Below are 226,336 nucleotides of genomic sequence, written 5' to 3'. Positions count from 1 at the left end.
CCCTGTTCGTGAGGCTACTCTCTGGGTGGAATTTGGTTCCTGGGGAATAATTGAGTGTCCTGGCAAGATTTGAGTGAATCCACTTTCATCTTAAACAGCAACAGTTTAGCAACACAAACCACAAGAGTTATTTAACAGTTGGTGGTGAAAGAGTTGGGTTGCCAGGTCCCTATCAGATTAAACCTCCTTTAGATGATGTTGACTGGGTGCAAAAGGAAGAATAGTTTAAAAGGGGTAAGTGCAGCAATGGTTGATTTTTATAAGGTGAAACAAAAATACTCCATTAAATTTGGGTGAATTTATTTATGTGCACATGCGTCCTTCACAGCCAATAAACACAATCCAATCCATCCTTTCCTTTTAGAATTTTAGCTAAGGGAAGATAATGGGGTGTTGATCTTGAACTTTTTGCAGAGAAAGAGGTTGCGGTCTTGGAAGGTCCAAGATAGCATGTAATTTGCTAGTCTTTGGAATGAGGAAACAGAGAAAAATGAAGGCTTGATAAAGTCTTTTATTGCCTATCTTGTATGCTCATCCATAACAACTGTAATCCCTTCCTCTACTTTAGCAATCTTGTATGTTTTAGAGGCTGAATGAAACCAAAACTGCTACTGAAACTTATTGCGTATTTTCAGCCAAAACCAAAAATTAAAGATTGGTTCACGTTCATACAACCAATGAGGCCCACTGAAGATTGATGGTACTTGCAATCGGCAGTCCTCCGCTAAACCCACTGGAGATTACCCTCCAGTCCCAGGAACTTCAAACACAGGCTAATAGCTGTTGAGAAGTCCTTGTTAAGATTGCTGTCCCAAATCTACCATGTTTAGGTTCCAGTTGTCCCAGGTACAAATAAGTACTTGAATTTCTCCGAGGACAAGCAGGCTGCTTGTTCTCACGACTGGGTGACGTCCGCGGCAGCCCCCACCAACCGGAAAAGGCTTCGCGGGACGGTCGGCACGCAGGGCACGCCCACCGCGCATGCGCGGCCGTCTTCCCGCCCGTGCGCGACCGCTCCCGCCAGTTCCTTTTTTTCCGCGTCTGGAGAGAGTTGTGCTTTGCCGCTCTCTCTGTTTTCAGCCGCCGGATTTTCGATCGCGTTTACGCGGATCGTTGCTTTTCTCTTAGTTTTTTGTTACCGCCGGTTTTCTTTTTCAAAAAAAAAAAAAACCTAAGCGTGTGGAGCACGCGCTCCCTTTTTTCCCTCGTTTCCAGCGGGGACGCCGCGTTGCGGCCTAGTGGCCGCACGGTCGTTTTCTTTTTTCGAGGTGTGATTTCAGCCACCATTGACGACTTTGACTTCGCCGACGCGATTTTTCCGTCGATGTCCTCGAAGGTCCCGAGTGGATTTAAAAAGTGTGGTCGCTGCGGCCGGCCGATCTCGCAGACCGACACCCACGCTTGGTGCCTCCAGTGCCTCGGGCCGGAGCACAATATCAAGTCGTGTTCCCTGTGTCTCGGTCTCCGGAAACGGACTCAGGTTGCGAGGCAAGTTCTGCGGGACCGTCTTTTTGGAACTTGCGCCGGCCCCTCGACGTCGACCTCGACGGCATCGGTATCGACGCCCGGTCCTTCGGTACCGGTATCGATGCCCGAGACATCGGCACCGATGGCATCGACCCCAGGAGAACAGGTCCCGTCGGCCCGCCGGTCCGCCGGCGAGGGTAGAGGTGAGCGGCCGCGTGGGCAGTCGGCCCCGGTCACTCCCTCAGCCCGTGGCCCACGGGACCGAACCCTGTCTGACCCGGCTCCTCGGGACCGAGGGGGATCGTCCTCCTCCTCCTCCATACCTCCCGGCGCCGGTGACGCGCATCGAAAGAAAAACAAGAAGCGTCGTCACCGGTCGCCCTCGGTGCATCCGGACATCGGAGAGGAGGCGACGCTGAAGCGTCATCGTCGAGAGGAGAGGTCCCCGTCGGTTGTGGAGGTACCGACGCGTCAGGGTTCCGGCACCTCGGTGCCGTCTCCTGGCCCCCTTCAGCTTCTGGCACCGACACCCTTACCGGCCCCACCACCTTTCCCGGCAGCGGGCCTGGACGAGTGCCTCAGAGCCATCCTTCCGGGGATCCTGGAAGGGCTGATGCGCCAGGCTGTGCCGGCGCCGGGGGTGCTTGCGCCCTCGGCGCTGATGTCTGTGGCGCCGGCGAGCTCTAGCCCGGCGCCGGGGCCGTCGACACCGCCGCCGCTTGCGGCGCCGGTCTCGACCGCCACGCAGGTGGAGTCGACGTCGGAGGGAGCTCCATCCCCGCCGGCGCGGGAGTCCACCGCTCGACGTCGAGCCGGGCCCGGTTCAGGACTCAGCTACACGAGCTTATGTCTGATACCGAGGATGAGGCCTCGTGGGGGGAAGAAGAGGACCCTAGATATTTCTCCTCAGAGGAGTCTACGGGCCTTCCCTCGGACCCCACGCCTTCACCGGAGAGGAAGCTCTCACCTCCTGAGAGTCTCTCCTTTGCCTCCTTTGTGCGGGATATGTCTATTAGCATTCCCTTTCCCGTGGTCTCTGTGGAAGAGCCGAGGGCCGAGATGCTCGAGGTCCTCGACTATCCATCACCACCTAGAGAGTCCTCCACGGTACCGCTGCACAATGTCCTCAAGGAGACACTGCTTCGGAACTGGGTGCGACCGTTAACTAACCCCACCATTCCCAAGAAAGCAGAGTCCCAGTACAGGATCCACTCTGACCCAGAGTTAATGCGGCCCCAATTGCCCCATGACTCGGCGGTCGTGGATTCTGCTCTCAAGAGGGCACGGAGTTCGAGGGATACCGCCTCGGCGCCCCCGGGGCGGGAGTCTCGCACTCTGGACTCGCTTGGGAGGAAGGCCTACCAATCCTCCATGCTCGTGACCCGCATCCAGTCATACCTGCTCTATATGAGCATCCACATGCGGACTAATGTGCAACAACTGGCGGACCTGGTCGATAAGCTCCCGCCGGAGCAGTCCAGGCCTTATCAGGAGGTGGTCAGGCAGCTGAAGGCGTGCAGAAAGTTCCTGTCCAGGGGTATCTATGACACCTGTGACGTGGCGTCTCGTGCTGCGGCCCAAGGTATAGTGATGCGCAGGCTCTCATGGCTGCGTGCCTCTGACCTGGACAACCGCACCCAGCAGAGACTGGCCGACGTCCCTTGCCGGGGGGATAACATTTTTGGTGAGAAGGTCGAGCAGATGGTGGACCAACTGCATCAGCGGGAAACCGCTCTCGACAAGCTCTCCCACCGGGCGCCTTCAGCATCCACCTCAGCAGGTGGACGTTTTTCCCGGGCCCGGCAGGCTGCACCCTATTCTTTTGCAAAGCGTAGGTACAACCAGCCGGCCCGAAGGCCTCGTCAGGCACAGGGACAGCCCCAGCGCGCTCGTTCCCGTCAACAGCGTGCGCCTAAGCAGCCCCCTGCGCCTCCACAGCAAAAGCCAGGGACGGGCTTTTGACTGGATCCACGGGAACATAGCCGCCCTCAAAGTGTCCGTACCGGACGATCTGCCGGTCGGGGGGAGGTTAAAATTTTTTCACCAAAGGTGGCCTCTCATAACCTCCGACCAGTGGGTTCTCCAAATAGTGCGGTGCGGATACGCCCTGAATTTGGCCTCCCTGCCTCCAAATTGTCCTCCGGGAGCTCAATCCTTCAGCTCCCATCACAAGCAGGTACTTGCAGAGGAACTCTCCGCCCTTCTCAGCGCCAATGCGGTCGAGCCCGTACCACCCGGGCAGGAAGGGCAGGGATTCTATTCCAGGTACTTCCTTGTGGAAAAGAAAACAGGGGGGATGCGTCCCATCCTAGACCTGAGAGGCCTGAACAAATTCCTGGTCAAAGAAAAGTTCAGGATGCTTTCCTTGGGCACCCTTCTGCCAATGATTCAGAAAAACGATTGGCTATGTTCCCTGGATTTAAAGGATGCATATACTCACATCCCGATACTGCCAGCTCACAGACAGTATCTCAGATTCCGCCTGGGCGCACGGCACTTTCAGTATTGTGTGCTGCCCTTTGGGCTCGCCTCCGCCCCACGAGTGTTTACAAAGTGCCTCGTGGTGGTGGCGGCGTACCTACGCAGGCTGGGAGTGCACGTGTTCCCATATCTCGACGATTGGCTGGTCAAGAACACCTCGGAGGCGGGAGCCCTCCGGTCCATGCAGTGCACTATTCAACTCCTGGAGCTGCTGGGGTTTGTGATAAATTACCCAAAGTCCCATCTCCAGCCAACCCAGTCTCTGGAATTCATAGGAGCTCTGCTGAATACCCAGACGGCTCAGGCCTTCCTTCCCGAAGCGAGGGCCAACAACCTCCTGTCCCTCGCTTCGCAGACCAGAGCGTCTCAGCAGGTCACAGCTCGGCAGATGTTGAGACTTCTGGGTCATATGGCCTCCACAGTTCATGTGACTCCCATGGCTCGTCTTCACATGAGATCTGCTCAATGGACCCTAGCTTCCCAGTGGTTCCAAGCCACCGGGAATCTAGAAGATGTCATCCGCCTCTCCACCAGTTGCCGCACTTCACTGCTCTGGTGGACCATCCGGACCAATTTGACCCTGGGACGTCCATTCCAAATTCCGCAGCCCACGAAAGTGCTGACGACGGATGCATCTCGCCTGGGTTGGGGAGCTCATGTCGATGGGCTTCACACCCAGGGTCTGTGGTCCCTCCAGGAAAAGGATCTGCAGATCAACCTCCTGGAGCTCCGAGCGATCTGGAACGCGCTGAAGGCTTTCAGAGATCGGCTGTCCTGCCAAATTATCCAAATTCGGACAGACAATCAGGTTGCAATGTATTACGTCAACAAGCAGGGGGGCACCGGATCTCGCCCCCTGTGTCAGGAAGCCGTCGGGCTGTGGCGCTGGGCGTGCCAGTTTGGCATGCTCCTCCAAGCCACATACCTGGCAGGCGTAAACAACAGTCTGGCCGACAGACTGAGCAGAGTCATGCAACCGCACGAGTGGTCGCTCCATTCCAGAGTGGTACGCAAGATCTTCCGAGAGTGGGGCACCCCCTCGGTGGACCTTTTCGCCTCTCAGACCAACCACAAGCTGCCTCTGTTCTGTTCTAGACTTCAGACACACGGCAGGCTAGCGTCGGACGCCTTTCTCCTCCATTGGGGGACCGGCCTCCTGTATGCTTATCCTCCCATACCTTTGGTGGGGAAGACCTTACTGAAGCTCAAGCACGACCGCGGCACCATGATTCTGATAGCGCCCTTTTGGCCCCGTCAGATCTGGTTCCCTCTTCTTCTGGAGTTGTCCTCAGAAGAACCGTGGAGATTGGAGTGTTTTCCGACTCTCAGTTTGCAGAACGACGGAGCGTTACTGCACCCCAACCTTCAGTCTCTGGCTCTCACGGCCTGGATGTTGAGGGCGTAGACTTCGCTGCGTTGGGTCTGTCGGAGGGTGTCTCCCGGGTCCTGCTTGCCTCCAGGAAGGATTCCACTAAAAAGAGTTACTTTTTCAAGTGGAGGAGGTTTGTCGTTTGGTGTGAGAGCAAGGCCCTAGAACCTCGTTCTTGCCCTGCACAGAACCTGCTTGAATACCTTCTACACTTATCAGAGTCTGGCCTCAAGACCAACTCAGTAAGGAATCACCTTAGTGCGATTAGTGCTTACCATTATCGTGTGGAAGGTAAAGCCATCTCTGGAGAGCCTTTAGTCGTTCGATTCATGAGAGGCTTGCTTTTGTCAAAGCCCCCTATCAAGCCTCCTACAGTGTCATGGGATCTCATTGTCGTCCTCACCCAGCTGATGAAACCTCCTTTTGAGCCACTGAATACCTGCCATCTGAAGTACTTGACCTGGAAGGTCATTTTCTTGGTGGCAGTTGCTTCAGCTCGTAGGGTCAGTGAGCTTCAAGCCCTAGTAGCTCATGCTCCATATACCAAATTTCATCACAACAGAGTAGTGCTCCGCACCCACCCAAAGTTCCTGCCGAAGGTGGTGTCGGAGTTCCATCTTAACCAGTCAATTGTCTTGCCAACATTCTTCCCCAGGCCGCATACCTGCCCTGCTGAACGTCAGTTGCACACATTGGACTGCAAGAGAGCATTGGCCTTCTACTTGGTGCGGACACAGCCCCACAGACAGTCCGCCCAATTGTTTGTTTCTTTCGACCCTAACAGGCTAGGGGTCGCTGTCGGGAAACGCACCATCTCCAATTGGCTAGCAGATTGCATTTCCTTCACTTACGCCCAGGCTGGGCTGGCTCTTGAGGGTCATGTCACGGCTCATAGTGTTAGAGCCATGGCAGCGTCAGTGGCCCACCTGAAGTCAGCCACTATTGAAGAAATTTGCAAAGCTGCGACGTGGTCATCTGTCCACACATTCACATCTCATTACTGCCTCCAGCAGGATACCCGACGCGACAGTCGGTTCGGGCAGTCGGTGCTGCAGAATCTGTTTGGGGTGTAAATCCAACTCCACCCTCCAGGACCCGAATTTATTCTGGTCAGGCTGCACTCTCAGTTGTTCTTCGTAGGTCAATTTCTGTTATACCCTCGCCGTTGCGAGGTTCAATTGACCTGGGTTCTTGTTTTGAGTGAGCCTGAGAGCTAGGGATACCCCAGTCGTGAGAACAAGCAGCCTGCTTGTCCTCGGAGAAAGTGAATGATACATACCTGTAGCAGGTGTTCTCCGAGGACAGCAGGCTGATTGTTCTCACCTACCCTCCCTCCTCCCCTTTGGAGTTGTGTTTCATATTTTATTGCTTGTCATTCAACTGGCGGGAGCGGTCGCGCACGGGCGGGAAGACGGCCGCGCATGCGCGGTGGGCGTGCCCTGCGTGCCGACCGTCCCGCGAAGCCTTTTCCGGTTGGTGGGGGCTGCCGCGGACGTCACCCAGTCGTGAGAACAATCAGCCTGCTGTCCTCGGAGAACACCTGCTACAGGTATGTATCATTCACTATACTGTGTAAACCGTGTTGAATGTAGTTGCAAAAACCACAGAAAGGCGGTATATCAAGTCCTATTTTCCTTTCCCTTCCAAAGTCAATGCGGATAATAGTTAAATATCCTCTGAGACAGGAACTTTGTGAGACAGTGTAAAAAAAAAAAAAAAATTATGATTACCAGCTTTTTATTCTTATCCAAACTGTGCACAAATAACAATAAGAAAGTACCATTGAGGTGTTTCCCATTTTGTATTTAGTTATAAAACTGGTAAGGGCAAGCATGATACAGATTCTTAATAAAATAGGGTAAAGTGAGTCCAGACACTGGGCTGCAGTGTGGACATTATATGAACCCCAGGGGTTCTCATCCCAGTCCTCTGGTCACACCTAGCCAGTCAGGTTTTCAGGATATCCACAATGAATATGCATGACATAGATTTGCATGCCCTATCTCCATTGTATGCAGATTTATCTCATGCATATTCATTGTGGGTATCCTGAAAACCTGACTGGCTAGGTGTGTCCCGAGGACTGAGCTGAGAATCCCTGTACTAGCCCGATGTACAATCCAGAATAAAAAAGCTCATTGGTATCACTGAATGCAAGGACTATATGCTCTGAAAAATTACTATCAAGATCAGTACATTTTTTTTCAAATTATCTATATCTATATATATAAGTCTCACCTCCAACGTTCTGTCCTGCCTGGGCCCGTGGCTCCTGTGGTCTGCTAGGCACCATCATGACATGTGCCCCTCACGCCCCTCCCACCGAGTTCCAGACTCTACCCTCCCTCCAATTTCAACCCCCCCCCCCCCCCCCCCCCCCGCGTTATGGACCCCTGGACCCCCCCTGCTGCGACCCCCCTTTCCAGATGAAAACACTCCCCCGCCGCCATCGCATAACTGTGCTGACGGGGGTCCCCAACCCCCGACAGCCGAAGTTCTGTTCTTGGCTGCACCAGGACGTTGCTTCATGAATGATCAGCTGTTCAAGTTTCTGTGCACCAGCACCATTTTCAAGCAGAACGCTAGAATACTTTTTTGGTTCCCAGACTCTATCTACTGAAACAAGACCGTATACGCAGAATTTTCCCTTGAGAAAGCTGTTAATGCAAAACAGGCTCCTGTCGGGATTCATTGTATACCTGGGAGTAACACTGGTAGTATAGTGCACATAGCATAGTATAAGACAAAAAAAGAAAAAAGATTTAAAAGTACATCAAGAACTGCACAGAAGAGTTATTGAGTGTGCACATGAGGTTGGGGGCAGTCGATGATTATAAAGTGGCACGTATTACAGGCGCACCAGTTGAGTGTTATACAGTGCCTGGGTCATTGTATGAGACATCCCCTCACAAAATAATCAATGTTTAGCACTAAGCTTCATTTGTTCCAATATTAGTTTGTTGTATATGATTCGTTAGAGAGAAGTGGAACGTAGCCATTTAGTTTTTTTGTTACAGTTTTTTTTTTATCCCAGAAATAAGCAGTGGATTTTCCCAAATCCATTTTAGTAATGGCATATGGACTTTTCTTTTAGGAAGCTATCCAAACCTTTTTTAAACCCCGCTAAGCTAACAGCTTTTACCACATTCTCTGGCAATGAATTCCAGAGTTTAATTACACATTGAGTGAAGAAATATTTTCTCCGGTTTGTTTTAAATTTACTACTTTGTAACTGCATTGTGTGCCCCCTAGTCCTAGTATTTTTGGAAAGAATAAACAAGCGATTCAACTTCTCGTAGCCCATGATACTTGGAATGTAGCTTTTTAGCATAATGTTGATTGAAACTTAGCTCATATCGCAACATATGGTTGTCTACTTTAAAACTAAAATTGAATCCTGGCAAATCGGGAACTATGTGGTTTACTAGAAATAAGCCACTACCTTCCATCTGTCCTACTGTTACAGGACTTGTTAGTAACATATCAACACTAATTTGAGTACACTAGGAGTATGGTTTGATAATGATCATTTAGCACATTTTACACCTGATTCAGACTCTTCCTTTATTTTATTTCAGCATTTGATATACCGCAAATGATGCTTGAGGCAACTATGCAGTTTACAATTTCTGTTACAGGTACTTTGCACTGTACCTAATGGGCTGACAATTGAAGTTTTATATATTGTACCTAGGGTCACACAGAGCTGCAGGAGGATTTGAACCTGGTTCCCCAGGATCTCAACCCACTGCTGACTGTCAGGCAGCAGTGGGGATTGAACCTGGTTCCCCAGGTCTGCAACCCACTGCACTAACCATTAAGCCACTCTACACTTTGGAAGATTTGCTTCCTATACCCTGTTCTGTCTTCTAAAGCATTGAAAACCTTGATGCATGTGTTAGTAATTAAGAGATTGGATTTCTGTAATTCTCTTTTGGTGGGGACCATATTCTGTTAATACAAAACACTGCAGTGAAACTAATCTGTAGTGCACGTAAGAGCGACCATGTTGCACCTATCCTGAAGGAGCAATATTGGTATAGAATTAAAATTCTGATGCTAGCTCATCACACTCATTTCTATGGTTTATCTTAATATCTAGGGGTATTCTAATCTGATCCCTTATCATCCATTACAGCTTTTAACGCTCTTCACAATCTAGGTTAATGGTAATACTTTTGCATATGAAACTTCACCTAGATTTTATTCAGGAAGCTTGTTTTGCTGTACAAGACCCCACTTTGTGGAATTCATTGCCAATACCCCTCATGTTCATAATGTTCTAATTGTGAATTTTAAAGCAGGGGTTAAAGCCTAGATTTATTGATTAGTCCTTCCTAGGAGTCTGCTTTTTGGGTCCCTGAGACTAGCATCTACACCTATATTTACATTATGTTTACCTTTATTTAATCTTATATTCTTGTTTTTATCCTAGCACACAACAACAATAAATTTTGCTCTATTAGACATGCTGTCAAAAATGTGGGTAGATCTAAACTATCCACAATATATATTGAACATACTCAGCATTTTTTGTCTTTCTCCTAGTTGAGAGAACAGTCTGATCACAGAATGTTCTATCTCCCTAATTTTTAACACCTCTCAAATTCATTAACCATACCTTTCTTAGAACCAACAATCTCCTTTTAGATTGAACATCCTACGATGAATGACATTTTCTAAGTTCTCTGTTTTAACATGTAAAACCAACTTATCTTTAATAAAGGAGAAGCTGCTCTGAACTTTTTCTGGCTGTGTCCCCTGGTTTCCAGCCTTGCCTTCCACAGCACATCATACTCCCCAAAACTGATCACAATCTACTTTGTAAACTACACAGTCTGAATTCAGCAAGATTGTCTTCGGTTTATGTTCTAGAAATTCCTTTCCAGATGTCCTCCAGAGCCACCTTCCTTCCTCCAGCATCTGTGATCTGCAGTGACTTGGGCCCAGGATCACCTTAGGGAGGGGAATCATATTCAAAGAAACCAGGTTAGCCTTGAACTCCCTGCTCAACTGCCCAGATGTCCCAGGGCTGCACAGTTTGCTTACAGAGCCTGCAACATATTCCATAGACGACTCTCCCTGGCTAGTCAATGCTTCCAGGGCCATCATCTGAGGAATAATACAGGCTGAAGAAGGGTTGAGTGGCTGTAGGCACTCTGTGAATGCTGAGCTCTGTACAGGAATGCCCCACTTCTCCCTTGGCACCTTCTGTAGCCATCCTTGGGTGCAAATGTAGGTCCATTAATCCCCTGATTATAGACTAAGGTTCATAATTAAGCACAGTTCATTTATCTTTCCTCTTCCTCATCACAAAGAACAGGTCAGATAAAGCAACCAAAAAAAGAAAAACATAAATTGCCAGGAGCAGCCACTCATGCTTCTACACTTTGCCATCTTACATTAATTGTTTTTATAACAATGTTCTGTTGCTAGAGTTTATAAGTTGCCATGTTTGTGACTATTAATCTGAAATGGTGATATATCAAATACTGGTCAATAAATATATTAAAGCAAAAGAACTAGGGATTCCAAGGGCAGGAGGAAAACACTGTGGGGATAATCTGGAAAGATGGAATGGAGCTTGTATTTACAGTGGTATACAAACCACCTGTGCAGGCAGACGAAATGATAACAGAATTGCTATGCAAGAAGTGGGATGAGGGGAGTATTAATGCTGTGTGAGTTCAATCTGCTAGTTATTGATTAGGGCAACTTGACTGTGAGTGCATCTAGAAGGAGGAAAATCCTAGCTTTTCTGCAAAGAAAACTATTCCAACACCTAATATCAGAACCCACATGGAAGGGGGTGAATACTGTACCTGGTGTTTACCAATGAGAGTATTTGGTGTACAGTTATCACTGCATAGAACAGGTGGAGATGGTTCATTCCAAGGCAAGGGTCTGACTTCTCATAGAGGCTTGTCTCTCGTTTCTCCGGCCATGACAGTGGCTGTTATTTTTGAATTGGTTTTAGGGTAGGGTGAGCAAAGCAGTTGCATGGAGCATTATATAACAGGCAGTGCTACTGGGAGACGTGTGTGTTTACGTGCAAACCAGGAACGTTACATAGACCCCCCCCCCCCCCGAGCGCACGTGGAGCATACACTTGTGGCCTATGGTCACCCTGGCTTTTAATGCTTACAAAGCATGGCATGGTGGCTTTAGGGGGAGAGAGGATACCATCAACACATCTGCCTACAGGTGTGCCTTTAATATGTCACAAGCCAAGGATACAGATTTTTTTTTTAAAGTGTTTTACTTCTCCCTTTCTTTCTTCTTTCTGTCCTACAGGGAAGGAGACCGGTGATATGGAGGAAGAATATCTGACAATTTAGGTTGAGTACTGAAAGATATTGTTACTATCAGGGGATTATAGTTCTGTATCCCTGCTCACATATATCTATTAGACAGGAATCCTCCAGTATTTCCTTTGAAGTGCACAATTAAGAATGATCAAAGAATCCCAATTGGGGGTCACTGATTTTTACTGCAATTCATTGTTTTATCTGGATCATCCATACATTTTCTTTTGTTTTGGCTCCACTGCAGTAGCACCTGACAAAATAGCACTTATAACATGTACCTCCTTGTATGTAGGTGGGGCACTGGGTACTGACAGCGGTGGAAGCAAACAATGCCCCGGGCCTGAATTTTCCTTTTCACTTAGCAACATAATGAGCTGTTGAATTTCATCTTCTATTTTCTTAACCTTAGTGCCTTCCTTAGACAGGCATTCAGACATTCTCTTTCCAGGTGCACAAAAACTGCCAGTCTTGGCACTTCCAATCCCTCGCATGGCTGTAGCTGGTTTGCCAAATATGATACTTTCGCTATGGGAAAAGTTCAGTTCAGAGGAAACTGTAACCGCTCAATTCCCTGAGTCCTTCAATGCCATTGAGGGATGAATACGAGAGCTCCCATACCATCATTCTTTACCCTGATTGTCCTGGCCACCTTTACTTGTGGCCTCTCAATATATCTTGCAGCAGTTCCTTCTTACTGTTTCTTTTGAACAACCAGAACCTATTCTACCTGAGCAGATGCATGTGTCCATGGACATCTCCCAGAGAGGAATCCGAGAGACTGCACCAACTGGACATATTACGTACCCGGCTCTTGGTTTCCATCCCTGGGAGAGGTCAAGGGAAAGAAATTCACATGCACACAAAATTATGTTAGATAGCAAAGGCTTTTGTGGGGCAGCCACAGAGTCTACTTAACAGCAGTGGATTTTGCACTGGACTAGCTCACTCCACTTGGGCACCTTCACCTTTTGTATTAGGAAAACATTAGGTCATAAGTTAACAGGTCAATAGTTTTAAATCATAAGACACAAACTATGGATAATCATTGGTTCAGGTTATATTCTACTACCATCAGTGGTGGGGATTTAGGGCAGTGTTCAACAACAGTGAGCAATTCCAGTAAAGACTCTAGCTATTTTAGAGTAAGGAACTGTTTGCAGCTAACACATCTTATTTTTCAGAACACATCTGTGTGGTCAAGGGTCCTGGAATATATAGGTTAAGGGTGTATATTCTCAGTTCCCTGTTCTTTCACAAGACATGCTAGATATGCTTGTCAGTGATAACTTCCAGCATCTGGGGGGTGGGGGGGCACCATTCTCATAGATGTTCTTATCATTTCCAGACATACTAGAAGCAAGTAGAGAGAGAGCACATTGCACCAACCTGTCTCATTCTTGCTTTCCCGCCTGTTTCAAAGCCATGCTGAACTGCTATAACATAAAAGTAGCCATACTGTATCAAACCAATGGTCCATCTAGCCCAGTATCCTGTTTCCAACAGTGGCCAAGCCAGGTCACAAGTACCTGGTAGAAACCCAAATCGTGGCAACATTCCATGCTATAAATCCCAGGGCAAGCAGTTGCATCCCCATGTCTGTCTTGGTAGCAGGCTAAGGATTTTTCCTCCAGGAACTTGTCCAAACCCGTTTTTAAACCCAGATAACTGTTACCACATCCTCTGGAAAAGTATTTCCATGTAACTTCCTCAACTGACCCCCTAGTCTTCGTACTTTTGGAATGAGTGAAAAATCGATTTACGTCTACTCAATCTACACAACTCAGGATTTTGTAGATCTCAATCATATATCCTCTCATCAGTCTCTTTTCAAAGCTGAAGAGCCCTAACCTCTTTTGTCTTTCCTTATACGAGAGGAGTTCCACCCCTTATCATTTTGGTCGCTCTCTGAACCTTTTCTAATTCCAGTATATGTTTTTTGAGATACAGCGTCCAGAACTGAATGCAGTACTCAAGGTGCGGTCGCACCATGGAGCGATAGAGGCATTATAGTATTTTTGGTCTTATTCACAATACCTTTCCTAATAATTCCTAGCATTGTTTGCTTTTTTGGCTGCTGCTGCACACTGAGCAGAAGAGTTCAGTTTATTATCTACGACACCTAGATCTTTTTCTTGACTGCTGACCCCACCCCCACCCCAGAGTGGACCCTATCTTCAGGTCTATGATTCAGATTATTCTTTCCAATGTGCATCACCTTGCATTTGTCCACATTAAATTTTCATCTGCCATTTGAATGCCCAGTCTTCCAGTTTCCTAAGGTCTTCCTGCAATATTTCACAGTCCACATGTGTTTTAACAGCCTTGAATAGTTTTGTGTCATATGCAAATTTAATCACCTCACTTGTCTTTCTGATTTCCGTATCATTTATAAATATGGTCTCAGTACTGATCCCTGCTGCACTCCACCACTTCCATTGAGAGAAATGACCATTTAACCCTACCCACTGTTTTCTGACCAATATCCCACTCCCAATCCACACCAGAACCTTGCCTCCTATCTCATGACTCTAATTTTCTCAGGAGTCTCTCATGAGGAACTTTATCGAAAGCTTTCTGAAAATCTAGATACACTACATCAACCGGCTTACCTTTATCCACATGTTTATTCATGCCTTCAAAGAAATGAAGCAAATTGGTGAGGCAAGACTTTCCTTGGCTGAATCCATGTTGACTCTGTCCCATTAAACCATTGTCTATGTGTTCTGTAAGTTTATTCTTTATAATAGTTTCCAGTATTTTGTCCAGCATGTTACCTCTTTTTTTTTTTTTTAACCCCCCCAGACATACTGGAATCAAATGAAGGGGCAGAGGGTGATCACTTCAGAAACTATAATGGAGTGCAAATCTGACACCGTGCTGTAGGAAAGTAGGAGGTAATCTGGAGAAGATGCTGTGCTGGAAGTTATTTTTTTAATGATTTTTTATTGCCTCCCTCTTGTTCATGGCTAGAGGAAGCATTTTAAAATATTGCACATAAGATATTAGTCTACACAGATGATGTATTACTTTTCATGAGCCAGCTGGACACATCTGGAATCACTGTGCTGCATTTGTTGAAGGAGTTAGCTGGATACCAGATGAATCTAGAAAAGTCTGTTCGTTACATATTAGGTCCCTAGGATATCCTTCCCTCACAACTTCAGCAGTTCTGGAGAGTGTCAGAGTTTACTTCCCTAGGAATAAAAAAAATTCCCACCAGGCTTTAAGATCTGTTTTGAGCTAATCCATGACCGTTCTTAATAGGATTCAGGCAGATGTGCAGCTGCATTTGGACCTACAGATTTCATGGGGTGGGGGATAGATCTTATTAAGATAAACATTCTCCAATAGTTACTATACTTATTTCAGCAGTTGCCATCCTCAGTGTTCCAGTTGGTCTTCAAGACTTTGAATAATGTTGAGTTTCATCGGATGCCATGGGTTAGGATTGGCTTAGATATTCTTAGAAGCCCCAAAGCAGAAGGTGGAATGGGATTACCCAAATTGAAAGTGTATTACTGGGCTTCTAGATATGTGGGGATGAAGGTGTGGTTCTAAATGAGAAAGGAAGCTGGCTTCATTGGCGAGTGTGCAAATTAAGAGTGTATCTCTTCCATTGATACATTGCCTGCTGACACACTTGCAGTGTGCAGAAGTTTGAAAGGTATCTTGGTGCACGATGGGTAGGTGGTACTAGGTTTGTAAATTTGTGTAGATTGAGCATGCACTGATCTAAGAGCACCCATATTTTATATTGTACTTTTTTCCCCACTATGGCACAATGGGAGAGTTGTGGGTTATATTTTTTTTTATGGCAGCCAGGGGGTAATAATAAATTTGGTGCCCTGAATGAGGAATTTAATGTCTCAGGAGATTAATTTATTTCTTCAAATGCAGGATGTGCTGGTATGGTTAGAGAGGTGGGGAAAATACACTTTTTTTTTTTTTTTTTTGGAATGAACATCATGGAATGTTTTACTTGGGATCTTGCTACGTGCTTGGGCCTCATGTTGGAGGCAGGATGCTGGGCTTGACCAACCCTTTTGTCTGTCCCAGTATGGCACTGCTTATGTCATAACTGTGCTGGGTGGGGGAACCTGGAGGGTTTGGACTAATGGGGCAATTGTTTGACCACTATCAAGATCCCATAATTGGTTTGCTCTTCTATAAAGGTGGAGCTTGTCAAGTTAAATAATAAGTTACAATAGACTCTGTCACCCCTTCTTTCCACTCAAAATTGAGAACAGTCAGGGGCTACTGCACTAATGAGCCTGCGATAAACTCAGACATCTTCAATATAGTGGGAAAATATTCAGCTGCAAATAAAGACCTGAACATGCTCTTTGGGTCAAGGGCATAACTAAGTTAAAAATAGCTTCTTCAAATGAAATCAGTTGAAGAGCAGATATTCAGCAGTTCAAGAGAACAAAATAGTGCTGCTGCTCTGATGCAAAGACAAAGGAGGCTGATGAATTACAAGGGTGGCAGACATTGCTGTCTGGTTGAAATAATGAGCCTCTTGAATGAACATCGTTCAGAGTGCAGTATATAATTCTGAGAAGACAGTTCTCTGGTAAGTGAACACTATTTTGCTTTGTGCTTGGGGAACTTAAAGACTGGGGTTTAAAGGAGGACTCGTAGAAGTGACCGGCAAAATAAAAATATAAAAAAGCTAATTTTATCAACTAATCTCCACAGTCTTTTCCCCTTAGTTTTAAAAACTTTGTACCACAGCATTAACAGATAGACTCTAGCAGGCACTGCAGGATCTAGTTTAGTATTAAGGGGGAATAAAAAGAGAGAGATGGGGAAAAGCAATCAAGACCTAGTTTAGAATTAAAGGGGGGGGGGGGGGTATTTAAAAAAAAAAAAAAGACAGAAAAGCAAACTACTACTACTATTTAGCATTTCTATAGTGCTACAAGGCACACGCAGCGCTGCACAAACATAGAAGAAAGACAGTCCCTGCTCAAAGAGCTTACAATCTAATAGACAAAAATAAAGTAAGCAAATCAAGTCAATTAATGTGTACAGGAAGGAGGAGAGGCAGCAAGAAGCAGATTGCAGGAGTCTAAACGAGAGGTGACAAGAGTGTGTCCAGCAACCCTCCTCTCTCCTGTCCTCCCCTCCATCCACCTATGTCCAGCAACCCTCCTCTCCCCTGCCCTCCTCCATCCATGTCCAGCAACCCTCCTCTCCCCTGCCCTCCATCCATCCATACCCAGCAACAGTGGTGTAGCAAGGGGGGGGGCGGTCCCGGGTGTCAGCTCAAGGGGGGGTGCTCCCTGCCAGCTCCCCCCCTGGGTGCAGCATGACACCCCCCCCCCCCCCTCGGCACATCAACACCCCCAGACCCAGTGCCCACCCTCAGCTCCGTCCAACCAGCTCCCTAGTTGCCATAGTGTGCAACCCTTTCCCCATAGTTTTAAACTGACATTTTCTCTAGAAATAGGCATTTTCCCCATAGTTTTAAACTGAAACCTTTTCTAGAGGTAGAAACTTAACAGCAAAAAACTCTTGTTCTAAAAGGCAGTTCTTTTCTGCTCCTTGGCTGCTGGAGAGGTAGCAAGTCCAGGGACCTCAATTAGGTGCTAACAAAGGTGTGGGGAAGTAGAATATTTGCATAGATTGCTAAGGCCCAGATGCACTAAACTTTAATGACCCTTTAACGAAGAATGTTTGAACCGTGGCATGCATTAAAGGCCAATTTCCGACCACGGTAGCAGAAAACGGAATGCAGATGAGCAAATTGTGTAGAAACCCCATTGAAACGAGATGCAAAGTTTTCCGACTACCCTAACGTAGGAAAACTGCTGGAAAGCTAACGACAGTTGGATAGCCCTAAGCTAACGTTAGGACTATCCGACTAAAAACTTTAATGTAAAAAAACAAAAAAAAAAGCGAGGGGGGTGAAAACGCGTGTCAGGGGCATCTTTTATTGACGCCCAAGGTTGTTGCTGCTGCTCCCCCTGCATCACTATAAAAGTGAAAAAAAAAAAAAGGTTTGGGAGGGGGCAAAGGCGCTCGTAAGGAGCGTCCTTTATGGACGGCCTTGCCCCCCCCCCCCCCACTTCCTCCCCCAGCATTAAATAAAAACACAAAACTCAAAGCTTTAGGAGCCCTGGCCCCCTCCCTTCCTGTCTCTAAACTCTCTCCACACAGCTCTGCCTCCCTCCGTCCCCGTGCCCCGCCACCCCCCCCTCGAGATTGTCGCCGTCGCTCCCCCCCCCCCCGCATTACCGGCCCGTGCAGCGCCTCTCACCTCTGTATGAAGGCGCTGCACGGGCAAGAAGACCATCAGATCGCTGCAGTCTTCAGGATCTCTCTCTCCTCTGACCTGGCCCCGCCCCCTTCTGACGTAAGAAACCTACATCAGACGGGGGCGGGCCCAGGTCAGGGAAGACGAAGGAGAGAGACGTCCTGAAGACTGCAGCGATCTGATGGTCTTCTTGCCCGTGCAGCGCCTTCATACAGAGGTGAGAGGCGCTGCACGGGCCCGGTAATGTGGGGGGGGGGGGGGGTGGGGGCGGAGCTGTGTGGAGAAAGAGTTTAGAGACAGGAAGGGAGGGGGGGTCAGGGCTCCTAAAGCTTTGAGTTTTGTTTTGTGTTTTTATTTAATGCTGGGGGAGGAAGCAGGGAGCAGTAGCGGCGACCACGGGTGGGTGGGGGGGGGGGGGGGGGGGGGGGGGCAACGCCATCCATATAGGACGCTCCTGACAAGCACCTTTGCCCCCTCCCGATCCACGTGTTTTTTTTTGTTTTTTGACGTTTGTGGCATGCGCAGAGCAGCCAGCATAACGCTTGGCTGCTCTGCGCATGCTTTAGGGGCCGATTACCGACGGGGATTCCACCAGATTGATGCACTGTACTTTACAATACCGCACCGAACACGTGCGACTTGTTTTTTTGCTGCATTGTTCGTTTTTAGAAATTTGGTAACAGCTTTTACGTTTTTTACGTTTGGTTGATGCATCTGGGCGAGTTAGCTTTTATTTATTTTTATTTGACTGACTGTACATTTGTCCTTTAGATTGTAAGCTCCTTTGAGCAGGGACTGTCCTTCTATGTTAAATTGTACAGTGCTGCGTAACCCTAGTAGCGCTTTAGAAATGTCAAGAAGTAGTAGCTTCAAAGAGCCTGTTTAAAATAGGCCCCTTAGCTTCAAAACTATATAAAGAGAAAAGGTGCCACTGAACTTTCTTTCTGAGAAGTTCTGAGAGAAGACGACATTTCTCCGGTAAGTGAACACTATTTTGCTTTGTTGTGTGAAAAAACACCCAAAGGAGAAATATCAACGTTAGCATTTTTTTTCAGCATGCTGCACTGGCATTAAAAATGCAAGGAAGTGGGGTTTGTTTTCCTTAGTGCATCCAATTTTTAACTTACAATGTAAACTGGCAGCTACAAACATGTTATCTTTTCTAAAATAAAAAGTTAAGACATCTTAAATATACTGTTTAAATAGTAAAACACAAAGCCCCCATAGCAGGCAGTTTTCTGAAGAAAAGAAAAGCTTTATTTAGAATGAACGTGCAGCAGCACAATTTTTACAGCACGATGCCTAGCCGCTTCCTTAGATACTACACTCCCTGAGTTTCTTGTCCGCCTGCTTCAGGGAGATCCAGGTGTTGAGTGTGCTTGATCTCAACTTGGACCACACCAAGTGGTTACTTAAGCCAAAGATCTGAGCAGCAAACTGGGCAGCTGCCTCTGGAGAAAGAACAGTGGAACAACCAAGACCTAAAAAAAAAAAGACAAAATAGTTTAGTGACCAACAAAAGACACATGCTAAAATACAATAACAGCAGTGCTTCTCAACTCAGTCCTCAGTGCACACCTACCCAGTCAGGTTTTCAGGATAGCCACAATGCATATGCCAATGGCATAGCCAGAAGGCAATTTCTGGGTGGGCACTAGAGAAATACCTGCCACCTGATATGCCCTGCCCATGTCCCTACTCCTACCGCACACCTACCCCCACTCCCAATAACTTCAATGGGAGTAGCAGTGATGGCCTCAGTGGCTGCAGGGACACATTGAGAGCTAGGGGAAATAAAAGAGGAAGCATTCTTCATCCTCCACTGAGCCACGGTCCTCCAACATACATATGCTGCCCCCAAATATGCCCTAAATATTACAGTGGGGTCCTAAAATATCAATATATCTATAAAGAAAACTGAACAAGCCAAAGTACTATAGAATACTACATAGAAAATTGATGCTAACAAAATACTTTGGTCACACACATAGAACACAAATGCCAAATACAGAATTAGTGACAACAAAAACAAATAAATTAAATCAAAATCCCAAGAGGCCAGACCTTGCATGTAGCACAGCACAGAGAAACACAAAGAGATGCATTTCTCCTATACTGTGCAAAATATGATAGTACATGCAAGAGACAGTGTTAGGGGAGGTACAACAAGGACAACTGCGTTTGGCCCCCTAGCCAGAGAGAACCCTAGGCAAGCTGGAAGCTGAAGAAGGTGCAGCCTGTTAGTAAGCTTTTGTGTCCCCTCCCAAATTTCTGCCTTGGGCCCCAGCCATATCTAGCAGGATGTACATTTCAAATCTGTCATTCTAGTCACAAAATAGAAAAATAAAATTCTTTTTTCTACCTTTTGTTGTCTGCTCATTTTATTTTTCCCAAGTCATGTTGGTCCCACGCTCTGGTTTCTACCTTCTGTCTTCTCTTAACTCACTCACCAAGGTCTCATGTCCATTTGATATTTCTACTCTCTCTCCATGTCCACTTTCCATCTTCTTCCATTTCTGTACCTCTCTATATTTCTCTGTCCACCTTTTCACCTCTCTTCATCCCCAGTGCAAATATCTCTCTACCCTATCTGACCCTACCCCAGCCAGCTTTTCTCCCTCCCTCCCCTTTCTAGCACCTGGTTTGGTTGCCTGCCCACCCACCACGCCCTCCCTTCCTCCCTCACACTGTAGGTTTAGTATTTGTTCCCTTTTCCGTCATCTCCTTGGTCTGGTATCTCTGTTTCCCTTCCTCCCTCCTTGTGCTGTTATCAGCAGTTCTCTCCCTTCCTTCCAGTTCTCCTCTCCCTCTTCATCCCACGTCCAGCAGCTCTCTCCCTTCCCTCCAGCCCCCTCTTGCTCCCACATCCAGCAACTCTTTCTCTCCAGCCCCCTCCTCCCAGGTCCAGCAGCTCTCTTCCTTCCATCCAGATCCCCTCCTCCTCTTCCTCCAGCTGCTCTCTCCCTTCCATCCAGTCTCCTCCCACGTCCAGCAGCTCTCTCCCTTCCATCCAGTCTCCTCCCCCTCTTGCTCCCACATCCAGCAGCTCTCTTTCTCTCCAGCCACCTCCTCCTCCCACATCCAGTAGCTCTCTCCCCTTCCTCCCAGGTCCAGCAGCTCTCTCCCTTCCATCCAGATCCCCTCCTCCTCCTCCAGCTGCTCTCTCCCTTCCATCCTGTCTCCTCCTCCTCCTTTCTCCCAGTCCAGTAGCTGTCTTACTCCCCTCCAGCCCCCTCTTCCTCTGAAGTCCAGCAGCTCTCTCCTTTCCATCCAGTCCCCTCCTCCTCTTCCTCCCATGTCCAGCAGCTCTCTCCCTTCCATACTAATGATGGATGGTTATTGTTGACCCCCCCCGCCCCCCCCCCCCCCCCCCCCCCCCAAAAAAATGGAGTATGGTTAACCATGTGTTTATCATGATATAGATCCGCAAGGGGGTTGTACAAGTTTATAAAAGTATTAGACAAGATTAGATGAATGAAAGCTGGTACGTATATGCAGAGGCAGGGGGAGCAGTGTCTGAGTACTTTATGTGTTTGTTTGTTATGTGGTGACAAGTGTTTTGTAACAATAAATTAAGAACATTGTTTGAGCTTTCAGAGTGCAATTTTATTGGCTATACGCATTTGGCCATCAATTTTGTACGGTGGAAATTAGTAAATACACCATTTAGCTTTTTGTTTATGGAAGATCACAGCATAGCCCCTGAGGCAGCCCCTTTGGGCAAAACGCAGCCGATGTTGGTCATTCTATTAGGTTAAAACCCTACAATAAAGATTTATTTGTATCTACCACTGATCTGCTTTGTTTATTTACACTTTGGAGTTTGCGGATTGTTTGCCTTGTTGTTGTTGCATAGGCAGGTACAATTGGTAGGTCCCTGCCCCAGAAGGCTTAAAATCTAAGGCAGTGGTTCCCAAGTCTGGTCCTGGAGGCACCCCACCAGTTGTGTCCTCAGGATAACCACAATGAATATTCATGAGAGATATGTATGCACTGCCTTCACTGCCATACTTGGGAAACACTGCCCTAGATCAACCCTGCATACCAATTGTAACACACAAAACAAAGTATCCACCCTAAACCCCAACTTAGAGGTGATAATAGGGTCTCCAAAATCACAGCTTCTATAGGACCAGGAGTCACCAGACTGAACAGAAACTTTTGAGTCCATCAGAAGATAACAGGAGGAGCTGTGTTGTTCTTATACTCCCCCCGGCTAGTAGACTGGTAGCCCCCACGACAATAAGATTTATGTAATGAATTACTAAAGGAAGTGATTTGCAGGAGAAAGGGGAAATAAATACCACTAGAAAATGGGGGATGCCTCCCACCCAAGACCCCCCCCCCCTCCCAGCAGACTGTCACAGGTTTCAAGGTGTTAAGCAAAAGGCTCCTTGCCTTGGGATTCTAAAAGTACGAAGATAGGTTCCCATATCAACAGGAACTGCCTCTTCAAGCCCCGCCAGCCAAAGAAATCTGCTGCCCGAGTCACCCCCTTCCTCCTTGTACTGCCTCAGGAGCGAGGAAGCCAGCGGGGTGCCTCCAGTCACCAACACTTGTACTCCCCAAGCATGCTCAGTTCGTGCATGAACAGAGTATGGTCAGGGAGTGGCAGCATCAGCGAGAATCTCTACCATAGCTTTGTAAACGGAACCCTTAGATTATAAAGCCATCTAGGGACAAGGAAATATCTAGTGTACCTGAATGTAACACCTTGAGCTACTACTGAAAAGGTATGAGGTAAATCCAAAACCCTCTCTAAAGTTCTCTTGTAATCAATAAAAAGGAAAATCCTCATTTTCCTAGGAGATTTGCATAATTTCAGGCACTTTACAGAGGAGATGTCATGACCCTGATGTTCTTATGCTTACAGCTCTTACAGTAGTACCTTAGTATCCTATTTCTCACACCATATATATAGTGCTTGTGTTCCTAGTTTTCACAAATTGTACCTTTGGATGTTTATTTTCTAGCTAAATTAGAGATTCTTTAAGGGTACAAAATATGGGTGTTTTGTTTATACATCACAGGTACTATGGCTGGGTACCATTTTTGTCACTTAAGACAAGTCAGTGCAGAAAAAGCATAAAAACTGAGTGAAGGACACCAGACAAGACAGGAAAGGGCGAGAGCACTAGGTGGGGAGGGATGGGGGTGGGGGGGTGGGGAAGTGCTTTCCCTTTTTTTGCATCTGAAGCATTTTAATCAATCTACTGGTTAAAACCTAAAATCAGAGCCCTATATGTACAGCACTGCAAATCTGGTGTGATATATTAGTGGACATGTAGCATGAGAAGAAAAGAAAAATTCTGCTTCATAACCACCCAACTGGACATTATCCTTCCTGCTGCTAGTGCTAAGTATTGGCTAAATCATTGTACCAAAAACTTGGGAGTTAAAAATCTGTCCAGTTATTTCTATCCAAATGGAAGACTCAAGACTGTTCCCACTCTGGGGTCTGGGAGTCAAACATTCCAGATTTTTGTGTGATGTGTTTTGTACTATTGCAGGGGGCACCCAGCAAGGTCTGAAAGACGAATCCAAGTCATGTTTTTTTGTCTTACCACTGGGCATCCTGAGTGAAGACCAGACATCTTGGGCTCCCCAATCTGCTGTAAGAGGGGGGCAATTAACCACAGGATATGCAGTGTTTCCAGACAAAACCGGTCCCAAGCCGTTGCTTCTACCAGCTACTGCCACAAACACAGTTGGAACACCATCGCCTTTGAGAAAAAAAAATGATACAATAGGGCTACAGTTGCACTGGAAAGGAAGCAACACCAAAATTTTAGAAAAGAAATAAATAAAACTTTGCAGGAGGGAACAGAGAAGAACAAGAGTAACACCACTGTATCCACACTTTCAGCAAGTCTCATGCTATTCAGGTCATGCCCATCTCCCTCTTCCCATGACAAACTCAGTGTATTTTACACTAAGATCCTTTATCCTCATTTCAGTCACTATTATGCCTCTCTGGATCTCCCAGAACTAATGCGATTCTTGGAATTCTGCAAGTTGCTATATTGCTATAAAAGCAATGAAACACGGGTCACAAGTAACTGTAAAAGGTCTTGATGTGGAAAACAGGTAGGGAAGGTGGACTTTCCCCCATGGCTCTATCCTTTAAGCTAGGTGGAATGTTGCAAGTAAGTCACCTTGGAGGCTTCAGCTTTACCTTCATATTCACTCTTGATCCGCAGCGTTTCATCTGGACCTTTGTGAGCGGACGTCACTCTGAGCTCACATGGAATGCCGTAATTGGCGCATGACTTCTTGATTTTTTCACAGTGCAGGAGATCAGAAATTGATCCCATCAACACCACAACTCTGCCTTGATGCGCAGACTCTAAAAGCAACTAGGAAAGAAAAATTTACCCTTCTGAAAAAAGCCAGCCAAGTGTTCTCATAATGTCATCACAGATTATAGTACAACTGGGCTAGAAGCAATCTGAAGGGGTCATCCACCAGAGTATTCTAAGTCCACTATCCAACCTCCAAGCAGGACTGTAGCCTAGTAGATTAGAGTACTGGGCTGACAGCAGGGAAGCCTGGTTCAAATCCTACTGCTGCTCCTTATCCTATATTTACTGGACAATTTCTGGCTGCTCCACAGCAGATGAAATGCATGTACACAAGTGTTTTAAAAGCCACTTGTGTACAGCACAACTCCACCCTTGCTATGGCCCCAGGAATATGCAGATAAAATTGGACAGGAGTATACATGCTAAAAGCCATTTTCCTCATAGAAAACATGATTTGTGTGTCAACAATGCTTTATAAAAATTACACTTTGTATCAGTGATCCTCACAGTTTGCTGACATGACCCCACTTTAGCATTTGAAAATTCAAACCCAGACAACTACCAAAACAAGTCAGTGGGGTGGCAGAAGCCACGTCTTTTTCCCAAATTCTCTCAAAGACCTACACAGATGCCCTGATAAGTATCATATTTATTATGTTTCTTGAACTAGCAAGTTTATTTTTTTACATGTTATACAATACTATGTATGTTTAAGTAATCGCCTTTCAATCAGCCCATCCTCCAGCTGACAGCCACTCTCTCCGTTTCCCTCTGATCTCCTTCTCAGGATACTGAGCTTCCCCATCTAGCAGGATTTGCCTATGATGTATCTGCTGTTATAGCTACCTATAACACCTCAGACCTTTTTGGTCTGATGGGGAGGCTATCAGCACAGGACTACACTAAGCCTTCTCCTCTGTATTCATGTCCTTCCTCTGGGGTGTAATACTGTGCCAGAGACCAGAGAGGAGGGGCAGCAGCAACTAATTCTCTGCTCCAAAGCTGCACCTCCTTGCTTTTATCACACCACCCCGGGAATGTGAGGAGAGATTAGTGATCCCAGCACAGCCTGTGTACACTCAATAACTCCTGTATGGGAAGGATTCTGGCCTGCTCAGGCTGAGGCTCCCATGTGGGATAAAGAGCCTGAAATGTATGTGCTCTACACATCTAGCATGGACATCAACAAGACACTGGCAAGAACATCAGATATCCTGTCAAGCAAAGCACAGATATAAGTTGTCTCCCAGCTGGTAGTGCAGAAAAGCTGAGGATTGGCCATTACTTTGAGATAGCTGGGCCTCAGCGCAATAGTGACCCTGCAGAACTGGCTGTGTGCTTTCCTTAATTCACCAGTTTCTCCTCATGACCACACTGTATCATTTGGGGTCATGCCCCTCAGTTTTAGAACCACTGGCTTATATGTACTGGGAGCGATGTACTCTTAGCTGCAAAGCAAAAGTACCATGTTATCCCTGGGTAATCTGTTCCAGGACTTAAATGTTCATAATGTAATCCTAGTTAACACAAATCTCCCCATGTGGAATTTTTCGTTATTCTAATCAGCTCAGAGTGGGCATTTTTGGAGATGTGGTTGGATCAGAGATGTTGGGGAAATTGCCAGTTAGCTAGAAGTGTTAATCACACAACTATCCAACTGTACAGGAAGATGGGGTTAAAATCTAGGTTAAATCTGGCTGGCTACGCTACAGTCCTTTAGATTTAGGAAATTGCAACTTAATTGACTGGGTTGTGCTAAAGCTTTTCCCAATTCTAGTCAAATATAACAGACTAAACACTAAACAGCTTACTGAGATCTGAGCCTCGAAACGTATCTTAAAATCCAAAAACAGAACATTCTGGAATCAAATGTGTGCATGGAAATTTTGACTCTACGCTGTAGGGTTACCGTAGTAATGGGCATACAATTACCTCCACTCTAGCTGCAACCCATTCAAAGTTTCTCTTCACCATCTGCATAGCTTCAGGAGTCACTTCTTTAAGATCACGATACGTCTACAGACAAAAACAAAATAAAACCTATGCTTAGAAAGTGAGGACTAACTTTGTTCGTAAGAGAGAAAATGAATTCCAACCAAGCATTACACATACATTTTGGTCATTTAAGTTACATTTCCTTTCCTTTGAATGGACTGCGCTATAAAGAGTGAAAATGGGACATCTTCCATTCTCTAGTGCAATGGTATATACTTCCTTTCTGTGGTTACAATAAAAGCAGTTTGCATATTATATACAGGTACTTTTTGTACCTGGGCCAATGGAGGGTTAAGTGACTTGTCCAGAGGCACAAGGATCTGCAGTGGGAATCGAACCCACATGCATCTGAGGGAAAGACCTATGAGGTCTACACATACCATTGTTATCTGTGGCCAATTCTTTTGCTAGTCCAAATACACCGCCTTGAGTGAATTATTTCAAAAGGGCGGTAAATAAATAAATAAGAGGTACTGCATACTGCCAAGAGTCCACATCTCTCCAGGACTAGTCAGCAGAACTGGCAATAGCACTTAATTTCACCATGAGGGACAAAAAAAGTACTTGACCTGGACTGGAGACAGAATGCTGGACTTGATGTACTATTTGGTCTGATCTTATGCTCATAAATACAGATTTGTGGTTTTTGGTTTTTCTATGCACTGAATAGAGTGGGTCCATAAATCATAACAGCTCGAGAACATTTTCTTTAGCAAAATTTATATTCCGCTTGATGTGCTCAAGATTTATCAACAAAGTGCAAGATATTTAAGCACGTTTGTAGAAATGTTTTTACATAACTATAAAATGCTAAAAAAATTATATATATATATATATATATATATATATATATATATATATATATATATATATATATATATATATATATATATATATAAGAATATTGTCTGCATAAATCCTACAATCATTTATGTGCGAAGGTATAAGAAAAATGCAAATAGAGCTCAGACCTGCAGCATCCCATACTTCATGCCAATTAAAACTCTCAGCAAACTCAACCCTCTGCATCTGTCCACCAAAACCACCTCAGAACCATCAACCCTCAAATCAAGCTATCGTAATACACTCAATAGTTTCAAAAGCAAAGAATGTTAAAAAACAAAACCAACTTGAATCCTGCTTAGCCAATCCATATAGCAGAGGGTAACAGGAAAAGCCTAGAGTTTCTTCACTATGGTTTTTATGCAAGTCACACAAACTCCAGGATCAGATTATCCTCCAGAAACTCAGATACCCAAAACACATTTCTTCAGTTCAAGAAACTAAATTAGTTTTCACAATAATTACCCAAAATAAAACAGAAAATACCACAGACACTATAAAACCATGTTTACCAAGTCTGGTCCTGGAGTACCTCTTGCCAGTTAGGTTTTCAGGATATCCATAATGAATATGCATGAAAGATTTGCATACAATGGAGGCAGTGTATGTAAATCAAGTTCAGGATCCAGAGTTTACACAATTTATTTTTTTTCTTCCTGAAGCTCAAATTAATACTAAGCCTCAAAACTACCCCTGACTTTGCTGCAAGCTTATCTAGTGTAGCAAACACTGATGCATTAAATTTCTCCATCAAACCTTTTGGGTCACAAATCAAACTCCTCAATAGCCCATTTCCTATCATCGATTTTGCCACAAGAGGAGTTCAATCATCTATCTTCTATCCATTACCAAGCAATATATTAAAGTGTAACAAAAAAAAGTGACAACAGGGAGGCCCTTTCACAAAAGCTTAACATGCGCACTAAGAATTAGAGAAAGCTAAATGCCAAGAAGCTCATTTTATACCTACAGGCTGTTTAGCCTATAGTGTGTGCAAATTCCTCTAACGTGCGCTAAGGGCCCAACATCTTCCAGCTCAGCAGACACTCCATTCTGGATAGATAGTGAAATTAAATTTAGCTGTGACCAGCTATATATGCAGCAAAAAATTGATGTATTGTGTAAACCTTAACAGACTTGGTAGTTGATGTTTTTTTTTTTTTTTTAAAGCTACAAGGAACTTTAAACGCTTCAGCATGCACATTAAAATCACCAAGTATGAGTAAAATTTCAAAATCAACCCCTGCAAATATTTCTACCAAGGTTAGCAACTCAATAGCGGAGCTATGTGGAATCCTATAAATTAAAAATATATTTCAACCACAATCCCCTTATAAAAGAGACACACACACAACCTTGAGTTGTAACTTTGTTTCTATAGGGGGCATAAGAAGTTTTTTTTTTTTTTTGAATTTGTATGAAGTCTTTATTGTTCATTGAAACAACACAAAGAATGCAAAATACTATCCAGCAGATTACATTTACCTTTGACTAATACAGTATTCCACTAGTGCTTTGTACAGTATAACTCATCATAGTTTCAACTTTCCGATATCAACATTTTTAAACTTCAACATTTTTGTTTTTTTCCCAACTGTTTAATAGAACAGAGGTTACCCTCCCTCCCGCCCCCCTACCCCTCTCCGCCAAGAGAGCACCGCTGAGCACTACCTCTTTTTTTTTTTTTTTTTTTTTTTTTTTTTTAATATATTTAACTAGGCACTCTTCTCTCAGACATATTAGTTCGTCAGAGCGTCTACAGGAATGTATTTCCAAACAGAGTGCCATTTCCCCATTTGTTGCTTATGCTCAGCCACCAATCTTTCCATTTCACGTACATACCTCAACTTATTAAGCCACTTAGCCAGCGGGGGAACTCCCTCCCTCCTCCATTGTGAAGCTACAACCACCCTTGCTGTACCAACCACATACTTTGCCAAAGTTTGTTGACAGGATAGTAAGCCTGCAATCCTAGCTGAAAATAGGAACACCTCAGGGGCCCAGGGCACTGTACACCCTATCCAAGCCTGCAGCCTGTAATGTACCGCCTTCCAAAAGGCACGAATTTTAACACAATTCCACCATATGTGTCCCATGGTACCCTCTTGGCCACACCTTCTCCAACACATGCCCGAGGCATTTGGGAAAATCCGCCTCAATCGGGCAGGCGTGAGATACCACCGATATAATACTTTCATAGCATTCTCCTGCAGGGGTACATGGGTTGACACCTTCACAGCTGCTTTTTCTATGCTCTCCCACCCAGGGTCTCCCAAACTCGTCCCCAGCTCTCGCTCCCAGCTTTTCCTATGTGCCCCGTAACTGGGCGCCTGCTTGCTTATATTATGGTACAGGGAACCTATCAATCCCCTAGATGAAGCATGTCGCTCACATATCCCCTCCAATTCTAATTTCTCACGCTGCATCACCTCCCTCACCGCCTTGCTTTTAAGGAGAGATACTAATTGACGGTATGCAAAGTCACCTCCCTCCACCCCAGGATATCTGCCCCGCAATGTGTCGAAAGATACCAGCTTATCAGCTTCAAATAATTGGCCCCAGGTTCTCACCCCTATCTCATACCATTTAGTAAAGATCCCCGTAGCCGTCCCCGGTAAAAATAAAGGATTAAAGGCTATCGGCGTGTAGCGAGTCAATATACATTGTCTCTTAGGGAACAAACTATCCCAATAATGGAGCGTTACCGCTGTGGAGGGACAAGCTCTTTCATTTATACTTCTAAAGGATTTTGGCAGCCACATTAATGCACTCAAAGGTTTGTCACCCACAGAGTGTTGTTCTATTTGCACCCATTGGCGGTCCGGGTATTCTTGATACCATTCCAGTGCTGCTTTCCCCTGCGCTGCCCTGTAATACCATGCAAGATTAGGTACCCCAAGTCCACCCCTTTTCCTTTCCTTATATAGGAGCGACCTCGCTAGCCTAGGACGCTTTCCTGCCCAGACGAATCGCACCAGCCTATCTTGTAAATTAGCTAAGAATCGCCTGGGCATTATCACAGGCAGCACCTGAAAAAGGTATAACAGTCTTGGCAAGACATTCATTTTAAGAATAGCTATCCTGCCAAACCATGATGTTCCCAAATCTCCCCACCTCTCTAGATCTTCCATGATAATTTTACCCAACCCCTTATAATTTGCATTAAAGAGCTCCGAAGGATCCCTAGTCAGATTCACCCCCAGGTATTTTAAATGTTTGTGGGCCCACCGAAATGGGGATGAAATCTTTAAAGACTCCACCACATCCTCCGGAATTGTCACATTCAGGGCCTCAGATTTTGTCATGTTGACCCTAAATCCGGACACCGCTGAATACTGCTGTATCATGTGTTCTAAGTGCGGGAATGTGGTCAAGGGTCTAGTGACGAACAATAATACATCATCTGCAAATAAGGCCAATTTATGTGTTCTATCCGCTATCTTAGCTCCCGAGATATCAGGATCAGACCGCACACGGGCTGCAAAAGGCTCCATTACCATTGCAAATAATAAGGGAGACAAAGGGCATCCCTGCCTAGTACCTCTGTGTAAATTGAATAAGTCTGAATTTCCTCCATTGACCCGAACACAGGCCTTAGGGAACTCGTAAAAGGCCCGAATCCAGCTACGAAATTGTATTCCAAACCCCATATTTTCCATCACCTTATACATGAAGGGCCAGTGAACCCGATCAAAGGCTTTTTCCGCGTCGAGGCTTAAAAGACATAACGGCTTCTGATTGTTTTTTGCCAAGTTCATTATATCCACCGCCCTTCTAATATTGTCCATCGCCTTTCGGTACTGAACAAAACCCACTTGGTCTGGATGAATAAGTACTGGCAAAATAGGGGCCAGACGGTTCGCCAGTACCTTAGCCAATATTTTGACATCTGCATTAAGCACAGAAATAGGTCTGTAGGATCCGCATTCAGAGTGATCTTTGCCTGGTTTAGGCAAGACCGCTATCCATGCCTCCATCATTGATTGAGGTAATGACCCCCCTCTCCCCACCTGATTAAACAAATCTGCTAGGAGCGGAGCTATTTCAGGGGCAAACTTCCTATAGAACTCATTGGGCAACCCATCAAGCCCGGGCGATTTATGTGAGGGGAGACTACTAATTGCTTCCTGGATTTCCACGGGAGTAATTGGCTCATCTAACATTGTCTGCTGCTGGTGACTCAGAGAGGTAAGTTCACTATCCTGTAAGTAATGATCTATCAATTCCATCGAAGGGTTGAGCTCCTGGGCATATAGATCTTTATAAAATTCCCCAAATCTGTGTCGTATTTGTTCGGATGTACTTAAGGTATCTCCTCCACCATCTCGTATCTTTATGATATTCCGCTCAACTTTTTGCCTGCGCAACTTAATGGCGAGAAGGCGCCCTATTTTGTTAGCATATGCATATGAGCTCACCCTATTCTTTGCCTGTAGCATGCTTAGGTGTTCTGAATATATGGAGTCAAGGCGCATTCTCTGGGAATTAAGTTCTCTCAGAACCCTAGCTGCGCCAGTAGCCTTATGCTGCTCCTCTAGCAAACGAATGCTTTCCAGGCATTCCGCGATCTGCGCCCTACGAGCTTTCGATCGTCTACTGGCCAATTGTAGGAAATATCCCCGGGTCACCGCCTTCATAGCATCCCATATTATACTAAGCTGGGGTCCTGAGCCTAGATTAAATTCAAGATACTCTTTCAACACTTGCTTGTAGCCATCCACCACTGTTCCCTCCCGCAGAAGACCAGTATTCAGTGTCCATCTTTTATTTTTTTTTTCGGCCCTAATATTTGGTAGAGTCACCCATATGGGGGCATGATCCGACAGAGTCACATTACCTATCCCTGCTTCAGGACCATGCTCCACCAGGGTTGCATCCACAAATATATAGTCTATGCGTGAGTAAGAGTTATGTACTGCAGAGTAAAATGTGTAGTCTCGTACCCTCTGATGTTTTACCCTCCATAGGTCCACTGTGCCCAGCGAAAGCGCCAAAGACTTCAAGGCCAAAGATTCCCTATGACCCTCGCCTCTGGGGAGCCCTGAACGATCTATGCTCGGGTTCATCACTGTATTAAAGTCCCCCCCTATTACTAGTGAGCCCTGCGCAAAAGTAGCCAAGGAATTTCTAACCTTCTCCAGGAACCCAGCCTGTCCCGTGTTAGGCGCATATATAGAGGCCAGGGTTAAATCCACATTATCAATCTTGGTATGCATAAAAATATAGCGTCCACCCACATCCCGTTTTACCTTAAGAACCTGCGCCCCAACCGCAGCATGAATCAAGATCGCAACTCCTCCTTTCTTTGACCCAGTTGCTGATGCACAATACACTACTGGGTACTCTGGATGGGAAAGAAGCCTTTCATGTCTACCCACCAAATGCGTCTCCTGCAGGAGAACCACATGTGGTCTATGCTGCTTTATTTCCTTATAAAACTTTTGCCTCTTCTGAGGCATGTTTAGGCCCTTTACATTGTAGGAGAGAATTTTTAAGTCTGTATCAATCACCGTAGTTTGTAATAAAGCTGTTCTATCGCACCCCTGCATGATATCTCTATACAGTGCCATAATGCAAAATATACTCCCTGCATACCCAGCAGTGCCCCTCTCTCTCCCTTATTTTCCCATATCTCACTATCCCCCCCTCCCTCCCACCCCCCCCCTCCCTCCCCCCCCCCCTCCATTCACACCAATTGGAAGACCAATGTCCTCCAAGTGGGTCTTTGGGAAGTTATTCACCCACCACATAGTTCCCAAACCCACATCTATCCCTCCCCATCAATATCAGCTCATTCACGATCCCACTTAATCCTCACCCTTACATCTTTCATTACTATGCCCTCCCTTCAATTTACCATTTCAACATTCTTCAAAATCATACATTTTAAGGTTGTTGTCAACCCTACCATCAATGTTCAGAGTCAACTGGCATTTGCGGCAATGCCTACCCATCAAGGTAATCTCCTGGAAGCATGTCCCCAGTGTCCCGATCCAACTTGCTTCAACGCTTCTGGTTATTATGCCTTGCGGGTCCCGGGGTTCTCTGCCATCGCTGAAGCCTCGTCTTGGTAGCTGGCGCCATCACTCCAGGTGCAGTCTTTGTGGACACCATCTCAGCTGCGTGCAAGGCGTCCCATGCCTCTTGAAGAGTTTGCACCCGATATTTGGTGCCTTTCAGAGAGAAATTTAATGAGAAGGGGAAGCCCCATCTATATTGTATCTGTTGTTTGCTCAAAACTTCCAGCGCCGGTCTCATCAGCCTCCTCATCTGGAGCGTGAATAACGAGAGGTCCTGATAGACCTGAACCGGGGCTCCACCATACTCCAGGCTCTTTGTCTTCCTAGCTGAGGCTAAAATTCTCTCCTTAATCTCATATTTGTGAAATCTCACAATGATGTCCCTTGTCTGCTGCTCTTTTCGTGCTCCAAGAGCTCTGTGCGCTCTGTCCAGCTCGCATCTCATTTCATCTGCCTCAGGGCCCAACAAAGTAGAGCACAATGTATGCACTATTTCTGCCACGTTCTCTGTGTCTCCACCCTCTGGGACTCCTCGGAAACGGAGATTATTTCTTCGTCCCCTGTTTTCGATATCATCTAGTTTATATTGCAGGAGCTCATGTTTTTGTTCCATAGTCTGTAACATATTAGTGTGCTTATCAAGCAGTTCAGCGTGCTCATCTAGTTTTAACTCTGCCTCCTCCACTCTACCGCCCAATTCTCTGAGGTCCGCGCTGAGCGTATCCATGCGCTCTAAAATTTCTACTTTTGACTGCTTAATCTCCGACTGTATCGTAGCAGTTAACTTACGGAGCTCAACGGACAGTCCTTTCTTGGAAGGGGGGGCTCGCGTCTCAGCCATAGATAACGCTGAATCTGAATCCGAAGGAGACCCGCGCTCCGGGGACTCGCGGTGTCTGGAGGCCTTACTCGCCACGCTTTTCTCCGCTTTTTCCATCTCCTTTTTCCGGGTCGAGGCCGCTTTACTCATAGCGTCTGTATGCCAGGAAGTATTTTCTTACAGTTTTGCAATTTTTATCGCCGTTTGGATCGTGTTGTTTCCAATTTTACAGCTTTGGGGAAGGGAGCTGTGAATTCAGGCTACCATGCCGTCGGCTGACGTCACTTCCTCGGGGGCATAAGAAGTTTTAAAAAATAAACCAAAACCCTTTTCCCCTGTTGCAGCTGATACGCACAAGAATAACCTACAGGACAAAGTGCATGAGGTATCTGAACATCTGAATTAGCATGAGAAAGTCAAGACTCACTGCTAAAGCAAATCTTAGGCTGCTCATTGTTATCAGATCAAAAATAAATCAAAGTTGTACTTTTTTTTCCTAATGCTACCACACTAAGAGTAGATTAACATATACCGTATTCTTTGTAATAACCCCCCCTCCCCCAATGCCAGGACACAAAACACCTGGAAAATTTGGTTTTAAAACCAAATCAAGATCCCACCCCCCGGCAATGCTCTCCGCCACCCTCCATGACTACCACCCCAAGACAACAAGATATCTCTTACCTCATCTAGAGTTTATGGTGCTGGGCCAGTGCAATGCTCCTCAGAGATGTTTGTAAATTAATATTTGAGACTACAGACTGAAAAATTGCTGCATGCCTCCCCAGCGCCACCACCAATTAAAAAAGTACTCACCAACAGAAATAAAAATCCACTTACCTGCTTGTCCTTTTGCTGGCTTCTGTCTCCAGAGGGCCAGAGTCTCCAGGAATCGTTGTCAATCACATCAGCGAGGACAATCTCTTTCTTAGACACATCGACACCAAATTCAATCTGTCAAAAAACACGTGTTGTAGAGATAATAAAACCTGGTGAAAAGGGTCTCAGATGCTATAAGTATTTGCTTAGTTTACAGAATTAAATATGGGGCCCTATTTACTAAGCCGCACTATAGGCCTGTTAACATTTTTAACACACGTTAACCATGTACACGCTTACAATATCCCTATAGGCCCCTACATGGTTAGCATGCGCTAATTGTAGGATCATTAAAAAATGCTAACGCGCCTTAGTAAACAGGGCCCTAAATATGATCAGCTTGCCTTACCTTCATGTCTACCAGTGTGCAGTCTTGGGTTGACCAAGCCTTTTCCAGAATCTCAAAAATAGCCACTGTGGAGCGGCTCATGATATCTACCTCAGTCTGACCAATCAGAAGCCCCGCACAGTTAAATTTTGCTGCTAATATTTGCTCTGCAGACCACTGAGGATCATTATTGGCATCATCCTAGGGAAACACAGATACAACATTATGGAGGTTGTTTAACTTGAAGCTAATCAATTTTATTGATGACAACCAGAACTGTATAGCAAATGATCATCCATACATGTTATCAACAATTTTGTGTAAAAAAAAAAAAAAAAAAATTGCTTCCACCTTACCACAATGGGGGCATAAGATTTCTTAGGCATTAGCACAAGTAGGGATTTATGTAAGTAAGATACTGACATACAAGTCACCTGAGATGATGTAAAGGCGGCTTGCAATTGAGCTACCATGTTTAGAACACAACCTGCACGTATGAGTTCAGACATAGTAGATATCCTAAAACACTGGCTGTGGTGCCTCCAGGACTAGGCTGGGAACCACTGATTTAGGGGATGGCCTGTTAGTAGGGATATTCAGCAGTACTTTCAAGACTAGGTTTGGGAAACACTGGTTTAAGGGATAGCCTGTTAGTGGGGATATTCAGCAGTACTACCTGGTTAAGTGCTGCTGAATGTCCAGGATTGGCTAGCTCAATGGGATTTAACTGGGCAGGAATGTCTCCTGCCTGGTTAAACCCTTTTGAACAGTGACCCCATAGTATCACGCCAGTGTTTCCCAAGTCCAGTTCTGAGTACCCCTTACCAGTCATTTTCAGGATATCCAAAATGAATATGCATGAACTTGATTTGCATACACTATTATATGCAAATCTCATGTATATTCATTGTGGATATCCTGAAAACCTGACTAGCAAGGGGTACTGCAGGACTGGAACTGGGAACACTGGTGTACACAACCCCTGAACATAAAGACAGCTTTGTGCTACACCAAAATCCCTGGCGCAACACCTCACTGAAGAGAGATACGGGAATCCTACTAAGAAGGAAACAGCTATACCAACAGCAAAAAACAAGGCGGCAAGCAAAGTGTATTTTAACTTTTGCTCTACAATATACAGCACAAGCTGGTGATGGAAGCCACGCCTAGGAAGATCTAAAGATGTGTCACAAAACGAAAATGGAATGAATTGTTTCTCAAAGACAAAACTCTAACTTGCAATTAAAGTCACAGACCAGCAAAATAGACCAGAAGCAGTAATATCTAGTGCAAAAAAGGAAATGTGGCAATTTCTGAAACAGTCACACTACCAAATGTACCAATTCTCATCTTTCCATTTTCCCTACTTTTCTTCAGTAAAGCGGTGTGGTAGCTGTGTTAGACCACTTTTAAAGGTAATAAATAGAAACAAAACAAAATATAGAAAAGAAAATAAGATGCTAAATGTATTAAGTTAGTCCAATAAAAAAAGGTCTCTTATTTTCTGTTTTGTTTTACTTCTATTTCTTACCCTAATATTCTGTAAGCTGGTACCAACTATTATCCTATATTTTCACCAAATTCCCTTTAATTCTGGTTTTTAAATGTTAAGACACAGAATTACAGGTGTACATATTTTCACTTAATGGTCCTTACAGAGAACATACAGAGGCCATGAAAGAAGGGAAAATTAGGTTCTTACCTCGGTAATTTTCTTTCCTTTAGTCATAGCAGATGAAGCCATTACATATGGGTTGTGTCCATCAACCAGCAGGGGGAGATAGAGAGCACTCAAATTTCACAGTGCCACATGGTCAGCTAGTGCCACTGCCTCTTCAGTATTTGAAGCTTCCAAAGCAGTATAACAAACCGCAATGGGAATAACATGAACTTTCCTCACAGCGAACGATGGCCCCATAACAAGGGCATGAACTCAAAAGGAGGGAATGAACACATCCTCCTGGAGGGAATAAACTCGTCCTCCTCTTTGTATTTATGGAGGGAATACACACATCCTCCTAGAGGGAATGAACTCAACCTCCTACACATGAACCGGAGGGAATGAACTCATCCTCCTATAAGTGAACAAGAATCCTGAAGACTGTTTTCCAACTTTCTCCCAAGGAAGGATTAGAACTTCAGGAAACAAGAACAGAACCTGAAACAGATTCACAGCATACAGACAATCATACAGGGAGGGTTCATGGCTTCATCTGCTATGACTAAAGGAAAGAAAATTACCAAGGTAAGAACCTAATTTTCCCTTCCTTGTCATCAAGCAGATGAAGCCATTACATATGGGATGTATCAAAGCAATCCCTATATAGGGTGGGAACAAGTCACACCACGCGCTAGCACTTGTGCTCCAAAACGCGCATCCCTCCTAGCAGCCACATCCAGCCTGTAATGTCGGGCAAAAGAGAGCTTCGAAGCCCATGTTGCTGAACTGCAAATCTCATGAAGAGAGAGTGCTCCAGTTTCAGACCAAGAGGAAGAAATCGCTCTTGTAGAATGTGCCTTAAAGGCTACAGGTGGAGGCCGGCCGGCAAGAAGATAAGCTGAAAAGATAGCTTCTTTGAGCCAGCGGGCAATAGTGGCTTTAAACGCTGGAGACCCTCTGCGAGAACCAGATAGTAAAACAAATGATCAGAGGTCCTGAAAGAATTAGTAACTCGCAGATACTGCAAAAGAGTCCTGCGCACATCCAACAGGTGCAACTGCCCAAAGGATTCTGGAAACTCCTCCTTAACAAAAGAGGGTAGAAAAATAGGCTGGTTTAGGTGAAACGCTGAAACCACCTTAGGCATGAAGGAAGGCACGGTACGAACCGTGACCCCAGACTCGGAAATTGCAGAAATGGGTCTCGACAGGACAGCGCCTGGAGTTCTGACACCCGTCTCGCCGAAGTAATGGCCACAAGAAAAACGGCCTTTAGTGTCAAATCTTTCTCTGAAGCTCGCCGTAGCGGCTCAAAAGGAGAACCCTGCAGAGCCTTCAAAACTAGCCCCAGGTTCCAAGCTGGACAAGGTGCCCGCACGGGAGGACGGAGCCAAAGCACCCCTCTAAGAAACCGTGCCACATCTGGATGAGCAGCTAAAGACACGCCTGCAACCTTACCATGAAGGGAGGCCAATGCTGTCACTTGCACCCGCAGGGAATTATAGGTCAAGCCTTTTTTGTACACCATCCTGCAAAAAGTCCAAAATCGGCGAGACAGGAGCCTGCATGGGTGTGATCGCTTTTGAAACACACCAAGCCTCAAACTGGCGCCAGATCCTGGCATAAGCCACGGAAGTGGACCGCTTGCGGGCTTGCAGGAGAGTGGAAATAACATTATTGGAATAGCCTTTGCCTCTCAATTGCGCCCTCTCAATAGCCATGCCGTAAGACCAAAACGGCAGGCGTCCTCCATGTCCACCGGTCCCTGCGACAACAGGTTCGGTACCAGAGGTAAAGGAAGGGGAGCCTCCACTAGCATCTGTCGGAGGTCCGCATACCAAGGCCCCCTGGGCCGAACCGGGGTGATGAAAACCACTTCTCCTGGGTGAAGCCGAATCCGCAGGAGCATATGCCCTATCAAGGGCCACGGAAGGAACACATACCAGAGACCAGGGTTGAGCCAAGGCATCCAACCCGGCTGAGCGAGGATCTCTCCATCTGCTGAAAAGCACGGGACTTTGGCATTTGAGCTTGTCGCCATAAGATCCATTACGGGCTTGCCCCATTTGGCACATATCTGCAGGAATACTTCGTCTGCCAGTTCCCATTCCGCTAGATCGATTTGATGCCTGCTTAGATAATCGGCTTGCACGTTGCTCTGACCTGCAATGTGAGCTGCCGACAGAAACTGTAGATGCAGATCGGCCCAAAACTGGAAATGTTTTCCCATCACCGCAAACCGCAGAAACTTCTGGTGCGGGGGCCAAATTGGAATGTGCAAGTAAGTTTCTTTCAGGTCCAGAGACGTGAGAAACTCTCCTGGCTGTACCGCCGCACTGACGGAGCGCAGGGTTTCCATGTGAAAATGCCGCACTCTTAGGGACTTAATTCTTTTAAGAATTAAGCTTGAGCTACCAGGTACTTCTTAGCCAGGATCAGGTGACCCTCAGGGGGAGGAATGCTGGCTTCGGCCTAACCCCTGGTAAGCCTTTTCTTGGTTGAGAGGTGCCCAGCTCTCCCACCGGTTGCCTTCTCAGGTGCCGTGGAGGACTTGCAGCTCATCTGCATATCCTCGGAGCCTTCGCCAGAGTGACTCCCAGGTCCGTTCCGATCCACTCGGGGCCTCTGCTCAAGGTGCACAGTGCTCCTACCAGGTGCTGTGGAGGACTTGCAGCGTTCTGCATATCCTCACAGCTGCATCCGGGGTGACTCCCAAATCCACCCCGACCTTCCCAGGGCCTTCGCCACAGTTACCCAGGGCTTTCGCTCCACCTACCCAGAGCTACCAGGTACTTCTTAGCCAGGATCAGGTGACCCTCAGGGGGAGGAATGCTGGCTTCGGCCTAACCCCTGGTAAGCCTTTTCTTGGTTGAGAGGTGCCCAGCTCTCCCACCGGTTGCCTTCTCAGGTGCCGTGGAGGACTTGCAGCTCATCTGCATATCCTCGGAGCCTTCGCCAGAGTGACTCCCAGGTCCGTTCCGATCCACTCGGGGCCTCTGCTCAAGGTGCACAGTGCTCCTTCTAATAAGTTCTGGGAGAAGAGGATATTTCTCTGGTAAGTGAACAAATTTTGCTTGTGCTTTCGGAATTTGAAGATTGGGGTTTAAAGGAGGAACTGTAAGTTAGTGATAGGCTGATATCCTTAATACTTTAGCAAGTTTTAAATTACGGAAAAACTCAAAAAACACTAAGATGGAGTCAGCAGTCCAGCAGCGAGAGGGGTGCTATCCAGTCTTTTGCATTGAGTGTCACATGTATGATTATCTCCCAATTGGTGAGGTGTCATATGTGTGTGCCCGATGCAAAGAGCTCCTAGCTCTCAGAGAACGTGTCCGTTCCCTTGAGGCTAGAGTAGCAGACTTGATGGAGCTGAGGGAGACAGAGAGGTACATAGAGGAGACCTACAGGGATGTTGTAGAGAAGTCCCACCTCCAGTCAGGTAGCCCCTGTGCTACCTTGGAGGAGGGAGGTCTCCTAGAAGGAGAGCATCACCCTGGTGAAGTAGGAAGTACTCCTGTAGCCAGGACCTGCCCACCAGGGGATGTATTATCCTTTCGCACCGAGGATATATCTCCAAATGTTGCCCGGGAGGGAAAGGTTAGGACAGCTGTTGTACTTGGTGATTCGATCATTAGGCATATAGATAGCTGGGTGGCTGGTGGACGTGAGGATCGCCTGGTGACTTGCCTGCCTGGTGCGAAGGTGGCGGACCTCACGTGTCACCTAGATAGGATTCTAGATAGTGCTGGGGAGGAGTCCGCTGTCTTGGTACATGTGGGTACCAATGACATAGGAAAATGTGGGAGAGAGGTTCTGGAAGCAAAATTTAGGCTCTTAGGTAGAAAGCTGAAATCCAGATCCTCCAGGGTAGCATTTTCTGAAATGCTACCTGTGCCACGCGCAGGGCCCAAGAGACAGGCAGAGCTCCAGAGTCTCAATGCGTGGATGAGACGATGGTGCAGGGAGGAGGGCTTTAGATTTGTTAGGAACTGGGCAACATTCTGGGGAAGGGGGAGCCTATTCCGAAAGGATGGGCTCCATCTTAACCAGAGTGGGACCAGGCTGCTGGCATCGGCGTTTAAGAAGGAGATAGAGCAGCTTTTAAACTAGAAATGGGGGGAAGGCCGACAGTCGCTCAAAAGAGCATGGTTCGGGATAAGGTATCTTTCAAAGATATCACCATAACAGGGAAGATAGAGTATCCTGATAGTGAGGTTGCAAAAGAGATAGTAGATCGGGTATCTTTAAATAACAATAAAAATCAGACAAAAGATTGCCAATTAATACTGTCAAGTACTAAGCATGATGTACTTAGGAACAACAAACATAGTTTGAAATGTCTATATGCGAATGCCAGGAGCCTAAGAAATAAGATGGGGGAGTTAGAATATATTGCACTAAATGAAAAATTAGATATAATAGGCATCTCTGAGACCTGGTGGAAGGAGGATAACCAGTGGGACACTGTCATACCAGGGTACAAATTATATCGTAGTGATAGGGTGAATCGGATTGGTGGAGGGGTAGCATTGTATATTAACGAGAGCCTTGAATCAAATAGATTGAAAATTCTGCAGGAAGCAAAACACTCCTTGGAATCACTGTGGATTGAAATTCCATGTGCAAAGGGGAAAAGGATAGTGATAGGAGTGTACTACCGTCCGCCTGGCCAGGACGAACAGACGGATGCGGAAATGTTAAAGGAAATCAGGGACGCAAACAAACTGGGCAACACAATAATAATGGGGGATTTCAATTACCCGCATATAGACTGGGGTAATGTAACATCTGTACACGCAAGGGACATAAGATTTCTTGATGAAATCAAGGACAGCTTCATGGAACAGCTAGTTCAGGAGCCGACAAGAGAAGGAAAAATACTAGACTTAGTCCTTAGTGGTGCTCATGATCTAGTGCAGGGGGTAACGATACGAGGGCCGCTTGATAACAGTGATCATAATATGATCGGTTTTGATATTGGCATTGAAGGAAGTGAAACTAGGAAATCAAGTACGCTAGCGTTTAACTATAGAAAAGGTGATTACGACAAAATGAGAAAAATGGTGAAAAAAAGACTGAAAGGAGCAGCTCGCAGAGTAAAAAACTTGCATCAGGCGTGGATGCTGTTTAAAAACGCCATCCTGGAGGTTCAGGACAAATATATTCCACGTATTAGAAAAAAGGGAAAAAAGACTAAACGTCAGCCGGCGTGGCTAAACAGTAAGATAAAGGAAATCATTAGAGCCAAAAAACAATCCTTCAGAAAGTGGAGAAGAGAACCAACTGAAAGTAACAGGATAGATCATAAGGAATGCCAAGCCAAATGCAAAGCGGAGATAAGGAGGGCAAAAAAGGACTTTGAGAAGAAATTAGCGTTGGAAGCAAAAATACATAGTAAAAACTTTTTTAGATACATTAAAAGCAGGAAACCGGCCAAAGAGTCGGTTGGGCCGCTGGACGAAAATGGTGTTAAAGGGGCGATCAAGGAGGACAAAGCCGTAGCGGAGAAATTAAACGAATTCTTTGCTTCGGTCTTCACCGAGGAGGATTTGGGGGGGACACCGGTGCCGGAAAGAATATTTGAAGCGGGGGAATCGGAGAAACTAAACAAATTCTCTGTAACCTTGGAGGATGTAATGGGTCAGTTCAGCAAGCTGAAGAGTAGTAAATCACCGGGACCTGATGGTATTCATCCCAGAGTATTAATAGAACTAAAAAATGAACTTGCGGAGCTACTGTTAGAAATATGCAATCTGTCCCTAAAATCGAGTGTAATACCGGAAGACTGGAGGGTAGCCAATGTTACTCCGATTTTTAAGAAGGGTTCCAGAGGAGATCCGGGAAATTATAGACCGGTGAGTCTGACGTCGGTGCCGGGCAAGATGGTGGAGGCTATTATTAAGAATAAAATTGCAGAGCATATACAAAAACATGGACTGATGAGACAAAGTCAGCACGGATTTAGTGAAGGGAAGTCTTGCCTCACCAATCTAATGCATTTTTTTGAGGGGGTAAGCAAACATGTGGACAATGGGGAGCCGGTTGATATTGTATATCTGGATTTTCAGAAGGCGTTTGACAAAGTGCCGCACGAAAGACTCCTGAAGAAATTGCAGAGTCATGGAATCGGAGGTAGGGTATTATTATGGATTAAGAACTGGTTGAAAGATAGGAAGCAGAGAGTAGGATTGCGTGGCCAGTATTCTCAGTGGAGGAAGGTAGTTAGTGGGGTCCCGCAGGGGTCTGTGCTGGGTCCGTTGCTTTTTAATGTATTTATAAATGACCTAGAGATGGGAATAACTAGTGAGGTAATTAAATTCGCCGATGACACAAAATTATTCAGGGTCGTCAAGTCGCAGGAGGAATGTGAACGATTACAGGAGGACCTTGCGAGACTGGGAGAATGGGCGTGCAAGTGGCAGATGAAGTTCAATGTTGACAAGTGCAAAGTGATGCATGTGGGTAAGAGGAACCCGAATTATAGCTACGTCTTGCAAGGTTCCGCGTTAGGAGTTACGGATCAAGAAAGGGATCTGGGTGTCATCGTCGATGATACGCTGAAACCTTCTGCTCAGTGTGCTGCTGCGGCTAGGAAAGCGAATAGAATGTTGGGTGTTATTAAGAAGGGTATGGAGTCCAGGTGTGCGGATGTTATAATGCCGTTGTATCGCTCCATGGTGCGACCGCACCTGGAGTATTGTGTTCAGTACTGGTCTCCGTATCTCAAAAAAGATATAGTAGAATTGGAAAAGGTACAGCGAAGGGCGACGAAAATGATAGTGGGGATGGGACGACTTTCCTATGAAGAGAGGCTGAGAAGGCTAGGGCTTTTCAGCTTGGAGAAGAGACGGCTGAGGGGAGATATGATAGAAGTGTATAAAATAATGAGTGGAATGGATCGGGTGGATGTGAAGCGACTGTTCACGCTATCCAAAAATACTAGGACTAGAGGGCATGAGTTGAAGCTACAGTGTGGTAAATTTAAAACGAATCGGAGAAAATTTTTCTTCACCCAACGTGTAATTAGACTCTGGAATTCATTGCCGGAGAACGTGGTACGGGCGGTTAGCTTGACGGAGTTTAAAAAGGGGTTAGATAGATTCCTAAAGGACAAGTCCATAGACCGCTATTAAATGGACTGGAAAAATTCCTCATTTTTAGGTACAACTTGTCTGGAATGTTTTACGTTTGGGGAGCGTGCCAGGTGCCCTTGACCTGGATTGGCCACTGTCGGTGACAGGATGCTGGGCTAGATGGACCTTTGGTCTTTCCCAGTATGGCACTACTTATGTATTTATGTACTTATGTACTAATAGGGCGAAAAGACCCACCTTTTCGCAGCACCACAAAGTAAATGGAGTAGCGACCGCAGCCGAAATCGGCGGGAGGCACCGGGGGGAAACCGCCCCAATGTGAATCAAGCCTTGTAAGGTCTCCTCTACCGCCGCCCGTTTGGCGGCAGAACCGCATCGGGACTCCACAAACACGTCTCTTATCGGGGCATCGAATTCTATTCGGTATCCTTCTCTGATCAGGTCCAAGACCCACTGATCTGAGGTAATCTTGGCCCACTCCTCGAGAAAGAGGGAAAGACGTCCTCCTATAACAGGAATCGAGGAGGGGGCCGGCGCACCCTCATTGAGAGGGTCGCCCTTGAACTCCAGGTCTTGAGCCTGCTGCTGCGGAACGTTTGTCCGAGCGAAAGGAGTTCCTCTGCTGAAAACCGGCCACGAGAAGTGGACCCAGCAGAATGCCCCGGGCGGTACCTTCTAGCTTCACGGAAGCGAGGTCTATAATAGGAGTGAACCACCTGACCCTTGGAGGGAGGCCGCGGCCTATCCTCGGGTAAGCGCTGGGGTTTAGCATCTCCCAGGCCTTTCACAATTTTCTCCAACTCCTCACCCAACAGGAGAAGGCCTTCAAAGGGCAACTTCACCAACCTTTGCTTAGAGGCCATGTCCGCCGCCCAATGCCGTAGCCACAGAAGACGGCGAGCCGCCACTGCTACAGCCATCTGTTTAGCCGAAGCTCTGACAATATCATAAAGGGCGTCAGCCAAAAAGGACAAGGCCGTCTCCATTCGCGGAGCCACTTCAGACAAGGGCTCCGCTCCATCACCGGGCTGTTCCACTGCCTGTGGCAACCATGCCAGGCAGGCTCCAGCAGCATAACAACTGCATGCAGACGCCCGAATAGTAAGATCAGCAATTTCAAAGGACCGTTTAAGTGCTGATTCCAGTCTACGGTCTTGCATGTCCTTCAGGGCAACACCTCCTTCAACCGGGAGGGTAGTTCTCTGTCACAGCTGTGACTAGGGCATCCACCTTAGGCATTGCAAAGCTAGCCAAATGCTCCTCACTCAGAGGGTATAATTGCCCCTTAGCCCTGGAAACTTTCAAAGGTCCTTCAGGGTCAGCCCATTGAGCTGAAATAAGCTCTTGGATGGAATCATGCAAAGGAAAGGCTCGAGCAGGCTTTTTGGTACTTGCCATCCTCGGATTTCCAAAGGAGGCCACGCCACTCCCAGGCTCTTCAATAGAGAGGACCTGTAAGACAATCTGAAATAAGCGCTGGCAGCTCCTTGCGGTGAAAAATCCTCACCGCGGACGGATCATCTGGATCCAGTGGCCCTTCTGCACCTTCCTCTGGCCACGAGGGCCTGCCAGACCCCTCAGAGTCACCACATCCGACCACGGGGGGGGGGGGGGGGGGGGGGGGGGGTGCGCCACTCTCTGAAAGGGAATTTACCCTTCTGCGCTTCTCTTGCGGCCAGCTATCAGGGAAAAACGCCTCAGAGGGCAAACCCAGGCCTGCATCCACCGGAGGGCAGTAAGGGGGGCAGTAGAAAACCCCTGTGGCTGAGCTCTTTTAAGCATATATGCATTATGAAGCAATAATACACAGTCTGGGGAGAAAAACTCGCCCTGGGCACCTGGTTCCAGTCCGGGGCTAGTAGCTCTTTGGCCAGCTTCAATTCGAGGGCCCCCTCCGGTCTCCAGACCCTCCGCCTCAGCGGGAGTCGTGCCATGTGGTGCTTTCAAAATGGCGCCCGCTGCCAGCTCCACCAAGCGGGAAGAATCATCGCTCGCCATGCTCGGGCCGGCTCTTACGCCTGAACAGCATGTTTTACAGAGCCCCGCTGCTGATCTGCGCTTGCCACACTTGGAACAGCGCTTAACACTCTCTGCAGCCATTGCCGAAAAACAGCGGAAAATTCAAAATGGCGGCTTCGCGCCAAAAACATCCCAATCGCGGGCCCTCCCCGGAGGAGTCAGAAAACACTCTTACCTCACTGGACCGCGTATACAAGCTCCGGTCACGCTGTAGAAACTGAAGAAAACCTCTTGCTTTTTTTTTTTTTTTTTAAACGCTGTGAGGAAAGCAGAGAAAACAGCAAAAGAGGCAATCAAATCAACTCCGGAGGTACAGAACAGTGGGAAAGGCGAACCAATGTGCCTGCATCCACCAAGTATAGAGTGGGAAAGAGCAGGGAAAAGTGAAACTAATGTGCTCACATCCACTGGGGGGATGGGTAAGGCAGGGAAAGGGCTAACCTATGTGCCTTTAAAGTGAAGCTGCTATAGCCTCTAACACCCCGGCTAACAACTGGCAAGCCAGGAGCCACCCCCAGGCAGATTTTTTAAGGAGCTTGATCAAGCTGCAACCACCCTGCTTGGGGAGATAGAGAATACTGGAGAGGCAGTGGAGCTAGCTGACCATGTGGCACTGTGAAATTTGAGTGCTCTCTATCTCCCCCTGCTGGTTGATGGACACAACCCATAAGTAATGGCTTCACCTGCTTGATGACAAGGAAGCAGCAATTGTAAGCTGACCTACTATAAGAGCCTGAGGAAAGAAAAGGGGGGGGGGGCACATAGGTACTCAAAGGCACCAGAAGCCTGGGTGCCTGCAAGGCAGGGGCAGGGGTATATGCAAATATGGAATCAAAGTAAGAGTTCATTATGCTCAGCTTAGGAGACTGTATAAATGCTTTAAAAACAGCAAATGTAGACGACTTCGGATTATACCAGGTGCTAGATCGCCACAGGTGTACACCAACTTGACCAGGTTAATTCTACAAAACCAAAAACCCTGCATACCACTTCTTTGTGTACAAGGACGCAGACATAACACAAAGCAATGATGGATGTTGTACTAGCTAGTGTTATTAGTTCACTAATCCCCCTGTTTAATAACACGCACGTCAACGTGTCGACAGCTGCTAGTGCGGTTCAGTAAACAGAGGTAAATATCTTCTGTTTTTTTCCAACTTAGTTACTGTATTTGTGACTGTTCTTATTTGTAGATGGAAAGAGTGGAACAGTTTTTTTGTTTTAACTATAGTACATTCACTGTTTTAACTTTGTTTTATTTAAATTGTACACCACCCTGATTGACCTCTGGGTGGAAAGGTGGTATAGAAGTTTATATAAATGTTTTTACATACCTCCATTCCCTCTGCTTCCTTGCACGCCTTCTGGGTAGTTTTAGGCTTACCACACAAATCATAGTAACATAGTAGATGACGGCAGAAAAAGACCTGCACGGTCCATCCAGTCTGCCCAATAAGATAACTCATATTTGCTGCTTTTTGTGTATACCCTACTTTGATTTGTACCTATGCTCTTCAGGGCACAGACCGTATAAGTCTGCCCCGCACTATCCCCGCCTCCCAACCACCAGCCCCACCTCCCAACCACCGGCTCTGGCACAGGCACAGACCGTATAAGTCTGCCCAGCACTATCCTCACCTCCCCAGCCCTGCCTCCCAACTCCGGCTCTGGCACAGACCGTACAAGTCTGTCCAGCACTATCCCCTCCTCCCAACCACCAGTCCCGCTTCCCACCATCGGCTCTGGCACAGACCGTATAAGTCTGCCCAGCCCTATCCCCGCCTCCCAACCTCCAGCCCCGCCTCCCGATCTTGACTAAGCTCCTGAGGATCCATTCCTTCAGCACAGGATTCCTTTATGCTTATCCCACGCATGTTTGAATTCCGTTACCATTTTCATTTCCACCACCTCCTGCGGGAGGGCATTCCAAGCATCCACTACTCTCTCCGTGAAAAAATACTTCCTGACATTTTTCTTGAGTCTGCCCCCCTTCAATCTCATTTCATGTCCTCTCGTTCTACCACCTTCCCATCTCCGGAAAAGGTTTGCGGATTAATACCTTTCAAATATTTGAACGTCTGTATCATATCATCCCTGTTTCTCCTTTCCTCCAGAGTATACATGTTTAGTTCAGCAAGTCTCTCCTCATACGTCTTGTAACGCAAATCCCATACCATTCTCGTAGCTTTTCTTTGCACCGCTTCAATTCTTTTTACATCCTTAACAAGATACGGCCTCCAAAACTGAACACAATACTCCAGGTGGGGTCTCACCAACGACTTATACAGGGGCATCAACACCCCCTTTCTTCTGCTGGTCACACCTCTCTTTATACAGCCTAACAACCTTCTAGCTACTGCCACCGCCTTGTCACACTGTTTCGTCGCCTTCAAATCCTCAGATACTATCACCCCAAGATCCCTCTCTCCGCCCGTACCTATCAGACTCTCCCCACCTAACACATACGTCTCCCGTGGGTTTCTACTTCTTAAGTGCATCACTTTGCATTTCTTCGCATTGAATTTTAATTGCCAAACCTTAGACCATTCTTCTAGCTTCCGTATGTCCTTTTTCATGTTTTCCACTCCCTCCAGGGTGTCCACTCTGTTACAGATCTTAGTATCATCCGCAAATAGGCAAACTTTACCTTCTAACCCTTCGGCAATGTCACTCACAAATATATTGAACAGAATTGGCCCCAGCACCGATCCTTGAGGCACTCCACTACTTACCTTTCGCTCCTCCGAGCGAATTCCATTCACCACCACCCTCTGGCGTCTGTCAAAAGCTTTGCTGAAATCTAAGTAGATTACGTCCATAGCTCGTCCCTGATTCAGTTCTCCTGTCACCCAATCAAAGAACTCAATGAGGTTCGTTTGGCACGATTTCCCTTTGGTAAATCCATGCTGTCTTGGATCTTGCAACTTATTGGCTTCCAGGAAATTCACTATCCTTTCCTTCAGCATCGCTTCCATTACTTTTCCAATAACTGAAGTGAGGCTTACCGGCCTGTAGTTTGCAGCTTCTTCCCTATCACCACTTTTGTGAAGTGGGACCACATCCACCGATCTCCAATCCCTCGGAACCTCTCCCGTCTCCAAGGATTTATTAAACAAATCTTTAAGAGGTCCCGCCAGAACCTCTCTGAGCTCCCTCAATATCCTAGGGTGGATCCCATCCGGCCCCATGGCTTTGTCCACCTTTAGCTTTTCAAGTTGTTCATACACACTCTCTTCCCTGAACGGTGCTCTATCCACTTCAATCTCATTTGTACTTTTTGTAGTCCATCGCGGTCCTTCTCCAGGATTTTCTTCTATGAAAACAGAACAGAAGTATCTATTTAGCAAATTTGCTTTTTCTTCATCATTATCCACATAGCGGTTCGCAGTATCTTTTAGTCTCAATTCCCTTTTTAGTCGTTTTCCTTTCACTAATATACCTGAAGAAAATTTTGCCACCCCTCCTCACATTTCTAGCCATTTGTTCTTCCGTTTGCGCTTTCGCCAGTCGTATCTCTCTCTTGGCTTCTTTCAGTTTCATCCGGTATTCCTCCTCGTGTCCCTTTTCATGAGTTTTTTTTGTATTTCTGGAACGCCAACTCTTTAGCCTTTATTTTCTCAGCCACTTGCTTGGAGAACCTATCAGTTTCCTTTTTCTCTTGCTTTTATTTACTTTCCTTACATAAAGGTTCGTGGCCCTATTTATAGCTTCTTTCAGTCTGGACCACTGTCCTTCCACTTCTTGTATTTCCTCCCATCCCATCAGCTCCTTCCTCAGGTATTCCCCCATTTTACTAAAGGCAGCATGTTTGAAATCTAGGGTTTTGAGTGGCCACCCTCCTCTTCAGCCGTCATATCAAACCAAACCGTTTGATGGTCACTGTTGCCCAGGTGGGCACCCACTCGGACATTTGACACATTATCCCCATTTGTGAGTACCAGATCTAGCGTCGCTCCCTCCTCGTGGGTTCTGACACCATTTGTCTGAGTAAAGCACCAATACAAGCTATAACTAGAGTCACCATAGCCTACGAACTGAGTATTTAATTTCTTACATATTTTTATAGTAAATTATACACATATCAGTGCATCGGGATATCATACCAGAGGAAATTCTGCACATGCTCAAGGACACAGTACACGCAGCTGCAACAGACATGGTTTCTCTCCTGCCTTACCCTTTCCACGACAGAAACTTAAGAATGCTCTCTCTACCCCCCTGCCCACATACTGGCTCCTGTTCTCCTGTACAAAATCCCAATTGCTCTGTTTATCAACCTGCATCAAAGGAGGAGAGCAGCTACTCATGGGGTTGCCTCCTCTTCTTCTGCCACCTCGTCTCAGACTACCGATTTGCTCATGGGATGGGGTAGGAAATAAGTTAGAAGTATACGATCCTGGGGAAAGAGAAAATGGTCAGGAGGGAGAAAACTGGAGGAGTTAGGAAAGAAAGCCGGGAGCTGAAATTCTTGGAAGTCAAGTGTGCCAGCTAAGTTTAGGATACAGAGCTGGTGAGAGCCATGCCTAAGAGAAAGTTGGTAGGGGTGTAAAAACCTGAACCAGGAATGAGCCAAACTTTCTGAAGAGGAAATTCTGCACAAAGGGATATGACCCTCAAAAACCACAAATCAGTGCTCAGGGTTCAATAATTGATCAGAAGTGAAAATCACAGTAGCACCATTACCATCACCCCCAGGTTATTAAACCAAAACACAGACATCTATTAATGAACTCTCAGTGAATATCGTTAAATAGACCAATGGATCAGTTTTAAACTTACAGGCAGATATTCAGTGTGTCTGGACTGGTCATTCTACAGTTACCGCTTACCTTGAAAAACATCTCGCGCTTGGGCGGGTAGAACTTATATCCCTCCTTGACACCAGGGTGTCGCTTCAGGAAAGAGCCAGTAGCGATCCTCCTGCACACCCATTCAATTGGGATCATTTCACACTGTGCAGCAACAAAGGCGGTGTCGCTGTATTTTCTGACAAATGCTGTTTTAACTCCTATAACAGTAAAGAGTGATCATCAAAAACACACAAATCCTCCCCTCTTGCCCTTACATATCAGCCTAGAACAGTGTTCTTCACTGAAAGGCCTGGGGACCAGTGGTAACCCCACTGACTCCAGTTGTGGCTCCTTAACTCTCTTCTCACAATAGATATGTCCCCCCACCCAGTCCAGAGGATTTCTGCTGGCACTATCCTCAGCACAACTACTTTGCTTTTCTTCAGCTCTGTACGTTTGAGTTATGCAGCGTGCAAACTCCCATTTTATTCTTGTGAGATTGTACGAACAATGAAGACATTTGGACACTACATGGAACAAGCTCACCAGGAGCCACATAATGCTGGAAGGGGAAAAAAAAAAAAAAAAGAGAACAGTGGTCCTATCTTGTGGAAAGGCTCAGGGGGCATTAAACCAGAGAAAGATCCAGTCTGTAGGGATGGGGACAGGATGATGGCAGCTCACTGGGAGGACAGACTAGTGGGAGTCAAGACTTGCTGAAATATGGTTGGGGGGAGAGACTAAATTGGCTGAGGAAAAAAGAATTTGGAGAATCAAACTACATATTGCTCCGAGTGCACCCAAGCAGCTAGACTGGCTACATCATTAGAGAAAACAAAGTTACTCACCTATTGCAGGTGGTCTCTGAGGACAGTTGAGCGGCATCATCTGACAGAGCCTGGTGCAGATGCTGACCTGTGAGATTAACTTAGAACTTTCTAGCAGTGTCCCACAGTGCATGCATTGGTGCCCTCCAGCGCGAGCTCCTCAGTCATTTGTGAGAATACTTGGCTTGCTGTCCTCAGAGAACACCTGCTACAGGTGAGTAACTTTGACTTCTCTGAGGACAAGCAGGCCATTGTATTCTCATAGCTGGGAATCCCTAGCTACCAGGCTCACCAAAACAACAATGCTAGGGTAATAGAGAGACTCGAAACGTTGAGGCCTGAAAGTCAATTAACCTGAAACTATTTACATACTAGTTGTGAAGGTGCAGCCTTCACTGGGCCTAGGAGAGTGGAATTGGATTCTAGACACCAAACGAATCATTCAGGGAATGCCTGCCTGCCTAAACTGCTTGTCACATCAAGTATCCTGCTCAAGGCAGTCATGAGGTGTGAATGTGTGGATATAAGACCATTATGTACATTCGCAATCTCCTCTATGGAGACTGATCTCAAGTGGGTACAGACGTAGCATCAGTACCCACCAAGCAAGTCTGACACTATAAGCCTTGACATGACTCTCTAGAGTTAGAACAGCCTGAGCATAAGTAAAGGAGATGCAATCTTCTAGCCAATTAGAAATTGTGCATTTGCCAATGCCTACCCCCATCCTATTTGGGTCAAAAGAAACAAAAAGGTGAGTGGACTGTCTATGAGCTTTAGTCCACTCCAGGTAGAAGGCTAAGGTTCGCTTGCAATCTTAAGATATGCAGTACACTTTTGCCAGGATTGTTTTGGGAAAGATGTTGGTAAAATGACTGATTAAGATGGAACTCCAACACTACCTTAGGAAGGAACTTAGGGTGCACATGGAGAACTACTCTACTGGGATGAAACAGTGTAAAGTGGATCTGCTACTAGGGCCTGAAGCTCACTGACTCTACAAGCTGAAGTGACCACCACCAAAAGCACAACTTTCCAGGTAAAATATTTCAAATGACAGGAATCAAGTGGCTGAAAAGAGCTTTCATCAGCTGGGTGAGGACAATGTTGAGATTTCAAGACCGAGTTGGAGGTTTGATAGGGGGTTTTGTCAATAACAAACCTTGCATGACTTGAACAACTAGAGGTTGTACAGAGATGGGTTTACCTTCTACACACTGATAAGCACCGATTGCACTGAGATGAACGCCTTACCAAGTTGTTTTTTTTAAACCTGATTCAGAGGTGCAGGAGATATTCAAGCAGTTTGTGCAGGGCAAGTGAGAGGGGATCCAAGGTCTTGCCCTCACATCAGACGGCACACCTTTTCGACTTAAAAGAAAAAAAAAAGAAGAAGTGTAACACCTCTTAGTGAAGTCTTTTCTGAACGCCAGCAAGACACAAGAGACACCATCAGACAAACCTAAGGGCCAGAATTTTATGCTCCCAACATCCAAGCTGTGAGGGCCATGGAATGGAGGTTGGGATGCAGAAAGGATCCTGCGTTCTGAGTGATGAGGGTTGGGGGGGGGGGGGGGAACCAGACCAATCTCCATGGATCTTCAGAAGATAATTCCAGAAGAGAAGGGAGCCAGATCTGCCTTGTACAATAAGAGGCATTAGGATCATAGTTCCTTGGTGTTGTCCAAGTTTCAGTAAAGTCTCCTCTACAAGAAGGTTATTGGAAGATATGCATACAGAAAACCCTCCCCCAAACATAGGAGAAAGGCATCTGATACTAGAGTGCCGTGTGATCTGAGCTTGGAACAGAACTGGGGGACTTTGTTGTTGAGATGAGTGGCAAAAGATCCACTGAGGGAGTGCCGTGCCATGCCTATGTTGAGCGACCACTCGTGTGGTTGAAGGACTATTCCGTGGAGGGTCTACTGCCTCCTGACAAGGGATAGTATCCCGTACCCTCCTGATTGTTCACATAACACTGCAACCTGGTTGTCCATTTGAATGAGAATAATTTGGTGTTTTAGCAAATCTCTGAAAGCCTTTAGAGCGTTCCAAATGGCCCTGAGCAAGGCAGTTGATATAGTCAGTCTTTTATGAGACTGGGTGCAATATGAGCTCCCCATCCCAAGTTGGATGATTTTTGTTGTTAACACCTTCTGAGGCAGATGAATTTGTAACGGTAGTCCAACAGTCAAATTCGTTCCAATTGTCCACAAGCATGAGTCAACTCTGGAGGAATCTGGATGACATCCACTAGGTTCCCTGCTGCCTAAAGCCACTGGGAAGCTACAGTCCCACTGGGCCTCTCAAACAGAGACATGTCATAGGAGTGCATGTTAATCTCAACATTTGCCAAGTTGCGACCTGCTTGCTGCATCGGACCTGCAAGGCGAGAGATAGCAAAGTGTCTGCCCTCGGCAAAGGAAGATGAGCCTGCAATGTATCTAGCAGGGCTCCTATGTACTCAACTGCTGAACCGAGAGTAGGTGGGACTTAGGGTAGTTTATCACAAACCTAGCAGTTCTAACACCCAAAGAGGTGAACTGACTCCATTGCTCCCTTCTGCAATATGCTCTTGACCAGTCAATCGTCCAGATAGGGAAACATTTAGACTCCCAGTCTGCGTAAATACACTGCTACAACCCCTTGGTGAATACCTCGGGAGCCGATGTGAGGCCAAATGGCAGAACAGGGTACTGGTAGTGATGTTCCCTATTTGAAATCTTCCTGTGACTGGGAAGTATTGAAATGTGGGTAACTGGCATCCTTTTAAGTCCAGGGAACATAGCCAATCTTGGTCCTGAATCATGGTGAGACAGGTGCCCAGGGAAATCATCCTGAACTTTTTTCTTTGACTGGGAATTTTTCAGGGTCCTTGTCTAGGATAGGACAAAATCCTCCCATTTTCTTGAGCACAAGGAAGTACCTGGAATAGAATCCCTTCCCTTCTTCCCCTGGTGGCACAGATTTCACTACACTGGCCTGCAGAAGAGCAGAGATTTCCTCTACAAATACTTGCATGTGCCGAGAGCTCATACAAGATGCTTTTGGTGGGCAATTTGGTTGATGCCAACATAGTAACTGAGACGAACTATCTGAAGAACGCACAGGTCAGAGGTTAGAAAGGGTCCACCTTTGATGGAAAAAAATGAGCTTCCCCCCTACCAGTAGGCTGTCCACGACAGTTATTTGTACTGTGGCTATTCTCTCCTGGAGCCAGTCAAAAAGCTCACCCCCTGCTTTGACTGTGGAGCTTGCTGGGGTTTCTGTGGACAGGGCTGACAAGGATGAGAACGATTGGAGTTCTGGGCAGAGCAGGAAGGCGGCGGAGGAAACCTACGCCTTTGAGAGTAGTAGGGTTGCCATCTAGGCCTGCTCATAAACTTCCTAGAAGAGGCTGCAAAGACAGGACTGGATGGTATCAGTATGTTTCATGATGAGGTAAACGACCTCCTCCACCTTGTCCCCAAAAATATCTCCTCGGCAAGGTATGTCCACCAACCTCTCCTGAACCTCTGGTTCCAGAGACATGCAGTCATGAGAGTCTGCACATTCCTACACCCATGGCATAGAGTCTGGATGCAATATCAAATGAATAGTAAGTGCCCCTGGCCAGATACTTCCTGCACACCAGTTGCTTTTGACCAACTGGCAAAGCTCTGCAGCTTGATCCTGAGGGAGAGAATCCACAAGACTTAGTGTACTGTTTAGCAAAGATTTCAAGTAAAGGCTTGTGTAAAGTTGGTAGGACTAGATGGGGGCAATAAGCATCAAGGCCTGAAAAGTCTTCCTCCCAAACGAGTCTAGTGTCTGCGCCTCTCTACCTGGGGGAGCTGAGTATGAGTCCTGGAACTCCTAGCTCGTTTAGGGCGGCTTTGACAACCAAAAGAGTGGTGAGGCAGCTGGGCCCTCTCAAATCTGGGAGCCTTCTGGATAGGATACTGTGTATTCACCTTCTTTGGTGCGACCTGCACTGAAAGGGGAGTGTGACTGAACACTGTGTTTTAAGCCTGTAAACTGCCTAAATTAATTCTATAGTGTTTTAAAACTTGCTGACTGGACTCTGATTGGCCTAGAGTTTGAAATTACCGAAAGTTGCTGGCTGTTACTTCAGTTTCAGCCCTGGAAGGGGGGGGGGGGGGGGGGGGGAGGTAGAGAGAGATCTTTGCTGAAGCCCTGTAAAAAAAAACAGTTATATTTGATAACTGGTGAACAGCTATATGCCCTGATCTCCCCAGGTACTTTCTAAAAAGTAAACAAATGTTTAGTTAGGAGTTATAATTGATCCATATTTCAGTTACCTGTTATTGTTTGCTGATTGCTCTATTTTGTTCCACTGTTCAATTTTTTTTAAAAGACGCTTCTCTGTCCAGACTGAAAGAATTCTGGTGTTTGTGTGTTGGGTCTGAGTGCTTTCTGGGAACTGTGAGACCACTGGGAGTGTGGCTCCAGTAACCTAGAAATCACTGGGGATAGTTTGAGAGAAGGAGACTCGCCCAGAGGTGGTTGTGACCCAGTCAGTGGGAGGAGGGTGCTCGTGTCGAGCACAAGCTGCAGGCGGACCTGAGCTGTGCTGGGGATAGACCCTCTAAGTGGCCGCGAGGCAACCCCAGGTGGGTGGCTAGGCGTTTGACAGGGAGATTCCCAGTTCACTGAATCTTTAAGGATAGGGTGCAATGGTACTGTGACCTCTTCCTTAGGAGGCCTCGTAGTCCGGGACAGTTAACATCTCTGCCCTGGGCTCTTCCTCAGTCTGCAACTTAAATGGGATGGCCGAAGCCTCTCTGATAAACCACTGAAACAGACCCTCAGGTGTAAATTTACATCTCGAGGCGGGAAGAGATCAGAGGGGACCCCATAAGACTCCTCCTCCAAGAAGAAATTAGGATTTTCTTCTGAGTCCCGTAAGCGGTCCCAATCAGACTCCTCTTCGTACTGACCGAGTCTGTGCCAGCTCAGTGGAACGATGTCCACACCCCAACATCAAGAGTGGTGCTGAATGGATTGATATCAAGGATCTCTCCACAGGCACGGACGGAGCCTCAGGAAGAATGCAGGGTGATCAGCAGTTTGCCCAAGCGCCCTTGATGCCCGAGTGGATTGCAACTGCAGCATCTGTGTCAGTTCCTCCCCAAGTATAGCTTGATATTGCTCATTCAGGGGAAGTATTGACAAAGGCAGGGGAGCCAAGACAGAGGAAGCCTGAGAAGACATCAGTGCCAAACCGTAAGCAGGAACCTGGCTGCTCAGATACTTGTGCACTGGCACCTCTATCAAAGAGGGAAAGCACTCCTCCCTCTACCGGAGCTCCAGGAACCGTGCATCGAAGAGGACCGATGCTTATGTTTCTCGGGCTTCCCCTGATACTCAGCATGATGGTCCTGCGGTGTCGACGAGGACGTCATTGAATCCATATGTACCCTTGGTGTTGAGTCAGATGCTGACCAGTCCCGGGGCCTACTTTCAGTGCCTTATGTTGAGAGAGGTGGAGTTCTCCTCGAAGCTGGTATACTCCCAGTGGTTGTTGAAGTCTTACCAACCATCAAGGTCAATGCTTCCAGTGCCAATGTCAATCAGCCTCTGAGGAACCAAAACGTCTCTCCTGTTGGACCTGACATGCCCCGTGTGTCCCCAGCTGCATTTTTAAACAAACATTAGGGTCATGGTTAGGTCCAAGGCACCCGATGCACCAAGAATGCGGATCCGTTACCAAAATCACCCGATAACATGGCCAAATTAAATTCCTCAATTTTGGACTACAAAAACAGGCAGAGCCCAAATCAAGGTTGATGCTCAGGCTTAAGTGGGCTACAGAGCTGTGAAAAGAACGAAAAACCTGAAGAGTCAGAGACACTAAGAAGGGAAATAAAGTGAAATTAAAGACAAAAATGAGGGAGAAATACCCACACAGGAAGGCACTGCCAAAAGCAGAGATAACAGTGCTGAGGGAGACCACAAAGATGCGTCCTCCCTGCTCCGTGGAAAAACAGACTGAGAGACCCACACTGGACCATTAGGTGGGAAGGCAATAGCACATGTATGGTGGGATGCTGCTAGAAGCTTCTAAAAATTTTTTGATAGTCAGTGTCCGCACCGGGCTCCATCAGATGACGTCACCTAACTGGTCTGCTTGTCCTCAGAGAAAAAACATTTCCACGAGTTGGCAATGGTGTATGATTTACCGTGGACCTGTTCTGTCACAACCATTTCCCCTCCCAGCTCACAAATTTCTGGCCTACACCCATATCAAGAATCTTATTAAAGACCAGACAATATCTATAGAACTCTCCAATTCAATTTGGATTACTTGTGACCTGGACTGGCCACTGTTGGAAACAGGATACTGGACTTGATTGACCTTCGGTCTGTCCCAGTATGGCAATGCTTATGTTTGTCACCTCACTAAAGAGCACCATCAAATCTAACAAGATCTTCCCATTGTGAAATCAGTTGTCTGGTGGCCTGTAATCTGCTTGCTGTAAATGCTGCTCTTTTTCCTCATCACTTTAATCACTGCTGGTTTTGTGGGTTTGTATTTGTCCAATTGCTCCTTTTTTTTTTTTGTTTTGTTACATTTGTACCCCGCGCTTTCCCACTCATGGCAGGCTCAATGCAGCTTACATGGGGCAATGGAGGGTTAAGTGACTTGCCCAGAGTCACAAGGAGCTGCCTGTGCCTGAAGTGGGAATTGAACTCAGTTCCTCAGTTCCCCAGGACCAAAGTCCACCACCCTAACCACTAGGCCACTCCTCGCCAGTCTTCAAGAACAAGCTGAACAGAGCTGTGAGGGAGGATTAAGTCAATTTTAGCTCATTTATTACATTGACCTGTACAGTATTAGGATTCCATAGTTTTATGCCCTCATTTGTCTCTCTTCCTCCATAATTTGATTTGTAATTACTCCAATGTCATTTCCCATTTTAGATCCAACACTTTTTGATTTGTTATATACTTTTTTCATAACAGCTCAAGGTTGAGTTAAATTCAGATACAGCAGGTATTCCCTGTCCCCCGAGGGTCTGTAATGTAAGAAAGTAAGAACTTGCCATACTGGGTCAGACCAATGGTCCATCTAGCCCAATATCCTGCTACTAACAGTGGCCAATCCAGGTCACAAGTACCTGGAAGAATCCCCAAAAGTAGCAAGCTTCCCTGCTACTGACCCTAGCGATAAGCAGGTAGAACGAGCTGTACCTGAGATAATGGAGGGTTAAGTGATTTGCCCAAGACGACAAGGAGTGACAGTTTATTGCTATTGCTCCACCTTTCCCTTTTTTGGTAAATGCTAAGCAAAGAACTTATGTTAAGATTTCCTCCTTTTCCGTGTCCTTCTCTTTCCTTTCTCGTTTAAATAATCTAAGGAAGATGTCATCTTTTATTGAGTGGACAATTCTCTCCCCCCCCCCCCCCCATCAAGTTGGTCTTTGCATTTTATGTACCTTTCCTGCCCCCTTTTGTTTTCCTTGATAATGCCAACATATTTCCAAGCATTCTCACCAGCTTCCTGCAGCAGTTTGAACACACAGCTGGTGGTTTTGTTAGAGATGGCTGCCTTGCCTTCCATATGATCCTTTCTAGCTGCATTTCCTGCTGTTATCTGGTCTTTGGACTGCATCAGCACGTACCCTGGGAGTTCAGGCAGCTCATATACCTCCTTTGTTTTTCCTTCATTTAATTTTTTACCCACCTTTAGCTCTGCAGAAATACAAAAAAACACATTACTTTGATTTTGTTGCAACCACTGAAGCATAATTATGCCATTGAGGTACTAAAAACGTATTCAAGGAGTGAAAGGAAGCAAAAAAACAAAAACCCAACCTTAACTATATAGAGAGGAACAGCTATCATAAATAATATATCGGAACCTGCAATATTTTCCTTTAACCTCTACATCAGCACAGCAGTGCAGGCCTATAAGCCATAAAGATCTTATTCAAAAAGCCATCAGCAGCACAGACAGACCAGCCCTCTGGAACTAACTTCACCAGCGCAGAGAGGTGCAAACTGCTCCAGAAACTAGCTTTCCTAAGTAGCAGTCCTTGCTGAACAGTTTGCCCTTTCTAGGGAACACAATTGTTTGGTTAAACCAGTGGTTCCCAAACCTGGTCCTGCCTCCACTGTGTGCAAATCAAATCTCATGAACATTCACTGTGAATATACTGAAAATCTGACTGGCTGGGATGCCTCCAGGACCAGATTTGGGAACCACTGGGTTAAGCCAATGACAGGTGTATATGTAGAACTGTTGTTGGGCTCAGTGGCTGCTGTGTACAGAGTCAGGTCTTCCACATAGATGCTTGGGGATGTTACAGAGGCAGTGTGTGTGTGTGGAGGGGGGGAGATTACAGGGAGTAATTGTCACTACAAAGTAACACTTAGTGGCTATATTTACATGGCCTGATTGTGAGTTTCTTTGATGACATTCTGTATTTGTGTTCCTTCTTGAGAATTGTATCTGTTAATTTGTGTTATCAATTTTCAATAAAAAGATTTAAACTTAAAAGGCCTGATTGCAGAGTCCCAAAAAGGTGTCCTGATGTATGGCCTACAGCTCACTATTGTTGCTGCAATGATCAGACTAGGATCATTGGGAGAGGGGCATATAAAATGGGGGGGGGGGGGGGGGGGGATTTCCTAATAATCCCTGGTTCAAACAGAGCTGAAGGCATGAAGGAGGACAAAACCAGATCTTGAATATCAAAATATGTTTTGAGAAAACGCTTCAGCTACAGAAAGAAAATACCATCAATGCTGAACAGCTGTAATTGAGCTAAAAATTAGCTCAATTACAGTAGACTGAAGCTGATTCTTCCACTCATCTGAAAGACTATTAAACCTTCTGGTTAAAGGGAAGTTCATGTGACTAAAGAGAACCACTGCCTACACTAACCACTTAACCATACTTAAGAAAAATACCCTTTTTATTATAGGGCTATTTTTCCCTTATAAAAGAGTGCTGCCATGTAACTGGGGGTATACATGATAGCCGCTAAGCAGTCAGGTACATCCATCTTCTGACCACCTCCATCTTTAATATCAAATAATGTCACCCACAGGGCTGACAAAGGAGGAAGGCAGCCCCCCCCCCCCAGGATAAGTAAAGGAAGCCCTCTGCACAGGGTTTACTCCAGTCCACCATCTTCTTTCCACCCCTCCCCCCCCCCCAAGTGCAATGACTCCTAGGGATAAAAAGTGGCATAAAGGCGCAGAGCCGCTATCAGTCTGCTCTGCTGGTCCTGCTCCCTTCTGATATCGCTTTCTATTTGAAGAACGGGCAGTACAGACTGATGGTGGCTTCATGCAAGGTAAGCTCTGCTTAACTGAGGTTGCTCTTTGGTGCCCCCAGAAGATGCTGCCTTAGCTGATTACCTAGTCCTGGCAAAGACTAGTCCAATGGGTGGGTGGGTGGAGATGTCATTTTAACAAAATATGGTAGGCCTTGGATAGTTTTAATCAGACTTTAAACTTGACCTTGAATAACCATATTCAAGCAAAGGACTGGGTTAGGGAGCAATCTGTAAATGAAAAAATAAGCAGGGGATGGATCCGATTCAAATCTGAAATGCCTATTTACCCTGCAAATTTCACACACATTCCATCCCCTCTCCCCTCCCCCCCTAAAAAAGGGCAATCTTTTCTCAGTAACGCTTTTTTTTGTACTTAAGCCATATTTAAGAGTGACTGGAAAGAGGCTTGGAAACAAAATATGCATAATTGTTTGCTACAAGGCATCATACTACTTGGGACCTGAAAGCCTCACTCTCTATGGCAACCTTAAGGAATGTTGTAATCATGGGAATTGACAGGCTATGGGTCAGTGATGTTACATCTGTACTTAAGGATGATTTTGTTAATTTTATAATTACCTTATAACCATTTTTGTATGCCTTGAGAGATTTTGATAGAAAATAGGCAGGTGGGGTGGTTGATGTTGTCTTGTGGTTAGTTTTGATAATGCAATTAGTACTGAACTATATAATTAGTTTCATTTATTTTTTTAACTGTTGTAATCTGCTTTGAACCAAAGCAATTTGGCAAAAGCAGTCTACATATTAAAATTAAACAAAGGCTCGTAGCTGGAAAATATATAAGAGCACAAAAGCAAGGTTAAAAATGTAAGACTACACACAGCGGGAAAACCTGTTCCAATTTAAGCAGCCTTTTGCACTGGGTAATTGACAAACTTTTGTTTTGAAGGGATTGCTTTAGAGTAGAAATTTGATTCTTCTTAAGTAGCATTAAAATTATCCACCAATAATTTGAGTCCCTTATCCAGATCATACCTCTGAAAGTGTCAGGTCCACCCCCTCCCCGGGATTAGACTGGCTATGATTTCTGGTCTCCAAAGGCATTAACTGTTGTAATTTTAAATATCTATTAGCTCATATTAAAAATCAAGTACCCCACCCCTCCTCAGTCCCATTCATGAATGTGAACCCAGAGCACCAGGTGCACCTGCACCAGGGAACTTCCATGCCCGGGACGCTCCGGCGACGCTGCAGCCATTATTCTGATAGGCATCGCAAGGCCCAGTTGAAGCATACCTGTAATGTTCTCCATCTTGCTGTCCAGGAGTTCAATCTAGAAAGAAAACAGACGAACGGCCAAACTTATACAGCGGAACACGGAAAGCAACCCCACGCGGCCCAGCCCGACCCGTCACCCCCGCCAACACGTGCACAAGCGCAGCAGAGCCTGTCGCTTTAGTTCAGCCACACTAGCAACACACATTAGCCACCACCACGGCCTGGAGGCGCGCGTAAATTTTCCACACACAGCACCGCCTCTCTCAAAACTCCTCCCCTTCCCTCAGCTGTACATCACACCGCCTCACTCAAAGCTCCTCTCCCCCAGCTTCCCTGCCCCGCTGCGAGCGAAGCTCCTCCCTCAAAGCTCGACTGTCCCGCCCACGGGCATTCGGCGTTCTGTCCCCACCTCCCCGCAAGCAAGCACACACAGTGGCTATCCGGCTCGGGCCTAAAGTGTTTGTCTTTCAAGCTGATACAGTAGCTGCGCGTGACTCGTGGGATTCCTCCCTGCACATGCATAGCACTACTTAGTGTCAGGCGTTTGTCAGAGTTTCATTCACATAGCCTCAGAGCTGGACCTCGGGCCTCTTCCTTTACTCCCACAATGCTGCTTACTACCCTCTCGGTTCACATAGAGAGTTAGCATCTTGAAGTATCAATAAAATAAACCAGTGCTGCCAAATTAACCAGTTCCAGGAACGGAATTTCAAGTTAAGCTTACATTTGTTTCTACTCCACACTGCCTCATTATGGGACCTACGACTTTCAATATATAAACTCCAGATTGAACCATCCCAAAGAGTGAGATTTTTGAAACGGTGCCATCTACGGAGTAAATCTTGAAAGATGTAACAAAATTGACAGAAGGTGGTATTTTATAGACAAAGTTACTGAACCATGAGCAGAGCTTAATTTGTGCCGATACGGGGTGGGAACGGCAATCCGGCACTTTAACCTCAGGCTGTAACATCATTATCCCATCTTCGTACCTGCCAAGGTATTTCTGCTCTGCCCACCTCCCCCCAGCCCTACCGTTAGCCTCTGTTTCTCTCACCCCGTCATCCTTCATTCAGCATATTGTGTTGCCACGTACCTGAGCCCATAGTAGTAACTAGCAGCGACGCATAAGGACTTTGCGCGCAGCGTACTGCTACTTCCTCCGCAGGCCCAGCCTCTGCCCTCTTGTAAATGGGAAGTTGTATCAGAGGAGGGGCTGGCAGTGGAAGCAGCAGTATACCTAGAGTGCTAATTCTGCGCATCTTTGCTGTTTACTGTCGTGGGCTCCGCGGAGGTGACAACAGGAGCAAACAAAAGGTAGAGTGAGGGAGTACTGGGGAAAGGGAGGAAGAGGAGGCTGCAGCAGTGCTCAGGTGGGGGGGGGGGGGTGTTGGGGAGAGCCTCAGCCAATGTAAGGTGAGAGGAGAGCCTGTAGCTGGGATGTGGTGGGAAGAGATGCCTTGCCTGAGGCAATGCTGGAGTGGGGTGTTGTAAAGACAGCCCAAGGCAATGCTGGGATAGGGGAGAGAGAAACATGGCAGTAATTGAAGGGGTCAGGGAGAAAGAAACAGTAATAATAATAAGAGGGGACGAGAGCCAGGGGACTAATGGATGGTTGAGTAGGGAAGAGAGAGAGGCAGAGGCAATGCCACTTTGAACAGAAACTTGTGTTTGGATAATAGTAGGATATAAGAATGCATAAATAAAATGCTGGATAGGCTTGGGAGCGATACAGGAAATACTGCATAGGATGATGGGGAGAGGGAGACAGAGGCAGGGGTAATGCTGGATGGTGTGGGGGTTAGAGATAGAGATGGGCACTGCTACATGCCAAAAGGAAGAGGCAAACAGGGCAGTGTGGATGGTGGTGGGGGGGGGGGGCAGGAGAGAGCAATACTGCTTGAGGGGCGATAGGGAAAGATAGGGCAATTTTGGATGGGGAGAGAGACACAGAGGAGAATGCCTGCTGCATGCCAGGTTCAGAAAGCTACAGAGAGAAAGGGGCAATGTTGGATTGAAGGGTAGAGAGACAGAGAAGAGATATTGGATGGTGGAGGGGGGGAAGGGGAGAGAGACAGAAGATGATCTGGATGGTGGTGGTTGGGGGGGGGGAGATACACATAGTGAGGGAGGGAGAGACAGAGGAGATGCCTGTTGGCAGTGGGGGGGGGGCAGGGGAGAGGAAAGTTAGGGAAAGGCTAGGGTGAGGGAAGGAGATAGAAAGCTGTAGACACTGTAAAAAGAGGGAGATTGAAGAATAGTAATAAGAATAAAGGAAATCTGAATGGACAGGCAGGAAAAAAATGAAAGAAAGATGAAAAGAGCAGTGTTGGAGCTGGATGCAGTGAAGAAGACAGATGGAAAGAAAAAATTACAAATGGACAGGAGACCCTTGGAAAGAGAGTTGAAAGAAGCCAGGTAAGCAGTACCCAGAGACTCGGACCAACAGAAAAATTAAATGGCCAGATACCAAAGATAGTAAAGAGAATTATGTTTTTAATTTAGGATGAAGTAATGTGGTTGCTGTATTAGTTCACTTTTTATAGGGCTAAATACATTTTTTTTTACTAGTTTTCTAGCTTTCACAGGCCAAAATCTCTTTCAGGTTGGGACAGTATACTGCTGTTATGGTGACCTAAGGAAGGAGGGTTTGGCCTTCAAAAGCTAATCAAATAATGTATTAAGGTAGTCCAATAAAAAGACCACCTTATTTTCCATTTTTGGTTTATTTAATTTTTAATGTAGTAGTTGGAGTATGTCAGTTTTTGAAATTTATATTTGAATCTTTAAATTTTGCACTGTACAGAGGAGACATGCATCATTGTTTCTCTGGTCTTGCACTGTATGCAGAGTCTGGCTTTTTACAGGCACCAGCTTAACTTCTACTTATTTTTATTGTCTATGTCTATTTTTAGTTTTCGGTTACTTAGTATTTGGTGAGGGCTTGTCCGTGTTCTGCATTTGAGAAAGAGCCCAGCTCTTCTGTAAGTGTTGAATGCTGGGTGTAGGATCAATCTGTACTAATCTGGCTTGTTTAGTTTCCCAGTAGGTGTACTGGTGTTCTAGTGCTCACTGCAATGTTTATGGTGCTACCTTTTTCTTTACAGGACCTTGTGGTACTCCTGGACGTTGGTTATGGTATGGTGAAACTGAAGTATATGCCCTGAGTGACTGTTGTAGGGTTTTGTATTACTTTACAATATGCCTGGTGTTGCATTTTTGATTTGGATTTAGCTCACACATTTTTCAGCTCAATGCAAGTTACATTTAGGTTCAGTAGGTATTTTCCTGTCTCTGGATGGCTTACAGTCTGTTTGTTCCTAGGGTAATGGAGGATTAAATAACGTCCAAGATCTCAAGGAGGGACAGTGGGATTTGAGCCCAGGCTTCCCTGGTTCTCAGCTGCACTATGCTTTAGTTACATCTAATGCAGAACAATACATCTGAAGCCTGGTGGCCATATGGTAACCTAAACTAATGGAAACGCTTCTAAAGAGGAGGATTGTGAAGTTTCTGAAATCGACTGGACTGCGGGACCGAGGCAGCATAGTTTCACTAGAAGCAGGTCATGTCAGACAAATCTGATTGATTTCTTTGACTGGGTGACCAAACAGTTGGACGTGGGAGGGGTGCTTGATATATTGCACTTGGATTTTAGCAAAGCCTTTGACTCGGTTTTGCACAGGCGACTATTAAATAAACTGAGTATCCTCGGTATGGGACCAAAAGTGACTGACTAGGTTAAAAAATGGTTAAATGGAAGGAGATAGAGGGTAGTGGTAAATGGAGCTTGCAACAAGGAAAGGGCTGTTGTCAGTGGTGTACCACAGGGATCGGTCCTCAGGCTGGCTGTTTTTAACATCTTTGTGAGTGATATTGCGGAAGGACTATCTGGTAAGGTTTGTCTCTTCACAGATAACACTAAACTCTGTAATATGGTGGACACCCCAGAGAGTGTGGATGGTATGAGGAAAGATCTAGCAAATCTTGAAGAATGGTTCAATAATTGGCAACTAAGATTTAATGCTAAGTTATGCAGGGTCATGCACTTGGGTTACAATAATCCAAGGGAATGGTACAATATAGGGGGTGAAGTGCTTCTGTATACCAGTGGCATAGCCAGACAGCCAATTTAGGGCAGGCCCAAGATCAAAGTGGATGGGCCAAATATTTCATTAGTGCCCCTCCCCCAAATAAAACAAAACCCAAATTAATAGTTTCCCCCCCCCCCCCCCAACTATAACAAAAGCCTAACTTATTTATTTAATACATTTATACCCCACATTTTCCCATCAGTTGCAGGCTCAATTTGGCTTACACAAAACCGCAGGGTAAGCTACGGCTCAGAAAGTATAAGTATAACTTATTTTCTACCCCCTCCCCCCCCCCCCAAAGTAAATAACGTACCTGTGCTGGTGGGGATCTCCAAGCCCAGCCAGCTGAAGACCTCCTTCCTGCTGAATAGATTGATCTCAGGTGGCTGCTGGCACTATCCCTGAGCTGCAGCTGCCAGTGGGTACTGGCCTCTGCATATCCTCAGTTTTGCACATGTGTGAAAGCTGAGCATGTGTGCGGGGGGTGGGCTATGGCTGACAGTAGTGCTCGGGGACAGTGCTGGTGGCCATCTAAAATGTAAGCTTCTTCAGCGGGGAGGAGGTCTTTTGCTGGTGGGGCTTGGGGATCCCCACCAGCCATATTAAGGGAGAATAAATTTTGGGTGAGCCTGAGCCACTGCTCTGTAAGAAAGAAGAGCGGGACTTGAGGATGATTGTGTCTGATACCCAAACAGGTAGAAAAGGTGACAGTCAAAGCCAGGATTCTCTGATGCATAAGGAGAGGGACGATCAGCAGGAAAAAAAAGAGGTGATAGTGTTCTTATATAAATCTCTGGTGAGGCCCCATTTACAGTACTGTGTGCAGTTCTGGAGACCACACCTACAGAAAGATACAAACAGGATGAAGTCGGTCCAGAGGGTGGCTACAAAATTGGTGGATGTGTGGAATGGCATCCCGGTGGAGGATGTGGAGACAAGGACTGTGTCAGAACTTAAGAAAGCATGGGTCAGGCACATGGGATCTTTTAGGAAAAGGAGTAAGTGGCTACTGAAGATGGGCAGACTGGATGGGCCATTTGGCCCTTATCTGCCGTCATGTTTCTCTCTTTCTACTAAAAAAAACCTGATAGTTAAATGATTTCATGGTTGCCATTAACTACAACATTTCTGATACAGTATTGCTGGATCACTATTCACACAGCCAACAGTAAGATGCTGGACTGGGTGCTAGGGCTGCCTAGGAGCCATGTGTTAAAGTACCTGCATATATGTTTCAGAATGCTGCAAATATTTTTTGTTTAATATGTTGTATTATTTTGGTGCATTATTTTAATTTTTTTGGCACATAATTCCTGGAGTGTTTTTAGTTTGCATAGTACCATCAGTAACAGAAGTACTGGGGTGGGGGATACAGCTCAACCAAAGCCACACAGTGAGGGCCTCCTTCCTTACTGTGTTCAAAGGCATTAATTGTTGTAATTTTAAATATCTATTAGCTCATATTAGAAGAGTGTGGTTCTCCTTCTGAATAGATCAAAGACCCCAACCCGCAGCCCCACTGTCCCTTTACTGCTGACATAGGTGTTAACTTGCTCCATTCTGCCCTGTCCCACACCATGACCCGATCACTGTCCCACTTTAGTTTCTCCAAACAGCTGAGTCACCAACCACCTATGGTTCTGAATGGTATCAAATGCATAGATTTTGAGAAAAACACTAATTAGTTTTGAGGTTTTGTCCATAATATTGCAAAATTTGTGCTACTGTTGGTGATATTCTTTAAAATATATTTTATTAAATACATGAATATTCCAAATATAGATAAATAGAAACAGTGAAAAATGAAGGCAGATAAAGACCTTATGGCCTATCCATTCTGCCCATCCATTAAGAATCACAAGGTTGTTAAAACAAATGTGGGTTATGAAAAATTGCAGGAAACTCTTAGGAAATTGGAAGACTCGGCATCCAAATGGCAGATGAAATTTAATGTGGACAAATGCAAAGTGATGCATATTGGAAAGAATAATCTGAACCATAGTTACCTGATTCTAGGGTCCACCTTTGTTGGGGGGAGGTCAGTACCCAAGAAAAAGATCTAGGTGTCATTGTAGATAATACTTTGAAATCTTCTGTTTAGTGTGTGGCGGCGGCCAAAAAAGCAAACAGGGTGCTACGAATTATTAGGAAAGGGATGGTAAATAACAGACTGAAAATACTATAATGCCTCTGTATCGATCCATGGTGCAACATTACCTTGAGTATTGCATTCAGTTCTGGTCATCATATCTCAAAAAAGATATAGCGGAATTAGAAAAGGTTCAAAGAGCGACCAAAATGATAAAGAGAATGGAACTCCTCTCATATGAGGCAAGGCTAAAGAGATTAGGGCTCTTCATCTTGGAAAAGAGACAGATGAGGGGAGATATGACTGAACATAAGAAAATAAGAGTAGCCATACTGGGTCAGACCAATGGTCCATCTAGCCCAGTATCCTGTTTTCCAAACAGTGGCCAAGCCAGGTCACAAGTACCTGGCAGAAACCCAATCGTGGCAACACTCCATACTACAAAACCCTAGGGCAAGCAGTAGATTCCCATGTCTGTCTCAATAGCAGAGTATGGACTTTTCCTCCAGGAATTTGTCCAACCTTTTTTAAACCCAGATACGCTAATCTCTGTTACCACATCCTCCGGCAAAGAGTTCCAGAGCTTAACTATTCGTTGAGTGACAAAATATTTCCTTCTATTTGTTTTAAAAGTATTTCCATGTAACTTCTTCGAGTGTCCCCTAGTCTTTGTACTTTTGGAATGAGTAAACAATCGATTTACTTCTACTTGCTCTACACCACTCAGGATTTTGTAGACCTCAATCATATCTCCCCTCATCGGTCTCTTTTCCAAGCTGAAGAGCCCTAACCTCTTTAGCCTTTCCTCATATGAGAGCAGTTCCAGCCCCTTTATCATTTTGGTCACTCTTCTTTGAACCTTTTCTAATTCCACTATATCTTTTTTGAGATACAGCAACCAGAACTGAATGCAATACTCAAGGTGTGGACACACCATGGAGTGATACAAAGGTATTATAGTATTTTCAGTCTTATTCACTATCCCTTTCCTAATAATTCCTAGCATCCTGTTTGCTTTTTTGGATGCTGCCACACACTGAGTAGATTTCAGCGTATTCACAACAACGACACCTAGATCTTTTTCTTGAGTGCTACAAAATCCTGAGTGGTGTAGAATGAGTAGACGTGAATCAAATTTTTTTTTTTTTTACTCGTTCCAAAAGTACAGAGGACACTCAAGGAAGTTACACAGAAATACTTTTAAAACAAATAGGAAATATTTTTTCACTCAAAGAATAGTTAAGCTCTTGAACTCTTTGCCGGAGGATGTAGTAGCAGCGGTTAGCGTATCTGGGTTTTAAAAAGGTTTTGGACAAGTTTGAGACAGACATGGGGAAGCTACTGCTTGCCCTGGGTGTTGTTAGCATGGAATGTTGCCACTGTTTGGGTTTCTGCCAGGTACTTGTGACCTGGCTTGGCCACTGTTATTAACAGGATACTGGGCTAGATCATTGGTCTGACCCAGTATGGCTACTCTTATGTTCTTATCTACTATCCCTTCCTCTCTCTTTGAGATCCTATGTACTTATCCCAAGATTTCTTGAATTCAGATACAGTTTTCATCCTCACTGGGAGGCCATTCCATAAATTCATCACCCTTTCCTTTAAGTATTTTTTTAGGTTACTCCTGAGTCTCTTCCTTTCCACTTTCATCCTATGTCCTCTCGTTCCAGGCTTCCTTTCAGTTGAAAGAGATGCACCTCTTTTGCATCTATGTCATGGATGTATTTAAACGTCTATCATATCTTCCAGTTCTGGCCCCACCCCCAGTCCTGCTTCCTTTTTGTCTACAAATTAAGCCCTGGCCATGAGCATTCGAGGACCACCATAGTCCACTTAGTCAGATGCTCATGTCTCAATACATTAATATATCAGGTGCCGCCTGCTTCTATCAATTTTGTTACACCAGACTAACATGGCTGCCCCTTGTAAAATGGGAAAAATCACCACAAAATATTTGCTTTTCTTTGAAGCCTCTGAAAGGATACAAAGTGGAGACAATAAAGGTAAATTCTCCAGGCTGATAACTGCTCTTGACTGTGGCTAGAAGTATGCACATATGTTTCAAAGCACATTACATGTAGGTGCAGAGAAAACAAGAGCAGGGAGAAGCAGTACACAGGAAAGTATGCTCTGATTTCTGCCTTAATTGTTGGGGCACTTGGCGTTTCTTCTAAGGTTCTCCTGTCATGAAAACAGTGATCAGGATGATAGGAACCAGATCTGTTGGTGCAATGGGTGCTGAGCAACCTCCTTCATTTGTGTTCAGGGAGGAATAATTTGTACTGTGTTTGGGATACCCCCAATCTTGTTGAAATGTTGGCACCTGTGATCAGGATCAGTACATGGCAACAAGGCTTTTATGAGCAAGATAAAGGGGTCAAAGAGTATGAGAGTGAGAAACTATCAGGAGTGACAAACAGCTAATGAGTGAGACTTGGCATCTCCGAGACTCAGGGACTACAACTCCTACAATGCATTGCAAGTTTATTAGTATTTGAGATACCTAGCCCATCGATAGTATATCTAAGCAGTTTTACACAATTTCCAAGCATATTACTAACAGGTAATGTATAAAAACTAGAGTGTGTGTAGGAAAGCATGAAAAAAGAGACATTTTGATAGAAAAAGAGAGAGCACAAGTTGGGAAGAGTCATCCTGCTGTATGTCCCAGACTCTCACCCATATATCTATGATAGTCACCTGCAAAATTCAACTTTAGGGGACATACTCAAGAATCACAAGCCTTTTGTAAAGAAGTATGCCTTAAGACATTTGTAAACTTCATAAAGGATGGCCTGTAATGTAATGGCTGACACACTGAAAATTGAGATCCTTATAGAATCTAATCTGATGTGTCTGAAAGAGGGGACTACCAATAGCTTCTGTTGGGAAGATTGAAGAGTTCTAGAGAAGGTGTAAGGAATTAACAGTTGAAATAAAAATAAAGACGGCCTAGAGCAGTGTATCTTATGCACCAATGTCAAGATCTTAAAAGGGCTTCTTGATGGCATTGGTAGCCAGTGCTCTTACTTCAAAAGTGGGGTCGCATGATCAAAATTTCATGAATCTGTGATGAGTTTCCAGCAAACAACTGAGAGGCTCTTCAGATCTGCACCGAAATGATGCAGAAAAAAAGTAGATTCCAAACAAAATACTCCAAAACAAAATTCTTTTATTAAAACAGCTGTTTGCATTGAGAATAATCTGTGTTAATGCTGCTGCAGGCACTGTGCTGCTGAGAATTCTTCATAGTTAAGTTGGGATTGTAAGTTTTCATGCATTCCCACTTCTGGTCTTATACACCTGAAGCAGCTCTTGAGTGGGCGAAAGATGGACCACATCAGGTGATTGTTTTAACAAAGGGATCTTGTTTTGGAGCAATTTGTTTGGGATTTGCGTTTTTCTACATCTATGATGAATTTGTCACATTTTGAATCCATTTTCCTTTCCTTGTACCAGCGCCCAGTGCCCAATTTATTAAAGGCTTTCCATCCCTGGAGTAATGTGTTACAGTAATCAAGCCAATTCTCCACTGGTGCACGTTTAAAAATTGAGATTGCTTTCCTACGTAATAATTCCCAAACTGAGGGGGTCTTTTACTAAAGCTTAGCTCGAGTTATCTGCAGCAGCGCCTATTCTATTCCTATGGGCCCTAACTGGAGCTAAGCTTTAGTAAAAGACCCCCTGAGTGAAACATTTTCAAGATAAAAAAAGCTTCCTGATCAAGTCTGAGAAGTGTAGCTGACAATGTAGTTCATTGTTCAAAGTGATTCCTAAAATTCTGATACAGTCAAAGCTGGTACAAGGATATTGGGTGGGTGCCCTAGGCAAACTTTCAGCCTTACACCCATCCCCCATTAAGGCTCCTCTTCTATTCCCCCCGCCTAACACATTGTGCTTTTAAATATTAAACGTTTGTGTATGTATCTATGTTTATCACACACATATAAACACATATAATGAGGACAATTGGGCTATCTGAAAATTACTACTACTATTACTTATCATTTCTATAGCACTACTGGACATACGCAGCGCTTCACACTTGAACATGGAGAGACAGTCCCTGCTCGATAGAGCTTACAATCTAATTATGACAGACTGGACAAGTAAGGGATAAGGGTTAGGACAGACTGGACATATAAGGGATAGGGGACAGTTGAAGGTTTAGGAGTTAAAAGCAGCATCGAAGAGGTGGGTTTTTAGCTTAGATTTGAAGATGGTCAGAGATGAGGCTTGGCGTACCGGCTCAGGAAGTTTGCCCATCCTTCCTGCAGTGAAGGTCCAAGAAAACAACAGGGCAGACAATCCACAAAATCCAATATGGCAGTAGAAAGAAGCAGATCAGAATCATGAATATTATCTTCAAAACTTTATTCTCTACAAAGTCTAAAACGCAAACCACAGAATACCGACACTGTCCGTGTTTTGCCCACGCAAGGGCTGCGTCAGGGGCTAGATAATACTAATGACAAATAAAACAAAACCATGTTAGTAAAATATAATATGTGAAAGAACAAATTGAAAATTTTTGAAAAAAATAAATGATCAAAATATACCAATAAACATAAATATCAGAACATGGACATAAAAACTCATTGTTAATAAATATCAAGATCAGATACAAACTTGTCTAACTAATACACTTAAATAAATAGAAAGTGAAAAAAGGACATCTATCCAAGAGATGCTCAAAATTCACCTAACCACCTTGGCCAAAGCTAAAAAATAGATACATACCAACTTAATACGCAAGCCTAAAACTTCCACCATTAAAAAAAAAACCATTGGGGGCCTTTTATTTAGCTGCGCTAAAAAGTGAGAATAAAGTTTTGATGAAATATTCCCGATTCTGATCTGCTTCTTTCTACTGACATCCTTCCTGCAGGCAAAAGTATGCATTGATGGTTCTTTGAGTTCATGTGGCTGTCCGGATCTATTGTTTTGCTATGTCTGCAGCAGCTCTTTGCTGCCCCCCCCCTCCCCCCCCCAGAAATTGCTGTCCTAGGTGACTGCCTAGTCTTGCCTAATGGTTAGGCTGGCTCTGAGTCAACTACAGGAATTTGGGAACCAGAAACATACAGTGGAGCAGAGAATTTAATCTTCTCTTTCCCAGAGAAAAGAAATGCCTTTGATTTATCAGGGTTTGTTTAAGTCTATTGGATTGCAACCATTCTGCTAGCGTGGAGAGTTTATTATTCAAAACCATGGTGGGCTAAAAAGTCTCACTCGTGGAACTAGGTAACATGGCAGGTCTGAATAAACCAAACACAAACCAACAAACGCATTAAACTAATTTCATGGTGGTAAAAACCTTTGTGAGTGATGGAGCTTGGTTCTGGTGCCATGGTAGACTGAAGTTCTGGGAGGTTGCAGTACTTGGGAGTCATGAACTATTCCCAAAACTATCAAGTTCAGAGGCTGATTGAATTTCAGCTTTGGTGCTGAAACCAGCTTGAAATCTGTATTCAGCATGGGCAGGAGTGACTGGGGATCACTCCAGCCCCGAAGAGGATACTAGACCACCAGAGCTTCTAAAGTAGGTCCAGGGAGGGTGGCGATAAGGGGGCTGGTTTTTTGTCAGGGGGACCATGCAGTGCACTTTTAGTCAGAGAGAGGGGCATGCCACCATCAGGTTCAGCTTTGGTATTGGCTTCAGGTTTGGCCTAAACTGTATGGCGAATGTCAGCCACCGATTGTTTTGGCCAAAACTGAAATCCCTGGTTTTGGTTGCCCTCTAGCCAAGTTACCCAGTTCCAGGAGGGAAGCTTTATGGCCAGGCCTAGTTTTGAACTTACATCCCAAGCAGAGTGTGTAGTCCCTAATGCAACCCATTGAAATAAATGCTTAGCTCCCATAATGCACTAGGATCAGAAATCCAGGACTAACTCAAATCTCCCTTCTGGTTGTGGGTAACTTGGCAGCTCTGAATGCCTCTGTGCATAAAGGAGTAAGGCTGGGCATAATAGGTTGTTGGGGGTTAGGTTTATTTACTTGATATACCACCTTCAGTATGAACAGCTAGTTGAAAATTCCAACTTATAAATAAAACTTGTCACAGAACAATTAAATTATTCATCTATAGAAGAGCCAGGGTAAGCAAATCTATATAACAAAACAGTAAAATCCAGAACACATAAAGTATTGCATTTTACCGTGGGAGTCACTAACCCATGATAACTCAGTATTGTAGATTAGTAGCTCCCATGGTAAACAAATAATGTAACTTACAATCAACCTCGCAAGCTGAATTATTCAGTTTCCTGGGAGTATGGAGCCAATAATGCATGGTTCAATGTTCTTGAGGAGCCTTCTTAAAGAGGCCGGAGCTTTTTAAAATTAACAGCACCCCCCCCCCCCCCCCCCCCTCCATAGACTCTCTGGGCCTACCTCTAGCACTCTATCAATTGCTGGTAGTCTAGGGCATCCGGGATAGGAGTGATCTCCAGTTCTCTTTGAAGATCAGCAGATGGGGTAAAAGAGAGGTGCAGGGGATCATGGGGAGTAGGAGAAACCCCAGGCAACCAGGTATGTTTATTTTTTTTTAATTACAGCCACAATAAAATATAAACATTTTATTTTAGTTTGTTTTGAAAACAAAATGGCAGCCATGCACAAAAGAGATAATTCTATAAGAAGCCTTGTAGATTTAGGCAGCACGTACAAGTATAAACCAGGGGCTTGGAGGTCTGGGCCCCCAACTTTGGGCTCAGGGCCCATTTATAATTGCAGCACTGGATTATGGCTGGTGGGGATGCTCAAGTCCCGTCAGCGAAAGAGATTCACCCCCGAGCCCTTGCCCATGCTACCTGAGCAGCAGAAAGTTGGTGGGGTGCTCCAGCCACCAACTGAGCATTTCCGCACATGCTCAGTTCATGCAGTTTTGTGATTATCAAAATTTACCGGACAAACTTTCAATTTATGTGGGTAAAAAGGAGCTCACCTATAATATTTGTACTGGAGGTGGTCTGAAAATTGCCCTCCTTCAATCTGGCTAAAAGTCTGTATGCTAAGTTTAGGGGAGAAGAGAACAAATGAAGACGGCATTTTAAACTTGGCTTTTCTAGCAAAATTCTACTACAGAAAAAGCAGGAGCAAGTGACTGTGTGTACTTTGCACCCAGAGTAGGTTTCAAAGTAAAATATGCATGTATTTTTGCTCTGAAAACTGGTACAAAGTCCACTGGTAAAAAGTACAAACACTGTTTGTTCTAACGTGGCCAGGATAGAAAAGTGACCCCTCTCTTCATGTGAGCTGAAAAAAAATCCGATGCTCCCCTAACAAGGAGATTAAATGTGAAGAACCAGTGAATGACTGCAATAGCTAGTGGAAGACTAAGAGGGCTTTTTTTTTTTACTAAGCCATGGTAGCATTGTTAGCTTGTGGTAGAAATCAGCTGGTGGTAAATGCCAAGACGCCCATTATATTCCTATAGGCGTCTCGGCATTTACCACCAGCTGATTTCTACCATGAGCTAAAAACACTACCGTGGCTTAGTAAAAGACCCCCTAAGAAGGACTGCAATTCTGCTGCTACTCTCATGCTATCCTCACCACTCCCTCTATACTTCATAATAAATATGAATCCAATCTGACCAAACTCCTAGCAATGTAGCATGTTCTCAGAATGCCACAGAAAACATGGCATGCATACAAATCCTCACTAATCAGGTAGAGAACATTTTCTAAAATACAGTAGAATAAAAAAGAGAGAAAAGACAGCTAATAAGAGCCATATTTGATTTGGCATTTTAATGCAGACAAATGCCATTTTTTGGCCTTCTGTTCAATAAGTGAGTGGAAGAGTGGCCTAGTGGTTAGGGTGGTGGACTTTGGTCCTGGGGAACTGAGGAACTGAGTTTGATTCCCACTTCAGGCACAGGCAGCTCCTTGTGACTCTGGGCAAGTCACTTAACCCTCCATTGCCCCATGTGAGCCTGCCATGAGTGGGAAAGCGCGAGGTACAAATGTAACAAAAAAAAATAAATAATTTGGTAGTCAATAACCATTCTGAGCAAATGAAAGACAGGAAGAGTATCTTTTCCTACTAATCTATACTTGAGCTTTTCAGAAGTGTACAGACCCTATGGTTCCCCCTCACTCGAGGGCCAATGCTCAGAACTCTGGTGCTGTATAGAAAAGCGCCAGGAAATACCATGGCAAAAGCGCAGAAGAAAAACTTCCCAGTGCTCAACACTAATAGCATGCAAATTAATGTGTGCTGTTAGCGTTGAGCATTGGGAAGTTAAGGGGGAGGAACATGCCTAGGGCATGAGCACAACAGTTTCCTGGTAAGTGCCGCTCTTATGCGCATGCCCAGGCAATGACAGACCAATGGCTCTCTGCTGGCCAAAGCACACAGCTGTTAACTACACATTTTGAAATCGGTTGGTGTTGAATGCTGGTGGTTCCTGTTGCTGCTGTCTTCAAAATTAAAAGACAGGCTGCAACATACATTTTATTGTTTATTTTTTTAAGTACATTTAAATTCGGTCTGCAGCAGGCTGATAGGAGCTTGAGTGCTTTGGTTTCTGGTTTCTCTAGGCATTTGGAGCTAAGACCGTTTAGCAAACACCCCCCAAAAGAACCAGCAGTTAAAAAACCAGTAAAAGTCCTCTCCACACCACTTTTGGGCTACCGGTTAAGTCTCCAGCCTTAAGGGCAGGAGTTAGTTGTGTGGAGTTCTCTGAGCATGAGGGGGAATACCCTGTTTAGCATCTTTTTAAATAAATCTAAACACAATTTTTGGCCATGTTCAGGTGAGCATGTTATATCCTACGCTAGTGCCCTGTGAACATTCCGGGCACATTAACACTGGGGCTAGTCCAGCACTATTCACCTACATAAGTACTGCCATACTAGGACAGACTGAAGGTCGATCAAGCTCAGCATCCTGTTTCCAACAGTGGCCAATCCAGGTCACAAGTACCTGGCAAGATTCCAAAACAGTAAAACAGATTTTACGCTGCTTATCCTAGAAATAAACAGTGGATTTTCCCAAGTCCTTATTAATAATGGCTTATAGGCTTTTCTTTTAGAAAATTAACCAAATTTTTTTTTTAAACCCTGCTAAGCTAACTGCTTTTATCACATTCTCTGGCAACAAATTCCAGAGTTGTGTGAAGAAATAGTTTTTCTGGTTGCATTTAAATTTACTACAGTACAGTCTCAATTATCCAACCTTCATTAATCCACCTCCCCGGTGATGTCATCACATTTATTATTTATTTATTTTTGTTACATTTGTACCCCGCGCTTTTCCCACTTATGGCAGGCTCAATGAGGCTTTCATGGGGCAATGAAGGGTTAAGTGACTTGCCCAGAGTCACAAGGAGCTGCCTGTGCCTGAAGTGGGAATCGAACTCAGTTCCCCATGACCAAAGTCCACCACCCTAACCACTAGGCCACTCCTCCACGCCAAAACCTCTGTTTTAGAACAATTTTTGAAAATTGGGAACTCTGTGCCTTTATGTATTGTTTGAGGGCTTTATGCAGTGTTTTTTCATACTATCACTTATCCAACAATGAGTTAGTCCCATTTATGTCTGATAATTGAGACTGCACTCTTAGTAGCTTCATTGCGTGCCCCCTAGTACTAGAATTTATGGAAAGAGTAAACAAGCGATTCATGTCTACCTGTTCCTCAGTATTTTATAGACCTCTATCATATCTCCCCTCAGCCATCTCTTCTCCAAGCTGAAGAGCCCTAGCCGCTTTAGCCTTTCCTTATAGGGAAGTCATTCCATCCCCTTTATAATTTTCATCGCCCTTCTATGTACTTTTTCTACTTCCACTACATCTTTTTTTGAGATACAGTGACAGAATTGCACACAGTATTCGAGATGCGGTGGGACCATGGAGCGATTCAAAGACATTATAACATTCTTATTTTTGTTTTCCATTCCATTCCTAATAATTACTAATATTCTATTTGTTTTCTTAGCCACTGCTGCACACTGAGCAGAGGGTTTCAACGTATCCTCAACGATGACACCTAGATCCTTTTCCTGGGCGGTGACTCCTAATGTGCAACGTTGCATCTTGTAACTTGCGTAAAAAACTCCAATACACCAATACTAGGTGACATAAAGCTTCACCTAGAAGATCCCAACTCAGCCAATGCACGCGAATGCAAAGATTTCCTACAGTCTTGGGATCTCATATGGCCTCACATGCAAGCTACCCACACCAAGGGTCACACAAACTGTCCACAGATCAAAACCTATCAATAACAGATATCAAATGGTCAAAAGCACCTTGGACCGATCATTACAAACTGAACCCATCCCTAAATTGGCGAAAGAAGGACTCAAATCGTACACCAGAACAAACAACTTATACTACGAGAGGACAAATAGATCCACAAATATTCTGGCAACAGATATATGTCAACGAACGGACAACACGAACTGACTCCATACACTACCTCAACCACTGGGAGGCTAGATGCAGAAGTGTACTAAATGAAATAGCACCCTTAAAGACAAGAATATCAAAAAGACAAAACTCATTACCATGGTTCAATGATGAACTAAAAAAACTCAAAACACAATCCAGAAAACTTGAACGAGCATGGAAAAAAATGAAAATACACCCAATGCATGGAAACAAATACACAGAAACTACAAATATGCAATTAGACAAATCAAAAGGTCCTACTATAAGACTAAACTTGGACCGGATAATAATGATCTTAAGAAGCTATTTTAACTCGTAAATAAGTTACTAGACACCACCCCGGTCACTACATCCAACACAGACATCCCATCCGCAGACAAACTGGCTACCTACTTCAAGGACAAAATAACAAAACTACGCAGCACTCTTCCTCATCACAACACTGACATCGAAAACTTCTTCGAGGACCTAGACCTAATCCCGGGTGGATACACAGCCGACCGTATCTGGTCTACATTCAATCTACTCACCACTGAATCAGTTACAGAAGCGACTCACACCCACTGCAAACTGGACACATGTCCCAGTCATCTACTTAAACCCGCCCCAAGCCGATTCATAGAAGACTTCACGCTACAACAAGGTCTCTTCCCCGAGGAATATGGTAACATACTACTTACCCCAATACCAAAAGATACCAAGAAAAAGACAAACGACCTCACCAACTACTGCCTAGTTGCGTCCATCCCTCTAGTAGTAAAATTGCTGGAGAGTTTGGTGACCAAACAGCTTACGGAATACCTGGACAAGCACTCAATACTACACGACTCACAATCAGGATTCCGCTCCCAGGAGAGTGACTGTCCTAGTCACTCTCCTGGCCAAACTTAACAGGAAATAGCCATAGGTAAAAGCATACTTCTCCTTCAATTCGACATGTCGAGCACATTTGACATGGTAAACCATAATATACTACTAAGACTCCTCGCCCACTTCGGGATTGTTGGAAACGTACACAATTGGATCAAGGGCTTTCTAACCACCAGAACATACCAAGTAAAATCAAATTCAAACATATCACCACCATGGAAAGCAGCCTGTGGAGTACCCCAAGGATCACCATTATCACCAATACTCTTCAACATGATAATGATCCCATTGGCAAAGTCCTTATCCAAACGAGGCCTTAACCCATTCATCTATGCAGATGATGTTACAATCTACATTCCCTTCAGACATGGCTTGACTGAAATAACCAATGAAATAAATGATGGCCTGAACATCATGAACTCCTGGGCAAACTCATTCCAACTGAAACTGAACACAGAAAAAACACACTGCCTTATCCTCACATCTCAACATAACTACAAACCCGCAACCTTAAACACCCCAGGACACACACTCCCTATTTCAGATAGCCTAAAAATACTCGGAGTAACCATCGACCGCACCCTCACTATCGAGAGCCAAGTAAAAACCGTAATAAAGAAAATGTCCTACTCAATGTGGAAACTCAAACGAATAAAACCTTTCTTCCCGAGGGATACCTTTCGTAAACTAATACAATCAATGGTCCTAAGCCATGCAGATTATTGCAGCGGAATCTATACGGGATGCAAAGAACAACTCACAATGGAAACTAGTGGAAGGTATTTTAGGAGGAGATTTTGGAGACCGGGCTGTGTAGTAAAAAAAATATATATATATTGGAGTAGGGGGGGGGGGATTGCTGGAGGGTAAAAGGAAAAAGGGTGAAAATGAGTGTGGTAAAAATGTGGTTATTGTCTGATTTGTGGAAAATTGTTTGAGTTGTTAGACTCAGTCTGTTATCTTGGTTCTTAAATAAAAATTTATAAATTAAAAAAAAAAAAAGAACTCACAAAAAAAAAAAATCCAGACTGTGCAAAACACAGCAGCCAGACAGATATATGGTAAAACACGATTCGAAAGCACTAAACCCCTTCAAGAAAAGCTGCACTAGCTCCCAATGAAAGAATGGATCATCTTTAAAATCTGCACTTTAGTCCATAAAATCATTTACGGCATAGTCCCAGGACACATGACAGACCTCACTGATCTACCAACTAGAAACAGACTCAGATCAGCACGATCATATCTAAACATACATTACCCAAACTGTAAAGGGCTAAAATACAAAACAACACACGCATCTAGCTTCTCCTACATAAGTACACAACTATGGAATGGACTCCCGTATGCAGTGAAAACAATACATGACCACCTAAATTTCAGGAAATCATTGAAAACCCACCTCTTCAAAAAAGCTTATCCCACCGATCCAACATAAATCCCCACACCAGCAACACAACATAATCAATGATCGTACTGGACAATTTACTATCCTCTTCCTCCTCGACCCCCTGTAAAAAATGCCTTTTAAAAATTTTTGCCTAAAATGGATGTGCGGCAAAAAAAAAAATTGTCGCACGTCCATTATGGGTCTGAGAACTTACCACCACCCATTGACTTAGTGGTAAGGTCTCATGCGGTAACCGGGCGGTAATGGTCTAAGCGCGCCAAATGCCGATTACCGCCCATTTTTGCCGTGTGTCAGAAAATAAGATTTAATTTGTGGACAGACGTAAAAAATTAAATTACTGCCTGGACCACGTGGTATCCGGGTGGTAACTTCAAACTGGCGCACATTGGGTGCATAGGCAACTACACGGCTTAGTATAAGGGCCCCTCAATCTCCCAGTTGCGTCAGTGCCAGGTTATTTTAGTACTCTATGATGGAGTTTGGCCATCCAGATGCCATTATAAAATAGGCGCTTACCGTGTGGCATCAGGGTGCCTAAAAGGAGGTGCCCACTTATAGAATTTCCCCCACCCCCCAAGATGTACAGTACTGTTATTTGAATACTTTTACTGTTGTAATTATCTATTAACTATATCTGGTTTACTGTTACAATTACAATTTATTAAGAGGGTCTTTTACTAAGGCGCACTCACGTTTTTAGCGAGCGCTAAAATTGTGGGCATGTTAAACGATAGAGACGCCAATGCATTCCTATGGGTGTCTCTAACGTTTAGTGTGCCCACAATTTTAGTGCACGCTAAATACGTGAGCGCGCCTTAGTAAAAGAGGCCCTAAACTTGCTATAAGTACATAAGTATTGCCATACTGGGAAAGACCAAAGGTCCATCAAGCCCAGCATCCTGTTTCCAACAGTGGCCAATCCAGGTCACAAATACCTGGCAAGATCCCCCAAAAAGTACAAAACATTTTATGCTGCTTATCCCAGAAATATTTAATAATGGTCTATGAACTTTTCCTTTAGGAAGCTGTCCAAACCCTTTTTAAACTCTGCCAAACTAACTTCCTTTACCACATTCTCTGGCAACGAATTCCAGAGTTCAATTACATGTTGAGTGAAGAAACATTTTCTCCGATTCGTTTTAAATTTACTACTTTGTAACTTCATCGCATGCCCCCTAATCCTAGTATTTTTGGAAAGTGTAAACAGACGCTTCACGTCTACCCGTTCCACTCCACTTATTATTTTATAGACCTCTATCATATCTCCTCTCAGCTGTCTTTTCTCCAAGCTGAAGAGCCCCAGCCACTTTAGCCATTCCTCAAAGGGAAGTCGAACCATCCCCTTTATCATCGTCTAACCTTTTACAAGAAAAGGACTCCAGCGGTGTACAATATTAAAATCACAAAAAACATCAACAAAGAACTACAATAATCCAATAGGAAAGAAACATACACCTATCACTCATGTCAAAAAAATAAAACACATACAATCAAGTACTCCAAGCTTCAGTCCCATCATCCTTCCTTGAGACAGATGCCAAAAGCGCAGATAAAATAGTAAGCTTTCAACATTCGTTTGAATTGCCTCAATTACTTTATTCTTGTTGTACACCAGCTTGGGTGAATTTCTTCAAACACAACACAAAAACATAAGAATAGCCATACTGGGTCGGACCAATGGTGCATATAGCTCAGTATTCTGCTTCCAGCAGTGGCCAATCCAAGTCACAAGTACATGGCAAAATCCCAAATAGTAGCAAGATTCATGCTACCAATCCCAGGGACAAGTAGTGGCTTCCTCCATGTCTATCTCAGTAGCAGGTAAACAAATATAAGTACATAAATATTGCCATACTGGGACAGACCGAAGGTCCATCAAGCCCGGTATCCTGTTTCTAACAGTGGCCAATCCAGGTCACAAGTACCTGGCAAGATCCCAAAAAAGTACAATATATTTTATGCTGCTTGTCCTAGAAATACTGTCCAACAATTTACAGCCTCACTCAGTCCTCTGAATTCAGACAATATCACAAAACCGCTAACAGAGTGTGTTCAACGAGTTAGCTATGTAGAAAGACTATATATCTATACTTTTTCTGTGAGGTAGAGTCTCGTATAGCTGACACAGCCGTTCTCATTTCACTCTTAAGGTGAATCACTTGCTCGTGTTCATTTATTAATCATACTCATCCCCCACCTCCTAATGAATTTGATATTCAAATAATGCATAAATCTGCTTATAACATCTTGATCATAACCATTCTCATAACTATGCACACGACACTTATCTTATGCAAACTGGTGTACTCTTGCACCCCGACAGGTCCCCGTTTCGTAACACTTTATCAAGGGGGAGTATCACCGCATCAGATTCCTCACTATGAGGCACACATAGATGCTGTATCTGTATTTTACATGTGTGAAATATGTAGACAAAAGTTAAATAGACTCTGCATGTAGTGCAACACTAGAGAAACAAAGCCAGTGAGGTACTGACGACACAGCCCATTCACTTTGAATGGGCTGTGCCGACAATGCTGCACAGCTTTGTAAACAGGGGGGGGGGGTTAGTTTCCAGTTACTTATACTATATTTGGTGAGGATCTGTCTGTATTCTACATGTGTGAAAGAAGCCAGGTATTTTGTTAGCAAATTTCTGAGAAGGACTGATCATTAGTAATCCAGTTTGTTTAGTTTTCCAATAGTTGTATTGATGTTCTAGTGCCCACTGCAAATTTTGTGGTACTGCTTTTTCCTAGGTAGGCCTCTGCTATGTGTTTCCTGGAAGTTGGTACTGTTATGGTATGGTAGATTTATTCTATAGCTACTGATTTTTAGGGTTTTGTACTACTTCATAATATGCCTGGTATCGGAGATGGTTTATATTAATAAGTATTGGTACAATTAATACAGATGACACACATTCCAAACATGTTTGGCAAGTGGCCATCTGGCAAAGTACCACAAAAAGAACTGATAGGCAAATCCTTTTATGGTTGCCTGCAACTAAAGGACTTCTGTTACAGTGCTGCTGCATATATTTCCAGAATACTGCAAACACCATTCTGTTTAATGTGTTGGATTATTTTGGTGCATTATTTAAATTTTTGGCACATAATTCTCTGGAGCATATTCAGTGTGCATATTATCACTAGTAACAGAGATACTACTACTATTACTACTACTTAACATTTCTAGAGCGCTTCTAGGGTTAAGCAGCGCTGTACAGATTAACATAAATTGACATAAAGGACAGTCCCTGCTCCAAGGAGCTTACAATCTAAAGGGCGAAATGTCAAGTAGGGGCAGTCTAGGTTTCCTGATTAGAGGTATGACGGTTAGATACTAGAAGAGAAGTAGCAAGTGCACCAGAACCAAGGTTGTTAACGGGTCGTGTCCTTCTGTATTCAAAAGTGTTCCCAGTCATAGTTTGGGTTTGGAAGAGTTAAAGGATATAGATCTGGGTGGAGAGTGTATTAGGAGTAGTGCTGCGTGCAGGCCAAACATTTTCATCTCTTCTAGTTTCCTATGTCATTTTGCTCTTTTTTTTTTTTTTTTTTTTTTTCAAACATTTCTCTCATGTTGGGGAACAATGTCAAAGAATGTGTACTATTTGCAAAAAATGTGCACTATGGAAAAAGAATGTATACTGTTTGCAAATAATGTGCACTATTTACAACACAGGAAAAAAGAAACATAAATTAGTTTTTTGTCATTTTGGCTAAAAATGACACACAACATGGGAAATGTTGAGATTTTCCATTTGGTTGAAATGAATACACATCCCTAGAAGGCAACAGGACCCTGAAACAGGTAAATTTCTCTAGGAACATGCAGCACAGAGGAGTATCGGTGAGGGCCCAGGGGACTAAAGTGGGACGATGGAGGGTAAATGGGATAGAAAACAGCAGTGGAGAAAGACAATTGCTGAGGAGCAGTATAAGATGGAGGAGGTGTAGGTAAGCAGAAAGTAAGAGTGTTAATAGAGGACTGAGAAAATAAATTGAAACAAACACAGCATTTCCAACATAAGAAAATATTAATAATCAGTAAATATATTCAGCCATTCATTCCATAAAGAAGGTAGAAGCAAGTTTTTGCCTTTCTACTAGCATTATGGGAACTCACCTGCAAGTGATGTGGTGCTGGTGGATGAAGTGACAACTGTGCCTTGCTGAAGTGCTGAGAATGCTCCTCCCGACCGCAGTTCATCACCCCTCTGTCCATCTGACCTGTTTTTGTTGAAACCTCATCAGTCATGCTTCTTTGATGCAGGTCTGAAGTACTGCCAGAGTTCTTTATTTTAACAGGAACCGGTGACTCTGAATGAAAGCACAGGTCAATTTGGTTATTCCCTACAGAAACTTACATGCAAGTGGCATTTTCAGCCAGTTCTAAACAGACAGATTTTAGTTTCACTAAAGTATTGCGTTTGCCACTTAAGAGTAAGTTACTAAAGTGCATTAAGGGCCAGATGCACTAAACTTAACGAGTCAGCAACGTGTTTTTTAAACTAGTTCTAGCCAGTTTAGCGCGCAAAAGGGTTCGCCGAGCCATTTTCCTGTCATGGTAGCAGCTAACGAAAACGGAATGCAAAGCTATTATAATAAGCTAATTACTATTATAATGTGCATGCAATGCGATGAGATGCACTACTGTTTCCGACTCCATTCACAAAAGCAGCCCCTATCTTTACCGCGGAAATTTTAACGGGAAGTCTGGACCTGCAGGTTCTTCATTACTGCAAGTAGGAGAAAGGGAAAAACAAGGCAGGGAAGATGGAGCACACAAAAAAAAGTACACCAGCTTACACGCAGCTTCTTTGCATGTATGAAAGCCATGTATGAAAACCGTGCCGTGTTTCTTTTTCAAATGACATTTTACTTGCAAGAAATTTTGGGGGGGGGGGGGGGGGTGGCAGTACCAAAGTGTAAAGCATAAAAGTAATGGTGACTTACCAAAAATGCATGGAAGACAAGGGTCCATCAAACAGCATCTGTGGGAAACACTCAGGGCTTGGTTCCACCCCCAGCTGTTCCTGCTGCTTCTTCTATTGGCCGGCTGAGATCCTAGAATGCCCATCTCCCTGGACTCTCATTGGCTGGCAGCTGTCCCAGCTCCTCCACCCTGCAGGGCTTCCCTGATGACACCACTTTAGAGCTGTGAACTGATTGGATCCGAATTTCTTGGTGTTCCAGTAGTGAGTGGGCGGGATATCCCATGCTGATGCTGTCCAATTGGTTTAGTCCCTCTCTGTGGAGGGGGACACCAGGAAGTTTGGATCCAATCAGTTCACAGCTCTAAAGTGATGTCATCAGGGAAGTCCTGCAGGGAGGAGGAGTTGGGGCAGCAGCCAGCCAATGAGAGTCCATCTTCAAGGAGATGGGCGTTCTAGGATGTCAGCCGGCCAATAGAAGGAAGCAGCAGGAACAGCTGGGGGTGGAACCAAGCCCTGATGCTGATTCCTCACAGGAGAGCAGCAGAGAGGTTTTTCCCACTTTTTCCCAGCAGCAGGAGGCAGGGAGCCCCAACACAAGTATGCCCATCCAAAAAAAAAGTACTTTTGTGCTTGCAAAAAAAAAAAAAAAAAAGGGTAAATGTACTGCTTTCATACACGCAGCTCATTTGCATGCGATTCTCTTTGTGAATCCCTTTGTGTTTCTAAATCGGTAAATTTTTATCGATTTGGAAATGCAGATGGATTCTTTCCAGGACTTTTGTGTATCTGGCTCTAAGTGACTAACATGATTTTTACTGAATATTGCACATTTAAATGGCACAATTGTGCATTATTTGTCCTAAAATACAGTTTAGTACCGGCCAAATCAGTATAATTGAAAGCCGATTTTGGACGGCTTCAACTGCTTTCCGTCGCAGGGCCGGCCAAAGTTCAAGGGGGCGTGTCGGCAGGGTACCAAAGGCGGGACGGGGGCATCGTTACGAGATGGCCGGCTTCGGCCGATAGTGGAAAAAAGAAGGCCGGCTCTGACGAGCACTTGGCCGGCTTTACTTGGTCCATTTATTTTTAGGAACAAGCCTCAAAAAAGTGCCCCAACTGACCAGATGACCACGGCAGGGAATCGGGGGATCACCTCCCCTTACTCCCCCAGTGGTCACTGTTAATATGTGTTCTAGCTTGAGACTCATCCACTGGAATGGTGGTGGGCCAAGCTACACAGCTCAAACCAGCTGAAAAGCACTAACTAGGCCTAATAACCAGCTGATGGCCTTATAGCAGAGAACCTGCAAGAGCAGGACTGCTTGGTGAGTCTTAATGAAACCTGGTACAACTTTCAAATTGAGTGTAACACTTAAGATGAGGAAATAAATGACAAAAATGGTAAAAAGTTTGGTTCTTAAGATGGAGATTGTCTTTATAAAATGGCTCCCAGTATCACAAGATATAAAGACACAGATCTCTCTCTTAGGATTAAGCAAGAGGTTTTAAAAGTGTTGAAACTGGCACTATGAAGCAATCTTTGAGAGGAGGGGCAGGTGGGCAACTGATCTGCGGTCAAGTGTAACTCAGAGATGAAGCAAGATTAGAGAAAAAAAAAGTCCCTTTCCATAGACTTGTATGGGGACCAGATTGTATATAAGGAGGGTGCATCAGAGCCCTCGTTGGAACGAATCCCCAACGCATCCTAGGGAGCAGGGCTCTGGCCGGTTGGACCCAGAATCTGTCCACTGAATGTACCAGAATAAAGCCTGATTTCGGTAAGAATAAAAAGACTATTTCTGTAACTAAACTATTCCTGTCTTTATTTCAATTTATTCTCTATCTTCCATCTGTTTTACAAAATAACACACACACATAAGTAAGATTTCTCACTGAAACAGTTTTATAGATATTTTATAGAATTTATGTGGGAACATAAATGGCCAAAGATTCACTTAGATCCAAGTAGACCGAAAGCTGTGGTCATGGGAATTAGATTTGAACTGCGCCTTCTGATGCCTCCCCAGCGCCGATACCCATGGGAAGGGGTGTCACTGGAATTCAGGGAGGCGGTTAAAAAGATCTTAGAAGAACAAACCCTCTGTACACCTCCGTGTGGAAGGGTCCTGCGGGGGTCTAGAGAGGGGTAGATAAAAACATCACCAACCCCCTCTCACCCCCCAAAAAATAGAAACATTTTTGTGCCAGCCTCAAATGTCATACCCAGCTCCATCACAGCACTATGCAGGTCCCCGGGAGCAGTTTTTAGTGCGTACTGCAGTGCACTTCAGGCAGGCAAACCCAGGCCCATCCCCCCCTACCTGTTACACTGGTGGTGGTAAATGTGAGCCCTCCAAAACCCACTCGAAACCCACTGTACCCACATGTAGGTGTGCCCCTCTTCACGCATAAGGGCTATGGTAGTGTTGTACAGTTGTGGGTAGTGGGTTTGGGGGGGTTCAGCACACAAGGTAAGGGAGATATGCACCTGGGAGCAATTTGTGAAGTCCACTGCAGTGCCCCCTAGGGTGCCCGGTTGGTGTCCTGGCATGTGAGGGGGACCACTGCACTAAAAATGCTGGCTCCTCCCATGACCAAATGGCTTGGATTTGGCCGGGTTTGAGATGGCCGCCATTAGTTTCCAATATCGGCAAACACCAATGGTGGCCATCTCTAACGCCGGCGATCTCTAAGGCTGGCCCAAATGCTGAGATTTGGCTGGCCATCTTGTTTCGATAATACGGTCGGGTATGGCGCTTTCCGGGGCCGGCCTTAGAGATGGCCGCCCATATAGATGGCTGGCCCCATTCAATTATGCCCCTCCATGTAAAAGACAGCAGGTCCAACTTGTGGCCTACTATCTTTGCGTTGCTACAACCAGGAATCCAAATTTATATTTACTGTGCAAGTTACTAACCTGTGGTACTGATGTATCATAGGTTAGTGATATTGCATGGTAAATTGAGCTGCAGTAAATTGTGAGATTTTGCCACAGCTTAGTAACTACTAGCCTGAATGTGCAGAATTCAATGTTAATAAAAAAAGTATTGTGATCCCTTTTTAATAGGCTAATTCAGTATACTTCAACTGTTTTTCAAGAACTGTATTCCCTTGTTTCAGTTATTACTTTATCCTGACCTGATATAGAGAATATAACTCCCACAAGCTAGGCAACAAATGTATTGTTAGTTCAATAAAAAGTATTATCTTGGGGTGAGGAGTCAAGATAGCTGCAGCATAGAAGCAGGATGCTGAGCTTTGGGACTGTTGGTGTGAGTCGTGCTGGAAGAACATGGTTAAGCGCAAGGGGGAAACCCATACTTACCCTCTGGATTAGGTGTTGGTCTGCTATATAGCAGTCTCTGTCCCCGGCATCAAATCCTCTGGACCAGCGCTAGAGGAGGAAGCCCTCGCACAGAGCGCCTTGAATGCAACCTTGAGCCCCAAGGTTCACAAGATTCCATCCAGACTCAGAATACACCCCTTAGGTGAGGCAGCTGAGAGCCCTGGTGCAGTTGGAGGTAGTGAAGTTGTAGGTTAAGCATTGGATGGTCATTTAGAGCCTAGTCAGCCTCAAAAGACTGCTTCAGGAGAAGAGCTTTGTATCAAGTGTAGGAAGGTTTGGTAAAGCTACATTGGAGGAACTGTGGGGGATACTATGTTTAGACAAAGGGAGGCATATTTTCAAAGCGCTTAGCCTTCCAAAGTTCCATAGAAACCTATGGAACTTTGGAAGGCTAAGTGCTTTGAAAATATGCCTCAAATTTAATTCAGGCCAAGAAACGCTGAGGTCGCAGGTGGAAAAGCAGAAGGAGTAATTGGTACAACAGGGAGCAGAAGTACATAAATTTGAGCAGGAATTGAGAACTTTGAAGGAAGGTCAAGCTTCATTAGTTAAGGAAGTTGGAAGCCTTAAACAAAGAGCGTCATTTAAATCTGATATTCTCAACTTTCCTAAATCACCTGTATTGACACCAACTGATATATTTAAAAAAATATCTGATGGAAGCTCTCCAAATTCCCCAAGATTCTTTGCCACATCTTGTGAGAACTTATATAGACTGGCATACCCAGGGCTTTTTTTGAGGGGGTACTGAGTACCGGCACATTTTCCACTGTCTGCTAAAATTGACCCATGGACCCCAAGTTTTAATGAAAGAGCTCAGGCTCTGCACACCAATTCTGCCTTGTCATAGATTCTGTGACTGGTTGCAGGGGGCCTGGCTATTGTGGGATGGCTCCATCAGTGATCACCTCATCCCTGAAGGGTGGCCTTAGCATTTGAGTACTGGCACCTTTTTTGCTAGTAAAAACACACTGGGCATGCCACTGACCAGTTAGGGGAGAGAAGAGAAGGAACCATGGCTAGTTTTGATTTGTCCAGTTTTCTGGAAGTCTCCGAGCCTATTATATTGGAGGCAACTCTCCTTGTCTCCTTTGCATTGGAGCCACATAAGAATTTGGTCCTAAGATTATATTTTCATCATAGAGATGTGAAATCTCTGGGACAGAAACTTATTTTTCCTGACCTCTGGGAACCACTCAGCTTAGGCAGAAGGCTTTTTCAGCATTCGAGCCACAGCTTTTGGCACTTGGAGGGTCATTTTTCCTGCAATTTCTATGTAAACGTTTTTGATAGATGCTCAACCATACGATTTTACAGATCTTGCTTAATTTAAAAATTTTCTTGAGGTAACAAAACCCCCGGTACCAATACCATCCTCTTCTATAAATTAACTCTTGCTTTAAATATGTAGCCGGAATGTTTGTTACAAATTTCTTCAAATATTTTTTTCTGAATTGTTTCTAGTTAATGAAGAGCTCCTGCTGACTTAATTTTCTTTTACTCCTTCCCTCACATGTTCTCTCCTTTTCTTTATTACTGTGGTATGTTTGTAAATATTCCTTATAATAGAATTTGTTTTTCCTCTTCCTTCCAGGTAACTGGAAACAATTGCTTATATTGTGTTGTTATGTAAGGAATATTTTGCTTTATTCGTTCTTGATATATGTTTGTAAAATTATAAATATTTTAAAAAGTATCTTATATTTGTTAATGTGACTGTCATTTGTACACTGCACACGAAAAAAAGACCTACATGCCTTTATGCTAAATAACCTGTATTGTCCTACTCCAGTATGATTGCTTGTAACAGGTGAAGTGAAACTTGAAAAAGTAGTTTAAACTGAGCCATGCCCCCAAAATAACTCTCTTACCCAATGCCCCTGCCTTCAGAAGTAAAAGGGCCTGGTAAGATTGGGAATAAGAAAATCATCATAATTGTCCAAAAGTAAACCTATTGGTGATGTGATTAAACAATGACCCCATAAAACATAGCAGAACACGCCAAAAGTGTTGGATTTTAGCACAGCTCCAAAAAGCATGATAAAAAGAATTAACCCCCTGATGACATTTTTGACAGATGGGAGTATCCAAACCCCCGGCCTTGAGCAGGTACTCTTGTAACCACAGGGATATGACGAATTAGCATCCCAAAGTCCAGAGAATCGGGAGTAACACCCAAATCCTGACCCCAACGATCCCTGATCTCTGCCCAATTCAGAACTGAAGAGCGTTCCCTTAGTGCTCGATGGAGCATGAAAACAGATAAACCACCATCCTGGAAAGGCTAAAAAAAAAAAAAACTTACAAGAGAGTGTAAAGAGAAAGCTAATCTGACGGGATCTAAGGTAGAGACATAATGCTGTAGTTGTCTATAAGTGAAGAGATCCCACTGTTCCACTATCCCTCTAGCTAGCAGATCCTTCCAATGAGCCAACTGACCCCCCAGGCTCCAAAAGATGCTGTAAATATAGCACCCCTTTGGCTGCCCACTGTCGGAAGCTAGCATTATCACGTCCTGAAGCAAACTGTACCACTCTATTCAGTATTTTATGGACATCTACAACATATCCCCTCATAAGAACATAAGAATAGCCATACTGTGTCAGACCATTGGTCCATCTAGCTCAGTATCCTGCTTTCAACAGTGATCAATCCAGGTCACAAGTACCTGGCAGAAACCCAAATAGTAGCAACATTCCATGCTACCAATCCCAGGGCAAGCAGTGGCTTCCCCCATGTCTGTCTCAATATCATATGGACTTTTCCTCCAGGAACTTGTCCAAACCTTTTTTTAAACCCAGATATGCTAACCACATCCTCTGGCACTGAGTTCCACAGCTTAACTATTCTTATTTGTCTCTTCTCCAAGATGAAGAGCCTAAAGAGACCCTAATCTCTTTAGTCTTTCCTCATAGGAAAGTCAAAGCATCCCCTTTGTCATTTTTGTCACCCATCTCTGCACCATTTCTAATCCTGCTATACCTTTTTGGAGATGTGGCGACCAAAATCGCACACAATATTCAAGGTGCGGTTGCACCATGGCGCAATACAAAGGCATTATAATATTCTCTGTTTTGTTCTTCATTCCTTTCCTTCATAAGAACAGCAAGAACCTACCTAACCCTTCACTACCCCAATTGCAAAGGTATAAAATACAAATCTTCACATGCCACCAGCCTCTCCTTTATAGGCATACAACTTTGGAACTCACTACCCAAAGAACTGAAATTCACAGAAAACTACCTACAATTCAAAAAAACAAAACAAAACTGAAAACACATCTTTTCAATGTCTTTCCCCCCAGGATCTGTCTAATCCCACACCACCCTACATCACAAAAAGCTCAGAAATGGAAAACAATAATATTAACCTCTCTCACAATATTTATTTGTTACATTTGTACCCCCACATTTTCCCACCTATTTGCAGGCTCAATATGTTAATATATCAACCTAAGCGTTTATTATACTTCTGCATTATGTACTAGACTTCTACAAATTTTGTAACTGCCTTTTTAGCAATATGTAAGCCACATTGAACCTGCCATATGGTGGGAAAATGTGGGATACAAATGCAATAAATAAAATAATTCCTAACATTCTATTTGCTTTCTTAGCTCTCACTGCACACCGAGCAGAAGGTTTCAATGTGTGTCATCAGTGGTGATATCTAAATCATTTTCCTGGGCGGAAACTCCTAGCATGGAATCTTGCATCTCATAGCTATAGTTTAGGTTCCTCATCCCTTGCTCACATATGTTATCTGCCATTTGGATGCCCAGTCTTCCAATCTCTTAAGTTCCTCCTGCAATTTTTCATAACCCTCTTGTGATTTAACAACTTTGTGTTATCAGCAAATTTAATTACCTCACCTGTTGTTCCCATTTCCAGATCCTTTATAAATATGTTAAAAAGCAGAGGTGCCAGCACAGACCCCTGGGGAACCTCACTATTTACCCTTCTCCATTCAGAATATTGACCATTCAACTCTGCTCTCTGTTTTCTATCTTTTAACTAGTTCTTAATCCACAACAGGACATTGCCTTTTATCCCATGACTTTCTAATTTCCTCAAGAGTCATTCATGAGGTACTTTGTAAAATGCCTTCTGAAAATCCAAATACGCAATATCAAACAGCTCACCTCTGTCCACATGTTTATTCATCACCCCTTCAAAGCAATATAGCAGATTGGTGAAGTAAAATTTCCCTTGGCTAAATCCATGTTGGGTTTGTCCCGTTAATCCATACCTATGTATATGTTCACTAAATTTTGTTCTCTATAATAGTCTCAACCATTTTGCCTAGCACCAATTTCAAGCTTACTGGTCAGTAATTTCCCAGGTCATCTCTGAAATGCTTTTTAAAAATTGGCGTTACATTGGCCACACTCCAATCTTCTCGAACCAAGCTTGTTTTTAAAAATAAATTACATATTATTAATAGCTCTGCATGTTCATTTTTCAGTTCTAATCTAATATTCTGGGATGTATACCATCCTGTTCAAGCGATTTGCTACTCTTTAGTTTGTCAAATTACCCCATTACATCTTCCAGGTTTACAGAGATTTATTTCACTTCTTCCAACTCATCTCCATTAAATACCATTTCTGGCACCGGTATCTCCCCCACATCTTCCTCAGCGAAGACCAAAGCAAAGAATTCATTTAGTCTCTCTACTATGGCCTTGTCCTCCCTGAGTGCCCCTTTTACCCCTTGGTCATCCAGCAGTCCAACTGATTCTTTTACTGGCTTCTTGCTTCTAATATATCAAAAAAAGTTCTTATTATGTGTTTTTACCTCCAAGGCAATCTTTCAAAATCCCTATTTGCCTTCCTTATCAGTGCTTTGCATTTGACTTGCCATTTCATATACTGTTTCCTACTATCTTAAGTCTGACCCTTCTTCCATTTTCTGAAGGATATTCTTTTAGCTCTAATAGCCTCCACCTCACTTTTTAACCATACCAGCTGCCCTTTGGTTTTCCTTCTGCCTTTTTTAACATGTGGAATATATTTGGTCTGATCTTCTAGTGAGGTATTTTTGAACAATGCTTTTAAATGTTAGCTTGTGCAAGTGTAAGAGTGTCTTTAACTGTTAAAATAAAACTACTCCCTAAACTGTCTTTGCTAAATAAGCAGAGTAATTTAAAATAAGGACACTGAGATTTGCATATTTATCTCTTAAGTCTTTAATAAGAGAACATGATCTATTAAGTCAAAGGCCAAACTTAAATCTAAGGAAAGCATCAGGATATTTTTCTCACTGCAAGGCCCCAATGCTCAAAAGTCACCATTAAATACCAAGTGCGTCTATAACCGTAGTTGAAATTACCAATTTTGAAACAGCTATCGATGCTCAAAGGAAATCGCAGGCAAATGAGATGCACGGATATTAGTGACTCGATAAAGAAAGCACCTAGCACATGCAAAGAACAGTTTTGCAGAAAGCATTGATGTTCTACCTATGCCCAGGGAAGAAAAAGGCGACAACTACATCGTAGATGTGTGTCCAGTGACGTCAGGCGTTTCCTTTTTTTTTCCACAACGACTTTTTAACACTACTGTTATGTGTGGGACACACACACACATATATAATATACCACACACTTGGCACATTTCACACACACGTGCAGATACTATTAAAAAATGCAAGCAGAGTGCTCCACCGAGAAGTCGCCCTCATACAACGGCAGCTCCAAACCCGCCGAAACATTTTGAGCGTTTGTGCATCACACAGAATGCTCCTGTAAATGAACTCATTGTAATACATTTGCATAGGATTATTGGTAGCTGCTACCGCAAACTGTAAAAATGAAGAAGAACCCCTTTGTGCATTAGACACTGAATAACGTGTGTACTAGACTGGCTACAGCTTGTCTAAATCAAATGTTGCAAGCATGGTGAACTTTAAGCATTAGGGCCTCAATTATCACCCTAATGTGATCTATTAACCCCACCAGAGCTAATTAAGCACTGGTCTGAAGCCAAGCTGCCAGAGATGAAAAACATTAACCGTTTCCAAAACATCTGATTTACTGTAAAGCAAATATTTTTTCAACAAGCTTATAAATAATTGATAGTTTTGAAATTAGTTGATAACTGGATCGCAGTGAGTTATCCAGAGTTTATTTATTTATCCTAGGAAGGATAACTGCCACATTCATAAAGACAGGAACATATTCAGCAGCTACATTACAGATGACCACTGAACGAAAGCATGGAAGAAGAAACTCTGAAAATCATTTTGGAAGGAAGAGGATCATTAGATGTCATAAACTTGATAGCTGTCATTATTTTCTTCACAGAGAAAGCAGGAGGAATATTAAATGAGGTGAAAGATGCCTGTTGAACACATCAGTCCTAGCAGAAGATGGACAAAGTACCGAGTAAGTAGAGATCACTGAATCTCGACTAGAAGAGGATGGACTGGAAGTCTTAGTATCATTACCTTCCACAAAAAAATAATTAGCAAACTGGTCAGGGAACAATCCCAATGACTGTGAATCAGAAACAGTTTGTATAGGGCTGGCAACAAAAATGCCAAACTGAGGACATGTTGGGCCAGGAAAGAAAAGGGCAAGGCTCAAAGTGCCCTCGGGGCACACAAAGAAGCGCACTAAGGAGCACATCCGCTCCTTAAGCACACTCCTTTAGTGCGTGCCTGTGACAAGCACCGCAAAAAACAAAATTTATGTCCTACATTCTACGACTTCAGCTTCCAGGGCAGGCAGTGGGTGGAGCTAAACTGAGATAATGGTCATCAAACATATAAATGGCAAGTGACCGACTCACCTGCAAATGCGCAGTAGAAACTTCCCTCTCTGTCCCGCCCTCGCGTCGACGTGATGACGTCAGAGGGCGGAACAGAGAGGGAAACGGAGTCGGGCACGCTGCCATTGCCGCTGGAGCCTGGGAAGTTAAAAAGAACAAACATCGCCAGCGCACCAACCTCCAACCCACCCATCCCGGATGTCGTCGTCGCCGCTGCTGCTCCCGCCCCCCTCTGTATCAGGCCCCCAGCACTGACATGAGAGCAGGCATCAGCGCTTTCACACGGAGGCACACCCACAAGACGAGACGCCGCTACCCTCCCCATGAGGGCCGCAACACCCAAAACAAAGTAACACGATGCCGACGCAACCCTGCCCCCCCTCCGATGCCAGCACCGCCGAAGAACGTCCGTCCCGCCCCTCATCCTCAGAGACCCCAACCACAAGAGACACCGACAACAACGGTGGTACCGTTCCCCCCCCCCCCCCCCCCCCCCCAGCGAAAACCTGAAAAGAAAGCTCGGTGAAGGAGAAAACCGGTCTCTGAGTTTTTTCCAGCCTGTCAGGTTAATATTTTATTCACAGGGCAGCAGAACAAGGGAGAAAGATTATTTTTTCTTTTCTGCATATCTGAAGGAGGTGTAACTAAAGGGGAGGGAGGGTTGGAGAGAAATTGCGATAGGAGAAAAATCATTCACCAGCACAGCAAGGGGAGGACACCAGTTAAAGAGAGAGAGAGAGGAGTACCCCTTCGTCTACACCCCCCCCCCCCCGGTCATTCACAGACACAATCGTTCACACACACACAAGCTGACACATTAGCTCTGTCTGCTAACCTCCCCCCCCTCCGACAGAGGCAAGGAACACCCCCTCTATGACTTTGCAACCCCCCCCTCTGTCATTCTGACACACACTCGCTCCCACACTCCCAGTTACCACCCCCTCTCTCACACACATACACAAGATCTGTCTCTGTGACACACACTCATGCAGCCTTCCAGTTTGCCAGCCCCGCCACCCCTCTGTCAATGTCACACTGATACGGCACACCTATAAACCACACACCAAACCCCCCCACAACCCCTACCACTTCACCACCCCGCCCCCCTCTCATTCTGACACATACACACAATCTCTACAACTTTGCCACTCCCGCCCCCCGTCACTCTCACACACACACTGTCTGTCTCACAGACACACACACTGATGCAGCTCAACCCCACCCCTGTCATTCTGACTCACACACACTCGATCCCACACTCCCAGTTACCCCCCTCACTTACACACATACACACGATCTGTCTCTGTGAGGTGAGAATTATCATATTTTGCAAAAAAAAAAAATCTTGCCCGTTTTAACGGGCTTAACGGCTAGTATCCCAATAATGGAAAGGGGGCAGGCTGGAGAGGCACAAATAAAAAAAACAGGTTAAACAATAGTGTCTCACACACTTCAGAATGCAATACAGCAGTAGATTGATGATTTCAGAGGAAGTAGATGCAGTCCAGTGCACCACCAATATCCCTCTCCTCCTCCTCATGCTGGCAGCAAGTGGAGAATCAGCTGGGGGGCAGGGTTGCCAGGTGGAAAATATTTTTCCAGCCTAAAGGAGCCCAAAATCCAGCCCAAAACCCGCCCAAACTCAAACCCCGCCCCTGACACCCCCGCCCCCGCGTCATCACCCCGCCCCCGCCGTCATCAACCCCGCCCCGCCCCCGCCGTCATCGGCCCCGCCTTCCCCATCACTAACCCCGCCTCCCACGTCACTAACCCCGCCTCCCACGTCACTAACCCCGCCTCCCACGTCACTAACCCCGCCTCCCACGTCACTAACCCCGCCCAAAAACGTCACTAACCCCGCCCACCGCGGCCGAAAAAGCCACCTAAAAAAACCGCCCGAAGCACAAAAACCAGCCCAAAAAACCGCAACCCGCCGCGGGCAAAAATTTCCCGCGGCGGGTCGCGGAAAACCGCCCAATTGGGCGGTAAAACCGCCCACCTGGCAACACTGCTGGGGGGGGGGGGGGAGGGGGAGGGTAACAGGAGGAGGAGGACTAGCAAATCAGCTGGTGAGGAATGAGTGGATAGTGAGAGGCAGGGTATCATTTCTAAAGGGATGTATGGGGGGAGGGAGGGTAAGAGACAGGTGTGTGTAAGGGTAGGCAGAACTAAAGAGATGAGAGCTGAAGACCAGTTCCACTTTTGCTCTTCCTCCTTTCACTGATATATCTGAAAACAAGTCTTGCTACCTTCACCTAAAGACAAATTTGGAGTGAAAATGAATATACCTTGCAGGAATGATCACCTTGAAGTGAAATAGTGCATCATGTCCTACCATTATCCAGTGCTTTCCTCTTAAGGCCCGAGGTGTACATCTTGTCTGCTGTGCTCACGGAGATGTCGCTTCCTGATGGTTTTGAAAAGAAACACACTTTTTAGGATGAAATACTCTATAGGATACAAAAATAAAGAGGATCAGCCAAGGTATTTATAGCTGTGTGGGGTGGGGGGGGGGGGGGGGGGGCATTGGCAACAGTCCTGGGAGGGGCGGCCCTGCCCCGGGCCCAGCTCAGTCTCTCGGCAGCCCTGTCCAGCATTGAATATCCAGGGTCAGTGCCAACTGTGGGACGTAGTTGGCCTGCCTCCCGCTGGCTGAATATCGGCCCTAAGAGCTTTTACACAGTTGCCTGAGTTATAAACCTAAATTTATGTCCGTATGCCCTGGATTCACATGTTTGACCTGTTGGGGGGGCAATTTGGGAGTAAGGCTTGAACTTATATGTGGAAAATAAAATGTCTCCGGTTGAAGTTCAAAGCGATTTAACCAGCCAAGACAGGCTCCGGGCTGGTTAAATCACTTGTTTGGGACTAGCCACTGATATTCAGTAGCACTTAACCAGTTAGTGCCACTGACTATTAGAACTAACTGCCAAACTCAAAGCCAGCTATTTTGTGGACAGACTGCTTTACACCATCTTCAGAGCAGGTGTAAATATGTGAGTTTGAAGCTGCAGGCTATTGGGGCCTGTTCTGGGTGCGTCTTTATAAAAGCACATAATTGCCTAGGTTGTCTTTATAAAAGATACACCTTCTCAGATTTTCAACACAGACACTCATACACACTGCAATGCTTAGGAACCCCAGAGCTGAGACAAGCTCAATAACATTGCTTCCTGTCTGTGTTAATCTTACAAATGAAGAAGTGACAATGCAAAAAAGGAGAAAAAAAATTCCTCATGGTTACGTAATGTACACAGTAAGCAAAGTGAGGAGAGGGAAAAAAAAAACAAGGAAATCAGTCCTTAGTGGTCCATTCCATTTCTTCCAAATGCAACAGATATGATGCAATCAGAAGTATGACCCAACACGGACCATGTTTTGGCACAACTGAACATGAGAACAAGAGCATAAGAATAGCCATACTGGGTCAGACCAATGGTCCATCTAGCCCAGTATCCTGTTTCCAACAGTGGCCAAGCCAGGTCACAAGTACATGGCAGAAACTCAATTTAGTAGCAACATTCCATGCTACCAATTCCAGGGCAAGCAGTGGCTTCCCCTATATCCATCTCAATAACAGACTATAGACTTTTCCTCCAGGAACTTGTCCAAATGTTTTTTAAACCCAGATATGGTAATCACTGTTACCACATCCTTCGGCAGCGAATTCCAGAGCTTAACTATTCTTTGAGTGAAAAAATATTTCTTCCTATTTGTTTTAAAAGTATTTCCATATAATTTCATTGAGTGTCCCCAGGTCTTTGTACTTTTTGAAAGAATGAAAAATTGATTCACTTCTACCCGTTCTACACCACTCAAGATTTTATAGACCTCAGTCATATCCCCCCTCAACCATCTCTTTTCCAAGCTGAAGTGCCCTAACCTCTTTAGCCTTTCCTCATATGGGAAGAGTTCCATCCCCTTTTTCATTTTGGTCGCTCTTGTTTGAACCTTTTCTAATTCCACTATATCTTTTTTGAAATGCGCCAACCAGAAATGAACACAGTACTCAACGTGAGGTGTATCATGGCCTTACTGTGACTCCTCTGGCCCAATGCTCCCCCCTCAGTTCTGGCCCACCGCTGGATGGTGTCTCGCCTTCCATCACTGAGCTCCGCCCTCCTAGGGCATGTGTGAACCCTGCAGCCCTCACTTTATCGGCCTGTGGCGCAAACTCCTAGGGGCGCATCCATGTGACTTCAAGGGTCTGGGCGTATTTTATGGAGGCCTAGATCCTCTTTCTGTTCCTTTACTTCTCATTGCTCCCGAGTTCCAGCCTTGCCTGTTCCCGAGTTCCAGCATTGCCGAGGCCTGAGATCCAGTCCCTCTTAGCAGTTGAGATCTGCTTTGTCTCCTTTGCTTTCGCCTTACCTGTCTGCTGCAGTTGGGCCTTTGGCTGTGGTCCAAGAGCTCACCACCCCAAATCATCACAGCATGCAAAGGCCGTGAGCTCAATGGAATCACCAGCCTTACAGCTGTTACAGCAGCTTGCCCTTCAATTACAGCAACTATCTAGGGCTGTTCAAACGGTAAACCATTGGATGGACAAGATGCAAGAGCTGTTGCAGAGCCAGTGGCAGCCGCACCCCCTGTTTCAGAACATGAACCGTCTGGTCTCCCTAGTGGTGGGGGGATCTGTGTTGCTCCACCTCCTCGATCTGATTGCAACCCCAAAATATGCTGGGGATTTCTGAATCAGTGCCAGATTGTGTTTGAGTTATAAGCCTGAGACTATGTGTCTAATAGGTCCAAGTTGGCCTATGTTACTTCCCTCCTTATTGGCCCTGTCCTTGCCTGGGCCTCCCATATTTGGAAGAGGAATGAGCCTATACTGAATAACCTGGCAGAGTTTCTGATCCACTTTCGCCAGATGTTTGAGGATACTGGCAAGGACAATTCAGCAGCCACAGAGCTACTGAATTTACGACAGGGATCCCAGACCATTGGAGATTATGCCATTCGGTTCCGGGCCTTAGCTGCCAATTTGTTTCGAAAGATGGGCGCCCTTCTGTTTCGAAAATAAACCTGATAGTGACACAGAAAGAAGACTGGACTTCTGACAGAGGCAGTTGTGCCAAAATACGGCCTGTGTCAGATCATACCTCTGATTGCACCATTTCTGTGTTGCATTTGGAATAAATGGAATGGACCACTAAGGACTGATTTCCTTGATTTTTTTCCTCTCATTTCCTCACTTTGCCTACTGTATATGAAACAAAGATGTGACATATGATCCTTTAGTTTCAGGACTCCAGAACAGTAACCCCCTCATTCTATAATCTTCTGCACACAATCTCATGCTTAGTATGTGCAGGTTAGAGAAGAGCGCCAGTTACGCACATTAAACCCCCTTTTTCAAAGCTGCGCAGTAATCCCGACAAAGCCCATTCACACAGCGCATCCATTTTGAATGGGCTGTGTCAGATTACCACACCGGCAGCCACTAGCATAGCTTTGTACAAGGGGGGGGGGGGGGGTAAGTTAATTGCCAAACTAGCTGCTGATTGGAATTGGCACTAGTACTTAGTCACTGTTGTAGAAACTTAGGTGCCCTTTTTACTAAAGAATGTTAAGCCTTTAATACATAGTTAGCGCACGCAAACAGGTTACGCAGAAATGCGTTAAAGCATTTTGCTGCATTTTACCTGTTTACCTTAATAACCAAATTAACAGAAGGGATGGTAACCAAACAACTCACAGACTATCTAAACAAGTTCTCAATACTACACGACTCCCAGTCAGGATTTCGCTCTAATCACAGTACTGAAACAGTACTAGTTACGCTCATGACGAAATTCAAACAAACGATTGCAACCGGCAAGAATATATTACTTCTACAATTCGACATGTCAAGCGCCTTCGACATGGTTGATCATGGAATCCTACTACACATCCTTGAATACTTCGGTATCGGAGGCAACATTCTTAATTGGTTTAAAGGATTCCTAACAACACGCTCATATCAAGTGACATCAAATTCGATTACATCAGCCACATGGACACTTGAATGTGGAGTTCCACAGGGATCTCCCCTTTCACCGACTATATTCAACCTAATGATGACACCATTGGCCAAACTACTATCAAACCAAAACCTCAACCCATACATCTACGCTGATGATGTAACGATCTACATCCCATTCAAACAAGACCTAAAAGAAATTTCCAATGACATCAACCAAAGTCTATATATCATGAATTCCTGGGCAGATGCCTTTCAGTTAAAACTCAACGCAGAAAAAACCCAATGCCTAATACTCACCTCTCAACACAACACGAGCAAATTTACCACTATCAATACACCAAAACTGAATCTACCAATTTCAGAAACCCTGAAAATTCTTGGAGTTACCATTGATCGGCACCTAACACCTGAGAATCACGCGAAAAGCACAACCAAAAAGATGTTCCACTCAATGTGGAAATTTAAAAGAGTAAGACCATTCATCCCAAGGACCGTCTTCCGTAAACTGGTACAATCATTAGTACTCAGTCATCTAGACTACTGCAACTCACTCTACGCTGGCTGCAAAGAGCAAATACTCAAAAAACTTCAAACAGTCCAGAACACGGCAGCCAGACTCGTATTTGGAAAATCAAAATACGAAAGTGCAAAACCCCTACGAGAGAAGCTACACTGGCTCCCACTCAAAGAACACATCACGTTCAAAGTATGTACCCTAGTACATAAAATCATCCATGGCGATGCCCCAGCCTACATGTCAGACCTGATAGACCTACCACCCAGGAATGCTAAAAATTCATCTCACACATTCCTTAATCTTCATGTCCCCCAACTGTAAAGGTCTAAAATATAAATTAATGCATGCATCAACCTTTTCCTATATGAGCACGCAATTCTGGAACGCATTGCCATGCAACCTAAAAGCGACCTATGAACTGACCAATTTCCGTAAACTACTAAAGACCCATCTCTTCAACAAGATATATCACAAAGATCAAAACATGTGAAACTCCCACATATATCCAGAAATGTTAATAATGCCTTCTGTTATATTACCATTACCATGCAACCCAAAATCCTTCTGTAACACCAAATGTATATTCTCTTCTCATTACCATTATCCATGATGAATTGTAAGCCACGTTGAGCCTGCAAAGAGGTGGGAAAATGTGGGATACAAATACAATAAATAAAAATAAATAATAAAATAAATAAAGAGTGTTAAGCCTTTAACACATAGTGCACACAAACAGGTTACACAGAAACGCGTTAAAGCATTTTGCTGCATTTTACCTGTTTGCACGCACTAACCTGTGCATTACCAATTTTTTAAAAATATTTTCAGAGGGGGGCATGTCTTAGGGTAAGAGTGGAAGCTAGTATGTTATGATTTGCATGCGCTGATTGGATAACGTATGGTTAACACAGAAGCCCTTAGCGCCTCCTAAATAAAAGACAGTAAGTACTCCTGTGTTAATTTTGTGCAGGTTCTGCGCATTAATGGGAACATTAGCATATGACCTGCAAATTTTAAGAAAGCCCTAAAAAATGCTGTGTAAAATCTGGGCTTAGCGTGAGGAAAACTCCCCTATTAGAAAGTGCTAAGCCCACATTTTGCCACATTTTAGTAAAAGGTCTTCTTGGCTTGGAAAATCTATAGCGCATAACTGCAAGGGGCTGGTGGACGAGGGAGGGGCATGGGTGGGTCTGGGGCACGACCAGCACTTATGCACTAACTGGCCGATATTCCGCCCACAGGAGCGCAATCGGTGCTGAGCCTGGATATTCAAAGGCAGGCTGTTGCCAGCAAACGGCATTGAATACCCAAGGTTGTTTGGCCGGCTTAAACTTAACCAGTCAGTATTCAGCACTGGCTAGTTAAGCTTATAGCGACCAATGACAGGCCTGCTATGTAGGCAGCCCGATTTGGCCGCTAAACTTAGCCGACCAAGCGCTGATATTCGCAGCTAGCTGGTGATATTGTGTGATATAGCCGGTTAGCCAATATGCGCTAATATTCAGTGAAGATAACTGTCATTAAATGCCTAGCCACCCGCCTGGGGTTACCCCACAGCCACTTAGAGGGTCTATCCACAGCACAGCTCAGATCCACGTGCACCTGCCGCTTGTGCTCTACGCTAGCAACCTCCTCCCACCGACTGGGTCACAACTGCCTCTGGGCGAGTCTCCCACTCTCCAGTTATCCCCAGTGATTTCTAGGTTACTCCCTGTTCTCCCACAGTTCCCAGACCCAACACACAAACCACCAGGATTCTTTGTCAGTCCAGACAGACAGACCAAACAAACAATTGTATTTATTCTCAGAAACTGGAACAGTGGACAAACATGTGCAATTGGCAAACAATAACAGGTAACTGAAATATGGATCAATTATAACACTAACTAAACATTTACATACTGGCTAAACAGTACCTGGGAAGATCAGGACATATAATTCACCCAGCCTCAGCAAAGAGATCTGTCTCTCTTTCTTCCTGGCTAAGACTGAAGGCAAAATCAGTACACTCTAAAGGAATTGAGCTCCTAGGCCAATCAGAGCCCAGTCAACAACATTTGAAAGTATACTGCTGCTTGCTTCCTACTTGTGTTAAAGAAAAAGAACATTCAGTTCCCTATAACAGCTTTACAGCAAAGAAACACCACCTGCTGGTCAAATAGGAGAAATACACTTCAGGACATAATTAAAATAAGAAAATATCAAATACATTTAAAGGCTTAAAACACACTCTTTCTTCACAATAGCCAATTATCTCACACTGAATATTAGCGCTTAGCCGGCGAAGTGCTATTTAACCAGCCAGGAGCCATTCCTGGTCAGTTAAACAGTTTTGAATATCGGCCAGTAAGGTTCTACAATACTGTCTAAGTGCACAACTGCAACATTTAATCACGGTCACCAGTCATTGATATGGCATAAGTGGCTGCGCCTATATTTTGGTGCATAAATACTCCCTTACTCTAGTTTTCTATAACAGCAATTACCTATGTAATTGCCAATATAGAATTCACACTTAGTGCGCCACATCCTGACACCCAAATTTCGGCAACCTTTTCAGAATTATGGCTTATTGGCAGTAGTGAACATTTTGAAAGCGTTTTAACCATTGGTGTGTACTTGAATGCAATACAACTCTTATTGCAAGCTTAACATAGCTATAGAAAGGGAAATTTTAAATGGGTCTTTTCCCCCCTTCACTTCTTTTACCTGTACAGTGCGATCCTAAATGTAGTGTGCAGTCCACCTGCTGTGTCTCCTCACTGCTGCTGCTGCTACTTGGAGCAAAGCTCGAGTTAGGGACTTTGCTTATCTGGCTAGGGGCAGTTGGTGGTTGTCTTCTCAAAATGCAGTCCACATCCTCATAGAACTTCATAAATCTCCTCGGATTGCTAAGCTGACTGTTTTCTTTTTGCAGTGCATGATACTCATATTTCAGGTTTTTGTACTTTGTTCGACACTGCTTCCAGTCTCTGTCTATTCCAAACTCCATCAGTCTGTTTGCAATCTCTTCAAATATTTCTTTGTTTCTGGTTGCTCCTTCTAGCTGTTTTTGTATTGTCTCATCTGACCAGATGTGAATCAGGGCTCTGACTTCATGGTCACTCCAGTGTTTCCCTGCTCCAGTGTCGCCAACTGTAATTATCCTAAAGTGATTGATGCCTTCATCCAAGGGTAAGGGACCATATGAAACATACAAAACAGATACAGTATGGTTTATTTGTGTGCGAAAGAGAGATCACCATGAAGAAAGCAAATTTTCAAACAGCCCGTGTATCACTGAACCATGTAGCTAGACTTTAAAAGGAAAACTACACAGATAGCTTCCCATTCAAAACTGCCTGCCAGGACCACAGGCTAACCCAGGGATTCTATGGCGTCTAAATTTCCGTGCAGAAATCAAAGCATATTGTATAACAATGCGCATAACTTAATTGGTTAACTAGCTAATCAGTGCTTTAAGTTTTACACACACAACATGGTGTGCATAAATTCTAAGTCGCATAGTTGAAAAGGGGGTGTGGCCATGAGTGGGGCGTGGTGTTTCTAAAATCTATGTGCATTGTTATAGAATACATATGCTTTGCACCTAATTTAGGCGTCAAGATTTACGCCAAGTAAAACATGGCATAAATGGCTGCGACTAAATTTGGTTGTGTGGAGAAGCGCTCGGTGTTATTCTACATATCGTGTGGAAATTTAAGCCTATTCTATAAAATTTAGGTGCACTTTACAGAATACGCCTAGGTGTATTTGTTTTCCATGCAAAATTTTCAGATGCCGTATATAGAAACTAGCCCAAAATGTATCTTTGGTCTCTGCACTGACAATCTGCTGACAAAAATTTGCATGCATTTGATGAACTGCAGTCTAGTCCTGGAAAGCTCATGCCTTTGTAAACTGGTTAATCTACAAGGTGACACCTGCTTCTGTTGCTGTTATACCAGAATACCCCAGCTACCTGTTTTAATGAAAATCATTTTTATTGAAATGAGGAAACCAATACAGGCATGGCATTATAAAAATAAATTTTTCAAATTTACAATTGATCACTAGAAACCCGAATTTCACAACAAACTTTATAAAACTGTCTCCCTCCCCCAACCACAGCTCAGCACATCCCACCCCCTTCCCCCCACCCATACAGTATAAAAAAGGTAAGTCACCAAGACTGTCCAACTTGAACAGAATTTAAGAGTACAGTACTACGCAAACGCATATTTGGTGGATTCAAAAAAGGATCCCAAATATTAAGAAATCTGCAAATTGCCTTCGCTCCAGCTGAAAAAACTTTTCCATTCACAGGCGCTCATGCCTAAGATTTCTCCATAATGAAACTGCTGGGGTATCTCGATGAATCCACTGAATTACGACACACTTCTTTGCAATTAAGCAAGCCTTGCAAAGAAACAATTCACGGTTGGCAACCCGTAAAGCGAAGATACTTACCTGTAGCAGGTATTCTCAGAGGACAGCAGGCCTTATATTCTCAGAAATGGGATGATTCTGACCTGCATCGCCCAGTCCTAGACTTATGATTAACATAAGTAGAGTTTTGTGGAGCACGAGACATACTCCATCATGCATATGTGAGTGCCCTCCCGCCCACCATGAGAGCATGGTCTCCTCAGTTTTATACTACAACAAAAAAGTAAAAATAAGAAAGGAGACAACTCCAAGGGGAGGTGGGAGGGATTGTGAGAATATAAGGCGTTTTTAGTAGGTTACACTATGTTTTCAAGTTTTTTATACATGTTTTTAGCTGAAGTTTGTGGTTTATGCTTTTTAATTATTCATTTATTGTATATATTTATTTGTATTCATGATTTATACTAACTTGTTTTTTATGTGTCTATTCATAATTCTTATCAGCCCCTGATGCAGCCCTTGAGAAGGCGAAACATGGCTGTGTGAAGGGCTTTTAACTATTTATGTATATGTGCTTTTATGTGGTGAGTAAATTTGTACCTTTTATTATCATTGATCTCCTGCTTTACTGCCTGCATTGGATCTTGTAGGTCGCCTGCCCATTTGTTTTTTGGATGACAGTTTACAGTTCAATAATACCAATAGATTCACAGTATCCAGGTTTTATCACACCTTATTTACAGATGTGAGTCCCACTGGACTACCAATTTCCAAATGAGGGGAAGGATTACTTGTTTATATGACTTCAGAACAAGCCATGGAAGGAATAAAGCATATATTCTCACTTACTGAGATTGTCGCCCTTCAAGAAACTCAGTACAAATTCTGTTTTTGAGATGCTGAATTTCTCATATAGGCAAGTCATGTATGAGTGAGAAATTTATTCTAGAACAATGTTTCTCAACCCAGTCAAGCTGGGTTTTCAGGATACCAAAATGAATATGCATGAGATAGATTTGCATGCACTGCCTCCTTTTTATGCAAATCTATCTCATGCATTCACTGTGGATATCCTGAAAACCAAATAGCAGGGTATGTCCCAAGGCCCGGGTTAAGACGCATTACTCTAGAGGACAGATTCTTGGATAAATACCTTTTGGATGTGCCTATTAATGCAAAGCTTTAGGAATAAATTGCCTGATTTTCTATATAAGCTGCTAGGAGCGTGCATGCCAGCTTCACCACATACTGTATTATTTGGAGATCTTAGCTCCCTTGAAGGTCTGTGATAAGTGTGAGAAGTTCTTTCTCTGGAAGTCATTTCCGGTTGCCAAAAAAGTGTATTTTAGTTAAATCGGATCAATGGACCCCCCCCTTCCCCCCTCAAAGTGTGATTCGGTGGCATATTGTTATTTATAATTTGTTACTATTTGGGAAGACTTCACCAACCAAGAGTACACCTAATAAATGAACTTTTCTGAAAGTATGGGGATAACATTGGGACTATTTGCCACATAGAGCAAAAAGAATGTTATTGAATACTTATCAGACACATATGACTGTGCAATGTGATATGTTTGTTCACCCTGTTCAATTGTTTTGAACATTACCACCACCAGGGCTGAGGTAGGGTGGGTGGGGTGTTCTGTTGGGAGGGGGAATTACAAAAACATGACAACTGGATATGCTTTATTTTGGTTGTATATGGACTAGTAGTGAAAACAATTCCCAGGCTTCTATATATGTCACCCAAATTCGGGCACGCTGCCGAGATATGTGTGCAAAGTAATTGGCTAACGAGCTCGTAACCATCAATAATTGGGTGCGAACAACCAATTATTGATGTTAACTGGCACTCAAATTTGCGCACGCATCTGGCCACGTGCTATTCTATAAGGAAGAGCACCTAACTCCTATAGTGCATCTCCCAAAAGGGGTTGTGGCCACGGGAGGGAAAGTTACACACAAAGTTACAGAATACAGCTCATCACGCCTAACTTGGGCGCCAGCATTTGCACCAGGTTTCAGCAGGTGTAAGTCTGGTGCCCAGAGTTAGGCAAGGAAATCGGACCTGACCAGCTTTTTTTTTTTTTTTTTTTTATAAGTTTTAACCCTCAATCACAAGCATTACATCTTGTTAATAAAAACAGAAAAGAAAATCACACTGAAGTATTATCAAAGGAAATAAAACAATTCAATTCTTTCTTAGACCACAAAAATTTTAAAGATCAGGGGGCAGGAAAATATAAAAGAAGTCTATAACTAAAGTAAATTTAAAGGTATATGGCCTGGGTTACATCGCGTATATATATACTGTGAATTAGAGAATCTAACTTAACACTGGGTCTATTTGTTCACTTTCTTCAACTCTATAAATGATCTCAAATGTTCTGGATCTAAAAAAAAATACTTATTATCAAGATATCGTATTTGACATTTGCAGGGATATGCCAGTAAAAAACTGGCTCCTAAAGCTTTAACTTTGTCTCTCATTGCCAAGAAGGCTCGTCGTCTTTCCTGAGTGACCTTCACGACATCTGGAAATATCCAAAGTTTTTCACCATAAAATGGTTTAGCAACATTTCTAAAGTACAATTTTTTTATCATATTTAAATCTTGTTCGAAAACCAATGAGACAAGAAGAGTTCGCCTTTCAAAAATCCCATCATTAGACTGTTCCAAAAACGCTGATAAATCCTGTAAGCCAGCATTCCCATCTTCTCTCCTTTTAGGAATTGGTAAATAAAATATTTTATTTATAGGAGGTATTAAATTTGGTGAGATAGATAGGTTTTCAGTCAAATATTTTTTAAACATATCTGTAGCGTTTATTTCTGATGATCGCGGAAAATTAAGAATCCGGAGGTTCAAACGTCTATTATAGTTCTCAAAGTTCTCTATTTTTCGATGAATTATTATTTTATCCTTAATTAGTAAATCCGTTTTAGTTGACAAAGCTGATATTTCTTGTTGAACCTGCGCTTTATTTTGCACAGTTTCTTGTTTCAACGTTTCGAAAGCAGTGGTTAATAAATCCAGTTTACTCACAATTAACGACATCTCCCGAGCAGCTTGAGTGACTGTAGAAGTTAAAGTTTGAATTGCGGCCCAAATAGATTCCAGTGAAGGCGCCATTGGAGAAACATTTTCCCCATTGTTGATACCGCCCACAGATTTGGGAGTGTCGCCACCGAACAGAGAGTCTGGAGCTATGGATACCGAAAGTTCCTGGACTTCCGAACACTCCCAAGCAGCCGCGGGGCATGGCAGTGGATTCACATCCGGCGAGGACAAAGTTGTTTCTAGTCCCTGTGGGTTGGGCGCTTCTTCACCTTCCCCCACTGCGGGTAAGCTCGAGCCGGTAAACCGCGGTGTACTTGTGGCATATCGGTCCAGCGTTGTCTGTATTTGCGTTGTGCCTGAAACTGTCGGCAGTAGGTTTCTCACAACGCCCCTTCTTTTGGTATGAGGCATAACTGAAAGATATGAAAAGTTCTTCAGAAAGGTAACCGAAAGGATTCAGACACGCTCCGAATGCCATCAAGCCTGATCCGCCATCTTGACATGCCCCCAACTAATCCCTGAACAGCTTTTATAAAGTAATGCTTAGTGCTGATATTTTTTATAGTGTCTATTTTTGAGTGCTATTTATAGAATTCCCTCCAATGTGATCATTGCTGAAACCTTCTGTTTGTAATATCAATAAATAAATACTTTAAAACCTTCTGAAAAGAAGACCTAACTGGCACAAAGATCTTCACTCACTTACCGCTCAACACCATTCCCTTTGCATCAGGAGGATAAGCAAGGTCTTCTGAGGTAGTGCTGGAATCGTCATCTGTTGGGAAATAAAGTGACATATTGAAGAGTGTATTCAAACTGCATTATTATTATTAGTGTTGTCTGCATTGGCTCCAGGAAAAATGCATAGGACTGAATGTCCAAGCAACATTAGGTCATTTGGGTCATTTTGCTTTAAAATCTAGAGCTACAAGATCAATGGCCCTATTTACTTTTCCTTCTTTAAAAACTGTAAAAAGTTTTAAATTATTAGATCTCTTTTCAAGCAGTTTGTCTTAGTAAAGATGTTCAGACTTTGCTACTTACTTCTTCAAGTTATTTTCAATTTCGGAAAGATACAACAATGAATTTATTTTGGAAATTTGTTCTGCAATCTAATAAGTAATATGGATTAGAAGGGTTTTGGTGAAAAATTTAGAAACGGTGAAAGAAGATCTGACTATACAAGTTAAAGACTTAAAAAAAGATGTTGTACAATTGCAAGATTTTAAAATGACGGTGATAAAAAATCAGTTGGCAATGCAAAAAAAAATTGAACAGATTGAGAACTTCAATAGAAGATTAAACCTCCGAGTACTGAATTTTCCTAAAATTCCTGGTAAAACACCTATTGACCTATTCAAAAAATACTTGCTGGAAAATTTGAAAATACCTCAAGAACTTATTCCCCCTATAAGCAAAATATATTATTTGCCAACAAGACCTGGTGCAAAAGAAGGAAATAAAGACGGTCTTGGAGTGGATGGTATAGATCTTAACAATCTGTCAGCAATTCTAGAACAATCTATTGAAATAGTTCCGGAAAGGGCTACCCTTTTGGTTTCCCTGGTATTTGAACAGGACTTTAATACAATATTGAAGTTGTACTTTAAATATTCAAAAGAACTGTTTTATGGAACTAAATTGTGGATGTTCCCGGACGTTACCAAGGTAACTCATGAACGAAGGAAATTATTCTTGATAATGAAACAGGCTGTCCTTAAGTTAGGTGGCTCATTTCTGTTAGCATATCCTTGCAAATGCCTGGTCAAGCTCAATGGGATAAAGTATGCATTTTATGACCCAGAACAGCTGAAATCCTTTCTGGATATGAAACAACTGCACGTAGATTTAGTAAAATGATGTGAGACGAATGTGTACACATAACCGCATTACGTATAATTTTGTAATAGTATCTTTAAATCTCCACAGATTTGTAACTCACCCCTCTTATTTGAGGTCTAAGAAAGCTGTTAAATTTACTTCTTGTTTAAATCTGTTGCTTTAAATATTTAGGATTGGCTGTTTTTCTGTAACAAGTGTTATACTTGTAAGAAATTGAAAAATTCATAAATAAAAAAATAAAAAAAAAACTGTAAAAAGTTTTAAATTATTAGATCTCTTTTCAAGCAGTTTGTCTTAGTAAAGATGTTCAGACTTTGCTACTTATTTCTTCAAGTTATTTTCAATTTTGGAAAGATACAACAATGAATTTATTTTGGAAATTTGTTCTGCAATCTAATAAGTAATATGGATTAGAAGGGTTTTAAAAAAAGTTTTCATAAATGAGTATGTACATTTTTTTAAAATAATTACTCGTAACTTCCTTGATCCGTCCAGCTTCTTGTGTACTGGGATCCACTTTGAACTGTGGGGTATAAATGTGATGCAAGTTTAATTAAAAAAAAAAATTAGTCCCCAAATATTTTTTTTTTCAGAGGGAGTTAAGGGAGACATTTTTCTAATTCCCTCCTGCTTCATTGGGCTTCCAGCTCAGTTTATTGGGGACACAACACAAAGGCCTTCATCTGCAATTCTTAGGGCATTTTTCTGTTTTTAACTTTCCTCCCCCTGTGCAGTCCAGTCACTGCAGCTCTCTCTGGAACTCACTACAAGGGTAATCTATAACCTAGACCACTGATTCCCAAACCTGACCTGAGGGTACCCCAGCCAGTCACATTTTGAGGATATCCACAATGAATATGCATTACATAGATTTGCAAACCAGGGAGGCAGTATATGCAAACTGATCTCATGAATATTCATTGTGGATATCCTGAAAACCTGATTGGCTGGGGTTCCCCCAGAACAGGTTTGGGAACCACTGACCTATGCACTAACATTTATGCAGAGATTAGCCTCCAGATTCTATATATGGCACCAAGCACCCAATTTGCACCTGAAATTTAATTGAGTCAATAACTAGAAATAATTGGGCACTAGCAACCAATTATTGCAGTTAATTGGCTCCAATTAGGGTTGCTAAGCGCTGTTCTATAAAGACGCATGTGCAAATCTTTTAGTGCGCAACTGAAAAGGGGGCATGGCCATAGGCAAGTCGAGGGCATGGACATAGGTGGGTCGGGGCGTTCACTAAAGATGCACAAAGTATTATAGAATTTGGGGATCTGTGCATAACTTAAGCGCAAAGATTTACACCAGGTTTCAGTTGGTATAAATCCTCACTCCCAAAGTTGGGTGTGGATCCTGGTGCAATGCGCTGTTCTATAAATAAGGCCCAACTCGGAGTGCTGTTTATAGTGTGCATTTTTTTCAGTGCCCAAATTTGGGCACCATTTACTGGATCTAGTCCTATGTATGTAAATGTTTAGAATACTAGCACAGACTTCAAAAAAAGAATTCCATATAGCTCACTCATTTAAACAACAAATTAGTTTTAAGATATGGCACATCAGTGATGCAATCCCACAATAGTTCGTGTCAACAGGATTTCTCTTACATCCAGTTGTTCATCGGTACCATAGTTTTACTGTTACCATTTTAAGAATTTTTTTATACCCTGTTTCCCTGAAAGTAAGACATCCCCCGAAAATAAGACCTAGTAGAGGTTTTCCTGAATTGGTAGATATAAGGCCTCCCCCGAAAGTAAGACCTAGCAAATTTTTGTTTGAAAGCAGGGCCGCCAAGAGCCGGACAAAGCCGCCCCCCACCCGAGGTTGCCGGGCCCCCCCTCCACCCACCCTCTGTCGCTCGCGGAACTAACCTTAAACGCCTCCTTTCACCTTTGCAGCAAGCAGCAGCAGGGCAGACCTCTCCTTCTGTGCCCCGCCCTCACGGACGTTACATCAGGCGAGGGCAGGACACGGAAGGAAGGAGTGGCCTGCCCTGCTGCTGCTTGCTGCAAAGGTGAAAGGAGGCGTTTAAGGTTAGTTCCAGGAGCGACGGAGGGCAGGCGGGCCAACCCCGATCCAACCCCGATGTTTCCCCGAAAAATAAGACAGCCCCTGAAAATAAGACCTAGCGCATTTTGGGGGGCAAAAATTAATATAAGACAGTGTCTTATTTTCGGGGAAACACGGTATTGTCTTTGCTATTTTCAACTTTTTTTATATATAACCTTTAAATACTGTGAAAACAATAAATATCACTTATCTGAATAGTTATTTTCAAAAGGGGAATCAGTGCCGACACGTGTTTCGCCAGTAGCTGTTTCAAGGTGTTCCCCGTTCTGCACTTCAGACTGAAGTTGCTAACATGTTAGCATAGACTTCAAAAAGACTTCCATATAGCTCCCTCATTTAAGCATCAAATTAGTTTTAAGATACGGCGCCTCAGTGATGCAAATCCCACAATAGTTCTTGTCAATAGGATTTCTCATGCATCCAGTTCTTATTGCATCTTATTTTTGCCAAGTTTTGGATTGCTATATAGAATATTAGCAAAAAATGCACATATGTCAACACGCTGCTTATGAACTATTCTACAAATACTTGATTCATTTGCACAGGAGGTGGGTACAAGGGGGTGAAACATGGGCAAGACTCCTACCTACATGCATAACTTACAGAATACTTACTGTAAGTTACATGTATCTCTGCTGCACCGAGGCGTTTGCACTTACCCCAGCTCTATGGCTGATATTACATATGAGCGACTAAATGTTAGGGAGTGTTTGATACCTAGTTATGCTAGTATTCTAGACAGGAATGTAGGTGTTATTATGTTATGTTAGATGATTCTTCTATTCCGCAATGACCATTAGTAGTTCCATGCAGATTACATTATCAAAACAACAGGACCAGTCGTCATGGAATTACAGTAGCATATAGTTGCATAATATATTAAAATATTTTACAAAAAAGTAAGTTTTAAGAGTCTTGAGGAATATTATAGAGTTTGCTATAACTCGAATCGACAGTGGTAATGAATTCCACATGTAAACAGCTTGATAATACAAAGAAGAGTTAAATATTTTAAATTTTTTAACCTGTTTAGGTGATGGAAAACATAGTAGCATTTGATTACGAGTCTTGCTACGAACACCGTTAGAAAGAAGTGTTGCCCAATCAACTAAATACAATGGGGCCTACCATACAAAATACGAAAAACTACGGTGCAAAGTTTGAATTGTACTCTAGCATGCACAGGCAGCCAATGTAGTCTCTCAAGAAATGGAGAAACAGAGTCTCTGTAATACAAGGCTCCCTCTTATAGAATCACTTACTACATGTGCACCCCAAATCTGACCACTATGAATGCCTTCTGCCCCGATATTCAGCGCTATTTAACCGGCCAGGAATGACTCCTGGCTGGTTGTATAGCCTTAAGCTGGCTAATATTCAGCGCGAGATAGCCGGCTATCTCAGCTGACCATTAGTGCTTAGCGACTAACCGGTTTGCGCCAATACTGATTGGCTGACCAGCTAAATTTAGTGGCCAGACAGACCCACATAAACAGCAGGTCTATCTTTGGCCGCTATGACTTACCCGGTCAGTCAATGAATATCGGCTTATCTGGCTATATGCATAGCTGTCAAAAAACCGCCTGGAAATTCAATGCCGATGGCCGGATACAGCCCAGTATTTAATTTTCGGGTTTGCCACTGACTGCGGGAAGCAGCATGGCTATCTCCCACGATCTGAATATCAGCCCCTTTAAACTTAGGGGCCTATTTTTCTAGATACCTAAATATAAGTTTTTTATAAAGTGCATGGGCCAAGGCAGTGCATGTACTGGGAGAAAACGGGTTAGTAGGTGAGGCAAAACACATTAAAACATTTTGCAGTATTTTGCGGTAACCCATGTGTTATTTTTTTAAAATATTTTTTGGAGGGGGCGTGTCATAGGTGGAGAGTGGACATTCCCGAGTTATTCAGTTTTGATTAGCGTGTGCTAACTGGATAACGCAGAGTTAACATGGGAGCACCTAGCACCTCCTACATAAGCACCATCATTGACAACATTAGAGCATGACCTGCATTAAAATATTTTACAAAATCCTCCCAGGAGTGCCATGTTAAATGTGGGCTTGGAAAATGAAAAAGTTCTGCGTTAAAACACATTAAAGGCAAGTCTGTCACAACAAGTGGCTACAAGAGTTTTTGTTCTTCTGTTCTCTGGTTAAAGCACATTAAGCCCAGATTTCACTGCACTTTGGTATAAAGGACCCAAAGTTAAAAGCTCAGCACTGATTTCCAGCACTAAGCACCCAATTTAAGCAGCTGATGTCAGAGTGAATGGCAAACTAAATTTAGGTGTCTATTTTCAGCAAACATAGTCCCTTATGAAAGCTTACAGGCCAATTTTCAAAAACTCTAGGTGCCTTCAGAGTTAGGAGTCTAGGGGGGTCTTTTACTAAAGCTTAGCTCAAGTTACCTGCAGCAAGGCCTATTTTATTCCTATGGGCCCTGCTGCAGATCTCGAGCTAATCTTTAGTAAAAGACCCCCTAGATTTCCCAAATTGAATATTTACCCTGAGTGCCTCAAGATTTAAGTTCCTAAAAATAATTTTAGGAACCTATTTTCAGTCACAAATCAAGGCACCTAAATTTAGCTAATTTATCTAATTTTTTTAAAAAATTATGAAATAACCATGTTTTAGTATTCTTCCTAAAAATATGATAAGATAAGCTATGACGAATGAAAGAAGGCAAGAAATTCCAGATCTCAAGAGCAGAATAAAAATAAACCCCTTGATGTATTCTTTTATACTTCAAGTCCTTAACAGATGGAAACTAACATTAGACAGCCATGATCGCGACTCCTAAAGGAACCACCCAGCAAAGCAGGCTAGCTCTTGATATTCAGTGACACTTAACCAGACAGTGCCACTGATTATCAGCACTAGCCACTAAACTGAAACTGGCTATTTTGCGGGTGGTCCAGGGGTGGAGTCAGCATTTATGCGGTTAAGTACCAATACTCACCACTTAACTGCCCAAGTTAACCGGACAAATTTTGACCAGGGGCGCAGCTAGGTGGGGCCACAGGGGCATGGGCCCCCACAGATTTAGTCCTGGCCCCCTCTACTTTGCCCCCCCCCCCACCAGCCTTAGTCTTCTTCAGCACCGGTCTCCGGCGTGTTCGCTGATCTGTGCTGTGAGTCCTGACGTCCTGCATGTTCCTTACGTGCAGGACGTCAGGACTCACAGCACAGATCACTGAACGCGCCGGAGACCAGTGCTGAAGAAGACTTCGACTGGCGGGGGTTGGGAACCTCCGCCAGCAAAGATATCTTGCGGCAGCTGGGGGGGGGGGGGGTCGACAGTGGCAGGGGAGGGTTGGCACCTGGGGGAGGCGAGCTAAAATGTGCCCCCCTATCTTGGGCTCTGGACTCCCCTCCCACCGAGGTCTGGCTACACCCCTGATTTTGACTGCATAAAACTCAGTGCTTTCTTTTATCGATTTTTTGCTTAGGTGGTGAAATGCTGAAAATTGCACTTAACCGGATAAGAGATAAATGGCCACATAACCCCAGATATTCAGTGCCAGTGCCTGGCCATAGTCCCAGTACTGAATATCCGGGAATAATACCAGAGGCTGAATATATACCTCTATGAATCTAGTGCATCAGAATGATTAAAGTGTGTGTGTGTGTGTATGTTTAAGATCAACTTACCTATATCGGGCGCATCTTTCTTTATGTAAACAGCACCTGGATTTTCAGAGCCGTGACTATGGAAATTCTTTTCCTCTGCTTCAACAGGAACATCTGTGTAAAGTCAGGTACAAATAAGTACCTGTATATAATATGTAAATTGCTCTGATTGTAACCACAGAAAGGTAATATATCAAATCCCATTCCCTTCCCCTTTCATGTCGATTTTGTTACAGGACTAAAATCCAAATCTTATTATTTTTTCTAAACTGGACCATTCTAGAATCCACCAGCATACCTGATATAATGCTCCCTGATTAGTGACAGACTGTGGGGGTCTTTTACTAAACATTAGCTTGTTATCTGAAGCAGGGCCCATAGGAATAAAATGGGCCCTGCTGCAGATAGTAGCTCAAGCTAATCTTTAGTAAACGACCCCCTGTATGTGCAATTATTGCAGTATCTAACATGGACAGGATGCTCCCAGTGTTTGCTGGCAAAAACTGAACTGCAAGTCAGCTGCAGCCATCATCTAGGGCAACAGCTTTTGAGGAGCAGCAGAGAACAGCAGTAGTCAAAGCAAAACAATAGGTCTTGACAGCCACACAACTCAAAGAACCATCAGTGTGCACTTTTTCCTGCAGGGAATGTGGCAGTTTTCAAATAGCCATTTACCTGTATTAATTGATTTCGGAAACTGTCATAATTGTGTGTATGTAAATAAATAGGGGGGAGGGGGAGAGGGATTTGGATTTAGCTCTCTCAGTAGTTCAAGGTGAACGTATTCAGGCTCAGTAGGTATTTTTCTGTCCCTGGAGGGCTCACAATCTAAGTTTGTACCTGAGGCAACGGAGGGTTAAGTGTTTTGCCCAAGATCACAAGAAGTGGCAGTGGGGTTTAAACCTTGGCTTCCCTGGTTCTCCACCCACCGCGCTGACATCCAATCATGCATTTTAACAAGATTGTTCTGGAAGGGGTAGCATTAGGCTGATCATGATTGTTGAGTTTAATCATTAGCATCTGAGAGGGTGTAAGTTAGGCGCCTTCCTGGAAACAGAGAAGTCACCGTCCATTGTAGTCTAATTGTTTCCCTGCCCTGAGAGATTGCAAAATCATAGTCTTATGAGTAAACTTCACAAGTCACGCTATAGCCATTCTAGGCTGTTGTTGTTCTTGCCTTTTCGGTCCATAACGCTTGGCTGCTCTGCACTGGCTTCCCCTCCTTAGGAAGGAAATCATGTGCAAATGAGCTAACAGCGAGCAGCTCATTTGCATGCAATTTTCTTCATGCATGCCCGTTCGTTTCCAAATCGCTAAGGGATCGGTAAGAGAAGGGCTTTTTCCATTCAGTTAGTGCATCAGTTAGTCCACTGCAGTGCCCCCTAGGGTGCCCGGTTGGTATCCTGGCATGTCAGGGGGACCAGCGCACTACAAATGCTGGCTCCTCCCAGGACCACATGAGTTGGATTCGGTCATTTTTGAGATGGGCGTCCTCGGTTTCCATTATCGCCGAAAACCGGGGACAACTATCTCTAAGGTCGACCATTTCAACATTTAGGTCGACCATCTCTAAGGTCAACCTAAATGTTGAGATTTGGGCGTCCTTGACCGTATTATCGAAACGAAAGATGGCCACCCAACTTGTTTCAATAATACGGGTTTCCCTGGCCCTTCGCGGGGTTGTCCTGCGAGGACGCCCTCAGGAAAACTTGGGCGCCCCGTTCAATTATGCCCCTCCACGTAACTTTGTAAGTCTAAGTTGCTTTGAAAATATGCCTAGTGGTACAGAATATGTACCAGAACCACCAGAACCATCTCAGATTATTTTAAATACAAATAATAATTTAAACATAATTCGTGCCGTCATTGGAAGCCAATGTATTGTAAGCAAAAAAGGAGTAGGTCTACCAGACCTTGTACCTTCCTAATATCAATTTAGCAGCTCTATTTGGTAAGACCTGGAGTCTTTGCAAGCATTTATCTGGTAGTCCCAAAAGAGTAATGCTACAATAATTGTAACTGATTGACTTCCAGGGAAAGTTTGATATGCTTCATCAGTTTTAATTTATAAAAGATCTTCATTAACATCCCTACATAAGGTTTCATATTTCAGTTTAGAGTCCAACAAAACTCCCAAAACTGGGGAGGGACAGTAATACCCAAAAAAACTTAATTAATAAGAGGGCATTTTAAATTTTGGACTCCTACGTATAGTATCGTTTTTTGTAACTTTCTTTTTCTTCAGGGTTTAATTTAAAAAAACTTCCTGTCATCCAACTTTGGACACATTCAAATGCATAAGACATAAAATCATGTGGTCTTGAAGTGTAGTTTTCAGTGGGAAAATTAGAATATCATCCGCATAAGAATAATAAGGAATGTTAAAAGATCTCAACACTACCCCTAATGAACTTATAAAAATAAAATAAAATAAAATAGAGAACAGAGGCAACCCTTGAGGAATCCAAGGAGCTGATAAATGTTTGTGCTAGTTAAACCTTAATACTCATTTCTTCATAAATCCTGAGAAACAACTCATAACCGCATCAGTGATCCCAATAATATTTAAACAGGACACCAAGGCCATTGAGAGAGGGGCGGGTGGGGCAAGATTCCTCTGGGACTGGCTTCGGCAAGACTTCCAGTGCCAGGCAGACAGGCCGAAGGTTCTGCTCCCTCAGTCTGTCTTTCTCCTGCTCCTGTGTGTCGGGACCTGGGTTATTGCGCTAAAGTGTTAACTATGCTCTGCCACCACAGGTCCCTCTTCCTGCCCCGTCCCACCTCCTCCTGTGTGAAGTACTTCCTGTTTACGCATAGGCATGAGGGAATGCGGCAGGAAGAAGGATCTGTGGTGGCAGAATCGTGATAACCCGGGTCCCTGCACACAGGAGCAGGAGAGAGATAGACCAAGGGAAAGAGCAGATGCAGTAAGTGACTGGGGGGAGAGGGCAGCAGCAGCAGTCTGGTGGGGGAGGGCAGTGGCCTGGTGGAGGGGGGGGGGGGGCGGCCAAGGTGGTGGTGGCCCTGTTGGGGCGGCCCTGCCCCAGTCTCGGCTTTGTCACTCGGTGGCCCTGAAGGACAGGAATCAGAGGAAAGGGCAGTAAGAGGAAAAAGGAGGGGGGAAAAAAGGGGAGTGAGAAGAAATGATGGGAAAAGGAAAGAAGAATATATGGGGGGGGGGGGAGTGGAAGAGAGCAGGGCTGCCGAGAAGGGGGGTGGGGGAAGATTCCCCGGGCCCAGCCTCCAAGTGGGGACCCGGCGCCATAAGGTTCTGCTCCCTTGGTCTCTCTCCTGCTCCTGTGTGTCAGGACCCGGGTGATTGAATTAACGCGATAACCCAGGTCCCAGCACACAGAAGCAGGAGAGTGATAGACCAAAGGTGGAGCAGATGAAGGAAGCTAAGGGGGGCAGAGGCAGTTGCCCAAGTGGAGGGGGAGTGGTGGTAGCAGCGTCCCTGCCTAGGCCTGGCTCTGTCTCTCGGCAGCCTTGGAAGACAGTGTGGCACACACACACCCATCCTACCATCCATTTATCTCTCATTCCCCCAGGAGGCAGATGCTGGGGAAGGCAGAGAAAACAGAGACTGGGATTATCTGCCTTACCCCTAGGAACCATGCTCTCTACTTCCCTCTTTTCCTAGCATTCCAAACCTCTGGGAAGATCAGAAATGGTTCATCTCCCTCTCTAGCAAACTTTTCTTCAAATGGCATTCCTCCCTACCTCCATATGACCCTTTCTGTGATTTGAAATAAACTATGTGGCCCTTCATATGAAACGTTTGGGAAGACCTGAGCTAAATCAAAGTCAGATAAATATAAGAGAGGAAATGAAGCAAACAGGAGTGAGAAAATACAACAACCAAAAAAATGGAAAGGAGACTGTCACGAAACACCTAGCCACCTGTCTGGCGCTACCCTGCCACTTAGAGGGTCTATCCCCAGCACAGCTGAGGTCCACCTGCACCTGCCACTTGTGCTCTACACTAGCACCCTCCTCCCACCGACTGGGTCCCAACCACTTCTGGGCAAGTCTCCCACTCTCAAATTATTCCCCAGTGATTTCTAGCATACTAGGGGCCACACTCCCAGTGGTCCCACAGTTCCTAGAAAGCACTCACAGACCCAATCCATCAATGTCACCACGGGTATCATCATACTGCGCAAACAAGTTGGGCCCGATCCAGGCTGTGGATCCTGCTTCGGGCCTTGGAACGGGGATTGGGTGGGAGCTTTGGATACAAGCCATTTCGAGCTGGAATTCTTGCTCTTCACGCCACTGTCGCTTCTTCTGTTCCTCTTGCCACTGCAGCTATTGGTCTAGCCACTGTCACTCTAGCATGTTGATCTGCCAGATCTCATCTGGTGTGGCATCTGTCCTTGCTAACTCGTGGGTCTCTGTCCATAAGGGATTTGCTCTCACCCCAGGAGAATTCTGCACAGGCCGGTCCTGCAGCTCCTCTTCGCTGTGGTTAACAGGTTGCTCTTGTGTTAGGTCAGGCATCTCCGGTGTCTGCTGGCCACTGCCAGTTGCCATCAGCACGCTGCTAATCTCCTAACACTACCAAAAAAAAAACTGAATGGGGAAAGAACCCTGTTACTGCTGCACTCATTCACTGTGCTCTGTGTCTGGGGGTTACAGATAAAAAACTCTGAGCCACTTAGTGGATGATGACCCTCACCCACACACTGAGTCTGACAATCCTACCATGCTGCCACAAAAAAGAAGGAGAAGGTCTGTCATGAAATGCCTAGCCACCCACCTGGGGCTACACTGCAGCTACTTAGAGGGTCTATCCCCAGCACAGCTCAGGTCTGCCTGCACCTGCCGCTTGTGCTCTACACTAACACCCTCCTACCACTGGCTGGGTCCCAACCGCCTCTGGGCGAGTCTCCTGCTCTCAAGGTGTGTTCCCAAATGATTTCTAGGTTACTGGGGCCACATTCCCAGTGGTCCCACAGTTCCTAGAAAGCACCCATAAACCCAACACACAGACCACCAGGACTCTTAGTCCAGACAAGCAGAGACAATAAACTAAAAATGTTTATTGCCATGAAAATACTGAACAGTGAACAATAAAAACAGATGGAACAAAACAGCACATAACAATAGGTAACTGAATATGGAACAGTTATTAAACTATCTAAACATTTGTTCACTACCAGAAGAGTGCCTGGAGAGTACAGGAAATATAGCTGCTCACAAGTTATCAAATATAACTGTTCACAGGGCCTCTCTCTTTTCTCCCTGGCTAAGACTGGGGAAAAAAGCCAGTTCATCCTATATGAATTGAGCTCCTGGGCCAATCAGACCCCAGAACAACAAGTTTTCAAAAGTATACTGAATCTTACATCCTATCTATGTTAGACTAAAGAAGAAACAGTCATTACTCTGTACCAGCTTTAAACATAAACATGCACCACCTGCTGGCCAAACTAGAGAAATACACTTCAAGAAATAATACAGTTTACAGGCTTAAACCCCACTGTTTTGTCACAGATACCCTGAAAAAAAAAAAAAAGAAGGAAGCACTGAACGAAGAAAAAAGACCAAAGCTAGGGTTACCATACATGTACTGTTCATAAGTATACAGTAGCTTCAACAGCCAACTTATACCATCCCCAAGTAGAAGCTTTACCAGTAGATTCTCAGATCTTAAGCAAGTCTTTTTATTGTAGTACTCAGAATAAACAAAGAAAATCCAATTTACAGTTCAGTTGCTTAGACAAAACTGTTGCCTTCTGCACAGAGTCTGTGTCTAGCCACCCCAGAGGCAAGGAGATGGCCAGAACCTCAGCCCAACTGAGAGGAAAAGTTGTAACACTCAAAGGAGAATAAGGGGGAGTAACTCAGGGAAAATAAAAGGGGAATAACTTGGGGAGATGGTGAAAACTCTTGATGGAATTACAGTAGATTAAGGAGGGATCAGACCCTAAAACAGCAGCTGATCACAAAAGTATGCTAGCAAGACTGGGCTCTCTCACACAGCCTCAAGGAGCAGAGAGGGAGGGCTGGCCCTAGCTCAGAGCTAACAGCCAATAGGGAAAGTTGACAAAGAGTCAATCACAGAATACTGCAAACTATAAGGGGAGAGCCCCAGTACACAGCGCTATCCATTACCCAGACAATGCAATTGAATAATACTCATACTAAATAAACATAACAATACATCCTGCCTCCATGAATATGGGGTAGAACAATACGTCCTCTTTTAAGAGGACATATCCTCCTTTTGGACTTCTTCAAATATGTCCTCCACGTTTTTTTTTTATTTTTAGGAAAATATCCTCTTTTTCTTGTGCCTATGACCCACACACCTACCCGCAAAATGAGTGAAACCATCTCTGGCCTATTCATCAGTCTGGACTCATGTAAAGGCTTTCATATGTATCTCAGAAGTCAGAAGCCAGTCAAAGTTGTTGAGGGATATCCTCTCTTCTAAAATATGCTTGGGCTCAGACTCGGTCAAACTCAAATCCAGAAGTTTTTGAAAAGTAAATTATTACTTACTACTGTACTGTAAGTCAGTCACTGTTTGATGTGTGTTCATTAACTAAAAGCCATTTACACATTTGCTACTATTAAATATTTCTTTAGCAAAGGTAGAAATCATTTTTATTTTTTGTGTCCTCTTTTTTTTGTCTCCGCAGATACGGTGACCCTAACCAAAACCAATGTGATTAGAAAAATAAAATTCCCAGACAGCAAATAGGGGATAAGGTAAGGATATATTGCCATTCTATGGGGCCCTTTTACTAAGCCGCATAGGCACCTACACGCGCCCAACGCTTGTCAATTTGGAGTTACCGACATGCATCAGCTACGTGCATCAAGTGGCATTCTATGCACATAGGTCATTACCGCCTGGTTAATGCATGAGACCTTACTGCTAAGTCAATGGCTGGCGGTAAGGTCTCAGACCCAAAATGGACGCGCACCAATTTTTATTTTGCCGCACGTCCATTTTCAGCAAACTTTTTTTAAAAAAGGCATTTTTTTACAAGCGTGTTGAAAAATGGATCTGTGAGTGCCCAAAACCCGCGCCTATACTACCGCAGGCCATTTTTCAGTACACCTTTATTTTAAATTTATTGATTAGAATATGTTCGCTTTGGGAACGTACAGCATCTCTGTCTTTGTATCTTGCACAGTAGTAGAGGAAAGACATTTCTGTTTCTCTTTCACCAGTGTTACACTGCATGCAGAGCCTGACTACTTGGGGTTTCTGTTTCTAGTTTTTGATTCTGTATTTATTCAGTGTTAGAGTTAAAAACTGGCTCCAGATTTTCAGGATAACTGATTAAGCCCCTGGTTTACTCCTTTGCATGTAAGATCAGGTATAACTGGATTTGGGGTGTTTTGAGTCCTGGGCGTTTTGGTATGGCATGTTACTACATAGATTTTGAATATTTATTTTTCATTGTGTTTTATGTTACCACTAAAGTGCCCAATAGTGGAGAGTTTGTGTTACTCTTACTGAAGTGACTTCAGAATTTGTATATTACATACACTGAGGAGGTAATTTCATGAAGTCATTGTCACATGTATGTGGCCATATATGCCTCTTATAAAATACTCAGGAAGTATCCCATAGTGCAACTAGTTGAAATGAGAGGAAAAATGTACAATCCTATAAAGACTCTCTGCCATATTAGAACAGTTTTATGAGCCCGTAAAACCGTTCTAATATGGCAGACATCAGTGAGCAATAGCAGATAATGGAAACAAGTTGAAGGTCCCTGACACAGAACATGAAACAGGGCACCTCGTTGGACTGAAGTTACATACGTCTACTTTCATTTAAGATAAGCACTTTATTGTAAAGGGCATTATATTGAACTTTAAATGCGCAACAGCACTTTCAATATTTAATTGTTTAATTTGGGGCACGTTAACACATTGTTTTGTGAAGAATACGGTTGATATTTTTGAGCACAAGGAGAGCAAGTACACAAGGAAGCCAGCTGTGACCAGCAGTTTGACAGTCTGGCAACACTATTAGATATTGCCTTAAAGTTGGCTGTGTTAAGAAATTGAACATACTGAGCCTCTCCTTTTTACAATGAATTTATTGAACTTGGTTTGTTAGTCCTTTCACATTAAAGAGAGTCTTTACAGGATCTTATATAATACTGCCGAGAATGAACACTGCCTTGGGTGAATTTCTTCATAAAAGCAGTTAATAAATCTCAATAAATAAATAAGAATGCACCATGAGATGACCAATGTTATAAGCTAATCATCCCCCTTCGCTAGATATTGGAACTGAATATCTGAACTTACGTCAGCCAAGGCATGTTTATCTGCTTAACTTCAATGTTGATGCCCAGACAAGGCTCCGACATTGAACACTGGGTTAGGTTCAGCCTACAGCTGACTGCCACAGGCTGAATATCAGGCAGCATGTGTATAGCAACAACCATGAAATTTTAACCTTGTTGCATCCAATATAGTGGCCTCATTTACTAATATGTGTTATACTTTAATCCATTTAAGCCAGTGTTAAAGTGGTTCAACACAGGTTAAAAGAATACAAACCCCATTATTCTCTGTGGAGTCTATTTACTAAGGGCTCCTTATACAAAGCTGTGCTAGTGATTCCAGCGCAGTAAAATGTGACAAAGTCTATTCAATTCCTATGGGTTTAGTTACATTTGCCACCCTGGAATCGCTAGCGTGGCTTTGTAAAAGGAGCCTTAAATATGGGGCAATTCTATAACTTGGCAGCTTTGTGCCAAGATTCCATCATAGAATACTAGTGTAAGTCAGCATTGCTGGGCCTACATTTAGACATGACCACTTAGGCTACGTCTATGGGTGGCGTAAGTAGGTGCACCTAAGTGTGCATAACTTATAGTATTCTGCGCTCTGCTCACAAATGTGTTCCCTCTGCAGTTGTGTTAAGGCACTTACACACTCCATTGGAGAATAGCATGTACTGCGCTTACAAGTGCATGGCTGCATATACCCAGCTATAGAATTGCCCTTTTTACTCTTAGGGCTGGTTTCTATAAATGGTGCTCCAAATTAGGCACCAGAAAAAAAAACTGGTACTAGGCACTGTTCTGTAAAGGATGGGCACCCTTAATAGAATAGCGTTTAAACGCAGATCTCGCACCTATTGGTGCCAGATTTATGGCAAATGTTCGGAATGCCCCTGACACGCCCATGCTCCTTCCATGGCCACGAAACCTTTCAAGATGCACGCTATGGGAGTTGGACACACAGACTTATAGGATTTGTGCATGCATTTGGCTGCGTGCTATTCTAATTGGTGGCAATTAACATCAATAATTGATTGTTAGCACCCAATTGCTGTTAATTGGCTCGTTAACCAATAAAGTTGTGCGCATATCTCAGGATCACGCCCAAATTCTGGCACATAAATTTGGGCAAACTTTATAGAATCCAGGGGTTAATGCAGATTAACACTTCTTAATTAGACTTAACACATATTAACTCATTCACACGTTAGTAAGAGGTCTGTAACTTTTAGAAATTGATACCTGAAGCTTTAATTACCACCCAAGAATAATGTCTATTAATTGTCAGAAGCTTTCATGTTATGAGTATGATCTAATTCATTTTATGCATATTTTTTTTACCTAGGGAGTTGTTTTCGGCTCTGGAGTCTGTCTGGGCCAGGGATCCCTCTCTCTCTTCTATGTCCGATTGGCTTGATTGCCCTGCAACTTTGTAGCCCATAATAGCATCCAGTTCGCTGAAAAATTTCATAGTCTTCCTGGTGTTCCCCGAGTCATGAGCCTTCTTTACAGTCTTGTACTCGTGCTTCAGGTTTTTGTACTTGGTCCTGCACTGCTTCCAATCCCTGTCTATCCCAAGCTCCTGAAGCATGACTGCAATGTGCTCAAAGATCCTTTTATTTCTCACGCTTCCTTCCAGTTGGTGCTGGATGTTTTTGTCAGACCACAGGTGGATTAAGGCTTTAACTTCCTTAGCCGTCCAGTGCTTGCCTCCTTCAGTTGATATGGCAGGAATGAAAAACTCTGCTGCTGATCTTGCATATCCTGAGCCTAGGAATGAAAGAATGCTTGGTCATAAGAGGCATCCACTGCAAACATGAAGAGAATGTCACAAAAGAAATATGTTGAAAATTACTAGATGCTGCCGTTTCCTGACCCAGCAGTTCTCTTCTGATTTGTCTCCTGGTGCCACGAGCCGTCATTTTTCTCCTGGTTTTAAATATTTCACTCCTTGCCCCCTCCCCCCACACCATATCTTCCAAGCATACTCTACTGGGCCATTGCAGAGCCCACCCTGAAGTCTGCAGAACCTTACACCATGGCCTTAATTCTGATCATCAAGGTATCTCTCCCACACAATAAGCACACTTACTTCCCCCAGAGGCCTTCGAGCATTCCAAGCCCCAATCAACATGTACAGCAGAAACCCTGACCAGGGAATCGAACCAGAAACCTTCCATGTTGTAGTGCCCAGTACTTACCAACTGGGCCAGTTAGGTGTTGCTATTTTTACTATTACCATCAAGTCAGTGGGATCCAGTTGCTGTGGGGTTTAAAATTGGGATTCCTCACTTCTGAGTATGGATACCGCAAGGGACTGGTTTTTGTTCAGCTCTTTTTAACATTAAAATTCAATGCAAAGAAGTGCAAAGTGATGCACTTAGCCAGTAGAAATCCAAGGGAGAAGTATGCGTTACAAAGTGAGAGGCTGATATGCACAGACTGTGAGCGGGACCTTGGGATGATAGTATCTGAGGATCTGAAAGCGATTAAATAGTGTGACAAGGCGGTGACTGTAGCCAGAAGGATGATAGGCTGCATACAGAGAGACATAACCAGCAGAAGAAAGGAGGAATTGATGCCCCTGTAAAAATCGTTGGTTGGCCCCACCTGAGTATTGTGTTCATCTTGCTAAAGATGTAAGAAGACTTGAAGTAGTCCAGAGGAAGGTGACAAAATGGGGATTGCACCAAAAGACATATGAGAAGAGACTGGAAGACCTGAATACATATGTGTCGTTGATGATAAGTTGAAACCTTCTGCTCAGTATGCTGCTGCGGCTAAGAAAGCAAATAGAATGCTAGGTATTATTAAGAAAGGAATGGAAAACAAAAATGAGGATGTTATAATGCATTTGTATCGCTCCGTGGTGCGGCCGCAACTCAAATATTGTGTTCAATTCTGGTCGCTGCATCTCAAAAAAGATATAGTGGAATTAGAAAAGGTGCAGAGAATACTATGTTACTGGTGTTAAAAACTCCAATGTTTCTCCAAAGTTAGATAAAAATTTGACTGCTATCCTGGAATCTTCATTGGAGATTATTACTGAGCGTACAACTTTGTTGGTTACTTTCGCCTTCGAGACCGATAGAAATAATATACTGAGGCTATATTTTAGACATATTGCACAACAATTTTGCGGTTCTAAGATACAGGTGTTTCCTGATTTGAGTAGGTCTACTCAGAGAAGAAGAAAGGAATTTATAGCCTTAAGATCGCGAACTTTGGCTTTAGGAGCCACCTTTTCCTTGAAATTCTCATGTAGATGTTTAATTTCCTTAAATTCTGTACACTATGTATTTTTTGATCCTGCGAAACTGTTGCAATTTATTACTGTTAAAGAAAGAGACGTGGTCAGAACGACCTTAGTTGCTCCCATAGATAGCTGAAACCGCTGATCGGTAGTGTGCTCTATTTCCTCATTCTATGTAACAGATGTTTTCTGATTTTCTCTTTGTATTTTTTTTCCTTGTATCTTGAATTTAAATAGTGGACAAAATTTGAAGTATTTTTTCAACTTAAAACTATTTGCTTGATATGTTTAATTTACTAACATTTTCCTGCATTTATATTATGTAAATGTATATTTGAATATGAATAAAGAAATTTAAAATAAAAAAGAAAAGGTGCAGAGAAGGGCAATGAAAATGATAAAGGGGATGGGACGACTTCCCTATGAGGAAAGGCTAAAGTGGCTAGGGCTCTTCAGCTTGGAGAAAAGGCGGCTGAGGAGAGATATGATAGAGGTCTATAAAATAATGAGTGGAGTTGAACGGGTAGATGTGAAGCACCTGTTTACACTTTCCAAAAATACTAGGACTAGGGGGCATGCGATGAAGCTACAATGTAGTAAATTTAAAACGAATCGGAGAAGCTTTTTCTTCACTCAACGTGTAATTAAACTCTGGAATTCGTTGCCAGAGAATGTGGTAAAGGCGGTTACCTTAGCGGAGTTTTAAAAAGGTTTGGACGGCTTCCTAAAGGAAAAGTCCTTGGACCATTATTAAATGGACTTGGGGAAAATCCACTATTTCTGAGATAAGCAGTATCAAATGTTTTGTACTTTTTTGGGATCTTGCCAGGTATTTGTGACCTGGATTGGCCACTGTTGGAAACAGGATGCTGGGCTTGATGGACCTTTGGTCTTTCCCAGTATGGCAATACTTATGTACTTATATATTCTAGAGAGGAGGGACAGGGGAGATATGATACAGACATTTAAATACTTGAAAGGTATTAATATAGATACAAATATTTTCCAGAGGTGGGAAATTGTGGGATATAAGCACTGTAAAATAAATAAATAAATAAATAAAGTGGTAAAACTAGGGGACATGAATTGAGGTTGCAGGGTGGTAAGCTTAGGAGTAATGTCAGAAAATTATTTTTCACGGAGAGGGTGGTTGATGCCTGGAATGCCCTCCCGAAGGAGGTGGTAGGGAAAAATACTGTGGCGAAATTCAAAATGGCATGGAATGAACACAGAGGATCTCTAATTACAAAATAAATGGTATAAAAAACAAAACTTAAAGGGTTGCATATGCGTTTGCGTGTCAAGAGGTGCTCAGATGGCAACTCTGGATGTATCAACTAAGGCCAATGCTGGGCTGGCTTGTACGGTCTGAGTCCTGCATACAGCAATCCGGTTTAGGATGAGCTGTAGAGAGCTTCAATGGAAACTCCGGTAATATAGAATGTCAGGACAGTACCGGGCAGACTTTTATGGTCTGTGTCCCGCAAATGACAAGATGGATTTGGATAGGTTTTGACAACAACTCCAGTAGTTGGAACATAAGGACAGAGCCAGGCGGACTTCTACGGTCTGTGTCCCAGAAACAACAAAGAATGGTCAAGTATATAATATCATGTTCACTGTTGAGTTAATCTAGAATTGAGAATGAACGTGACTGTTGGGCAGACTGGATGGATCATTCAGGTCTTTATCTGCCGTCACTTACTATGCTACTATATTGTAGAAGAGCTCTCTGGGAAGGTTTACCTCTTTGTGGATGATACCAAAACCCATAATAGGGTAGACACCCCTGAAGGTGTGGATAGCATGATACCAGGGATCTAGCAAAGTCTTACATTTGGCAGCTAAGATTTAATACTAAAAAATGCAGGGTCACACATTTGGGCTACAAAATATCAAGGCAGCGATACAGTATAGGGGGAGAAGTACTTCTGTACATGAAAGATGATTGAGACTTGGGGATGATTTTATGTGATGATCTTAAGGAAGTCAAATAGGTAGAAAATGTGACGGCAAAAGCTAGAAGAATGCCTGGGTGCATAGGGAGAGGATTGGCCAGCAAGAAAAAAAAGGTGATAATGCCTCTGTATAAGTCTCTGGTGAGAACTCAGAGTACTGTGTATAAAAACTGGAGACTGCAACTTCAAAAAGATGTAAACAGGATGGAGTCGGTCCAGGCAGCAGATACTAAAATGGTCAGTGGTATTTATCAAAAAGTGTATGGGGTGGACTTACAGATATCAATATGTATACTTTGAAAGAAAGGCGTGAGATATGATAGAGACATTTAAATATCTCTGTGGCATAAATGCACAAGCGGCGAGTCTCTTTCAATTGAAAGGAAGCTCTGGAATGAGGACATAGGATGAAGGTGAAAAGGGACAGTCTCAGGAGTAACTTGAAGAAATATTTCTTCGTAGAAAGGGTGGTGAATTCATGGAACAGCCTCTTGGTGGAGGTGGTGGAGATGAAGATTGTAGCTGAATTCAAGAAAGGTTGGGACAAGTACATCGGATCTCTAAGAGATAAGAAGGGATAGTTGATGGTATGGATGGACAGACAGACTGAATAGGCCACACTATCTTTATCTGCCTTCATTTTTGATGTTTCTGTGTTTAAAAGCAGATGATAAAACTCTAGGCCAGGCTTGTCCAATCTATGGCCCATGGGCCAGAACCCAGCCCACCAAGTGCTTTTGTTTGGCCCTTGGAAGCTTGGCAATTCGTGTGGTCCTTACAGTGGGATTCCTGCTTCCCTGCCGTGACTTGGCTCTCTGTAAGTATGACATAAAACGGAGAGGGTCAAAGTACACAAAAGAAGCAGCCCAAGAAAAAAGCACAAAGGGAACTCAAGACAGGAACAAGTGTGCTTTAATAAACCAACGCCTGCCTCGAGGTCAATTCCGCCAAAGTACACTAAGTGCATAAGTCTGAAATCACAGAACGTATGTAGTGGCAAAACACAATAATAATAGTCCGCTCAGAGAATTTGAAATCCAGTGTCTGGAGTGGAGCAGAACGCCAAGAGATCGTGCCAAAAAAAACCCCAAATGCCAGAGACTTATACAGAGGCATTATCACCTCTTTTTTCTTAACGATGCTTGTTCTGACCCTCCGAATGTTACAAAATATAAAATGTGGCCCCCAACAGAAAAAGGTTGGACAAGCCTACTCTAAACACTGGTATCAAAATGTGAACATGTACGTGTGATCACAATGTCCAAAAATGGAACGGACATTGCTTTATAATTCATCTGGAGACAGTATATTGATATTTCTCTATTGTGGGCAGGTAACGTACATCTTTTAATGAATTTTTTTTTTTTTACAATAGCTGCATTCCATGTCCAGATCAGTATACCGGTACAAGTAGTGATTTTATCAGATGCTGCTTATATGTAGAAGCAGCAGCAGCAGCAGCAGCAGCACACAGAAATTCTACAAAAGGGTGTTCTTGGGTGTCTTTCAAAGCATATGTATATTTCATAATTTAAAAGAAGAATATAGGTTTACTGCAGAAAATTTCCACATCAGCATTTAAATTTACTTTGAGTCACACATAATTCGTAGCTAACTGCTCGTGTTGACCTTGAATTTGGAGGGCTTCTTGAAGGTTAAACAGGCTTACCTCTCAGGAATACAAAACCACCTTCAAATACCAAAAGTTTGTGTTTCAGAGCTCATTTCAGATGTTCAGTTTTACTTCTGCATTTTAACCCCTAAGTGATACTGTTCGGTTTCCAAACATTTGCCTTTATACAGTAAAATGGCTTCTTTTTTGTTGTATCTATCACTAAATCCACGTTTTTGGTGCCATACATAATTATAAAAGGCTTCATTTTCAGCAAGCCTGTTATAAAATACTAGGCAGCTTTTGAACTCACAAACCTGAAAATCCATTTTCCTGACCTAGACATCATAGACAAATCCCATCATCTAAGAATATCAGTGTAAGGTTTGCCTTGAGCTACTACTACTACTACTATTTAGCATTTCTATAGCGCTACAAGGCATACGCAGCGCTGCACAAACATAGAAGAAAGACAGTCCCTGCTCAAAGAGCTTACAATCTAATAGACAAAAAATAAATAAAGTAAGCAAATCAAATCAATTAATGTGAACGGGAAGGAAGAGAGGAGGGTAGGTGGAGGCGAGTGGTTACGAGTCAAAAGCAATGTTAAAGAGGTGGGCTTTCAGTCTAGATTTAAAGGTGGCCAAGGATGGGGCAAGAAGTAGGGGCTCAGGAAGTTTATTCCAGGCGTAGGGTGCAGCGAGACAGAAGGCACGAAGTCTGGAGTTGGCAGTAGTGGAGAAGGGAACAGATAAGAAGGATTTATCCATGGAGCGGAGTGCACGGGAAGGGGTGTAGGGAAGGACGAGTGTGGAGAGATACTGGGGAGCAGCAGAGTGAATACATTTATAGGTTAGTAGAAGAAGTTTGAACAGGATGCGAAAACGGATAGGGAGCCAGTGAAGGGTCTTGAGGAGAGGGGTAGTATGAGCTCTAACATGGTTCGCAAGCAACACCTCAATTTACTTATAGCTATAATAACTGGAGCAGCTTTTGAAAAATGTAATTATCTCCTGTATTTAATTCATGAGATCTATATAAGACCATAAGAACATAAGCATTGCCATACTGGGTCACACTGAAGGTCTCTCAAATCCAGTTTCCAACATTGGCCAATCCAGGTCAAAAGTACCTGGCAAGATCCCAAAAAAAGTAAAAACAGATTTTATGCTGTTAATTCCAGATATAGACAGTGGATTTTCCCAAGTCCGTCTTAATAATGGCTTATGGACTTTTCTTGTAGGAATTTGTACAAACCTTTTTTTAAACCCTGCTAAGCAAACTGCTTTTACCAGAGTGAAGATGTTAACTTGAAACAATGACCTAAAGAAATGTTCAATTATGTTGCTTGAACACAAAGCACCTGAAGGGAGAATATCTCATCACAGATGAGATGGGGAATGTGCTTCCACAATGTTCATGTAGAACTGTCCTGCAAACCTAGTGTAGAGCAGAAGCTTAAATATCAGAAAAGATAAATGCAAGGAACATTCTTCTCCCTTGCGTCCATTTTATTAAAGCCACAATACCTAGTTCAGTTGCGCTTGAATAATGAAGAAAACATGATGAATCCTGCGAAGGGTCCTGGTTATATTCTGAAGCAACGCCTAGGAGTGACAGGAAGATGATACTAATTATGTGTCTCTATGGGGAAAACAATTTGAAGTCATTTCTCTGGGTTAAATCATACTAAACCCAAGAAAATAGGCTGTATTTGATACATGTCCACCTCTATGTGTTAGATATAGCTAAATATATCTATATTTGTCAATATTCTGTCTCAGAGATGCCAAGTTACCCAGTTCTAGCCTGTTGAATTTTTGGCCAGTCCTGGTTTTGAACTTACATCCCAAAGCAATTTGTAGTGCCCCCCCTTTTTTAATGTTTATTCTACACTTGATATACCATCTTTCTGTAGATACAGTCAAAGCAGTTTGCATTTACCATTTTTTGCAGGTACTTTTCTGTCCCTAATGAACTCACAATCTAAGGTTATTTGTACCCTAGGACTTACCCGGGTCTCTCAAGGAGATACGGTAGGAATTGAACCCAGTTCCCCATGATCACAGCCCACTGCACTAACCATCAGGCTGCAGAGGGATCTGAATCCAGTTCTCCAGGCTCTCAACCCACTGCACTAGCCATTAGGCTTGTCCTCCACTGGTATTGTGGTTTTAATAAAATGGATGCAAGGGGGAAGAATGTTCCTTGTATTTCTCTCTTCTGATAATTAAGCTTCTGCTCTACAGTAGGTTTGCAGGACAGTGAGCCTGATCCTGCCCATTGAAATCAGTGCTGCAAAAATGTATATAAAACACAGAAAATCATTAATATTATCAATTTTATACACTTAGATATACCTATACAATATATCCTTGTTTGGTACTCTCTGGGAATGTTTCCTTATTAACCCCTTCTCCTGTTCTCACTCAGGGGCCGATGCAGAAAGGCTCATGTTAGAACTGGCTCAGCATGTGGTTCTACCATGAAAACAGCGATCCAAAATACTGTGGCATGCTATAATCAGTGAGCATGAATATGACTGCTGCATTAAAATTGTGGCAGTAATCTTTAGCTCAATGCTAAATGTCACCCATCCTGTTTGTGCCTGAGTGGTGATTGGCTCAGGCACTGACAGGAAGGGTGAAAGTTTAAAAAAAACCCAAAAACAACACACGAGCCATGGGCAAAAAAGCATGCCATCAGCATTTTGCATGAGCCCCCTCCAAACCAATGCTCAATACACTGTCCCTCTGACCCAACACCCCCTTCTGCCGTGACCCCCCCAAAACATCCCTGATGTCTAGTGGCACCCACCCACTCCTCCTGCCCTCCCTCTGTCCCACCCCAACCTGACTTGAAATGATTTTTAAGAAGTCCCTGTCTACTGATATTCCTCACCTTCGACCCTTCCCCTGAACCCCCAAGACCCTATACTTTAAATGAGGCAAGAGTGATGCTACCATCTTGAAAACTGGCATGCTGTTTAAGGGAAAAATTCCTCTATATGGCAGATTGACCCTACCTGATTCATCCTACACCAGTGGCTGCCATTTTCCAAAATGGCGGTGCTGGAGGCAGGAGTGGGTGGGTTAAGGGGTAGGGATGCAGATAGACACCAGGGAGGTTTTTTTGTTTTAGTTTGGTCAGGGTTAGGTGGGAGGAAGGGGTGCCACTAGACTACCAGGGATATTTAATGTTGGGGGGAGGGAGTCAGTAGGAGGTAGGGGGCCCACTAGACTACCCTGAATTTTTTTTTTAGTTTAGGGGCAGTGATGTCAGGTCAGGGAGGGGGGCCACTAGACTACCAGAAAAAAATTGGGGCCAATGCAGAAACTTATCGAGGATTGGGAGTACAGATTGGGGGATTTTCCCTAACACTTCTACAACACTTCAGACCTGGCAATAGATTTCTTGCACTGTAGGCATCCTCTCACAGGTCTGAGGCTTCTCTTTATTAATGTGGATTTGCTAATAGCCTCTTTAACATGTATTTCAATATGCTGAGTGCTGATATCTACCTTATGAGTTAATCTAAGCGCTGAGCCCCTTTCTAAATTGTGCATCCATAACAAGCACACACAAGGCTTGTCAACACTGTGCTGCAGCCCATGGTAGCTTTCTCCATCGGCCCCTCAGGCTGGCGTACTAACATTTTACAGATAAAGAGAGTATTTGGGCACAGTGGAAAGATATTCATTTCCCTCACCTTCTCTCTCAATAGCAAGTTAATCAGTTACTCACTTGTCCTGAGTGCTATGTTTGCTAGAGCTGGAATGGCCAGATCCTCTGAAACGGAGCTTCTCGATTCTTCATCTAGCAGGACATAGGGTTAGAGGCATAAACACATCAGAGTAATAGAACTGATACAGTTCAGATTTATAGCTTAGGTATTTATCATTGTGTATGTGGACATTAGAGAGTGATGTGGGGACAAAGATTTGTCCCCATTCCTTCCCATCCCCACCCTATCCCCGCAGTCAAGCAAACTTTGTAACTCCACCCCCTCACCCATCCCTGCATTCTCCATCCCTGTCCCTGTCACCATCCCTATAGTCTTAAATTTCTTTCCTGCATCTCCCCGCTTAAAGCTGAAAGGACGATTTTATGCAATTTTATGGGCCTAACTTGCATTGTAAATAATAGTTTAAAAGACAAATAACAATATTTAATACTGATGATGAAACACTAATAATAATAATAATATAGTTCTTTTTTTAATCCATGAAGAAACAGTAAATCATTGACTGTCTCCGCCCACTGCCCAATGTTGACATTTGTCAGAAACCTTCAAGGGGATATATCTATACATGCCTTCCTTGACATGCCCTGGAAATAAAGGGCTGGCTAGCTGGGCTGGTTTGCCTGGCTGGCTAGTTTGGTTGGCTGGGCTGAGCTTGGCTGACTAGATAGCTGGCCTTTTCAGGGCAGGAAAGAAGCCTACGCTGCCTCTGCTCTGCCCAGTACTGCCCTGATGATCTAGTGGCCTCTTCAGGGCAAGAAAGAAGCCCACTCTTTGCTGCCTGCTGCCACCACTCTGCCCAATACCACTGCTTCTTCAAAATGTCTGCCAAGACTTCCGATTGAAGTTTCAGTAGCCATTTTGAAGAGGCAGCCCTATTGGGTAGAGCAGCAGCAGCAGACAAGAAAGAGGGGGCTTCTTTTCTGCCCCAAAGAGGCCACTAGACCAGGGCATTTTTAGATAGGCGCGGGGGGAGGGGACAGGGCCAGACCTTTCTCCGCATTGGTGCAGGGATAAAGTAAGGGCGGTCCCTGCTCCTGCGGCACTACTGCGTAACATCATACCATTACCATGGTAGTACCGCAAAAATTTTAAAAATCCCCATCAACGTGTCACTCTCTAGGGTACACAGAGTAATAGTAGGTCTTGACAAATCAGGAATGACCAAAATGGAACATCTAGTCTGCCAAGTAAGATGGTTAGGACTGTAACTACTGCTCTGAGCAAGTTATGCCCCACGTCTTTTTTAGGGTTCTAACTGCAAATTCTCCGCCCCATGTATTTTCTGAATACATGAATTTAGGGGCCCTTTTACTAAAACACACTTGAATCTGGGCTTACCAAGTTTTATCAAGGAATTTTCCAGCCCAGTAAGCCCAGATTCAATACAACACATTTTAGCTTTATAAAAAAAAAAAAAAAAAAAAAAGCACTTTTAAGCAGGTTGTTTGCTAATGCAGCCACCAGCACACCTGCTACTTGCTGAAGTTAACACAGAATCACTTACCACTTCCTATTTAGGAGGAGCTACTTGCTCCTGTGTTAACACTATGTTATCCGGTTAGCAAGCAATAATCAGACTATGCTAGTCAGATAGCACAGAAATGCTCACTCTCCATCCACGAATAATCCCCCCATCTATAAAAATATTTTTTTAAAACAGTTAACACACATTTAGCAAGCAATAGCAGGAAAATTACCACAAAACACTTTACTGTGTTTTGTGGTAAGCTTTTCTCACATGCTAAGCACTCGTTAGGGCTTCATGCCCTTTAGTAAAAGGGCCCCTTAATTCACTGCTATTCTGAGTGAAGGTGCCCAATGCTCAGTTTCTTTCGTCTTACGATTAAGACAACCTGTGTATCTATTGTCTTTTTTTTTTGTCTCCATCGCTTTATCCTCCACCACATCCTCTTTGCATAAAGAAATATTTCTTGACCTTGGTTCTGAATCTTCCTCCTTGCAACTTTACATCATGCTCCCAAGTTCTACAGTGTCCCCTGTTTTGGAAAAAGGTTTTGTTTCTTGGGCATTAATAGCTTGCAATACTGTGGGCCTACTTGGCTCTTGTGGTTTCGGTTCACAGGTATGCAGTGAAGATGTATGCAATAGCCTTTGCTCCTTCCCTCTGGGTCCTCTTAACCCCACTATGGCCCTGCCTTTTATAGTTCCTGGTTTTGGCTCCACCCTTCCCATCTCACTTCCTCCCTGGGAGGGGCCAAGGGTTTTAAGGTGGCTCACAGTACCTGAGGGATCCTTCTTATGGGTGAGGTGCAGTGTTCTGTATACCCCCTCACATACCATCCTCCTCAGCTCAACCGTGCCTGGTTGAGCGCCTACCATATCAGAGTCCACCTCCCAAGATAAAAAAAATTAGCATTATAATGCTCTCAGCCCGCCTGACGTCTCCACCCTAAAGGTAAAGGGTTGAAAGCTGAGGAACCAGCACATAATGCATGCGTTTGAGTCTTTATGGCGAGCCATCCACTGAAGGGTTGATGGTCGGTGACCAGTAGGAAATGTTGCCTCAATAAATAATATTGGAACGTCTCCAGGGCCCATCTAACAGCTAGGGCTTCCTTTTCAATTAACACATAATTCTTCTCTCTTGGGAATAGCTTCTAGCTAATATAGGCCACCGGGTGGTCTTCTCCGTCCACCTCCTGGGACAGAACGACCCCGAATCCAACTTCTGATGCATCAGTCTGTGTAATAAAGGGCCGGTTGAAGTCCAGGCTAGCACTGGCTCTGAGCAAATTGCCCCTCTTCTGGGTCTGGAAGACAGCATCCAGCTCTTCAGTCCATTATATATTTTCCAGAGTCGTCTTCTGCAGGAAGTGGGTTAGTGGTTCTGCTTTTTCAACAAACCCCAAAATAAACTGGCGGTAATAACCAACAAGCCTGAGGAAGGTTCATACCTATTTCTTTATCTGGGGTACTGGTACCTGGGTGATTGCCTCTACCTTCCAGATCTGGGGTCTCCCTTGTCCTTTCCCGACCAAATACCCCAGGTACTGGACTTCTTGTCCTCCTAAGAATGTTTGGCACTTGATATACTGCCTTTTCTACAAAGAGGTGAAAGCAGTTTATAATCACAATAATAAAAATAAAATCACAGTAACGATAAAAAAATTACAACAAAAGACAAGAACTACAATTATACAGAGGAAAGACACATTCAACAAGAAATCCAGTCATACAACTCAAACTGTATAGTTAAAATAATAGGCAAGGTTGTTTTGTAGCTGTACATGAGGGATTGTGATATTGCATAAATATGCGTGTGTTTGTTCCTAGTCATGCATCAAAAGGTTATATAATCTGAAAGTCAGTTAATTGTATAACTTACTAGTGGAGCATAACCACAAAGGCATGGTATGGTTGCATTTTCAATATGGTAATACTAGAGCCCAACTGAGGAACTGGTTATTTTGAGTTAGTCTTCACTGGACCAAACTTACTTTCTTTGTGCCATCACCATCCAGTTGGATAGTCAGTGCCTTAAAATGCAGAGTGTAAAGGATTTTTTTTAATGTGACATTTATATCCCACATTATCCCAAGCAAACTCGGGTTCAATGTGTCTTACATATGGAAATACAGTGAGATAGAATAATACAATTCAGTAACATCATGACGTTGATGGATATGTCTGAAACATTTAACAAAGTTGAGATTAGCATACATACTCAACTGGGTATTTAAAAGTCTATCCTTTAACGATGCCACATGTTCAGAAATCATAGCCATTAGAGACAGTTGTTCAAACATTATCACATGAACATACCAGAACAGGCATCCACACACACACTGCAAAAGTAAACAACAACTTTTACAGCACAACATAGTTTATACCAAATTGTTTAATCACTCTTGGTTTCACCTTTGAGTTTAACAAGCAATAGCATGTCCATGTAAGGTCTAGATAAATGAATTAAAACAATCAAAGTTTAAAGCAAATGCCCATAATATGTAATACTTGGTAGCAATAATTAAACAGTGATGGGATATTCACATAGCAGGCTGCCAACAGATTTATTTTCCACTGAACATAATTAACTTTGCATGAACTTGGTGGCTAAAAGTATTATGCTTGCTACTTTACATTTTGGTAGTGTATAGTTTGCGTAATAAAATCATACTCATCTATATACAAACACATAGACGGGACACAAAGATTAAAAAAAAAAAAAAAGCCTTTTACAATCAAATAGACTTGAAGAAGAAATAAATATATACAACAGAACTGGACAACACTGCCACATTTAGACTGACTCTGGACAAAACTTCTGCATGAAGGAAGCTTGTCTCTCGTTATTCAATACCTGTCTGAAATAGTAGTAGTAAAAAAAAAATCAAGTGCATTTTGATAATATACCACTGCATTCCACAAAACAAAAGGAGCAAGTTCCCACATACCACAGGAACAAAATATGTTAAATGCTCCCAGGTTTTAACCTGATTAATTTAAAAAAAACCCAAACATTGTACTTATAAATAGAAACTCTGAATGTTAAGCACCTGAATCTCATAAAATGTCGTCTGTTTTGGTGGCCCTTTACTAGGTAAAAACATCTCTGCATGAATACAGGGAGTCCCTATAATCAGCCCCTCCAAATGATTTAGAACTAATTATTACTCTAACCAATGAAACTGATACTTCCTGTGTATATCTATATACTACACAAGCCAGCATGTTTGAAAATATGTGAGATCAAATAAAAATGCTATCAACATAAAGAACGACAACGTGGATGCAGCAGCTGATAGATTGCTTTGTTTTGGGTGTATGACAGCAGCGCGGGGGAGACAGCTTCAGCTTTTTGACATCATGCCATCTCCTGTTCTCAATCTAACCTCCTTGTGTGTGATCCATCTGTAAAAAAAAGTCTAAAGCTCTGAGTCTTTGCTATCTGTACACCTAGTACAGTGATGGCGAACCTTTCAGAGACTGAGTGCCCAAACAGCAACCCAAAATCTAATTATTTATTGCAAAGTGCCAACAGAGCAATTTAACCTGAATAACAGAACTTTAAAAGCATTTGGCATGCTTTTGAATAATTAATGTGATTTTTGCTGTTGCATGCATGCTGATAACTGTCTTCCCTTCCCTCCCCTCCACCCATCCATGTACTACTACTACTACTATTATTTAGCATTTCTATAGCGCTACAAGGCGTACGCAGCACTGCACAAACATAGAAGAAAGACAGTCCCTGCTCAAAGAGCTTACAATCTAATAGACAAAAATAAAGTAAGCAAATCAAGTCAATTAATGTGTACAGGAAGGAGGAGAGGAGGCCAGCAAGAAGCAGATTGCAAGAGTCTAAACGAGAGGTGACAAGGGTGTGTCCAGCAACCCTCCTCTCTCCTGTCCTCCCCTCCATCCACCTATGTCCAGCAACCCTCCTCTCCCCTGCCCTCCTCCATCCATGTCCAGCAACCCTCCTCTCCCCTGCCCTCCCCTCCATCCATCCATACCCAGCGACAGTGGCGTAGCAAGGAGGGGGGCGGTCCCGGGTGTCAGCTCAAGGGGGGGTGCTCCCTGCCAGCTCCCCCCTGGGTGCAGCATGATGACACCCCCCCTCGGCACATCAACACCCCTAGACCCAGTGCCTACCCTCAGCTCCGTCCAACCAGCTCCCGCACCCTATCTTTAAAGAAATCTCGGTAGCCGTGGCGAGGCGAAGCGCCTCGCGCCTGCATGTAAAAGAAGTGTGGATCGTCTCATCGGGCCTTCCCTCACTCTGTCTATCCCGCCCTCCGCTGACGCAACTTCCTATTTTCGCAAGGGCAGGACAGAGTGAGGGAAGGCCCGATGAGACGATCCACACTTCTTTTACATGCAGGCGCGAGGCGCTGCACCTCGCCTCGCCACGGCTTTTGAGATTTCTTTAAAGGTAGGGTGCGGGAGCTGGTTGGACGGAGTTGATAGGCACTGGGTCGGGGGGGATGTCATCGTGCTGCACACGGGGGGGAGGGGTTGCAACAGCGAACTGCCCCAGGTGGCAGCCCCCCTTGCTATGCCACTGCCCAGTGATTCTCTTCTCTCCCCTGCCCTCCTGCTCCCATCCATGCCCTGCATGTAAATCTTTTTTATTACCTCCATCGAAGCGACCGCGTCTTTGAAAGCCCTGCCCTTCTCTAGCCTTCCCTTCGTGAGTTTGTTCCCTCAGAGTCAGTCCCGCCCTCGCGGAAATGATGTCAGAAGGCGGGACTGACTCTGAGGGAACGAACTCACAAAGGGAAGGCTAGAGACGGGCAGGGCTTTCAAAGACACGGCCACTTCGACGGAGGTAATCAGCGCCGACGGGGAGGACATGCTAGGGGATGTTGGGTGGGTGGGCCTGGAGGGAAAGTGGCTGGGCCTGGGCCCGTCCAAGCCCACCCATGGCTATGCCCCTGGCGACGGCGCGCGTGGCAACAGAGAGGGCTAAATATATGTATTAACTTAAATGCCTATTTAAATGTTTAATATGGTTGCTGCTGATGGAAATTGACCCCTTTATTTCTACAGTTGTCACTAACATAACTGGTTGCCTTGTCAAATTGATACAATGCAAAAATTGTACCATGTGTATCCAAAATGCCAGAGCATAATTCTGAGAACTTTTTCCCATCCAAAACCCTTTCTGGAATTTATACTGCCTATGTAGAAGTAGGAGAAATTGTCATTAGACCAGGATCATATTTGATCTTAAGTCCATACAACTTGGTAATACTGCTGTGTCACATAGGAGCCGACTCTGTGGGTGCTTGAGCATCCTCAATATTGAGGAAATTCCTTGTATGTGTCCAGGGAGGGGTTATTTCCACTGGGCTTAGCACCCTCAATAATTTTGAAAAGGTGGCTCCTATGCTGTGTCAAATACATTTAGTACAAGCACAATGTGAAATGGATATATGACATGAGAGGCCAAAGGCTGTAATTTATCTTCATTGGTCTGTTACATTGGTAAAGACAAATTGGTTAGCCACATTCTTGGGCAGGGTTCTCCAGACTGCAGCCTTTGGAGCTCATTTTTGTAGCCCACCGCTCTTTCCTCCTCATGTCTCTATCTGGTCCTGAAGAAAGTTTACATTTTTTGTTTGATGGTGGCAAAGGCAAGAAGGCTGAGGATCCTAGATGTCACTAGCCAAAGATACAATTGTAGTATGGAATCGAAAGTTGGCAAACCAAGGTGGGGGGGGGGGGGGGGCACTCCCTCTGAGCTCCACAACTAATTGCACCGATTTTATTTATAAAGTATATTTGGTGCAGCACTGAATGTATAAGTGCTTTTTGAATATTGATCTCTTATGTTTATCTGATTATGTTGCTTCTTTTTGTCACGGCCATGGCCATGCTCCCACATCCCAACTCAACCTTTCCTTCCGGGGGTCAGGCTCTGTGGTTCTCCAGACTGCCTCCCTGGCACTACGTTCCTCCTGCACTGATGCCTCTGCTGCCTGCTTCCCTGTTTTCCAAGCCTCACTCCAGAGATTATCCAAGCCTCAGTCTGATGTCCCAGTAATCTAGCCTCTCTCTCTGGTGCCCTTGCTGTGTTCTTCAGTGCATTCCAAGCTTCATTCCAGGGCACCAGAGGTTGTTACACCATCAGTGAGGACCTTTCTAAGGAACCATGGGACTCTCAGGCATTGACTTTGCAACAAGGTTTTGGGGGGGACACCGGTGCCGGAAAGAATATTTGAAGCGGGGGAGTCGGAGAAACTAAACGAATTCTCTGTAACCTTGGAGGATGTAATGGGTCAGTTCAGCAAGCTGAAGAGTAGTAAATCACCGGGACCTGATGGTATTCATCCCAGAGTATTAATAGAACTAAAAAATGAACTTGCGGAGCTACTGTTAGAAATATGCAATCTGTCCCTAAAATCGAGTGTAGTACCGGAAGACTGGAGGGTAGCCAATGTTACTCCGATTTTTAAGAAGGGTTCCAGAGGAGATCCGGGAAATTATAGACCGGTGAGTCTGACGTCGGTGCCGGGCAAGATGGTGGAGGCTATTATTAAGAATAAAATTGCAGAGCATATACAAAAACATGGACTGATGAGACAAAGTCAGCACGGATTTAGTGAAGGGAAGTCTTGCCTCACCAATCTAATGCATTTTTTTGAGGGGGTAAGCAAACATGTGGACAATGGGGAGCCGGTTGATATTGTATATCTGGATTTTCAGAAGGTGTTTGACAAAGTGCCGCACGAAAGACTCCTGAAGAAATTGCAGAGTCATGGAATCGGAGGTAGGGTATTATTATGGATTAAGAACTGGTTGAAAGATAGGAAGCAGAGAGTAGGATTGCGTGGCCAGTATTCTCAGTGGAGGAGGGTAGTTAGTGGGGTCCCGCAGGGGTCTGTGCTGGGTCCGTTGCTTTTTAATGTATTTATAAATGACCTAGAGATGGGAATAACTAGTGAGGTAATTAAATTCGCCGATGACACAAAATTATTCAGGGTCGTCAAGTCGCAGGAGGAATGTGAACGATTACAGGAGGACCTTGCGAGACTGGGAGATTGGGCGTGCAAGTGGCAGATGAAGTTCAATGTTGACAAGTGCAAAGTGATGCATGTGGGTAAGAGGAACCCGAATTATAGCTACGTCTTGCAAGGTTCCGCGTTAGGAGTTACGGATCAAGAAAGGGATCTGGGTGTCGTCGTCGATGATACGCTGAAACCTTCTGCTCAGTGTGCTGCTGCGGCTAGGAAAGCGAATAGAATGTTGGGTGTTATTAGGAAGGGTATGGAGTCCAGGTGTGCGGATGTTATAATGCCGTTGTATCGCTCCATGGTGCGACCGCACCTGGAGTATTGTGTTCAGTACTGGTCTCCGTATCTCAAAAAAGATATAGTAGAATTGGAAAAGGTACAGCGAAGGGCGACGAAAATGATAGTGGGGATGGGACGACTTTCCTATGAAGAGAGGCTGAGAAGGCTAGGGCTTTTTAGCTTGGAGAAGAGACGGCTGAGAGGAGATATGATAGAAGTGTATAAAATAATGAGTAGAATGGATCGGGTGGATGTGAAGCGACTGTTCACGCTATCCAAAAATACTAGGACTAGAGGGCATGAGTTGAAGCTACAGTGTGGTAAATTTAAAACGAATCGGAGAAAATTTTTCTTCACCCAACGTGTAATTAGACTCTGGAATTCGTTGCCGGAGAACGTGGTACGGGCGGTTAGCTTGACGGAGTTTAAAAAGGGGTTAGATAGATTCCTAAAGGACAAGTCCATAGACCGCTATTAAATGGACTTGGAAAAATTCCGCATTTTTAGGTATAACTTGTCTGGAATGTTTTTACGTTTGGGGAGCGTGCCAGGTGCCCTTGACCTGGATTGGCCACTGTCGGTGACAGGATGCTGGGCTAGATGGACCTTTGGTCTTTCCCAGTATGGCACTACTTATGTACTTATGTTCTTATGTACTTATGCCATTGTGTGTGCCTGGTCTTGTGTTTCTCCTATTTGGATTTAACCTGCTTTTCCTGACCTCTGCTCCAGTTCCAGCCCTGCTTGTCTTCAGCACTAGTTTCAGCCTTGCTTGCCTCCAGCTCCAGCTTTGCCCATCTCCAGCCCCAGTTCTGCTCGTCTACTGCTCCAGCCCTGTCTTGCCTGGTTTCTGCCTTAGTGCTCTGTTCTGCCTGTACAGGCTGCGGCCCAAGGGCTCACCTTTCCTGAGATCGTAACACTTTTTACCCAGATCCAAAATAATATCTGTTGTTCCTCTATAAAATCTTATCCATTGTAATAATGCACAATCTGTAGTAATGGGGTTGTTCCAGCTTATGTTTCTAGAGTGCTACCAGTGTATAAACTACGACAGGAATTGCGATCTGAAACATCAAGACAATTGGTTATTCTCCAAGAACAAGCTAGCTGGCTGTCGTATTCTCACAGCTGGGTGATGTCACCCGACGGAGCCCGGTTCAGATGCTAAATAGTAAGATTAATAACTTTCACTTGTGGTGAAAAATGGCCGCATTCCCAAATTTTGTTGTAATAGACGCAAGCTATGGCCATTACCACTGGAGCCCTTACCACCACCTATTTAGGAGACAGTAAGGGCTTCCGTGCTATTCAGGTAGCACACAGTAATGTGCTTGTGTTACCCGATTAGCACAGGCAAGCCTACTCTTCGTCCATGAGTATACGACCCACGCTGGAAAATAAAAAATATTTTCCAGTATGGGATTAGCACATGCTAAGTAGAAAACTACCACAGGACGCCTCAGTGTGTCTCGTGGTAGTGCTCTTTTAGTGTGTGGGTGGCCCGCATTAGGCCTACCATGCCTTAGTAAAAGGGCCCCTTAGTTTTAATTGTAAATCACCTAGATTTGGTTGTGACCAAGACTGGCGAACATATAAATGCCTGTTTAAATTAAAAAAAAAGTTTTGCAGCAGCCTCTAAGCAAGGTAATTCTACAAAATATCTTTCACACATATGTCAGAAAATGCACGTAAAAAGTCTCTTTTAAAATTACCTCAGGCAGAAAAGTAGGCACAATAATAATGTACATACTTTCATGTTGTCTGGGAGTAGGGGAATTCCTGGAAGGAATTTGGGCACAGTATAGGCACAATCACAATGTATGTGAGTATTTGATAAAATACATACACTCATGTTTATTTCATACATGAAAATTACAATTCCTGAGTAGCAATATATGTCCAGGGCTTCAGCTTAGCCACAGTTTTTACAGGTTTTGTGCTAATGTTTTACAACATATAGCTGTCTATGAGGGCTGTCAGCATCACTTTATGCTGTACGAGGCCCTAAGAGTTAGCCTTACTGAGGCTTCAGGGCCTACTCTGTGTCAGCTTAAGACCTCTGGGAGAGCAGCTCTGACATTCCCTCCTCCCCTCATAGTCTGATCCCTGGGAATGTCAGTGAAAGACAGGCTGTCTCCTAACACCTATGCTTCTGAGCAATATAACAAACCAGAACCACTGCTCAGGAAAAACAACAGAAATAAACCACTTTCTCCATAAACTAAGCCTTCACTTCCTGGGTGAATCAGGAGACATAAGAGCAAAAGCAAACCAAATTATATCACAGACCAGGTGCATGGGAAAAGAGTTGTTATGTAAACCCAGAGAGGCAGGGATAGAGAACAGACATGCTGACACACACATCCACACCCCCCTTCCAACTGCATCCATTCCACACACAACAGCCCCTCTGCTCAGCACAGGCATTCAACTCACAGCCCCCTGCTCAGCATAGACATGCTGACCGACAGGCAGACCTTGTATTATCTTTCTGCCCTAAGTACTATAAGCTGGCTTCTGGATAAAATACCTTTGGCTAAGCGATGCTTGTGTGTTGTATTATTGTACTACGAACACACTGCCCCTAAGAAGTGGACCTGGGGACCAAGGAAAGGAACTTATAACCAGACAAAGCCAAAGGTTGTCATCTGACCTCTGGGGGCTGTAACTAACAAGGGCCTGTTGCTAAGGTGTGCTAACAGCTTTAGCGCACGTTAAATGATAATACACCCATAGGAATATAATGGGTGTCTTATTTAGCACACACTAAATCCATTAGAGCACCTTAGTAAAAAGACCCCTATGTGGGGGGGGGGGGGGGGGGGGGGGGTTCAGTAAGCTTGGAAAAGATGTTTTTTTGGAGTGCCCTGTTATAAGTCTCCTCTCTGTCAGTTTGAATAATGCCACTGAAAATTTCCTTTAACTGCTCCAGGGTGGAGTCAGGGCATTTTATATGGATAGTGCTGTTCTGGAAAAGCCTATGAATGGGGATACAGCTTTGGGAACTGCCCTTCCACAGCACTTACACAAAAGAACTACAGATTCTTCTCTGGTACCAGGAATTTATAAGTGAAATTATTAAGGGCCTCTTTTACAAAGCCGAACTACCGAGACTTGGTGTGGCAAATGAGAGGAAGCCCATTCAATTCCTATGGGGTTCCTCTCATTTGCCGCATGGGAATCGCTAGCGCGGCTTTGTAAAAGAAACCCTAAGCCATTTAGTATAGATTCTGCATTATTGCAATGGATAAGATAATATAGAGAGAAAACAGATATCAGTTATATAGGTAAAAATAGCTGTTCTAGGGCCAACATACTCAGATAAACATAAGAGATCAATATTCAAAAAGCACTTATACATTCAGCCCTGCACCTTCGGGGTGGCAGCCTGAAGGAGTATGCAGTTACTGGAAGTCTAGCCCAGATGATATTGAAGTATCAGGAGTGTGAAATCTGCTCTGGGTTCTAATTACGCTGCAGGATGGGCATGTATAAAGATCAATGCAGTGAAGCCATCAGTTAAATAAATGTTCCAGAGCTCCCCCTCCCCAACCCCGGATAGCAGGACCGGGTTACAATGTCATCTCCCTGGGATAGGAGAAGGGCAGAGCTCTAGAAACACCTGGCAGTCCTCAACTCTAGAAAAGGGTTTTGCAGACAAACAGAAAGAGAGAGAAGGAAGCTGGCCAGCTGGGAGAGAGTAAGCAGGCTACCTAACACAGGGAAACGAAGACCCCAAAGTATAAGCTGGACCAGAGTCAAATATTCCCTAAAGGCGGGTGGAAAGCTAGGAATGCGGCTAAGCCTAGCCTGATGGGAAGTGTAGGGAGAGACCCAGCCTGAAATGGAGTGGCCTGAGTGGGACCACATGAAGGTATCGTACAAGAAGGTTTTCCCTGAAATGTTTTGGGACCTTTTGGAACTGGTTATGGACTTTTAGTTTTGGCTTCTTTTGTTGTTATCTGAAAGTACTGGAACATTTTGGTTGAAATAAAAGAGAAAAACCTGGACTGGATCAGTTTGTGGCCTTGACTTGGAGTTATAGACTAAGCTGGGGGTAGGAAGCCTGAGGAGCGCTGAGCCCGGGGTTTTGTCACACTAGCATATTACAATGTGTGTTTTCTGAAAGGTAAAATACATAGAAAAGAAACCTTAATACACAATAGACTTATTTTATTTAGGAAATCATTGAAAACAATGCTATTTGAGAAGTTTTTAATAGTAAGGATTATGAAAAACTAGGAAAAAAGGCCCGTTTCTGAGAGAAATGAAACGGGCACTAGCAAGGTTCTTGTCTGTCCCCTGCCCCCGCTCTCCAGCGACGCGGCGTTTGTCATCTGTCCCCTGCCCCCCCTCTCCAGCCACCCAGCGATTCTCCACTGTCCCCTGCCCCCCCCCCCCCCGTAGCGACGGAGCGATTCTCTTCCGTCCCCTGCCCTCTCCCCCCTGCAGGCACACACCGATTGTTCCTTCGAGTTGGAGGGTTCTCTCCCCTGCCCCCCCTCTCCAGGCACCCAGCAATTGTCCTCTGTCCCTTGCCCCCCTCTCCAGGCACCCAGTGATTGTCATCTGTCCCCTGCCCCCCTGTCCAGCCACCCAGCGATTCTGCACTGTCCCTTGCCCTCCCTGTAGCCAGGGAGCGATTCTGTTCCCTCCCCTGCTCCCTCCCCCCTGCAGGCACACACCGATTCTCCCTCTTTGTTTTTCACCTGATGGACGGCGGTCCGCTCCCTGTTCTGGCGTTCTCCCTGCAGCCCATGTGGGCGATTCTCCCTCTTTGTTTGTCAGCTGATCAACGGCGGTGCGCTCCCTGTTCTGGCTCTCTCCCTGCAGGCCATGTCCTCTTTCTTTTTCAGCTGTTTGACGGTGGTGCACTTCCTGCTGTGGCGCACTCCCTGCAGCCCATTTGGTGAGTGTGAGTGCTCCACCCTCGACGTCATAACGTTGTGACGCGAGGGCGGGGCACACACCTATGGAAGTTCCAGCATACGTTGGAGGTGCGTTTTATATAGAGAGATTAATTTTCATTTAAATTGTGTTACTTACATTTTCTTAATTGTACTATGAAAACCTTCTATAACTTTATAAGGTGTTTGCAGTACAGAAATATTTTTTAGAGTAGTTTCAAATTTATTTCATACTTCCTATCCCGCACTAAAGACATACCATCTAGGTGGCTTACAGGCAAAAAAAAAATTAAAAAATGAGAGAAGTGAGTTAGATAAAACAATACAGTGTAGGGGTGAGGGGTAGAGCGATTTCAGATAGGAAAGATGGGGGGGGGGGGGGGGGGGGGGTCATACAGAAGGTAGCACTGGTGTCTCTCAATGATCACATACAGGGACTAGTCTGTGGTGGAAGTAGTTCAGGGAAAAGCATCCCGAAATAGAAAAGATTTTGGATCAACTTTAAATTGTGTGAGAGAAGTTTGTAAATGGAGATGAGAAGGCAATTAGTTCCATAATGAGGGTCCTTGAAATGTGAAAATAAAATCCGTGGTGTGCTCATGAAGTATCTCTTTATGACTGGGTTAGATTAGATTAAACTTTATGCAAATATAACATTATACGAATTTCTTATATCGACAGTGAGGATTGACAGAATTAGGAACCTATGGCTCGGACAAAACAGCAGCAATGTTCACCCACTACTTGTATAGCTAAGCAGATTAATTTGGGAGAGGCTTAGCTGTTTGAACAGCAGATGAATATCACTATTGTACAATTCTATAAACCATTTTTGCTGATACAATGCTGATCTACATGTTTAAACTAGGCTCTTGTCTTGAGCTATAACTGATAAAAAAAAGAAGTGAGCTAAACCCAAAATCCCCTCCCTTCAAAATACTGACTGGTATAAATGCACATGCCATGACATGAAGGTGTGTATTTTTCCAGTTGGAATGTAGAGGGACAAGGTTTGGGCGGAGTTTGCAAGTATGTGCTTAGATTACAAAATACAATAATCTATGCATTTACTTGTACAATCCAAGCTCGAGAGCAGCTGTACGTGACCACACCTCCAAGCGCAGGTGAAACCCGGGGTTGTCCGGCCGCCAAGTAGAACCTGGTCCAAGTACCGGGCTCGGCAGTGCTCTACTTGGTACAAGAACACACAGGTCTGACAACCCTCTATATACCATCATCAAATATTCATGTATTTCCAGCATGCACAAAGCAGGAGCAGTCAGTCATTTCAGAAAAAGCAATAATAACAATTCCATAAGCCATGCCTAAAATAAGGAGCCAATCATACGCCCATAAATACAGAATAGCAATAGCATTATAGCTGCACTGTGCACTTACTTACACATGTAACAGATGCCATTAATTGGCCGTTACCTGCATAATCAATGTGTATCCTTACTAAGTGGTATATAATGTGGGGGGGGGGGGGGGGGGGGGGACGAGGGAAGGAGGTAGTGGAACACACTGGAACACCAGTCTTTCTAGTAAATGAAAATAAATGGCACTGGAAAATTAATTACCTTAAAAAAAACAATTCTGGTTTGTCTGCTCGCTGTGTCCTCTGTCCTCCTGTGACCGTGTTGTTGTGTGTCCACTTCTGGCTGGCTCCTGGACCTGCTCCACCTGTCCTGGACTAATCCTGGCCTAGCAGCAGGGACTCGACAGGAGGAGACTTGGTGAGTTGGTGCAAGTGGGACTGCCTGGGAGAGGGAGACCACCATCTGCAGGCAGCAGCAGGATTATAATTTTATTTTTTCCAGGCCGGCCCATCCAGCAGCCCTGCACCGCTCTGGCAGCTACTCAGTCAGTTATGTACTGACTTCTTTCTCAACAGCGGGGCCAGAGAGCCTGAAAGCCGCCAGTAGACCGCAACACGCCATCAGGGACAACCCCATCATCCACCACGACCTGGAGGAGCAGCAGCAGGCACTAGCCCCGCCCGCAGCGCAACCGCCACGTGTTGTCATTACTTAGGGACCATCCAGGCTGGCCACGCCACCCATGTGGCACATATGCACAGGAGGAGCGACTCAGCAACTCGCATCGCGAGCAGAGGAAAGCACAGGAAACCATTTGCGCTGCTGCAGCCTCCACCTCCACCTACGGTTCTGCCAGTGGAGGGGGGGTGGTGGTGATGATGCTGTTTCACTATCACATCCTATATAATAAAACGCACCTCCAACGTTCTGAAGCCGAGAAAGTGAAGCCTTCAAGCCTTGAAGCATTCCTGCAACGTTCCGTTACTACGGCTTCAGAACGTTGGAGGTGCATTTTATTATATAGGATGTGCTTGGTGCTTTTCTGTAGCACATGGGGGGAATTTAATATATGCTGATTAAAGCGGGGGGGGGGGGCAGGGGAGATAGGACAATCGCTGGGTGGCTGGAGGGGGGATAGGGGAGAGAAGAGAATCGCTGGGTGGCTGGGGGGGGGGCAGGGGAGATAGATCACTGGGTGGCTGGAGGAGGAGGCAGGGGAGAGAGAAGGTTCGCTGGGTGGCTGGAGGGGGGCAAGGGAAAAACGAATCGCTGGGTGGCTGGAGGGGAGGCAAGGGAAAAAGGAAAATCGCTAGGTGGCTGGAGGGGGGCAGGGGACACAGAAGAATCGCTGGGTGGCTGGAGGGGGGGCAGGGGACACAGGACAATTGCTGGGTGGCTGGAGGCGAGGCAGGGGAGACAGGACAATCGCTGGGTGGCTGGAAGGGGGCAGGGGAGAGGAGAATCGCTGGGTGGCTGGAGGGGGGGCATGGAACACAGGAGACTCGCTGGGTGGCTGGAGGGGGAGCAGGGGACAGAGGAGACTCGCTGGGGGCAGGGGAGAGAGGAGAATCGCTGGGTGGCTGGAGGGGGGGCAGGTAACAGAGGAGAATCGCTGGGTGGCTGGAGGGGGAGCAGGGGAGAAAGGAGAATCGCAGGGTGGCTGGAGGGGGGACAGAGGAGACACACTTGCACCCAGCAGTCTCACTCTCTCTCTGTCACACACACTCGCACATTCACTCTATCTCTCTCTCACACAGTCAATCTCACACATACTCTCTCAAACATACACACTCCAAGGAAAACCTTGCTAGCGCCCGTTTCATTTGTGTCAGAAAAGGGCTTGTTTTACCAGTTTTCAATAATGAGGGTCAGGCAAGTTCTCTTCTGTCCCTGGTGATTGAAAACAATATTGAAGCACCGCCCCCCACTGGCAGCAATGCAGCTGGAGGATACCCACTCAGCTTAGAGGGAACAGATCTATCCTGTGACACTTTTCTCATAAAACATAACTTTGGTACAAAGAACTTGCCACCCCCCCCCCCATGGGCCCAATGCTCCCCCTGGAGCATAATGAGTCAACCCAACTCTCAAATAGCTTGGGATTCTTTCAGGCTATGAAAAATCTGAGCTTTCATGGCATCAGAATTACAGATGGGTATCTTTTCCAGTTGAATGAAATATATATGTTTGCATAGGTGTGGAGCCATCAGCATGGAAGAAGCACAAAAACAGACTGGCAGATCCAAAGTGAACAGGAGAAAAGTGTGAGAGGGTATTAGGAGAAGTGGTGTTTTTCTAGTATTTATCCTATAGACACCAGGAGCAATATAAAGGTACCTAGCCACCATATAAAGATCAGTAGATGTCTTGTCTGCTCATCTTTCAGATATTCAGTGGCCCTATCCATTTATGTAGGACTGCTGAATACATGGCCCTAAACTTAAATAGATAAATGAGGACAACTTTTGAGTAGTCTTACAAATGAGTAAAGTTATCTAGGTAGAGCTGAATATCGGAGCTCTCTCTACATTTTTGGCCCTACATCCCAGAGCACTTCTTGGCCTACCTCTGAAATTTTGTTTTTAAAGACAGGATTTATGCAATCAACTGTAAAGTTAACAACATAGATCCTTTGAATATCAACCCCACCCATTACATTTGCATCAGGATTGTTTTAGTGGTGTTTATTCATTAAATCCTAAACTCAGAAGCCCTCTCACTACTCTGTCTATAGCTCTCGGACTCTTGGCAGGCTTCTGCCATACACTCATCATCTTGAAGTGAATCTTCTGAAATTCAGGACCTTTGTCATAGCTAAGGCAATGCTCATATTCATTTATTTATTTGTAACATTTATATCCCACATTTTCCCACCCATTAGCAGGCTCAATGGGGCTTACATAATACCGTAAAGGCGATATGCATTCACAGTTACAAAGTTCACTGTCTTTCAACCTACAAATGTTATTTATTTATTTGGATTTATTTACCGCCTTTTTGAAGGAATTCACTCAAGGCGGTGTACAGAAAGAATAAGTTAAATATAAGCAATAGACAATTACAACAGTCAAAATATTCAAACAACAACAAAGTATGGCATAGCAGGGGCGTAGCTGCTATGGGGCCACGGGGGCCAGGGCCCCCGTAGATTTGGCCCTGGACCACCTTGCCAATGACCCTCTCAATCCCCCCTCCCGCTGTCAACCTGCCGTCGCCATCTGCTACCTTTGCTGGGGAGGGACCCCAACCCCCGCCAGCCGAAGTCTTCTTGCTTCATTTGGTTTCTGAGTCTGTCTGACGTCCTGCACATACACAACGTGCAGGACGTCAGACAGACTCAGAAACCAAACGAAGCAAGAAGACTTTGGCTGGCGGGGGTTGGGGTCCCCCACCAGCAAAGGCAGGCGACGTCACGGCCACGGCGGGCCGGGGGTCGTTGGCAGGCGGGCTACAGTTGCTGGAGGTGGTTCTGGCGGCGGCGGGGGGGTGTCGGCAATGGCAGGCAGGCAGCAGCGGAAATGGCGGCGGGAGGGGGGGGGGGCTAAAATGTGCCCCCTCACCTCGGATCTGGACCCCCCTAACGGCAAAGTCCAGATACGCCCCTGTGGCATAGTATGCTACATTATAATGCCAACACAATACAAAATAAAACATTTTAATAGACAGCATAGGGTGTAAGCAAAGTTGGAACTTATAGATTGATAAGATAAAGTAACAGGAGTATGAAAATAAGGGACTAGTTAAAGACAGTTGTAAATTTTCACCAGTTCTGAAAGGGAAAATGTGAGCATGTCTTCCCTTTGAAAACTGTCCTGGAAGAAAGTACACACCACAATTTGCATCTACATTCTCTGCAGCTACTTTTTCTATGGAAAATAGCTTGTGCAGTTTTAACAATGCAAAATATGGCATTTCTTCTCCTGACCCAATCCTATGCCCACGAACACCTCTGCAGAGTGTATGGAAAAACCTGAACACTGCACAGCAATGCACATACACTAAACCACATGAATGGTAGGCACTTTTCAGGGAAATGGATTTTCAGTGTCGCTACCACTATGGTTCAGTTCTGATCAGGGACTGCATGTAATAACTGCCAAATGTTCTAGCTGAAAAAAAATGAGCTGTTACTACTGCTGCTTTATGCAAAAAAAGGAGGGAAGGGATTTGGAGAAGAAAAGCCCCTACTTAGAAAGTCAAAAACAAGCTAAAGGAGTAGGAGTGGACCAATGGTCTTCCACTGCAACAATCAGAGGACACCAGAGGATGAAATTAGTTATTTATTGATGTGAACAAATAAAAGTCCACACAAAGGGGCCACTGGCAACTACAATCCAAACACTAATCCACTGAGGAGGACAAGTAAACACAGATGTACTCAAATGGACTTGACGTGGGCCTGTGTTTCGGTGAGGAACGCCTGCATTTAGTCAGGTTTATACTTGTAACTTTATTTTCTTTTTTTGTAATATTTCCTTGTATTGTTTATGTATATACCCTGGCGATTTTCTTTCAAAGATGTTGTTTTTTGTCTTTGTAAACGTTAATTGTCATAAATACAAAAATTTTAAAAAGAGAATATTAAATCTCACTCCACTCACCTAAGTCGATAGCTTCCTTTTTTATATGCACGATCCCTGGATCTTCCAAGATGTTACTTCCATAGTGATCTTCATCTAAATCAGCAGGGGGTTCATCTGTGTGAGTACATACACAAAGTGATAGCATACCCAACATCATTCTGTCAGCCTACAACATTGCTTAAAGGCCTGACTACAGTGACATCACTCACTGCACAAAGTACATCTGGACACTCACCTACATCAGAACTTTCCTTCTTGATTTCAATGGCTCTGGGATCTTCAGACACACTACTGACAGATTCTTCTTCAGCTCCATCTCCTGGCATTCCTGCATAAACATGCCCATTGGGTTGAGGCACAGAGCAGCATCCAGGTTGCTGTAGTGTTCCTGTGTTTAGAAGTTTTGTTAGAAAGGTAACAAACACAGATGTCTCCATAGGTTTTTGGAGCTCAGAGAGAAACATCCAAGTCTTCTGGGGTCAAGAATGGCTCTTGGGAGCCCCTTACACTACCGACCACACATGGAGGCCCACTAAAACACACTATGGACAGGGCCTAGAAACCAATACCAAAATGTGAACACACAGTCATCAAAATGGTACTCCTTACTACTTAACAAAATAATGGAGGAAAAGGCCTCAGACCACTGCAGTGCGCATGAGGTGTTTTTCAGTTTTAGCAACCAGCTAGCAAAAATATATCATAGGCCAAAAACCTCCAAACATCTAAGTGGATCTGTGCAACATATGCATTAATGTTACTGTACACCGCCTTAAGTGAATGATTTCAAAAAGGTGGTAAATAAATAAATAAATGTGTTTGTGTGTGTGTGACAGAACAGCGCTTAACGCATTCATCCCCAATGATCAGTGCCCAGCGCGACAAAGATTGGGTCGCTGGCCGCGACAAACCCTATGCCAGCTCCGAGCTGGCGTTAGGGTTTGCAGATCATTGGGGAGGAATGGTGAGCCCTGTCCAGCATGCATTTGCATGCTGGCAGACCCCCATTCCCCCCTACAGCAAACCTGTCAGCGAGAGCAGTTGAGGACGTCCAAAATTTGGACGTTTCTGTGACGGGGCAGTTGAGGACTTCCAAAATTCTATGTTTCTATGAGAAAGACGTCTTTCTCATAGAAACATCCAATTTTGGACGTCCTTAACTGCCCATTGCAGAAATGTCCAAATTTTGGACGTCCTCAACTGCCTCATTGCTATACCTCTGATGCCCCCTTGAAATTTGGCCGTCCCTGCAACAGGGCAGTTGAGGATGTCCATCTTCTGATTTAAAGATGGGCGTCCGTCTCTTTTCATTGGTCTCCAGCCCAGACCTGTCAAACAAGGGTGGGAGGATTGTGCTGAGCGCATGCTCAGGCACAATTCTCCCGCACTTCCACCCCATAATCAGAGATAATTGCGCTGCTTAAATTTGCATGCATTATCTCTGATCATAGGTCTAATAGCGCCCCGCACTGTTCTAGCGCTATTTTAAAGCGCTGTTTGGGACAGTGCGGGGCTTTTGATCATCTGCCTGTGAGTGTGCTAAATTCAACTTAAAATAACCCCTCCCTGAACAAGAAGTGCACTCTACATAACTAGGGAAACTAATCAGCATTTCAGCTTCTGGCTCTGTACATGCCGCACAAAAGCTCTTGTGTCACCAGATACACCACAGCACAGAAAAATTTATGCACAACTCTTACCCGGGGAGTTGTTTTCTGTTCTCAAATCTGTCTGGGCCATGGATCCCTCTCTCTCGTCCATGTCCAATCGGCTTGATTGCCCTGCAGCTTTGTGGCCCAAAATAGTGTCCAGTTCATTGAAAAATTTCATGGTCTTCCTGGTGTTCCCCGAGTCGTGAGCTTTTTTCACCGTGTTGTACTCATGCTTCAGGTTTTTGTACTTGGTCCTGCACTGCTTCCAGTCCCTGTCTATCCCAAGCTCCTGAAGCATGGCCGCGATGTGCTCGAAGATCCTTTTATTTCGCACACTTCCTTCTAGCTGCCGCTGGATGTTTCTGTCAGACCATAAGCGGATCAGAGCTCGAACCTCGTCCAGGGTCCAGTGCTTGCCTCCTTCATTTGCTACGGATGGAATGAAAAGCGCATTACTTGAAGACTCCAGTACTGGCCTTGGAGGACCTGAAGCAGGCAGGGGAGAGGCAGGCAAGACAAGAGGAAAAAAGCATTTTATTGCTTGTCCTAACCCCTCCTAATAAGAGAATAGTTTCATAAACAGATTGCTTAACTTGTGTAGCAAATATGTGCACAGGTTATACCATAGTGCAAGGGAACCTATCTACATACCTTTCCCTCTGACAATTACCCTGTAAAAACATTACAAATCTCCTGGCTCAGTTTGGATTAATGTACACACATACAGGCTGTGTGTGCACACCTTTACCCATATACCCCCTAATTCTATAACTGGTTGCCTAATGTGGGCAAAAAAAGAGTAGAGGCTGGCTGAAGGACAATCCAACACAAGAGATGGTGTTTTCAAAGATGCTTTATTTGCTGCTTGGACACAAGGGAACTCTCTCCGGTAGCGCTCTTTCTGAGCGGACGCCTTTGAGCTTCCTTGGTTGTTCAGAATTTCCTTTCGAACTATATTGTGACCCCTGAGGCAGGCGTTCTGCAATGCTGAAACACAGACCGTGTCAGTTCCCTTGTGCCCAAGCAGCAAATAAAGCATCTTTTAAAGCATCATCTCCTGTGTTGGATTGTCCTTCGGCCAGCCTCTACTCTTTTTTGCTTGCACTGTTCGCATAGAGTTTCTCCTGTTTGATGTGCCTGCCTAATGAAGGCACCACTTACACCGCTGCATTTTAGAATACTGTCATTAACACGGGTCAGCGCTAACCCATGTAAGGATGGACTATTGTTTGCCAAAAATAGTGTGTTCCCCACACATACCCCCCCCCCCCCCCAATTCTATAATTTTACACAGCCAATTTTATGCTTAGGGGTGAATTCTATATATGGCACCGAAAAAAGTGCTGTCCTATAAGCCACGCTTAAAGTCTGCCATGGTTTACAGAATAGCACTTACACCCAAGACTCACGCCTAAGGTACCATTTGCACCAACTGAAGTGTGGTGCAAATGAATGCGCCTAAATTAGGTGCATATCCCCGTTATTCTATAATAATGCACATAAATGCTAGGAAAGCCCATGTTCCATCCATGACCCTCCCACTTCCATGCCCCTTGTTTTTTACTCGCGTGTAAAATTTAGGCATGTAAGTTCCAATTGAATTTAATGAGGACAAATAATTCCTGGTTAAAATGCCACTTATTGGCACTAATTGGCTTGTTATTCAATTAAATTGTGTGCGCAAATTGGACTTGCATCCAAATTTACGTGCGCATTTTTGGGTGACTTTTATAGAATTAGGAGTTACCCCTGGACTCTATATACAGTGCCTTAATTTCCACACGGAAATGGAAGTGTATTCTATAAAAATGCACATAACTTAACTAATCAGTGCCGTTAATTGGGTGTTAACAAGCAATTATCAACACTAACTGGCATTATGATTTACGCGCACAACTCACTACGTGTATTCTGTAAAAAAATAAGTACCTGAATATATGTAAACCGCTTTGAATGTAGTTGCAAAAACCTCAGAAAGGCGGTATATCAAGTCCCATTTCCCTTACTTTAGAGAATACACCTAGGCATATTTTTTTTCTGCTTGGAATTTACAGGCACCATATATAGAATCTATAAGTTATAGAATAGCATTAGTTATGCACATAACTCAATTACTCAATTAGCTGCTAATTGGCATTAACTACTAATAATTGTCTATAATTGGTGTAAATATTTGAAAGGTATCAATATACATACAAATCTTTTCCAGAGACAGGGAAGAGGTAGAACTAGAGGATATGGATTGAGATTACAGGGTGGTAGATTTAGAAGTAAGGTCAGGAAGTACTTTTTCATGGAGGGTGATGGGATACCTGGAATGCCCTCCCGGGGGAAGTGGTGGAGATGAAAACAGTGATAGAATTCAAAAATGTGTAGGATAAACAAAAATGATTCTTATATGGAAATGGAATCAAAACAAAAACTTGTCCATGCTTAGACTGCAATTCCAGTAGTAGAAAAGTAAGGCCAATACTGGGGGATTTCTATGATCTAGGTCCCAAATACAGCAAAACAGAGCAGACTTTTACGGTCTTTGTACTGATTATGGATGGGCAGGAGTGGGATCTGACAACAACTCCACCAACTGGGAAGTAGGACTAGTGCCGGGCAGACTTTTACAGTCTGTGACCCGAGTAGAGAAGGAACACATCATACGTCACATTCATCTAAAGGTTGGTAATGAGTAAAATGTCAGTTTGCACAATTATTGGTGTCACGGCTTCTCATGGAAGCACAGGGTTTGTGAGCCCTTGGACCACTGCCGTGGAGCGGTAGTGGCAGGCAAAACCACCCCCAAACCAGAGGCAAGGCAGAACAGGACTGGAACCCCGGACTGGAGTTGCAGCAGAGGCAAACAAGCTGGGACAGGAACAGCTAGACTTCACCTGCGCTTGACCGCCATCCCCCAGGAGTTGAGCCCCTGGGTGCAGGTGGCCTGCAGGACTTACAGGACAGGGCAGGAACTGGATACCAACAGGAAACACACAACAGAGTCAGGACTAAAAGCTGCCAGGCAGCCACTAAGACAGAAACACAGACAGGTGAGAATCAGGACTGAAAGCTGCCAAGGAACACAGACACAAGACAAGGAAATGCAGACCAGAAACAAGACTAGGAACTAAGCAATAAAACCAAAGCTAACTACACACAAACAAACTAGAACCAGGCAAGAAACTCAGACTAGAACTGGGCTAGGCAGAAGTGCACAGAGCACACCCACATACGAGGGACCTTAGACAATGCAAAGGCAAACACAGATGTTTCCAGGTGGCTAATAAAGCCCATCAGCAGCTGAAGTTCACTGCAGGAATCACAAGGCAGCTACAGGTGCTGTTCAGGCACAAACAAGAAAAGCAAGTCTGGCAGCCTAGAAGATCCGGATCGGACTGGGCTGAAGTCTGGAACGTGTGACAGTTCATAGCAGCCACCGGTTCAGGCCACCAGAGGGCGAGGTGAGCACTGAAAAGGAAACAGTCACCACCGTGACAGTTGGCTTGCTGGTTTAATCATGTATTGACAATAAATCAGTGGCATAGCCACAGGTGGGCCTGGGTAGGCCGGGACCCACCCACTTAGGGCTCAGGCCCACCCAACAGTAGCACACGTTTAGTGGTAGCTGGTGGGATCCCAAGCTTGGCCAGCTGAAGACTTCCTCCTGATAGTAACGAAAATGCTACCCTCCATGATACCGGCACCTGCGTATGTTCAGTTTTCAGCGCATGCCTGCTGCAGAGTGCCAAGGTGCAAAGAAGCGTTTTCCCACCAGCTGAGATATTTTTTGGGTGGTGGCTGGGGGAGGGGGAGAACAATTGGTGCCCACCCAGTTCTTCCCCAAAATCTGTTGTCTGGCTACGCCCCTGCAATAAATGTGACTATCCAAAATTATAAAGCCACTCTTCCATGATTGTTTGACTGCCCTATTTGGGGTGCCAGTATTCAATCACAATAGAGTGGAACCTGTACAGAGTGGCAGGTGTGGCTCTGGCTGCCTTATTGGGCAGGTCTTTATCTGCTGTCATATACTATGTTACTATGTGCTAATTGGAACTAATTTGCAGTTACACATGTAACTGCCCTAGCTGGTATTCTACAAACTGTGTGCTCAAAATCCAAAGCACACAACTGCTAGGGGGCATGGACCTGGGAGGGGCATGGGCAGGTCAGGGGCTTGCTTAGCATTTAAGCAATTACATGCCTAATTATCAGTAGTTAGGTGCAAGTATTTATACCAGCTGCTTGCTCCTAACATTAGGTACATTAACTGTAGACTTATGCTAGTATTCTATTACAACGTAGCATGCATCATTCCAGCACCTACCTTTAGGCGGCCAGTAGAGAATTACCCTCAGAGTGCACACTCTTTCCCGATAGCATGCTGGTTCTCACCTGTACACACAATCGGGAAAGACTGCTTACTATGTGCAAATAGTGCAAACTCTTTAAGAAAAGTGTGCACTATTATTGAGATTAATTAAAATATAACAAAGAGACACAAACATTTTTGGCCTACCCATCCCTAATTCTATAATGTGGGCAACTTGCTTAGTGCATAAATGCAAGGAGGTTTTCATAAGGGAAGAGCATGGGTAGGTCTAACATTTACACATGTAATTTATAGAATATTCTAAGTTACAGGTGTAAATGCCACATTTAAATGTGTCCATTTATGCCTGCCATAGATTCATTGTAAGTGGACGTGCCAATGCCAACTTATGCTAGTATTCAAGAATGGAATTTGGGTGCCCAGATGCCGTTATGGAATAGGTGTTCCCCACGATGCATCAGTGCGCCTCAAAAGGGGACCCAGTTATAGAATGGCCCTCATATAGCGTAGGCAATTGTAAAAGAACTCATGTTCGCACATAAACCTTTTTAAGCATTTAAATAGATTTTAATATTACCCCCTTTGTCGATATGTTTGCTTATTAAAGAAAGCAACACAAACAGCAAAGGTGATCCAAGGAACGAAAAGCAAACAAGTGTTCACCAAAGCAAACTTATTGAAGAAGGACCCAACTTGGCCAAGTTTTTGATTCACCATCAGGGGTCACCAGATTCTTCAAAACAAAACTTAAAAGATACACTTCCACAGAAAGACTCATCAGCCAAATGTAAAAGCGTCTCCTTGTACTGCATCGCTTTTCTGTGGAAGTGAATCTTTAAAGTTTTGTTTTGAAGAATCTGGTGACCCCTGATGAAGGCGAAACTTGGCCAAGTTGGGTCCTTCTTCAATAAAGCTTGCTTTGGTGAACTCTTGTTTGCTCTTCATTCCTTGGATCACCTTTGCTGTTTGTGTTGCTTTATGTATTACTGCAAAGGTTTTTCTCCTTTTTTTTTGGTTTACTTATTACAGCTCTTCAGATCACACCAGGACAGAATAAGCGCTCTCTCTCTCACTCTGTCTCCATAAATAATTAAAATCCTACAGTGAATCAGAATTCAGATTTGTTTGTATGATGGAATAGTTTCATGTGACTGTATCTCTTTCTTATCCAGTACTTAAGGCCTGTGCCAGTTACTGTCCCATCCACCGCTTCATAGGGAAGCTGCCTTGATGCAGTGCTCCACAACAGCTGAAATACACTCTGAGGCCCCATAAATCTTTTTTGTTTGTTTATTGAGATTTATTAACTGCTTTTATGAAGAGATTCACCCAAGGCAGTGCAAGGCAGATACAATTTCACATAAAACTTTCAATTTTGTTAACATTATAAACAATAGTAAAATGAACAATTACTGCAATAGGTGAGGTAAACTTGGACATGGTAAACCAAATTCTAGTAATAAGACTAACATGAAACAGTGTGAAAAATATAAACATTTTAGGGGGGAAGTTATCAAAGTTATCAAAGAGTGGAGGAGTGGCCTAGTGGTTAGGGTGGTGGACTTTGGTCCTGGGGAACTGAGGAACTGAGTTCGATTCCCATTTTGAGCACAGGTAGCTCCTTGTGACTCTGGGCAAGTCACTTAACCCTCCATTGCCCCATGTAAGCCGCATTGAGCCTGCCATGAGTGGGAAAGCGAGGGGTACAAATGTAACAAAAAAAAAAAGTGGGTTACTGTTAAGATAGGTTATTAAATGGGATCCTGTGCTAAAATAGGACAACTTGTGTTAAAATAACCCATCTTAACAGTAGACCATGTTGATAACTCCCACGCTTAATAGCATTGTAAAACAAAGCCAATAATTGAACTATGATAAATGTAATCAGAAGACGAGTGATACCATAATAGGCCATATGAAAGAACATTCATATAACATGCATATGATACTCATGATGTCACCACAATACAAGTGAAACACCTTAGTACGCACGCACTGAAACATTTGAACAACATAGATATGATGCAAACTGTTCGTACAATACAATGAAACATCTTAATAGGTAGATGAAGGAGGCAAGTACAGTTGAGGTATACAGACAGGACAAACTGAACACAAATTATATGTACAACTGAATAAAATATGAGAAACTGGTCTAAGTTAGAGGATGTGCAGTAAACTAGCCCAGGGGCTGAGTGAGTGGATAGTCAGTTGCCACATGTAACATAGTAACATATACCCGAGTTTGATTTGTCCTTGCCATTCTCAGGGCACAGACCATAGAATTCTGCCCAGCACTGTTGTACTAAAATTTCTGAAGCCCCTTAAAATTTACACTCCAGAAGGGGGTCACGTGATGCTGTGAGCTAGGAAAGACGTGGAACTTTCTGCTGCTGGGAACCCTGCCCGAAAATTGAACTTTTAAAAGCGTCTCCGACCCCAGAAAACAGATAACCTAGGGCGCATTCGCTCCCCCAGTGTATGGACAAATATTTAACAAGATCGGCGATGGCGCAAACCGGAAAAAACACGAAGAAAAAAGAAGAGAAACCGAGACTTGGCGAATCCAAGATGGCGGCCGCCTCGCCGGCGAATTCACCCTCCCGCCCGGCCTCTGATTTCACGCTGCCAGAACTTACAGAAGCAGTAGTGGGTGCACTGGCCCCCAATTTGATCAACTTTCTGCCCAGATAACGGGTCTGTCGGCGCTCACGACAGAACTCTCACGTCGGGCCGGGGAGCTGGAGGCTAGGGTTGTGGAGGTAGAAGATGGTCAGCAAAATAACTCGGGGGAGATAGAAAGACTACAACGCCTGGTCCAGGAGAACACGCAGCGGGTAGAAGATTTGGAGAATCGCTCGCGCCGCGATAATCTCAGATTTGTGGGGTTTGCAGAATCCTTGGCAGATAAGGATTTAAAACGCACATTGGAGACATGGCTGCAGGCGCACTTCCCGGAGGCGGGTGAAGGCCGAGCGATCCGAATTGAACGTGCACATCGTGTAGGACCCAGGCCAACAAGAGAATCGAGGCCTAGAGTGGTGATAGCAAAATTTCACTGTTATGCTCAAAAAGCGGCAATATTGCGACAATATAAAAGCAGCAGGGAAACTACAAAATATGATGGGACTTTAATTCGCATCTTTCAGGATTACTCTGCGGCTTTGGCAGCACAACGACGAGCTTTTTCCACGGTTTGCACTTGCCTGGTTGAAAAAAGTTCAAGTTCACTCTGCAATATCCAGCAACGCTGAAAATCTTGGAGAATGGAACCTGGACGGCTTATACTAAACCAGAAGCTGTAGCGGACTGGTTGAATCATCATCAGACCTGATCCTGGGGGATCGCTAATCTGCTCAGCAGATGGTTTAACCATACAGTATGTTGATGGTGTTCTTGGTTGGCGGTTGCCGGTTGGATTTCTAATTTGATTGAGTTCCAGAAAGTTCCTGTTGGATTGCTAATGACGACAATTGACTGTGAAAAAGAGTGAGACCGAGTTGATTGGTGAACAAGATGGCAGACCGGAGACACATGACGGAACGGTTCAGGAATGGGCTGGACGGGGAAGATATCCAAATACCCTGTACCGTGATTCTTGCGGTTTTTTGGGATATGTGAGACACTAACTATGAAACATTCTTGATTTGAAAGAAGGGTAGGGTTCCTATAGCATCTAGACCTCTGCCTTCTACACTCACTGGAACGGAGTGAGGTTGGTAAGATAGGTTAGATGATTAGTGGGGGGAAGATGGGGGGAGGGCAGGGGGGGAGATAAAGAGGGGTGGGGAGGGTGGGAATAGAAGTAGGGGCGAGCAGAATGATGATGGGGAACAAAGACGGGCTGTGGGTTTAGGTAAAGCTTGGTATAACTATGTGTTATTTGATATAATGAGCCTTTGGTTGGGGCTGGGCAACCGGGGCGTTATGTTAGTTGTGTTACATGTTAATTTGACAATTTTAGGGGATCACCCTGACTGAACCTTTAAGATTAGTGACCTGGAATGTGGCTGGGATTACTTCTCCAATTAAGAGATCAAAAATTTTAGCACATTTGAAGCGCCTAAAGGCTTCCATAGTCTGCCTACAAGAGACTAAACTCTCAGATGAGGAACACCGAAAGCTGCGCCAACAATGGGTGGGGGAGTGTTATTACTCCTCTTCCGGGGCTAGACGGGGAGGAGTGGCTATATTGATTAGGAGAGGGCTCCCATGCACTACTAAACTAATAGGAAAAGACCCAAAGGGAAGATATGTCCTGCTCCATCTTAACATTATGGGACAGGAATACTACCTATGTGCTGTCTATGGTCCAAATGGGTATGATGCAGATTTTTTCCAGACTCTGATAAACCTAGGTCTCAAATATGATACGGCCCCTTGGATTGTAGCGGGAGACTTTAACCAAGTGCTTGATCCAGACCTCGACCGCTCGACGGTTGGGGCATGGAGTGCACTACCCCGCAGCAAAGGATTGCCTTATCTTTGCAAACTAATGGACCTGGTGGAGGTTACTATTCCCACAGAGGCGGGATTATACTCACCTTTCGAAGGCCCATAAAACCTGGTCTCGTATAGACTACCTTTTGGTTTCCACATCGCTTTTTTCTCGGGTAATTAATACAGACATGGCAACTATGGCGATCTCAGATCACACTCCAGTTTGGGCCGATATAGCACTGGGACACAATGTGGACAGATTTAAGTCCTGGAGGTTCCCATCCTACTTAGCTGGGGACAGAGACTTTGGCAATTTTCTAGTACAAAAATGGAACTTGTTTGAATCTGATAATGTAGCCCATAAAGATAATCCGATACTATTCTGGGAAACTTCTAAAGCAGTCATGAGAGGGGAAATTATTAGTTACTTAAGTGCAAGACATAAAAAGATCTCCCAAGGTATAATTTTACTAGAGCGAAAATACCAACAAGCCAAACGTGCACACATACGCTATAGAACCCAGACAAATTACGATAATGTGATTGCAGCACAAGTAGCTCTAGACTCACTACTCCATGAACGTGCTAAGAAACAAGCTTTTAGTTGTAAATATCAATATTTCAAATTGGGTAACAGACCTGGGAAATTGCTAGCTAAAGTTGCAAAGGCTTGGTCAGAGAAGACATTTATCTCTACGGTGCTAGCACCTGACGGCTCCCGTAAATCTTGCCCTAAAGATATATTGACCATATTCCGAGATTATTTTTCCCGAATGTACCAACCGGAGGCGCAGCAGGGGGGACCAAAATTAGACGATTATTTGAGAGATGCAGGCCTCCCAGTGCTGCCCCCTGCAATCAGAGATCAGTTGAATGCTCCCCTCCAGGCCCGAGAGATTCAACAAACGATCAAAGGTTTATCTTTGGGAAAATCTCCGGGCCTGGATGGATTTTCTACGGAATATTATAAATTACTGTCGACCCAACTGAGTGTTCCCCTGACGCTTCACCTTGATGCAGCTGTAGCAGTGGGGAGGCTGCCCAAGGAATCAAATGAAGCTTTAATTGTTCTTATCCCGAAACCGGGTAAGCCAACTGACTTGCCAGGGTCTTACCGGCCAATATCTCTTCTCAATGTAGATGTAAAAATTCTAGCTAAAGTCCTTGCTGATAGGCTGGCCACACATCTCCCGGCTTTGGTAGGGGACCACCAGGTGGGGTTTGTGCGGGGGAGACACTCAGGTCTAAATGTACGTAGGGCCCTGATGGCGGTGGCGCAAGCTGAAGCCACGGGTCACCCATTATTGTTGGCGGGCCTGGACGCTACTAAGTGAACTGGGACTACCTCTTCCAGACACTTAAATACATAGGGTTGTCAGGGTGGTATTTACATGCAATAGATACATTATATACTGATCCTGGGGCCCGAGTCCTAGTGAATGGAATGTGTACTCCACGTTTTTTGGTAAGACGGGGCACAAGACAGGGTTGTCCCCTATCCCCACTTCTGTTTTTGATTTATTTGGAGCCCCTGTTGCGCAACATCATAAAAGACCCAGAAGTGAGGGGAGTTCAGCTGCCACAGCTTCATATCAAAGTATTGGCTTACGCGGACGACATTCTCCTAGTGTTGACGCATCCTCAGACATCGTTGACAATAGCTTTGGACCACATAGCAGAGTTTGGATACTACTCGGGGTTCCAACTTAATTCACAGAAGTCTGAGGCGCTGCCAGTACCCCTTTCAGTGCGGGAACGCTGGGAGGGAAGGTTCCCGTTGAAGTGGACCACTGAGCACCTAGTTTACTTGGGGATTAGATTGCCAACATCGCTAACACAACTTTACAAAATCAACTTAGCCCCCTTGTGGAAAGAGACACAACACACCTTAGAAATGTGGCAGCGCCTTCCCCTGTCTTTGTGGGGGCGCGTAGCTCTGTACAATATGGTCTTGGTTCCTAAATGGTTATATGTGGTCCAGGTACTGTCTCTATTTTTCTTACATAAAGATGAGCGGAAACTACATAGACTATTAGCTAGATATCTATGGAAAGGGAAAAGACCCAGGGTTACATTAAAACAGACATACCTTCCAATACATAAAGGAGGATTAGGTGTACACAGCATTCAACGCATGTCAGTGGCGGGCTGCATGAGACACCTTACAGATTGGTTTAGGGGCACATCCTATTTTTCTTTTCCTATTCCTGAAACAAAAATGGTGAGCAAGTATCACTTTAGCTATTGGCTGCATGCGCTAACTGGCAAAGCACCTACTGCTAAAGGATACGCCCCTTTTTTTGCGCCACTGAGACGTACATGGCGATGGTTGTGCAAGGCTGGAGGGCTTGAGTGCCACTCTTCCCCCTTCTTACCGATTGGCGGTAATGCAGATTTTCCAGTGGGCACGGATACTGAGACTTTCCAGACATGGAGGGAGGGGGGGACAATATTCCTGTTTCAAGTATTAACAGAAGAAGGCAAATGTAAGTCCTTCAAAGACTTGTGTGAGAACGTTGGACTTCCAGCACAGGCTACCCTTTCCTACTTACAACTGAGTCATTACATTGCCTCCCTCCCCCGAGCTTCGTTGACCTCGCAGAGACGGAGGCAAATCACAGATTTGCTAGATTTGGAGGCGCAGCTTTCGGTTCCTCTTAAATTTTACCACTTTAAAATCAAAGAGCTTTGCTCGGAGATACCATATGACCAGATCGCTGGGGCCTGGACTAGAGAGTTGGGCTGTCCTATTACTGGCGTGATGGTACAGGCTAATTTGACAATTGGATATAGGACCTTTAAAGATGTGACACTACAGGAATCTCAATATAAATTTACTATGAGAATATATATCTCGCCACATAGAGCGTTTAGGGCTGCCCTGAGACCTTTGGACGACTGCCCTAAATGTGCGGGAGCTGGGGCGCATTTGGGACATATGTTCTGGTTGTGCCCTCCGGTCCGTGCCTTCTGGACACAGCTTTGTACATTCGTCTCGACTATCTGGGGGTTGCAGTGGTGCCCCTTACCTACTCTTTTGTTTGATAAATATAAGGTGAGAGGGAACCGAAGAAGGGGCATGTTACTATTCTTACGTAGGGCGACTGCTATGGGAAAGAAAACGATCTTATTGAATTGGATCTCATCGGAACCACCTTCGGTGCCACGATGGCGATCCCTTATGATTTCCCTAGGTGCCTTAGAACGTAGGGAAATAAATGATTTAGCATCCCCAAAGGGAGATCGACTATTACAATGTTGGTTACTGTTTTGGGATACCCTGACCCCCACGGCTCGTAGTAGAATCTTGAATGGGTAAGCTCGCGGGGAAGAGGGCGGGTGGGAGGTGGGATGGTGGGAGGTTAGATGGGTACACTATGAAAAGTAAAATTATAGATGGCCAGTTTGAATATGTTGATGTACACCAGTTTATTGGAACACACTTGTAATGCAATGTTTCTCTAACTTTACTGTCACTTGTGTATTTTGGTCATCAATAAAAATGATATGAAAAAAAAAAAAAAAAATTTACACTCCAGACCATCTATATCTATTCAGTCACGATCAGGGTACAGCTCGTAGAAGTCTGTCCAGCACTGGTTTTGCTTTCCAATTATCAGTGTTGCCACCCAATCTCCGCTAAGATTCCGTGGATCCATTCCTTCTAAACAGGATTCCTTTGTGTTTATCCCACGCTTGTTTGAATTTTGTTACTGTTTTCATCTCCACCACCACCCGTGGGAGGGCATTCTATGTATCCACCACCCTCTCTGTGAAAAAATACTTCCTGACAATACTCCTGAGTCTGCCCCCCCCCCCCCAACCTCAATTCATGTCCTCTAGTTCTACCGCCTTCCTGTCTCTGAAAAACTTTTGTTTGTGGATTAATACCTTTCAAATATTTGCACGTCTGTATCATATCACCCTTGTTTCTCCTTTCCTCCAAGGTATACATGTTCAGGTCGGCAAGTCTCTCCTCGTACGGTTTGCAACTCAAATCCCATAACATTTTTGTAGCTTTTCTTTGCACCGCTTCCAGTCTTTTTACATCTTTAGCAAGATATGGCCTCCAAAACTAGACACAATACTCCAAGTGGGGCCTTATCACCAACTTGTACAGGGGCATCAACACCTCCTTTCTTCTACTGGTTATACCCCTCTCTATGCAGCTTAGCATCCTTCTGGCCATAGCCGCCACCTTGTCACATTGTTTCGTCACCTTCAGATCCTCGGACACCATCACCCCAAGGTCCCTCTCCTGAGTCGAGCTTACTAATCTCTGCCCTCCTATCCGGTATCTCTCTTTTGGGTTTCTGCACCCCAAGTGCATCACTCTGCACTTCTTGGCATTAAATTTTAACTTATGTGGTTCTATAAGAGACCTTACTATATTAACTACAGATTATGAAACATTATGTGTCCTATGCTTAAGAGTAGTGTACAATATAATGTGATAGTGCTCATAAAAAGGTGCATGAAATAAGCTACTGGGCAGCTTGTGACATCAACACCAGTACTACCATCATTGCACTATAATACCTTCCCTTCCTACCTGACAAATGGGGCTGAGATGGATGTAAAGTATCTAACAGTGGTAGCATAGCCAGCAGATCTTAAACTGTAAAAATAGCTCCTCAATGACCGTAGTATTCATTCTAGGTGCGACGGGGGGTGAGTCAGCTGTTCTTTATTCTCATTTCCTTTTTTTTCCTTTTTCTTTGTTAGTGCTGTGAAACCATGCTAGTGTGGGTGATTAGCTTATGGTCTAAGCTTCCACGCTCTCAACATGCATAGCATGTTTTGCTCTCTGGCGTCCTCAGGAGAATGAAATATTTCATGGAAACTACCAAGTGAATAACTGTCAGCAGTCCCATGTCAGATCAGCTATACTGCTGTTATCACTTGGTAGTCTCCATGAAATATTTCGTTCTCCTGAGGACGCCAGAGGGTGAAACATGCTATGCATGTTGACAGCGTGGAAGCTTAGACCATAAGCTAATCACCCACACTAGCATGGTTTCACAGCACTAGCATTAAATATACATTAAATATAACGTGAGACCTTTAGATAAGCGATCCCCAGATTACTTGCATTAAATTTTAACTGCCAGACCCTCGACCATTCTTCTAACATTTTGAGATCCCTTCTCTTTGTTTCTACTCCCTCCAGGGTATCCACTCTATTGGCTATCTTTGTGTCGTCTGCAAAAAGGCAATCCTTCCAACCCTTCAGCAATATCTGTCACAAATATATTAAACAGAATGATTCAGTGGCATAGCCAAGGGTGTGGCCCGAATGGGCCCAGGCCCACCCACTTTGGGCTCAGGCCCACCCAGTAGCAGCACACCTATGATGTGACTGGCAGGGATCACCAAGCCTCACCAGCCAAAAACTCCCAACAACTGTCCCTCCTGCATACCTTGTAAATAGCAGATCTTCGCCTGCAGCGAGCAGCGACTGATACATACTGCTTGCACCAACCCCACAGCCTTCCCTCTGATGTATTCCCACCTATACGGAAACAGGAAGTTGCATCAGAGGGAAGGCTGTGGGGCCAACATGAGCAGTGTGTATTAGTTGCTGCTCACTGCTAGTGAAAATCTGCTATTTAAATTTAAAATGTATGTGGTGGAGGGGGGATGTTTGAGAAACCGTATGGCATGCAGACAAGAGAGGGAGAGACCAAATCACTTGTGGGACAAGGCGGAGTGCTTCTACCCACCCATCTTGGGCCCAGGCCCACCCAAAACTAGGTGTTTGGCTACGCCCCTGGAATGGCTTGTGAGAAAAGTCAGGCTTTCGTCTGTTTCCTGAAGTAGGGGTAGGCTTCAGTTAGCCATATCCCCTCTGGCATTTTATTCCAGAGTGTGGGGGCTACTGAGAAGTTATTGAGTCTGACCAAATCTACCAATCTCTTCTGTTATCTCAACTGGACTATTGTAATATTGTATACTCTGGTTGTTCTAAGGCTTTATTTAGGAAACTACAAACACTTCAAAATATAGCCATTAGGCTAGTGTTTTCCACCCATGAATCAGATAGAGTCTATCTTAGATTACATTGGCTGCTGATTGAAGCCAGAGTGAAATTTAAGGTGTGTATGAAAATTTTCAAAATTTTATATGGCTTGGCCCCATTATATTTGGTAGATCTCATACAATTATCTAAGGGTAGAAAAATGCACTTACATAGAAATCAGATGTTATTGCCTTCTCCAACTGTTAATAGGATTAAGGGGCTCATTTTCAAAAGAGAAAAAAAAGTCTAAAAAATGGTATAAAGTAGCATTTGGATGTTTTTCTCACCACCGAGGTCAGACTGACAGGTTTGTAATTTCCAGCCTCCTCCTTCTGACCTTGTGCAGCGGGACCACATCTGCCCTTCTCCAGTCCTCTGGGACCACTCCAGACTCTAAGGAAGCACTGAAGATGTCAGACAGTGGAGCCGCCAGAACCTCTCAGAGTTCCTTGAGCACCCTCAGGTGTATCCCATCAGGCCCCATTGCTTTGTCTACTTTTAGTTTAGCTAGCTCCTCTGAGTCTTCTGAGAATCAGTCCCGGTCTACCATACATCCATCCCTATTTGCATCTGTTTTCTGCAGTCCTACCCCCAGCCTTTCATCCAGGAACACAGAACAGAAATAACTGTTAAGCAGTTCAGCTTTATCCTTATCAGTTTCTACATATTCGCCACCTCAGCTTTGAGCTTCACAATGCTATTATGGCACTTCCTCCTGTTATTTGTGTATCTGAAAAATGTCTTCTCTCCCAATTTTACAGTATGAGTTATCTTTTCTTCCATTTCCCTCTTCGCATTCCTGACAGCTTTACCAGCTTCTCTTAGCTTTTCTAAGTATTTTTGCATGTCCTCCTCTTTCTGAGTCGTCTTGTAACGTACGAAGGATAGCTTTCTTTCCCTTACCTTTTATGTAATTTTTTTAACATAAAGGTTTGTTGCCTTTAAAATAGCTCCTTTCAGTTTTGCCCGCTGCTGTTCTACTTCCTTCAGCTGTTCCCATCCAACCAACTGTTCCTTGAGAAATTCCCCCATCTCAGCAAAGTTAGTTCTTTTGAATTCTAGGACCTTCAATCTTGAATGAACCCTCTCCTCCTTTGTCTTAATATTGAACCACACCATTCGGTGATCGCTACATGCCAAAACAATCTCCCACTGTAACATCAGAAACATTCTCTCCATTTGTGAGCACCAGATCTAGGATAGCTCCATCTAGTGTCGGTTCCATTACCAACTGCTGAAACAATTCTTCCTGTAGAGAATCCAAGATCTCTTTGCTTCTAGATGACCGTGCACCAGGGATGCCCCATGTAAAAATCACCTCTCAGTAGTACTTTCCCTTTCCTATCTATTTTGTGGATGTCATGTCTTCAATAAAGTCTCTGTCCATTTCTTCTGACTGTGAAGATGACCTGTATATTACACCAATGTAAATACATTTTCCCTTCCCTCTTACCAGTTTACCCCACAGCACATCTTCCTTTCCCCATATGTCCTGCAATTCTGTCGCTTTAATATTATTCTTAACATATAATACTACTCCACCCTTTTTTCCTACCCTGTCCTTCCTGAATAGATTATAGTCAGATATAACTATATCCTAGTCGTGGTTCTCTGTGAACCACGGCTCCGTGACCGCCATTAAATCCAAGTCAGCTTCTATCACTGCAGCCTCTAGATCTAGAAATTTATTTCCCATACTACGAGCATTGGTATACAAGGCTCTCCAGATGTTACCTTTATAGAAATGGGAAAAAAGTACTTGATGCCTTATCTTCCTGAGGGTTATTAATTACTTTGGGGCTTTTCGCACCTATCCCCAGCAAATTTAGTTTAAAGCCCTCTTTATACTTTGACACTTCATCCCTTCCTTGAAAAATGAACAACATCACCACTCGGTAGATCTTTGAAAATCATCCCATGGTCGAGGAAACCAAAGCACTCAAATTAGCACCATCCATGCAGCCACACATTTAGCTCCAGGATGTCAGCTTCCCTTATTCAGTCTTTTCCTTCAACAGGATCAATAAGAACACTGCCTGAGCACCTAGGTGCTTTACCCTCTGACCCACAACCATGTCACGTTTGATGTGTTCGGTAGAATACCTAGCAGTATCATTTGTGTCAACATGGATGAGCAACATAGGATGGTGGTCAGTAGACTTGATGAGTCTAGGCAATCTTTCCATTACATCTCAAATCTTGGCACCAGGCAGACAGCACACCTCCCTGGATATTATGTCTGGTCGGCAGATGGGCACCTCAGTACCCCTCAGAAGAGAATCGCCAACAACCACTACCTTTCGCTTCTTATTGGCCACTGATCCAGTGGCTTTGGGATTATTGATTAATGTCTCCTCTTGTTCTTGAGATGTTTTCAGCTCTTCTGCCTCCAGGGCAAACTCTTTAATAGGGTGGACATCCTGGAGGGTGTGGATGGTAGTAACCCATAACAGGTTAAATGCTGAATATCACACTTAACTGGCTATATGTTATTCAGTTCCACAAACCCAGAAATCCAATGCCGGTGCCCAGACATGGCCCGGCATTGAATTTCCGGGTTTAGTGCCAGCAGCAGTCAGCAAAACACATTGTCGGCAGCTGAAAATTGTGCGCCCCCCCCAAATATTGTTTCATGACTCACGTCACTACAGAGAACTTTGAAAAGAAAGTCAGACACAAAACAGCATTTCATAATATTCACAAAGGCTATATTAGCCAATGGCCAGCTCCATCTTTGAAAGAACAAAAAATGCTAGTACCTGCCTACTTTTGGCATGTATCACCCACAGATACCAGGTCAAATCTGAATTATATTTGATTACAGCATTGATTTCCAAGGAGCCTCACTGAACAAAATATGCCTCGATGGACCTGACCTAACTGACAATCTATTAGAAGTCTTGATCTGCTTCAGAAAACAGCCTTGTGACAAAACAGTGGGTTTGTAAGTCTGTAAACTGTATTATTTCTTGAAGTGTATTTCTCTAGTTTGGTCAGCAGGTGGTGCATGTTTTATGTTTAAAGCTGTTACAGAGAAAATGACTGTTCCTTCTTTAGTTTAACACAAAGAGGGAGTAACCTGCAGTGATGTAACTGGCTACTTTTAAAAAATGTTGTTCTGGGATCTGATTGGCCCAGGAGCTGAAATTCAGTCTGGAAATACTGGATTTTTCTCTAATCTCAGTTTGGACGTAGAGAGAGAAAGACCTCTTTACTGAGACCCTGTGAGCAGTTATTTTCTGTAATCTGTGACCAGCTATATTTCCTGTACTTCCCAGGCACTATCCAAGTAGTGATAAAATGTTTAGATAGTTTTATAATTGATCCTTCCTTATTCAGTTACCTGTTATTTGCCTGTTATTTTCCATCTGTTTTTATAGTTCACTGTTCAATATTTTTTATGACAATAAACCTTTTTTAGTTTATTGACTCTGCTTATCTGGACTGACTAAGAATCCTGGTGGTTTGTGTGTTGGGTCTGTGAGTGCTTTCTAGGAACTGTGGATCACCGGGGATAACTTGAGAGCGGGAGACTCGCTCAGAGGTAGTTGAGACCCAGTCGGTGGGCGGAGAGTGCTAGTGTACAGCACAAGCGGCAGGTGCACGCAGACCTGAGCTGTGCTTGGGATAGATCCTCTAAGTGGCTGCAGGGTTATCCCCAGGCGAGTGGCTAGACATTTCATGACAAGCCTGTTGCCATAGCAGCTTGCATCATTGTTCACTAATACTCAGTGCTTTTTTTGTGCCGTACGCGCCGGTACAGCATACCGGCACCTTTTTTCCCTAGGGTTCCTGACTTGCGTTCCTGCCGCCCGTCGAGATCCAACGCCCCTGCCCCAGCTGCCCGCCCTCTTTGCTTCCCGACAGCCCTGCTTTCCGATCCAAACCTCCCCCCCCCCCCGCGACGCGTTTCAATCTTTTATTTATTTTTTTTACTTGCAGTCACAGTGCCGACGTTGTTGAGAGGACCAGGCTCGCCTCCTCATGCTATCCCTCCCTTCGCTGTTCCGATTCGCTGCCTCTCAGTGTCCCGCCTTCGCGGAAACAGGAAACACGTCACAGGAAGGCGGGACACTGAGAGGCAGTGAATCGGAACAGCGAAGGGAAGGAAAGCATGAGGAGGCGAGCCTGGTCCTCTCAACAACGCCGGCGCTGTGACTGCAAGTAAAAAAAATAAATAAAAGATTGAAACGCATTGCGGGGGGGGGGGGGAGGTTTGGACCGGAAAGCAGGGCTGTCGGGAAGCAAAGAGGGCGGGCAGCTGGGGCAGGGGCGCTGGATCTCGACGTCGGGTTGGGAGAAGGTCTGATGTGGGGGTTGGATGAATGGCAGACCCTGGGGATGGGAGAACAGGGCACATGCTGGGCACTAGGGGTTGAGGAGAGAGAAGGGTATTTTGCTGGGGCTGGGAGAAGGGAGCTGATTTAGGGAGAAGAGTCTGACTCTGTGGCTGGGAGAAAAAGGGACCAAGGACAGACGCTGAGGTTTGGGGCTGAGGGTCTGATGCTGGGGCTGGAGAAGAAGGGGAGGGCAGGGAAGAGAAAATTGCTGGACATGAAGGAGAGGGGAGGGGAGAGAGGATAATCAGTGGACATGGATGGCAGGGGAGGACAGGGGGCAGAGAAGAATGGGTCGCGGATGGCAGGGGAGGACGGAGCAGAGAAGAATGGCTGGTCACAGATGGCAGGGGAGGACAGGGGGCAGAGAAGAATGGGTCGCGGATGGCAGGGGAGGACGGAGCAGAGAAGAATGGCTGGTCACAGATGGCAGGGGAGGACAGGGGGCAGAGAAGAATGGCTGGTCACGGATGGCAGGGGAGGACAGAGCACAGAAGAATGGCTGGTCACGGATGGAAGGGGAGGACGGAGCACAGAAGAATGGCTGGTCACGGATGGCAGGGGAGGACAGGGGGCAGAGAAGAATAGCTGGTCACGGATGGCAGGGGAGGACGGAGCACAGAAGAATGGCTGGTCACGGATGGCAGGGGAGGACAGGGGGCAGAGAAGAATAGCTGGTCACGGATGGCAGGGGAGGACGGAGCACAGAAGAATGGCTGGTCACGGATGGCAGGGGAGGACAGGGGGCAGAGAAGAATGGCTGGTCATGGATGGCAGGGGAGGACAGGGGACAGAGGAGAATGGCTGGTCATGGATGGCAGGGGAGGACAGGCGACAGAGGAGAATCGCTGGACATGGGAGGAGAGAGCAGGGGAGAGAGGAGACATGCTGGACATGGATGGAGAGGAGAGCAGGAGATAGAGGAGAATTGCTGGACATGGATGGATGGATGGATGGAGGGGTTGGCGGGGAGAGAGGAGAAATGCACTTGGATGGAGGAGAGGGGAGAGAGAATTATTTCTTTATATGGATACAGGGGAGGGAAGAGAGAGGAGAAATGCTGGACATGGATGGAGCGGAGGAAAGAAAAAAAGAAGATGCACATGGATGGAGATGAGGGAAAGGAAAGAGAGGAGAAAAACTGCACTTGGATGGAGAAAATAGGCAAAAGCTGGATCCATGTTGTACCTCCTCTAGTCAATTCCGCAGAGGAGGATCCAGCTTTTACTTATGGATGTAGGGCAAGAAATGAAGAAGAGGAAAGGAAATAAATAAATGGAAAGGAAGCTCTAGAAATGGAGTTAAGAGAACAGATAGAGAGCAGCAGAATCAGAGGCTGGGACCAATATGGATAGAAAAACAAAGTCACCAGACAACAAAGGTAGAAAAAATCATTTTATTTTCATTTTAGTGTTTACATCTGCTGTCTTATTTTGCACTGGGTATACTGGAGCTGTAGCAGCTTACAGAAATTATTTATAATGAAAAAAAATCATGTTATTTTTTTCTCCTATACTAGTATATTTTCAATTATGTCTGTTTATATGCGCCATGGCTGCTATAAGGGGTGTGGCTATCATAGGGGTGGAGCCATATGTGTTGACCCCGCCCACAATGAGTACCGGCACCTTTTTTTCTACAAAAAAAGCACTGCTAAAACTGCATAAACTACTTAATTATTATTACTATTATTTGTTACACCGTCATAGAGCAGCAGCACACAAATTAACATTGAGGGAGAAGGTTGGTAGAGGACCAGTGATTATACGATTACGACCACATAAATATCATTTTATTGATTAAAAAGGTGGCACTGGTCTGAGGTCCTCTTCTCCTCTGTTTCTCATTGATTGTTTCACAATTGTTATTTAACACTCGCTGTTTTCAAGTTGTTACATATGTATCCCACATTTTCCCACCTTTTGCAGGCTCAATGTGGCTTACATATAACCATTAACGGCGTTAGCCGATTACGGTCTGAACAAATACATGCTATGAATGAATACAAAGTGATATGGTGGTAGAATGAGGTACATGTATGGTACAGCTTGTAATCTCTTAAGATTCCTGTGGTGCCATTACAGCATCAACAACGAAATTGTGAAATGCAGGATGTGAGTCAATACCTTTGGCAATAAGAGCCCATCACCTGCAGTGGTCACCTATGAACTCTGATGAACAACACAAGAAGAAAAGGAGTATTGTTCAGATCCCATATGTTTTGTGGAAAGGCGCTTATGTGGATGATGGACTGAATTCCTTGCCAATCAAAGAAAAAATATTGGCCTGCCTTCTCTGGATGCTGATCCCCTTTATCAGCGATGGTGGTCTATTGAGAGTTGGTGGTTGACTCAACAATGTAGAATTAGACAAGAAGAGGAACTCTCTGATCATTCCTGGTCGGCACCACATCTGCACTCTGTATGCCACTACAATGAGAAAGTTAAACACCAAGGACAACACATCACAGAAGAAGCCATCAGAGTGGCAGGATTATGGATCATCAGTGAAAACCAGGCAAAGGCTTTCACAAGAAACAATGTGGACTTTATGCCTCATGAAGACACATGAACCTTGTGGATGGTTATCTACTTCAAATGACAAATGACTCAGAGATTCTTCTCTTTGTGTTGTCCCATTTCAGATCCCATGGACTGAAGAAGAAAATTCCTTGGACAACTGAGAGACCAACACTTCATTATGGAGTTTGCATTTTCTTTAATATGTTTGATTCCTTATAAAATAGCAATAATAGTGGTACTAGAGATACCAGGCATGAAGTGTTGTGATCCCCCAGTTGTATGTGCATGTTTACATTTGTTTTGTATTTGTAGTTGCAGAATGTTAACCAAAGCTAGCAGTGACTTCCTGCTACAGCTTGTAATCTCTGTTCTCGTATGTCAACCCTTACATGTGACCATTTTCTCCAGTCACTGGGATACCTGTCAGTTCAGGCTTCAGCCCAAGGTATATGCTGTGACCCTACTGGTCATTTCCTCAGCCCCTCAAATTTATGGGTGTTCTTTGCAACTCTCCCTTTAGAGCAAGCAGTCCAGTCTCTCTTCCTCTCTACCCTCTGTAAAATTAGACCATCTTTTCCCAATACCCAAAATCTTTCTCTCACTGAAATCAAGTATCCAGACAGTCATCTTTCTCTCACTGAAGCTTAATCTCTGTCTCTTCAGTCACTCAACATCCACTCCTTCAATCTGGTATTCTGTTAGCCAACTGATCAGCATCTAGTTTCAAAGACTTATCCTGCCTGGACAGAAGTCTTGTTTAAAATACCTGCATGCAGTGAGTTACTTGTTGTACTTATTTGTAATAAATAGTTGGAATTCAAGAAAAACAAGTCTTCTTTTTTGGATGTTGGGTTGGTCTAACCAACTGTTTAGTAATACATTGAATACGTGTTATGAGAACAGTACACCCACTCCGATACCATTAATTTTCTCAACGACATGGCTATGAGAAAGTTAATGCACTTTAGTGCACAGTGGGCTATGAACTTAGAAGTTCACTATTGTTCTTATTTAAAGTATTAACATGTGCTTAATTTGTTCCTGAATCACATAGCAGCAAAGTAGCTTCTGGTGCACAGCAGTTTAAGCACCCAGACTATCCCCTTGAGCACAGAAAGGAGAAAGCATTAGATTGTGTAAGTGTGAGAGTTCCTGGGTGAGGGAGTAAAAGAAGAGAGAAAATCTGTGCAACTCAGAGCTGGCTACCCTCTGCTCACTCCTTACTCCTGCACCCTCCCCTTCTCTACCTCAATCTCACCAAAAAAGTGATTTACTTGCCACCTATGGCCACAAGCTGAGAAGATTAACTGCAGGAGAAAGTAGTACGTGGAAATATTTCCACTGAGAGCAAGAAAGAGAGCCTGTGTGAAAAAAGATCCCAAAGCGGAAGGACTGTGAAGTTTCAGTCAACAAAGGAATAGGTGCCCAGTATGCAGGAAAACCCAATCCTATAGACTAATCATAGACACAAATGAAGGAGTTACATAAGAACATAAGAATAGCCATACTGGGTCAGACCAATGGTCCATCTAGCCCAGAATCCTGCTTCTAACAGTGGCTAATCCAGGTCACAAGTACCTGGCAGAAACTTCATTAGTAGCAACATTCCATGCTACCAGTCCCGGGGCAAGCAGTGGCTTCCCCCATGTCCATCTCAATAACAGACTATAGACTTTTCCTCCAGGAACTTGTCCAAACCCTTTTGAAACCTAGATACACTAACTGCTGTTACCACATCCTCTGGCAGAGACTTCTAGAGCTTAACTATTCTTTCCAGTCCGACTGTTCCAGCTTCTCCCTGCTTGTTCCAGCTCATCTGCTTCAGCCTACTTGCTCCGGTACACCTGCTCCAGCCTACCTACTCCAGTACATCTGCTCCAGCGTGTTTCAGTCCGCCTGAACCAGCTTCTCCCTGCTCGTTCCAGCCCATCTGCTCCAGCCTACTTGCTCAGATACACCTGCTCCAGCTTACCTGCTCCAGTTCATCTGCTCCAGCGTATTCCAATCCGCCTGATCCAGCTTCTCCCTGATTATTCCAGTACACCTGCTCCAGTCTGCCTGAACCTGCTTCTCCCTGCTTATTCCAGTACCTGCTCCAGCCTGACTACTCCAACTCATCTGCTCCAGCGTGTTCCAATCCACCTGAACCAGCTTCTCCCTGCCTGTCTGTCCATCTGCTCCAGACTGCCTGCTCCAGCTTCTCCCTGCTCGTTCCTATTCATCGGCACCAGCTTGTTCCAGCCCACCTGCTAGCTTGTCAGCCAGTACCTGCTCCAGCCTGCCTGCTCCAGCTTACTTGCCTACTAGCTTACTAGCCCGCTAACTCACCAGCCATTGACATACCTGCTCTCCAGTTTCTCCCTGCTCGCTCCTGTCCCCCTGCATCAGTATGCTCCAGCCCGCCTGCTAACTTGTCAGCCCTTGACTTACCTGCTCTCCAGCGTCTCCCTGCTCATTCCTGTCCATCGGCTCCAGCATGCCCCAACCCGCCTGCTAGCTGACTTACCCACTCTCCAGTCCATCAATCCCTCCAATTCCTCCAATTTCAAGCCTCCAGCTCTTCGCTCTGTCACTACACTTACACTTGTCACACTGCAATCACTACTTATGGCCCCTGTCCACATCCTCTTCCTTGCCCTGTCCCTTCCTAATCTTTTTCCCCTCCCCTTACCACTGTCTACCGCTGGAATCCATTGCCCACCTGTGTTCCCTCCCGTCCTGCCCGCTACGGCAATACCCTATTCACCCTCATCCCTCACCACCTCACCATCTCTCTTGTCCCCCTCCTCCTTCCTAGCCCTTAATCTCCAACACCTCCTTCCTACCATTAACCCTTCACCATTCCTCCTAAGTGCACCCCGTCTTCGTCGCCTTCGTCGCCCGACCTCCCCCACCCTCCTCCGCACTCTCTTGCTCCTCCTCCTGCTATCCACGGGAGACATTAATCCTAATCCAGGCCCCCCCACCTGTCCTCCTCCTTCCCATGCAAACGATTCCGTGATGTCTCCAACCTCGTCTCTATTCCCCTCCTCCCCCCCTCTTCCCTCCCCTTCTCATGTGCCTTGTGGAATGCCCACTCGATCTGCAACAAACTGCCCTTCACCCACGATCTCTTCATCTCTCGTTCCCTCCAACTGCTTGCCCTAACTGAAACCTGGCTCTCCCCTGACGACTCTGCCTCCGTCGCGGCCCTCTGTCATGGAGGCTATCTCTTCTCCCACACTCCCCGCCCAGAGGGCCGCGGTGGAGGCGTCGGGCTACTTCTCTCACCCTCCTGTAGTTTCCAACCCCTCCTCCTACCGCAGTCTCACGGCTTCTCGTCCTTCGAAGCTCACTCCATCCGGCTATTCTACCCATTACCACTCAGAGTTGCAGTCATCTACCGCCCCCCTGACAAGCCCCTCTCTTCATTCCTTACTGACTTCGACGCATGGCTCACCGTCTTTCTTGATCCCGCATCTCCATCCCTCATTCTTGGTGATTTTAACATTCACGTTGACAACCCATCCAATTCCTACGCTTCTAAATTCCTCACTCTGATATCCTCCTTTAACTTCCGACTATGCTCTACCACCCCTACTCACCGTGATGGCCATTGTCTCGACCTCGTTCTCTTCTCTTCCTGCTCACCTTCCAATTTCTGCACCTCAGTCCTTCCTATCTCAGATCATCACCTAATCACCCTCACACTTCATCACCCTCCCCCTCAACCTCGCCCAACTACAACCACGGCCTTCAGGAATCTCCAAGCTGTCGACCCCCCTACCCTATCCTCCCACATCTCCAATCTCTTCCCTTCCATCTCATCTTCTGAATCTGTCGACACGGCTGTCTCTACCTACAATGAAACTCTCTCCACTGCTCTGGATACCCTAGCACCATCTGTCTCTCGCCCCACTAAGCGCACTAATCCTCAGCCCTGGTTAACCCCTTGCATCCGTTACCTTCGCTCCTGCACCCGATCTGCTGAACGACTCTGGAGGAAATCTCGCACCCTATCAGACTTCACCCATTACAAATTCATGCTATCCTCCTTCCAGTCCTCCCTATTCCTTGCCAAACAGGAATATTATTCTCAATTAACCAATTCTCTTGGTTCCAACCCTCGTTGCCTCTTCGCCACCCTCAACTCCCTACTTAAAGTACCCTCCGCTCCCACCCACCCCCTCACTCTCTCCTCAAACACTAGCTGACCACTGCCGCGATAAAGTGCAGAAGATTAACCTGGAATTCACTTCCAAGCCTTCTCCTCCCTGTGACTTCTTAACCCAATCCCTCAACCAACCTAACCCGGCTTCCTTTTCCTCCTTCCCTGAGATCACCGAAGAGGAAACTGCTAGCCTTCTTTCTTCCTCTAAGTGCACCACCTGTTCCTCGGATCCCATTCCCACCAATCTGCTTACCAACATCTCTCCTACAGTTAACCCCTCAATCTGTCACATCCTCAACCTCTCTCTCTCCACCGCTACTGTCTCTGACTCCTTCAAGCACGCAGTAGTCACACCACTTCTCAAAAAACCATCACTTGACCCCACCTGTCCCTCCAACTACCGCCCCATCTCTCTTCTACCCTTCCTCTCCAAATTACTTGAACGTGCTGAGCACAGCCGTTGCCTCGACTTCCTCTCCTCTCAGGCTGTCCTCGACCCGCTTCAATCTGGCTTTCGCCCACTACACTCGACAGAAACAGCACTCTCTAAAGTCTGCAAAGACCTGTTCCTCGCCAAATCCAAAGGCCATTATTCCATTCTCATCCTCCTCGACCTATCCGCCGCCTTTGATGCCGTCAATCATAATTTACTTCTTGACACACTGTCCTCATTTGGGTTCCAGGGCTCCGTCCTCTCCTGGTTCTCCTCGTATCTTTCCCAACGCACCTTCAGAGTATCTTCTAATGGCTCCTCTTCCACCCCCGTCCCGCTCTCTGTTGGGGTTCAAGGATCTGTCCTTGGACCACTTCTCTTCTCGATATACACCTCTTCCCTAGGCTCGTTGATCTCATCACATGGTTTCCAGTACCATCTCTATGCCGATGACACCCAGCTTTACCTCTCCACTCCCGACATTACGGTCGAAACCCAGGCCAAAGTTTCAGCCTGCCTTTCCGACATTGCTGCCTGGATGTCCAACCGGCATCTGAAATTGAACATGGCAAAGACTGAGCTCCTTATCTTTCCACCCAAACCCTCTTCTCCTCTTCCCCCACTTTCCGTCTCTGTTGACAACACCCTCATCCTCCCCGTCTCTTCAGCACGCAATCTCGGAGTCATCTTCGATTCCTCCCTCTCCTTCTCTGCCCATATCCAGCAGACAGCTAAGACCTGTCGCTTCTTCCTCTATAATATTAGCAAAATTCGCCCATTCCTCTCTGAACAGACCACCCGAACCCTCGTCCACTCGCTCGTTACCTCTCGTCTTGACTATTGCAACCTTCTCCTCGCTGGCCTCCCGCTTAGCCACCTATCCCCCCTTCAATCTGTCCAAAATTCCGCCGCACGTCTTATCTACCGTGTGAACCGATACTCTCATATCACCCCTCTCCTCAAGTCGCTTCACTGGCTCCCAATCCACTACCGTATACAGTTCAAGCTTCTCCTATTGACCTTCAAGTGCACTCAATCTGCTGCCCCCCATTACCTCTCTACCCTCCTCTCCCCGTATGTTCCCACCCGTAACCTCCGCTCTCAGGACAAATCACTGTACCCTTCTCCACCACCGCTAACTCCAGACTCCGCCCCTTCTGCCTCGCAGCACCTTATGCCTGGAACAGACTTCCTGAGCCCAAACGCCATGCGCCCTCCCTGCCCATCTTCAAGTCCTTACTCAAGGCCCATCTCTTCTCCCTTGCTTTTGGCGCCTAACCACCTTCCCCATTCCTGTTACCTACACTGACTACGTAGTATGTTACCGTTAGATTGTAAGCTCTCTTGAGCAGGGACTGTCCCTCCCCGTGTTTAAACTTGTACAGCGCTGCGTAACCCTGGCAGCGCTATAGAAATGCTAAGTAGTAGTAGTAGTAGTGAGTGAAAAAAATATTTCCTCCTACTTGTTTTAAAAGTATTTCCATGTAATTTCATTGAGTGTCCCCTGGTCTTTGTAGTTTCTGAAAGAGTGAAAAATTGATTCACTTTTACCTGTTCTTCAACACTCAGGATTTTATAGAACTCAATCATATCCCCCTCAGCCATCTCTTTTCCAAGCTGAAGAACCCTAACCTCTTTAGCCTTTCCTCACATGGCAGGAGTTCTATCCCTTTTATCATTTTTATCGCTCTTCTTTGGACCTTTTCTAATTCTGCTTTACATTTTTTAAGATACAGTGACCAGAATTGAATGCAATACTCAAGGCAAAGTCGCACCATGGAGTGATACAGAGGCATTATAATATTCTTGGTCTAATTTTGCACCTTTCCTAATTATTCCTTGCATCCTGTTTGCTTTTTTTTTTGGCCGCCGACACACACTGGGCAGAAGATTTCAGTGTATTGTCTACAATGACACCAAGATCTTTTTCTTGAGTGCTGACTCCTAAGGAGGACCCTACATCAGGTAACTATGATTCGGATTATTCTTCCCAATGTGCATCACTTTGCATTTGTCCACATAAAATTTCATCTGCCATTTGGATGCCCAGTCTTTCAGTTTCCTAAGGTCTTCCTGTAATTTTTCACAATCTGCATGTGTTTTGACAACTTTAAATAGTTTTGTGTCATCTGCAAATTTAATAACCTCACATGTCGCACCGATTTCCAGATCATTCATAAATGTTAAATAACAAACACATAACTGGAGGAGCAAGATGGCGTCTGAGTAGGAAGTCAGTGAGGTTGCTCCTCAGACTCACCTCGATTTCGCTGATTAGATTTCTATTTGAGATTTTCCATGCCCAAAAGAAGGGGCAAACAGAGGGTTTTCCCTGCTCCCTCTGCGAGATCTGAGTCGGGCCCGATGGATCGATTCACTGATCGAAGAGTGTTGGTTGGGCAAGATGCTTCACAGCAGGGAGGAGCGGCAAGAGGAGAACCGCTTTCCCCGCTTGAAGGGGACATCACACTGAGCCCTGAAAAGCGGAGTCCTCCGGTGATGCCGGCAACACTGCAAGATGGATGCTCCGGATCGCTCAGACCCGATGAGGTGATGACTGATCTGGGAGCAGGGGCAGCCGCGAGCAATGGATTGCCGAGTGCAGCAGTGCAGGGAGGCACTGCTGGGAGTTCCACCGGCAGTTTTGGAATGGAAACGAGGGAGATGGAGGTTGTGTATCGTGGGAGAGCCCAGGAAGAGACTCAGTTGCACGTTAACATTTCGGCGGTGAGGAAACCAGAAAAAATTACCCTGGAAAACATCTGGGACGCTTTGGTGAGTCTTGAAAATACTTTTACACAGAAAATTTCATCGATATTGATGGTTACTCAAACACTCCTGGGCAAAGTGGTAGAATTGGAGAAACAGATGCAACAAACTCAGATTTTTGAGGAAACAATTAAAGAAGATATAGTTAAAACTAAAGAAAGCCAAGCGGTCGGGTCCTGTTTAGAGTCCAGAAACCTGTCGTTTCTTTCTCTATAATATCACCAAAATTCATCCGTTCCTTTCTCAGCACACTACCAGAACCCTCATCCACACTCTTATCACCTCTCGCTTAGACTATTGCAACTTGCTTCTCACAGGTCTCCCACTTAGCCATCTCTCTCCTCTTCAATCTGTTCAAAATTCTGCTGCACGACTAATATTCCGCCAGTGTCGTTATGCTCATATTAACCCTCTCCTCAAGTCTCTTCACTGGCTTCCTATCCATTTCCGCATACAGTTCAAACTCCTCTTTTTGACTTACACTCTCCCTACATTCCTCCCCGGGAACTCCGTTCATTGGTTAAATCTCTCTTATCTGCACCCTTCTCCTCCACCGCTGACTCTAGACTCCGTTCCTTTTATCTTGCTGCACCATATGCCTGGAATAGACTTCCTGAGCTGGTACGTCAAGCTCCATCTCTGGCCGTCTTCAAATCTAAGCTAAAAGCCCATCTTTTTGAAGCTGCTTTTAACTCCTAACCCTTATTTTATCATCCTTATTTTAATATTCCCTTATCTCTTGTTTGTCCTGTTTGTCTGTCCTAATTAGATTGTAAGCTCTGTCGAGCAGGGACTGTCTCTTCATGTTCAAGTGTACAGCGCTGCATACCTCTACTAGCGCTATAGAAATGATAAGTAGTAGTAGTATTACTCTTTTCCATACAAGTTTTCTTGTAAAAATGTTTGAAACTATATTTAAAAAAATGTTAAATAACACTGGTTCCAGTACAGATCCCTGTGGCACTCCACTATTCACCCTCCTCCATTTTAACCCTACCCTCTGTTTTCTGTCCAATAACTAATTCCTAATCCACAGGACGACATTGCCTCCTATCCCATGACTTTTTAATTTTCTCAGGAGTCTCTCATGAGGAACTTTGTCAAAAGATTTCTAAAAATCTAGATACACTACATCAGTCAGCTCACCTTTATCCACATGTTTATTCACACCTTCAAAGAAATGAAGCAAATTGGTGAGGCAAGACTTCCCTTGGCTGAACTGATGCTGACTCTATCCCAGTAAACCACGTTTGTCTATGTGTTGTGTAATTTTATTCTATATAATAGATTCCACTATTTTGACTGGCACTGAAGTCAAGCTTACAGGTCTGTAAATTTCCTGGATCACCCTTGGAACCCTTTTTAAAAACTGGCATTAACATTGGCCACCCTCCAAGCTTCAGGTACTATGGACAACTAACATCAGATCAGCAATTTCATGCTCGAGTTCTTTCAGTACGATGGGGTGTATAACATCTGGTCAAGGTAATTTATCATTCTTTAACTTATCGATTTGGCTCAGTACATCTTCCAGATTCAGTGAGATTTCTTTCAGTTCTTCTGCATTCTCACCCTTGAAAACTACTTCTGGTATAGGTAGATCTCTTACATCTTCTTCTGTAAAGACCAAAGCAAATAATTAATTCAATCTCTCCACTATGGCCTTGTCTTCCCCGAGTGCCTCTTTTACTAGGGTTACCATATGGCTCCAGAAAAAGGAGGACGGATTGAGCCAGCCGGGTTTTACTTCCATTGCTTTCAATGGAAGTAATTGAGCCAGCCGGGTTTTACTTCCATTGCTTGAAAGCAATGGAAGTAAAACCCGGCTGGCTCAATCCGTCCTCCTTTTTCTGGAGCCATATGGTAACCCTATCTTTTACTCCTTCATATTCTAACGGTCCTATGGATACCCTCATAGACTTTCTGCTTCTGATGTACTTGAAAAAGGTGTTATTATGAGTTTTTGTCTCCATGGAAAGTTTTTCTTCATATTCTCTTTAAGCCTTCTTTATTAGTGCTTTGCATCTAGCTTGCCAGTGCTTATGCTGCTTATTTTCTTCATTTGCATTCTTTTTCCATTCTTTGAAGGATGCTCTTTTGGCTCCAATAGCTTCTTTCACTTTACCTTTTACATAGTAGATGATGGCAGAAAAAGACCTGTACGGTCCATCCAGTCTGCTGAGGAGGAAGGAGGTGTTTTAGAGAGCTCTGCTGACTTCCAGTGGAAAGGGAGTGAGACCTAGCTCCCTCCCCAAAGATGAGGAGGGTCCCTGGGGAGAAGGCCTCAGGAAAGTCCCAGGCTATGGGGCCTCCTGGGGCCCGGGACCAGAAGGCCGAAAGGAGTGGCTCTCTCCCTGGTTTGACTACCGGGAGAAGGGAAAGGAGTCCAGTGGACCGAAGGGAGAAGCAGCCCAGTGGAGGCCACCAGAGCATTTCCCCCTCCATGGCCCAGCTTGCGGAAGGTAAGCGAGAAGACAGTGGAGGGGGGAGGAAGATAGTACAGGCCCCAGAAGGGCGCTTCCAAGGAAGGGAGAAGGAAGAGGCGATGGAAGTTTGCCAGAAGCCTTTGCTGGAGGCAGCTGAGAGTGAGAGTGAGGAGAGTGGATCGTCAGATGAGGAGTTCCTTGAAGTGAGCTATGACCCTGATGATCCAGCAAGTAGTGTGGTAAATATTGTAAGACGAATTAAGCTGGTGGAAAAAGAAGTAGTGGAGCTAGGAAAACGTCTGAAAATGGCAAGAACTATGTGTAAATTTGCCCCAGCGGAGCACAGACAAATGTATGTTAAAGAGGAAGCCCGGATATCAAAGTTGTTGGGGAAAAAAGAACACTTGTTGAACTGTTTAAAAAAGGGCTCTGTGAATCCTTTGAGGGAGCTCTATGTTAACCGAGAAAGGATGGCTTCAATACCACAGTCTGGGGGTTCAGGAACACTACAGTTGCAGCAAGCTTCAGTGTCTTCAGCAGCATTAGACTCAAAAGAGTTGTCTGGGTTCAGAGGTGACCCCACTTTAAAATACATGAGACAGTTGGCAACACAGTCTAGAGCACTTACCCAGCAGCCAGAGGATAAGGAGGCAGCGGCAGGACATGGCTCTGAGGTGGGGGCTGGAGTAGAGATCCTACCTGTGGAGGGGAGGACAGAACTCAGTAACTTTTCAAAACTCCAGATAATGGAGGCAGCAGAGGGAGACGCAGGTAGCAGCCTGTTTTCTACAGAGGTGGTGGTCGAAGTCTCAGAGGGCTTACCTGCAGTTGTGCAAACAGCAGAGACAGTTGCCGTGAAGGAGGCCCTGTTGGAAAAGGGTCAGCAGAGGCAGACTCCGGTATTTTTGGCCGGGTCTGCAATGACTGAAGTGGAAACCGAAGCAGCATGGCATCTGGAGAAGCCCCGCCCACGAAGTCCGGGAGCAGGGGATGTCTTCCCTGAGCATGGAGTAGCTGGCGGTTTACAGGAGAGGGGTCGGAGAGAGAGGAATAGGAGCGGGCAGCAGCTGGGAGCTCATTTGACCAGCTGTCCATTACAAGAGGTGAAATCGGGGGGTGCTAACAGCCAGCCTGTGGCGGAATCAGGAACAGACAAGCCATGCCCCCGGGAAGCGCCAGCCATTGGGAGAACGCAGGAGGGACTGCACCAGAAGCAAGAGGGAAGTAACCCGATTGTTGAGAGACTTTCGTTGACTACAGAAGTGGACATGGCAAGTCTAACAGATGTGCAGCGGGTGGTGGAGCAGACCTGCCAGCAGGACGGCTGGGAGCGAGGAGCCAAGGGGAGCGGCGGAGTTCCGGAGGCTTCGCCCCTGGTGCCGGAGGTTGGAGGGAGTTCGGGGGCAGAGCGAGCAGGGAGTCTGGTATCGCCAGCTGCAGACCTGACTGGGCAGGTGCCAGAGTATCGCCAGGAGACAGAGGAGAGGAGGCGATTAGCCCAGAGGCTGGAGCCTGCAGTGGCAGGGACGAGCAGGGACGTTCCAGGAAGTGGTGATGGGCAGGACAATCAGTTGGAGGCAGCCCAAGCCGCAGAACTGACTATGGACGTTGCTGGATGTTTGTCTGAGAGGGAAGGGGACGGGGGACAACGGGAGGGGGAGGGGGCGGTGGATATTGAGGAAGGGAGAGGGATGAGGGGAGGGGCAGAGGGACAGAAGGGGGGGGAGGCAGAGGGAAGGGCTGGAACAAGTGTGGAGGGGGGGCGGTGGGGGCTGGGGTCCAAGTCCTTTGCGGCAGTAGTCCAGGGAGGGGGAAGGAGGGAGGGGGGGAGATCGGGTGGTTTTGAGGGCCCAGGGAGGGGTTGGGGGGGAGCGGGGACAGGGGGTGGACAGCTGCCTAAGCGGCGAAATGTGGTACAGCTCAAATGGATAGGGGAGGGGGCAATGCCCTCCAGGGATCGGGTCTTGAGGCTGGTGATGGGGATGGGGTTTATACCCGAGGACTTTTACGCGTGTATACACCCCATCAACATCCCAGAATATGACTTGAGCTTCATGACCCAGAGGGGGATGGAAATATTCTGGGAAAGGTACGAGGGGGTGAGGGGAAAGGGGGAGTGGCGGGACCTCAGGGCCATTCCAGTCAGCAAGCCGGACCTGGTGCAGATCACCCTGCTCGTGAGAAATGAGTCTATCTCTGGGGCAGATTTAGCCTACTGGCTACAGAGGTACGCGGAGCTGAGATCCCCACTTACAAAGTTACCGGATCCAAGCAGGGTTTGGGCAGGAGGTTGGGGAGCCCTGGTCAAATTGAGACAGGAGAGCCATGTGGTCCAGCACATTCCTTCGGCTGCCTTTATCGGTCGTGACAGGATACTGTGCTTTTACAAGGGGCAGCCGCGGCAGTGCTTCAGATGTGGTTCGTTTAGGCACTTCAGCATGTCATGCCCAGTGGTAAAGTGTGGAAGATGCGGGGATCAGCATGCCACAGAGGACTGCACCGCGATCAGGTGCAACCTCTGCGGCGGGTTAGGCCATGCATATCGGAACTGCCCTAGGGCGGCCCATAACGAGTGGGATATGTGGGGGAAGGGACGGGGAGGGGGGGTAATGGAGGAGGGGATAGGGCAGGGGGTGATAGGCAGGGAGGGGCAAGGGGGGGAGAAGGAGGGGATGCAGGAGGGGGGGCGGCAGGGGGCTGGGTCAGGAGTGGAGCAGGGGGGAGAGGGGGAGTGGGTACAAGTGCCACAGAGGAAAGGGAAGTTTCGGAGGGGGGGGAAAGTAGGGGTGGGCAGGGAGGGGTCGCTGCAGGGGAAGAGGGGGAGGAACAGATTTCAGGTGTTGGAGGAGGAGGAGGAGGATAGGGAGGTTGGGAGGGAGGAGGAAGAACAGGGGGAAGGAGAAGAGGTGGAGTTAATGGAGGAAGAGGGGGCGGCAGGGGGGATTGGAGAGGGCAAACGGAAATATGAGGAAGCACTGGAGGAGGGTACTGGTGGTAGGAAGAAGGGCGGGAAGGCTCTGGGGGGAGGGGAGGGGTGAGGGAGGAGGAAGAGGGAAGGGAGGGAGGGAGGGGAAAGGGGAGTAAGAGGAAAGCTGAGGGGGCCGGGCAGGTGGTGAAGGCCCAAGTGCAGGCTTGGGGGGACAGAGTGGAGCTAGAGGAGGATCTGGAGGACTTGGAGGACTTGGGGGAGGTGGAGGACTCGGAGGAGGAGGTAGGGGGCGGGGGTGAAGAGGGGAGAGGGAGGGATCAGGGGGTGGGTCCGGATAGAGCAAAGAAGAAAGGAAGGAAGAAAGGGGGAGGGGGGGGTAAGGTGCAGACAGGACGGCTGCGGGGGGGGGGAGGGGGATCTGGCAGGGGATGATGTAGACCGCATAGCAGAGGACCTGCTTCAGGGTAAGAAGGGGGTATCCCAGGAGATAAGGAAAGAAGTTGGGAGTGAGCAGACCCGTGACTCGCAATGAGGATGGCAGGCTTAGTGTTGACATTTGCCACGCTGAATGTGGCCAGCATCGCCTCTCCGAAGAAGCAGGGTTTAGCGTATGACTGGTTCGCGAGGGTCCAAGCAGATTGCTTCCTGCTCCAGGAGACTCGGCTGCGGTCCATTGAGGTGATCAGGCGGGCAAGGCGGGCCTGGAAGTGGGGTCCCTCGGTGTGGGGGTTGGCGGGGGAGAGGTATGGTGGGGTGGGGATCTTATTTAAGTCCCACCGGGTGAATATTCAGCGAGTGGTGGAGCTGGGGGTGGGGAGATGTCTTGTTGTGGATGCGATTTGGGAGGATAGAGCACTGAGGGTGGTGAATGTGTACGGGCCCCAAAGCAAGAAGGAAAGGGTGCTCCTCTTTGGGAAGATCAAGCCCTACCTATACACTTCGCGCCAAGTAGTCTGGGGGGGAGATTTTAACACCATATTGCGGAAAAAGGATAGTGGGGGACGATCGGTACAGGTGGGCTATGACGGGGTGAGGCTGGCAGGGATCATGCGGGAGGCGGAGCTGGTAGACGCGCATGTGGCCTTCTGTGAGGAACAGGAGGGGTTCACGTTCTTTCGAGGGCAGTGTAAAAGTAGAATCGATAGATTCCTGGTAAAGAAGGGGGTTTGTCTGGGGGGTCCACGAACCGTGGACGTGGACTTTTCAGACCACCACATGGTCCTCCTTCAGGTGGGGGGGGCGGCAGCGCAGAGGCCAGGGAGGGGGTTATGGCGACTAAATTTAAAGTGGTTAGGTAGCGAGCAGGTGCGGGAGGAGTACCGCCGGTTTTTGGAAGATCAGGTGTCAGTGCAGGGGGCATTTCAGTCATTGGGGGGAGTGGTGGGATACAGTGAAAAGACGAACGCGGGGATTCTTTCTCAGACAGGCGAGAAGGGAGGGGAGGGAAAGGACAAAGTTGGGCATGGCAATAAAGAAAAAGAGGGACACATTGATTTCACAAGGGGGGAGGGAGGAAGAAATACATGATCTCCAAGCACTCCTGGAGCAGGTACAGTACAACCGCTACACCTCCTTGGTGTATGAGCGGGACTTCGGGAAAATGTGTAGCCCGGACCCCTTCGCATGCTGCCGGGAGCGGAGGGCGCGCAGGGTGATGGAGGGGGTGCGGGATGCACAGGGGGTCCTGCAGGACACCAAGGAGGGGATTCTGGGGGCAGTGAGGGACCACTTTGCGGCGTTCCTTTCAGCCCAGCAGATTGATATGGAGCAGATGGAGTGTTATGTGGAAGGAACCCCGGGGATAGGTCACAGGGGACCCCAGCTTCAGGCCCTCTTGAACCCGTGGACAGAACAGGAGGTGGAGGAAGCCATCGGGGCGCTCCACAGGAAGACCTCGCCGGGGCCGGATGGGCTAACAACTGAGTTCTACCAGGCCTTTAAGGAGCAGCTGGTGCCGATCCTGGTGAGGGTATGGGGGGCAGCCCAGTTGGAGGGTTCCTTGCCTAGTTCCTTGACAGAGGCGGCTCTTATCCTACTAAGTAAGGGGAAGGACCCGGCGATGCTGGCCAACTGGCGGCCTATAGCACTGCTTAATACGGATCGAAAAATCTTTGCGCGAATGCTATTCCAGAGAATGAGGCAGGTGTCTGGGGATTTGCTAGCAGCCTCGCAAGCATGTGGGGTTAAAGGGAGAGGGGTCTTGGAAGCTGCAGCGTGGGTGCGGGAGGGGGTAGAACGCAGTAGAGTGGGAGGGCATGGTAGGCTGTTGGTAACACTCGACCAGGAAAAAGCGTTTGATAGAGTGCAGTGGGGTGTCCTATGGAGCATTCTGGAGCGCTATGGGTTTCCGAAGGGTTGGATAGAGCAATTACAGCTACTCTATCGGCATGCGGGGTGTTTTCCCCTGGTTAACGGGTGGAGAGGGCAGGGGTTTGAGGTAGGGGCAGGGGTCCGACAGGGGTGCCCACTCAGCCCGCTGTTGTATGCATACGCCATCGACCCTTTTATAAGACGGCTGGAGAAGGGGGGGGCGGAGGGGCTGGAAGGGGTGGAGGTGGGGGACAATAACCAGTTAAGGGTCGTGGCGTATGCAGATGACGTTACAGTGTGGGTAGCGGACCAGAGGGAGGGAGGTAGATTGCAGAACCTGATCCAGGAATACTCGCAGGCAACAGCGTCGCAGGTCAATTTTCAAAAGTCCAATAGCCTGTGGGTTGGGGATCAGGGGCTGCAATTTGAGTTGGGAGGTAGGTTTCCTACAGCTGTGGAACGTATACGGGTCTTGGGAATATACTTCGAGAAGGGGGATTATAGGCTCTACAACTGGGATAGGTGTCTCCAAGAAGTGAAGGGGAGGGTGGATAGATGGAAGGGGTGGAAAATGACCATGGGGGAGCGGGTACAGCTCATCAAGGCACACTTAGTTCCTTTGTTTCTGTTCGTCAGTTACATCTGCCTGCTGCCGGAGAGCCGGTACACGGCCTTGTATGGGGTGTTCTTCCGGCTGCTCTGGGGCAACAGGACGAATCCGGTAAAACGGAATGTTACCTATCTGCCTAGGAGGGAGGGGGGGGTGGGCATGATAAACCCAGTCCTGTTTTTCAGCGCTTTGTTCCTGCAGTTCAATCTGGGGAGGGCGGTAGGGCGGGAGCCACCGGGGTGGGCTAGGAGTGTCCTGCAGTGGTGGCCGAGATATTGGGACCTATGGCGGGAGGGGGGGGAGGGTAGTGGCACTGCGAAGGGGGGCTCCGGGGGGGGTGAGTTATTGCAAGACCCTAGTGAAATTGGTGAGGGTGTGGGGGCTGACGGTGGGGGAGGTGAAGGCAGGACAACGGGGGGTCTGGATGGACAGAGTACGGGCGCAGGTGTTCTCAGCTCCTCTGGCGCTGAGGGACGCGCCGGCCCCACGGATGCAGCAGGGGTTACGGTTGATTGCTTCGAACCGCATCCCGGTGAAGTATAAAGACCTGGCGTGGCTGTCCTTTCACGGTAGACTGTACGTCCGAGGAAATTTGAAATATCGCAATGTGCGGGATAGAGGGTGCCCACGGGAGGAATGTGCTGGAACTGAAGAGACGATGGAGCATTTCCTGGTGAGGTGCCCATTTACAGTCCAGGTCTCTGACCGGGTTTCCTCGTTGCTGCAGATCCCCAGTTTCCGCAACTACAGCTATGCGGACTGGGTGTATGGCCCAGAGGGTGGAGAGGGACGCGGGGATCCGGTAACACGCTTTCTGATTTCGGTGATATTGCGGTACTGCCTCTGGATGGCGCGCTGCAGGGTGTCCCTGTACCAGGAGGTCCGGCCGGCGGAGGTAGTCAGCTGGGATGTGGTAAGGGCGGTGCAGGAAGCGGCGAAGTGGGAAAGGGTGGAAAAAGGGGTGGGGGTGGCTTCGAGGTGGTGGAGACACGTGAGGCTTAAGCCGCCATGAGGGGACATGCTTCCCAGGGGATTGTGTGCCAGTTGTCTGAAGGGGTTGTGGGGGGTCGGGGGGGGGGTTGATCCATTGTATTATTGAGGAGGGGGTGTACATAGATAGGCAGACCATGTCTAGCTAGGAGCCTGGGGTTTGATTTGCATGTCCGGTTTTTTTCTTTGGTCTTTCTAATAAACAGTTTCCACTGTACTATTGAGGAGGGGGAGGGGGTGTACATAGATAGGAGGACCGTGTATAGCTAGGGGCTTGGTTTTGATTTGTATGTTATTTGTTTTTAGTTTTTTCCAATAAAAAGAGTTTTCCAGTCTGCCCAACAAGACAAACTCATATGTGTATACCTTACCTTGATTTGTACCTGCCTTATTCAGGGCACAGACCGTATAAGTCTGCCCAGCAGTACTTCCCGCCTCCCAACCACCAGTCCCGCCTCCCATCACCAGCTCTGGCACAGACCGTATAAGTCTGCCCTCCACTATCCTCGCCTCCCAACCACCAACCCCTCTTCCCCCCACCTGCTCCGCCACCCAATTTCGGCTAAGCTTCTGAGGATCCATTCCTTCTGCACAGGATTCCTTTATGCATATCCCACGCATGTTTGAATTCCGTTACCGTTTTCATCTCCACCACCTCCCGCGGGAGGGCATTCCAAGCATTCACCACCCTCTCCGTGAAAAAATACTTCCTGACATCTTTCCTGAGTCTGCCCCCCTTCAATCACATTTCATGTCCTCTCGTTCTACCGCCTTCCCATCTCCGGAAAAGATTTGTTTGCGGATTAATACCTTTCAAATATCTGAACGTCTGTATCATATCACCCCTGTTCCTCCTTTCCTCCAGGGTATACATGTTCAGGTCAGCAAGTCTCTCTTCATACGTCTTGGAACGCAAATCCCGTACCATTCTCGTAGCTTTTCTTTGCACCGCTTCAATTTTTTTAACATCCTTCGCAAGGTATGGCCTCCAAAACTGAACACAATACTCCAGGTGGGGTTGTTACAAGAGGTCTCACCAACGACTTGTACAGGGGCATCAACACTTCCTTTCTTCTGCTGATCACACCTCTCTCTATACAGCCTAGCAACCTTCTCGCTTCGGCCACCGCCTTGTCACACTGTTTCGTCGCCTTCAGATCCTCGGATACTAATCACACCAAGATCCCTCTCCCCCTCAGTACCTATCAGACTCTCACCGCCTAACACATAAGTCTCTCTTGGGTTTCTACTCCCTAAGTGCATCACTTTGCATTTCTTCGCATTGAATTTTAATTGCCAAACCTTAGACCATTCTTCTAGCTTCCTCAGATCCATTTTCATGCTTTCCACTCCCTCCCGGGTGTCCACTCTGTTGCAAATCTTAGTATCATCCGCAAATAGGCAAACTTTACCTTCTAACCCTTCGGCAATGTCACTCACAAATATATTGAACAGAATCGGCCCCAGCACCGATCCCTGAGGCACTCCACTACTCACCTTTCCCTCCTCCGAGCGAACTCCATTTACCACCACCCTCTGTCGTCTGTCCGTCAACCAGTTCCTAATCCAGTTCACCACTTCGGGACCTATCTTCAGCCCATCAAGTTTATTTAAGAGCCTCCTGTGGGGAACCGTGTCAAAAGCTTTGCTAAAATCTAAATAGATTACGTCTATAGCATCTAAGTAGATTATGTCTATAGCACTTTACCTTTTAACCATGCTGGCTGTTTGTTCTTCTTTCCACCTTTGTTAATACATGGAAAACATTTGGTCTGGACTTCCACAATGATACCTTTTAACCATGCTGGCTGTTTGCTCTTCTTTCCACCTTTGTTAATACATGGAAAACATTTGGTTTGGACTTCCAGAATGATACTTATGAACTTTAACGCAATATCACTTTGTATTTCTCATTCCACAAATGGTAATCGCCATTACGGAATAATGTAAGCCACATTGAGCCTGCAAATAGGTGGGAAAATGTGGGATACAAATGCAACAAATAAATAAATAAATATTTTTATAGGTAAATATCTCTATTAATTTCAAGAAATAGAAGAAAAACATTAAATAGATAGAAAAAATAATAGGATATATATAACAAACATCACTATACCCATCCAAAAACCCCTCCCTCAACCTATACCCCAACCCACCCCTAAACTCTTCCCCCAAAGCCATCAGGAATAGGAACAAGCTCCATCATATGCGTCCATGCCTGAGCCCTAACCTTTGCAGCCGACCCTTTTAGCTTCTTTTTAAACATTTTCCTCTTTTTGTCTTAGTCGCCTTTTCAAAAATTAAATGCTGCTACAGCATATTTCCTTAATGACTTTACTCCAGATATCAGCTCAAATTTGATCATGTTACGATCACTGTTTCCGAGAGGATCCAACACTGTTACCTCTCGTACCATGTCCTGCATTCCACTAAGGACTAGATCTAAAATAGCTCCCCTCTTGTCGGTTCTTGAACCAGTTGCTCCCAGAAGCAGTCATTTATTACATCTAAGAAGTTTACATCCTAGCGCTCTCTGATGTAACATTTATCCAGTCAATATTGGGGCAATTGAAATCACCCAGCCCTGAGATGTCCGGCGCTCCCTCTGGCTGCCTACCTGGTGATGTGGAGGTCTTGCAGTCCATCTGTATATTCCTCCAAGCATTCTCCGGGGTGATTCCCAGGTCCACCCTGATCCAATCGGCCTCTGCTCCAAAACATTTTATTTCTACAGTTTTTTCTTTCTTTTCTCCTATTCTCAATGGCTCCAGTACAATTTCTCTTCTTGATACTGTCCCTTCCCAATCTATTTCTCCATCTGCACACTTCAAGACCACATTGCCCACCTTCTGTTTTCATCACCTCACCACCCCTTTTAGCTTTTCCCTTCTTCTCAACTCTCAGGCTTCAACATTTTCTTCCTTTCATTCAACCATCTCCATTCTGTCTGAGTGCATCTCATCTTTGTCGCTGTCATCATGCCTCTCCTACCCTTCTTCGTACTCTCTTGCTCCTTCTCCTGCTCTCTGCTGGTGATATCAATCCCAATCCTAGTCCTCCAAATCAGCACTCTGTGTACTCAAGCAGGTCACACCACAATATCTCCAATCTTATTTCTATTCCTCTCTTTTTCTCTTCTTCTCTGCCTTTTTCATGTGCCCTGTGGAATGCCCGCTCTGTCTCCAATAAGCTTTCCTACATCCATGATCTCTTTATCTCTTGTATTCTCCATCTGTTTGCACTGAGACTTGGTTTTGCCCTGAAGACTCTGCTTCAGCTACTGTCCTGTGTCATGGAGGTTACTTCTTCTCCCACACACCTCGTTCGGTTTGCCATGGAGGTGGTGTTGGGCTGCTACTCTCACCCTCTTGTAGATTTCAACCTCTTCTTCCACCACAGTCTCACTGGTTTTCTTCTTTCGAAGTCCACTCCATCTGTCTATTCATTCCTCTACCTCTCTGAGTAGCAGTCATCTATCGACCCCCTGACGAAGATGTATTGAAACATGGCCATGTCTAGTTTTTGATGCTTTGATTCAATAAAGATTATTATATCCATCTATTGTTCTTAGATCTGCTAGTTTTCTATGAATTTAACTGCATAATAGTTTCTCAACTTCATCTAAAGTAACCAACTCAAATAATTCCCATTATTTTTTTTATTTGTACCCCACGCTTTCCCACTCATGGCAGGCTCAATGCGGCTTAGGTACTTATTTGTACCTGGGGCCATGGAGGGTTAAGTGACTTGCCCAGAGTCACAAGGAGCTGCCTGTGCCTGCAGTGGGAATCGAACCCAGTTCCCCAGGACCAAAGTCCACCACTCTAACCACTAGGCCACTCCTGTAACTTTTCTTTTCATCTAAAGTATCCGCATTTTCCTGAATTAATGCTTCTGCAATGGTAATCCTGTTTTGAAAGACTTGTGCAAGTTACTGTGCTTTTGGGAATAGGCCTCTACCACACTTTTGTGAACCCATTCATCATTTGCTTTAATTACACCAAATAATTCAACAAGTGTAGCTTGTGCAGCTCAGATCTTCCTGCTGTCTCAAAAGCACTTTTATAAAACTATTAGCATAATACTAAATGCCTCATTTTCTTCTTTCCCCTTACGTTTTCTCCAGGCTCATTCCAAAATAGTGCAATTTTCTTTTTAAAACTCTTAAATCATCACTGAACCATGGAAATATTTCAGTCTTTACTTTCAGTATTTTGGAGATTGTACAGTTCTCTAGAACCTCATTCCAATGCTTTACTGCAGTATCTAAATTACATGTCTCCACATTTTTTTCCCTCCTAAATGTTTCTATTTTAGTCACTTTCTCTTGGAGCTTTTTTACCAAACCACTATTACAATTTATGATAATTTCTTTCATTTAAGAAAGTCAATATAAATTTTATAACATGTGAGCTGTTCATGTACACATACAGATGAACCAAATAACACTCATGGCTGCAGGTCTAATAAAACAAATAACACATCCAATGTGTCACTTAATATATGTAGATTTATTAACTGTCTAATATCCCAATGCATTCAGATTCCTATAAAGTTTGCCACTGTCAAAGAAACTGACTTCTCATCCAGAAGTGCACTGAAACCCCCATTGTAACTTCAGACCTATTATTCTGTCATAGTACATTTTAAAAACCATTTAACACATCTCTGTTCTTAGAAAAGTGCAAGAAAACATTGCACATGGTTGGGCTGTGATGGAAGCACAACCAGTGACCAAGAGGCAAAAAACAATGATTTACAAATTTTTCAAAACACTTATTCACTCCTGCTCTACAGGAGTCACTGGGGGAGCTTTTGGCACTCACACATGCAAAAAAATTGTCTTAATACTGTCAGTGTTGGATCAAGTGACAAGGCATGAGAAATTGCTGGTATGGAAGGCCATATGGGCCCATTTTTTATGACAGCTGTCCTCATCGGGAAGGAACAGCATTCCCTAGACTTTTCCTTATACACACGATTGGACAGCATTGCTGTCTTTTTGCTTCATAATCCCATAACTCCCTTCTACACAAGCCAGCACGACTACAGCACTAGCCACTAAGCCCTGGTCTGACACAAGGGCTGTATCACTGTATAGGCATATTTTCAAAGCACTTAGCCTTCCAAAGTTCCATAGGTTTCTATTGAGCTTTGGAAGGCTAAGTGCTTTGAAAATATGCCTCACATTATGTATCACCTACACTCAGTGGCAGATTTAAGCCTCCAGATTCCCCTAGCAATTGGAACAGCTGGTTGCCATCATCCAGCCTGAGGGGGATCCTCTTCAAAATTGCTTGTAGGGGGCAGGCCCAGAGGGGTTCCTCCAAAACGTACATCAGCTGGCCAGCCTAAAATAGATATGGCTGTACCTCTGGTAGTAGGGCAGTTGCCCACTCTACCTATTGGGAAAGCTTTCATTCATTCCTACTCTTGCAATTAAAAACATTCTTTTTCTTGCTTGCATATGAGAGGGTTAATGATTGAGCTAACTAAGAAGCAGGTCTGTTTGTTTTGTACTGCACTGATTGTATTTTTTTTTTCAGTTAATCTCTTATGAGATATTTTTATATATGTTATAAGGTATCCTGTTTTTTCGTATATGGTATTATGTGAAATATATACTGTGTATGTATAATTTGTGATCCACCTAGAACTTTTGGATTGTGCGGTATAGATTTATTTTTTAAATAAATAAATTTATCCTGCCATCTTTTACAAAGCAGCTTTCATATAAATTGTTTGGCGCGCTCCTTTCTATGCTATCATACCCACCACATACATCCTATCTGTGCTTATACAGGAAGGCATGTCAGTCTCATAGCTTTATTTAATTCAAAACCAACATGACTTGGTCTACTCACCAATAAGTAACCAACTTAATATCGAAAAAGTAGACAAACAGTTCACTTCTAATTAGGTATAAGGGGGAGTCTCATACTGTCACAGGGACTTGTTCAACACTCTTGTTCAACACTCCATAAGTGGGTGAGGCCCTTATGTGACTCGTATAATCATTGACAGAAAAACCCCCACCTACCAAATATTACTTTTAAGTAGTTTTGTATTATTTTGCAGAGCCGGTGGTGGGAGGCAGGGCTGGTGGTTGGGAGGCGGGGATAGTGCTGGGCAGACTTATACGGTCTGTGCCAGAGCCGGGTGGTGGGAGGCGGGGCTGGTGGTTGGGAGGCGGGGATAGTGCTGGGCAGACTTATACAGTCTGTGCCAGAGCCGGTGGTGGGAGGCAGGGATAGTGCTGGGCAGACTTATATGGTCTGTGCCAGAGCCGGTGGCGGGAGGCGGGGATAGTGCTGGGCAGACTTATACGGTCTGTGCCAGAGCCGGTGGTGGGAGGCGGGACTGGTGGTTGGGAGGTGGGGATAGTGCTGGGCAGACTTATATGGTCTGTGCCCTGAAGAGGACAGGTACAAATCAAGGTAGGGTATACACAAAAAGTAACACATATGAGTTTATCTTGTTGGGCAGACTGAATGGACCGTGCAGGTCTTTTTCTGCCGTCATCTACTATGTTACTATGTTTATATTTGCTAACTTATTTGATGTTATGTTTGTGTCTTCTCTATTGAAATGGCAGGCAATAAATGATTAGCAGTGAGAAAAAAAATAGTAAAGCCACTTATCTGCACAATCTACACCATCTGCGAGCTCTTCGGACCCCGACAGGCTCCCGTTTCGCTAGTGCTTTGTCAAGGGATCTGAGCAATTGCAAACCTGAAAATGTAAACTGGCAGTGGGGGGCAGGTGGGGGGGGGGGGTTTCTGTCAATGATTATACGAGTCACATAAGGGCTTCACCCACTTAGGAGTGCTGAACAAGAGTGATAAGTCCCTGTGACAGTATGAGACTCCCCTTTATACCTAATTAGAAGTGAACTGTTTGTCTACTTTTTCGATATTAAATCTCATAGCTTTGCCATGTGCAGACACACCTGGAAGCCAAAAAATGACTGTTGCCATTGTTCTTGCCCCCTCTTGTTAACTTGTTATTTGGAATCAAAGAACACATACTGTACCTAGCTCAGTGGCCTCAGCATTTGAAGCAAAAATCAGTGGATCATCCACAGTATCATCATCTTCCAGCGCGATGGATATTTCACCTGATTGAGGAGGAAGAGAACGAAAAATGAAACAAGATTCATCATAAATATGAACTATTTATTTTATTTTTACTACATTTGTACCTCGCACTTTCCCACTCATGGCAGGCTCAATGCGGCTTGAAAACTATGAAAACATATAACTACTTCATGGTAGTGACCATGTGATTAGGGTAACTGGAACTGGTAGAAGGTGCTGTGCCCACTTTTCGGTCCTTTTACTAAGCCATGCTAGTAATTTATTTATTTATTTAGGCTTGATACACCACAAAATAGATCCAGTCAGGCAACTAGTGGTTTACAGAAACAAATTACAGAAATGCAGTGCAGATGAGGCTGCTAAAGGAAACAATAGGGGGAAGACAAATGGAGAACCTAAGGGAGAAGAGTCTGAGAAAAAAAGGCAAGTCTTAAGGACTTTGAATGAGGGGAAGGAGAAGGTAGACCTAAAGGAAGAGGGAAGAGAGTGCTTAGCATGCCCTAACATAGGACTTTCCTATGTGCTAAGCTCATTTCTAGCATGGCCGTAATATAGAAAAATGCCTATTTTTTTAAATTTCTGGCCATGCGATAATGTTAGTATTAGAGTGTGGCCATTTTAAAAAATGAATGCGGAAGCACTTACCTTCCCCTAGGAATCCCTAGATTTAATCACATAACACCAGTGCTGAAACCACTGAACTACCTACCAGTGCCTATATGGTTCAGTACAAACTGTTATCTTTGATACATCAGGCTCTGTATTTGTCTGTGCCATTTTACTTCACCCAAATCGTTTGTGTCTATCGCCCGAAAAGGTCCTCGAGATCAGAGCACACCATGCGACTACCGTTAGACCTTGTAGCGAGAGTTCACTATGCCAACACTCGATCTTCAACTTTTTCCCATTGCGGGTGTTCAGTTGTAGAATGCACTTCCTAGACATATCCTTTTAAGCAATAATGTGGTGCAATTTAAAAAATTACTGAAGATACAGTTATTTGCTACAGCTTTTTATTACGAGCAATCTGTTATACTTTTCTAGGTGTGGAGAGCAGTACTATTGGTTTGATGATTTGTAATGATTGTTATGTTTTGTTTTTAAATTTTTATGTATGTTTTAATTATGCATGGCTCTTATTTGTATTCTTGGAAATTAATAAAATATTTGGAAGAGAAAAAATTTTTTTTAAAAAGAAATTAATAAAAATTATGGATGTGCTAACCAGTTAGCGCATCAGTATGTTAACGTGCTAGCTTAATAGCGCTTCCACGCCCATCCTCTGCCCCTAATACACACCCACCCAAAAACCTTTACAACTCTTTAGCGCATCCTGTGTTATGGCCATTTTTCTTACATTAAGTTCACATTAGCTCTTAAAAGAGCTTAGTAAAAGGGCTCCTCTATCTTGACAGGGCCAACTGTAAGGGTCTTGGGTTGAGGAGCTGGACCAGTTTGTAACTGGTTGTAGAACACTATATAAAATGCTGAAATCAAAATATTTCTCCAAATCCTAAGCAGGTTGTTTCCTGACCATGTCACTGATAGATCCATTTCTTAACAAGTTCAATTGATGTTCTATTTGAGGAATGTATAGAGCAGGAGGTCTTACAATCCATCTTTGTTTTGATGGCTGCTTTGACAATTCCTAAAATACTCTGTTAAGGTTAGCCAACATATTTGGATATGTGGTGGCCACATTTCCAAATCATGCCATACAAAATTATTTTTGGGGGCTTTTCACTAAGATGCACTCAGAAATGGGTTTAGCACGTATTAATGTGGGACTTATGCAAGCGCTAGGCCTATTTCTAGAATGTTCCTGAAATTGGGCTTTTTTTCTTTTTGTAGGTCCTGCACTAATTTTTCTATTAGTGTGTCATACATGCAAAAACATTAATGCAGGCACACATACCGCCTCCAATTTAGAATGCGCTAAATCCTCCCACATTGTCAGTATTATCCAGTTAATTTAATTAATTTATTCCATGCCCACTACCGAAAACAGAAATAGTGCGTGATTAATGTGTACTGACAGGCAAATTACCATTAATGTTTTAATGCATTTTGCAGTAAGCTTTTTTTCCCTCGTTAAGTATGCTTTAGCACTTAACACAGTTGAGTAAAGGGCCCCTTTATTTTTAAATGTGGTCCAACCTGGTTCTCCATCCACCCTCACCATCTTGATTTTATCATAGGGTTTGTATAGCTTTAAGTACTAAGTTCTCGATATTCTGTTGCATCTTTGTACCACACTTCTCTAAATTCTTAGGTTTATTCAAGTAAACTTTGATGAGCTGTTAAAATACCAGCTCTGTCCATGTATACATGAAAAGTAGAATCCTTCCAGCTCAGCCAGTGGAAATGAGCCAAAGTATCTGCATTTGTTTATAGAAAAGACTTTTAAAGCCTCACAACCTAAAAAGCGATGTCAGGATATTTGCTTCACATGTGTGAAAACAGTGACTTACAGCAAAACATTCAGACGCTGGCTTGGCAGGGCTCCTGTAGCACAAGTAGAGCATGGAAGGGGATGAGGGGATGGAAAGCAAACAGCAAAAGGCTTGTTTCTTGTGCCACTGAGTGAGCACTAGGCCCAGCTCTGCAGTCACAGCCTTCCTGGGGTGATTTTCAATAAAAAGTAGGTATCGAGTTAAAAGGCAGGAGGAAGGGTTAAAAAAAACCTTTAGGAGATTCAGCTTGAGCCAGCAGAAAATCATCACTGAGTTTTTTTTTCTATCATAATGCTCCTCTGTCACCATATAATGCTATTATTACATAGGTGTGTGTGTGGGGGGGGGGGGGGGGGTTTTGATAAATATGCTTTTCCACATGTAAAGTCTGTTTTACATGTGGAAAAGGCCTTTTACAAAATTGTGCAGCTGTATACTCTGATAGGATAGTGCATACTTATACACATGCCCCAAAATTCTGTAAACAGCACCCAAATTCAGGCACGCAATTGGGAACGTAGTTATAGGGTCACTTTTACGCATAAACTAAGTGGCTTATTTGGTTTTAACTGTCAATAATTGGCCTTAAAAAGCACTAAGTGGCAATAATCTGTAGTTACATGCATATCTGATTCCCCCCCCCCCCCTCAAAAAAAAGAAATCTTGTGGGAGCTATTGATAAATTGATCCCTCTTCTCCCATTGCCAATATAACTTCTTTATCCTCCCCCCCCCCCCCCCCCCCCCCCCCCCCCCCCCCCCCCAAATATGCAAACTACACCTAACACTGAAGACAGCACCAGTTTAGTTGGTTAGAAAGTTTCACCTTTTACCTTTTGAAGTCTAAGGGAGAGAACACTCTCGAGTTTGGGTCCAGAGATGTAAGTTTTAAGGAGAAAAAGTAAAATGACAACGGCTTATTCTTCAGAAAGTCAAGAAGGGTGCAAACCTTCAGAATGTAATGGGCACCTTTAAGAGACAGCTCCTGCCCTATTAGGCATAGGCTGGAAGGAGGAGGAGTAGAATAATGGTTAGAGCAATGAGTTAGGTGAGAATCAGGAAAGCGCAGTTCAAATTCCACTGAGACTCCTTGTGATTTTGAACAAGTCACTTAACCCTCCACTTCTTCAGGCACAGATGTGCATAAGGCCAACGCTATAAAGGGTGCCTAAATTTAGACGCCAACCCCCGAATTCTATATACACGACTTAAGTTCTGCGTGCAAATCCAGTCGTATTCTGGATTTGTGTGCACAACTTAATAAGTTAACAAGTCAATCAGCACCAATAATTGCCACTTATGAAATTATTGGAGAAGTAGCCTAGTGCTTACAGCTAGAGAATGACACGGGGCCAGGGACCCACAGTAACCGAAGGGATGGGGACGGGAACAGAGCTTGCGGAGACAGAGAAAGGGACAGATACACAAAAGTTTGACAGTATATTGTTCTTTTTTATACTTCAATAAAAAGATTTAAATATAAAATCATAATTGTTCAAGGCTTCTGCAGATGAGAACAGAGCCCATGGGGATGGGGACAGAACCTGTGGGAATGGGGTGGGGACAAACTTTGTCCCCGTGTCATTCTCTAGTTACAGCACCAGTCCTGACATCCAGAGGTGGCTAGTTCAAATCCCACTGCTGCTCCTTGTGATCTTGGGCAAGTCACTTAACCCTCCATTGCCTCAGGTACAAAAATACCTGGGACACAGAAATACCCAGTATACCCGAATGTAACTTGAGCTACTACTGAAAAAGGTGTGAGGAAAATCCAAATAAATAAATAAGTGGCACTAATTAGAATTTACATGCACAACTGTCTTAAGCAGATTCTGTAAAATTCTAAGTTGCATAGTTGAAAAGGGGGCATAAGTATGGGCATGGAATGGGCAGATCATGGGCATTTCTAAAATCTATGCGTGTTGTTATAGAATATACCTGGTCCACGCCTAATTTAAGCATCAACATTTACACCAAGTTTTAAATGGTGTAACTGCCCGTGACTAAATCTCGTCGCATGGATGGGTGCTTGGCATATTCTATGAATCACATGGAATTTTAGGTGTACTTTATAGAATATGCCTAGGTGCATATTTTTTCGGCGCTGATTTTTTAGGCACCATATATAGAATCTAGCCCCAATTGTGCACATTAATTTATAGAACAGATGCACTTATGTGTGCAAATGACATCACAAATTGGCATTTATAAACCTATGTGCTATTCTATAAAACTGGTGCACTAGTGCTCAAAACTTGTCACCAGAAAAAAATTGGCACTAAGCGTGATTCTAAAGGGGGCGTGCCCTTTACAGAATCGCACTTAGCGCTGATTCCCGTGTCTAACTTTAGGCGCCAAACCTATGTCTGCTGAAACCTGGTGTATTACTGGCGCCCAAGTTAGGCGCACTAAGGCCGTATTTTTTAACTACATGCACTTTTCAGAACACCCCTGACATACCCATGGCCACGCCCCCTTTCAGTTACGCACTAGGGCCCAGATGATAAAAAGCCCTGCGCTGTTCCAAACAGCGCCCTAAAAATAGCGCCGGGACAGCGCAGGGCTTTTCTGCATCGATGATCAAAGATAATGCATGCAAATCTAAGCAGCGCTATTATCTTTGATTATCATGTTTAAAGCGCGGGAGAATTGTGCCGAGCATGCGCTCAGCACAATCCTCCCGCACTTGTTTAACAGGTCTGGGCTGTCAAAAGCCCAAACCTGTCAAACAGCCTGCCCCGAGGCCCGAACAACGAGGCCCCCCCCAAACCCCCAGAAAACGTCATGGCCGCCGCCAGCCAAACCCTCTCCCACCCTCCCACCCAGCGACGGGGGGGGGGGGGGCTGGAGGTCCGGTGGGTCTCCAGCCCCCGAAACCCCCAGAAATCGTTGCTCCATCGACAGGGGGGGGGGGCTGGAGGTCCACCCCAAATCCTCCCCTCCAGCGTTCTCCTTAAATTCCCTGGTGGTCCGTGATGTCGTGACACCCCCCTGGCCCAGTCCCGGCCCCCTACCTTGTGATGGAGGAGGGACGCAGCATGCCTGCCTCCCTCCTCTTCCAGTCAGTCGATGCCCAAAATGGCGGCACCCAGCACCGCCCACTGCATCCTGGGATGCACTGGGCAGGGCTACAGACCATGTAAGGGAGCGATTCCCCCCCCCATCGATGGAGCAACGAGTTCTGGGGGTTTCGGGGGCTGGAGACCCACCGGACCTCCAGCCCCCCATTCGCGTTTGTCTTGGGGGGGAAGGGGGGCCTGCCAGCATGCAACTGCATGCTCGACAGGGCTCACCATTCCTCCCCAATGATCCGCAAAATCTAACGCCAGCTCGAGCAGGCATTGATTTTGCTGCGTGCTGGTCGCTGATCATTGGGGATGAATGCGTTAAGCGCCAATTAGCATGCATTTGCAAGCTAATTGCGCTAGAAGCCCTGTTTAGCATGCATTTGCATGCTACTTGCGCTGAGAGCCCTTGAGTGCGCTGTTTCAGGCGCTCGAGGGCTCTGATCATGGGTCGGCTGCAAACTCTGGCGCTAGTATGGCGTTAACAGCCTCTAGCGCCAGAGTTTGCTTTTGATCATGAGGGCCTAGTAGAGCTATGTGCCATGCCTTATAGAACAGTGCACAGCTAGATGCACACACAAATTTTAGTGAGTGCCAATTAACTTTGATAATTGGTTGTTAGTACCCAATTGATAGTTAAGGTCTTGTTATTCAATTAATTTATGCACACATCTTGGGCGCGTGCATAAATTACAGAGCTGTACCGAATAGCATATTTTACTATCAGCCGAATATAAATAATGAAAAATATTATTTGGTCAAATACAAATACTGACTACGAATAATGAGCCTTGAACTTTAAAAACATAAAAATAGCCATACTGGGTCAGACCAGTGGTCCATCTAGCCCAGTATCCTCCTTCCAACAGTGGCCAATCCAGGTCACAAGTACATAACAAATAATAAAAGAAGCAATGTGAAATCAGGGATCAAGTGTTTATTTCAGTAGGATTTAGCACAGTAGAGCCCCGGATTATTCGTATTCAAATTTACATCACTATTAGGCCGAATACGACTAATGTGATGTATGAATATTCAGAATATGAATATTCAGAACACCCCAATTCAGGCGTGCAACTCTTGGTGCCGTATATAGAATCCAGGAGATGAAGCGTAACAGCAAATGGGCTGTACCAGTGAGTGGAGCACGGGCATGTAATGGGCATTCCATCTATGAGTGCACCCACCTAAGTGTGCCGTGCAATATGTTGCACCACTTTATGCCTCTCATTGACCTGGTGTAGGCTGTTGCAGATATGTTTCAGCATATGCACCTTGAAGCCATTCTAGAATTGGCGCTAAGTGTGGTTCCTTGTTGCTAGTGGCGTAGATATGGGGCCACGGGGGCCTGGCCCCCCCAAATTGGCTCTGGGGTCCCCAACCCCCGCCAGCTGAAGCATTTGCCTGTCCTGTGCTGTCTCGTTTTGCCTCTCCTGTTTTCAGTGCAGAGTGCGCTGAAAACAGGAGAGGCAATATGAGATCTGCGTGGGACAGACCACCGCTTCAGCTGGCAGGTGTTGGGGACCCCCGCCAGCCAAGGTACTTTCGCAGCGGTGGCAGGGGGGGTCAGAAGTAGCGGCAACAGGGAGCAGGGTTACCGGGCTAAAATGGGCCCCTCCAACCTTGGGTTCTCCCCCCCTCCCGAAGTCTGGCTACGCCCCTTCTTGCACCTACATTTTGACACTGTTTTATAGAACTGCCCCATAGACTGAAAGCCCTGCAGGGAGTGGGACAGGATAATACTTTATCTGAATGTAACTCGCTTTGAGCTACAACTAAAAAAAAAAAAAAAAAAAAAAAAAAAGGCATTTGAATCTGAAATCCCTTTCTCTATTGTATTGCATTTGTGTATTTCTATTCCGCTTTTAACACAAGCTACAAAGCGGACACAATAACAAAACTTCTGCATTCAAAAGGAGGTTACATATAAATGATATAATCTATACAATACAAAAGTACAGCATAGATAATACCACTTACGAACTATAAATACTGCTCTGAAAACAAATTCTCAACGATTTCCGAAGAGATACGAGCTAAGTTAGGTCCCTGGGCATCAAACCCAAGGCAAATGCTGCTACGGGAAGGTAACTGAAAGGGCTCCTGAATGTTGACAGCTGTGAGCTGCAGCGGAAGATGAATCTTAGCTCGGGCTGCGGCAAAGCGCTTCTCAGCAAGCCAATGCCCTAAGAAGTATTTCTTAACAAAAAAGAATGAGTGATCTATTTTTAAAAGTCAGTTCTCGTTTTTAAGCTTGTATATCAGAACTTAATTGAACTCCATAGCACCACTTTAAAGCTTCTTATCGGGAATATTTTGTTCCGTTTGAACGACCACATTTCTTGAGCGCTAAACACTTCTTGATTCTGAGCTGACTTTTTTTTTTGCAAAGGCTTGCTCTCGCGTTGCCCGTCTAAAAATGGCTCTATTAGCAGAAGCTCTAAAACCAGTTCGGAGCAGCTTAGTGCAGCAGTTCAACAACGTCAGCGTTGCATTTACTGATTTCCAACAGTGGCGGTGCTGCTAAGCTCAGGCGAGAGAACAGTGCATTAAGTCACTTCGCCTCTCCAGACTGTGCTTGCTGCTTTGGGGGCTGCGGCGCGCTCTGCGCACAGGCAGGCGATTAAAGTCGGCTTTAAACGCACCGATCTTTGGGAAAGAGCGGACAAAAAGGCTTTACCTGTGTTCGAGTCGAGGTGTAGCTGGGCCTCGGCCGCTGAGCACCTGCCCTTTCCATCCTGGGCTAAGCGCGTATTGTGCTCGGGCGTCAAGATTCCATCCAGTTCGTGGAAGAAACGCATGCTTTTCGTGCTATCCCCGGAGTTGTGCGCGTACTTCACCGTCCTGTACTCATACTTCAGGTTTTTGTACTTTGCACGGCACTGTTTCCAGTCTCGGTACACCCCCAAGTCCTGCAGCCGTTTTGCAATGTAGATAAAGATGCCTTTATTCCTTAGGGTCCCATTAAGTTGCTTTCTGATGCTTTTCTCGGACCAGACATTTAGCAGGGCTTTGATCTCCTCCTCAGTCCAGTACCTTCCTGTTCCTCTCTCCATGTTGAAAGTGACCTGGAAATGATTTACTATTTCTAGCTACGATTTAGTTTCCAGGGAAACCAGACGACTGGTTGTCGGTAAGTCCCAGCGAGACAAAAGGATCTAGTTTACTGGCTCAAGCTGCCTGAGGGGTGTGACTTGAGAAAGAGCCAGCCAAGCAGGTTCTGCAGGAGCAAACAAACAGGGCAGCTCCGACTCCAAGGCTTGCTCAGCTGCTCGTCTGGATCCACGACTGGAAGCGCTTAGCCTGATCAATTCCAGGGACTAAAGACGCATAGCTCAGCCTTCTACGAAGAAACAAAGATGAAAGTGTGTTTAATGTGGTGGCTGTAGCCATTTGTCAGAGTCGCATTAACCTGCGTGAGAGCTGTCGTTTTTTAAACACAGCAGCTGCTTTAGGCTGCAGACGAGGGTTAGGGAACATCAGAGCTATTTGTGCCAGTCCTTTTCTCGCAAATAAAAGCTTTGAGCTTTTCCCTCTTTTGATCTTGCTGGTAGTGTATAGTTGTACTTTTGCTAGGTCATCATGAACCCAGGCTTGGGTGAAGAAAAGCAGTGTAGATTTATTTAAGCCCCCCCCCCCCCCCCCCCCCCCGACAGTTGTCATGATAAGTTTTCCTAAATAAAATATGGAGAAACATGGGTTCAGAGAAAATAATCCAGCTATTCTAGAAAACAGTGTGGTGTACATTTTTCCTTCTATAAGTATAGACTACTAGGGTTTAACATTTTCTCTAATGTTATGTTTAGAAGGTGATTTGTGTAACTTTTACATTTGCAAAGTATTTTAAGCTGTCTTTAAATGGCAGATTTATTCAGCTTGGAGTCCTTCCCACCCCACATCCTGTTTTTCTTTTATAGATGATGGAGGCCTGATTTATTTTGTAGCTTTACCTAGTTGGTCTGGGTTATCAGTTCTGGGAGATTATGCACACTTCTCCATAGGAACCAGCTCTGTTGATTCCGGGGACCCTGGTCCCTGAATATTGAGCAAGTTCCATCATTGTGCCCAAGAAGGGGTAATTTGTCTTATATTTGGAGCTTTCAATCAGTTTGAACTGTTGATGCCTGTGCTTTAGGCCATATTCAAATCCTGCATAGAGACCAACCTTTTTAAAGCTGCTTTTCCATTTTAAACCCTACTTCTCCTTGATCACAGTTTTGTTGATTTTAAGCATTCTCGTATATAATAAAGTTTCTGAAACCTCTTATTCAGCTTGTGTGTGCATCTTGGGGATCATCTGTAAATAATGCCATGCTCTGAAGAGGAGGAAGTAAGACTTTTGGGATAGAGGGGGGTTGAGCTATCATGGTCTCACAAGTCTTAATATATCAACCACTATGATTTTGTACTGCTCAACCTAGATGGACCCCCAGCACTGAACTCATTATAAGACTAGTGTTACCTCTTTCATCTGAGTGACTACCAGAGTGATCATGAGGCAGGATCAGTCTGCTCAGTTCTCTACTTCATCACTTCAAGAGCATTTGTTGCAATAAACACAGTATCTAGATCATGCTCAATAAAGTTATGAATGCATTTCACATTACACTTTTATTTACTATATCACAAATATAGGGCCCCTTTTACAAAGTGGCAGTACCCATACCATCGCTTTGCCACACACTAATCCGGCACTACTGCAGGAGCCCAGTGGTAGTGCCTGCCCCCCCAATGCACGCCATTTCTGGTGCTGAAAAAAATGTTTATTTTTTAGCACCGGGAGCTTACCCGGCAGTAATTGGGCAGCCCTGATGGGTTAGAGCAGGAGCCCTTACCACCTCCTAAATAGGTGGTGGTAAGAGCTCCCCCAGGAAATGGCCACATGGCAAGTGGTTCACGTACTGCATTGACATATTTCCTTTTTAAAAAAAAAGGCATTTACCCACTGTGGTAGAGAGGTGTGGTAGCCGTGTTAGTCCTCTCTTAAAGGTAATCAATAGACATCAAATTTTGTTTGATTTCTATTGATTACCCACTGTGGTAAAAGAGGGCCTTGGTGTGCAGCAAATCCATGTGCTGATGCTACTACAGGGCCCCTTTTACCACAGCTTTGTAGTGGTAGCTTTGTAAAAGGGGCCTATGAAGAAACTGTGTGTTTCAAGTCTGTAAAATGTATTGAATATTTTCCTGCATTGTCCTGAAGTGTATTTCTCCTATTTGGCCAGCAGGTGGTGTTTCTTTGCTGTAAAGCCGTTACAGAGAAATGAATGTTCTTTTCTTTGGTTTTAGCACACAAACAGAAAGCAAGAAGCAGTATATTTTTGAAAATGTCTTGTTCTGGGCTCTGATTGTCCCAGGAGCTCATTTTCATTTGGAGAATACTGGCTTTAGCCAGGAAGAAGAGACAGATCTCTTTGCTGAAGCCCTGTAAACAGTTACATTTCATAACTTCTCAAGAGCTATATGTCCTGATCTTCCTAGGTACTTTTTAGAAAGTAAACAAATGTTTAATTAGTGTTATAATTGATCCACTACTACTACTACTTAACATTTCTAAAGCGCTACTAGGGTTACGCAGCGCTGTACAATTTAACATGGAAGGACAGTCCCTGCTCAAGGAGCTTACAATCTAAAAGACAGGTGTACAATCTAAAGACAAGTGTACAATCTAAAAGACAGGTGTAAATCTAGAGACAAGTGTACAATCTAAAAGACAAGTGTAGAGTCGATCTGATGGGGCATACTATCAAGCTCATTTTCAAAGCACTTAGCCTCCCAAAGTTCCATAGAAACCTATGGAACTTAGCCTCCCAAAGTGCTTTGAAAATATGCCTCTATATTTCTTGAAAGGTTAGGTGCCGAAAGCAGCATTGAAGAGGTGAGTTTTAAGCAGAGATTTGAAGATGGGTAGGGAGGGGACTTGGCGTAGGGGTTGAGGAAGATTGTTCCAGGCATAGGGTGAGGCAAGGCAGAATGAGCGGAGCCTGGAGTTGGCAGTGGTGGAGAAGGGTACTGAAAGGAGGGATTTGTCCTGTGAGCGGAGGTTACGGGTGGGAACATAGGGGGAGATGAGGGTAGAGAGGTAGTGAGGAGCCGCAGACCGGGTGCATTTGTAGGTAAGGAGGAGAAGCTTGAATTGTATGCGGTATCTGATCGGAAGCCAGTGAAGTGACTTGAGGAGAGGGGTGATATGAGTATATTGGTTCTGGCGGAATATAAGACGTGTGGCAGCGTTCTGAACGGATTGAAGGGGGGATAGATGGCTAAGTGGGAGGCCGGTGAGGAGTAAGTTGCAGTAGTCAAGGCAAAAGGTAATGAGAGCGTGGACGAGAGTTCGTGTGGTGTGCTCAGAAAGGAAAGGGCGAATTTTGCTGATGTTGAAGAGGAAGAAGCGACAGGTTTTGGCAGTCTGTTGGATATGTGCAGAGAAGGAGAGGGAGGAGTCGAAGATGACTCCGAGGTTGCAGGCAGATGGGACGGGGAGGATGAGGGTGTTATCAACTGAGATAGAGAGTGGAGGAAGAGGAGAAGTGGGTTTAGGTGGAAAGACGAGGAGCTCGGTTTTGGACATGTTCAGCTTCAGGTGGCGGTTGGACATCCAGGCAGCAATGTCGGATAAGCAGGCCGATACCTTGGCCTGGGTCTCCGCGGTGATGTCTGGTGTGGAGAGATATAGCTGGGTGTCATCAGCATAAAGATGATACTGAAAACCATGAGATGAGATCAGTGAGCCTAGGGAAGAGGTGTAGATTGAGAAGAGAAGGGGTCCAAGGACAGATCCCTGGGGAACTCCAACAGATAGTGGTATATGGGAGTGGAGGAAGATCCATGAGAGTGTACCCTGAAGGTGCAGTGGGAGAGATAAGAGGAGAACCAGGAGAGGACAGAACCTTGGAACCCAAAAGAGGACAGTGTGGCAAGAAGTAAATCATGATTGACAGTGTCAAACGCCGCAGATAGATCGAGGAGGATGAGGATGGAATAGTGGCCTCTGGATTTGGCGAGGAGCAGGTCATTGCAGACTTTAGTTACCTATTATTGTTTGCTGATTTTACTTTTTACCTTCTTCTGTGGTGGCAGTGTGGTGGGATTGTCAGGCTCAGTGTGTGGCGTGAGGGTCACCGTCCAGGTTCAGATTCTTTTTTATCTGTAACCTCCAGACCCAGAGCACAATGAACAAGTGCAGCAGTAATAGGGTCCCTTCCTGTTCAGAGTTTTTTTTTTTTTGTAGTGTTAGGAGATTAGCAGCATGCTGATGGTGACTGGCAGTGGCTAGCAGACACTGGAGATGCCTGACCTAACACAAGAGCAACTGAATAACCTCAGCGAGGAGGAACTGCAGGACCGGCCTGTGTAGAGTTCTCCTGGGGTGAGAGCGGACCCCTTGAGGGCAGAGGCCCATGAGTTGACAGGGCCAGATGCCACACCAGCTGAGATCCGGCAGATCTACATGATACAGTGACAGCAGATAGACCAACAGCTGCTGCTGTAAGAGAAACAGGAAAAGCGTCAGTGGCTACATCAACAGCGGCATGAAGAGCGTGAATTTCAGCTGCAGTGTGAAGAGCATGAGCAAGAATTCCAACTGCAGAAAATGAAGTTAGAGATGGAAATGGCTTGTACCCAAAGCTCCAGCAGGATCCACATCCCGGATCAGGCTCAACTTGTTTTCACAGTTTGATTATACCAGAGGTGACATAGATGGACATCTAACTGCCTTTGAAAAATTTGCCGCCTCAATGAGTTTCCTCACAAAGACTAAGTGAGCTATCTGGGAGAAAAGCTTACTGGTAGAGCTCTTGAGGCATTGCAAAGACTGTCCATGGAGAAGTGATTCCAGTTTGAGGAGGTACGCAAAGTTGTGTTGAATCGTTATGCCATTACCCCCAAGACCTACAGACTAACGTTCCAGACTTTGCAAAAGGGGCGGATGATACAGTGAGTTTGTGATTCAGTCAAGATACCAGCATCAGCAGTTGCTCAATGGAGCTGACATTAAAACCCTGGAGGACTGCCAGATCTTGATGGCCCTGGAGCAGTTTCTTCACATTGTCATCCAGAGGTGAGAGAACATGTTCAAGATCACCAGCCCTGTACTCCAGAGAAGGCGGCTCAATTGGCTGGCATCTTCATGGTAACTGTCCCTGGTTGGCAAAGAGAAACCATTCATATCTGCAGCAGCCAGTATCTATGGGCAACCAGGGCCCTAAGCCAAATATCCCTGCAACCTCAGAGACTGTCAGCAAAACCTCCAGTGTTCCCCAAAAAACCTAAAGACTTCAGGCATGAGCATCTTTGTTATCAGTGAGGGCATACAGGACATTTCAAAGTGGATTGCTCAGATAACCCTAAGCCTGCACTAAAGAGCATTCCAGTTCCTGCACCAAGGCTGGCGGCTTTCGTGGGTGGCTACAGTACCACGAAGAAGACCCATGCAGTTGCTGCAGCAGATAATGTTACTAGCCATTCATCAAGCAAGAAAGCAGATGGATTTCCACAACACTATAACACCCCAGTAATTGTGAATCAGACCCAGGTATTCGGGCTTGTGAACACTGGCTCTAGCATGACTTTGTTACGACCAGAGCTAGTGCTGAAGGATGCTATTCTTCAAGAGTACACTGCAGAGGTAGTGTTAGCCATAGGAAGTTCCTTGTCATCTATACCAGACCAGTCCAGACTAATGGGTTGTGTCCATCTACCAGCGGAAGGAGACAGAGAAAATAGTTCCAAGTAAACCACCCCTTAAGGGTATCGTGCAGCCTGGAATGTTCAGTATTTTCTCTGTCTCCTAGTGGATGGTGGCTGGTAGCTTCTGTCCCAGATTCTTCTGGTGACAGTGGAGCCAGGGGTGTGCTGGTAGCTGTGTTGGGGCTAGTTTTAGATGATACTCAGTGAACCTGAGTTCCTCATCTGCCAGCTAGGATGATGTCCAGTGACCCTGGTTCCCTACCCTCCCCTACCTCCCCTGGCTGTCTTTCTAGCAGGGTGATGGTTGATTGTGGCATGGAGTAACTTGTCTCCCCGGTGGGGTTCTTCTCTTCTGTGGTGGTAGGTATATCTGACTTTCTGCCTCTGAGGTAAGCCTTTATTTATTCCTGTCACTACTGAAGAAAGTTGTTTAAAAAAAAAGGAAGAGAAGCTTTGTTTTTACCCTCCTTTTCTGCCTCGGAGGTAAACCTTTATTAATTCCTGTCACTAGTGAAGAAGGTTGTTTAATAAAAAAAAAGAAAAAGGAAGAAGAAACAACTTTGTTTTTTTCCCTCCTTTTCTGCCTCTGAGGTAAACCTTTATTTATTCCTGTCACTAGTGAAGAAAGTTGTTTAAAAAAAACCTCTGTTTTTCCTTTTTTCTCTTGCCTGTTACCTGATTTATTTTCCCTCCTTTGGCAATGTATTGTAGGGGGCCGCTTGCAAAGTTTCTTTGAATTTTGCTGACCGGCGTCTGATTCTGATCTTGGACCCTTCTGAACTGGTACCAGTTGCTTTGATTTTTTTTTTTTTTGTGGGGCATGGCTCGTGTCTGGATCACAAAACTCAGTTGTTTTTCTCCTCTTCACGGTCCTAGACAGAGGCTGGTTCAGAGGGCGGCCCCGTTGCTAGAACTTAAACCTTTGCGGTTTGGATGTCTTAGTCTGCCATTTCGAAAGTGGGGGAAGTCTCTCGCTGGTTCCGTTTGGCTGCAGGCTCGGTCTTTTTAGTCCAGGGCTATTTTTTAATTCCTGTCAGCCTTACGCAGCCGTTGGTCAGTTCTTTTTCAGACTGTCCGGTCTCTGCTGCTTCAGGCATCTTGCTTGAGACGCCCCTGCTATTTGATTTGGCAGCAGTTTTTCCTCCCTTCCTTAGGGAGGTTCTGGTTCTCTCGTCCCCATGGATCACTCCTGTCTGCTCTGGTTTGTGTGCAGGGTACTTTCCTTCTGGCTGGAGTCCGAGTTGACCTTGGTGTGCAACTGGTAGCTCAAATCCCTCTTCTGAGTACCCTCAGGAGCGCCATTCTTACCAGTCTTTTGCTTGGACTCAGTTCAGTGTCTCTTTATGGGAATGTGCCTTTTTAGGACTAGTTTACCATAGCTCTTCCTTGCTTTCGAGCGGGAGTTTTAGCCTGGCACAGGCGGATTTTGCCTTCTTCTAGTTTCAGGCACCTCTCTCCTGGCACATTTGGCATTCCTTCCTTTTTCTGTAAGGGGTGCAGTTCTTTCCTGCTGAGCAGATCTATTGCTGTGCATCTGAATTATCGCCTCTTAGCTCTGCGCTTTTCTCTACTTTTCTGCAGGGAAGTGGCTCTGTTCTAGGTCTGGAGTTTGACTCTCCCTTAGCTGGTTTTTCCTCAGTTTGGTGTTAGTGACCAGCTTCCTCTTTGTTCCTGGCCTGGCGAGAGTTGTTTCTTCCTCACTGCCTTAGGGCTGCATTTGCTCCCTATGGTCTGAGTATTCCAGATCTGTGATGCTTACCTCCCTCTTGGCAGGAGTTCTTTCTCTACATTGACTGCTGCTCCATATCGGTTGCCTAGGAGGGCGGTCATTGTGACTCAGAGACCACTTGGGGGCCAAGAGTTTCTCTTGGGGCACGGGGCTTTCTCTTCTTATAGTTTTAGACCCTCTGGGCCAGGGAAGTGCAGCACCAGGTCTGCATTTCCATAAGTTATGCTCCTTTCCTGTTGACCTCCTGGCAGCACCTTCTTCTCTGGCTGTTCCTCGGGGCTCCATCTGTGCATTTTGCTTGTTGAGCACAGCTCCATCTCTGCATTTGAGCACAGCTCCATCGCTGTATGTTGAGCACGGCTCCATCACCGCATGTTGAGCGCGGCTCCATCACTGCATGTTGAGCGCGACTCCATCGCTGCCAGTTGAGCACAGCGCCATTCCATGCAGTTCCACCGTTTCATGTTGGGCACGGCTCCACAGTTCCAGGTTGGCTTTAGCTCCATCGCTGTCTGTTGAGAACAGCTCTATCATGGCATGTTGAGTGAAGTTCCTTCGTTGCTTATTCTACAACCGTTCATCTCTGCATGTTGAACACAGCTCTGTTGTCACACGTTGAGTGTAGTTCTTTCTCTGCAGGTCTCAGTGTGGGGCACAGTCCTGTGTCTGCGTGTAGAAAATAGCTCTGTGTCTGCATGTAGAACGCAGCTCCTTGTCTGTGTGTGGCATGCAGCTCTCTCTTTGCGTTTGGAATGCAGCTCCCTGTCTGCGTGCAGAGCAGAGCTCCACCGCCTGTTGAGTGTAGCTCCATCTCTTTGTGTTTAGCACAACTCTTCTCTGCAAATTGGGCAAAGTTCCAGGTGTTCTGTCCTCCGACAGCCTCGCACTAGTTTATAACGTGATCCTAAAATGTGTATAATGCCTTTACTGTTATTCTCAGTCCCAAGGACTATCATTGCTGCAGTTTCCCCACTGGAAAAATACATGAGCAATGCACTATGGATAATGTAGTTCACAGGCAGTGCAACCACACTTGTTTGGCTGTGTAAGAACTGCTATCACTGGTTGTGAGGCTGCTCAGACCTTCTCTCTCTCCCTCTCTCTCTGCCAAGCTTGGTTCTTTTGTCTTCCTGCTCAGTCTTACTATTCTGTCCACAGAGGTCAGCCAGGTATGACCTTTCCCTCCTATCTCTAGGACTACCCCTTGCTATCCGATAGCAGGCTCTGTTCCCATTGGTCTCTATCTGCTCCTCCCTGTGTGAAGCCCCACCACTTCTTTGTCCTTTCAGCCACGAGGTGCTTCTTCCTCCATTACAGCCAGGGACATGGAGCCAACACCATCTCGCTCCAGACAGCTCTGTCCTGATCAAACTCCCTGTAACGAACCTGGATTTTTTTACCCTGTAAATATCTTCTTCCAAATGAGATATTGCACATTGCAATCACCCAGCTTTGGACTATTTCTACCTGTTCAACTATCTTCTCCTCCCCCTGCAATACAACTACCTCTCTTCAGATCTCCACCTCCCACAGCCTCCAGATTAAGAAGTCTCTGTATCCTGAACATCTATCTGTGAGTAAATTATCTGTGATTTATTCAATAAAAGAGACTTCATAAAATAATAGAGACTTCAGGTGATTGCTGGGCCAGGGTTATGCTCCATGATATTGGGGCTTCTAATTACCAAGCTCCAAGAGTCATGACACCAGGATGGTATGTGGAGCACAGCTCTGTGACTGCAGGTGCTACACAGCTTCATGTCTGCGTAGGAAGCATAGCTCCTTGCCGGTGTCTGGAGCGCAGCTCCTTGCCGGTGTCTGGAGAACAGCTCCTTGTTTGCATGTGGAAAGCAGCTCCTTGTCTGCGTTTTATACGCAGTTAGATCGCTACTGCAGCTTCAGTTCTGCAGGTACCTCTAACATCCAGCTCTTTCAGTGGGGCACTGCTCTTCCTCTGTCTGTTACTCTCAGCTTCTTCTTTGCTTGTTCAGTGCATTTCTATCTCTGCCAGAGGTGTGCAACTCTTTCTCTGCTTGTGGTGTGTGGCTCAGTTTGTGTGCTTTGAGTGCAAATCCATTTGTTCTCGTTGAGCACGGATCCTACTCTGCCTGATGAACGCAGCTTCGTTTTTGTCCCTTGAGCACAGTTCAGTCTCTGACTGTGGAGCGTATTTTCACCTTTGCCTTGTTGGTCAACCCCAGCTGTTTTCTGCAGGTTGGATACAGTAACTTCTTGGCAGCTATGGCATACCGCAGTTTAGATTGCTAGACAAGGCTGTCTTGTCTCTTGCTAGCTACCATTCCTGTGGCACCTTTGCTTGCTGTAGCCTCTTGGTGGCTGGCGAGAAGCTTCTCCATTGCTGGAGTTTGAATTCATCTCTGCTCCTTTTGTGGCTACTTGGCACCTTGGGGGTCTTTTCACCACAGTGTGGCTCTCGACTCTCTTTCTTTTTGTTCTCTTGGCTCTGTTCTTTCATCCCTAAGTCCAGAGCGAGCTGGTTGAGGAGTACTCTCTTTCTACGGTTGTACCCTGGTATGCTGCTGCACTTTTCTTCATGGTTCTCCTGGAGAGACTAGCACTCCAGTTAGTTGGTTTTCTCGACTCTGGAGTCTCTTCTTGTTCTGTGGAGTTTGATTCTCTCACTAGGCACAGGTGTGGGTGGTTTCTGGGTCTTCTATGAAGTGTGGCGTACTGTTTGGGGTTGCATACTCCTAGTACTTGTTAGGGTCGCTTCATCCGACCATCTTGGACTCAAGGTAGACCAACAGGTTTGGAAGTTAGTCTTTGTCCTGCCAGGGTTCGAAAAAAAGTGGATCCTGGTCTAGGAGAGACAGTTCTTCTCCTTGTTGCTCAAGATACGACTGCTGCCTTCCTTCCAAGGGGAGGTCCTTTGGCATGAGTATCTTTTGCTGCTTCTTTTGCTACTCTCGGGACAGGGGTACGTAATTTTTCTTTTGCTCAGGACGTTTGTTTTACGTCCTATGGTTTCAGTTCCTTTTCTAGTGTCTAACTCTGTTCCATTTTGGTAGCCTGGTGGTTCGGATATTCGAATCCTTTTCTGCTGATCAGTTTTTTTTTTGCTGTGTGTATAACTTTGTTGATTTTAAAACCTTCTGCAGTCTTCTTGTCTCCCTTCCTCTTTAGGAAACTGCTTTGCTACATCCCATTAGTCTGGACTGGTCTGGTATAGATGACAAGGAAGGAAAAATTATGTTCTTACCTGATAATTTTCTTTCCTTTAATCATATCAGACCAGTCCAGATGCCCTCCCTGGCTAAAGTCTGTCAGAGTGTTGTTTCTTTTAGGTATACCTGGCTGTTCACGATGCTTCAATATGGAGGGATGTTCTACATCACTTCCTACTTCATCTTCTCTATTCAATCTCCTGCCACTTGTTGTTGTGCCAGCTCAGTATGACTCCTGTTACTTGGGATCACGGAGTTCTTTCCCCAGATTCAGGGGTAGATCTCTGTGTGCTTAGGCAAGCTGTTACAGTTTATTAAAGTTATTATACCACAAAACATAATTCAAAACAGATGGTGATGCTCTGCTGTCAATGGCCATAGAAGATGGAAAGGGAAATGATTATGGAAACTATGGATTACAGAAGGGAAAGCCTTTATAAAGAAATTGGGCTTAAGCACAACTTTAAATTTCAAAAGAGAAAGCTGTAGACACAGTTCAGTAGATATGGAGGGGCATAATTGAAAGGGGCATCCATCTTTAAGGATGTCCATCTTCGAGAACGTCCCCGCAATGGGGCGCTACGAACCGTATTTTCGAAAAAGATGGGCGTCCATCTTTCGTTTCGAAAATACGGTTTGGACGGACCAAATGCCATGGATTTGGTCCTTTCTGAGATGGGCGGTTTTTTTTTTTAGCAATAATGGAAACTAAAAATGCCCAGCTCAGAAACGTCCTAATCCAAGCCATTTTGCCGAGCGACTCAACTGATGAGATTCCGCCACCGTGAAACATCATCCCTGACCCCACGACTGCTCACCACTGCCCACTCGCCGAATACCTACCGGAGGCCTTCACGAGTCTGGCCAATCAATCGCTAATAACACCGATCGGGATATCGGGCCTGAGTTCTGCAACAGAGGAAGACCCACGGCGAGGGGAGGAAGCGTTGCGCAAGGCCTAACGTACGGCGACCTGACCACACAAGGAAGGAACAGAAAAATGCCACTGCACATCGCCAATCATCCCCGGACACACTGAGCGCACCCAAACAGATCTGCCTGTGGACAGGACAGAACCTTGCCGAAAAGTGCCCGACTTAACCCACTATCGAATGAACAGAAAGCGAACAAACACGGACCAGGCCTAGAGAGCAGACAGCAGACTGGGTGTTAGCTGGTAGCTTAGCATATACTCTGCATTTTCTACATGTGACTACCTCTCCATTCTCTACCCTCCAGGAGCTCCTTGCTGTGTGTGATGTGCTCCCTCACTGCCCCCCATTCTGTCTCTCCTTTGTTGAAGCAGGCAGCCTCTGGTCCCTTGGAGCCAACAGATTCTTGCACCACAAGTTCAAGGTAATCTCATACCTCTCAGCCACCTCTTCCCTTTCTGCTATGTAGGTGCTAAACAAACACTTCTTGCATCTTGCAGGACAGCTGGTCAAGAGGATTGTAAGAGACAGCAGTGGACTGTAACTCTGAGAGCCATGATTGTTTCTACCCAATTCATTGTACAGATGTCTTGTTCTCTATTGGACACACTCAGTTGTGGCTGCCTGTGGGGTGGGGGAGGGGAAGAGGCCCTGAGAATGGATGTGTGCATCCTTCATGATCAAGGGCTCCCCATTCTCTGTATGTTCTCTGCATTCAAATTTTACCTCTATTTTCACCAGGTTCACGGGTATCCACAGCTGGTAGTTTTTCTCCCACTTTGCACCTCATGTGTCTCTCCGCAAGGTTCCATCCTTCTTTATGTGGTGAACCCCACTCCCCTTTTATGAAGTGCCCACCCATTCTCAAGGTTGCTGGGGGTGGGGTGGGGAAGCATATATGCACTGAATGTCTTTTCCATATTATTCAACACAGTCCTACAATCCTCCATAGTTATGGAACAACAACATTTCTAAATTCTATGCTGCAAACCATTTTCAAGGTGGCCACAGGTGTGTGCCTACCACGGCCTTGATCCCTTAAGTCATGGTGAGGGAGAGGGGTTCTGGTTACAGTTCCTATTCAAAATTACCTGCAGGTGGCTACAGCCTGGTGCCTATATAATTCCCCTAGCCTGTGCCCTTCTGTACCTGGTATATTATATTGCAATTGTGATGAAGTAAACATCCATCTAATGCTTTTACCGTTGTTTTCCCTTTTCTCCTCAGCACTACATACCATTGCTGATACATTCAATGTGAAAAGATGACCCAGCTGTTTGTAGCTCCTTCCTCACCCTCACCAGTGTGGTTTAGTTGTGGGTAAGGGTGTCTGGTGATCAGAGAGCAAACATCACCTATGCGCTACCTATGGTTATCTGCAAGTTTGTACTTGGCAGATCACTAGTGCTAGACAACATATCTATTATTTACACAACTCTGTGCTGTGGGGCTCTATGGTAAGGCAGGGAGAGGCTGGATGGGCATTTCTGTTCCTCAACAGAAATGCCCACCCAGCTTCCCCACCCTTACCATGTAGCCATGCAGTTTGGAAGGAACAGGTGACCTTCTGTATGGCCACACTTATGACACATATGTACCAAAGTTTCTCTGTCACAGTTCATTGGCACTTTACATCTGCTCATGCTCTTTGCTCCCTGGATGCCCACCATCTAGTTCATCCCTTCCCAAGATTAGGCCACTATGAAACCACTAGATCCTTTGCTTTTTTCTTCCTTGCTCCTAAGTTACAGAATTACCTTTCCCCCTCTCTTAGATTGAATCTTTACCAGATTCAAATCCTGCTTGAAAAGTCATTTTTTCAATCTGGCTTTTAACGTAACGTAATAGCTCCCATTGATTGGTGGACTGTGCGGTGACCCTGAGTTGGACTGTTCTGCTAATGAATAAGCTTGGATGACTGTTCTCCTGTGTGTTTGTTCTTTATCCTATCCATGCCTGGAGTTCCCTTTCTGCTTCCTTTTTAAAAAATTTATTTGGTTTTGTGAACCACTTTGACCTATTTAATGTAAAGGTGGTATATCAAATAATAAATAAATATAAACATAATTAGATTTCACATGGATCTGCCTTCACATTATTCTATAACACTGTGGGAAGCCAGTGAAGATGGTTAAAATAAAATGAGATTCTGTCTGACTTTTGCAAGAAGATCAACTGAACCACTGTATTCTGAATTGATTGCAATTTTTTCAGTTGATGAGAATATCCCAAATACATGATGTTATAGTAATCCATTTGGGACAAGATCACAGCTTGAACCAGGTCTAAATTGGTCATCTGAAAAATATTTACGAATTTGGTGAAGTTTTCACATTATCCAAAAAGTCTTAGAAATAAGCTGATTTATTTGTGGATCGAGAGAAATGGTACAATCTATTAGAACGCCCAACATTTTAATTACTGGAGAGAATTTAAAATGATAGAATCTGGAATAGAATCTATTTTTGTATCAATAAGTAAAACAGTTCTTTTATCTATATTTAGGAGTGGAGAAGTAGCCTAGTGGTTAGTGCAGTGGACTTTGATCCTGGGGAACTGAGTTCAATTCCCACTGCAGCTCCTCATGACTCTGGGCAAGTCATCTAACTACTACTACTATTTAGCATTTCTATAGCGCTACAAGGCGTACGCAGCACTGCACAAACATAGAAGAAAGACAGTCCCTGCTCAAAGAGCTTACAATCTAATAGACAAAAAAAAAAGTAATCAAATCAATTAATGTGAACGGGAAGGAAGAGAGGCGAGTGGTTATAAGTCAAAAGCAATGTTAAAGAGGTGGGCTTTCAGTCTAGATTTAAAGGTGGCCAAGGATGGGGCAAGACGTAGGGGCTCAGGAAGTTTATTCCAGGCATAGGGTGCAGTGAGACAGAAGGTGCGAAGTCTGGAGTTGGCAGTGGTGGAGAAATAAGAAGGATTTATCCATGGAGCGGAGTGCACGGGAAGGGGTGTAGGAAAGGACGAGTGTGGAGAGATACTGGGGAGCAGCAGAGTGAGTACATTTATAGGTTAGTAGAAGAAGTTTGAACAGGATGCGAAAACGGATAGGGAGCCAGTAAAGGGTCTTGAGGAGAGGGGTAGTATGAGTAAAGCGACCCTGGCGGAAGACGAGACGGGCAGCAGAGTTTTGAACCGACTCCATTGCCCCTGGTACAAATAAGTACCTGAATATACTATGTAAACCACTTTGAATGTAGTTGCAACAACCACAGAAAGGCAGTATATCAAGTCCCATTTCCCCCTTTCCCTTAATTTATAGTTTGCCATCCAAGATTCTATCAGTTGAATACAGCTACGAATTCTAGGTTTTTCTTCTTCTAAAACAGAACCGTTGGAGTCTTTTGGGAAAAGGTTTTTTCAGAATGCTATGTATAGTTCCTGTACAGCTTCTTACCAGCTCTTCATGAGCTGTGGGCAGTGTGGCAGAGTTTGCTGACACTCTACCCCAGGAGAAGGACGATGAACTCTGTCAGCTAGTAGCCAAGG

The 226,336-nt window shown here is 44.9% G+C and overlaps 1 protein-coding gene across 10 annotated transcripts; it reads right to left on the bottom strand.

The window, feature by feature from the left end:
• Positions 1–19,118: 19,118 nt before the first annotated feature.
• On the bottom strand, positions 19,119–211,392 carry LOC115461542 (multifunctional protein ADE2). 10 transcript variants are annotated; one of them, XM_030191416.1, is made up of 21 exons: positions 210,976–211,392; positions 202,715–202,798; positions 157,471–157,908; positions 156,006–156,158; positions 155,789–155,884; positions 136,202–136,273; positions 126,976–127,404; positions 117,395–117,487; positions 110,524–110,592; positions 105,096–105,548; positions 98,240–98,311; positions 84,979–85,172; positions 62,005–62,041; positions 58,958–59,155; positions 50,673–50,851; positions 35,093–35,272; positions 34,705–34,818; positions 26,119–26,202; positions 24,060–24,240; positions 23,449–23,607; positions 19,119–19,365 (listed from the first exon to the last, which is right to left on the bottom strand). In XM_030191416.1, the coding sequence occupies exons 1-21, from the start codon at positions 211,349–211,351 to the stop codon at positions 19,199–19,201; spliced, it is 3,828 nt and encodes a 1,275-aa protein (XP_030047276.1). In that variant the 5' UTR covers positions 211,352–211,392; the 3' UTR covers positions 19,119–19,198. The 10 variants fall into 10 exon arrangements, with proteins under 10 accessions (XP_030047276.1, XP_030047277.1, XP_030047279.1 ...); XM_030191417.1 differs by having other exon boundaries at positions 157,471–157,851; positions 210,976–211,391; XM_030191419.1 differs by lacking the exon at positions 117,395–117,487 and having other exon boundaries at positions 210,976–211,391.
• Between the last annotated feature and the right edge of the window lie 14,944 nt (positions 211,393–226,336).

The sequence above is a fragment of the Microcaecilia unicolor genome, chromosome 2 (assembly GCF_901765095.1).
Source record: "Microcaecilia unicolor chromosome 2, aMicUni1.1, whole genome shotgun sequence".
Taxonomy (NCBI): Eukaryota; Metazoa; Chordata; class Amphibia; order Gymnophiona; family Siphonopidae; genus Microcaecilia; species Microcaecilia unicolor.
Note: the sequence above shows the minus strand (reverse complement) of the source record. Positions and strands in the feature narration are given on the sequence as shown.

What these genes read in the sequence shown, in the direction of transcription:
- LOC115461542 (XM_030191416.1), bottom strand. Translation starts at nt 211,351, where the DNA reads ATGGAGAGAGGAACAGGAAGGTACTGGACTGAGGAGGAGATCAAAGCC. An exon ending in AACAGAAAACAACTCCCCGG is followed by an intron (nt 156,159 to 157,470) that starts GTAAGAGTTGTG and finishes TTCTAAACACAG; the next exon opens with GAACACTACAGCAACCTGGA. An exon ending in GCCAGCAAAAGGACAAGCAG is followed by an intron (nt 26,203 to 34,704) that starts GTAAGTGGATTT and finishes TTTTGTCTGTAG; the next exon opens with ACGTATCGTGATCTTAAAGA.